At 48.2% G+C, this 270,216-nt stretch overlaps 12 protein-coding genes across 27 annotated transcripts; 9 read left to right on the forward strand and 3 right to left on the reverse strand.

Moving 5' to 3' along the window:
* Positions 1-5,487: 5,487 nt before the first annotated feature.
* Positions 5,488-21,788, forward strand: EFHD2 (EF-hand domain family member D2). Its single transcript, XM_032495244.1, has 4 exons — positions 5,488-5,877; positions 17,736-17,883; positions 19,033-19,167; positions 20,191-21,788. The coding sequence occupies exons 1-4, from the start codon at positions 5,573-5,575 to the stop codon at positions 20,320-20,322; spliced, it is 720 nt and encodes a 239-aa protein (XP_032351135.1). The 5' UTR covers positions 5,488-5,572; the 3' UTR covers positions 20,323-21,788.
* A 6,051-nt stretch (positions 21,789-27,839) lies between these two features.
* On the forward strand, positions 27,840-34,064 carry CTRC (chymotrypsin C). Its single transcript, XM_006188235.2, has 8 exons — positions 27,840-27,970; positions 29,180-29,271; positions 29,369-29,466; positions 30,347-30,472; positions 31,319-31,455; positions 32,264-32,409; positions 33,302-33,457; positions 33,988-34,064. Exons 1-8 carry the CDS (start codon positions 27,931-27,933, stop codon positions 34,000-34,002), a joined length of 810 nt encoding a protein of 269 aa, XP_006188297.1. The 5' UTR covers positions 27,840-27,930; the 3' UTR covers positions 34,003-34,064.
* Positions 34,065-42,773: 8,709 nt separating this feature from the next.
* On the forward strand, positions 42,774-59,454 carry LOC102519577 (chymotrypsin-like elastase family member 2A). The gene is made up of 8 exons (XM_006188236.2): positions 42,774-42,887; positions 43,154-43,242; positions 47,754-47,851; positions 49,121-49,249; positions 52,889-53,025; positions 54,736-54,881; positions 55,875-56,027; positions 59,355-59,454. Exons 1-8 carry the CDS (start codon positions 42,848-42,850, stop codon positions 59,370-59,372), a joined length of 810 nt encoding a protein of 269 aa, XP_006188298.1. The 5' UTR covers positions 42,774-42,847; the 3' UTR covers positions 59,373-59,454.
* On the reverse strand, positions 58,376-82,776 carry CASP9 (caspase 9). 2 transcript variants are annotated; one of them, XM_014562275.2, is made up of 9 exons: positions 82,519-82,776; positions 79,372-79,768; positions 72,232-72,266; positions 71,168-71,344; positions 70,655-70,744; positions 69,279-69,426; positions 62,575-62,754; positions 61,847-61,956; positions 58,376-60,646 (listed from the first exon to the last, which is right to left on the reverse strand). In XM_014562275.2, exons 1-9 carry the CDS (start codon positions 82,648-82,650, stop codon positions 60,557-60,559), a joined length of 1,359 nt encoding a protein of 452 aa, XP_014417761.2. In that variant the 5' UTR covers positions 82,651-82,776; the 3' UTR covers positions 58,376-60,556. The 2 variants fall into 2 exon arrangements, with proteins under 2 accessions (XP_014417761.2, XP_032351136.1); XM_032495245.1 differs by lacking the exon at positions 82,519-82,776 and adding an exon at positions 82,347-82,491.
* Positions 82,777-84,613: 1,837 nt separating this feature from the next.
* On the forward strand, positions 84,614-117,755 carry DNAJC16 (DnaJ heat shock protein family (Hsp40) member C16). 3 transcript variants are annotated; one of them, XM_006188238.2, is made up of 15 exons: positions 84,614-84,744; positions 86,580-86,764; positions 91,065-91,131; positions 92,241-92,577; positions 101,589-101,773; positions 103,580-103,684; positions 104,439-104,597; positions 109,628-109,758; positions 111,618-111,801; positions 112,543-112,725; positions 112,847-112,923; positions 113,904-113,984; positions 114,080-114,178; positions 114,753-114,923; positions 115,410-117,755. In XM_006188238.2, the coding sequence occupies exons 2-15, from the start codon at positions 86,598-86,600 to the stop codon at positions 115,807-115,809; spliced, it is 2,346 nt and encodes a 781-aa protein (XP_006188300.2). In that variant the 5' UTR covers positions 84,614-84,744; positions 86,580-86,597; the 3' UTR covers positions 115,810-117,755. The 3 variants fall into 3 exon arrangements, with proteins under 3 accessions (XP_006188300.2, XP_014417766.2, XP_032351137.1); XM_014562280.2 differs by lacking the exon at positions 84,614-84,744 and adding an exon at positions 84,798-85,188; XM_032495246.1 differs by lacking the exon at positions 84,614-84,744 and adding an exon at positions 85,271-85,366.
* A 1,088-nt stretch (positions 117,756-118,843) lies between these two features.
* AGMAT (agmatinase) lies at positions 118,844-127,148 on the reverse strand. Its single transcript, XM_006188310.3, has 7 exons — positions 126,706-127,148; positions 125,524-125,726; positions 124,000-124,048; positions 122,727-122,922; positions 121,851-122,030; positions 120,603-120,687; positions 118,844-119,869 (listed from the first exon to the last, which is right to left on the reverse strand). Exons 1-7 carry the CDS (start codon positions 127,131-127,133, stop codon positions 119,796-119,798), a joined length of 1,215 nt encoding a protein of 404 aa, XP_006188372.2. The 5' UTR covers positions 127,134-127,148; the 3' UTR covers positions 118,844-119,795.
* Positions 127,149-144,743: 17,595 nt separating this feature from the next.
* On the forward strand, positions 144,744-183,636 carry DDI2 (DNA damage inducible 1 homolog 2). 5 transcript variants are annotated; one of them, XM_032495248.1, is made up of 9 exons: positions 144,744-144,806; positions 152,258-152,387; positions 155,343-155,579; positions 157,343-157,469; positions 160,254-160,381; positions 163,566-163,694; positions 168,354-168,457; positions 170,163-170,352; positions 175,257-183,636. In XM_032495248.1, exons 3-9 carry the CDS (start codon positions 155,495-155,497, stop codon positions 177,134-177,136), a joined length of 2,643 nt encoding a protein of 880 aa, XP_032351139.1. In that variant the 5' UTR covers positions 144,744-144,806; positions 152,258-152,387; positions 155,343-155,494; the 3' UTR covers positions 177,137-183,636. The 5 variants fall into 5 exon arrangements, with proteins under 5 accessions (XP_032351139.1, XP_014417739.1, XP_014417742.1 ...); XM_014562253.2 differs by lacking the exon at positions 144,744-144,806 and adding an exon at positions 144,813-145,116; XM_014562256.2 differs by lacking the exons at positions 144,744-144,806; positions 175,257-183,636 and adding exons at positions 144,813-145,116; positions 172,729-172,791.
* Positions 183,637-190,888: 7,252 nt separating this feature from the next.
* On the forward strand, positions 190,889-225,623 carry PLEKHM2 (pleckstrin homology and RUN domain containing M2). Its single transcript, XM_032495249.1, is given in 21 exon segments — positions 190,889-191,163; positions 209,892-209,998; positions 210,391-210,500; positions 211,073-211,172; positions 211,701-211,788; positions 212,581-212,767; positions 214,187-214,246; positions 217,257-217,482; positions 218,591-219,442; positions 219,728-219,797; positions 219,952-220,042; positions 220,382-220,446; positions 220,813-220,901; positions 221,492-221,624; positions 221,851-222,041; positions 222,408-222,473; positions 223,151-223,310; positions 223,639-223,704; positions 223,706-223,819; positions 223,905-224,021; positions 224,655-225,623. Coding segments are annotated over 21 exon segments (3,090 nt in total). The 5' UTR covers positions 190,889-191,103; the 3' UTR covers positions 224,793-225,623.
* A 1,533-nt stretch (positions 225,624-227,156) lies between these two features.
* Positions 227,157-231,027, forward strand: SLC25A34 (solute carrier family 25 member 34). Of its 2 annotated transcripts, XM_032495251.1 has the most exons (5): positions 227,163-227,780; positions 228,332-228,397; positions 228,497-228,649; positions 229,071-229,205; positions 229,526-231,027. In XM_032495251.1, the coding sequence occupies exons 1-5, from the start codon at positions 227,403-227,405 to the stop codon at positions 229,706-229,708; spliced, it is 915 nt and encodes a 304-aa protein (XP_032351142.1). In that variant the 5' UTR covers positions 227,163-227,402; the 3' UTR covers positions 229,709-231,027. The 2 variants fall into 2 exon arrangements, with proteins under 2 accessions (XP_032351143.1, XP_032351142.1); XM_032495252.1 differs by lacking the exon at positions 228,497-228,649 and having other exon boundaries at positions 227,157-227,780.
* A 128-nt stretch (positions 231,028-231,155) lies between these two features.
* Positions 231,156-235,638, forward strand: TMEM82 (transmembrane protein 82). Of its 3 annotated transcripts, none has more exons than XM_006188242.3 (6): positions 231,156-231,730; positions 231,872-231,944; positions 232,153-232,327; positions 232,973-233,390; positions 234,666-234,853; positions 235,199-235,638. In XM_006188242.3, the coding sequence occupies exons 1-6, from the start codon at positions 231,643-231,645 to the stop codon at positions 235,286-235,288; spliced, it is 1,032 nt and encodes a 343-aa protein (XP_006188304.1). In that variant the 5' UTR covers positions 231,156-231,642; the 3' UTR covers positions 235,289-235,638. The 3 variants fall into 3 exon arrangements, with proteins under 3 accessions (XP_006188304.1, XP_032351141.1, XP_014417707.1); XM_032495250.1 differs by lacking the exon at positions 235,199-235,638 and adding an exon at positions 233,514-233,639 and having other exon boundaries at positions 234,666-234,795; XM_014562221.2 differs by lacking the exon at positions 235,199-235,638 and having other exon boundaries at positions 233,514-234,808.
* A 5,186-nt stretch (positions 235,639-240,824) lies between these two features.
* Positions 240,825-243,519, reverse strand: LOC116668191 (leucine-rich repeat-containing protein 37B-like). The gene is given in 3 exon segments (XM_032494799.1): positions 240,825-240,983; positions 243,033-243,092; positions 243,095-243,519. Coding segments are annotated over 3 exon segments (510 nt in total). The 5' UTR covers positions 243,386-243,519.
* A 3,438-nt stretch (positions 243,520-246,957) lies between these two features.
* FBLIM1 (filamin binding LIM protein 1) lies at positions 246,958-268,421 on the forward strand. Of its 6 annotated transcripts, none has more exons than XM_006188243.3 (9): positions 246,958-247,070; positions 252,719-252,775; positions 253,189-253,458; positions 258,714-258,898; positions 259,656-259,773; positions 260,981-261,150; positions 263,133-263,311; positions 264,020-264,137; positions 266,926-268,421. In XM_006188243.3, exons 3-9 carry the CDS (start codon positions 253,209-253,211, stop codon positions 267,037-267,039), a joined length of 1,134 nt encoding a protein of 377 aa, XP_006188305.1. In that variant the 5' UTR covers positions 246,958-247,070; positions 252,719-252,775; positions 253,189-253,208; the 3' UTR covers positions 267,040-268,421. The 6 variants fall into 6 exon arrangements, with proteins under 6 accessions (XP_006188305.1, XP_032351148.1, XP_032351144.1 ...); XM_032495257.1 differs by having other exon boundaries at positions 247,051-247,070; positions 252,679-252,775; XM_032495253.1 differs by lacking the exon at positions 246,958-247,070 and adding an exon at positions 248,905-249,003.
* Positions 268,422-270,216: the final 1,795 nt, after the last annotated feature.

Genomic DNA, 270,216 nt, shown 5'->3' on the forward strand with positions numbered 1-270,216 from the left:
AGCAGTTGAAGTTTAACAGCTAATAACAGGAAACTTTTTATAGCGTCCTTGCCAGCCATCAGACCCTGTGCTAAGCACGGTCCAGACATTATCCCACTCAGTCCCCACTGTGAGCATCACTTCTCTTTCACCTGTGAAAAAGGTGAGCAGTAAGTAATTCACCCAAGAGAAAGAGCCTCAGAGCCCACACTTTGTACTCAACTACTCCAATATATCGCTTTCCTCAGTGAAGTCCAGGAACCAGCTCATTATCCACTAGTTGATGAGGATGGGGTGAGCAAACTTTTTCTGTCAAGGGCCGGACTGGAGTGAAAGCCTTTTTTCCTATAAACGGCCATTTCACTTTGTGGACCACAGAGTCACTGTCATCACTACTCCACTCTGCCACTGCATAACAAAACCTAAACAAAATGAGTATGGCTGTGTTCCAATAAAACTTTATTTATAAAAATAGGCAGAGGGCCAAATACGCCAACCCTGTGTTAAACTCTCACTCAGACTAGATTGTTAATATCTGCATGGCTATTGTCTGCTGCCTGATTATCAGGAAGCCAGCCAATCATCACCTCCATCACTGAGAGCATCTTGAACTTTTACTATGTACCCTGCACTGTACTAAACGCTGTACATAAACTTTCTCATTTAATCCTCTCAAGAACTCCAGGAGGAGTTAGCTATCACCATTTATAGACAATGCAACTGAGGCCTCTAGAAAGGTAAACCAACCTGCCCAAGGCCACCCCAAAGGGATTTTCAAACCCAGCTCCTAACCATGACCCCACACTGCCTTTCACCATCACAGCCCTGCATCCAGACAACAGGAAGCTTTGACGGTGAATCTGGACACCTGCCCTCCACGGGACCACGCCTGAAAGAACAGAGTCTTCACCACATACCCCTTCTTCTAGGTGTCTTATTTACTAGCCCCTTCTCAAAGCCCCCTGCTTTCTTTAGTTACTACCTGAGTTCAGGTGTCCCTGGCCTAGGCACCGTGCTCTCTTTCCAGTGGCTTTGCCTGTCTCTGCATTGTGCTAGTTTTAGAGTCTCTCTTTCAGTTTCCCAGATCCTCGTGTACCCCTGCAGCAGCCACATGTGCTATTTATCCGTACCTCCCATTATTCCTTCCTCCCTGTCTGCTGAGCAGGGACCTCTAAATGACCTCTGGGCCACACTGATGCCCAGGAACCAGCAGGTCATCCAGCCCCAATCCCTATCTGATGCTGCTGACGCTGTCCTTGGAGGAGCAGGGGACAGACACTTGAGAGGCCTGTTGTTCAAGAGATCCTGTTAACTTCTGTGTTGAGTCATGTGGGTGCATAGAGGTGTCACTTTAGCAGCTTCTCTTTCTTGGCAGTGACCTTGAGACCTGAAAACAGGCCACTGGATACTCTGGAGGGGACACTGAGAAAACACCCCGTGTGGCCCAAGCCCTCAGGCAGAGCAGGCCACTGTGCATTCAGTCAACCTTGATTTCTCCAGCAGGGACCTTGGGTCAGGCACCATGCTGGGCCCAAGGGGCCAACATTGAACCAGACAGACAGGTCCTTTCCTCCAGGAAGTTGTGCTGGGTGGGTGGGGTAGGAGGTGTCAGATATTTTATTAACAGCTTCACTGTGGGTTGTCATAAGGGCTGAGTCCCAGCCAAGGGAGGGTTTAGCTGGAATAGATGTAGCCTCTGTCAGCTCCCCAGTGGGGGATCCAACAAATTTTACTCTTCAAACTGGCTAGTCCTGCTCCCCCACCCCCATCCCGCTCTTACCCACGACCAGAAGGATCCCAGGACCAAAGCCCGGTGCCCAACACACTTAATAAATAGGTCTTGATTGTCTGGATGTAGACACACACTGCTTTCACAGAGTAGTATAAAAATTGAACTCAGCTGCCCATACTCTTACCATTTTTGAAAAAGGGCCAGGGAGGCACTGCAGATGCAACACTCCTGGCTTTTAAGACACACACACGTACTTTTTAAGAGTTTAAAACTTGGTTAAGACTCAAGCCTATCGGGTGTTAAATAAACCTGGACACTGAACTGCCTGAGATTTAACAGAAGCAGAAATTTACTCTCAGTGTCTTTTTCCCAGCCTGCCCAGTAGGGCATATGCAACTAATCTGAAAGACCGTCTCGGTTTTCAAGTAGATTCAACTCATCCAAGATAACCATCAAAAGAGAGCTCGCTAGAGAGACAGATTGGCCTCCAATGGCCTGCAACCACCTGCAGCCCTTGTCTCCAGTGTGCCCTGTCCCTCCTGCCCTGCTTAGCCGTCCTGGGTTCCCCTGAGCACCTGCCTGACACAGCTCCTCCCCCGCTGCAGCTTCCAGACTTTGCAGGAGGTGAGAAAGCCTCTGAGACCAGCTGGGCTGTGACCCCATTCTCTGCTCTCACTCCTCCAATCGCTCCAGATGAGTATCTGGGCCGTCCCTGAACTTTGACCTTTGTGCACCTTTCTCAATCCATCACGGGTTTCCGGGTGACCACGGAGGATTTGTGATGATTAATTAGTAAACTGGTGTCTATTAAAGTGCCAAGTAAGGGCTGTAGTTTATGAGCTGACTTTATCTTTGGCGGCCTCCCTAATCCCTTCTTGTTTTACCAGCATCTCAGGCTGGAGGGACCACCCAGTGCTGTCAAGCTCTGGAATGCCCCTCAAAGTTCTCTCCATCTGCCCCCATTGCCCAAGAGCTCTTTCCAATCCCTCCCTGTTTCACCCTTCTCTTTTTCAAAGTACTGTTGTTTTTCTTAATATCACTTTACCCCTCCCTGAAAGACAGTTACACAAGTAGATGTGGGAGGAAGAAGAGAAACATAAGTCAATGATGACTAAGTCTGCTTAGCTCCCTTGTCGCTGGAATACTGTCAGAACTGGCTCTCACTCACCCCTGCCTCTGTAAAAATCCTTTGCCAAGGGTGGGATTTTTCCTGAATATCATTCTTTCCACATGACCAAATGCTGTAATGCATAACCAGTCCAGATCGTTTCTTTCTACCGAAATCCATGCTTGGGGTACAGTGCTCAGGGTCACTCAGAAGTGATTTCCCCCACTGAATGGGCAACTAATGGATGGTTCCTGGAAGTTTCACCAGCAATTGGGGATCATTAGTCATCCCTGCCTTTTCTTCCTCCACCACTTCTCTGGTTTCTGAATAAGTGCCTTTCCTGAAGTCCAATGACCTCAGAAGGAAAGAGTTCAAGTAAAATGCAGCATCCAGCATGCATCTCTGGCTTTAGAGCAGATCAATCAGGCCTCCAAAATGAGACAGTGTCCTGGACAGCATGAGGTCCCATCCCCCAGTCACAGAATCTCAGAGTTCTCAACCCCTGGGAACCTGTGAAATATCAACCTAAGAGATGTTAAAAGGGCTCACCCATCCGGGTGGCATTTCCTGATCTCTGCCTGAGTATAATAGCAGCAAGGCCTGGGCATTCTGCTCCCCTTTTGCAAGATGCAATAGGTAATGAATAGGAATTCTGCCAACTGTGCGTCATGGAACCTGCCCTGCCTCTGGGGGGTTGTGTCCACACAAGCCAAATGGGTAATTGACCAGGGCAGTTAATGCGTAATGCCCATGTGAATGATTCAGACCAAACCAAAACAAAACAAAACAAAAAACCAAAACAGAAACAACAACAGGAAAAAAAAAAAAAAAAAAAACCTAGGTTTTTCACATATATATAAATGGTTTTTCAGGAAGGCCAACCCTCACCTAATCTCTTCACTGTTAAGTTTGCTTCCCAGATGCAAAATATTTCATAATAAAGACAGCCCTATTCCATGCAGATCCATTATTAATCATAGGTTAGGGCAAGCTGAGGTTCACCAGATTTTTTTTTTTTTAAGTAATTAGCTGCTTTGTAAAGAAAGCTAAGAATTTGCATACTCAAGCATTTGTGGGCATAATTTTTTAAGTTTCATCCTGTCCCTAGTATTTTGCATTCAATTAAAAAAACAACTATTTTGCTTCTGTTGAGTCCTTGAAGGACACCTGTAGGAGATATAGAAACTTACCTTTTGTAAGTAGCTGAACCAAACTGCCCAAGACCAACAGAAACCTAATTCCAAACTTAAAAAAAAAACCAAAATCATGTCATTTAAGCTGAACATCTTTATTGGACTCAGAAACAATCTCAAAAATAAGTTAAAATTTCATATTTTCTGAACACCGAAGGGTTTTTTCCCTTTGTTTTATCTTTTTAAAATGCCTTTTAAATTAATTCAGAAATATTCTTAAACTATAGCAAATCGACAGATAACCAATTGAGGGTCTGTTCTGCGCAAATCAGTACGCAACAACTTGCTGGTTTTAAATTCTCAGGTGCTCTCTGCCTCCAGAGCACTGGTTCTTTAAGCTCTGCGTCCACCTTTTCTCTGCAGGTTGACCAGTGCAAGCTGTTCCCAAAGAGTGGTCTTCAGCATCACCCTAATATTTCAGGGAATAAGCACAAATCAGTGCACCCTTTCCATCAGTTAGTCTCAAACTTCACTGAGCCAAACTCCCCTGGGTGCTTGTTAAAATGCCGATTTCTGGGTCTCATTCCAGAGATCAGTTTCATCTGCCTGGATTGGAGCCTGGGAATCTGTATTATTAAACCAGCCCATCCCCTCCCCCCAAGTGGTTCTGTAGCTGGAGGTCCACACCTTTGCAGTTTTCAGGTGACAGATCAGACCACAGAGGGAAATCCTCTCTGGCTTCTTCCTGACACCCCATCCCCTGAGCCTTCGGAGAGTACATCTCTCCTCTGGGGTCCCCACTGAAGTGGCAAATCAAGATCTCCCTGCCAGTTCCCCTAAAATTAAGTCACAGGCGACCGCGTGGCCCAGCAGCTATTCTGCCAAGTCATTCATGTGATGTGCTGGCCCAGGGGGAGAGGACCAGCTCCTTTTCCCTTTCCTTCTCCCTGTGTCTTGGAGGACTTCTCAGGGCTGAGGTCCAGGGCAGTTTCCCTGGCAGCCCCTGGTCCAACCCTTTCCGAAAGATGTAGCGGCTCCAGCTGCGGTTACATCTAAACGGGGGTTCCTGCTCACCGAGTCCACCTTCTTCATTACCCTTGCAACCCTCATTGAGAACGCCAGTGTGTAACATCAAGTCGTCTCCATGGCAACCGACAGGGTCTCACACATACACAGGATGACGACTCCACGGCGTGGGGATTCCAGAGAAGGCGGCGCCCCCCTGCGCCCCTAAAACCCACACCCAACTGCAGGAGAAGGCCCCCCTCTTCTTTCCCGCCTTGGTCTCGGCCCCCAGCCCGACTTCTTCCATTCAGCTGGCACAGTGAGGACAGAGAGAGAGGATGGGTTTCTACGGGGCCCCCAACCTTACGAGGGGATGGTGGCGGAACCGGCGGCCCCAGCACACTTGAGCCGCAGCATTGGAGATCAAGCCCGCGCGGGCTGCGCAGGGCGGGGAGCCGGGGCGGGAGCGGGCGGGCCCCGCGAGGGGCGTAAGTCCCACCTTCGGGGGCGGCGCCTGGCGCCGGGGAGTGTCAGGAAGAGGAAGAGCGCGGCCAGAGGCGGTGCGGGCGCGCGACTAGCAGGGGCCGGGCCGAGACGAGCGCCGCGCGGGCCACCATGGCCACGGACGAGCTGGCCAGCAAGCTGAGCCGGCGGCTGCAGATGGAGGGCGAGGGCGGCGGCGAGGCCCCGGAGCAGCCCGGCCTGAACGGAGCGGCGGCGGCGGCGGGGGCGCCCGACGAGGCGGCCGAGGCGCTGGGCAGCGCGGACGAGGAGCTGAGCGCCAAGCTGCTGCGGCGCGCCGACCTCAACCAGGGCATCGGCGAGCCCCAGTCGCCCAGTCGCCGCGTCTTCAACCCCTACACCGAGTTCAAGGAGTTCTCCAGGAAGCAGATCAAGGACATGGAGAAGATGTTCAAGCAGTGAGTGCCCGCCCGACCCGGTCCCCCACCCACCCCGCGAACCGGCCTCGGCTCTCGAGCGCCCGAACCCCGGACCCCGCGCCGTCCCGGGACCGGTGTGGCCAGCCGAGCTCCCCGAACCCCGACACATCAGGAGTGGGGACTCCGGGCCCCTTCCAGATAATCACGAGGCTTCGGGACCGCCTCCCCACCACGCGTATGGGTCTGGGGACCCGCAGCCCCTGGCACGCGACCCCTCCTCACGGGGACGCTGCCCCCGGTACACCACACGCGCGCACACGTTGTGAGGGACCCCGCGGCTCCTTCTGGTTGAGCATGAGTCCCCGCGAGCCCCCACTGCCACCATACACATGGGTCTGGAGACTCTGGGGCTCCGGCCTAGGACCCCCGCCTTGTTAGTGATGCTTCTCCGCACCCGCGCACGCCTAGATGGAGGACCCCGAGACCTCCCTTTACCCCTCCCCAGCTACTTGGATCCCCCCCCACCCCCAAACACAGGTCAAAAACACCCACCCCACCCCCCAGCGCCTCAACAAAGGTGACCATTCCTTTCACTGGGGTCCTTTCATTTCCTCTGCTTATCTCAGATCCCCCTCAACGTGGATTCTGGGCCGAGACCCCTCCCCCTCCAGTTATTAAGCATCTGACAGCAAACTGGTCAAAGGCCCTTCAGCCCCTCCCACCTCTACTCCCATCCACTCTGTTAGCCAGGACCCCAATCCTTGACCCTCAGGTGATCTCCCTAGGGAGGGACCCCTTCCTCCTTGCCCCCTACTCTGCAGGTATGTACTAGCCCCCCGCAACAGTTCCTCCCTCCTCTTGCCCTCACGACCCGGCTACACCCAGCAGCTTTGCAGCCACTGCCCGACAGCTTTCTGTCAGAAGGCCCCACGACTCCTTGCCCCGCTTCCCTCCCCACACAGGGTCCCTGACACCCCACCCCCTCCTATCTGACTTGGCTGGTTGCTCTCAGCCCTGCCTTTATCATATAACTCCACACCCCATGCCCTCAGCAGGTTGGACAGGTACTTCCAGGCCTGTAGGTTTACCCCTCCCCCAACAAAAAAAAACTTTCTCTCTCTGTGAAGTGATTAGAGAGAAAGGGTTCCAGGTCCCCTTCTGGTCCATCCTTGAGTTCATCCAGTTGGGGTTGAGATGTTCAGCCACACTGCCCCCCAGGCACAAACGTGGGGGTGGGGGTGAAGGTGCTCAGCCCCCCTCCCTTGGTACTCTTCCCCATCTACTGCCTGTTGCCCATCCCCCCTGCCCCTGGCCCCTGGCCCTTGGAAGGGCAAACAGCCCAAGGGTGTACTCTGGAGTAGATCTGGAAGTGGATTCAAAAGATAGAGCTATCCTGAGGACAAGTCTTAGGTGAGTCAGGAGATTACCACCCAACCTCAACCCCCTACTCCGAGGACCAGCAGCTCAAGGGTGAGAGGGAGGGATGCTAGCCCTTGGCTGGAGCAGGAGGTCGGGCAGGCTGGAGATGTGTGCCCAGGCAGCAAGCAGGAAGCCCAGGGAGGGGGTGTTTTGCAATCCCCCCCAGCTTGAGAAAGGCTCTTTCCCACTTCTCACTGCCTGTTGCAGCTGCTGCTTCTGCATTTGGCCCCAATGCAGGGGAAGAGGTTTTGGTTCTCAGACTGGATGGCTTGTCTGAGGGTCAGCCCAGGGGGAAACAGTCCTTAACCCCACTCCGGGGCTCTGCATGGAGACTCCTGGGCCCTGAGGAGCCTACTTCTTTGACTCCAAGGTCTTGGCTAGGACTTCCTCTCAAGTTTCTTCTTGGTCAAAGACTGGAGATGTCGGGAGAACAGGATTTCAAGGATCCCAGCCCCAACAGAGGTCTGTTAGGAACTTCCTTGTAGAGCCTGCCCGCCCCCACCCCAGCCCTGAGTAGTGCAAGGGAGGTTATTCAAGTGCCAAGGGACTAAGGAGCTCCGCCATTCATTCCTCCCAGCAGCCCTGTGACATAGAACCATCATCATCACTGTGGTGCAGTTGGGCAGTCTGGGCACAGAGTAGTTAAGTAACTTGCCAAGACCACACAGCTAGAAAATAATGAAGCCAGGATCTGAACCCAGGTCTGTGACTCCAGAACCCATGTTCTTCCCTTCTGGGTTTCCCATCACAGATACCTGCTTCCACGTGGGAAGCGCACTCCTCTAACACCCGCTTCTGAGTTCATGACTGATCTTCTGCTATCAGGGTCCTCCTACTCTTGGGTTTCCACAGCATCCTGACTCCTGCCCCCAAAAAAGATAGAGCTGTTTGGAAAACCCAGACACGCCAAATGAGCAGGGCCTTGGGAGGCTTCTGCTCAGTTGGAAGGGCCGCACGACTAGGGGAATGGTCTTGAAGCTGCGTTTGCGGAGCGAGCTCACTTTTTGCAGAGGCTGTTTTTGGGGTTAGTTTGACGAGGAGTACTTTGATGAGGATTGAGAGGAGCTGAACTCCTACAAGCCCCCTCATGGCACCACTGCTGCTTGCTGGGGCGTTGGAAGGGGTGAGGGGGGCAGGAAGGGGCCAGGGAGCCGGACTTCTAGGGAAGGAAGTGCCGCCCGCCGGGGGCCCTGGCGAGGATGGAAGGCTGCAGGTTTTGTATTCAAGGAAACAAGGCTTCACTGTGCCAGCCCAGCCCAGCCCAGCCCCGGCTGTGAACAGCCAACAGACAGGCTCTCATCGAGGACAAAACCTCCGTTCTGCTTCTGCTGTCCAAGCCGGGCTGCAGCCTCCTGGGTCCAAGCAGGGCCCAAGGATCACAGCCAGGGCTCTGCTGAGAGACTTCCGCCCTGATCTCCTGCTCCCATGGCAGAGGGGAGGGGAGCCTGGCCCTCCTGGGAAGCCATCCACCAGCACAGCAGAGTGGAGGAGACGAGAGAGGTCAGAGGGAACTGGGAGGCCAGGAGCTAGGAAGCAGGGCTTTGTCGTGGCTCTGCCATTGCATTACCTAGTCTGCCTGCCCTCCCTGGGCCTCAGTATTCCCATCTGTAAAAGGAGCAGGCTGTATCTGATGATTCGCAAAGGTGACTCAGCAGTGACCTCCTCATTTCTGAGGGGTCCTGAGCCCTCCTGGATGGCAGGACTGCTTTCTCCGGGCTCTTCTGGTTCTTACCTCCAGTGTTCATCAGCAGATAGTTCCTGAGGACCAAGATGGAAGGAGAAGCGAGGGGACAGAGGGAAGGTTGGCTCTCTGCCATCGCTGACCTCACGCTGCGGCCGTGTAGTTTCCAGCTAGGAGAGACCGCAGGGGTGGACACCAGCCCTTCTCCCCGTTTTATGGAAGAGAAAACTGAGGCCCAGGACTTTACAAGAAGGAGGGTGGTCCCTGCTTCTCAGGGTGGGTCTCGGGGGCTGACACACATAAGGCTCTGGCCTGGTACCAGGCACCTGGACTCTCAGTCCTCCCTCTCCTTGTGGCTTCAGGCTGTACGCATCACCTCTAATCCCATCCTCTCCCCACCTCTGTCTGCCCATCCATCCAGGGCTGCCTCTGAACCCTCCAGGCAAGGGGCAACGGTAGGGCTACCTCTGGGCTGGCAACAGCCTGCGTGGGGCTCTGCGAGGGTTTGTAAGCCTATACCTGCCGGAGAGGTAGGTGGCCCTGTAATTCTGAACCTGCCGTGGAATCCGAGGAAGATGCCCTAGTCCCCTGCCCTGCCCAACCTCGTCCCCAGCCGCTTCATCTCATGACCCCTTGTGTCAGAGCGGCAGGCTTCCCTCTCTTCTTCCCACCCTGCCCTCCCCGCCTCCCCACCTCCCCACCTGCTCCGCCTTGCTGGTGTCTCCTCAGACTCTTGCTGCTCACAGCATCTCCCCCCCCCCCACCCCCGCCCTGGTCCTTCCTGAGAGACTAGTGGTTAAAGGCAGAGCCCTTGGAGTTTGCCACCCTGGGTTGGAATCCCAGCTTTGGGCCTGGGGGCCAGGCACCTGAACCCTTCTGAGCCTCTTTTCCTCCCGCTAGAACCAGGAGAATAATAGCACCCACCTCACAGGGTTGTGAAGTGCTTAACCCAGCTGCTCGGCACAAAATAAGAATTTACAAAGTTCCTGTCCCCATCGTGCCCAGCTCTGGTGGTAGTGGCTGGCACGGAGGTCACTCCACAAAAGCCACTGGCTGCCTCCACTTACACCCTCCCCGCACCCCCCTCGCCCCCCGCCACAGAGCTGCTCCGCCTGCATGCTGGCCACAGCCCTCTTGCTTTGGGCTGGAGTGATGGGGACCCAGCACGAGAACCCTCCTTTCCTCCTGCTGAATAGATGCTTTGACTGACAGCTACTTATAGCTTTGATAAATAACAAAAATAGGGAACCGAATTCATTATCACTTAATTACGCGGAAGGCAGGTGGCAGGAAAAATGGGAAGAGCAAAACAGCAGCCCCGGAGTGACACAAAACTAGGTCCCAGCGCCCGCCTGCCAGCGCCCAGCTGGGTGACTCTGGGCAGGGTGCTCCGCTTCTCCAAGCCTCAGTTTCCCCTGTGGCTAAAGAACCTGCCGGGGGAAGTTCCAAGGATTAAGTTTAAAAAGTCCTGAGGCTTTGTCAGGAGACCACTGTCATGTCAGTGGGCTCTTAAAAACATACATGATCTTTTTGAAAAACAAGAAGTCCACCCCTCTGATCCTTCACCAACGGATATTTTGTCAAGTTTCTGGGTGCAAGTTCCAGAGAATTAAGGGGAATATTAAGTTCCTGACCTCAAGAAACTTAAAGTCTCATGGAAAGGAGTGGCATTAGAGGGGCTCGTGGGGTGTAGAGAGGATGGGCCTACAGGGCTAGACGTGGAAGGTTCCATTTCTTTATTTCTCTGATGAGGACTGAAAGTTCTCCTGAGAGATGCCATGATGCTAGCTCTCCACAGCCAGCCCCCCGCCCCACGCCCTCTCCTTGTTAAATGGAGCCACCAGGCCCACTTGAGCCTGATGTGTTATTTTTAGGAACTGAATTTAATCCTCATTCCTGCACAGTGAGGTGGGTCCTGTCATTGTATCCATTTGCCAGATGAGGAAATCAAGGCTCAGGGTTATAATAAGTGGTAGGGGCAGGATTAGAACCAGGTCTGCCTACAGGGAGTTCTCGAGGCCAAGTCAGGGCTGTTTGTGGTTGGGGGACAGGGGGCTGTCAGGGTTTGGGGGGAACCCCCTTGGGGTTCAGAGGTTGGGTCCTTCCACCTACAGCAGCCAGAAGCCTGGCTTTCTGGAGAGAGACCCCACCCCTGGGGAGGGAGGATTTCCCGGCCTCAGGCCGCCTTCTCTGCTTTTTCTACTTCCCTCCTGATTCTGAGTCACCTCTTCTCTCCCTCCCCCTCCAGGGACTTTTGGTTCCCTTTGGGTTTGTACCTTCCTGCCCTCTGTCCTCTGGGCCTCTGAGTTCAAGGCCTGGCTTAAATGTAGGAGCCTGGCTCTGAGAGACCCTGCCCCTGCAGCCCTTTCCACAGGGCCAGCCCAGCAGGGGGAGGCGGAGTCGCTCTGCGGCCTCAGCAGGGATGGTGCCCACACCCGCTAGCAGCTGAGTTCCCTCTGACTGCCCCAGCAGCCTTTTCCTTGGCTGACTTCCGCTTTTCAAGGACTCCAGAGAGGTGAGTGTTTGGTGCCAGAAGGTGCAGCTAGACGGAACCAGGCCCAGGGACTCCTGTGCTGTGTGGAAACCCGACTGAAGGCTCTTTCCAGCTCCCGGAGCCTCATCTGAGAGAGGACTGCTGTAGCCTCTCCATTCCACCCACTCACCTCTTGTTTAATCCTCTCTCAACGTCCTGTAAGAGAACCATCACCCATTTCACAGACAAGAAGTCTGGGTCACAGAGACCAGAGACAGGATGTAAACTTGGATCCCTCTGACTCCAAGTCCCTTACTCCCCTGGGACCCAAATACAGCACCATCAGCATCACCTAGGGCCTTGTTAGAAACACTGGTGCTCAGGCCCCACCCCGAGCCCACTGGATCAGAATCTGCACTTTAACAAAGCTCGCCAGCTGTGTGCATGAAGGTTTAGGAAGCACTGGGCCAGCCCATAGCCGGCTCCCCACCGCTTGCCTGAGGCTGACCTCCCCACCACGTTACTTAGTCTGGGCTTTGAGGGGCTAACAAGATGAGTAGAGGGAAGATGAAGTTAAATAATAAACACTGGGTTGTATCAGACGTTTGGTAAATGTTCTTTGAAACCCCTACTGTAATAACTATTATGAAGAGCAGGCAGGGAAGGAGGCGGTGCGGGCTAGGGCTGGGGGGGGCCCGCTGCCAGTGCTACCAGCGAAGGGCGATGCCCCTCTCAGGGCTGGGGGGCTCAGCATGAGGTGCTTGAACCCGAGGTTGGGATGTCCCCGAGCCCTGACAGCCCCCAGCAGATCGCCGTCAGCCTGGCGGGTGCTCCACTTGCTCCTTGGACTTGCTGGAAAGCCGCGGGGCAAGACACGCTCACACAGTACCCCACACACAATCGCACACCCTCTCCTGGGCTGACACAGGGCAGCGGAGTGAGTGCCAAGCTCCGCAGATAGAGGAAGTGGTGAGCCACCGGGCTTTCGCTGCATGAGTCATGCAGCCGGTGGGGGGGGGGGGGGGGCCGCAGCATTGCAGTAACTAGGGGGCCCTGCTCAGCAGTCATCACCAGGCCTGTGGGCGGGCGTCCACCTGCACGTGGAGGCAGGCAGGGCCAAGCTGGCCGCAACAGCTAGCAAGGGCAGAATTTTTCTGTTGTCCAGAGTTTTCCTACCCCAAGGAACCTGCCTTCCCATTTTGCAGGACAAAGAGTAGAGGCCTAGGAGCCGGTTGGGCCTCCCTAGGCAGGTGGGGAAGACCAGGTCTGTGAATGTGGAGAGTAAAGCCAGGTGGGCCTGGGGGCTCCGTGCTCCATAAACACTGCCCTCTCCAGCTGTCTGTCCTCTTGAGGGGCCATCAGCAAAGCCCTGGGATGGGAATCAGAAGGGAGAGAACTGGGGTCCCCTATGCTCCCATATCAACTGTTCCCACCCTCCCCCTGTGCAACAGCTGTGATGGCTTCTCATTCTGCCCCCAGACTGTGCAGCACAGCTGGCGGGTGGGGAGGGTCATGCGTGAGGAGCAACTTTCTCACGGCCAGTTCCAAAGCCAAAATGGGCTGCTATAAGGAAGCAGTGACCTTCCCGTCCTGAGAGGTATTCAAGACACCAAGCAGGAAACCTGTATTAGGAATCTGATCCTCACGAACGGCTAAATGAGGGTGGCCTCTAATATCCCTCGCAACCTGAGTTCCTCTGGTGCAGGCTCTGTAGGCATCAGGACATGGCATAGTAGTTAAAAGTGCCTTTTTCATCTGGCCAGGGCTTCAGTCCAAGGTATGTCCTCGCCAACTGTGGGCTTGGCCACGTCACTTCATCCTTAAGCCTCAGTCTCCTCATCTGTAATGTGGGGGTGTTGATGCCAGTTTCGCAGAGTTCTTGTGAGGATGTGATGTAAAACACCTGGCACGGTGCTTGGCACATAGTGAGTGCTCAGCCAAGAGTAGCCACGAATGATCATATTGTTTTGATGGGGCGAGCCCTGCACACCAGGGGAGCCAGCCACTGCTCACCCCCGAGACTCCTGGTTATCAGACCTGGGGGAGGCGGAGCAGCCCGCTGGGTGGGACCTGCAACCCGATGGGGTGAAGTCTGCCAGGGTGGTGGCCACTCCTCCACTTTCAAGGGCAGCTGGGAGGGGATTTCGTCACCGGCATCCAGGGTGGCAGCTGCCGAGCCCTGCCTGTCGAGCACTATTCAGGGGGAGGTGGGTAGGAATGTGGGCATGGTGCCAGGTGCAGCATCCTCCCCCCAGTGTGGAGAAAAGTGCTGAGCTCCCAGCCCAGGAGCTTTGTTGTCAGTCATCCAGGATGGAGTTGGCCCTCCCAGGCAGGCCCCAAGCCAGGCTCTCAGCCCTGCAGGCTTGAGAATTTGGACCCTCCTTGGGAGAAGAAGAGGGAAGCTGGCTGGCAGGCAGGCAGGGAGGAAGGCTTATAACTTCTGGAATCTTGCAGTTCTCCAGCTGTGTGACCTTGGGCTGCTTGCTACCCCATCTGGGCCCCAATTTCCCTATGGAACACGAAGTGGATAGACCAGGCACCCAGACAGGTCTTGTGAGCGGACTCCCTCTTCCTGGGTCCTCTGAGCCACCTGCAACCTCAGTTCCAGCTCAGGGAGAGGGCTGAGGGTAAGAGGGTCTTCCCAGCCAGGGATATGCCTGTTTTCCCAGCATCTTAGAACATGATTCTCTCCTGGTTTGCCAGCCGGCGTCCTGCTGGTGGCACAGTGACAGTCTCCTCCTTTGTCACTTCCCTCCCTCTCAGAGGAGGAGCAGGAAGGAGAGTAACCCTGGGCTGAGGCTCCTCACTCCCTCTGCCCAGCAAGACAGCAGAAGTTTCTGTCCTGCGGTCTCTCACTTCCCCAAGTGGCAGGGTCCTTGAGTCGGGCCTAATAGGGGGAGGGAGGGGGACCCTCAGGAGGGGAAGTTGCTGGTCGTCTTGCCCACCCCCTGCCTCTGGGCCAGCCTACAAGCATTCCTCCCAGCCATGCACGTCAGGATTGATGCCCGAGGGAGAAACCGTATTTTTTTATCATTGTTATTATTATCATCACCATTTTTATATTATGTGTGCAAAGTGCTTAACTACTATCAGTAGCTGCTATTATAATGAAATTAGCAGGTTATAAGCCCATACTGTGTACTGAGCATTTTATATCCATCATCTCCTGTAATCTCTAATCCTAAAGGTAGATGTTAATAATAATAATTGAGCAGTAGTAGTGCCTTTGTTAGTGAGTTTTAATTAAGTACTTATTATGCACCAGCCTCTGCTAAGAATCTGCTTGGATCATCCATTAACCCTTGCCTCAATCCTGAGATGGGTCTGATCACCATGATGTAAAAGGAGGAACTGAGGTTCACGCGGTCATGTGACTGGCTCAGGGTCTCCTAGCCAGCAGGTGGCAGAACTGGGGTTTGGGCTCAGATCAGCCTCAGCAGAGGTGCTGTGAGCACGAGCCTCCAGGGTTGACCCTAGAACTTGGCTGATCCAGTGACCCAGAGCCCACCCGCATCAGAGCCAGGGCATGTGGTGGATATCTGCTCCCAGGGGGTCTCTTGGGAACAGTCCTCAACTGTGTCGCCACCTCTGGGGGCCCCTCCTCCCACGCCAGCACCTGGCCTCTCCCCGCCTCTGTCACCTCCCCATGGTGATTGATCCTCTGGCCCTGAGGCCAGCCCCTGCACTGCCCCCATGGGGCCTGGAGCCCGCCCACCTGGGATGGAACCTGGGCCCAGTAATTGATTTATGTTTGATCAGCATCAGCCGCGGTTCAGGCCGCGGTTTGAGCTGCAGCCCAGCCAGGCCTGGCAGCTGCCAGAGACCGAGAAATCTAGAGTCCAAGTTTCTGTCCAAGTTTGGACACTTTATCTGCACTTCCTCTGAAACGGAGCCACCCCTGGCTGTGGGAGAAACCCTTGAGCAGTAAATAAAGCTGAGGCTCAGGAGGAGCAGGTGGGCGCTGGATAGAGTAGAGTGTGGGACTTGCAGGGATAGGGGTCTGAATCCCTAGCCTGCTGGTTATCGGGCCAGGGCCCAAACCTCTGCAGCCCTTCTTCCCAAATCAGTCACGTGGGAACGTACCTCTGACCTCCCAGGATCGCTGAGCACACAGGTTGTCAAGAGAAAATACCTGGCACGTAGTAGGAGCTTAGTAGAGATAGCGACATCTCAGGATAGTGCTGGTAGCTGCCGTTGCTGGAGCCAGCTCCATGTGCTGGCCCTGTGCTAAGTGCTTGGCATGTATGAACCCCCTCGGTCCTCGCAGTCACCCTACAGAAGAGTCACCGTCATACCAGGGGTTCCCAGCATCGGCTGAAAGCTTGAGTGGCTCGGTCTCCTGGAACCCAGGCCATTGCTCCAGCCCCGACTCAGCATCAGTGACCGTCATTGGAGCCCAAGTTCAGAAAGAGGCGGGGGCTTTGTTTTCCTCGGGGGCATGAGGAGAGGGGCCCATGTGACTTGCCCCAGGAAATCCCTCACCGGGCTGCTCCAGTACCTGTCACTAAAGGTCATGCAGCAGCCACTAGCCCCTTACCAACTGGCAAACAGGCTCCAAAGATGGAATCCCGGGGAGGGGGGACAGCGCTCCACCGTACCCGCTCCCAGGGCCCCTCCAGCTCTAAGTGGAGCCTGGACCACGGGATTGTAGGCCTGCCTGACCCTCCCGAGTCCCACAGCCCTCTACCACATCCTCTTGCGTCTGCTTCCGCCCTGGCCCTGGCCTCTGCCCACGTGGCCCGTCTGCCCAGACTCCAGCCCCCTCCCCGCCACGGTGGGGGAAAAGGCCTCAGGACCCCGTGTTCCCTGCAGGGTTCCCAGAGACCTGTCTTCCCTGTGCTGCGTCACTTCCAACCACTGACTCACTTGCTCGCAAACTATTTATACCCCTTGAACAAATGCTCTGCTCAGTGCTCCAAGCAGACGTCTCTGTTCTGCTGGCAGCCAAAGACATGTGGAAGGGGGCTGGGCACCACAAATGTGCAGGCTGATAAGCCCAACTGACATGGAGTAGAAGCCCTTCCTTTACTGCTGTGTGACCTTGGGCAGGCCACTTAACCTCTCTGAGCCTCCATTATAAAAGAAGGTTATTTAAAGTAGATCAAGTAAAATAAAGTATATGAAGTTCCTGGCACAAAGACAGATTTCAAAAAGCGGTTGCTTTTGTCCACAGTCGTGTGAAGCTTATGTATAACTAGAGATGGGGGGACAGGAAGTGGGGAGCCATAAAGAAGGCATAGGAAGGAGATAGGTGTTTATGTAGGAACTCCAAGTCTCCAGGATATAAGTTTCTGGAACTCAGCCCCTCTATGTCATATTACTGTCACCAGCACTGTCACCCAGTCAGTTTAAGGCCTTGGGGACTACAAGAAGCTCTTTAGGCTCAGAGGGCCCATTGGCCAACCCTGAGACGACTCTCGCCCGCCCACCAGGAAACAGGGTGGGTGTTTGGTTAGCCTGATAAGAGGGGCTGGCTGGGCTGTGCCCCCAGCACCCACATCTGCTGTGCCATGTGCTCCAGGCAACAGGGGGTGGGCCTGGAGGCCAGCTCTGACCCAAGCTCTTACCACAAGGAGGCTGGTCGAGAGAGGCATTTAGACCCTGCCCCTCACCTTGTCCCTTTTGCTGCCAGGCTGTTGGTGGTAGGAAAAAGAGACCTGAAGTGTGCAGGCCAGAGACACTGCCATCACCGAATCACTGTTCAGGCCTTTCCAGCCACGCAGTCAGGTCCCACTGCTCGCTGCAGGCACCCTGTACAAGTTGCTCCCTCCTCCCAGAAAACTGGAAGTAGACCCTCCCTCCTGTGACCTCTGATCCTGCCCTGAGACATGGAACCTTCTGCCTCCCTCCTGGGTAGGGACAAGGAGTAGGGGAAAGATGGAGCCAGGACGTCCCTCAGGTGCCCGTGGAGGTGCCTGGAGATGGTCAGTGAGTTCTGACATCAGGGCCCACCCTCTCAATCCATACCCCCATGGAACTGTGAGTTCTTCCTCCCTGCCTGTTCATGTCACATTCAGTAGAGACGGGCTGTGGTTTCAGCTTCCTTGTGCGGTAGGTTTGTCCAAAAGTTGGCACTGTTCAACACGTAGAAGGCTACCGGGCCACGTGGTGAGTTCCCCATCACCAGAGGTAGCCAGGCGGTAGCTGGGCCACAAATTGGGACACTGCCTGGGCCAAGGTCCCCTCCAGCTGTGACAGGATGACATGTTGGTGGGAGGTGCCCTTTGAGCTCCCCAGCTCCTTGCACTCCCACTCATGACTCCTCTGACTGGTAGAAAGGAGGTGTCAGGGTGTCCTTAGGCCTCTGTCTCTATGCACCCACAGGTACGATGCCGGCAGGGACGGCTTCATCGACCTGATGGAGCTAAAGCTGATGATGGAGAAACTCGGAGCCCCCCAGACCCACCTGGGCCTGAAAAACATGATCAAGGAAGTGGATGAAGACTTTGACAGCAAGCTCAGCTTCCGGGAGGTAAGCCCTGCTCCTCGTGGGGGACGACACTGGGGAACGTAGTGGCCGGGAGAGACTAACCCCCCTTTGTCCCTGAGCAACCTTGTCCTTGAACAGCTGTGTAGAACGGCTGATAGCTGAATGAATGAGGCTTCAGCGGACCCTAGGGCAGCTACCAGGGGAGATTCTGAGATGCCTTAAGTGAGAAGGAGGCACGTCTGTCCCTCCATGGAGTGAGCACTTACTGAGTGACTTCTGTATACCTGACCTCGTGTGGACTCTGGGAGTACAAGGAAAGGTCCTGTGTTCCAGGGGTCCTGATGTGTAGAGGGGGAGATGTGTAAAGAGTGAAATAACAGGATGCAATTCAGGAAAAGGGACAGCTGGAGGGAGGGACAAGCACTTCAGGTCCTAGAGGAGCCAGGCACTGGGCTGGGTGACTTCACCCTCCAGATCTCCCTCGGGCCTCACTCTAAGACAGGAACCACCAGCAAGCCCATTTGATGGAGGAGGAAAGCCAGATAGCAGTGGCACATGTCCCCACTCAGCAAGAGTTAAACACCAGGGGGTGGCCCCTGAAGAGACAAGCCTCAGGCCGGGCCTTGGAGAGCTGGCAGGAAGCATAAGACGAGAGCAGGGTGGCCCGGGACACCTGGAGGAGGCCGAGTCCCAGGGAGGAAGGTGCGGACCTGGGTTCAAATCCTACCCTCTGTCACTTTCTGGTGCTAAGATTTGGGGCAGGCTTTTTCTTGTCTCTCAGCCTTCCTCATTCTGTGAAATGGGCACAGTCATGTACCTTTAAGATTCAGTAAATGGAACTTAGAGCAGATTGGCTGGGCACACAGTGAGGATAAAGAGGTAGGTTGAGGCTTTTGATGGGAGCTGAGCATGAACAGAGCAGCCTGCAGTAGCCCCTGTCCTGGGAGGACAGGAGACCGGCCCCAAAGCCTCCCACTGTACAGATGGGCAAACTGAGGCCCAGAGAGGGAGGGGCACAGGGGCCAGTGCAGGGACACAGAGCACACGGCGGGGAGAGCCCCAAACTCCGGCTCCCCGTCCTATGAGTGCCGCCTCTTTCCGGGTGAGGCCTGCAGCTGGGCCCTGGCGTGGGCAGGCACCTGGGCCCCTTTCCCTCACTCCCTGACATCACGTGCTGTTCTCCCGCCACAGTTCCTCCTGATTTTCCGCAAGGCCGCAGCTGGGGAGCTGCAGGAGGACAGCGGGCTGCATGTGCTGGCCCGCCTCTCCGAGATCGACGTCTCCACCGAGGGCGTCAAGGGGGCCAAGAGCTTCTTTGAGGCCAAGGTGAGAAATGGGAGGATGTGTGGAGCCCGGGTGGGGGTGCCCTGACCCTAGCTGGAGGACAGGGGTGGCCGGGGGATTCCAGGACCCTGAGTTAGCTTGCAGATCAGCACTTCCTCTTCCTGTCCCTGCTGAGGCCGCAGATAGGAGCTGGTGAGCTGGCGCCTGGCTGGGCTGGGAGGTCATGGAGCTCCTGGCTTCTGTCCCCACTGCCCCTCCCCCTGAGGCTGTGATCCTTTGTAGCTTCCCCTTTTTCTCCCTGCCCTGCAGGTAGGTAAGGAGCGGTGTGTACTCTTAAAGAGGGGACAGGGACCACTTGGAGCTGCCCCAGCCCTGGCACATGGAGCCACTACCCCAAAGGTCTAGGCCTTAAAGGGTGGGCCTGGGAGACAGCAGAAAAGGCCCAGAGACACAACACTGGCTCCCAGGGCCTCTCTGAGACACCAGCCCCGCCAGCCCCAGCTTGGAGGGAATTTGATGGGTGCCAGAGGCCACTACACGCACAGCACCCTCCTCCTTCAGCACACGCTTAGATGGAAGGGACAAGCATGGATGGCTCCTGGATCCTGCCCTGGACCCCGGGGCCTCCGCCTGTCCTCGTTTCTCCCCCTCCCCTTGTTGCTAAGAACATTCCTTCTAGCAGCCGCCTCCCACCTCCCTCTGGGCTTCTAGGGTTGAGGCGATGTTTCAGGGCTCATCAGTGGGACTGAGTGTGCAGCTGCGCTTCCCAGGACGGGGCGGGGCAAGAATAGCAGCATCAGAAGCTCCCACTTACAGGACCCACGCTGTGCAGCGGCCACTAAATGTATCTTCCCTCGTTTATCCTCCCAACAACCCCATGAGGTCAGTTACTGAGCATCAGGCTCTAAATGGAGAAACTGAAGCTCAGAAAGGTGGATGCGGCGCCTGGCACAGGGCCCAGCTAGCGAGAGGCAGCGCTGTGTGAGCAGGGCCAGCGGAACCAGAAGGGGCCCCAGGGAGAACCCCCTCCAGCGCTGACCCCCCCTCACCCCCACCCCGCTCCAGGTCCAGGCCATCAACGTGTCCAGCCGCTTCGAGGAGGAGATCAAGGCGGAGCAGGAGGAGAGGAAGAAGCAGGCGGAAGAGCTGAAACAGCGGAAAGCGGCCTTCAAGGAGCTGCAGTCCACGTTCAAGTAGCGAGGCTGCGCCCGACCGCCTGGCCCTGGCCCCCGGTGCCTGACCCGGCCGGCAGGGGTGGCAAGGGCGGGGAGACTGGAGGCCAGCCTGATCCTTGGCTCTGTCTGAAGGGACCAGGCTACAAAGCTACAGATTGTGAACGAGCCAGCTGAGGGGTCTCCCAGAGCAGCCCAGCCTCTCCCCACTCCCTTCCACTGTTCCTGAGGCCGTGACACCAGCTGTCTCCCCGCCTGGCCCAGCCCTCCCTGGCCCTTCCTGCGTCCCTGGCACCCTGGCTGCCCGCTGCCTGCTCCAGCTGCTCCTGCTCCCCGCCCAGCACTCAGCTCTAGGGTGCCCCCTGCTGGTGTGCCACCCTCCACACACACTCCTCTCCCCCTGAGCCTCTCCCTCTCCTCTCCCCTACGGAGGCCACTTGCCCTTAGCCCCTCCCTAGACTGGGGGAGCGACAGATGGCAAGAATTGTGGCCGGCCCTCTAGAGCTGATCAATGGCACTGGGGCTCCCCACCCCAGCACCTGTTCCTCCGGCCCTGCCTCCTCTCTCTGCTGGAATCAAGGCGGGGCTTCTATCTTGGCCAGGGGGCCCAGGCCCCTGGCACCCCATGCTGACATGGAGACCCCAGCTCTCTGGGGCAGCCAGGCAGGGTGAGGGGGCAGCTGTGCCAATCTACCTCACAGGCCCTGACTCTGCCGGCCATTCCGTGGGTCGTGGGCAGGGCAGGCTCTGGGGGCAGAAACACCACTCCCTAGTCACCACCTCAAACAGCCTGAGGGTCCCCAGGGCTCTGGAGGAAGCAGGGTGCAGGGGAGGGGTTGGCCCCTTCATCGGGAAGGAAACCAGCTCGTCTCCATTCTCCAGGAGGCGTCCAAGAAGTGCTTTAAGTGGTTTGCACGGCCCAGGTGGTGGGGAGCGGGGGACCTGGCTCAGCTCTTTCACGCCATTCCTTCCCCAAGTGACACTGACCGCTTTGTCACCAGCGACAGGACCCGTCCTATCACCCCCACCCCTGAGGAAGCATGGGGACCCCAGCCCTCCCCAGGCCCATCCCCAGACGGGCCGTGGCCAAGTCTGTGCCCCCGGCCCCGCCCTCCACAGCTCCCAGTGTGCTCGCTCACGTGTGTGCGTGTCTGTGTGTGTGTGTGTCTGTGTCGCCGTGTCGTGAAGCTGTGCCCGTCCCCCAGTCCAAACAAGTGAACGGCCACCGAGGCCACAGTTATGCAACTTCCCGTGCGTGTCGTGACAGCGTCACTGCTTTTTTTAACTCGGTAACTCTTTATTTTAGTAAAATGCCCCCACGAGTCCACAAAACTCCTGTTGGACTTGCAGAGGTTTTACTTTTTTGGCCTTAGAATCTGCAGGAATTAGGAGGTACTGACCCCAGTGCAGCAGCCTTGGCCCTGGATTGCGTTTGCCTTAGCGGATATGTTTATACAGATGAATATAAAAAGTTCTTATTCTTTTGGCTTATTGCTTTTTTTTTTCTTTCCTCCCTTCTCACCAAAAAAGAAGAAGAAACTACTTCATTCGGTGGTACGATTATTTTTTTTAACTAAAATAAGATAAAATTCTATATTCTTATGTGTGTGTGGTTCTTGTTGAGGTGGAAGAGGGGAGGTGTTGGAAAGGGAGGGGATGGGGACAAGGTCACCTGGGGACTGGGGCAGTATTTGCTCAGGTGGCTCCTGCATCTTGTCAGAAGCCAGGGAGAAGAGGGAGCTCTTCCTGAAGGGACAGGTTGATTTTAATACTCACCTGCCATCACCGAGGGCTAGCCTGAGCTCTTTACGTATATCAACTCTTCATCTGCACAGCCAGCCCAAGAGAGCAGTGCTGTTTTATTCCCAGATGAGAACAGGGAGACCCAGGCCACTCAGCCCACAGCCCACGTCTCTACCTGCCTGGCCACCCTGCCTGGCAAGTTCATTCAGAGCAGGGCAGGCACCAGGAGTGGCACCAAGGCCACAGATTCTGGATTGCACTCTAGAGCCCCCAAGACTCTTCCCCCACACACAGATACACCCTAAGCCCCTCCATCACACAGGCTGGGGTGGTGGGGTGCCAAGGAAAGTGTGCACCCTGTGTGACTTTGGACAGACCAGGCTCCCACTGGGTCCCTCTGATGGGCTAAGGTCTCAAGGTCTTCCCAGTCCTTTGGGTTCTAGGTAGAGTGCCTCCCTCTCCCAGATGCAACCTGAGTGGCAGTGGAGGGGGCGGGGTGCAATAATTTGGCGTTAGGTTGTGTACCACTGCCCCCAGGTGGACATGGATGGTACTACAGCAGCCAGGATGCCCTCCCCCACTGACTTCCTTTTAGGCCCTGCCTGGAGAGGGCTGCATCTTTGAAGTGTATTTCCTTCCACCCCGACTTGCCACCTGCTGCCTGAGATGCCACCGTCATTACCACCACATGGGTTAAGCGTTGCCTTTCAGTTGCCTTCCCAAAGGAAGAATATCAGAATCCCTGACAACTTAGCAAATAGGGAACCCTAAAATTCCAGCGCCAGAGCCCCCACCCAGCTGGCCCGGCAGTGGATGTGAGCCTCGGGCCCTTAGCATGTGAGAGACAGGAGCCAGTAGTCCCATGCCAGGCCTTCCACCAACAGATCCAGGTGGGAGGGGCCCCCAGCCTCGCCCTGCACAAGACCCCCCGGCTCCCAGCCCAGGCAGAGGACGCAGGTTGAGGAATGAAGAGGGACTAAGAGTGGGAAAGGGAGACTGATCCCTTATAAGCCTGCTCACGTCCCAGCCCCTCAGTAAGCCTTCCTCCCACTGAGTCCCAAACCCCCGACTCAGCCCCCAAACCCTCTCTGAATGCCTAGTCCTTTCATTTCGTTTTGAGGAGAAACCCTGCCAGCCCTCCTTCATGGGCTTCATCCAAGATGTAACAGCTGCCACCCGAGAGACCTGTCCCAGCAACCAAAAATTAGGGGCCGAATCAGTGGCACCTGCCCTGTTTCTCAGGCTCTCACCACCACCACCCCTGATTCCCAGCCTTGGCATTGCTTCTGACATTGCCCTCACCTGACCCCAGCCTCTGCCAAGTAAGTCATGCATGGTTATTTTTCCCGCGCAGTCTGGCCCTGAATGGCTGGGGGACATTAAGTGCCCAGATCCTGGGAGGCCCCACTCCAGGCCCTGGAATACACCAGATTCAACAGCATAGGGGTGGGGATTCCAGCATCCGCACACTCTCACGTCCTCAAGTTCACTTCGGGCATGGAATCTGCAGAGAAGGGACTCTCTCCCACCTGCACCCCATCAAGCTCCCACCCAGAACTAATCTCTTCTCGAGCAGGGGCTCCCAGCTCGTGGCCCAGAACACTGCAAGGAACACTTATCACCCTGCCCAGCGGGGAGCTCCAGTGGTGCTGAACAGAGTCTTATTATCTCTGTGGTTCTAGCCCCAGCACAGCACCCACACACACGAGCTGCTCAGCGATTGTGGGAGAAATGCATAAATGAATGAATGAATGAATGAATGAATGACTTCTGTGTACCTGGTAAGTCAGTGCCTCACAGTCTGCGCAGGCAAAAGAATCACTTTTTTTTTTAAAGAGTCACATTTCTAAGTACTCAAGTCCATCTAACCCCAAGCCCCCTGCCCTCCAACCACAGGAAATCCACTCGCCCAGGGCTCCCCCTCAGCTGCTACTTGCCAGCCCTCTTGGGCTGCTTCTTCAGTCTTGGTTACCATGACCAGAAAATCAGGTCAACTAACCAATGTCACCGCTGTAACTTTAGGCAGTTTGAGCCCCTGGAGTAGCAGCATCCTCTGACCAGCTGCTCCCTGCACCAGGGCCAGGTCAGAGCGGGTGGGCACTAGCTGTGCCCACGCGCAGAGGCAGCTCCCACCTCTGCCCAGCTGCTCACAGTGAGAACGGTTTTCCCCCTGGCTACCCCAGGGCACAGCTAAAGGCATCTCTAGGGCCCATAAAAGGTGTTCACGATGATCACAGAACACTCCCCAAAGTCTCTGTCAGCCCTTTAGTTGTACACAACCTGACATGAGGAGGGACCACAGCCAGGGCCCAGCTGTCTGTCCATACGGTGGGCACAGCGTGCCTGGAGCCCGCGATACCTTGAAGGCCCACAAAAATGTTCTGTTTTTTTTTTTTAATCACCAGGGAAAAAAACAAATAGAATCCAAACTGGATTATATTAGTCTCTATACCCATGAAGTCTTAAAACATAATTTTCAATATTTTTGAATGAAGGAAAGGCCCCCGAACTGTAAGAGGGCCCAGTGATGGTCCAGACTCAGTGACAGCTCACATGAGAACCAGGTGACAACAACAACAATCATAGTAACAACCAACACTTACAGGGAGCTTGCTGTATGCCAGGCACTCCTCACAATAGCCCTAGGAGGCAGGTGCCGTTTTTTTTAACCTCCATTTTATAGATGAGGGTGTAGAAGCCCAGAGAGGTTGAGTCACTAGCACAAGGTCACACAGCTAGGAAACAATGACAAAGCACTCAACATCCTGTCTTCAGCATCCGAAGCAGAAGAAGGCGACCTCAGTTTTCTCCAAGTACAATTATTGGTGCTGCCTTACGTAAAGGACCCCAGCTGGTAAATGTCTCAAAACAAGGAATTTCCCCTAAAAGCTGATGCCATCTGTACCTTCCAGAGCAGCCAGCAACCTCCTTCTCCAAAAAAGGTCAGTTTCTCTGGGAATATTCCAAAAATGAAAAACAATGACTCTTTATCTCCACCTGTGTGCCTGTGCATTTGTGGCTATTTCTATATTTGGGTGCATATTTGAGTGTGTGGATCATGGCTCTGCAGCTGACTGCGTACAACGGAATGCCTTCTGTGTGTGACACTGATGTGTGCACACCGGAGGATACAGAGGCCCGTGTGTGTGTATGTGTCCCTGTACACCTGTGTATCCAATTAATCACTTTCCCAAGTTGTTCAAGAGAAACTGAGGCCCAAAGAGGTTGCCCAAGTTCTGGGGTCCAGCAAGTCACTGACTGAGACAGAAATCAGTTGTCTTGTCTCTTGCCTCTCAAACCCTGCCAACCCCCAAGATCCCCCCTAGCTCAGCCCCAATCTCTTTATGATGTTAGTCCCCAGCCAGGGTGACCCTTTGCAGAGTCTGGTGACCAATAGCTCTGCATCTGAGGCGTGGTGGGCAGCAGCCACTGTCCAATCTCTAGAACGCAACAGAAAGTTCCCTGAGATCCCCCAGACGCCCCAGGTCTGGGGCCTGAGGTCATCACAGCAGGGCAGGACCCCCCCCACTCCCTCACACTCGCTGTCTCTCTGTTGCTGTTTGTTTAATCAAAACATTACTAATTTTTATGCGTGCAAAGTAACACATGCTTATTTTTAAAAAGGATGTGAACTGTAAAAACGTGTGATTTGGAGTCCTCCTCCGCCCCCCATCACCACCGTGACTGGCAGCGTGCAGAGCGTTCTGGATTTCTTTATTGGGAAATAATTCCTAAGGTGACCAGTAGGCTCAGCTCAGAGAACAACTTCTGAGGAGAGGAGAGGAGAGGAGAGGAGAGGAGAGGAGAGGAGAGGAGAGGAGAGGAGGAGGAGGAGGAGGAGGAGAAGTCAGGCCTCGGGCCAAACAGGATACATCAGACGCTCCCCAAAACTGCCGGGCACTCGGTGGAACCTCTGGGCACACACCACAAACCCAGATCCGCACTCGACCTTGACATCCACGTCATGGAATCTTAGGACTGAAAGGAGCCTGAGAGTCCAGCTGGCCCTACCCGCCCATTTTAAAGACAGGAGACTGAGGGTCCTGCAGGGAGACAACTGACCTGGCTCCACATAGGAATTTGGCCAACCAAGCACCTTCCAGGGTGTGCCTGGGCCTCAGCCTTTGTCCACAGCTTGGGGAGGAGGTGCTGAAGGGCAGAGGGTACCTCAAGATTAGAAAATATTAGTTGAATGAGGGGAAAAGACAAAGTCAGGAAGCCAATAAAGAGCTACAAAGGCAGAGAAGGAAGCAATTTGACTTCAAATCCTGGTTCTGTTGTGGCCCATCTGTCCTGACCCTTGGAGTCTCAGCTCCATCTTCCGCTGGAGTGTGTGTGTGTGTGTGTGTGTGGGTATGGGGGTGTGTGTGTGTGTGGTCTTTATCAGGTGAATATCTGTGCCCTCCGCACAAAGTCAGGGACTGTGCTGTCTTGTATCCCTGGACCCAGCACAGGCCTGGCATGTGTAGTTGTTCAAGAAGAATTTTGGATGGAACAAATATGCCAGTCACTGTGCTTAACACAAGGAACTGGCAGTGATAAACACGGCTGCTGCCCTCAAGGGACTTAGTCTATTTTAAGATGACATTTTGCTTTTAAGAGATCGTCACTTATTTACCAAACAGAAACAGGCTCACAGACATAGAGAACAAACTTATGGTTGCCGGGCAGGAAGGAGGTGGGAAGGGATAAATTGGGAGTTCGAGACTTGCAGATACTAACTACTATATACAAAGTAAATAAACAACAAGTTTCTTCTGTAGAGCATGGGAAACTATATGCAATACCTTGTAGTAACCTATGATGAGAAAGAATATGAAAAGGAATATATGTACATATATGTATGACTGCAGCGTTATGCTGCACACCGGAAATGACACAACATGGCAAACTGAGTATACTTCAGTTAAAAAGAAGGCAAATTAAAAAACATCTTTTTTTGTGGGGGAGGTAATTAGGTTTATATATTTACTTGTTTTCTTAATAGAGGTACCAGGGATGGAACCCAGGACCTCGTGCCTGCCAGCTAGGCATGCACTCCACCACTGAGCTATACCCTCCCCCAAGAAGGTAAATTTTAAAAAAGACATTATCATAGAATCAGTTGGGTTTATTATTGCCGTGTAAAAAGCTATCACTAAACTTAGTGATTTCAAGCAATCGCTTAGTATTCTCTCTCCTAGTTCTGGGGGTTGCCTGGGCTCAGCTGGGTGGCTCTTGCTTAGCAGTTCTCGTGCTGCTTCAGTGGGATGGCAGCTGGGGTGGCGTCATCTGAAGGTTCCCCAGGCCCCCTCACACGGCTGGCAGGAGATACGGCTGGGTGGCTGGGAGCTCAGCTTGGCGTGGACCAGACTGTGCTCCTGACCTCTCCACACGGCTTGGTTTTCTCACAGCAGAGACTGGGTTCCCGGGGACAGCGGCCCAAGAGCAAGATTTATTAGAGAGAGAAAGTGGAAGCTTCCAGTCCTGTGTGCCCTGGCGGAATCAGCTTTGTCATCTTTGATGAGGGGACAAGAGTGTCTACTTCATGCCATTGGGAGAAATTAAGTGAATGCAAGAAGATTTAAGCATAGCACCTGGCACATATTAGATGCTCAATAAACAACAACTAAAAAGAATGAGTCAGGCCAAGCAGAGTGGCAGGGACCCCCAAACCTGCAAACCTCAGGGTTTGCTCTATCTCAGGATAATTGGGAATTCCAGGCCTCCAAGCCAGCCCCATCTCCTGCCTAGATTAAACAGTAACCACCCAAGGTCAGGGAAAGGGCCTTGGCAGAACAGGTTTCTTCCAAGGGGTGTCTCAGCCTTGACAAGGTGGGCCCACCCCACTCCTGCCTATAAGTGCGCCCCTGGCCACCTTGACAGCCACTCAGTCCTGAGCACTCACAGCATGTTGGGCATCACATTCCTTGCCGCGCTCCTGGCCTATGGTAAGCTGTGGGTCAAGGTAAGCTGTGGGTCGGGGACTAGCTGCAGCCAGCAGCTGGCCTCCTGGGGACAAGGACAGGGCAGGGGACCCCTGCTCTCCAGGACTTTAGGAAAGGAGCTTTGGGATCCAGTGTGGGTTCAGATACTACTGACCAGCTGTGCGTCAGATGAGCTGCTTGCCTGATGGCAGCTCTGCTTCCTTATCTGCAAAAGGGGCCTGATGCTCTGACCTCCCCAGGGTAAGGATTAGCCATGAGGCGGGGAAAGCACAGAGCGAGCCCCAGGACATAGTAGGTGCCTCACCTTGGGTCACCCTGGGGCCTATCTTTCCCAGCATTGGCCTCTCTCTTTTGGGGATTCTTTGCTCCCCCATGTTGGTGGTCTTCTCCCAGACTGGGAATCAAGGAATTTGGCTTGAATGTCACTCACTCTCAGCAGATCTGGACAAGCCACTCATCTCTCTAAAGCTCACTGGCTGTTTTGGCAAATGAGAGCACTTGATTAAGAGTCCTCCAGGTAACAATAACAACAACAGTAATAGTAATGGCCGTTCTTGTTTGCTACATGCCAGGCACTGTGCTAAGCCTTTGACATTCAGGAGCTAATATGAGCCTCACAACAACCTTGAGAGGCAAGGTCTGCCAATGCCTCCGTTTTCCAGATGAGGACCCTGAGGCTCAGGGACGCTCAGTATCTTGCCCGAGACCATACAGCTGGCTAGTGGCAGAGCCAGAATCTGACTCTGGGCCTGTCTCACTGCCCAGCACATGCTCTTGACCGCTCCACCCAGCTCCCCAGCTATGACAGTCTGGAACCCTGTGGATTCAATTCTCATACCCCTCTATGTGCTATGGCCTAAAAGGGGTGAGGATGAAGGACACAGGTGTACCTGGGCCCTCACACACCAGCCAGCCACCTTTGACTTCCCTTCAGTGTGTTAAGCATTCCCTTTGCACCAGGCCTTTTGCTAAGCTGTATACATGCATCATCTAATTCAGCACTCAGGACAAACTTACCAGGTTAGTGCTATTCTTCCCATTTCACAGAAAAGGAAGTTAAGGCCAGAGAACTCAATGTCTTCCCCAAAGTCATACAGTGAAAGCTGAACCCATGTCTGTCCAGCTCCCAAACTTGCGCCCTTTCCACCTGTCTCTTCCCCAAAGCGATGCCAGCCCGGCTCACCTGTGCTTTCCCTCTCCTGTCTCCCCCAGCCTCCAGCTGCGGGGTCCCCCGCATCCCGCCCAACCTATCAGCCCGAGTGGTGGGAGGAGACAGTGCCATTCCCCACAGCTGGCCCTGGCAGGTAAGTGCGCTGCGGCAGGTGTGGGAGGCAGGGTGGAGAGAGGGGTGGGGAGAGGGTCCCGGGGGCTGACATGTGGCCCTTCCACCTCCTCCTCCAGATCTCCCTCCAGTACCTCAGTAGTGGCACGTGGAAGCACACCTGCGGTGGCACCTTGATCAGCCCCAGTCACGTCCTCACAGCTGCTCACTGCATCAGGTGAACGGGATGGGCGAACGCACAGACAGCCCACCATCACCTGAAGCGGGAACTCACGATGCTTTCACTGAGCACCTGGCATCCACTCCAGGCGCTGAGCTGAATAAGCTACTCATATCCAGTAACTCGGTTGCTCATTTATTCATCCAACAAGTACTTTTTGTGCACCTACTATGTTCCTGGGAACACAGCAGTGAGGACACAATCTGTGCTCCCAGGGAGCTTATATTCTAGTGGAAGGCAGAGCAACAGACCCTTAAATGAGTAAATATATAATGTATTAAGTGGCAATGAAGGAAAATAAGGCAAGAAGAGGATAAAAAGTGTGAGGGCTTCTATTTTAAATGACGTGGTCGGGGGAAGCTCTCTCTGGAAAGGGGATATTTGAGCAAAGACCTGAAGGAACTAAGATAAGAAATCTTTGGTCTGGGGGAAGGGTGTTCCCAGTGAAGGGAACAGCCAATGCAAAGCCCTGGAGGTGGGAGCCTGCTTGGTATGTTTGAGAAATCAGGTGGAAGCCGGTGTGGCAGGAACAGATTGTGAGAGGGGAGAGGAAGAGGCGGTTAGAGGGCAACGCAGGCAAGATCACACAGGCCAGAAGCAATGTGGACTGGTTCATTCCCATAGCAGCCCTGGGAGGGGACTTCCAAAATTATCTCCGCCTTACAGACGAGGGAAGTGAGGCCTGAGCCCAACCACCTAGGAGTCAAAGTGGACTTAACTCCAAGAGCAGGGTCCTTACCCCGTGCCCTGGGAAGGGTCAACAGAGTGAATGCTCCCTTTCCCCAAACCATTCCCGCCGTGGCGGCCACTTCCCTGTCCACCCCCCTGGCCAGTGGAGGCAGGAGGCCACCCTGACCGGTCCCCTTGCTCTGTTCAGCAACACCCTGACCTACCGCGTGGGCCTGGGGAAGAACAACCTGGAGGTGGAAGATGAGGAAGGCTCCGTGTACGTGGATGTGGATACCATCTATGTCCACGAGAACTGGAACTCGTTTCTGATTCGGTGAGTGCCCAGTGGACAGTCTCATGGCCCCTGGGGCAGCGCAGAAGAAGGGTGGGTCTCTGAGACGGAGCTGGAGACTGTCCCTGGACCCCATCCTCACCCCGAACAGCCAACAGATGACGTCTTTGCCCAAAACGGCTAAATGCTAAGTGGAGACAGATACCCCTCCCACCCCCGTCATTGGTCAAGGGTCCTTGGAAAGTACACAGGGAATAAAGACCCCCAGGCCCCTGCAGTATTTTGCCTGAAGTCTCTCAGCCAGAGGATGAGCCAGCACTCACCTTTATTGATGCCTACTGCATGCCTGCAATACACAATTTATATGCCATCTCCTAGTTAAGCCTCACAACAGCCCTAGACAAGGAACCGAGGATCAGAGAGGTTAAGGAATATGTCCCAAGTCACACAGCTCAGTACATACGTGGCAGAACTAGGAATCAAATCAAGTCTCTCTAGGGCTGTTCACTTTTATTCTGGCAACATGAGAACACTGAAAATTGCATCTGCAAGTATCTTTATCATTATCATTTCCAATTTGCTTTAGTTTAATTTCACGCACACCCCTTGGAATACTTTTGTGCTTGTCCCCTCTGTTAAGCCTTTCATGACGTGAAGACACAAGTCGGGGTAGAAGCTACATCTATGGGGCAGGTGATAGTGTTAGAAGGTGGATCATTTGTCCCTAAGCATCTCTGTCTGCCAGTAAGAAGCTGGCGGTCCAGGATGTTTACAGAGGACCCCTGGTCACACTTGGTCTGACTCCCAACTCACAGCCCAGGCTTCTTAGCATTGGCTTGGGGGACCAGAGCCCTCCTGGCCATTCACCACGTCCACTTTGGATTCCAGCAACGACATTGCCCTTATCAAGCTGGCGGAGTCTGTGGAACTGAGTGACACCATCCAGGTGGCATGCCTGCCGGAGGAGGGCTCCTTGCTGCCTCAGGACTACCCCTGCTACGTCACAGGCTGGGGCCGCCTCTGGAGTGAGTACCCGCCCCCGGCAAATCATGAGAGCCTTCCTGGAGGAAGTGGCTCCCACAATAAATACACTGCCCGCATTTGCCCACCAGTTTTCCCTTTGGCCTAAATGTCTTCACATCTTCTTAAACTTTACAGTATTTATTAAGCACATGCCCTGTGGCAGTCACTCTAGCAGGTGTATACAAGGGGTGTTATAAGGATTAAATGGATTAGAATTTGTCAAGGGCTTAGAGCAGGGCCAGACACACACTAAGTGTCATGTGAGTGACTATTAAATAAGTGAAGCTAACCATTGTTGGGTGGGGGATTAGGTCTCCTGGTGTGCCGCATCCCAGATAAATTCCAGCTGAATTAAAAGGTTAAATGCAAAGAAACAAAACTACAGAAAACTTAGAGGAAAATGCAGATCAATACTTGGAAAATGTAGGGGTGGGAAAGACCTTTAAGTGGATGACACCAAGGGCAGAGCGCTGCATGGAAATGCCTGACAGGTAAAAGCCCAGAAGCCAAATGAAAGACAGCTCGACTCAGTGGTTACTCCTTGAGGGTTCTCCACGGGTTGGTTCTGCCTCCAGCCTGCTCTCCCTTCCCCGCCCTTGGAGGGGTCCCTACCCCTAACAGTTTGGGACCATTGGCTCAGGGTCTCGCTTCTCCGTTAAGGGCCTGTATGTGGGTCCCACCAAGTCTAGCCAGAACTCGCCCGGGGCCTGCCCCGGCCCCACCCAGTCCTCTGTTCCCTGAAGGCCTGGGGCTGGACTGGAGCTGGGGCTGCCTGGGCTGACCCCCGGTCACCACCGGCTCTCTTGCCAGCCAATGGCCCCATTGCCGACGAGCTCCAGCAGGGCCTGCAGCCCATAGTGGACCACGACACGTGCAGCCAGAGAGATTGGTGGGGCAGCACGGTGAGGGACACCATGGTGTGCGCCGGGGGTGACGGCGTCATCTCAGCCTGCAACGTGAGTGCCGAGGCGCCGCGCCCCATCCCTCCTGTAGGTGACCGAGCGGACGGGGGCCGTGAGGAGGGCCGAGCAGTGGGAAGCGGGCAGACCCCATAGGAGTCCTCTCCCTGGGGGGGGGGGGGGGTACCTGAGCCCTGGTTGGGCCCAGAAGGCTTAGGAGAAACCTGTCACTGTCCCCCTTCCCCTCCCCCACCAGCACCATGGTGAGAGCTGAAGGTGAGTTGAACGTGAGTCTCTGAGTCCAAGTCCTGGTCCCACCACTTAGCAGCTGTGCAACCTTGGGCAGGCTGTTTGACCTCTCTGAACTTCAGTTTTCCTGTCTATAAAATGAAGCAAGGGTAAGCACAGGGCTGCTGTGAGGACTAAGTGAGTCTAACACACATAGAAGAGACTTCACTGAAGTCTGAGCACAGGTACCTTCAGACCATCAGCCCCACTGGTCCAGGGAGACAGAGGACTCAGGGTCTCTGACACAGAACTGAGAAACATCTAGGACAATCAGGGACTGTCATGTTTTCAAACACACGGCCCTCTCCCTACTCCCTCCTTCCTCACTTTCCTGGGTCTCCAGCTCAGCCCCCAGAACCCTCACCTCTCTGGGCAGCTCAGAATCCTGGGCATGGTGACCTGAACAGCTAGAGGAACCAAGGCACAGAGAGGGTTCTCATCATTCCAAGATCACACAGCAAACCAAGAGCTAGTCTGACACTGCAGGGCATCCCAGAATGAGGCCAAGTCACCCCAAACCACGTCTTCTCTGCCTCCCTCACTACAGACAGGCTGAGGCCAAAACAGGGGGTCCCCAGGCTGAGAAGCCAATCCACATACCCCACCCTGACTGGCCGCAGCTTCCCGAGCCTCCTTCTCACATCTACCTGGTCTGGTGCAGGGGGACTCGGGCGGCCCACTGAACTGCCAGGCCGAGAGCAGCAGCATCTGGGAGGTGCGGGGCATCGTCAGCTTCGGCTCCGGGCTGAGCTGCAACACCCTCAAGAAGCCCACGGTCTTCACCCGTGTGTCCGCCTACATCGACTGGATCAACGAGGTGGGTGTGCTTCCCAGCCCTCCTTCCCGCACCTGCCGACCCCTCACCCTCTCTCACTCTTCCCTCACTTGTTCATTCATCCATCCACTCACTCACTCGTTCAAGAAGTGTTGATTAAGTGCTGACTGTACACAGGTGCCCAGCTGATTGCAGTGAAGGTCATGGGCATTAACTTCCCCACCCCTTCATCCATTAGCTTCATACTTATGTCCCGACCCCAGGCTCCACACTAGTGCTCCCTAGAGTGAAACGTGGCCCCAGGAGAGCAAGGCCCAGCAAAGGAGAGGGGATGACGTGGATGGCCATATAGATCTTAAGGGTGAGGGGACAGAGGGTCACCTGGGCTGGGGGCTTTACCCCAGGAGCAGGATGTGTCCTGAACCCACATGCACAATGGTCTGAAATGATGAGGGGGCCAGACCAGCCTAGCTTGGCAAGGCCCGGGGCTGTCTGCTGTGCCCTCTGTTTCTACCCTCCTGGCAGAAACTTGTGCCTCCCAGAGTACCTCACTCTGTTCTCTGCTCCTCCAGAAAATACAGCTGTGATTCATCCTTGGGAGCCAAGACTGCAAATCCCAGCAACCGCAATAAAGCTCCTTCCCCCTTAAGCCGCCTGCATTCTTGCTTTGCACGCCTCCTGTGGGTTCCGGGCTCCCCAGGCTGCCCTGGTCCACACCAGGGATGCACAGAGCCTCAGCCAGGCTGGTTAGGCCTTGGAGGGAGCTGCTGAGGATGCTGGAGGGGGGCTCCCAGGAAGCCACCTGGTGCCTGAGGGGTTATGAGTTAAGGACATTCCAGACACTCGTCCCTCAACATCTCATAAGATGTTAACCACCAGGCCCTGATCAAATCGCCTTCTTCCTGATCCTGCCTGCACAGGGGATCTGGTGGGTCCTCAGGCTCCACCATCCCCAGCTCCAGGTTGAGAATGAAGTCTCCCCAAAGACAGTCTCCCCAGCCCCGAGAGTCCAGCTAGAGGAGCAAGGCCGCTGGCTGCCCGAGGAAGAGGCTCCCTAGCAGGGCCCACCCAACAGGCAGGGTCCGCCTGGGCTCTCTGAGATGAGAGGTGTTTAATGAGCCTGTCAAGCCAGCCTTGTGCTGTGCACGGTGGGTACAGCGGAAGAGGGGACCCCAGTCCAGCCCTCGGCGGCGGGGAGGGGTGGGTGCAGGTTTGAAGAAAGCATTGGTTTCTGCACATCGTGACAGCGGGTCAGAGGCGGGAAAGCTTGCACTGTGCTAAACAGGCAGGGAAACTGAGACCCTGGAACGGGAAGAGCTGTGCCAGGTCACACAAACAGATGGCCCGCGATGCATGAGCCCAGCACTCAGGGAAGGGCCCTCTACTCCTGAGGCCACCTGGAGGGTGAGTGAGGCCAAAAAAAGAGTCACCCAGTGTCCAGTGAGGTGCAGTCCCAGTGGGAACCCCAACCCCTGACCACAGGGACCCTGGTCCAGGCACCCCGGTCCAGGCACCCCTGAGAATGTGCTGCTCTACAGAGGGAGGGAGGTCACCCCGGCCTCTGAACGCCCCCTAGGAAAGCCACCAACCCCAGCTGCCTCTGGTTGGCCTGTGAGCTGTCCAGTTTCCCTGTCACACTTGGGTTCCTGGAGGTGGGACCATGGTGTACCTCCCACACCGCATGACGCCAAGCTCATTCTCAAAAAAGACTTCATTTACTCAACAAGCAATGGGGCCTGCAAGGTTCCAGCACCAGCTCAGCCCTGGGAATCCAGGGAGGGTCCAGACAAGACCCCTGCTCTGCACGAGACAGACCCATACACAGATCATTGAGTTCCCTAGCATAAGAGTGAAGGTAGGACTACGGTCCAGGAGCATAGGAATGGGACACCTAAACCAGTGTCAGCCAGTGGGAGGAGTCCAGGTTGGCTTCCTAGAGGTGGTGATACCCAAGCTGAGTCTTTAAATTTGAATAGAGGGCACCCAAGTAAAGAAGATTCTGCTGGTTGCTTGACCTTTCATCCCCAGCCACCTCCTTTTATAGCTGTCTCTATATTGGAGATGACAAGTGCCAAATACTTCCTGTCCCCAGGGTCCTTGTAGTTATAATAATGGAGGAATAGCTGACACTTTTTGAACACTTACTCTGTACCATGCGCAGTTCTACAGGTTTCATGAGTATTACCTCACTTAATCCCCAAAACAATCCTAAGAGGTAGGTTGTTATTAACATCAACCTCATCTCACAGATGAGAAAACTAAGGCTAGAGAGGGTTAGTGACTTCCCAAGGTTATTTAACTGGGAGGTGACGGAGCTGGGATCCAGACTCCGGTAATCTGGCTCCAGAGCCCATGCTCTTGACCACCATGCTCTACTGTTCTATGCTGAATATGGATATGGATGTGATGCCTGGAGTGAAGGCAGCCATCTCGTGGCCAAGAGAATTACAGCGATATTAGCTTGGACATCATCAAGTACTAGATCTGATGCCAGCAACTGTTCTCTGAACGTCTAGTGTTGTGGAAAAAATAAACCTGCATTTGTTTTAACTGCCATAGTCAGGTTTTCAGTTACTCACAGCTCAGCACACTCCTAACGGATACCCTGGGGGATAAACATAAGGGCTTGCATTCCCGGCCAAGGGAGGGGCATGAGCAGGCTCACAGTGACTGCTTGGAAGACTCTCCAAGCAGCTGGTGTTGCTAGAGCAGAAGACACGGGGCAGGGATAGGGTGACCAGTAGCCCTGGTACTGAGTAATTTTCCAAGAAGTGGTACTTCCTGTGCTAAAACCCAGACAGTCCCAGGCAAACTGGGATGGTGGGTCACCCTAACAGAGAGGGGCAAGAGATATGGCCAGAGAGTAAAAAAGAGTCTTCGTGGAAGGACTTGTAGCCATGGTAGGGAATTGTTGGAACTTTATTCTGAGGGCAATAGAGAGCTGTAGAAATGTCTTAGAGAAGTGATCTCGGTGGTCAGATGTTCACACTCAAGCATTCATCTGACATCTAGACGGAGCATGCTTTGGAGCAGGCCAGGGTAGAGGCAGGGAGGCCAGCTGTGTGGTTGCTGGAATATTCTAGGCCATAATGAATATGGCCCCAACCAACAAGCTATAGATGGAGAGGAGAGAAGGGTCCAGTAATAATTCAGCAATTATTGAAGTTGCACACGTGGAGTATTGAACACAGCCCTCCCAGTCCCAAATCTATATAGACTTTTGGGAATGTGATTGGATTATCAAAACTACTTTTTATTAGTTAATAAATGATGAAACATAAGCCACAGTTCTGTTTGTTCAACAAGAGTGTAAAATTCTCAGATTCAGTGACAAGATCTGCTGTTATGTCCAAGAGTCAATGCTGACCTGGTAGACAGAAGGATAGCCCTCCAAAGATGTTCACGCCCTAATCCCCAGAACCTGTGAATGCATCCCCTTACTGCGGCAAAAGGGATTTTGCAGATTTCAGGATCTTAGGATGGGGTGATAAGCCTGGATTATCCTGGTGGGCTCTGTGTAATCACAAGTGTCCTTATAAGAGGGAGACAGGGGGATTACTCGGAAGGAGAGGTGAGGATGGAAGCAGGGGGTCAGAGTCACAGGGAGGTTTGAAGATGTTATGCTGCTGGATTTGTCAATGGAGGAGGAAGGGGCCACAAGCCAAGGAATGTAGGTGGCCTCTAGAAGCTGCAAAGGGCAAGGGGAGGGTTCTCCCCTAGAGCCTCCAGGAAGAACCAGCCCTGCTTTAGCCCAGTGACACTGACTGTGGGCCTCTGACCCCCAGAGCTGTAAGAGAATAAATTTCTAAGTTTCAAGCACTGCATTTGTGATCATTTGTGATCATTTGTTAAAGCAGCAATAGGAAATAAGTACACCATCCCTCCTCCCTTCTGGCAAAATCTAAAGTACACTGTTGGGGGTGTCAGGGAGAAGCAAGGGAGGGGTCAGGAAGGAGCCCCTGGGATCTGGCTGAGGTGACAGCAAGGATTGATGGACTTTGTCCAGGAGGTCACAAACCAGTGGTTGGAAGCCAGGGAGAGTGGGCACTTAGGCACTGACCCTCCATCTCCACCTTCTACCTTGGCAGGGGTTCCCCTGGCCTAGGGGGCTGAGAGCCACGTACGCCAATGACTACTGGAGCGCCATTGTTTGTTTAATGCAGTTGCCATGGCTGGTGTGTACTGAGCACTTGGTAATCTGTGTGCCAGGCACCATCCAGGGGCCTCACATCCACAATCTCATTTAATAACCACAAACCTGATTATCCCCCTTTACAGATGAGGAAACCGAGGCTCAGAGGGGTTTAAAAACTTGCCCAAGTTGATACATATCTCTGAGTTCTTCTACAGGAACTAAGCCCCCACCCCACTCAGGTGGAGGATGGTAACTCCAGACTGAACACAAGCACATGGACCCAGTGGTTGGAACCAGAAGGCTGATGACTGAGATTCCTGAAACACCACCCTGTTGCCTCACCGCTCACTACCCTCCATTACACAACCAGCAGCCCTCCCTGCAAATTTTTTAAATTATTTATTTTAATGGAGGTACTGGGGATTGAACTCAGGACCTCGTGCTGCTAAACATGTGCTTGACCACTGAGCTATCCCCTTCAATCTCCCCATAAATTTTGCCTATAAAAAGTCTTCCTGAAAACCCTCCGAGAATTTGGGCTTTTTAAGAATGAGCCACCCATTCTCCTTGCTTGGCCCTGCAATAAGCCTTTCTCTGCTCAAAAAAAAAAAAAAAAAAAAAAAAAAAGCAAAACAAAACTCACGCAAGATCGCACAGCTAGCAACAGGGCACCAGGACTTAAACCCAGGTAGTCTGGCTCCAGAGACTGTGTGACTGCCTACTGAGTTATTCTGCCATTAATCCCCAAATCTCAAGGACCCCCTACACACTGATTCCTCTAGTGGTCCTGCCAGGGAGGGGAGGAAACTGTAGGTGTGCTGACAAGCCTGAGTGAAGCTGGCAACAAGCCCACGTGGACAGAAACCTGAGAGGAGAATTATTACACTCACAAAGCTTTCCCCCACTGTATCAGCTACTCTGGGGTAATTAATAACGCTGCTTTACAACCAGCCACAAGCCCTCAGTGGCATCCAGTGACAGGTATTTACTGCTCATACTCCTGGGTGTGAGTCACTCACATGTCTAGGGATCAGCTGAGGGTGGGCTGACCAAGACTGGGTCTGGCCGGGGCAGCTCAGCTCCACACAGCTCTCATCCTCCTCCCAGGAGGCCCTGGCAAAGGTACATGGCAAAAGCCATGGCTACAGGGAGAGGGGAAGAATCAGAACCATGCTGGCCATCAGCCACACCCACACATTATCTCGGACACAAATTAATAGCATAAATTATGGTAGGGCAGAAGGGAGGGCACTCACTGGGCTGGAGCTCTGAACTCTGCCACTCACAGGCGATGACAGTGGCTGTGTCACCTGACCTCTCAAAGCCTCAGTTTCCTCTTCTGTAAAATGGGCATCTTCCCCCTACTTTGGGAGCCAGTGAAATAGCAGAGGCTTGTGATAGGAGGCGTCATTACTACTACCGACCTCACACCCTGGATTCCTATTAGCAAATCTTCTCTCTCTTTTTCACTCCTTAAGAGAGGGAGCTTCATTCCCAGCAGGCCCTGGGGGCCAGTTCCCTGAAGCTCACTCTCATCAGGTGGGTGATGAGACCCTGCAAAGGTTCACGTGGTGATGGGCCAGGGGGCATGTAATGGCAGAGAATAAACACAGAGCATCTTCCCAAAGCATCAATTTTCTACGAAGATGATGTGGGAAGAAAAACAATGTACATTAAAATAAACTCAGCTATGCTATGATATAAGCTGAGAAATTCCGATCAAGCTTTCCAGATAAAGAATGAGACTTCTGAGACACTTTGCTGCTGTGGTGACTGCTGCACGGTGGACCTCAGATCATTGCTCTACCACAACCCAGAGCCTGCAAACCAAATCTGTTTGTAAATAAAGTTTTACTGGAACACAGCTATGCCCACACAGCTGTGTTTGCACGGCAACAGCAGAGTGGAGTAGTTGCGAGAGAGACCGTATGGCCCACAAGCCAAAATCATTTACTATCTGGTCCTTCTTAGAAATAGTTTGCCAACCCCTGATCTCCTACAATTCCTTGATGGAAAAGTCTGAAGAACTCTGTGCTATTCTGATGGCTGAGGCAGGCTGATGTAAGAATTTAAGAGTGAACATTTTATTGCACATTGACGATTCTCAGTGTTTTAAATGAATAAGCATTCATTTAATCCTAACAACAATCCTCAGACATAGACGGGATTGTTACTATTCTATTCGATAGGTGAAAAAATTGAGGAAAAGGGATGAGACTTGCCCTAGCCCAGTTCTTCTCAAATTTTAACAAACAGAAGAATCACCTGGGTATCTTGTTAAACTGCAGGTGCTGAATCAGTAATTCTGGGCGGGAGATTCTTCGTTTCTAACCAGATCCTAGGCTATGCTGGTCTAGACCACTCTGTGAGTAGCAAGGATCCAAACCACTGAGTTAAGACCCAAAGCACAGGGTGTAAACCCCAGCCTCTAACCACTGAGCATTCTTTCGAATTGAGTCATAAGCCCTGTGAGAAATTGGCGTCTGTATCTCCCTGTCCCCGCTGAGACCTCAAGGACCCAGCCCAGTTTAGAACTTTACAGATTACCTTGTCCCACAGCATATACGTGGGGAACTGAGCCCCAGAGGGGGAAGCGGGCTGTACCCGCTCTGCCAGACTCCATTGCCTCTTCACAAGCCTGGATTTGTATTTGGGCCCCATCCTCCCCCCACACCTCCACCTGGAGCCTCCTGCCCAGGTCTAGGATGAGATTTGTGCTCCAGGCCTGACCAGTCCACACTTGCATCCCCTCCCTGCCACAACAATTTGTCCAGGGATGGGCATGCGACCAGAGGCAGGTCCAATCAGGGAGAGTTGCAGGACTTCTATGGGAGCTACCCAGAGGCTCCCCCTCATTCCCTGCTGGGTTTGAGGGTGAGGGGTGTGAGGCCACAACAGCAAAATGGGGTGCAGGGGAAGGAGGGATAGTTTTGCTCCCCAGGTTACACTTGGCAATGTGTAGAGACATTTCTGGTTGTCACAATCTGGGGGAGAAGGGAAGAGACTACTAGCTTCTAGTCAGTGGGGACCAGGATTGCTGCTAAACAAACTACATACACAGAACAGCTCTCCAATGATACCACAGTTGAGGAACCCTGGGCCAGAGATTCTGTAGCTCTCTTGGCCCCATGGGACAACCTGGAGCTTCAACAGGCCACTTAATGAAGCCCCAGAGTGGAATCTCACAGTGGAAAGATGAGCCACAGGATGGAGAGAAGCTGAGTCCTGGGGACATTGCCAGAGCCCTGGATCCAGCTGTGCCTGAAGCTAACCCTGCTCCTTGACTTCTCCATCTCGTGTCCCAGTGAATGACCCTTTGCCTTAAGCCTGTTTGATGAAGTTTTCTGTCACCTTCAAACCCTCCCAGCAATGTGGTAAAACAGACTGAGCACCTATCCCTGTCTCTATTTTGTAGATGGGCAGCCCCAGACCAGAGAGCTTGTGTGACTTGCCCAAGGTCACACGGCAAGGTCACATGGTGTGGGGCCTGCACCAAACTGGTATTTGTTCAGCGTCCTCATACAGGAAAAACCTTATTTTTATAGTAAAACAAACACAGATACATGGGGCCGAATGGCATATTCACATTAAGTCAAGATAAAATAGGAGACTTCAGAAACAGTTTGTTGTTGTGGTGACCACTACAGACTATAAACAAGAGTCCAGACTGTTAGAGGAGTTAGGGAGACATTTGGAACTAGAAACCCCGGAGCTCTGACATCAAGCAGACGGGATTCTGCACCCCAGCCTCCTTCCCCTTCCTCAGGATCCCTGGGCAACTGCAGCATTTTTTCACACACATTTCCTCGCCGATATGACAATCCTGTGTGCAGGCCTGGATTCTTATCTAAGAAACTCAGGCCTAGACGATAAGGGACTTGCCCAGCTATAAAGCTTAGAGCTGATTCAGTGAGGACCTGAGCTCAGGTCCTAACAGTTGAAGCCCACTTTCTCCTCTGTTTTTCTGGCTGAGCAAAAGGTCTACTCTGGTCACAGAGCAGGGCTGTTTCACTGGGGCCTGGCCTGCCCGGCACTGTGCTCTGACCACAAGCAATGAGAGTGAAATTTTAAGGAAAAGTAAGAACTTCCATCAGGAACCCTTGCTTGTTTTCTCCACCCTTCCCCACATTCAAAAACACAAGGGGCTTACTGCAGTACTAGGTGGACATTCAGAATGCCATCTCCAACAGCATCAAGTAAAGGGGCTTAGAAATCAGACCCACCTATATTGGAATTCCCATTCTGCCACCAAGAAGCTGTGTGTTCTTGGGCAAGTCGCTTTACCTCTCTGAACCTCAGCTTCTTCATTTGAAATAAGAGACCCTCTTGCAAGATTGTATAAGGCTTAGATTAGGTAAGACATGTGAGTGCGTCTATCTGTGTTTGGTGAGTGTCAGCCTCCCTTTCTAAGAGGTTCCTGCTTTGACTTCGTTTGGAAAACATAGTTACTGGAGAAGTGCAAACTGCCATTGTCTGAGGAGGAGACAATAAATCCATCTTGATCCACCCCGACAAAGCCCTCCTCAGTCAACACTCTCTCCTCCTCATCGCTGGGGCTGCCGAACTCCAATCGTACAGGCCTGTTTTGTGCTTCTCCTGTGTAAGCATGTTTCGGGTTTTTCAAAGCCTGCACATCGTTACAAAACAAACTGGGCACATGTTTCTCTCACTGTTTCACAGATAGGCAAGCCCCGGGTCTAGAGACTTCCAGGGCTTGTCCAGGGTCATGCGGCAAGGCATGGCATGGTCTAGAACAAGCTTCTTCAACCTCGAGACCATTGACATTCAGGGTGGGCCGTGCTGTGCCTTGGAGGATGTTTAGCAGCATCTCTAGTCTGTACGCACTAGATGCCAGCAGTGCCCCATCCCCAGCCTTGACAACAAAAGACGTCTCTGGACAGTGCCCAGTGTCCCCTTGGTGGGCAACAGCAGCCCCATTGAGAACCGCTGGCCTAGAATGCTGTTTGCTCTGCATGCAAACCTAATCTTTCCTGTGAAAACACAATTCCAAGGACCAAAAAACAATATTTTTCTTCTTCCCCTAACACATAGTATAATCTCTTAAAAGCAGATGGAACTCATATTTCAATATCCACCTTTGGCATCTTTTTCAAAATATTTCCAGGGTGACAGGTGGGAGAAATGGAAAAAAAAATATTTGGACACAAGTCGTTTTTCCATTGGGCTTTGAGAAAATCTCCATCTTGCATATTCCTAGTATATCTCCAGCCGATAAGCCATTCATAAAACCAAGGCCTTAGGAAGGGCCACACATATAGAACTCCTCCCGACACACCATGATCGGGGCCCTGCTGTTGTCCACATTGGTGGCTGGAGGTAAGGTTTGTCACCCAGAGGCGCTTTTCAAGTCCTCTGGTGGGTCTGGGGATGGGACCCTCCTGCACCCACTGGACTCACTCCTGTGGTTATAAGAAAGCTGGAGTGAAGTTCCAAAGAAGTAGAAATGAGGGGCAGGACTCTGCAACCTCTTGGGATCCTTCCAGAGCAGGAATTCTCTATTTGGGGTTTGGGAATCCGGCAAGGGTATGTTCTATTGTTTGAGTCACTGCTTTCTAGGCTTACAACCTTTTCTCTTTCGATAGCTCTCAGCTGTGGGCTCCCCACATACGCGCCCCATCTGCCTAGGGTCGTTGGAGGTGAAGATGCGAGTCCCAACAGCTGGCCCTGGCAGGTGAGTCCCCCACACTCCACTTCTTGCCTCCCTGCCTTAACCTACTTCATATCACCCCTTTGCTCTCCACCAAAGGGTCTGTTGCTCTGGCAAAGACGAGGATTGGTGGGAACTCCGAGGGCAGGATGGGAAAATTCAACAATAAAAAATACATTTCTGTGCCCTTGGGCAATCTTGGGGTGGAGGGAGAAGTACCTTCTCCAGCCTCAGTGAGGAGCTGCCCCAACCCCAACCCATACACACAAATTCACAAATAATATTCTTACTTGGTTGATTGATTACAAATGTACTGTCATTCTATGAACCATTCATCACCACCTATGCAAATATCCCTTGCTTTAAGGAACCAATCAGTGCTGCTTATGCAAATTAATTCTTAACTACAGGCAAATCCATGTTACCAATGAAAGTAAATCTTTCCTTACTTACCTTGAAGTAATCCTAGTGCTATGGAGACTGAAAAAAAAAAAAAAAAATGCTGGGTGGAGCAGGTGCAAATTACCAGGCCCTGTCAGTGGTAGGACTCCCAAAGGAATTATATGGGGCTTACATTGACATAAATAAATATAGTAAAATCTTTCTTACCTGACATGATTGGGACTGAATAATTAAAAGGTTGATTCTAAGTAGGGGAGGGTATAGCTCAAGTGATAGAGTGCATGCTTAGCACGCACAAGGTCCTGGGTTCAATCCCCAGTACCTCCTCTAAAAATAAATAAGCCTAATTACCGCCCTCCTGCCAAAATAAAAATAATTAAATAATACAATAATATATAAGATATTTTTTTAAAGTTTGGTTCTAGAGAAATTATTAGCAATCACACATCTATTTAAACACTTTATTTTAATTTAAATAGTGTAAATATACATTTGTTCACCAATCTGTCTGGTATAAACCACCCCCCACAATATATCATCTGTAATTCCATTACTTTAAAGTAGAGCAACGACTAGGAGACACTCAAAAAGCAATCCGAATGAAATTTCCCCGATTTTTATTAACTTTTCTCCTCAATTTTTCAGTTTTCTCATTGCTGCCTAATTCCATAGTAATTCTTAAACAATCATAGTTATCTGGTCTCTTCCAAGCATTGAACTTCATTTCCGTATAAATCACAACTCTCTTTTTGAACACATATTTTATTGGTTACGTGTTCAGTCGATCTACATTATTATAATATGACCACAATTAGCTTAATAAACAAGTTTGGGAACAAAAAGGCTGAATGGGGTGAGTTTACAACCTAAGCGCTAGCCGTGAGTGTGCAGAGTATGCTAGCCGTCAGTATGTTTCACGGAGGGAGTGACAACGCTGGTTCATCTTCCCCTCAATTAAGAGAGCCTCAATCACAGAGGGTGACTGAGCATTCACAATGTATGTACTTTCGCCAGTTCTTTTACTTTTCTCGCACTTCCACAATATATTTTTTCTGGGAAGCTGGAAGAGAGGTCCTTTTACTACTCCCAAACAGAGGTCACCTTTGTACTAAGAACCAATCAGTGGTGACTACAAGAGTATTTCCTCAGCCTCTGGACCCGTTGACACTGCTTGGGAACCGACTGATGTTAGTCTTGGCAGGGTCTCTCTCCACTTCCTGCTTCTGCTTCCCTTGGGAGATTTTTTTTCATTGGGCTGGGTGGTCAAGTCAAACAGGGTGAGACCAGAGTGAGGCCAGTGAAACACTCACTTTGGCGGCAAAATTTAAGAAGGCACCACAAAACTCAGTAACTGAAATGAATATTTTAATGCAGTATTTTTAAAAATCAAACTTAATGCAAAAAATAATTTATGATGAACAAAATATCAAAATTTTCAACAAAGCTAGAATTAATAGGATTGACTCTACACTGCCTGAGAGGTCTCTTCTGTTCCACACTCCCCCCAAGTTTGTGGCCCTGGGTCACAATCCACCAGACATTTGAAAATAAAGTGCTAGGCGCTTTAAAACTAAAGAAGAAGGGGAGGGTATAGTTCAGTGGTAGAGTGTTTGCCTAGCATGCACAAGGTCCTGGGTTCAATCCCCAGCACCACCATTAAAATAAATAAATATGTAACCCTAGTTACCTCCCCTCTAATAAACACACAAACAAACAAACAGAAGCTAGAGGAGAATGTGTAAAGTTTCCAGATTCTGGATCGCAATGATCCCAGCGATCCCGGCTCCACCACATACTAGCTGTATGACCCGGAGCCACTCAACTTACCTTTCTCAGTGGGTGTTCTTATGGCATGGACTACACTGTACAAATTTCTGTTGGTTGCCTTAGTTTACTCATCTGTAAAATGGGAATAATAATAGTGCCTCATAGAATTGCTGTGATTGCGATGTGAGCTGATTCACAGTCTGAGCTCAGAACAGTGTCTGGTATAGGGTAAGTGTTCAAATTATTGGACACTTGAAGTATTAATATTAATCATCCCAAGAGCCCTGGACAGTGGGAATTATGATCCCCATTTTCTAGATAAGTTTACTGGGGCTCAGAAAAATTACATAATTTCCCATCGTTGCCCTGTTAGCTTGGAGGAAAGTGAGGATTCAAATTTGGTACAATCCCTGCTCTTTTGGTCACACTTTGTAGCCCACAAATTATATATTTATGTATTATTTCAAAATTTCACATCTGTAAGATGGTTAAAGCTTATTTTGAGATTTGGGGTGGGGACATCCTCTTAAGTGTCTTTTTAAATTTTGTCTAATTTTAAGCATTATTTTCAAAGCTAGTTCATCTAAGTCCACTTAATGTCAAGCAAACAAGAAGATGCCAAGTGGATAACCAGAAACGAGGGTGTTCTGAGAAAAGCAGGCATCATTCCTGCTTTTCCTCCACGGGAACTAAGGTCAGAGCAGCCAAAGCTCTGCTCTCACCTCCATCCTCTCTGCTTGGCCTTGGCAGGGACTTGAAAGGAAGGGGAAGAAGATGGGACAGTTTGGTCAGAGACCCAAGCAGTGTCAAATGCAACCTCCTTAAAGTTCCATCCCACACCTATTAAACTATCAAATCTAATAGAAACAAGTTTTTGTTTTAAACAAAATGTTCAGGAGCTGTAGGGACTAAGGCACACTTCGGCATTCTCATAGCCCTGTAAGTACATTCAGTCTTCGAGGAAAAACTGGAGTGACAGGAAACAAGATCTGCAGGAGAGACCAGCCCCTGGCCCTGGAGAGTCCACTTTCATTCATTCACTCATTCATTTATTCTTTCATTTGTTCATTCACTCACTTGTTCAATTTATTAAGGACTCACTTTGAAACAGACACTCTTCTAGGCACCTGGAATACAGTAGTGGGAAATGGGAAAAAAATTCACGGAGCTTATATTAAAGTGGGAGAGTGAGACAATAAACAGTTGAATGCGTAAATTCATAACCTGTCAGGTGACGACAGATACTATGATGAATAAAGCAGGACCAGAGGAAAGAGACATGTGTGTTCACATGTGTGCATGCGTGTGTATGGATGGATATGTGCACATGTGTGGACATGTACGTGCACACTCTGTTTTAGATAAGATGGCCATAGAAGGCCTTACAGAGAACAAACCTGTAGGAAGTGAAGGAGAAAGATATGCTAGTACTGGAGAGAAGAATATTCCAGGCAGAAGGAAGAGCAAATGCAAAGGTCCTTAGGCAGAAGTCGAGTTGGTGTATTTCCCAAAAGTGATGGAGGTCAGTGTGGCTGAAGCAGAGGGCAGTGAGAGCCTATAAGGTCAAGGTGACCATGTAGAGCCTTGTAGGGCATTATTCGATGTGGAGTTTTACACTGTGAGAGAGGAATCACTGGAGGGTCTGAGAAGGGAAGAGACATAATCATGCTTACATTTTAAAAGGATCATTCTGGCTGCTGTGTTGGGAAAATTCAGAGTGAGGGATGGTCCAGGGTGCAAGCTAGGGGAATACATAGGAATAATAATAATCCAGGTGAGATTTGAAGATTGTTGGGACTAGCAGTTGAGGCAGCAAGAGGGGAGTGTTCTCTCCACATATTCTGGAAATACAGCTGGTGGGGTTTGTGGGTGGATTAGAATAAGGCACACGAGAGAAAGAAGGCACCAGGGACACTGCCGAGAGTTTTGTCACGAGAGCAGGTGGAGTGGGATTGCCATTTACTGAGCCGAGAAAGTGCGAGGAAAGCGCAGGGGTGTTATTGCGGGGCGGGGGGAATCAAGATTTTGGCTTACAAATATCACATTGGAGGAATGTGTCCTAAAGAAACAACTCCCAGGAAGGGAAAAATCCCAGCAAATCGAGTTTCAGAAAGATGTTCAAAACAATGTTACTTTTTAATAGTGTCTTTATTTAAATTTTTGATATTTCATCCATCATGGATTTTTTGCTGCTAATTTTTTAAGATTGCATTAAGATGTTGTCTATCCTGATTACTGAGTTTCTTGGTGCCTGCTTGGGTTTTGCACCTGTGCCGAGTGCCCGGCCCCACTCTCCCCGGGCTGGGATTCTGCAGAGCAGAGGGCCCGGCCCTTTCAGAGACCAGAGCACCTGCGCTTCTTCCCAGGTCTCCCTGCAGTACAGCTCCAGTGGCGAGTGGCGCCACACCTGCGGAGGGTCTCTGGTGGACCCAAGCTGGGTCCTGACAGCTGCTCACTGCATCAGGTAACTGCCATTCCCCAGCCACCCAGCCCGTTCACCCCACTGGCCACCGCTCATCTCTGAGAGTTGGAGCCCAGATGGCCTGGACCATACTCTAAAGGAGCCTGGCACGTAACCACTTCCTCGGCCGAGAAACAAGCTTTCATTGATCTATAGCTCAGTCTGTTGGTCAATGATGGGTCCATACATGACATGGATCGAGTGTCCCGAGCAAGGCCTTGAGGGGGACTATGGGGAAGGAGGAGGCCCACTGCCTGCCCTCTTGGGGGAACTAGATGTGGCCTCCAGATCTGGATCTGGGTTTCCTTCTGCAACTTGAATGACTTCTCCAAGCCCCAATATCGTCACCTGCAAAAAAGCGGCTAACAGAATTTAGTGTGGATTAAGTGAGATGACGCATTAAAGGGACTGGCACTTAGTAAGTGCTCAGTAAAAGTGAGCTATCACCATAGGGGAGGGTATAGCTCAGTGGTAGAGCGTGTGCTTAGTATGCGTGAGGTCCTGGGTTCAATCCCCAGTACCTCCATTAAAATATATTAAACAAAGACTTAATTATCTACCCCAACCAAAAGAAAAAGTGAGCTGTCACCATTATAAAGGCCCACAAAGGAAAGAATAGGTCCTGTGACATTCACTGTTCCCCTGTCCTCTTCCCTTCCTACATCCTCTACCTGTCTCATAGCAGCTAGCACTCCCTGGAGTTTCCGCGAGGTCAGTGTGACACTCATTGCCAAGAGTGGTCCCTTTTCCCCACCGAATTTACCGGTGCCATGAGGTGGTGGGGAAAATCACAGAGGCCTGGGAGTCAGGAGTCCTGGCTTCTAATTCTGGATTCTCACCAATCAGCTGTTGCACTCTGGACCAGTTACTCCTCCCTGAGCCTCAGTTTCCCCAACTAAAAATGACAGGTGAGAGGTTAAACTGAAAAATGCCCTTGAGGGCAGGTGACTGCTGTATTCATCTCACTTCCCTCACTGTCATATAGAGTTTACATTATTATAACTTGTATTTTCTATTATAGTTCATAGTTGGTATAATGCAGTTATAATTACTATTTGGTTGTAGTTATTATGTTAAAACTAACCAACTGCCCCCAGGGAGAACCATTCCCAAGCGCCAACTAGTAGCTTTTGGAGCAGGTGCTGACTCGGGTCCAAAGCCAGGCCTTGGAGGAAGTGCATTGACTGGGGCGTCCCTGTGTGCCAGTAGGGGCCGAGTGGGAGGAGGGGACAGCTGGGAGCTGACCTTCCCCGCTTGGCCCCTTTCTCCCAGCTCCTCCCGGACCTACCGCGTGGTGCTGGGCCGGCAAAGCCTCTCCACCGATGAGCCCGGCTCGCTGGCCGTCGCGGTCTCCAAGTTCGTGATACACAGTGACTGGAACTCCAACCAGCTCTCCAACGGGTACCTTCTGTCTGGGTGCACGTGGGGGTGGGTTGGCAGGGGCACAGACTGGAGGTGGGGGGTCTCACCAAAGGCAGCAGGCACAACCCCACCCAGTCCTTTGCTGCTTCTGTAGGGAGCGGGGAGGAGCTCTGACCTCTCCGAAGTGGAGCACGTCCCAAAGATGCCTGGTCATAGGGGTGTGACTAGGGGAGGGAAAAGCCAAGACTGTCAGAGTGACCTGGGTCTCCTGCCAGTCAAGCCTGCAGGTCCCCTGTCTACCCAAGGCACACACTGACCGTGTATTTATTCCGTGCCAAGCCCTGGGGACTCAGGGATGGGTCTGTGAGTGGAGTGGGACATAGCCCCTCCCGTCTTCCTCCACCCTTGCCGCCTCCCAGCAAGGCCTTTGACACTGGCAAAGATTCCCTGATCCCCTGCAGGGACAGCCTGGGGTAATAAACACAGGAAGCCGGCCAGGGGCTCAGAGCTCTCCGGAGCCCTCCAGTGAGCACTCCCCACCCTGCAGGGAGGTGGCAGCTCCACCTCCACGTTTCCTCTTAGATGAGCACGTACCATCCAATGTTCACCCTAAGCCCCTGTGACCAGCCCCCATGTTCCCTATGCCATGTGGGGCACTGGCCTCTGGGTGCCGGACTCACAGAGGTGCACAGGTCACGGCGCCAGCTCCCAGGGACACTGGGCAGGACAGTGCTGGGGAGGCGGTGTGGGGTGCGGGGTAGGGTGGAGGGGTTGTGCCTCTGGAGCCTGATGGCTTAGATGTGAATAATGACTGTGGCCTGCACGAGTCTTTCAGTGCCTCAGTTTCCTCTTCGGTAAAACAAACACAGTAACAGTGCCTACCTCTAGGGTTGTTGTGAGGATTAAATGAGGTAATGTATATAAAGCACTTAGAAAAGGGCCTGGCCTGTAACAGAAGCCGTGTGTGTGCAAGCTATTAGCCGTGGTAGTACAATAATAGTGCAATAAGGAGGTGTAGCCGCTGGGATATACATCTGAACCATCAAGGTCATGGGGAGTGGTCCCAGGAAGTGGGAAAAAGGAGGGAGAGGAAGCAGAAGGCGGGCAGGTTCTCTGCCTGTCAGAATTCTGGCAGAATCGACGCCTCCCTCCTGCCCGTTCCCATGCTCAAGGAGCATTAGCGATTAGCTCATGCCTGATTCCCCTTCTAGGGGCACGTGTAGGGTCAGGGAGCATTTGCTGGAATGTCAGGCTTCTCTTATCATCCCTAATCCTGAGATCCAGGTGGCACTAAACAAAATTTAGAGTGCCTTCTCTCTCCCTCCTTCGTTCCACAAGTATCTATTGAGCACCTACTATGTGCTGAGCCCTGCTCTAGGCACCAGGAAACAGCAGTGAGTGAGACACACAAGGCCCCAGCCCCGTGGGGCTTAGGGGATCCCCTAAACCAGAGCACCTCATTGCAGCTCAGGGGTCGCCCCCTTTCTGATCGCATAAGCACAGGTGTTCCAGTGACCAGTGGTGTCTGTGCCCAACCAGCTGTCTTCCCCTAGGACAGGCAGCAGTGTTGGGCATTGCCAGCCCTCCAGAAACTCTGTGATCCAGGATGCCTTCCCAGTGAGCTCTCTTCCAACCCCAGCAGTTGTTTTTCACAATAACACCAACCAGTACCTGCTGCCTCCCTTGTTCCAGGCACTGAACTGTTTCCCCGAGAGTTGTATTTATTCCTCATGGCAGCCCCAGGCGGGAGGTACTGTTATTAACCCCTTTTCACCGATGAGGAAGCCATGACCTAGAAAAGTGAAGGAACTTGCCTGAAGTTACAGATCCAGAAAGCAGCACTAAATCAGGTGTGAGGTACCCAGCAGAGCCCTGATCTGAGCAGACCTTCCAAACACCTCCACCATCATTGTTATCTCCCCACTGGGGACAGAAAGTTATCTTCTCTTTTCCTCCCCATCACCTTCCCAGAACTGAGGAGACATCAACCTCTCCAATCCAAAAAAGCAGGTCTGCGGTTCCAGAAGGGCCTCTAGAAAGAAGAACCTCAGCCATCACTTCAAATTTGCATAATTTATCCACATGCAAGCCCTCTTCCACAGCCCAAGAGGCCACTCTTGAATGGCTGCCCAGAGAGCTCACGCTGCCAAATCTTCCAGAAGACTCTGCATCACGACCCCAGGAAGAGTAGGAGGACGCCGTGTGGTTGTAACACTCCGAGCTCCTTCATCCAGGCAGCCTGCTGTGGTCCAGTGCCAACAATGCCTCACAAAGGATGCGAGGGTCCGTGAGTCACGTGTCAGTCTCTGTCCCCAAAGAAACTTGTCCACAAGATAAAATACACACAGACAAGACACTGGAAAGCCTTTAAATGACGCAGGATGTGTCCAGGGAGGCCTCGAGAGATGGGGAAGAGATAGGTGGGCAGAGAGTGGAGAAGGGGATTTTCAAGTCAGGAGAGCAGCCTGGACCAGGGACTGGTCCCAAAAGGAGCAGGTGGTGCTGGGCAGTGACCAGCACTGTCCACGGGGGATGGAGGGTAAGCGAAGAGCAATCATGGGAGAGATGGCCCAGATGGCATGAGAGCAGAGACGGCTGTCATCCCTAGGAGGCTCTAGTCTCTGTCCAATCAGCGGTGTCACTCCTCTGGCAATTGCTGCATAACAAATCACTCAGAAATGTAAAGGCTTCGAACAGCAACAGTCATTTATCATAATTTGCTCTCACAGTCTGACTGGGCTCAGCCACAAAGTTCTCATCAGAGTCGCCCATGAGATTGCAGACAGATGGTGGTGGCTGGGCTGCGTCACCTGGAAGTCTTCCTCCCTCACCTTCAGGGGGGTGGGTCGACGCTGGCTGTCAGCTGGGACTGTTGTCCAGACCACTTCCACGTGGCCTGGGCTTCTTCATGGCACAGAGGCTAAGTTCCAGGAACAGGACTCCCGAAGGGCCGGACAGAAGCTGCAGCCCTAGTCTCAAAAGTCACATGGTGTCACTTCCTCCACATCACAGATCCCCCCATGAAGGGGGAAGAGGCGCAGACCCTCACCTCTCAACGGACAAAGTGTCAACATCACGTTGCAACAGGCGCCAATGGGATGGGAGCGCTCGTTGCAGCCATCGTGGAATATAGAAGCTGCCAGTCACTAAAGGTTTCCCAGACAAGAGTGTGAGACTGAGATGAACCTGGCGGCAGAGCTCAAGGTGGAAGAGAGAGCAGAGTAAAGTTTACAAAGCCTTTCAGCCTGAACATCTGCTGCTTTCTAAACCAAACACAGGAAGTATACGGCTAGGACCGACATCACCAAGCAATCATGGGTTTATTTCCTTGCTGACCCTGGACGGAGCCTCAGAATCCTCGTCAACACAGCCCACCAGGCAGCCACGACTAATCCATCAGAGTGGACATTGCAAGACAAACGTACTTGCCCCCCATGTTCTAAACAGTCCCCTGAAAGGCCTCAGGGGAAGTTAGGGCTCCAGGCTCCACCAGTGACAAAATGCAATCCTGGGGTTTAACCACAGCTGCTCCCCGGTCCCTCATAGCCCTGACAGAGGGTTCACAACAAGGCTGGCTGAGGAGAGGGTTCAGTAGTCCCGGCTGGGACTAGAATCAGAAATATAACTGGGGCAGGACCAGTCAACTGTCTCTTTATGCTCTGCCTCTTTACCGACCAGGAACGACATTGCCCTGCTCAAGCTGGCCAGCACTGTCACCCTGACCGACAAGATCCAGCTGGGCTGCCTGCCACCCGCCGGCAGCATCCTGCCTAACAACTACATCTGCTACGTCACGGGCTGGGGAAGGCTGCAGAGTAAGTGGGCGCTGGGACCCCCAAGGCGTGGGAGGGGAGGGGGAAATGTCACCCCTGTCCAGTCAGGGCTCTCTGCCCACTCATCATTCAGGGGGTCTGGCACAGAGGTCCCTCTGTAATGCCCAAGGCCAGAGTCCAAAATAGCATTCACTCTGTGACCTCAGGATTCTGGGCTCCACAAAGGCTCCCGGGGCCCTCGTCAGATTCTCTGCTCCCCATCTCAAAACTTACCTGTCCCATGTGTCACCTGAACTCGCTGGTCAGAATCTGGCTACATGTGGGTCTCCTTTTAACATCAACCCTAAGGGTCAGAAATCCAGTGACAATAGGCCACCAGGAAGGAACAGAGGACCAACCCTCCCCTTGTGAAATCACCAGAGGTTTGAAAACTTCCAGGGAGTCTCATGCAGATGAGTGGTTGTCTTTTTTCATAATGACATAAACTTACAAGTGACACTTTTTTACAGAGGTACACCAAGGCAGATGCACATGCACTCAAATAAGTTAATATCACCCTCTTGCCTGGCTTATCTGCAAACACAAGGACCCATGGAAATTCAGTAGAAGTAAGAAGTGGGGGATGATGTATCTCAGGCTTATTGAGATACAGGCCCAGCCATTGATTCATTTACCCAGAAAACACCCAGGTAGAAAGCATTTCATCGGAGGCAGCAAGAGCCAGGGAAGGGTCCAAATGCTTGGCTTTATTCCAGCTCTGTTGGTCACTAGCTGTGTAACCTTGGGCAAGCCATGTTGGAGCCTCAGTTTCCTCATCTGTAAAATGGAAATACAGTTGGCAAAGATTAAAAGAGATGGCAAAAGAGACGTGGAAATGCTCCATATACTTGCAAAATATAACACAGGTTAGATTAGAGTTAATTACAAGAATGGTCTCGGGAAAGCTGCTTAACTTCTCTTGGCTTCATTATCCCATCTGTCAAAATAGGAATAAATATTTACTGTGAAGATTAGCACAGTATTTGGAAAAGTCCAGTAAATCCAAGTGAAGTATTATAATACTATTAATCCTTGCCGTTAGTAGCAGTGGTGACAGTAATGAAAGTGATGGTGGCAGTGTCCTTGGGAGCCATTAGGAAATTTCTACTTTTACCACATTCAAATATTTTTTTCCCAACCTGGCCCAACCTGGGGCTCCGAATGCCAGCAGACTGGCTGTCATATTTAAGGCAAGTGATAAAACCCCTGGAGCCAGGTCAGCAAAAGAGGGAGTTTGAAATAAAGAATTAAGAGACTCAGCCAAGGGCAGAGACACAGCCAGGCTACAGGAACAGGAGGGAATCAGGGGCTAGAAGACTGTGGAAGAATGTTAGAAACTCAGGAAACCCTCTCTCAGAATTTCTTTTCTTGGAGGATCTACTTCATCCTTCTCTCCCTATAAGCAATTGGTAGCCACTACCAACAGCTCTCAGATTTAGACCCTCTCTGGCCAGGATTTCTTAGTCCTAATCCTAAATTCCCAGGAGAAGGAGCTCATTGGCTTGGCTGGAGTCAGGTGTTCACTCCTGAACCAATCAATCACCAGTGGCCAGAACACTACCCAATCAGCTGTGAGGACAAAGTACAGGAAAATGTGGCAGTTCCCATAGCAACAGCATGGATGGAGGGCAGAAAAGCCAGTGGGCATTCACTGCACCTTTTTTCTCAGGAGTCCCTTTGTCCCTGTAACGCCTTCTCTCCGGTCTGATGCAGCCAACGGGGCTCTTCCCGACATCCTGCAGCAAGGTGAGCTGCTGGTTGTGGATTACGCCACGTGCTCCCAACCCAGTTGGTGGGGCAGCACTGTGAAGACCAATATGATCTGTGCTGGGGGCGACGGTGTGATCTCCAGCTGCAACGTGAGTGCAGGAAGTCAGGTGCCCCCACCTCCACAACGAAATGGGGCTGAGGGTGGGGAGAGTCTCTGGGGGTCCTGGAATCCATCCTCCTGCCTGTTGGTAAACACACAGGGAAACAGCCCCATACATTTGAGACCCTGACTTTTGTCCTTGCAGTCTCCAGAAAAGATGTTTTGAGATTCTCCTAGCAGTAGTGTCCACCCACCTCACTGCTGGGAAGACTTTCCTTGGGTCTCACTGAGGGCTCTCATTACTGTCAACTAACTTATTCTTTCTTCTGTATAAGAAGGGAGCCAAGGGGACATGTTTGCTGGGCAAGGACCTTTCTAAGGTGACTTCAACTCTATCTGTTGAATTAATCCCATTCATGGCCCAATGTGTCCCTTCATGGTGGCTGTCACAGAGCCTTTCTGGAGACAGTGTCTTAACCAAAAGGACTTGCTATGCAGTGGACTTAGCAGCAGAGTGGGGACAGAGTGGGAAGGAGCTTCATTTGCCCTTCAGATCACACTGGCCCCTACAGTCTCTGCCCGGGCAGACCGGCCCCAGGAAACCCCCTCCACGGGAGCAAATGGCCGGTGGTGGTGGAGTGCATGACATTCTAACTCTGGGGCGCGTCTCAGCTCCTTTACTTACTGCCTGGACAACCTCAGGCAAGTCACAACCTCTGAGGGTTTCTGTTTTCCTCTTTGGTGATATGGGGATACTAGCAATACTCACCTCGCAGGTTTCTGTGAAGATTAAATGAGGTAAGGCCTAGAAAGTGCTTAGCTCCATTCCAGGCACACAGGAAGAATGACTGCTCGCTCTTGTTGGTGTTACGGGGACATCTTGAGCTGTGACCACAGGGGCTGGCCTCAGAGAACATGGGGGCCCATGGTGGAACAACACAAACGCACTGCAGACACGGGGCTCTGACAGGCAGCCCCTTCCCCTCCCGTCACCCCACCCAAGCTCCCGGGCCCATCCTGACAGAACTCTGGCCTTCCTCAGGGGGACTCCGGGGGACCACTGAACTGCCAGGCGGCTGACGGCCAGTGGGAAGTGCACGGCGTGGTCAGCTTCGGGTCCTCCCTCGGCTGCAACTACTACCGCAAGCCTTCCGTCTTCACACGGGTCTCCAACTACAACGACTGGATCAATTCGGTAAGAACCAACCAAGCCCTGGGCCCCGGGGCCCCGCCCTACACCTGGCCCCATGAGGGCCCATGCCGACCTAAGGTCTGAGAACCCCTCCCTCCTCCTGAGAGCTAGGCAGGAGCCCCCTGGAGGAGGTCGCAGACTTAAGCAACCCCTGTGGGTGCCCCCTGGGGGCCCCCCACAACTTCTGTGTGAGTTAACTGAAAAGACACATAGAGGGTGGCCTTGTCCAAAGAGCCTGAAAACAAAGGTCACCCCTCAGGCACTAAGAACAGGTTCCCTAGGATTCGTGGGGTTATTTTATTTTTGCTTATCCACGTGTAGGCCTAGTCCCCACCGTCCAATGCTGTGTTTATCTGAAAGCCCCAGACCTGGTCTTCTGAGACCCCCACAGCCTTGATTATTGGAAATTAGTCCTAAAGGGTCCTCCAGCTATTCTGTAGGGTCAGCGATCATCTCGGTTGGCCCTGGATTGGGAGGTTTCCTGGGATGCAGATCTTTGTTTTAGACCGAGATAGTCCAGGTAAATGGGACTGAGTTGGTCCCACTATGACTGTGAATGTGTCCCCAGAGAGTTGCGTCCTGTGAGCTCAAAACCAGTGCCTTGCAGGGTGGGTACAGCTCAGTGGTAGCGCATGTGCTCAGCATGCACGAGGTCCTGGGCTCAATCCCCAGTACCTCCATTAAAGAAAAAAATACATAATAAAATTATTTTTAAGAAAAAACAGTACTTCATAAACTTCCACACCAGCTCAATTCCTATTTTTTAAAACCATGAGTATACATTCATTTATAATAAAAATTTTTTAAAAGGGGTGAGGGTATAGCTCAGTGGTAGAGCGCCATGCTTAGCATGCACAAGGTCATGGGTTTGATCCCCAGTAACTCTGTTAAATTTAAAAATAATAATTAATAAATAAACCTAATTACCTCCCCTCCAAAAAACAAAGAAAGAAACAAACAAAAAAATAGTAAATTTTTAAAGGGTGCTAAAAAAAAACAACCAAAACACCAACACCAATCTTGGGAGCAGCCACGGATACGATCAGCAGTTGGTGGAAGCAGCCAGAACAGGGCGTCTTCACAAGAAGGCAGGCCTGGGCGAGGAGCCTGGGGGAGGGAGGAAGAGGCATCATGCCTGGTGATGGATGCTGGGGAGGGGGACACTCTGTGCCGATTGGGGACACTTTCTACCCACCTCCCAGCATTGCCACCACCTCAGTTTGCTCTTCTATCAAATGGGACTTGAACTAGATCAGGGCTCACCCACTTTTTTAAGAACCAGAGCAGGTGGGAGTTATGATGCTTGTGACAGAGCCCCAGAGAAGGGAAAGCTGGCATCTGATTTCATCATTTTAAGTTTAATTTGCAGAGAACTGTTTAATTAAATCAAACTGACACTCCACTATCAAATCAAATATGATACCACAGCCATGAGCATGTGGTCCCAGGAGGAAAATGACACTGTCAAATGGGCACTGTCAAAATAAGCAGGTGGCTGGCTCCAAGTTTTCCCATTCATATTTGCTGGCTCCTTGTTCATTTGTCTGTCTGCTGGCATTGCTTTGCCAACAAGTGGTCAAAGGCACCAGAGATTCCAGAAAAGTTTGTTGGAGAAAAATGTAAAATCAAGAAGAGAGTGGCCATTAATTTACGAGTTTTTTCTGGCCCATTGGGGAAAAGCTTTGATCCTGTTTTGGCAGAAGAAAGCCTGAGTCCAGCTTTGGAGGTGCCACCAGCAATTCAAAGGAGCCTGGTCCAAGATGGATTGGATGGAATGACGTTTAGGGCCTATTCCCAGCCAAATCCTAGGATCCTTTCCAGCCCCAGCTGCTGCGTGAGTCACCAGGCAGCTGGTCCTGGCAGCACCTTGGGGGCCCAAAGCAGGGACCGGGAGCAACTGTCCTGTCTTTTGGTCCAAGCATCAGCTGTTCCCAGCCACAGACACAAGCACAACAGAGCAGGCCTCAGCCAAAAGCCCGGCCAGATGTCAGAGGGGATCAATAGGGAAAGCAAGGCTTGCAAAGCAGCTGGGCGGAGGCCCCGTGTCCACGGGACAGCAGCCAGGGCAGGCACATGTGCCCGTAACAGTTTCCAGGAACGGCAGAGCCAAGCAGCCAGCTGTCCTCCGGTGGAGGCTGCTTGGGCAGCTGCAGAGGGGCCAGTGAAACCTTGCAGTGGTCCCAGCCCAGGGGCACACTGTGTGCAGCCTGGAGTCCCAAATCCAGACAGGTGACGAGCCAAGGTCAGGAAGCTGCCAACAGAAGGCAGGAGCAGGGAAGCGACCAGACAGGTGGCGAGGGGCATTTATCCTTTCAATAAATGTTTGCTGAATGACAGCAACACAGGAATCGTCAGCATTCACCAGCTTTATTTTCATCTTTATTTCAGAAAGTTAATACATACTCACAGTAAAAATATAGGAAGAATATAGGAGTGTACCAAGTAAAAAAGTAGATGCGTAGATGCCCCTCCTCGTTTTGCATCTCCAGTTCCACCCCCGAGAGAGAATCAGTCAACGGCTTGGTGTGTGGTCTTCTGGACTTTATTTGTGTGCATCTGTAAAATGTCTACCTATGTACATGTAAACCAAAAACAGAATTTTCCTCTTCATACTGTTCTGCAACTTAGCGTTTCCACTTAACACCGTATCACATCTTACAGTGTGGGCCCAGATATCTGTGTCGTTCTTTTGAACAGCGAAGTGATAGTCCATAGCATGAAGAGAATGAGTGAAGCTTTCATCTGTTTCCTATCTTCCACTCTCACGTGGCTGCAGTGAACACCCTTGGACACACACGCTTGCACACGGATCTGGGTATCCGTGCTAAGAGGTCCAGCAGGATCACTGGATCACGGAGTTGGCGTGTCCTGAATGTTCAGTAGATACCGCTAGACAGCCTCTGAAAACAGGTTACAGCCCCACCCACAGCGTGTAACGGTGCCTTGCAAACAGCTGTGGTTGTTAACCATTTCAGGGCCCTCAAACTTTTTGAGAAACACAAGAAATCTACAACCATACCCATCTATACTCTCGGCATATAATTTTTAAGAGCGCCCAGGCACCCCGCCCTGAAACCCAAACAGGACTCCAGGCTCAGACCCCTCTTTACAGGAAGCCCCAAAGGTCAGTGAAAAGCTGTGATGACATCTTTTTCTCCAGGGCATCATTAGGACCCCCCCCCCCCCACTCCCAGGGAAGAGCTGCTTCATGGAGGGCTGCCTGATTCACACGGGCAGTACAGAGCAGGGAAGGAGAAAGCCAGGAACTTGCAAAAGCACGGCTCTGCTCTGCTGGGTTAACCTGATTATTTTTTTGTCTGTGTCCTGCAGGTGATTGCAAATAACTAACCACCAGAAGGCCCCGGGACTGTTTTAGACTTGGAAAGGTCACAGGTGTAAAATAATAATAAAGTGACAACTATATGAATCATATCTTGGCAAGAGTCTTATTAGCAAACCATCCTCCCATCCAGGGCCCTGAAAGCAAGAAACAGGCCGGGGTCCGGACAGCTTAAAGGCCTCGGGGTGGGGCCTTCTCTGGGGAAGCCCATCTCACGGTCACACAGCAGTCACCCTGCGGTGCAGGGTCCTACAGCCAGGAAGACACCTGGGGGCACAGGCTGGACTCAGAAGACCCGAGTCTGGCCAGGTCTCTCCACTGGTTAGTTGGGTCCCCTGGACAAGTGACTTAACCTCCCTGAGCACACAGCTCCCACCCCAGTCACCTTCCTGGGATGGGGTGAACATCAAAAGAAATGAGATGGGTAAATGTTTCCAAAAAAGCAAGTCTCCTTTATAAGGAAGAATAAAGAGTTGGAGCAAAATGAGGGGCGAAATAGGTAAAAGAGAACCCATATTCACCTAAGACTTTTTTTAAGAATACTGCAATATAGAGAAAGTTGGTAATTTTTAAAACTTCATTTAGGATTCACAGATTCCAGCTGTTCAGACTCCAGTAGCCCCAAACTGCTGACCTAAGAGAGATGCTGGTTTGTCACCAACATTTCCTGTAGATCAGTGGTTCTCCAGTGGGATCCCACCGGGGAAAGCTGGCAGTGTCTGAAGACATTTTTGGCTGTCACTACTCGGGGAGACGTGCTATTGGCATCTGCTGGGCAGAGGCCAGGGGTGTTGTTAAGCATCTCACAGTGCACCAGACAGTCCCTGCAACAGAGGACTATGTGGCCCCAAAGGTCAGTTGTGCTGAGGTTGAAAAGCCCTACTCTAGAGAAAACAGGGGTCACGGGCCACAGCCAAGAGCCAGGAATGGGCCACTGGCAAAGAGCCCCGTGGTGTCCACAGCGTTCTGCTCTTCTTTCTCCATCGCTGGTCATTTGGCTCCAATTTGGAAGCTGCCAGGAGCCTGTCTGCCACCCGTGAGGAAAAAGCAGGTCCTCTACGGGCTACAGAATCCTTCAGCGCGTGTCAGCCATAGCTGTGCGAGAGTCCAGGCCTCAGCCTCAGCCGCTGCCGGGCCTGGAGCAGGAAGGTTCGGGGTGAAAGCTAAGGCAGGGCGAGGGGCCCTGGCCTCATTACGTTTTAAAGAAAAGTTTTTTCCGGAGGAAGTTAAAACAGCCAGGAATCTGTTTGTAAATCCCTTTCACCGAAACAGCATTAGCAACCTGTGAAAACAGGACCACGGGGAGGCCTGTAAGTTCTCTTGACTGAAGTAAGAATTCCAAGGAGGGGCTGGGGTGGGGGTCGGGCATCCACTGAGGCAGCACTTTATCTGTTTGGGATTTTGGGGTTTTTTTTTTTTTTGAGGGGGGAGGTAATTAGGTCCATTTATTTATTTACTTTAATGGAGGTCCTGGGGATTGAACCCAGGACCTCGTGCATGCTAAGCACGCGCTCTACCCACTGAGGTATCCCCTCCCTTCTGAGTCAGCATTTTAAAACCAGCTCTGCTACAGCCTCAGCCTCCTTGAGACAGGAGGAGAGAGAGATTGTGTGTGTGTGTTTGCATGCGGGTGTGTTGGAGGGGTGGTCAGGGGGATGAGTTACAGAATAAGCATCTCAACCACAAATCTGGAAAACTCAAAATTCAAAATTTCAAAATTCAAAAATTCACTAAGTTCAAATCAGATTGAAAGGTTTGCCTGAAGAAAAGCTGAGAGAAGAGCTGGGGCCCAGGAGCCGAGCGCACGGCTGAGCCCTGACAGCCCGGTTGCCTCTGAGGCTCACTTGCCGTGGTCACGGCTCGTGGTGCCCACCGCGTGCCCCAGAGTCATGCTGGGTGGTGGCCCTGCACCGGCTTTCTTCTCTCCTCTGCTCAGCTCAGCAAAGCACACAGCCGGAACCTGCCCAGGAGGAAGGAGCGGTCCTGGCCCTTACAGCCCCTTCTCCCGGCACAACACACCTGAGCAGAGCAGGAGGGGCCCACGTGTGCTCTGAGACCCTCGGAGGAAGCACCTGCTCTGAGCGGGGCCAGATCCGGCCATCCTTCCCTGTCCTCTCTCACTGGGGCCTCCCGAGAAGGGGATACGCTAAAGAGGGGTTCATGGTTCTTGAGGGTCAAGATTATGTGGTGAGGCAAAGAATACACGACCCATGACCTGCCTTCAGGGGCCATGCTGGGGCCACTGAGCCACCCCGCCCTGGCCCTGGGGACTGGCTCCATCAGCGGGGGAGCGTAAGCCTGGGGCCTCAGAGGCTGGGAAAGGCAGCCCTTTGTGTAACAGGCAAACATCACGCAGGCAGTAACTTCTGGCATTAAGAGAAGCAAAAGCTCCTGCTCTCAGGGGAAGCCCGGGTGCAGAAAGCCCTGTTCACCCCCACCACCCGCCTCGTGGAGGACACACGGCCCCTCCCAGCAGCCTCACCCTGAGCAGGAGAGTCTGCAGGTCCTCACAGTGGGCCCACTGCTCAAAAACACTGTCCAGGGTCTCGATGTACCAGGAGCCGCTCTTGGTGTCCCTCCAGGAGACAAAACCTGTGGAAGGACAAATGCTGAGCTGTTTGGGGAGCTGCCCGGCCCCCCGCATGCAGGCAGGCCCATCTCTGGACCCTGACTGAGGTACACAGCTGGCAGCAGCCCACAGCTCTGGGCTCCATCCCATCCTGACCTTGCTTCAGCCTCGCCACCACTCTGTGACACTTGGTTGTGGTTCCTGTTTTCCCAACAAGGCAACCAAGGCTCGGAGAAGTCAAATGACTCTCCCAAGGGATGAGAAAGGAAGGAAACGAACACTCGTCACACCCGCTGTGTGACAGGCACTGTGCTCAGTGGTGGGCCAGCCACCTTGTTCATCGCCATGATGAGCCCCGAGGTACACTTACTATTTCCATTTTAAAGACGAGAAGACTAAGGCAGGGCCAAGACAAGGGTGAGACGAGTGTTGCACACCAACGCCAGGGTACGTGTCTCCTTAAATTTTGCATTCTAGACACTTTGCCTGCCCGGCCCTAAGCTGAGGCTCAGAGAGGTGAAGTAACTCACTCAGGGTCACACAGGCACCAACACCCAGGTCTTCTCTTCACAACACAGCTGCTCCTAGGGCAGATGAGGGGAACCGCTGGCTGGGAGGACAAGCCCTCCTGATCCCCTCACCTGGGAAGGTGGAGTAGGACACCAGGATGTCGCTAGGTGTTGGCAAACTAGACACGGCGTCCGGCTGGTCCACGGTGCCCGGGCCTTCCTGGAACGGGGTAGCGTCTGGCTCAGGGTCACTGTCAGGAGTCTGGCCTTCAGGGAAAGTGGAGGCCACCTCAAACCCATGATCTTTCTGCTCTGTGGGAAGCAGAAACAGATGACCCTGGTCAGTGAAATACCCAGACCGGAGCTCTCACTTCTCAGCACCGTCCAGCCTGGGAACACCTGATTCTGTCTGGAGCCCGGGGCCCCAGGGTCAGGCAAACATGAGCCGGAAACTGAAACAGAAGCTTTGCTGTTACTACAACAAAAGTTTTACATATTCCTTAAGTTAAGTTAGGGGGGAGGGCTGAGAATGCAGACATTTTAAAAACAGCTATAAAAATAGAAACAAGTTACAAGGTCCACACCCAGAAGAACTGGAAACAAGTGTTCAAACAAGAACTCAGACAGCAACACTCATCACAGTATTCACAACAGGTGAAAGGTGGAAACCACCCAAGGGTCCACTGACACATGACTGGATAAACAAAATGTGGTAGGAACATCCAATGAGATATTATCTGGGCTTTAAAAGGAATGAAGTATTGATACATAATACAACGCAGACGGACCTTGAAAACACGCAGTGAAAGAAGCCAGATACAAAGGGCCACGGAATACGACCCCATTTGTATGAGCTCTTCTGGAGAGGCAACTGCATCAAAAAGAAAGCAGATTAGCTCCACTCCAGGGAAGGGAGTGACTGCTAATGGGTGTGGAGTTTCTTCCATGGAAGATAAACCGTCCTGGATTTACATGGTGGTGACAGTTGCACAACAGGATGTATTTATTGTCACTGAGTTGTACAGTTTAAAATGATTTTTAAAAATGTTTCTTCTGTAGAGCACAGGGAACTATATTCAATAATGAAAAAGAATATATGTATGTATACGCATGACTGGGACATTGTGCTGTACACCAGAAATCGACACATTGTAACTGACTGTACTTCAATTAAAAAAAAAAAAAGTTAAAATGCTAGATTTTATGTCACTAAAAAACAAGCCACCCCCAAAAAGTCACATTATTCAACCTTAAAAAGGAAGGAAATTCTGATACAGGTTACAACATGGATGAACCGTGAGGACATTACTCTGAGTGAAATAAGCCAGTCGCAGAAAGACAAATACGGCACGCTTCTACTTATATGAGGTGCCTAGATCAGTCCAATTCATAGAAACAGAAAACGGAATAATACTAACTACTATATAAAAAAACAGATAAAAAACAAGGTCCTACTATATAGCACAGGGAACTATAGTCAATACCTTGTAATAGTGTATAATTAAAAAAAAGGAATATATATATGTATAACTGAATCACTATGCTGTACACCAGAAATTAACACAACACTGTAAATCGACTATGCTTCAATTAAAAAAAAAAATCATGGTTTATGACACTGATGGCAGACACACACACAGTACTCCTGGGGTACAGAGCACCCAACCCAGGCCCTGAGGAAGACAAAAGAAGAAGATGGGTCCTTCTATCTGGGGGGCTAAACATCCAAACTGAAAAAAACCTATGCCCTCAATTTACATTGAGACTCAGGATTCAAAAAAATGATATAAAACCCATCTTTTTTTTGGGGGGGGGGTAGGAATATAGTTGAGGAAACTGTCCACTGTATCACACAGTCCCCTCTAAGACAACTGAGGAGAGAAGAATTGCCAATCTTGGCTTCTGTCTTACAAATACCGAATTAGCAGTTCTTAGGAAGGATTCTATCTTACCCTATCTTGCCTTGGCTGCTGGGAAGCACGAAGCCAAACTGGCAGGCCCCCTCCAGCAAGCGTGCAGGACCTCACAGGATGCATTTCTAGATGCCAAACTTACTCTTCTTCTCCCCTTGTATTTCTATTTCCTCTCTATTTTGTTCTACTATATCATTTGTACTCTCTTAAACTATCTCAAATCCTTTTATGAAAACCAGAGAAAGCCACAAGTCATAGGTAACTGGATCCACGGAGATGTTTACACCCCTGACCCAGTAATTTCCTAAGGAAATCATTCAAGGGAAGCCAAAAGCCCTCAATATAAAGACATTTGTGGTGATGTGAGCCAAAAATTGATATCACCTGAATGGCCAACATTAGCGAAATGGTTTAGTAAATGAGTGCATATCACTAAAATTCAAGATCATAAAGCCATGTGAACTAGTGACGATGGGGACAGTGGAGACATGGGGAAACACTTCAAGGATAATGTCTGATGAGAAAGGCAGGCCAAGATCCAAAGGTTAACAGGCAAAATGAGACGGCCGAGTCAGGCTTGCAGAATTCTGGATGGATTTTTTTTTTTAAGTTGTCATATTTCCTGTCTTTTCAGTTTTAAAACCCAAACTTCCCCAAAGCAGTGGCAGGCCTGAAAAATAGAGGGGGTGGAGCAGGACTGGGGCCACACAGAGCTTAACCACAGAGTCATCAGGGTGGTGACACTGCAGGACGTCTCCTGGGACGAGCTCACTGCAAGGTCCAACTCCAGAAAGAAGGGGCTGAAAAGAGCTTCAGTAAAGACAGGCAGAGGGCAGAGTGGCCCAGAGGGGTCCTGAGGAGAGGGTTTCTGAAGCAGCGGATTGTGACCCAGGCTCCAATGGGAGAAGGAGGAACAGTCTTGGTGGGAGAAACAGCGCCTGTCAGGCAGGCCGGGGTGGGGGTGGGGGGCTGCACCCATGGTGGGTAACAGCAAGGAGAGAGGGAGGTCATGGTTCATCCAGGAAGCTGGGGTCCTGTCTGCAGGGGACAGACAGGCCAGAGATGGCTCTGGAAACCCCATAATAACCCCAACATCTACTGACCTCTCACCCCAGACAACTGAAGCTCAGAAACACAGTAATTTGTGGTCTCACAGCCAATGTGCAGGGGACGGACTCTGCCATACATTTTTCTGCCTCTCAACTACCGTGTGGCTTCCCATGGAGGCCCCCAAGCCTGAAAAGGGGGCTGCTTAGAGCTGTGAAAGCCGGACTAACCTACAGTTTTCTCAGGTCACCACTTCCGGTTGTTTCTTTGTTGGTCAAGATTCTGGAATCTGCCCCAGGTGTCTGGGAATGATCTGAAGTGGGACGGGGTCGGGGGGGACGTAAGATGGGGCTTCCTGGGCAGCAGGGTGCAGCGGGGGATGCCGTAGGGTGGCCTAAGGGGTGGGCAGGGGGACAGCCTGTGAAAATGGGGCAGAGACAATGGTCCGAGAGGGGAAGATGGGGGGACAGAGGCTGCTAGCTGAGTCTTCGCCTGGGGGCTATGCATTCTAGGCACTGCTTTGTTCTTAAGGAGCCTCATTGACTCAAACCTCCCCAAAAGGAAGACTAACTACCCATAAGAGCAAATACACAATGGGAAGAGGAGCTGTTCCCTCGGCATATAAATTTCACACCCACTGCAGCAAAGTCTTCTTCCTTTCCACCTTCTCAGCGTGATCTCTAAAGTTCTGGCGGGGTCACCCCAAAATGAACAGCTCGACCTAACGGAGGCTGCCCAGCTTTGGCCGATTCATCAGGCTACTTACCCACAAAGTTACTTCCTCCTTGGTGCTCACGCTACCTCTTAATGAAGGGATAGAGAGCATGTTAGAGGATTTTCAAATTGTTTTGAATTGTAACAACAGTGAATCTTAAAAAAGAGCAACCCAAAAGTCACCAAAATCCTAGGGCTGATGTTCAGAGACATGGAAACAAGAGGACACCCCACGGGACACTGACAGAGATCCCCAACACGTGGGTATTTCTGTTCTCAGCAGATGGTGGCGCCCCCATGTGGCAGCGGCATTAAATACAGGAACACACAGCCTGCAGGGAGCTAAGCAGGGACCGAACACACTCCAAAGGTGGCATCTCAATCTCTGCTGTCCAGGTTGGAATCCTGCTGTTCCCAGTGATTGATCTTGCTTTTAATGGCGAGAGTGTACATTACTTCAAATTTTGCTCACAGGTAGTTTTATATGCTTCAATTTCAAATTCAAGCAATTAGAATCCATGTGAGATGCAAGCACACTGTGAGCTTAGTGCCAGGCCGGGGACCCAGCTGCAGGGCAGATGGGCCTGGCCCTGCCCTGGGAGAGCTGGCCAGGGGATTAGGTCATCTCTATATGAGGACAAAGTGCTATGACAAGGGAAGGGGCTGCAGGAGCACAAGGGCCAGCGAACCCTGACTTTGTACAGGAGAAGGGGTATTTAGGGAAGACTTCCTGGAGGCGATGACAATAAGTTGTAACCAGAAGGATGGATGATTAAGCGCTGCCCAGGAGACAAGGGAGAGGAATGGCACACACAAAGTCTGAGGAGCAAGTCAGAGCTTGTGGGGAGGCTGAGCAATGCTGGGGGGTTAAGCAGGATGGCATACCAGCCTGGGGAGCGAAGTGGCCAGGGCCAGATCAAGGGACTTGTGGCCCCACTAAGAAGTCCAAAGAGTGACATGCAAAGATCCTCCTTGCTGCTGAGAATGGGCAGTGGGGCAGGCACTGGCCTGGAAGACCAGCTAACTAAGTCCCCCAGAAAGCCAGGATCCCACCTCCCCTTTTGCTCATAATTCCCTTGCCCATTCTGTTTTCCATTTGATTCACAGGAGAAAGGAGGACCACATGCTTCAGAGTAAGAGCATCACTTGCCCATACATCCTGGATCATAAGAAGAAAGACAAATTGGAAAGGATTTCAACCCAAGAACTGCAGCCTTTCCACCTTCCCGTCACCATCACTCTGAGATAACTGCGCTGGTGACAGGGGTGGGGCTCTTATGTGACACTGAGTCCTCTGGGGTCGGCAGGAGGAGGGGAGGCCAGGTTTCCAGGTAGGGAAATGAACCAGGTGTTAAGTGCATTGAGAGACACAGTAATCAGCACATTAGATATCATCACAGTAACGCCAGACTTAGGCTCTGTTACTGTCCTTACTTGCCAAGACTTCTAGAGACTAACTGGCACGTGGTTGTGCACGAAGTAAGTGGCCAAATTATGGGTGTGGATCATGACAGTAATTTAATATAGTTCCAGTCAAATTATAAATTCCAGGGGACAGGGACCCATCTGTCCCGTATCCCCAGGACCTAAAACACAGCCTGGTTTATACAGCAGGTGATCAGTAAACTTATCGGATGAATCATATGACCAGAGCCTGCCCTCCTAGGCCACCCTCCCCACCACCCCCGGAAACCTGGAACAGTATGGGACAAATGAACGTGTGCAGGAGAATAAGCCACAGGCGCCCATGTTACAGGTCACTGCGTGCACGGCCGCCACTTGGACAAGCTGGACAGCTCTGCGGTGTAACAAGGCCCATCTCTCTGGCAGATCAGGCCAAAGGACAAGGACCTAATAACGCCTTTCAGACATCCCCACCCCTGGAGAGCCCAGGGACACTGGGACAGAATTCCCAGTGTTCCCACCCCATCACGTCCCATTATCCAGGACACATAATGTTCTCTCTTCCTTCTTTTTTTATTTTTGGGGGGGGAGGTAATTAGTTTTATGTATTTATTTATCTATGGAGGTACTGGGGATTGAATCCAGGACCTCATGCATGCTGAGCACACGCTCTACCAGGGAGCTATTATCCTGCCCCCTCTTCTTTTTTTATTTTATAAGAAAACCAGGTAATGGTGAAGTAGGGCTTAGGTTTAAAATCAGGGTATATGCAAATCAAAACTACAATGAGGCATCACTTCACACCAGTCAGAATGGCCATCATTCAAAAGTCCACAAACAATAAACGCTGGAGAGGGTGTGAAGAAAAGGGAAGCCTCCTACACTGTTGGTGGGAATGCAGTTTGGTGCAACCATTATGGAAAACAGTATGGAGATTCCTCAAAAGACTGAAAATAGACTTACCATATGATCCAGCAATCCCACTCCTGGGCATATATGCAGATGGAAACTTAATTCAAAAAGATACATGCACCCCAATGTTCATAGCAGCACTACTGACAATAGCCAAAACATGGAAACAACCTAAATGTCCATCAACAGGTGACTGGATAAAGAAGTTGTGGTATATTTATACAATGGAATACTACTCAGCCATAAAAAGGAATAAAATAATGCCATTTGCAGCAACATAGATGGACCAAGAGAATGTCATTCTAAGTGAAGTAAGACAGAAAGAGAAATAAAAATACCATATGATATCACTCATATGTGGAGTCTAAAATCAGGGTATATGGCCAAACTACTAATAATCTAAGTAATCCTTAAAAATTACTGAACCCAAGTATCTAGGCCCTTGGGAATTCCATTAATTAATTCAGCGATGGCCTCCCTTTCTCTGGGAGAGTGGGAAGGGAGTCCAGCTGATGGAGGTCAGGGGAATGACGATAAAGAAAATGAGAGTTTTGCTCTCTCCTCTGCTTTGTTTGTTTTGCCCAAGTCTCTGGGGTTGAAGTGGCCAAAGCTGAATGGTCCCCTCATGCTACTGTAGGAAGCAAGACACGAACCTCTAAAGGCTGGACAGAGCTGAGGCTACTTCAGCTACAGGGAGGGGCCACATTTGGCCAGCAGGGACAGTGCTCGGGACCCTGTGACTTCCTGGAGACCCCCGGGACATCATGAGGGTCTGGTGGAGAAGGAAGTAGGCAGCGGCTCCCTCCCCATGAGAAGTACCTGCAGAGGGGCTGACGACCAGCTTACCTCCACCACAGGCCTGGATGAAGAAGAGCTTGGGCTTCCCTCTCAGGCTGGGACAGCCAGTCCCATTGAAGATGTTCACAATCCTCTCGACGGACACAGGACATCCATCTGTGCCATAAACAGCCCCTGGGAACTGGAGGTGGCTGGCCTAGAAGACCAAAAATCCTGGTTACAAAACCAAGAAGTTAGGGTAGGAATCCAACAGCCTATTCAGAGGTTTCGTGGGGGATCAAGCACTTAGAAGATCCCAGCCAGGGTCACAAGGCTGTTTTGACAGAGCAGGTTGGTTCTGGGCAGCCCCTGGGCAGCCTCTATTCCAGGGGTCTCAAACTCACATGCCTATAAGCACCAGACAGCCCAAGTCAAGAGTGCTGGCCAGCTTCGTCTAGACTGGTGGTTCTCAAAGTGTGGAAATGGAAATGCTCCCCGGACCAGCAACATCAGCATCACCTGGGGTAAGACACGCAAATTCCTGGGCCCCACCCAGACCTCCTGAATCAGAAACCCTGGTATGGGGACCAGCAATCTGGTCTTTCAGGCGCCTCTGTTGCAGCTAAACGTTAAGAACCACTACTCAAGACCAATTCTGCTCAAACGTGTTTATGTGCATGGAGATCTCGTTAAGGTGCAGGCTCTGAATGAGAGTCTGCATTCTCACGAGCTCCCAGGTGATGCTCATGCTGGCGGTCTAGAGGCCACGCTGTGAGTGAAAGGACCAAAGGGGTAGCCTCTACCCACCCATCAGCCAGAGTCTCACTCTGTGAGGATGCTGGCCTGATAAGTGGGCTTTTGTGGTTTTTCAAGAGAAGCTGGAAATCCTGATTTTTGCACAAAAATTGCCAGTTTTGAAAACACTGTGCAACCCATAGGGGGACTACCGGACCCCTCTGTAACCTCTGTCCTGTCCAACGCTTCAGCTTGAAAGATGACGAAAGTGAGGCTCAGGAAGGGGAAGGGATTTGGCCACAATGATGCAGCACGTTAGTGGCCAAGCCCAGAGTGGGTCCCAGTGTTCTGACTCCCAGCCAGTGCCAAAGAGCCCAGGACAACACCAAGCAGGACTGAGGCAGGAGCTGGGAGTTCTTGTGAGCTGTGCCGGGCTCTGAACAAAATGCAGGGTAGGAGCTTTGTGAGCAGAGCTTGTCTCTCCCTGCCTCTTCCAGGTGGCTTCTCCCAGAAACACTGGCCCACCCAGGAAAAGCATCCAACTGCTGGGAGGGCCAAATGACTCCCGAGAAAAGAACGGGAGGTGGACAGGGCCCCACGGCTCTTCCCACTAAGCCCAGGGTGTCTTGGAGACAGGAAGGGACGGGCTCCCTCACGGCCTCTCAGTGCAGCCCTCCTGGGCACCTGCCCGAGGACGTGCGGCCTCCTACCTGACAGCCATGGGAAAGGATGACCACCACGCAGCAGTCCAGAGCGCTGTGGTCCCGCCGTGCCAGCTCCACCAAAGCCTGGACCATTTGCTACCAGAGAGAGTTGAAGGTGAGTCAGAAAGCTGACGGCTCAGGTCTCCTCCTGGGCCTGCGCCATGCTCCCAGGGCCAGTACTGAAGTAATGACTGTCACAGCACTCCCAAGAGCCACCCTTCTTGGTGAAGAGGTGCTGTGCTGGCCACTCTTCACGCACTCCTACGACCCTGGGAGATGAGAATGATTCTTGCTATCTAGACAAAGAGGCTAAGGCCCAGGAGTCACACGGGCGGGGGAAGAGCCGGTCCTCAGCCCAGGTCTCTGAGGTTGACGCTTGCGCTGGTGACCACTGAGCCCTACTGCCTCTCGAGGTCCCACAGACCGGAGGGCTCGTCTTGGGGAGTCGCTTGCTTTCGAGGACCCTTGCAGGACACCGTCCCGCCCGCCCCCATCTCTCTCCGCAGGCAGGGACCGTACCTTGGCCGTGAGGTCACACTCCACCTCCACCACGAAGTGCAGCAAGTGGAACCGCCGCTGCAGCCTCTCACAGTCCACACTGGAGCCGGTGCGGGTCCTGAGCCCCGACTCGCGGCGGAAGTGCACGTTGTTGACAATGAGGCAGCGGCCACAGGGGTCCGCGCTCAGGACATAGGCCTGCCAAGCACAGGGACCAGGGTAAGCTGGGTCTCCCTGCACTCCTCAGGAGAGAAGGCGACCCCCTGCTTTCACTGATGGGGAGGACAATCTGGAGAGACGGCACAGGGAACGGAGTCTGCCTCCCCGCGGAGGAGGGGCGGGGTCTCTACTCAGCATGCCAGACTGCGGAGCGAGCTGGGGTGAGCACTGGCCGTGTGATGGACGAACAGCTAAACTTGGGGTGGAAGATTAGCTCCCTTCACAGTTGTCAGAGGTGGAGCTGCTAGCTTAGAAATCCAACTTCCCTCGACATTCACCCCCAAAAGGCCCAGCAGCTCGCCCAGTCGAGGGGAGCACCTGAGAATCCTGGGCTCTGTCGGCACCCTCTTGCCCAGGCCACCCTCGGAAAGCCTGAGGCCGCTTCCTCCAGAAGCTCCACGTTTCCCTAGTAACTCTCTCCTTTACAGAACTTAACAGTACTTATATTTATATTTCTTTGTGTCCCTAGCCTCTGCTAGGCTGACGGCTCCAGAGGGCTAGAAACTCAAATGGTCTGTTCCCAGGTGTTCCAGTACAGAGCCAGGGGCTGACACACTATGAGCCACACAACAAATGCTGCGACTAAGCAGAGACTGACTTGGTCTGGGGCGGGTGCCACAGCTGATTCTGATGCCACCCCTCGTTAGATCTAACCCCTGACTTCACAGATGAGGAAAGAGCGGGGCTGGACGGTCAGCTCCAGTCAGAGCTGTGCTGGGTGCTATGGTAGGGCTGGGACTGCGACCCTCTCTCCAGCTGGGCTGGGTTCCCCGGGCTCCTGACACGGCTGCAGGAAGGACCTGGGAAGTGGAGAGCAGAGGAGCCCAAAGCCAACACAACTGGCCCCAAATCACATGAAGACTCACCAAATTGGCATTTCCCTTGGCTCTGTCCTGAGCACCTGGAGAAAGAGAGAGAAAGAGGGAGAATATGAATGTTGGGGTCCAACAGGGGAGGGGCAAGGGACACTGTGAGAACAGCCCCCACAGAAACGCAGAGGGGCAGGAACTCGGGAACCCTCAGGCACTACTGGTGGGAATCAAGCTGCACAGCCACCTTGAAGAACTGTTTAGAAGTTTCCAAAAAAGTTAAACACACACCTTCCCTCTGACCAGCAATTCCACTCCCAGGTATATACCCAAGAGAAATGAGCACAACGGTCACAAAAAGACCTGGTTATGAATGATCACTGAAGCCTTATTCATCACCCCAAAACTGGAAACAACCCAAATGCCCATTAACAAGCTGATGGGCAAGCAAATCGTGATACAGCCATACAGAGGAATACCACACAGCCTAAAAAGGAATGAGCTACTGATACATGCAACAACATGGATAACCATCAAAACACCAGGCCAAGTATAAAAAGCTGGAAGGTTTTATACAGTGTGATTCCATTATGTGAAATTCTAGAATACATGCACCCCAATGTTCACAGCGGCACTATGTACAATAGCCAAGACATGGAAACAACCTAAATGTCCATAGACAGATGACTGGATAAAGAAGGTGTGGTATATTTATACAATGGAATACTACTCAGCCATAAAGAAGAATAAAATAATGCCATTTGCTGCAACATGGATGGACCTGGAGATTGTCACTAAGTGAAGTAAGCCAGAAAGAGAAAGAAAAATACCATATGATATCACTCATATGTGGAATCTAAAAAAAAAGACAAACTTATTTACAAACCAGAAACAGACTCACAGACATAGAAAACAAACTTATCATTACCAGAGGAAAGGATAAATTGGGAGTTTGAGATTTTCAGATACTAATATATATAAAACAGATAAACAACAAGTTCATACTGTATAGCACAGGGAGCTATATTTAATATCTTGTAGTAACTTCTGGTGAAAAAGAATATGAAAATGAATATATGTATGTTTATGTATGACTGAAGCATTATGCTGTACACCAGAAATTGACACCTTATAAACTGAGTATACTTCAATAAACTTGTGTGTGTATATATATATATATACACATACACACACACACATACACACGAAAGAAAGAAAGGAAAGAGGAGAGGAGAGAAGAGAAGAGAAAAGAAAAGAAAGAAATTCTAGAACAGAAAGGCATCAGGAAGCTCTAGGTCTGCTCCCTCTCCATTGAAACCATGGAGCCCAACACACAGTAGGTCCTCGGGAAATAGCTGAAGAATGAATAAATGAGTAAAGACGATCATCATGTTTCCTTCAGTATCAAAAGAGCTTTCTTTCATTTCAATGAGCAGAAGTCAACTGGCCACCACCCTCTAAGGTTATGAGACATCTCTTTTTTACACAAAGAGAACACACCGACTCCTGCCCAGTCACAATGGAGACTGTACTCATGGTCCAACGATGGTGTCGTTCACTGCTCAGAGCAGGCCTGGGCCTTGTTGAGAAATATTCTCTTGCCAGTTTAAGAACCATGCCAGAAATGCATTCACAGCCAATTTTTTAAATTAGAAATGGTTTCACCTAGCCTGAAGGCTCCTATTAGACAGCAGACTTAATTCTGAAACAATTGCTCATTTCCAAAATTCCATTGCACCCCAAAAATATACCATCATCTACTACTGAGGGATATATTCACTTCCTGAATTAGCAGTAATGATCCACAAAGTGAGGCAGTAACATCATCGAAACAGCAGAATAAAAGTTTTCTACCGCCTTCCCCTTCCCAAAGAACGTTGAGTTTGACAATCACCCACAGACGAGTGCCTTTGTGGAAGTCCAGGTGTCCAGCCGAGAGGTTCAGGTGCAGAAAATCCAGACAGATGGGACACACTGAAGAGGCCAGTCCATAAAGACTGGAGGAGGTGACTGTGTCTTCAAATGCAAAGACAGCAACACAAGACTTCAAGGGACATGAAAAATCAGGGAAACATGACACTATCAAAGGAACACAATAATTTTCCACAGTAAGTAACCCCAAAGAAATGGAAATCTGTGATTTTCCCAGTAAAGAATTCAAAACTTTCATCTTAAGGAAGCTCAGTGAGCTACAAGAAAACACAGAAAGACAATTCAACAAAATCAGGAAAACAGTATACAAACAAAAGGAGACGTTTAACAGAGAAATAGAAATCTTTTGAACAAAACACAAATTGTAGAGCAGAAAAATACAATGAATGAAATGAATACACAACAGGAATCATCATCAGACTTAACCAAGCAGAAGAAAGAATCTGTAGAAGAAAGTCATTTGAAGTGATCCATTCAGAAGAGAACAAAGAAAATAAAATGAGGAAGAGTGAAGAAAGGCTGTGTATGTAAAGCCTGTAAGATCTCATTCAAAGAAACAATTTATGCATTATTGGAGTCTCAGAAGAAGAGAAAGACAACAGGACAGAAAGCTTATTCAAAAAAATAACGGCTGAGAACTTCCCAAATCTGGGGAAAGATCTGGATATCCAAGTTCATGAAGCTCATAGGTCCCCAAACAACCTCAACCCAAAAAGATCTTCTCCAAGACATATTATAATAAAACTGTCTAAAATCAAAGACAAGGAATTATAAAAAGCAGCAAGAGAAATCTATAATGAAAAAGAATATGAAAAAGAATCTATGTATGTAACTGAATCACTATGCTGTACACTAGAAGCTAACACAACATTGTAAATCAACTATACTTTGATTTATAAATAAATAAGTGTAGCAAGAGAAAAAAGTTCCTCACATACAAGGAAACCGACTTACAGCTATCAGTGGACTTCTCAGCAGAAAGCTTGCAGACCAGAAAAGAGTGGGATGATACATTAAAAGTGCTCAAAGGGAAAAACTGCCAGCCAAGAATACTTTACCCAGCAAAGCTGTCCTTCAGAATTGAAGGAGAGATAAAAGACTTTCCCAGGCAAATAAAAACTGAGGGAGTTCATCACAGCCTTACAAGAAATGCTGAAAAAAGCTCTTCAAGCTGTAATGAAAGGATGCTATTTAGTAACACGGAAACACATGAAAATATAAAACACACCAGTTAAAGTTAAGTATGTGATCAAATTCAGAATACTCTAATACTGTGATATGGTAGAATGTTAACCACTTAACTTTAATATAAAAGTTAAGGGACAAAAGTATCATATATAATTATTGCTACAATACTTTGTTAATGGATATGCAATATAAAAAGACGTAAATTGTCAAATATTCTGCCAGCCTGGACCTTTGAGGAAATCATAGCACAGTTCCAGTGCAACAGCCATGAAAAGGTTCATTGAGTAGTAATGACATTTTATTTTACTACCATTTTAGCTTTTCTCATTTTTTTCTTAGATGTGTTTACAGTATGTATGTCTTTTACAATTTTATTCAGTTTTCATGCTTATTAGAATTTATGTGCTCCAGACCAATAATCATATCTGCTTAATTTTCTCTGTATTAAGTTCAAGTAGGCACTAAATAAATGTTAATTTAAGATTACTTTCAAGTTTTAAAAAATATGTAAATTGTGACATCAAAAATATAAAATTGAGGGAGGAGGGTATAGCTCAGTGGTAGAGTGTATGCTTAGCATGCATGAGGTCCTGGGTTCAATCCCCAGTACCTCATTTAAAAAAAAACTGATTACCTCCCCCCAAAAAACAAAACAAAAAAATTTTTTTGAAGGTTAAAAAAATATATCTACATAATTGATGCAATCCCTATCAAAAAATCCCAAGAACATTTTTCACAGACATAGAAAAAATCCTAAAATTTATAAGGCACCACAAAAGACCTCGAAGAGAAAAAGCAATCTTGAGAAAAAAGAACAAAGCTGAGGTATCACACTCCTTGGCTTCAGGTTATACTACAAAGATACAGTAATCAAAACAGCATGGTATTAGCAGAAAAATAGACACATAGATCAATGGAACAGAATTGAGAGCCCAGGAATAAACCCACACATACACGGGCAATTAATTTTTGACAAAGGAGTAAAGAACATATGAGAAAGGATAGTCTCTTTAGTAAGTAGTGTTGGGAAAACTGGATATTCACATGAAAAAGAATGAAATTGGACCCCTATCTTACACCACTCACAAAAATTAACTCAAAATGGATTAAAGATTTAAATGTTGAGACTTGAAACCATAAAACTCCTAGAAGAAAGCATTAGGAAGGAGCTCCTTGATCCTGGTCTTGGCAATGATTTTTTGGATATGACACCAAAAACCCAAGCAACAAATGCAAAAATCAACAAGTGGGACTACATCAAACTAAAAAGCTTCTGCACAGCAAAAGAAACAATCAACAAAATGAAAAGGCAACCTACAGAAGGGGAGAAAATATTTGTAAACCATATCTGATAAGGATTGATAGCCAAAATATAAAAAACTCATACAACTCAATAGCAAAAAAAATAACAAATAATCTAGGTTAAAAATGGACAGAGGGACTAAATAGACATTTTTGCAAAGAAGATACACAAATGGCCAACAGCTACATGAAAAGATGCTCAACAACACTAATCAGGGGAACGCAAATCAAAACCACAATGAGATATCACTTCACACCTGTTAGAATGGCTATTATTAAAAAGACAGGGGATGATAAATGTTGGCAAAGATGTAGAGAAAAGGAAACCCTTGCGCACTGTTGATGGGAATCTAAATTGGTACAGCCACTAGGAAAAACAATATGGAGATTCCTCAAAAAATTAAAAATAGAACTACCATACAATCTAGCAACTCCACTTTTGCATCTATAGCCAATAAATGGAATCAGGATCTTGAAGAGATATATGCACCCCCATGCTCAGTGGAACATTATTCACAATAGGCAAGACAAGGAAACAACCTAAGTGTCCATCAAAGGATGAATGGATAAAGAAAATGTGGTATATACACAATGGAATATCATTCAGCCATAAAAAAGGAAATTCTGCCTCTTGTGATGATATGGACAGACCCTGAGAGCACTGTGCTAAATGGAATAAGTCAAACAGAGAAAGACAAATATTATTATCTCACTTCTATGTGGAACCTAAAAAAGCTAAACTCATAGAAACAGTCAAATGTGGGTTGCCAGGGGCTGGGAAAATGGGGACATGTTGATCAAAGGGTACCAACTTCCAGTTATAAGATGCATACGTTCTGGGGATCTAATGTATAGCATAGTGACTATATTTAACGGTACTGTATTATATACCTAAAGGTTACTAAGTGAGTAAATCTTAAATCTTCTCACCATACATACCAGAAAAGTGTTAATTATGTTAGTTGGTGGACGTGTTAACTAACTTTATTGTGGTAATCATTTCACAATTTATCCATGTATCAAATCATCACCTTAAATTCACACAATGTTATATGTCAATTATATCTCAATAAAGCTGGGGGGAAATTTTAATTTTTACTTAAGAAACAAAAAGTCCGCAAAGCAAAATGACTGTTCTTGAGAGGCCAGTGGGCTACGGGGATATGTGGAGGGAGTAAATCAACAGATGCACAAAAGAAAGAGGAAGGGACGGCTCTAGGCAGAGGGCACAGCAGGAACAAAGGCAGGGAGGGGTGTGGGAGCACAGCACGCTCGGGGACCCTCACGGAGGATGACGTGGTCACGCACGTCATGCATAAGAGCAGCTTTCTCCCAAACTGACAGCTCCCAAGAAGCACACAGAGGTAAGCGTGTGTGCAAAAGAATCAGTCCCTGGCTTGAGCATCACCAGGGAGACACCTGTGTCTCCAGCACAAAGAGAAGGGAGAAGCACATCCTCTCTGCTGCCCTCATTATGTTTACTTGTTTCTCTGTGTTAATGAGTCATCCAAAATCACAGTTACTCAGCACAGAAAACACATGCCACTTTCTGCCCATCAAATAGGAAAAAAGGTTCATACTCATTGTTGGCAAGAGCGGAGGAAAACGGTCTCCTTCACCTACGACTGGTGTGATTTTAAAACGGCGCTTTTTTGAAGTCCCAGTTGGCAGCATCTACCAGATAGAAACACGGACCCTTTAACCCAGTAATTTCATTTCTAAAAATGTATCCCCAGTCAGGAAATAGATGAACACGCAAGGCCACAGCAGAAACAACACAAATGTCCGTGAACAGGGGTTGGATAAATGAAATACAGAGCAAAGCACTTGTGAGGCCAGACAGCGGGGATGCCTGGACTGCAATCCTGTTCCCACATCTCACCAGCTATGCGATTTGGGGTGAGTCATTTCTCAATCCGTTACTCACTTCACTCAACAGTAGAATGGGAAAACTGTACCTTCCAAGAGAGTTGGTAAGATTAAATTGAGTCATTTATGTGCACACTCCTTGCAAAAAGTAAGGTTAATCATTATTATTATTATTATTACTACTATTATTATTATTACTATTAGCATCCATACCACACGATGGTCCACTAGGCAACCATGATATAGGAAGTGCTGGAGCTCTGTGTGCTGCCATGGAAACAAAGCCCTAACTAAAAACAAGCCACATGCCCATCAACAAGAGAATGGTCAAACAGATTGTGGATGACACAGAACAAGAACTACCTCACAATGAAAAAGAACTAACTACTGATACACACAATATGAATGAATTTCACAACTATAATGATGGCAAGAGAAGCCAGACTCAGAGAGCACATAGGATTTCATTTATATTGAAGTTCAAGGACAAGCAAAAGGGATCTATGGCAACAGTGATCAGAATAGTGATTCCCTCGGATGGAGGAGGAGTGGGAATAAACTGGGAAGAGTTACAAGAGAGTCTTCTAGGACACCAGAACATTCTATGTCTTGATGATCTGAGGTTTCATTATCTGTGTATCCACATAGGTAAAAATTATCCAACTGCACTCTCTGGATCTCTGCATTTTCTTGGATGTAGCTTTGTGATCTTGGGCGATTACTTAATCTCCCTGGGCCTCAGTTTCCTCTACAAGAATGGGTCTAATGATGCCCTGCCTTGCAGGATGCTGTGAGGGAAGGAGGGAAGGGTATGTGCAGTGCCAGACCTCAGCCCACCCAGCTGTACCACTGGTCACTCCTCAGTGACCACCCAGTATGCCCACCCGCCAACCACCTGGTACTCACAGACATCACTGAGTCCTCCAGAACCAATGTCCACTGGCCTGGGCACCTCTGGTCTGAGAACCTCAGGTCTGAGCTTGGCCGGCCAGAGCTCCTTCGGCCCCAGCACCACTGGAACGAGTTTTCCTGGGGTTGGCATCAATGGATCCTGCTTACCCACTCCCAGCGACTCTGGTTTGAGGCCCTCTGGCCTCAGCACCACAGGCTTAAGATCCAGGGGTCTGATGGCCTCCGGATGCTGCCTTGCCGCTTGACTACTGGTTCTCAGTAATGAAGCCAACATGTTCTGACCTGTGTCCTCCAAGCAGGAGATGAACAAAGAAAGGGCCTGACTCCCTCGAGTCTCTAGATCTGTGATCAGCTGCCTGGCCTGATCACGCCGAGACCCAGAGCCTGCCCGCTGTTTGGAAAGAAAGACATGGCACAATTATCACACGCTTTTCTGTGATTCTCACCCTCTCCCCTCATTTCGCATTAACCTAAGTCTAAACAATCAGGCACGTGGGCAAAAATTGGCACACTGAACATGTGCCACCAACCAGTCTTTGTTTACCTATTCATTCAGTATTTTGGAGGTGTCTACTGTGTGCCCAGCACCATGCCAAGTGTTAAAAATGCAGCAGCGAACAGTCTCAGTCCTCACGGAGCAAACATCCAGTGGGAGATGCAAACAGACAAATCCACAAAGACACAGCAAGGCGAGAAGTGCCTGAAAGGAAAGCACGTGGGGCTGGAAGGGTTCAGGGGCACTCAACTCAGCCTTGAGCGGTCAGGGAAACCTCCAGGAGGGGATACCTTAGCTGAGACCCCAGGGAACATTAGGAAGTGAATTCAGAGAAAGGAGATATAAGAGGGGGGTTGGGAACAGAGCGAGAGAGGAGACCTTTGCGCAGTCACGCCCAGAAAGCTGAGAGCCACTAAAGAGTCTTAGTAAGGGAGTGACAGGGTCAGATCTGCATTTTAGAAAAATCATCCTAGGAGCAGAGTGGACTATGGAAGGGCATGGTCCACAGCTGAGTCAGGTGGTGGCAAAGACATTGCAGCTGGAGCAGAGACAAGTGAGGGGACCGACCAGAGAAATCAGGAGGGAAAACTGAGAAGACTTGGGCTTTGACTGGGCAGATGGTGAGGATGCAGGAATGGTCAAGGTTGACAGGTGTCAGGATGGTGGGGCCGGTCACTAAGATAGGGGGCAGGAGGAAGATGCTGGTCATCTGCTGGTTGTCCTCTGAGGCTCAGCTCTGGGCAAGTTCCACAGGGCTGAGACACCACCCGATCCTCAAACATCCTCCAGCAGCATGGTCCAAGAGAACTTTCCGTGGTAACAGAAATGTTCTTTATCTGCGCTATCCAATATGGTAGCCATTGGTAATATGTGGCCACTGAGCACATGTGACTAAGGAACTGCATCTTTTATTCTGTTTAATGTTAATGTTAATGACTTCATATTTACGCTTAAATAGCCACACGTGGCTAATGGCTACTAAACTGAATAGTACAGACCTACGCTATCACTGAGAAGATAATTCTCACCCGCAAAAGTTAGCTACATGCCTACTCCCCTGCAAAGAAATCATGGTGTTTTGAGCTCTCTCAACATTTACTGAACACTCCCAGTCACTGTTAAATGCATCATTTCATTTCAGTCTTCCTTAACAACCTTAAGGGGTTAAATTATAATTATTCCCACTTTGTGGATGAGGAAAACTGAGTGGAAGAAAGGTGTTGCAACTTGCTAGTGTGTAATATGTAACAAAGTAGGATGACAGCCCAGACCCATAAGGCAAAATGGTGGCCCCTTGTTCACAAGACATTCTTTAAAAATTCTGAATCCGGGAACTTGACATGGAAATCAAGATTTCCAGCTTCTTGTTGTGAAAGACCTGGCGACACTGGGCCACATTTGGGACGACCACACTCAGCTGGAGCTGGGGGTCAGGACAGAGGCTGCCTGCTGCAGTTCCCACCCACTGGGCCTCTGGGGGCATTTGAGTTTATGACCCCTGTGAATGTACCTGAAGGCAAGCGGATGGCCTCAAACCATTTCCACCCCTTAGTACACAGCAGGTGCTTATAAGAATTCTTTAAACATTATTATTCATTGATAATTTTCCATATGATATTTGTCCTATTAGAGACTTCCTCAAAAAAAAAAAAAAAAAAAAGACTTCCTCACTTGGCCAGGCCAAGCTCCTGGTAATGCAGAAACTGGACACTTGGGCAGTAAGCAGCCCATAGGGCACCATCCAAAGGTCCCCAGGAAGCCACTCCCACCCTCTGTCATGATAAGAAATACCTCCTGTCCCCTCCTTACCTCACAGGCCTGCAGTGAGGGTCAAATAACACAGACATGAAAGTGCTTTTAAAGAGCACCTCAGGGGAGATGGGGTAGCTCAGTGGTAGAGTTCATGCCTAGCATGCACGAGGTCTTGGGTTCAATCCCTAGTACCTCCATTAATAATAAATAAATAAACCTAATTACCTCTCCCTCAAACAAAATTTTAAAAAATTAAAGAGAAATTCAAATGTTTGACTTTACTATTCTCTTCTTTACCTGCAGGGGCCCCTCATCTCCAAAACCCCTTACAAAACATAAACTTAACACAGGAGGGGCTGGCCAAGGCAGACCGGGCACAGCCAGCTACCATAGGATGTGCCCCCACTCTTGTGCCTGACACTTTACTGTTTTACATCCTTCACTTTTAGCCCTCGTGGAAATACTACTGCTGTCCTCATTTAACAGTCCAGGAAACTGAGGCTCGGGGAGGATACAGTGCAAGGCAGTCAGATCTCCCAAGTTGGTGCCCCGAATCTCCACCCAACAGGAGGGAAAAACAGGCAAAAGAAGCACAGCGCTGCAGCAGCTAACAGCGTACTCCCATAGTGCAGGGTGTGGGATCGCTTCAGCAAACCCTGGAAGAGGTGTTTGGGGTTGTTTGGTTCCTCTGGGCGATTTAGGATTTCCTCACAATGGTTACCGAAAGGGCGTGGGTGCCGTGTGGCATAGACGGGGCAGGGGAGGGTGGAAGTTCGGCCATTTAAGTCATGGTGTGGCTTCAACAACCCTCTCCGCGCGGCCTCGCTGTCCCCTAGAAGTCTGTTTGCCGCGCGGGAAGCTGGGGGCGCCGGCTGGAGGGGGGCGGGGCGCACCTGGATTTCCTCTATCATGTCGGGGGTGAAGAGCTCGCGGTTCAGCAAAGCGTCCCAGAGCGAGGCCACCTGCAACTCGCTCACCAGCCGCAACCGGTACCGTCGCAGGACCTGCCGGTCAGCCTCGTTCATGTCTGGTAGACGGCGGGGACCCCAGCCGCCTCAGTCAGCTTCCGAGCTTCGGCCGCCGAGCCGCGCCCCGCCCGTTCCCCAGGACCCGCCCCGGGCCCCGCCACCGCGTTGTGCCCCGCCCCCATATCCCCCTCACCCCTGGGGCTCCGCCCCCACATGACCGCACCGCCCTCAAGACCCACCTCCCCGCGTCACCGCCCCCAGGACCCATCCTCGCGTCATCGCGCCGCCCCCAGGACCTGTCATTGCACCACCTCCAGCCCATTCGGCTCCGCCCCTGGGCCCCTCCACTTCCCCAGGACCCGTCCCGCCCCCAGGACACACTCCCACGTCACTGTCAAGGGCCTTTAGCCAGAATTCACTGCCGCTCTGCTTTCTCAGAGACTCTGAGCGGGCCACACCGCTAAGTAAGAGACAGTGTCATCCCTGAAGCCATGGACTGTCCCGTCCCATTCAACCCACACCCGAGCATGGCTCCCTTCCTAGCCACACTCCCCTGCGCCCAATAAAACCATAAATCTCCCATCCCCGTGCCCAGATCTCCTCATTTACTGCTCCAAACTTGGATGGCTCATCCAACCAAGCCCACCTTAGTCTTCCATTCCCCTCCTCCCTCCCTCCCACCCTAGCACCTCCCACAAAGAAAAAAAAACTGGCAGAAATCTAGTCCTCTGGACAACCAGTTTGTACAGCTCATTTCCTCATATCAAAAATTGCTCCTAAGTCAACTATATTTCAATTTAGAAAAAAAGAACTTCTCACACAAAAAATATAAATACAAAAAAATTAATGGCTCCTGTTTGTTGACTATTTGCTATATCTCTCTCATTGTGCTAGCCACTTTACATTGCATTATCCCATTTATCCCTGACTACAATCCTACCAGGGAGGTATTCTTTTCCCCCTTTTTCCAGATGTGGACGCTGGGGCTCAAGGAAGTGTTCAATACCACAGAAGTAGTAAGTGGTAGAGGCAGGCAGGGTTTAAATCCAAAACCCAAAGTCCACACGCAACCAGAAATCTACTTTAGAATGTATTCTCCCGAGCAACTAAACCTCAGCCTCATTCACTCATTTATTCCACAAATATTATTGAGACCCTATCTGTGCCAAAGTCTGTAAGGCACCAAGAATATATAAGTGAACAAAATAGGGGAAAAAATCCCTGCTTTTAGGTACTTATATTCCACTGGGAGGAGACAGATGATAAACGATACAAATAAATAAAAGATACTGTGTGTTAGGTAGTGATAAATGCAAAGGAGATAAAGAGTAAATAAAAGTAGGGCAAGGAGATATGAAATCTCTTTCTTTATATCCCCAAGGAACCTACGTCATTGGCTCAATGAAAGTTTATTTCATTCACTTGTGCCTCTCCCCCACTGCCCCCACATCACCACATACATATCCTTTTCCCTGCTTAGGACAGGATCTAGCACATTCTCAAGTGGATCTCGCTTTTTGATAAATGGGATTAGGAGCTCTGGATTCTAAACCTTGGGCAAGTCCCTGCCCCTCTATAGGCCTCAGTCTCCTCCATCAGCGTACGGAAGAGTTGGACTAGAAAGATCCCTAAGGTCCCTTCCGACTCTGACGCCCTAGGATTCTATGAATAGGGCTGAAGAGAACGGGGACCAGCGATTGCTTCCCCACCTTAGCAACTGTTGCTACATGAGGGCCATCTCCTGGTAGAAGTGGAAACGCCTCCCTTTATCGGGGAGGTCTCTTTGATATCCCATCATGCATCCGCGACTTTGCCTCGCTAGGAGGCACGTTTTGGCCTCTTTGGTCACGACCATCCCTTTGGACCCAGCCGAAGAGCGCGCCTCGTTCCTATGGCAACCGCGCCGGGTCCACGCGCAGACGGCGGGTGGCAAGGGTCAAAACAGATTCGCAAAGTAGACGCCCTCGACCCGTTCAGTACGCGCCTTCGATGCGCGGGGCCTTTAAATGTCACGTGACTCCCTTCCGTCTAGTCCCCTCCTCTTTCCCCTCCCCAGGCCCCAGCGAGCGCTGGTGAGGACCGGAGGCTCCCGGCCCGGCGGACTAACTGGAGCGTGGACGCTGCAGCCGGTTAGGCCGGTGCCCTTTCCCGGTAACTCTTTCCCGGCGTGACGCGCGGAGCCGCGGAGGCGGCGGGACCGGGCAAGCTCAGGGATCTTCCGTCAGTTCCTCCTCGTTCCGGGTCCCTGCTGGGCCTGGGGAGAACCTAGAGCCGATAGGGCTCGGCCCAGGGCTCTCGTGGGGGCGGCGGGGCAGGCGGCAGTCTCCTGGAGGGTTGCGACCTCCAGCGGGAGCTCGAGGCGGGGCATGTCTGGGAGTGGCTGCCTGGTCCAGGAGGTGACTGCCTGGTCCAGGAGGTACTGCCTGAAGCCGGTAGCCTACCTGTTGTGCTGGTTGTTTCCTGCCCTGGGGCCGGCACGGTCGAGCTGTCAGCAAAAGAACGCAGCCTCCCGCCACTTGGGCCCTCTAACTGGAGGCAATTGACACAGTTGAATAAGGCACTGGTCCCACTGCATGGTAGAAAAAAATAATAGTAGTAAGTACCGCTTGTTGGCTGCTGACCCTATGCGTAGTAAATCCTTCGTATACATTTAACTCTCATTTTGATCCTTTCAGGATGATATTCACCCCCATTTCATGAAGGAGGACACTGAGACTAAGCAAGTTTAAGTAACTTGTCCAAGGTCACAAAGAAGTGGAGGACAGATCCCAATGTTAGTCTGATCCAGAGTCCATGTGCTTAACCAGTAGCTAAATCACCTCAGTTTTAGCGTACTGTTTGTGTTGTAGGACAGAATAGGTAGGTTACCTTAACAAGAAAGAAACCGGCTTGTTTTATTAGAATTTTATTCAACATACTTGCAGTCCTGAACATTGGCCATCAGATTAGACAATTTCAAGCGGACTCCTAGGCAGCATTTAGACTCCCACTTGTCAAAATCCACAGTTAGCAGTTTTGCCTTCCTTAAGTAAAGTATCACATTAGACACTTGATCCTTAAAACTTCAGTGATTTGTGAGAAGTCAAGATAAATATGGCCCTTGAAAAATCATTGTATGATATCACAAAGATCATAGTCCTAGAGTGTTAATGTCTGTGTAATACAACACTATCCTGTTTATTAACCAGCCAGAATTGTTTGCAGAATCCACAATGAATTGTCACTACACTCACCAGATCTGGACTTTTAACATTTGAAGACCATGCCTGGTCTACAGTCTTTGCCATTAATCCCCTTTATGTGGCAAACTAAATTTCTTCTCACCACTTTTTCTCATCTGAGAAATGATAGTATTGCTAATGATTAAAGAACAAGTTCGTATTTTTTTGTTTGAATGGGTGTGGTGAGAAAGAATAGAATTGGGGCATACCAAGTTGTAACTGCACAGTTTTTTTAGTGTTTCACCTTCATACTTGTACTTATTTAACTCCTAAGAACATCACAACTATCTCATTTTGTAGTTTTGCACATGGTAAATCTTACGATTTCATAAATTTATTTAACATGTGCTTAGTGAGGTATTCTCAAACCACGTATTTTAAGTTTAAACTATTATTGTTAGAATAAGTGAACTAGTATATTAGAGATGTAGTTGCCTTGACTTCCCTATGTATGTTTTCCCACATTTGCTTATTATTTCCTCATCTTACTTCATTTTCAGTCATTTCTAAAGCTCTTCTTATCCAAGGATTTTGGAGAGTTGCTATTAATTCTTATTGCTCATCTTTTCATCTGTAATAGTTCTTATTTGTGATAATCAAAAACAGTAGCAAGATTGTTCATTGAAAAAGATATGGTCAAACAGCTTGGCACTTTTCCTGCAAAATGTCTTTTGTTTTTCATCTTTATGTCTTACACCTTTACCTAAGAAGCAAGACTGTCCAGATTTCTACAACTAAAACATATTGCCTCTTCAATTATTTCAGCTCTGGAAAGGAAGAGAAATGGAAGTGAAAAAGTTGAGCATTTCCTGGCAATTCTTGATAGTTCTGGTTCTGATCCTGCAAATTCTGTCTGCGTTGGATTTTGACCCATACAGAGTCCTAGAGGTCAGCCGAACAGCCAGTCAGGCTGATATTAAAAAGGCTTATAAGAAGCTCGCCCGGGAATGGTAGGTGAAACAAAGAAATAGCAGTTTACAATAAGTTAAGCAGTTTTAGCAGGAGAATGAAGGCTCAATTATAGTTAGCTTTTATTTGTCTCTGTTTCTATGTTTGTTAAATATATAATATATATCTGTCTAATGTATTTTATGTGGGAGAACTCATATTCATGTTATTCTATCATTTTTAGTGATGAGATCCAAAGCCTGTGTTACTATGAAACTCCCTTTTAGGAATTCTTAAGCTTAAAGAATTGCCTTGATACTGTTCACTTGTTTAATGTTAAAGTAAGTAGGCAGAAACTTTAATTAATAAATAAGTAAATATATATATGTATGATATCTATATATAAAATCAACAATGGGTGGGGAAGGTATAACTCAGCGGTAGAGCTCATGCTTAGCATGCACGAGGTCCTGGGTTCAATCCCCAGTACCTCCACTAGAAAAAAAAAAAACTAATTAACAATGGATAAGCTTCCCTTCCCATGATATGTTATTCATAAAGTAACTCATTGTGAGTGTCATTGCTAAAGGGAACACTATCCATTCCTATTCTCTAGATTATTAGTTTTTAAGCTTTCAAAAAATTTTTAAAGTAAGAGCTTTTGTCTCTCAATTTAAACAGAATATTCAAGAGCTAAGTACATTACTTTGAAAATTATCTTATGGAAAAATCTTAATTTTACCCGTAGATATCATATTTGCTAGAGAATATACACAGTGTTTGTGAATTAGCAGGATATCAGTAAATTTAAAACTTATTTTGGACAGACATTACTTCCTTCCACCAGCACCTTGGACGTGACAGAGAAGTAGAAGTGCTGGATTATATAGCCGGGGAGCTGGGGGAATGAAAGGATGGAAAGCACACAGGAGACTGCAAGCGGGGTGAACCAACCATAAGTAATGAAAGAAAGTTTGGGATGGAAACCGTCAATGAGCACCTACTGCATGCTAGGCTCCAGGTTCCGCTATTTATCTTGTTTAAACTTTGTAATCACCCTGTGCAGGCTGATATTGCTGTCCCAGTTTTTCGGGTGAGGAACTAGGCTCAGTGTTGTCAAGTCCCTCTTACCTCTGGGTTCCATAGGTTGACCTTCTGCACCAACAGGTAGTTTATGGCTGTTTTGCTTTTTAATCACTTAGCCATCTGGGCAGAAGTGAGGGTGAGGAGGTTAATGTTAGGACGGGCAGGAGGTTCCACAGGAGCAAAGCTGCCATGTGCAGATGACACTGCAGGCTGTGCGTGGCTCTGCCAGACACCATCATTCTCCAGTGAGAGATGCGTCTTAGTGTTCAGTTGGTTTCAATCAAGGTAAAAGATAGTTTAAAATACACTTTTGAATGTTTTGAATACATAACTGTTTTAGACCATGTTCACTTCGTGAGGAGCCCCGAACTGGATACTAAAAACAATCTGTGATTACACATGGCCTCTTTCCAGAAATTCTACAGCCACGTTGCTTTCTACATCATTTTGAACTCTTGCCTCTTTGTATTTAAAGCAGATGCATAAACCTGCCATCAATTCATAAGATAGCAACATTCTTTTGGACAGGGTATTGCCTTTTACAACATTTTAAAAGCAGAAGTGGGGGGTTAGTTAGCATGCATAAGGTCCTAGGTTCAATCCTCAGTACCTCCACTAGAAAATAAATTAAAAAATCTAACTGCTCCCCCCCAAAAAAATTAAATTAAAAATAAAAAAAAATAAAAGCAGAAATGATAGCTTGGGTACGTGGACCTATTCAAATGTATAGCTTTGACTTTTCTGTCTTTCAGAGCTGAAAGGGGTGTTATAATATTAATTAAGTGAATCATATGCTTCTCTTCCTTAATTAGATTTTCTCTAGGAGTAGTTCATCACCCTAGAAATATATAGAGTATCATCCAGTGAAAGTCTAAAATTTTAACTTAACTGTACTTTCACTGTACTGTTCTTTTCTGCTATTTCGGGGCTATGGCAGTATTTTATCAGCAAAACAATTTGTTTCGTTTTGTAATGGCTTCATATACCATTGGCCCTTGAACAACTTGATTTGAACTGTGCAGGTCCACTTACACACAGATTTTTTTCAGTAAATAGTACTACACTGTCTGTAGTCAGCTGAATCCTTAGCTGTGGAACCACATATACGGATGGCCGACAGTAAGGTTTATGCAGGTTTTTGACCTGATTCAAGGATCAACTGTACACTGAAAATAACAGTTACTCAGTTTGACTTTGCAGAATGAGCTGTCGGAGGGGGAAATGGTTAATTGTTGAGTTGGATTTGTAGTCTTCCTCTGCTGTGTTTCACTTTTTTTGATAGGATTTCTTACACTTCTCAAGAGTTTTCCCTTTGCTTATTGAAACATTTTAAATTACTTTTTATCTCAGAAAAACTATGTTTTTCTCCCAATAATTAAGTTTTATCTTAGATACTTTTCTTTTGTCATCTACATTGACAAAATAAGCAACTCCTATCCCAAGAAAAGGGCATCATAAAATTTAATTTTAAGCAAATGGGTATAATGTGGTCAGACACCTGAACAGTAAACGATTTGTCTGATACTTTACTGTATTACTTTTTCTACCTATTTTTCCCTTAAAGGTATCACTAGACAGGCAGTGGATACCAAGTAGAGTATTTTCTTCACTTTGAAATTTAAAAGATGTGTATTATATTGCAACCTGTGAAATGTTTCATATATACACTGAAAATAGCATTGGATGGTACTTTCCTAGAGCTGAATTTATCCTTTTCTAAATGTTTTCAACTTTGTGGTATCTTCCCACTATTAGGAAAATAGTCCTTTTAAACTAAGACTGTCTTGAGGTTTCCTCCCTATTCTTGGATCTTGGTATCCTGTTTCAGGATCTGTGGTTTTTAACCCAGCTGCCCTCAATACTCTCTTTGGTTCAATCTCCTTAAAAGCCCATTCCTACCCTTCCTTTCTCCCCCTACAGAGTTCTGTATGTTTAAATCTTCATTTGTGCCATTGCATAATTTTCATCTTTTCAGCCTTTGGCCTAAGTTTGAATATTAAAAACATTTTTTTTTCTGGTCATCCAGAAACATACTTTGGAACCACCATCTTGTTTCCTTAAGTCATTTTATTTTCATTACACCTAGCTGAGATTTTTTTCTCCCACTGATATTCATAATAGTATTAAATAGTTAAGGGAGGAATGATGTCTAAATTCAACAACCAACAATTTGAAGTTTGTTTATTTTTAGAGAAGTCAGAATACTGATAGAATTCATTCAAACATGTTCCTGCTGGAATAAGTTGGTCAAGTTACGTTTTTTATTCTGATGTACTTGGTGCTATTTTTAGTCATTTGCTCCCCAGTGGATTGTTTCTCTTTCCAGAACCTTTGCTAAAGGAAATTTACTAGAAGTTAGCAGAAATGATTACCAAAATGATAATAAGTTTTGTAATAGAGTGTCACAATAAAATGAACATTGAAAAATCTATTGGTATAAAACACTGACTTAGATCTTAGGGGGTTCTAAGGAAGTGAAACCCAGCCCCTACTTTCCAAGACTTTAAAATCCCCAAAGCTGAAACTGATATAAATATAACAAGATTACAGAATAACATACGGCAGCAAGAGGATTACAGGTAATTGCCAGCTGTGTATAATAGCAAATATTAGTTCCAATATTAGTTGAAATCACTTTGCAGAAACTGTAGATTTTTCTCACATTTTAAAACGTGTGGCCTTGGAATCATTATCCATTTGTAAGTAAAAGGCAATCAGGCAGAATGGGATAATCAGGGGTAACAGTGAAAACTAAAATGTTCTCATTTGAACATCAGCAGCAAGATACCAGTTGGAACACAGCTGTTACTAAACAAATTCATGGAGTATCTTAAAAGCTGTTTCCTATGTCTGCCTGAGTTGTCAGAAGAAATACCTACATTGATATCATTCTAACATTGGGATGAAAGTGCTGCCATCTTGGGAAAAGAAGTTGGTTCTTAAAGTGACTTTAGCCCTGAGCCAGCTCCAGCAGTGTTTGGGAGCAGTGTCGAGACAGGTACATATCCTGCCCTTCCTCAGGGAAAGGCTGAGGTGCTTTCTGGTGCTTTGAAAATGTGCCCAGCTGAAGCACTTTGGGAACAAATTGCCTATTTCATAGTTTCACTTATTACAGTCATGTGAAGCAACTAATTACGCCTCCCATTTATTTTTAAGCAAATGTCCTAACAGAATGCCCTTCCGTTTGCCTCTGATGTAGTGAATTGTGTGAGGATGTTAACAGAACGTGTGTAAAACATTAAATCCATTCTCACTGCCTGCCCATTTGTGTTTCAGGCATCCTGACAAAAACAAAGATCCTGGAGCAGAAGACAAGTTCATTCAAATCAGCAAGGCTTACGAGGTATCGTGTCAGACTTTGTGCTGCATCCATTAGCCCTTATGAGGTATATCTTAGGTGATCAGTTTTGTAACGTTCTCTCAGAAAGTTTCTAGATGATGATAGAGACAGCATATTTGACTACATTCATTATGTTGAAACTAATGCCTAAACCCTCAGCTCTTGGAAAAACTGGGCTGAAGACTTTAATTGGAATTGTAAAGTCACCCTGAACGTATGTCTCTGTTTCCGTATATTACATGCTCACTTCAGCAGCACATATACTAGAAATTTAAACAGTCACAGACTGTTTTGCCTGCATTTATTAAAGTGACATAAGGTTACAGACACTTTTTCAGAGTTTTTTTTTTTTAAGATTTTTGTTTATTTTTTCATTTTTTTATGGAGGTACTAGGGATTGAACCCAGAACCTTGCGCACTGCTAAGCACATGCTGTACCACGGAGCTATACTGCCCCTCCCACAAATACATTTCAACACAAGATTTTCACCAGTTTTCCAACGTATCAGCTTAAGTGAGTTGGTCTGGAGTATGCGTGAAAGATAAGTCCGTGGCTTCCTGATTTGTGTAGCGTAATATTCGTCAACAAATAGTGTGTAGCTTATACAATGATATGTCATCCTAAAACAAGTTCTTGAATTTTAGACTTCAAAGTTATTTCTAAGTAAAACAAAGTCAGCTAATATACAATCACTGAATTCAATTCTGTGGCTACTTTTCGCTGTTCAGAGCTTTTCATGCCCTCGTTTGAATTAATCAGACTTACATGGTGTGACTGAGTCATTTATTTTCTTGTGATTGATCCCTAGTGATCAGTGTTAAGTTTTATTTGTTTTATTGATATGTTTAGTATTACAATAGCTCAAAATCTTTAAAGCCAAGGTAAGCATATGTACCTAAATGACTAAAGTATTTTGATCTTGAAATACTTATGTGTCTATTGAGAGAAGAGTTTCTTGGTGTGTTGAGGAACTGCTTTTAAAACATCTATTTAAAATTGTAACTTCACATTTTATTTTCGTCCTGTCTTCCAAGCTGCTTACAGGAAAAGTTCTTTGGGTGATCCTTTTTTTTGTTTTCTGGAGTTCTAATTTTTTTCCCTTTCTTTATAGATTCTTTCCAATGAGGAAAAGAGATCACAATACGACCACTACGGAGACGCCGGGGAGAACCAGGGCTACCAGAAGCAGCAGCAGCGAGAGTATCGCTTCCGCCATTTCCACGAGAATTTTTATTTTGACGAATCTTTTTTTCACTTCCCTTTTAATTCTGAGCGGCGGGACTCGATTGATGAAAAATATTTATTGCACTTTTCACATTATGTGAATGAAGTGGTTCCAGATAGCTTTAAGAAACCCTACCTCATTAAGATCACCTCCGATTGGTGCTTTAGCTGCATCCATATTGAGCCTGTTTGGAAAGAAGTAGTCCAAGAACTGGAAGGATTGGGTAAGATCATTTTGTTCCTTGGGGGATGTTTGTATAGGAGAAGGTGACTTTTACATCAACTGAACATGGGATCTGGGGGAAAAGAAACAGTTAATGTGATTTCTCTTCTCAGTTTCGTGATGACTGGTATTTTACAGGGACACATTTTTGGAGAGGGGAGATGTGTAAGCCACTTTCATTCCGCATTACTAATATGAAGCTTTGTCTAATCTCCTAATGTCTAATTGCGGGCCTGATATATAGGAGAAGCTTAGAAATTATTGGTTGAACAAAGCAGCCCTCAAGCACCAGTTTTAACGCTGGTAGGACTTGCAGGTTATCCTTACGGTAGCTGTCGTTTCACTCTGTGTGCTGATTTGCTAGGGCTGCCGTAACAAAACAGCACAGACTGGGTTGCTTAAGCCACAGAAAGTTATTTTCTCATAGTTTTTGAGGTTAAGAGTCCAAGATCAAGGTGTTGGCAGGTTTGGTTTCTTCCGAAACCTCTTTCCTTGGCCTTGTAGACGGCCACCTTCTCCCTGTGTCTTCACAGGGTCATCTCTCTGTGTCTGCTTGGGTCCTGTGTCTCATTCTCTCTTTCTGTGACCTGATCTCGTCATAGAGGACACCAGTTATACTTAATTAGGGCCCACCCTAACAACCCTATTTGAACTTAATTACCTCTTCAAAGGCCTTATCTCCAACCTTCACCCTCGGAAGTACTGGGAGGGACGGGGTTAGAGCTTCAACACGTGACAATTGAGGGCACACAATTCAGCCCATAACCCATAATGTTCTGATGGCCGTGGTTACCGCGCTTGATCACAGGTTAGGCTTTCTTTTGTTCACACTTACCACTCAGGGCCAGGAAAATTTTAGTGACCCAGGGAGGGTATTTATTTTAATAACTTCTAAAAGTTGGAATTACTGAATGAAATGTGTGTGTGCTTGTTTTGGAGGCATTAGCAGACCTGTCTGTGAGTAACTAACAAGGAGCAAGCTCAGCCTTAGGGGCTGTGGGGCCCGGGCTTCTCTGGAGAGTTCACCACTGAAAGCCATCAGCTCACTTTTCCTAAAACAGAAATTTTCAACCTGTTGTTGAGAGGCACTCAGGTACTCAGATTTGCCAAAATGCTTTCCTGAGATGGAATAAAGAAGTTCTTGAAGACAAGGAAATAAGTTTAGCATGTCATCTCACATGTGGTGGGCGGTCAGATGCTTGCTGTTGGTGCCTAATGAATGAACGAGAGGCTGAGATCAGGCGGGAGCCGCTGGATTGAACAGTTTCTTCATCACAAAGGCACAGTTGCATTTTCTGTCATGCGAGGTGGTGTGCTGAAAACTGTAGTCTAGGAGCTGACATTTAGACCCAATAGCAGAACATAAACATTGCGCCATTGCATAATTTAAGATGGTAATGCGTTTACACCAAAGTCCGATCAGAGCCAAAAGGCAGACATACACTGCATAAAGTGACATATAGCACAGTGGTCACCGTTACGACCACATGCTCTGGAGTCAGCAGTTTTCAGATCTCAGCTGTGTCATTTATTACTTTGTGTCCTTGGACAAATTACTTAATCCAAGTTTCTTCATCTCTAAAATGGGTTATAATGTCAAACCAGCAGGGTTGTTATGTGTTTGTTTTGGTTTCCAGTTTTTTTTCCCCATATTTCAGTTTTATTAGGTAGAATTGTTACAGTTAACTGCACATATACAATATTGTTTTTTAGGGGGGGAGAGGTAATTAGGTTTCTTGATGTATTTTTTAATTAATTTTTTACTTTATTTTATTTTTTAATGGAGGTACTGGGATTGAACCGAGGACCTTGTGCATGCTAAGCGTGCATCTACTGCTGAGCTGTACCCTCCCCCTAAGCAGGATTGTTATGAATATTAAATGAGAAAAATGTATAAGTGCCTGATATATATTAAGTACTTAATAAGTGAATCATTAATAAATGAACCTTAAATAATTTCTGATTAACTAGGTTTTCTGGCTTCCCAAAGTAAAGTTTTTGAAAGCATCCGTTTTATAAATTCCTTTTTACAATCTTTCTTAAATGTATTAGCCTATTTTCTTCAACTCACTGACTATCGAGCACTGACTTTTGCCTTATTTTTAGTCTTGAGAAGTTGGCTGGACAGGAAATAGGGGAGCAGCGTTACAGGCAAGAGGGAACAGTGCAGGCAGGAACACAGAGCATCCCCAGAAGAGCCGGCAGCAGGGTGTGCCTTGAGTGCAGGTGAGAGGGGAGGAAGCAGAAAGAGCATGCTGGGAGCTAGTAGTAAGCAGCCTCAAAGTCCAGGCTAAAGAAGCTGGACTTTATTTTATAGTATGTAATAAAGCCAAGGAAAGTTTTTATGTAGAGAAGTGATCTGATCAGGTCTGTGCTTTAGAAAGCTAATGTTAAAGCTGCATGAAGGACCAACTTAAAAAGGTGAGACTAGAGGCAGTGAGGTTACCAGTCCTGGCAAGACAGCAACCATTGGCCTGAGCTGGGGCAGTGGGGACAGAGAGAGGACAAGTGTCGGCTATTTTGGGGTGGAATTGTGGGGGGACCTGGCACCTGGGGAGCATTTGAATGTGAGAAATGAGGAAAAGAGGAGAGGGGGTGCTCAAGATTGACCCTGCATTCTGACGTGAACTACTAGATGGGCAGAGGATACAGTGAAGAGCTGGAATTTGGGGAGAAGTGGTTCTAAATAATGACTATAGTTTGGACATACCACATGTGATGACAACAATAATAATACAAGCATAATAATAATAGCTTGCATTTATTGAAAGTTTACCAGATGCCAAGCACTAATGTATCAACTCATACTAAACAGCAGCTCTTTGAGGCAGGCACTGTTGCCATCCCTCTTTTACAGATAGTTAGCTCATTTTGGTACCCTGTCCAACGTCCCACAGTTGGTGTTTGGCAGAGCTGGGATTCAAACCCAGGTAGTCTGGCTCTGTAATCCACACGCTGCACACGATGCTCTGCTGCCTTTCAGTGCCCTTACATCTGTGATGGTTGAAGGTCTTGCCATCCTTTGGGGTTGCTATGCTGTATAATCCAATAAGTAGGGACTCAAAATAACAAGGATGGAAGAATGATCCATAGGAGTAATATTTACTTCTGAGTATTTAGTCTTTTCCTCCACTTCATCTCCTCTCCAAGTCCCTTTAAGGCAGGTTTTGACTAAATGTGTTAGATTAGTTTGGTTTTCCCTCTTTGGAATAGTCGGATTCATTGAAGATTCCTGACAGCCAGATTCCACTTGGTTACATTGAGATGAGATCCTTACAGTATCCATGGTTGTTCCCTATCCAAGTAATGTAGCAGTAGACAGTTACTGCAGAAAATGTTTCTATTTTGAGTTGACTGGAAAGAGCAGACAATCCTAGAGATTAGCTCGGTGATCTGGGGAAGCTTGGACATTGTCTCAGAATAACAGAAGATGCCTGAATTGCAGTAAGTGAAGGAAATGGGGCACTTCCACCCAGAGGAGAAATGTTGCAGCTTTTTAGGTGGAATCTGCAGTCGTGCAACTTGGTAATAACTAGTGTGCAGAAGCATCCAACGTTTACAGACAGTCATGCTGTGGCGGAGGGCCCAGAAATAGTCAGCACTGCCCCTGACCTTGAGGAGCTCACTGTTAATTGAAGAGAAAAATAGGTCCCCAGAAAAGTCACACCAACCTCATATCTGCAAGTCCAGAATAATGTAGTGCTACAGGAGTCACAGAAGATGATGAGGAATTCATTCCACGTTCTCATTTAAAACTTTTTTCCTAATGGACCAAGTACTATATTAAACACTGAAGTAAATATTATAATGGGTTTTTTTGAGCATTTTAGTTGTTTTGCATTGTGCTAAATGCTTTGTATGGATTGTCTTCATCCCCAAAATAACCCAATGAGGGAGAGACTTGTTATTATCCCTACTTTACAGATGAGGAAACTGAGGCCCAGGGAGGTTGGAACGAATGAGGTCACACTGTTCGGCGGCAGCCGTGCTAGGATGTGGACCCACAAGTCTCACTCCTGAGTCCACTCTTAACCACCGTGCTGCTTGGCTCAGAAATAAGTAAAATCTGGCCCTTGAACCCAGGAAACTCAAATAAGGGACGTGCCTGAATCATCCCAGCACACTGAGTGCTTGTTGGGAGGTGCGGACAGAGTTACCAGGGTGTCAAGGAGGTTGTTTGTCTTGAAATCAGGTATCATTTTAGGGAAACCCAATTTGGATCATCATGCAGTGATTATTCACCATGACTTCTTATTTTAAAAGAATAATTCCTCTCAGGGAATTATTCCTAAAAAATAGCCAAGTATACAACAATTTCATACTGTCTAGGAAAAAGGTCTTCCTAGATATTGGTTAAAGTATTTTTTTTCTACATAAGCTCCATGTTCTTGGTTTTGTGTTATTTCACATCATTTTGCATCTTAGTAGTTTGTTTATTAACAGGTTTGTATTCAGCCAGGTTTGACAGAGCCACGGTCTTCCGTTTGGCTCTGTACCATCCCTTAAGGCATATGGACAAATTGAAAGAAAGATGAATGTGTATGCGACAGAGGGGAAAATGAAAGAATTCCCCTAAAAGATGTGAGACATGTTTAGGGTTGCATAATGAAAGCAAATATAATCGGCACCTCACAATAGAGATCTTTATACTCTACAGAAAGAACGACCTCTTACAAACTCAAAAAGGGGAGAAAATATTCGTGTTTTTAATTCCCCAGGATCTGCAAATTATCCAGAAACGCTGAACCATATAAAAGTCAAGGGTTTCTGAAAGAGGTCACATATGCTCTACCGTTCTCTTAAATTTGCTACTCAGGTTCATTTGGATTCTGGTCTGTCCTTGTCATCCAGCCAGGTTATGCTGAATCAAGAACGAGAGCGGCTGTGCTTGCTGTTGGCCCAGCTGAGCTTGCTTTCTGAGCTGCGCACTTTGGAGGGTAGTGCGAAGGCAGAGGAGGAGACGATAGAAACGGCCTTGTTCACTGTGACTCAGGGACCCTAAGTCACCACCAGTCATCATGGTCGTTTCCCACCCTGAGTCTCAGGGAGAAAACAGTGCTGCCAACTTTTCTGCCTCTTCCTTCCCAGCTTGGGTGAGGAGCAGGGAAGAGATTAGACCTGAACTTGAAAGAATTTTGGAATTTTTGTTATACCCTTAAATATCTTTTCAGGAGGGAAGAACCCACAGATTTAAACACCAAGTGTGTATCGGTCTTTATCTCTTTTAATCCGTATGATAGTTCATCTAAAGAAAAGAAGTAGAATTTCTCTAGAATTTAGAAATGGGATTATAATATTAAGCATCTAAGTCCTTTGTAGAAAGTATTCAAGAAAATAGCCTTTATAGACTGGGAAATGCTTACGTTTAATGAAGGTGATTTGTGTCATTCCAAGGACCCAGTGGTAATTTTAAGTAGAAGAAATGAAACCTAATTCCTTGTATTGTTCTACTGGGGGAAAAACTCTGTTGACAGAAGCATAGGAAAGGTGAGGGAGGGACAGTGCAGAGTGAGAGTCTGACGGTGTCCATGCCACTCCGCGCGAGGAAGAGAGTCTCGTGGAGTTAGAGTCCCACTCACATGAGAGACCGTCTCCAGATCAGACGTCACATGGTCTGAATGAAATAATCCCTAACAGTAATAGTTGTAATTCATCAGGCGCCTCCTATATTCCAGGCTCTGGACTAGGCTCTTTTTTACATTATGTCATTTCCTCCTCACAACAGTTTATTTCCATTTTACAAATAAGTAAACTGAGGCTCAGAGAGGTTAAAAGACTTGCCTGAGGTTGCACAGCTAATGGGTGGCAGAGCTGGGATTTGAATTTGGATCTGACTTTGAATACTTAATTCATTTACTTGTTAAAAAAAAAATGGAGTGCCTGCAAAGTGCCAGGAACTACTCTAGATAATAGGGATACAGCAGTAAAGAAAACAGCCCAAATCCCTGCTTATATACTCATGAAGGGAGACAGATAAATTATACAGCCTGATGACCGTGATAGCCAAGTGCTGGGGAATGCCGGGGGGAGGGCCTTCAGCTTTAAGTCGGGCAGCAAGGAAGGTCTCCCGGGGAAGGCGGCCCGCAGGGGGCGAGAGAATGAGCTTCAGGAACATCTGGGAAGGAGGAGGGTGAGCAGCAAGTGTAAACGATCTCTTCAGTATCCTCTGCTCTCCCAAGACTGCCTGCATCCCTTGTCCTGAATCCAGGCCTGCCAGCCACCATTCTGATCACTGATTCCAGCCCCAAAGTCTGATGGAGGGCACCCCAAATGATGCAGTCGCTGGAAAGGTGTATTCCCCAGGGTCAGTTAAATAAAGTGGCTTCTGGGCTACGTAGCAGTCCCTGTAAGGTGATGTATGGTGAGTCTGTCTCTCAGAACTTCATCCCTCCGGTGTTCAGAGCCTCAGGCAGGAGATGATACTGGAGACAGGAAAGAGCCAGGCTTTGTAGTTAGCTGGGCCTGGGTTCACAGCGTGGTCCTGCTGCACACTCACTGGGATGCCAGGTAAGTTTCCTCAGCCTCTCCAAACACCAGCTTCCTCATCTATGAAGATAACAGTATTTACCACTGGGGGTTTGTGAGTGTGAAGAGTGACAATGCGTATAAAGCTCTGGGCGTGCTGCCTAACTTAGAAGGGGCTCAGGGTGTGCTAGCCCCACCCTTGGGCCTTTGCTGTGTGGCCACCTGACCTCCCTGGGTGACGGCTCTTCTCACTTTACGTGAGACCAGATCTCCCGGATACGTGCCTGCTGTGTTCTTGTTCTTTCTCCTGCTCACACAATTCTCACATGCTCTTTCATTTACTGACACTGTTCCATAGTTGTTTTTAATGCCTGGGGTGTGATGTAATCGTGTACCAGACTCGGCTCTGGAACGTCCAGTTGCAGTTCTTGTTCTGCAGTTTTATCAGTTCTGCAAACTGGGTTAAGTCACTTAACCTCTCTGAATCTCTTTGTCTATAAAATGTGGGGGGAGGACTATGTGATGTCTAAGGTGCCTCCTTTCCTGCCCTTGAGAGACTCCTGGGGTCACAGTCAGGTGTCCAGCAGATAAATATGTTTAGTGTACTCAGCAATGTGAAAGTATTAAGTTTTCAATCCCTGCCATTTACTCAGCAATTTCATTTTGGGGATTTATCAATTAGGAAGTAATCACACAGGAGCACAAAGATGTGTATACAGAGATGTATAAGGATGCCTGTCAGAGCATTCCTTACAATAGTGAAAGCCAGAAGCCACTTCAATGTGCAGCAGTAAAGGATTGGTTACACAGGTTGATGGCCCCCAGTCCCAGTGAGTGCCTCCTGTGTGCCACACTCTGCTCTAGTGCTTCGGGTACATCAGAGAACTAAACAAAGATCCCTTCCTTCAAGAGGCTTACATCTAACAGGGGAAGACAGATGATAAACAATAGACAGAATAAGGAAAGGATGTGATGTGTTAGAAGACGGTAAGTGCTACAGAAAAGGGAAAGTCAGCAGGTTGAAGGGGATCCTGAGTGTGAGGAGGATGGTTTTGAATATGGTAGCCGGGTCAGCCTCATTGAGAAGGACCTGCAGTTGGCGAAGGAGCCAGCTCCGCAGATGTCAGGAGACACACCCTCCAAGCAGAGGGAGCAGCCAGTGCCAAGGCCCTGAGGCAGGAACGTGCCAGTGAGTTTAAAGAAGAACAAGGACTCTGGGGGCTGGAGCAAAGTGAGCATGAGGAGAAGAGAAGGGGGTCAGAGGGCCAGGGGCCAGATCACAAAGGCTCCCCAAAAGGGCTCCTTTTGTCAGCCCTTGTGGAGATTGTGGCTTTTATTGTGAGTGGAATAGGGGGTCTTTGTGGGATTTGGGCAGAGGAGCAGCGTGATCCGGGGTTTATGTTTTAGAAGGAACAGTCTGGCTGCTGTGTTGAGAACAGACCGTAGGGGGACAAGGAGAAATGAGAGACGGTTTAGGAGGATATTACAGCAACGCGGGGGAGAAAGATGAAGATAGCTAAGAGGGGGTACAGTGAAAGTGGCGAAGAACAGTTGAACTCCAGGTATATTTTGACAGAACCAGCAGGACTTGCCGACAGATCAGATATGGGCTGTGAGAGAGGGGAGAAGTCAAAGATGACTCTTAAGACTTTCGTCCTGACTAATGGGAGGAGGGAGCCACCATCAACAGAAGTGGCCGAAAGCCTGGGTGGAGCCTGTGTGAGGGGCAAGGTCAGGAGTTGGCTTTTGGAAATGTCAAGCTTGGAAGTCTGTTAGAATCCAAGAGGAAAAGTATGTTTACTGGCTATTAGCGTTTAATGTATCTCCAGTGTTTAGCAAAGGATCTAGCTCTCCAAATATATTGGCTGAATGAAAGACAAGAAAAGATACTTAAATACTAAGTGAAGTAAGTATCAGATGATCCCATTTTATTATACACGTGTGTATAGAGACACACACATGTACACAGATTTGTGTAAGAAAGGGCTCAAACAGATAGATACCAAAGTATTAAAGTAATTACATGGGATGTTGCCACGTGATTTTGACTTAATCTCTTTCTCTTTTTGAGAATGTGTATGACATCTCTATAGAATAATTTATATAAATGGGAGACCTGAGCTGAACCATGAGAAGACTGTGATTCTAGCCTACCAACAAACCCTATTTTTTTCCCAACCGTTGCGGAGTTGATGAAGCCTTGAGTTGTTTACAGGTGGTGCTCTTTATGACTAGGAACACTGTGAACAGATTGTTCTTTTCTTTTGAAGTATGTCCTCAAGATCTACTCCCCAAATCAGAAACAACAGACTAAAAGATAAAAAGATCTGTAGCTCTTCTTAAACATTGCCAGATTGCTTTGCAGAAAAAAAACCAAACCAATTTAGAATTCCAGCAGTGAAAGAATGCTAGACAGTCTATCAGGAAACACGTCCCCTCCTACTAAGGCCGGATTTCGATTTCACACCACAAAATTATTTAGCGGCATCTGTTCACCCACTGTGGGGGCATAAAAAAGTCTTCATGGAGGTTTTCCCTATTTTTCAGGCGTAGGAATCGGCGTGGTCCATGCTGGGTATGAGAGACGCCTGGCCCATCACCTGGGAGCACACAGCACACCCTCTATCCTAGGAATCATAAATGGGAAAATCTCCTTCTTCCATAACGCAGTCGTCCGTGAGAACCTGCGACAGTTTGTGGAGAGTCTTCTTCCAGGGAACTTGGTGGAGAAAGTGAGTACCTGGCTGAGAGGTGGTTGAAGCGGCTCCTGGGACCGCTGGCTGCCCTGAATGAACTCTATGTGTGGCCATCGTCAGACCTGAGTTTCATTTTGAGCAGGGCAAGACACATGATTTAATTAATTATGCAAACAAAATCATTTAAATGATTCAATGTGCCAGAGACTGAAAACTGAAGCAGTTGAATTAGAGAGACTGAAAAAATAGTCCCTGTTATAACCACTGGGAAGATTTACCCCGTCATAGGAATCTGAGCCTAAAATGAGAGCGACTCTTATTTTCTCAACAAAAAATTAGATCACAACAGAGGACTTCTTTCTAACTGGTGCATTTGTTCATTTGAAAATATTTTTCTTATGAGAGTATTCAAGTTAAGTTATACTTGGTTATATATTTAATAATCATATCTATAGAAAACAACAGGTTCCATGAAATATTAATTTTGGCACTTTTAAATGTATAGTGATGCAACAATATGAATAAGTTTCACAAACAAAAGTTTGAGCTAAAGAAGCCAGGCACAAAGAGTTCATGCTGGTTTACAATTTTCATGTTTCAGAAGCATTTTTCCCCCCAGCATCTTAGATTAGGGATCAGAGGAACTAGAACAGGATTCCTATTTTGCTTTAAATGGTTCATTCCTTTAGCAGTACCAGGCAGAATAAACATGCGAACATATCCGTCATATTTCTACACGTACTGCTCACAGACTGTCCCACCAGGGTCATTGTCCACAGAAGAAGTATTTGTTGGAGTTAGCATGAAAGGTAATTGTCAGAGAGCGTTGTAGCATCTTAGAATGATGAGAGGTTGTCCTGATAAGTCCTCAAACCTCTATCAAGTATCTGTTGTGTGCCAGGCACTATGATAAGTGCTGGGGACACTTTTCAAAGAGCTCCCAGTCCAGTGGGCGATGACTTCCATCCACGTGTAGAATGCGCATCTTCGAGAGTTGAGAAAGGCTTCCTGGCAGAAATGACCCCTGTACTGAGTTTGCAAGATAAAGAGAGAGAAGTAGGGGATGAGTTCCAGACAAGCAGAGGTCTGGGACACGAGATAGCCTGCTTTGTATGAAACAGTCACTAGTGAGCGGGAGAGGACGAGATTAAAGGACTCTTGCTGTGAGAGTCTCCTGTAAAGAACTTGAACTTGGCCTGCAGGTGATGCTCCATCTGAGAGGAGTTGAGCAGTGGGGGCGAAATGATCAAATTGAGGTTTTATACAAATCATTCTAGAAGCAGAGTGGAGAGAGAGATTTTTTTGAACTACTATGAAAAACTTCTAAATAGAAATTTAACTTACTCATGTTTTTAATTTGTTGCCTCAGGATTATTTTAAGGCATCAACAGGGAGACACAAAAGTAGCAATCCGGGTGGCAACAAATGAAATTCTGTAATGTGTAGATGAGGTGGGACCACTTATTTTTATTTAAGCCATTTTAAAAGAGCAGTTGTTGCATTATCTCCTACAGGTTAACAGATTAAAAGTGCAGTCTATAATTAAGCAAGAACTGACTTCAAAATCTCAAATTTTTTTATAATATGGTCAGTAACTGTTTCAGAAAAGACTACGGTTTTAGTCTATAACAGTTGGAACACTTGAAAATATGAAATCAGTATCTCCGTTCTTTTCATTAATTTTAGTCAAATGAAGACCAAAAAATTGTCTATCTGCATTTCTTATTTTTTACAAAACAATCTTTTACACATCTTTAATTTTGTTTAATTATCTCCTGAATGGATTATAATGCAGTGGTTAAGAATTAAACATTGAAACTAACATGCTCTTTTCAATTTAAGGTTACAAATAAAAATTACATCCGATTCCTCTCTGGCTGGCAGCAAGAGAACAAACCACATGTCCTTCTGTTTGACCAGGTGCCCGTGGTACCACTGCTCTACAAGGTACTTTAGGTGCTGGGGTAATGTTTTCTCTTATTTTTGTGGAAAAAAAAAAAAACCTTGTAGCCTGATTGTCCTTTTTGTGAGTAATAGCTCATCCCATGAGAAATGTTTGAAAGGCCAGAAATCCACCTTAACTGCTGTGCATTGAGGACCCACTGATGCTGTCAGTGTGCTGGTGCCTTCCACACACATAACACATTTAATCTTCAGAAGAACCCAGTGATGCAGATTATCATCCCTATTTTATGGACCAAAATACTGAAGCTTAGAATGGTTGTATGACCTACCCAAGGCCTCCCTAGAGGATGGTCAATATTGATTCCTTTGAAGCCTGTCTGATTCCAGACCTGCCCTCTGAATGATGCTCTGTACTGCACTTCTGCCTAGCACATCTCTGGTTATCACTGACAAGAGGTGGGAGAAGAAGGTGCTTAACTGTTGGCGTGGTCACTGCCATCTTACATAATTGGGTACAGGTGATTCCTCACACCTCCCACCCAGTACAGATCTCAGTAAGATGAATATTTTGCTCTGTCTGAAAAAAAGGACGAGTTGTTGTTTAGCTTTGTTGGTACGATTTTTGTGCATGGAGCACCATAGCATTCTGACAGGTGTACAGAGTGTAGCTGCCTGAGTGGGGCTGTGTAAGCTAGCATTCGCCTCCACCCACTGATGACAACAGGTCACACCTGATTTGTAATTTAGATGCTGTGCTGTTAACTTCACTTCTTCCCCCTCTGTTATGTCCCAACAGTTGACTGCTTTTGCTTACAAAGATTACTTGTCATTTGGATATGTGTACGTCGGTCTGCGAGGGGCGGAAGAGATGACGAGGCAGTTCAACATCAATGTCTATGTCCCCAGCATCTTGGTCTTTAAAGAACACATACATAAGCCTGCCGACGTTATCCAGGTACGTGTGCGTCGCCTTGTTTCCAAACAGCCTTCCCGTTGTATCGCACATCAGCAGGCAAACAAGCAGCAAAATTGAATGAAGCAGGTGAGAAGAAACTCGTTTTTAATCTCTTCCTCCAGAGGCACAGAATTTAAAAATGAGTTTAGAGGGGTGGGTGTAGATCAAGTGGTAGAGCACATGCTTGGCACGCACGAGGTCCTGGATTCCATCCCCAGTACCTCCTCCAAATATAAATAAATAAATAAACCTAATTACCTCACCCTCATAAAACAAACAAACAAACAAAAAAGGGGAACAAATGAGTTTGTCTTAAGTCTGATTTGGCTACTATTTTGCTTAAAAAATAATCTTTTGACAGTAGTTGCCAGGGCATGGGAGAGGAAAAAATAAGGGGTTAATATTTAATGGGTACAGTTTCAGTTTGAGAAAACGAGAAGGTTCTGGAGATGGATGGCAATGATGGTTGCAGAACAGTGTAAATCGTTAATGACACAGAATCATACACATGAAAATGGTTAAAATGGTAAATTTTGTTATCTGTATTTTACCACAAAAAAAAATAATGAAAATCATCTTTGCCCTCTAAGGAGCTCTTATTAAAGAAATCAATAATTTTATTCTAAAGTAGATTACAAAAATAAATGTAAGCATGAATATAAAACAGTAATAAAAAGGAATAAGAAAAACCCCAGCAGGGAGAGTATAGCTCAGTGATAGAGCGCATGCTTAGTGTGCACGAGGTCCTGGGTTCAATCCCCAGTACTTCCATTAAAAATAAATATATAAATAAATAAATCTAATTACCTCCCCCCCCAAAAAAAACAACAATAACAAAGAAAAAAACCCGTACTCTTTCATTTCATCCCATTAATCCCTTGGAGGTTTTTAGTTTCATAATTTAATATTCAAAAGTGTAGGAGTATTGAATCATGGTAAAAGCTTTTAATTGGCCTTCCATGGTATTAAAATCCTGCAGGTGAATAAAAGTTGTTTGATCTTGCTCTTAAAATAAAAATAAACATTACATTAAAATCACTAAAAAAGAAAAAGAACCCATAAACTGAGAGAACATGTAGTGAATATTTATCTGATCTTAAGATAGGGAAGGGCTAAAAGCATTGGGCTAAATCTTGCTGGAAAATCTTAATAACTTGATTATAAGTCTTAAATTTTTATATGAATAAATTTTTTAATTAAACAGTAAGGGAAATATTTACAACCAATGTAAAAGAGGTTGTTATCTTTTATTTCTAATGAGCTGCTTCTAATCAAGGAGATCAACCCAAAACGTCCAAGAGTAATGACTTAATAGGTACAGAGTTTTTGTTTGGGGTGATGAAAATGTTTTGGAGCTAGAGAGAGGTGAGGGTTACACAACACTGTGAATGTACTAAATGCCACTGAATTATACACTAAAATGGTTAATTTCATATTATGTGGATTTCACCTCAATGAAAACAAAATTTTTTACCCCCCCCCCCAAAATGGGCTAAGAATATGAACAAAATCCTGAGGAGATTCAAGTGACTAATAAACACTTTTAAAAAAATAAATCTCAATAATCAGAGAAACCAAATTTAACATTTTCTTCTCTCATCAAATTGTTAAAGATTTTCTAAGTAAAAATACTCAGTAGAGTTGAGGGTACAGAGAAACAGGCTCTTCTGGTTTTTGCCTTTGCTGGAAGAGGCTTCAGAAATTTTCAGAAAAGCGATTGGGTGATAAAATACCAGCTGCCTAGCAGGAGAGTACTCCTGAGTACCTGTTATGTGCCAGACACTGCTCTGTGTGCTGAGGGTACAGCCCTGAACAAAATCAGCAGAGTTCCCTATCCTGTGTCCTAGTGGGTCAACAGACAATCAGTGTAACACACTCTGTCGTGGTATATTACATAGCAGGAGGTGCAAAGGAGAAAAATAAGACAGGAGAGAGAAATGAAGAGGATTGGGGAAAAGGCTCGCATTTTCACGGTAGAGCAGCCAAGAAGGGGCCTCATTAAGGTGACGAGGAACGACCTGAGGAAGATGAGATTACCTTACAAGACTCTGTTGTAAGGGAACAGGAGCTCAGACAAAGAATTACATACAGAGATGTTAAACACCATTCATAATACCAGAAATGAGGGGGGAGTACAAATACCCAACGGTAGGATAATTATTGGCCCATCCCAAACAGGCACTATTACATAGCCATTTAAAATGGTAATTTGACAATACTTACTGATGGGGATAACTTTCATAACACAATGTTAAAGAGCAAGCAGGATGTAAAATTGTGTATGCAGTTTATACACTGATCTCAGTTTTGTAACAGGAATGTACACGTGGGGGTGTGTGCGTGTGTACGCATGGAAAAAACTAGAAATAAATACAACAAAACAGTAGTGGTTATCTGTTGATGGCACAATTATGTATTATTTCAATATTTAAATTTTCAAAAATCCCTATAAAGCGAACATGTATTTTATATTTTTAATGTTATCTTAAAAAAATCAATTAGGACCCTCCGATACTTCTCTTAGAGGAGGCTAGAATGAGAAGAAAGAGAAATTCTATAAAATTTCATTCTTCAATAAATTCATTGCCTGCCTGCTGTGTACTAAATAAAAAACAGCTCTGACATCCAGAGTATTCTTTGTCCTCAAGTCTTTGTCCTCCTCAGACTCACAGTCAGGGGAGGAGAAAGACCTAAAGGCAATTTCCATCCACTGTAATAGGCGTCTCACTTACGTGTCCGTTAAACTCTGAGGGCCGTGTGACCATAGAAGGATTCCTGAGACGTGAGACTGAGGTAAGGACATTGTGTGTGGCAGAACCAGAGGGGGAGAGTGGAGAGTAAGGAAAGAAAAGCAGGCTTAAGAAGAAGGTAATGAGTTCGTTGCGGACATATGAATTAGGACTGCCTTTAGGAAATCTGCAGGGAGGTGTCCATCAGGCAGGGGTCCAGATCTTAGAAAAGGCAGATGAGCTAGGATAGATATTTGTGGCTCATCAGTGAATGGTTAGAAGTTGAAATCTCGAGTCTGGGAGCTCTCTCGGGCATCATTATGTAAAGTAAGGAGAGGAGGGAGCCAAGGACAAAACGCAGGACAACCATCAGTAACTAAAAAGACGGGGTGCCTAGTTGCAGCTCCAAAGGAGCTAAGAGAGAGAGAAAGCGAACATGCCAGTTGTGGAAGAGAGAAAGGAAGATCATCTCAATCCAGGATTAATCTTATGAATATTTCCTAAATTGCTTTTCAGTAATAGCTTGTACTCTTGAGATTTGTTATTTAGTTATCCCCTGGGGAAAACTGTAACGCAAATATATTAACAAAATTACTGGTACAGTGGATGCTTTAAAGGATTTGCTCTTTTGGTGTTGGGGGGTGGCAATTAGGTTTATTTATTTATATTTAGAGGCAGTACTAGGGATTGAACCCAGGACCCCATGAACACCAAGCTTGCACTCTACCACTTGAGCTATATCCTCCCCTCCGATTTGCTCTTATGAACATAAAAATGTATTCTCAACATAAACCGAGTCCTCCCAACAGCAAGGGGCTTAGTGTAACACTAGCAGCGCCAGTGGTTTCTCACAGCTCTAGTCAATTTGTTTTCCTTTGCTGTACAGTGTTTGTGGCCACAGGGTAATGTCTTTATTCATTCTTGTGTTGATGGACATTTCGGGGCTTCAGGACCCGTGATGCCATGGACATCACCTGTATCCCAATGTACCTGATCACAGGTTTCTATAGGACAGAAGTTTTCAGGATGTGGTTTACAGACCCCTGGGAGCAGAGGGGGAAGTCCCAAAGGCCCTTTACGGGAGCCTGTGAGATCAAAACTGTCTTCACAGTAACACTGAGACATAATTTGTCCTTTCTCTGTGTTGATACTTGCACCAATGGTGCAAAAGCAGTGGTGGATAAAACTGCCAGTGCATAACCACATGGACACACCAAGGCCTGGGCACCAGACTGCCAGGGTCTGTGTTCTTCACTCCTAAGCACCACATAAAAGCACACAGAAAGACACTCATTTCACTGAATAGCTTCGATGTTGCAGTAAGAAGTATTAATTTTATTAATAAGTCAACTAACACTTGAGTACGAGTCTTTTTGGTACCTTTATTCTGTTTGACAAAATGGGAAGTGTCTGTAAAGCCCTTCTGCTGCAGGCCAAAGTGCACGGGTTGTCTTGAGGACAAGCATTTATGTAATTGCTTAACTCGAGAGTTCTGAACTAGCGAGTTTTGGGGGATTTTTTTTGATGAAACATTGTTTTCACTTAAAAGAATAATCAACGGACAACTGTGGTTGCTCAGAGCTGGGTATGTGGCAGACATTTTCTTTAAAATGAATGAAGTGAGCCTGGCACTTTAAGGGAAACAACTCGCAGTATTTGTTGCCAATGATAAAATTCAGGCTTCCAAGAAAATTAAAATTTCAAAAAATCTGTATCAGCCAATGTGACTTTGACAGCTTCTCAAACTTTCTGATGAGATTGGTTCATCAATATGATGCTTTTTTTTAATATAAGTAATAAAATTTGTCAGCATCTGGAAGACCAGTTAACCAATATTTTCCAAATAACCATTGGTCAGAGAACCTGCTATATATAACTCCAGTCCTTTGAAACATATGAAAGTTAGTCATGACAAAGAGGTCATCACACTGTTTTGTGGTCTTTTATACTTAGTAACATTGTTACTTTGAAGCTTATTTTTAATTGTTCAGTTTGCTGTAAATCTTGAATGGAATTAAATTTGCCTAAAACTTCAAAATTATTTGAGTTTTTAAATCTGCTAGCATAAAACAGTGTACAAAAGTTCTCCAGTGAAAACACTGACCTGAAATAGCCACATCGTTGCTCTCAGCCCTGCGTTGGTGAAACAGATCGCCACATGTTTATTTGCTCAAACGCCTCTGACTGACTTGGTTATATTACTTTAGCCAGGGTCAGCCACATTTTTACTAAGCTAGAAGTCAAGCCTATTTTCAGTGAGAAAACTGAGTAAGAATCAACTGTCTCTTGGTTTTTCTCCAGGCCCGAGGTATGAAGAAGCAGGTCATCGATGACTTCGTCACCCAAAACAAGTACCTGCTGGCGGCCAGGCTCACCAGCCAGAAGTTGTTCCATGAACTCTGCCCCGTAAAGCGGTCTCACCGACAGAGGAAGTAAGGACTGAAGGCTTTGTCCCTCCTCATCAGGGCAACAGAGGGGCATGTCGTGTTTTACTACAAGGCAGTTAAATGTCCACCTGTGATGGAAATTACTCTTCCTGTCACAAATACTGATGAACAACTGTGACAGGAGGGGGGGGTATCAGTCCAGGGCACCTCGGAACCAGATTATTGGATGGGCCAGAGAAGATCCCCTAAGATGTAATAACCTTTTAGCTGAGCCCTGAAGGATGCGTAGATTTTGCCAGGTGCCAGGGAGAGAACAGGTCACTTTAAAGCAGCGTGGACTACGAGAGAGTTCCTGTTCCTACCAGAGGATTCCACACAGGGTGAGCCTCTGGAGGTCTTGGAGAGGAGCCAGGTTAGTGGCTACACAGTACGGAAGTGATGGTACTGAGGAAATAGTAAGGTAATTGGCTGGGGGTGGCAAGGCTGAGCCATACTGATTCATACGAAGTGTCTACAAAGTCTGGAAATACAGGGAAAATACTTATTATACCTCTTTCAGATGAATGAAGCAGTGCCTTTAAATTTAGGGCCATTTCATCCGTGAAAGGAGTCAGGATATGAAAGGAAAACATTGATCACATTATTTGAAAATACAACTAATATATTGTTTAAAATAGGAAAATTTCCCCATGTTTCCAGATTTTTCAGATTCCTTTATAGACTAAGAGAAGACTTTAATTAAATAGAAAGAAGATAATCCTGGACTTTAAGGATTGTTATTTACACAGCCTTCACAAAATATCCCCAGTCCACGCACTTCTCACCTTTGTTACCACTGCCACCCCAGAACAGGCCACCGTCACCTCTCGTCACCAACATGTTAGCCTCCTAACCTTCTCTCTTGTACCCCACTCTCGGACCTTCCAGTCAGTTCTCCACATCAGCCAGCGATCTTTCCAAAACTGAGACGGATCAAGTCAGTCTCTTTCTCTGGGTCTCTGCACTGCAGTGCCCTCTGCCTGGAATGCCCTGACCCCACTTCCTCTTACAGCACCTCATTCAGGTCTCTGCTCAAATGTCACCCTCTCAGGTGACGTCTCCCTATCCAGCCTGTGTGATGGAGAGGGACTCCCAGCCCACCCTGGACTCTCTCTCCCCACTTCACTTTTTGTTTGTTTTCATAACACTTGTCACAATATATTCTGTCTGTTGTCTGCCTTCCCCCACTGGGGAGAAGAGCACTGTCTGTCTTACCTGTAGTAAGTGCACAGTGATATTTGGGAGAATGAATGCACGAATGAATGATTAGATGAACTTTGCATTGGAACCACTGCAGAGTAAGCCCTTCAGAATGAGGCCCCTTGGCCCTGGCCTGAGATGGGTTCCGCCAGCCCTGCCTGTGAGGGGAGAGCTAGAACAGATGCCTTCTTTTTTATTTATTTTTAATTGAAATATAGTCAGTTTACAATGTTGTGTCAATTTCTGGTGGACAGCACAGTGCTTCAGTAATAGAGGAACATACATATATTCATTTTCATATTGTTTTTCACCATAAGTTACTACAAGGTATTGAATATAGTTACCTTTGCTCTGCAGTATGAACTTCTTGTTTATCTATAGAACAGATGCCTTCTGAAACTGCCCTTCTGCATCAAGGATTCAGTGACCACTGCCTTCAGGGACATTTCTAAATGTCATGAGGTTTGGTCTGGGGTAGGCATCACCAGCCTAGGAAGAAGCAGGACCTTAATGCCTTGGAAATCTCTCATTAGAGACTTCCAGGCGAAGCTTTCACTACCAATAAGACGAGCATCACCTCTTCCTCACCTCTGCTTGCCGTTACAGGTTGTAGCCATGGCCTCAGGGATTCATTACAAAGTCTTCTCTTGTTTGTTGACATGCAGGTACTGTGTGGTTTTACTGACCACTGAGGCTGCCAAGTTGAGTAAACCCTTCGAGGCCTTTCTGTCCTTTGCTCTGGCAAACACACGAGACACAGTGAGATTCGTGCACGTCTACAGCAATCGGCAGCAGGAGTTTGCCAACACCTTACGACCAGACAGTGACGCGTTTCGAGGAAAATCTGCGGTGAGTCATGGATTCTGTCCTGGTCCTAAGCTCTTCACAAGCACCTGGCACCTAAATCCGTTTCCTCCTTCCTCCAGATTTTTGAATAAAGATTCCAGGAAATCCAGAAATCTCTAAAGCCTGTTTTGAAAGCACTCTTAAACTAGTCTTATACCCTGGGGATTTCACCTAGATTTTCAGCTTTGGGCCTTCACAGAAGGCATCTTCCCTATGGGTAAAGATTAAAGAGCATCTGTTCTTTCCACCAGTCTTTCCCTTTGGCAGGTCCGAGTTTGTAAAATCTTCCTTAGGCTACCAGTAACATGCTTCCGAAATTTCCCCTTCCTGTACTTCTGCCTCTTTAACTTCTCCCTAACTGATCTCACCTTCCTTTCCCCTCCTTTGTCATCACTCTCTGCAGAAGCATGAAATTCTTCTCTTTTTCATCATTTTGGTAATCATGGGAAATCTCTCTAAAAAACAAAGGTTTCCTTCATTATAACATTAAGTCAGAGGTTACGGAGCCAAATCTATTGAGAAGAAAGAGCTTGAACTTTTAAAAGAAGCTTTGGAAAGTCTCCATAAAGCTAATTTCTCTTGTCAGAAAAATTTTAATCTCTTGTAAATATTGTATAGTCATCCGTGTCTGTGTTTGAGCTTATTGCTGACTTCACTAGACTCTTTTTTCCATCTTCCCGGAAGAACAACCAAACAACAGGATTCTTTTGAGAACTCAGATGGTCTTCTCTCTTTCTCTCCCAGGTATCTATCTTAGAAAGGCGCAACACGGCGGGTAGGGTGGTGTACAAAACGCTGGAGGATCCCTGGACCGGGAGCGAGAGCGATAAATTCATCCTTTTGGGTTATCTTGACCAGCTGCGGAAAGACCCAGCTCTTCTGTCCTCGGAGGCTGTGCTCCCGGACTTGACCGACGAGCTTGCCCCTGTAATAAGCACGTGGCCCAGGAGAGTGGTCACCTGGCAGGGCTGTGTCGGGGGAGGGGGGGGCATCTCCCTCTGGGGCTCAGGGGCCCAGTCCTGACCGTCGTGCATTTCCTCCTCCACAGATCTTTCTCCTCCGGTGGTTCTACTCTGCTGCTGGCTACGTCTCAGACTGCTGGGACAGCTTGTTTCACAGCAACTGGTAGGAATATCTCCAGCCTGAGTTCCTTTTTCTTCGTTACTACCAGGACCACTGCTTTTCTTTTGAAAAGATTCCACAAAGGATTTCAGCGTAGACTCCTTATAGACAAGTGGAAGAGTGTTTACATTTTTTCAGCAATTTGTTTCCCTTTTTTTATATTTGCTGATTGACCCTTTCCCGCTGGTTGGGAAAGAAAGGATCACCCTGGCTGCCCTCTCGGACAGTATAGCCTAGGACCATCCTTTTCATCAGCGCACCTTGGTGCCCAGCACAGGGCCTGTCACATGGAGTCCAGGGGAAAGATGTACAAGCGAATCAGTGAATTAATCAGAGAAGGGAGGGACATACCACCCCCACCCCCAGTAAGACCGAGAGCTCCCGAAGGACAGACCACGTCTCACTCACGTTTGTGATTCCTGGCACCCAGGACAGCTCCCAAAAGACAGCAGGCCTTTCGTGGGTGTTCGTGGGTGAATAAAATTCCAGAACACCAGTCCTAGAGGAGATCTTGAGAAGTCAGCTTTTTCTCCCTACCCCACCCCTCTGGGCCACATCTGAATTATTCCAGCCAGGGGGAAAAAAGGTCAGAATCAAAGAAATAATTCCACAGACTTTTTAGTCAGCTGATACTACCTTTGACATCAGAATGTTCCATATGTTCACAGCTTAAGTCCTTTGTTTCCCTTCTGCATAATTAATTCAGCACAGCCTATTTAATGCTAAGACACAAGTCAAATTTTTTGAGTAAGTGATCTGTGAATTAAAGCAGTGAGAAAAAAAAATCTGTGCTTTCACCATCACCACCACCATCCAAAAAACCTCTATTTGTATGAAATTAGAAAGTGTTTATTAACAGGAAAGCTTTTTGGTTTGGGGTTGTTTAGGGTTGTTTTGAGCCAGAAAGAAGAAACCTAAAACCATACATTGACACGTGCCAGCAGCCCAGTAGAGCTGACCAGAGTTTGTTAACTTCATTTTAGGCGGGAAATGATGCCCCTTCTGTCCCTGGTCTTCTCTGCCCTCTTCATCCTCTTCGGCACTGTCATCATTCAGGCTTTCAGGTAAGAGCCTCCCTGGCTCCTCTGTGTGGTGTCTGAAGGGTGAACCCCAAACCTTCTTAGTGGTTTTTTGGTAAAACTCCTTTTTCTTCCTTTAGTGACTCAAACGATGAGCGGGAGTCTAGCCCTCCAGATAAAGAGGAAGCCCACGAGAAGACCGGGAAGACAGAGCCAAGCTTCACCAAGGAGCATAGCAGGTTGCTCTAACGAGATGCCAAACCCACCCCATCCCTACCCCCGCAGCAGACCCACAGCCTGTGGAGTCTGGTAAAGCGGCGTCCGAGTGTATAGTACATCTCAGGACTCTGGTTCCCCTCCTTGTGTGAGATGTGTGTTTAGGGAAAAGTCACTACTAACAGGTGTTGACTGGGCCCATCTAGGCATTTAGACACAGGACTAGTTATCTTCTACTCAGTACCCTCAGTTTCTCAATCTTAGATTTAACGATGAAGGCAAGAAGCCCAGAAATATGCCAGGGAGATGCTAGGTGAGCCAGAAGCAGAGAACGGTGCATCACCATAACCGCGTGGATGGCCTTCACCCTGTCCTAAAGCCACTTCTACACCCACTGAACGGCAGCGTCTGAAGGGCTCTTTGTAAGCCCAGCATGACCAAATCAGGATCAGTCTTGTCCTGCCAGTGTGTCAGGCTTGAGAATATTAAATTACAGATCTAATCTGGTTAGAGCATAGTTTCTTCCACTCATTCCTTTTAAAAGTAATGGCATTCCCCTATCTTACAAAATTTTCATTCCTCGATATTTTTCCACAGCAAGATTCCTAAAAAAGGCTTTGTGGAGGTAACCGAACTCACAGATGTAACGTACACCAGTAACTTGGTACGCCTGAGGCCAGGCCACATGAACGTGGTCCTTATCCTGTCAAATTCCACCAAGACCAGCCTGCTGCAGAAATTCGCTTTGGAGGTCTACACGTTCACTGGGTAAGCTTGTGTGTGCAGATGAGAGATGGCAGGGGGAAGGGGTGGGAGGGAAATTTCCTCCTGGACCGTGACGGGCTTTCTCCATGCAGCTAGATGTGGGCTGTGACCTTTCCAACCCAGAAATCTAAGCCGTCATGCAGGACCCTTTTTTCCCCTTGACTGTTGTTTCTGTACAGAAGAGCTTGAACTCAGTCTCCTTCCCTGAGCCCTTTCAGGACGCTCTCTTCTCTAGCTCTTGTGCATTTTCCTGATGCCAGACACTGAGAGGGGCATGAGTGACGGCCAGCAAGGGACAGGGAAGGGATGTTGCAGCTGTTGTAGAGGCCCTCCTGCTCCTGCAAAAATCCTTCATTTTTTCTGTATTCAGACCCCCATCCAACACAAAGCCTGTTTCTATTATTTGAAATCTGACTGAGGTATTTTTGTTCCCTGCAATTGAATGTGTCATGAAATGTGTCCTAAATCCTCACTGTGTTTGCCCTACAGGAGCAGCTGCCTCCATTTTTCCTTCCTGAGTCTAGATAAACACAGAGAATGGCTAGAATACTTACTAGAATTTGCTCAAGATGCAGCCCCAATCCCAAACCAGTATGACAAGCATTTCATGGAACGGGACTACACTGGCTACGTCCTGGCTCTGAATGGCCACAAAAAATACTTCTGCCTCTTCAAACCCCAAAAAACAGTCGAGGAGGAGGAAGCCATGGGGTCGTGCAGTGATCTTGACTCTTCCCTCCATCTGGGTGAATCTCGAGGGAAACCTTCCTATGGCCTTGGATCCAAGCCCATCAAAGGAAAATTGAGCAAGTTGTCCTTATGGATGGAACGGCTGCTGGAAGGCTCCCTACAGAGGTTTTATATCCCGTCATGGCCTGAGCTAGACTGAGAGGATTTCAGAAAGAGACTTAAACTCTTCAGACTTTTTTACAGGCCCCCGTGAACAGGTATTTTCAGGACTCAAACAATTGCAAAGGACAGAGTATAGATTTTAGCTCATTCTTCTAGAACAATGGCTAGAAGAATCTTTCCTTTGTCCTCTTCTAACCTAGGAGTGAAAAACACCGCCCGTTGAATTCCCTAGAGCAAAAGATTTTCCTTTGGGTGTCTTTTTTTCCCTCATTTGAATGCCGCACTATTTAAAACAGACTGCTCATTCTCTCTCTCTGTCATCCCCACCACATGCTTGCCCTCCCCTGTCCTGCCTCTGTGCTGTGGGAGAAGCACGGGGCTCAACCCTGCAGCGGAACCTGGAGGGACCCTTGCGAGCCTGGTGTGCTGGTCAGGTCATTTCCCGCCTCCACCCTGCCATGCCTCCCCAGCCCGCCCTCACCCCACCCACTCCCCACCCCACCCCTGCCTGGCCTGTGCTGGGCTTCTGCCTCAGTGGATGCTGTAGCAATGGGACAACCCACGGCAGCTTCTGGGCCCTGCATCTCAGAAGAGGCCTAGTTCCAAGTCTTACATTAATAGTTTCCCTGGTAGCAAATGGCTAAAAGTACATTTTGGGGGTATCCCCCTACAACAGTTTGTCAGCCACGGTTTTAAAAGCATAGGGTTGAGTTGGGGGTTCTGCATGTAAGTTTGGGTTTCTTCCCAAGACGAGAGAGAAGGGTCAGCTGGTCAGAGACTGAAGCAATGCCTCAGTGAGCATCCTGGCAGCCTCCTCCCCAGCACTAAAGGTAGCCGGGGAGGGATCTGCACAGCAAGCAGTACTGTAATGACCTTGAGCCATTTGCAAGTATGTTTCCAGATGCCTTTCTGCCTCGTCAGTTTTAGGGTATGGGTATTAGGAGCCATAACTTGTAATCTTCTCTGAACGTTGAGATAAGCTGCTATAAGCCAGTAGATGTTCAACTGAAGACATTATTCCTGCCATGAGTCAGGTTCAGAGAACCTCTTCCCTCCAGTGGTGTCTCTTTAGTAAAATACCAGACATGTCTTTGTATCAAGGAACTTAAAATTTCTCAACAATTGTATTTTGAACACTGTTACCCTTAAAGTGCTGTATCTTCCCATCCTCTTTCATGAGCCAATACTTGTTCTAGACTCCTGTTTTGCTTACGTTGAGCTTCTGGCCTATATTTTGATGTCTCATCTTAATTGTTTTCACTCTTAACCTGCAACTGCTTCACCGGTAACAGGGTGAGACCTGTCATCAGCACCCTAGCCCGCTCAGTTCCAGTGAACAGTGGGCTCCGGGCAGGATCGTACCAGCCAGTTAGAGAGCTTACCTTTTCTTTTTAGAGCAAATCACCAGTGGAGTTTGGACAACCTCAAAGAGTTCAAATGTCAAAGCACATTGTCCTTTTGTAAAGTGAAGAGTCAAAAATCACTGATGGGACAAAATAGGTTAGTAATTTCTTTAATCATAACTGCTTTAAACTAAGCCATTTGGACCCTGAATAATTTAAATATTGAGCTTACAGTGGCACATAATAAATTACTTGAGCCCAGAAATTCCTGCAGTTTTCATGGAATCTATAGCTTTATTTTAAAAACTAAAGAAATCACTGCCAGGCTTTATTTTTCCACATGCTCCTCTAAAAATGGATGTATATCCTGATTGTCATATCTCATGGCACCTGGCCCAGGTAAAAGTGATCAAAGAATTCGTTTTTGGCTCCTTGATGCACCAAGTACTCAAAACATTTTTTTCTGTCTTTTATGGCCAAGTTGCTTATATGAGTAGTGTTTTGGTTCAGTGGTACTTTTTTTTTTTTTTAATTTCTGGTACTAATGGGATTCCTGACCTTAATTTCTGAAAACCAAAAAATCCCCAGATTTTTTCATTAAAAAAATTTTTATCATTGAAATAAAAAGCACCTTCAGACAGCTGCATCTTTTATTTGTACCAAGAAAAGAAGGTGATAATGGTGAAAACATTTCTAACAAATACTTCAATCTGAAAAACAATCTTCTACAGATATATTTGGGGATGGTAGATATGTCCCACCAGAGGACACTAGGAAGCTTTTATTTTAAACTGACCCTTACCCTTGACCACCCAAGCCTTTCCTCCTGAATGTTGTTCCATGAATTTGTTTACCTTTGTGTCAAATGTCTGAGCCACTGTCTTGCTCAGCCAGTGCCACCATGTTTCTTTGTCACATGTGTAATCTCACAGACCCAAATTTGGCTTTAACTTCGTAGTCTTTTGAGTATCTTGAAACGGACAACATTGATGTTTTTAGAGGTAGGTTTTTCTCGTTGATACAGATTATGCATCAGGTTTAGCAGATGGGGACAAAAACTGGCCTAAAACAAATCTTTATAGATAAATCACCCATTTAAAAAATGTTGTTTTATTAGCCCAGGGGTTGGTGGCACAGTTTGCCTAACACAGAGTTTTGTTAGCTCCAACTAAACATTTCAGTGAGGGAGCCTGCCCTGACTTCCGTTAGGCACCACGGTCTTGCTGCCATCACTTGTTGATCATGAAAATTTGGTTGTGGTTTTCAAATAATAGGTTGATTTCCCCCTCATTCAGTATATAAACGTTATATAAAAACGTTCCTGATATAAAAGAAATGGGACCTGAATGTGTTTTAAGTGATTTGCATTGTTTGGGGAAAGGGATTAGGAGCAAACACTGGAACATTTTTTCCTAAGTAAAATTATCAAAAAAGCTGATGCAAAACATCTTTACAGATAATGTTGCTCACGTCCAAATACCTGACACTGTCTCTTGAAAACAGTTGCAGCATGGCAGCTGCTGAATCTGTCCATTCAGTTTGTCAAGGAGGATGATTATACTTTCGAGACAGACCTGAAAGAAGGTGAATATTTTGCACTTTTGATACTCTTAGGAACAAATAACTTATTTGGCAAATGGTGTCTTTTTTTTATGTTGTTTTTTGTTTTCTATTGTGAACAGGCACTGAAACTGATGTTACTTTGTTTTAATAATATTACAGACTGGAAACAGAAATAAACTATTTTAATGTGTGATGATTATGGGTAGTTCTTATGTCACAAGATGATAATTTGATCGTGGACACATTAGCAAAACTGCATTTGCGTGTAATTCAGCACACACTTAAGATCAGCATGCCTTGACTGCAGATTTCAGAAACTGCTGTCATAGAGGGTGGATCAGCCTGAAGAGAAGATAATACAAAACTGAGGCATAGAGGCAGTGGGTTAAGGAAGTGTCATTAATAGCTCTTAACCCTGGGCTCAACCCCCAGTACCTCCATTAAAATGAATAAATAAAACATTACCTCCTCCCCAAAAAGAAAAAAAAATGTTTTAATTAATTTTTTTTCAAATAGCTCTTTGGAGGTCAGCTGATGTCATCTGGTTTAGAAAACGTTCGTGCATCCTCCTGGGGTTTTGTGTGGGAAGGTTCTTTGTTAGGATCTCCATGTTACTTTCTTTCAAACTTTTTTATATTCACAACCCTAAAACCAAGGTGCAGTCCTCAGCTCCTCAGAGGGAGAGCTATGTTTTAAAGGAGGATATTAGAGAAATACGGAATGTTTCTGTAGTATTATTTCACAGGGTTTTTTTCATTTCATTCCTCCAAATTTTAGATAATCAATTTTCTATCCCTTTCCCCTTTCTTCTCCATCACACTTGATCTTAGCCAAAAGGCCGAGAAGTGATCTCCTCCATCACCATTCAAGGGAAAAAAAAAAAATCAAAGCAGCACAAGTGCTTTTTTTTTTTTTTAAGTTAATTCATACTCCTTAAGAATATCAGCTATTTGGATCAGAGTTCTACTGAATGCCCTGATTTTACAGCCAACCAATGACACTTCTGATGGAAAGTTTTATTGGCATAAACTCTAGTACTCAGACAGCTTGTGCATAAATTCGTCCGGAGAATTTGTCATCCGTGCAGTTTGTTGTTTTAGCTGGAAAAGTACAAGGTTCAGACGACTGTCACTTTGGGGAGAGCACACAGCATCTCAAACAGCAGGTTAGCCGCTAGGAGGGCTGTGTTTCCTACAAAGAAGTGAAACCCGAACGTGAACAGCGCATGGACCACCTCCTGGGACCCAGCCTCTCGGGACCCCCCAGCCTTCATCCCTTTGTGCTTCGTCTCCCAGAGCCCCACCATCCATCCACATTCCTCTCTGCACCGCCCGACGCCCTGTGGACATGCTTTCCCTGGCATTCTGCTCCATGAGGATCGCTCAGAAATAGTATTTTAAAATTCAGAGGGTTCTCTGTTTACTCCGAGAACAGATTTTTTCCCCCAAAGGAAAACCTATAATAATGGTATGTATTGTATTTGTTATCTACCCTCTGAGGCTAATAGGCCTAACTCTGGAAGCTTTTCTAAATTAAAATTATTGGGATGGCACCTGCTTTGAATCTCTCTCCTAAACCAGCTAACTCCCCCACCTTATTAATGTTAATAAATATTATCTATGCCTTGAGAATTCACTTTCCAATGAAATATCAAAGGCAGGTGGAACTGTGCCGCCCTGTCACTGAACTGCGGGCTAGTTTTTCACTCTTCTGCTGACAGGTGGACAAGCTAATCATCCTTGGCCGCCCCCCAGGGGTTTTGTTAGGGTTCATTGGCTCCTGTCTGTAAAGTATTTTCCTCACTGTTGGACATCCCCAGCAGGTCCCTAAGTTACACAAGAGGACCCACCCATCTTCTACTTATTAACTAGATTAATTTTAAACTGGCAGCTGCCTGTGGATCACAGTGGTCTCCCTTACTCACCAGAAGGATCGTACGGCGGTGAAACTTCCACAAGATCACAACCCACCACGTTCAGGCCTTGACAACCCCGGATGATCTCCAGAGCCTGTTCCAAGATCAAGCCTGAGCTGTCCACAGTGGTCATCATTTACAACAGAAAGCCACCAGTAGAGATTTCTGCCAGCCCAGACCCGCCCTTTGACTTGGAACTGTCACTTTTCTTCGGTCAACATTCACTGATCACCAGGCACACTGGGGGGCATCACAGAGACCAGCAAAGCAGCCATTTGAAGGCCATGCATTAAGGGCTTCAAGAAAAGCAAGCACAGAATAGTATGAAGACATGTGACAGCCTGAAGAGGTGGGGGGAGGCTTCCCTAAGATGGAAGCACTTAGCTCAAGTGCTGACGAAGCAGATGAGTTGGGGAAGGGTGGCCCAGGCAGAGAGAAAGACACAGGCAAAGACGCCAAGATGGAAGAAGTACTGAGACGTGAGTAGTGAGAAGTAGTGAGATGTGCCCAGAAGACAGAAGCGAGGGGGATGGTAGGGAGAGGATCACTTTGCTTCCCTTCTGCAGGTGAAAAGCCAGAAGGTTATGAGAAGCTGAGAAAATGGACGTGAACTGAGAACGGCTTTGAGAGAGACAGTTAAGATGGTCCTCCCTTCTGAAAGCACAGAAAGTAACTGATTAGGTTCAAACAGTCTTCAATCATTTATTCCAATATCTTTGAGTGCCTCCTACTGATACATCAGACACTATTCTAGGCCCCAAGAATAGGGTAGTGAAGAGAACAGAGGTACACCCCCTGAGCTTTCCTTCTAGTTAAAACCACACTCCAATTCTGCCTCCCTGTGTTTATGCTCAGCACACCTATAGGAACTTTATTTGGGTGTTTCTAAAACTTCCGAACTCCCTTGGGAGGTGGTTAATCCCATTGTGTGTACTTTTAAAATTGAACCCCAAAAAGATAACTTTGGTGTTTTGCAAAGGGGGTGCTACAATGTTGTCCCCAGGAACAGGTGGGCCAGAGGCAGCAAGATCAAATAAAGGATTATTACATCCCCAAGAAATGAGGGTCCTTGCCAAAATCAGTCACTCATCAATCAGAGAGAATCCAAACCTGTGACTGGCCCTGAGAACAGTAAGGGCCCAGGTGCTCTGCCTTTAAAATCCCACCCTGATTCCTGAAGACTCAATTGAAGTCCCAGGAAAGTGGGGAGTTAAGTATCCTCACTCCCAGGAATTGTCACCGGTGGAGCCTCCTTACCTGACTAGGCATGAGACCAGCAATTTCAGGCGTCCCTGTCCCCGGGGCGTAGGCGGGATCCAAGCCGTCAATATCAAAGCTGATGTAAATGGGTTTGCCTCCCATCTGCTGCCTCACTTCCCCCATCAGAGGAACCAGTGACTTCAGCCAGCAGTCTTCAGCCAGCACCACCCGGAAGCCCTGAGAAGGTAAAAATCAAAGAGCAGAGGGTCGACCCTCCTGCACGGCAGCACCTCCTGGGCATTTGCCATGGGTCTACCCCATGCTAAGCTCCCGTGCACCTCACATTTGACCCTCAGTCTCCGCGAGGAGGAAACTATCATCCCTGTTTCACAGGTGAGAAAGGGCGGGACGATGACCAGTAAAGAAGCAGGGAGCAAGTCAAAGCTGACCTATGGAGATGGAATCAGAGAAGGTCTTGGCTAAAGCAAGAGTGAGAAACCATGGACAGCTCATGCCAGCACCTCCTGAACAGCTGTCCAGAAGACTGGCCTTTGCAAACTCTAAAAGCAAAGAATGTGGGTCTTTTCCCTTGGGGTCTCATCCTATGTGTTTACCAATGGGTTTGAGGTTGAGAACTAAGAAGTCAGCCACTCGCCTTGGGTCTGGACCTGCTCAGCATTTCCAAGCCAGCATCATCCAAGGGCTTGGTTTGTTTCTGCTTGTCTTCCCTCCCCAGCGATGAGCCCTCCTCTGCCTCGTGGACTAACATCCTCGCTCCTCTCTACTACACGTGACACAAACTCAGCTTCCGTTCCTACTTTCTAAACTTGATTAGCAAAGCTGCCATTGAATCTATAGCTGCCATTGAATGGGCAATGGAGAAGAGGGCACTTTGAGGGCTGGGGACTAAGGGAGGGGTTTTCGCTCTGTCACCTGACTCCGGCTGTATCTGTAAGTATCCAAGGTTGTGGAAGAGCCCCGGATGCCAATCTGCACCACACGCTTACAGTCCAGGAGTCCCTCGTCCACGCAACGGCGGAAGGGCGTCCCGTGATAGAGCTTCTCCCCCAGGGCCTTGTCGGCTGTGTCCATGTGAGCGTCCACATGCACCAGCCCCACGGGACCGTGCCTGATGACAACAGGGCAGCTCAGAGGGCAGGCCTCCCAGGGGGGCCAAACACAGCCACCCTCCAGGCCACCAAAACTTGATGACAATTCACAGGCATGGAGGGGGGACCTGGTATCAATTACCAGTCTTCTAACTGGTTTATGTCTTCAAGCCACTTAGCATCTCAGAAGAGCAATAAGCTCCAAGAAGTCAGGCAAAAAATAGTCATTTGCTTTAGCTGACGCTCCCCACCGATCACCCAGAATTTTCTTCACTTAGAGATGGAGAGGGCTGGGAGGATGAGGATAAAAGGTGGTGGTTCAGATGAGCTCAGTTGAAGGCTTCAACTAAACAGCTCCAGCCTTTCTCCAACTGTGGTGCCAAGAAGCAGCTCCCACCCACCTCTCTCTCCATAATCTCCATCAACCCTGCCAGCCACCCAAAATAAACAGACAATCCAAGTCAATGCCAGGCAAACATAGCTTCAAGAAAAGACTTGTACCCACTCACCCACCCCAACCAGAATGCTACCCACGTATCTTTCCTATATATGAATTCTGGAGCTGCACTGCCTTGGCAGGTCTGTTTCTTTCTCAAACTAATTAACCAAAGTTAGTCAATCCCTGGGAGACTTTCATTACTGGAAAAGTCCATATTCTCATCCTCTGGGAAAGGGGCCCTTTCAGGAGAAAACAGGGCCTCTCCTCTGCAAGCAACACCATCGTGCTTGTCAGTGTTTGTATTCGGCCTTTGAAGCAAAACAGAAAGTGAACTTAATGGGGGTTGTATATTTCACTTGGGGCTCAACTTCCAAAAACAGAAGCAAATGCTGAGTGTGCATACCGGAGCAGATCTAGGGCATGGGAGGGTGGCCAGAGTGTTAAGAATAAATTGTCTTGGCTTCCAGCTGGTGACTGACAGACACACCTGCAGCTCAACCTTAATTCTGATCCACAGAAGCAACTCAGTCGGGAATTTTCTATCACCCCCAATAACCTGGGCCATCAGAGGTCACCTGATGCCATCTGGCAGCAAACAACTCATTCCCCAGCTCCTGAATTTTGAAACCTCGCTTGGGCCCAGCCTTCTGGGACTTACTTTTCTGCCATTGCTTGCAATATAGGATATGTGATGGTGTGATCGCCACCTTCAAAGAGAAAAAAGAAGAAAATATCTGGCATGTAGGTAAGTGGATAAGATTTGAGGACCCGGCATCACCTAGAACAATCTTCAATTTGCCCCATTCTGCCACCCTTTCAATTACAGTGAAGAACTATAACCCCAGCTAAAATAAGATGTTGTTCAGTGGCAGGAAAATAGCCACTAAATGTTTGACATTACATTGTCATTTAAAAGAGGAAATTAAATTAAGGCTTACAGGTAAAATGCTCGCAACAGCTCTAATTGAACTTTCCACAGTGATGCACGTGTTCTGTATCTGCAATGGCCAACGTGGTGGTCACGAGCCATTGGCTATTGAAATGTGGCTCGTGCAAATGAGGAGCTGAATTTATTTTATTTTATTGTAATTAATTTAAATAGCCACATGCAGCTAGGAGCTACCATATTGGACAGCACAGGCCTAGAAAAGTATTACTATTGATAATTAAGAATAACAATAATAGCTAACATTTACTGAAGCTTAAAACATGCCAGACACAAAGCTGGGCACTTTATATGAACTTGCATTATATGCCCCTGGCACAATATAAGGAGATAGATGGTCGGTATTATTACTCCCATTTTACAGGTAAGGAAATGAAGTAAGAAGAGCTAGTGAGAGGTGGAGTTTAGATTTCAAACCACGCCAGCCAGCAACCCCACTCCTTACACTATGCTCTGTAAGCTAGGTCCTCTAATTCGACAAAAATAAATTTGGATATTTAGAAAAAGGTACATGACTTTTTGACTGCCAGTGAACCGAAAAAGAAACGCTACAGTGAGAGTGGGGTGGGGGTCGGGGGAGGGGGTAAAAGGAAAGCTGCCCTATAGATTGACATAGACCCTGATGAGAAGAAAGGATCCCCCTTGCAGTTCTCCTATCAAATAAAGTCATTAAAATAATGTCCTTGAAATAGTTTAAAAGTCACAACTGAGCCCCTGCTGGCAGCCTTCCACAGGCCTAGAATTAAGGGCTGGGACAAGGTGAGGTGGGTAAGGCACTTGCCCGGATGCAAAATTTAAGGGACACCAAAAAAAGCTCAGTCATCAAGGTAAATGCTACTTTAATGTAATATTTTTAAAAATCAAAATCAATGCAACAAAGTCCATGATAAATGTTAAAGAAACGTAGGATCAGGAACTGGGCTGTTCTGAGCCATATAGGAGCCTGAGGCAAAAAAGGAAAACCAGGTAGCACAAATTGTTGACTTTTTGGCACCCCTTAAATTTTGCACCAAGGTGAATGCCTCACTTGCTTCACCCGAATCCATCCCTGTCAGTCATACTATTCCAAAAATTTAGATATCTTCTCCCCAGGGTTAAAATCAATGAACTAAAAATGTTCCCTTTCCTACTGTCTCCATTTCACAGTGCCTTGTCCTGGAGAAATAAGTGTTCTCCAGCTCAGGAAAATAAACTCTGAGCTCAGAGAACTCCACTGGCCCTTGCAGATGCCGTTACCCAAGGTCAGAGGAATACAGCTGGCTGCTACAATTTTCTGATAAGCCTCTCGAATTAGGCGGCAGCTGTCCTGAAGGTTGTAAAGATTGACATTCACATCGCCCAGGTCTGCAACCATGAGGGACTGGAAGGGGAGGGCTCCAGTGCTAGGGTTGGCTGTCCGAAGCAGCACTGATTCCTCGCGGATCCGACGGGGTCCAAATCTGGAGGAGGAAGAGTCATCCTGTGAGCCATCCCTAAAGGTTTAAGGTCCCTGCCTAGACTGGGGCTTCCCAGCCTCTGGGCTGGGGCTGGGTGAACCTTTGTTGGGAGGTGGGTGGGGTCATCCTGTTCATTGCAGGATGTTTAGCAGTGTCCCCGGTCTTTACCCACTCGGTGCCAGTAGCACCTCCTCCCCCACATTATGTTAACCAAAAATGCCTCCAAACTCTGCCAAATGTCCCCAGGGACAAAATCAACCCCTGCTGAGAACCACTGATCTAGGGTACATAGTGTAGAGATAAAGGCACAGACGTAGAGGCCCACCCACCACCAATTTACTAAATAGCATTAGATAATTTTTTAATCTACCTGAGCCTCAATTTCCTAATCTGTTAAAATAATAATGATATTTACCTTACCCTGTTGTTGTAAGGATTAAATGAAGTCATCTATGCAAAGCATCTTGCACTTAGTAGACATTTAATAAAAGGTGGCATTTATAACTTAGACCCATAGTTAAATGGAATGCTGCTGAGCCGAATCAGAAATAGCTGATGTTCAATAATTATGAAAATCAATTTTACTTGCTCTAACTTGACCTTAGGAAAATTGCCTTAATCTGAGCAATTCTTGAGTCAGATGATATTTAGAAGTTTGGGTAAGGGGCAACCAGCTTCTGTTCTCAAATTTAATGTCCCCTGCCTCTGTAAACTGGGGTACCCACAGCCACCATCCCAGCAAGGCCTGGGAATGGGGCGTGGAGAAGACTGGGTCCCCAACCTTCTTTTCCTTACCAGTGGATGACATGTGCTGAGCCCTGGCGGTTGCTGGATGAGATACGGAGGAAATCAATTGTCTCTCAAAGGATTAGGGGCATTTTGAAGCCAGGCACCGCCTTCCGACCTGACCCTGGGTTGTGGGGCAGTGGTGGCCTGGCTGTCCCGACACGTGTCCCTGAGTCCTTCCTCCTTCGGGCCTTACCTTGCCCCAGGCCGGTTGGAGGTCCCAATGTCCAAGGGCACCCCGACGAAGGCGGCGTCCAGCCCCTCGGGGGAGGCCTGCACGGGCAGCCGCATCATGGAGCAGATGCCCACCGACCGGGCCACTAGCTCGGGGCTGGGGGGCTGGTTCCGGGGGGCGTCGGAGGCCTGGCGGCTCAGGCTGCAGCCGAGGCCACGGAGCCCCAAGGCAGGACGCGTGCCCTGCGGGGGAAGCAGTCCCCGCGCGCCCCCACCGGCCCCCAGGCTCCGGGCGCAGCTGGACGCCAGCAGCCGCAGCATCCTGCCCGCCTGCCTGCGGCTGGTCCCCGCGTGCCAGCGCCTGAGCCGCCCGGGCTCAAAGGGCAGGGGCGCCCTGGGGATCACGGGCGGGGGAGGGGCCCCAGGGACCCGGCCGCTCTCTCCCTGCATCCCTTTCTGGACTTCGGCCTCTGGCTCCTTCAGTAAATAGAGCCAGGCCGGGGCTCCTCGCTCACGTCCACCCGCACTGCCCCAGGTGTGTCTGCGCCCCACTAAAACCAGGCCCTTGGTAGCTGCTTCTCCCATTCAAAGTAATAGTTTTAAAACCTGAAAGATTTGAAAGGGAAAGTCCGTTCTCTAAGCGAGGGAAATTGGAGCATTTTTTTAAAATAACGTACCAAGAAATGTCTGGGTGGGAGTCTCAGAAAGTACAGTCTTTTTAAATAACCTTTTTAAAAGGACTTAGAGGCAAGCTCACTAATCTGAAGTCCTCTTTATCTCTAAGGGGGAAAAAGAGGAAGTGACTTGTAATGAAATTAAGTGAGCCGTTTAGTAGTATTTTTTTTAATCCCTAAAAGTTGCAATTGAATGGGAAAGGCCCAGGTTTGCATTAAATCGGAACCTTACCTAAAGCCGCACATTGAATACCACAGCACTCCAGCCTCCACCCTGCAGGGTGGGGCAGTTTCCTAATGGTCAATGACAGGGATTCAGTGTCGCAAGAAGCTGCCATGCAGGTCCCTGCTGTTTTCTGGAACAAATGCAACAATTTCTTGGCTATTCTTTTTTTTTTTTTTTTTTTTCAGATTTATTTATTTATTTTTGGTGGGGGCAGGTAATTAGGTTCACTGATTTATTTTTAAAGGAGGTGCTAGGAATTGAACCCAGGACCTCCCACTTGCTAAGCACTGGCTCTACCGCTTGAGCTATAGCCTACCCTCTGTTGGTTATTCTCTTAACATTCTGCCCAGATTCTACCACTACTTTTTTCAAATCACTTGTCTTGAATGTATCATTTTCTTACTCCTGTTTCTTACTTTCATTCTTCTCACACATATTTGAGTGCCTCCTATGTGCCAGGTACTAGGTGACAATGACTCCAGCCTCTCTCCATCATTCGCTACTGCTGAACACTTCCTTCCTTCAAACTTCCTCAGGTGGCCTCTTTGACCAGGAGCGCCCCTCCTCTCCTGCTCTCTGATGACAACTTCTCTGATGACAGTCGTTTTCAATATCAATTTTCACCTAGAGGCAGATACTTCACCACCCAAATCCCAGCCCTTGGCTCCTGTTAACCATTTGCTAACTCCCCACCTGGATGGGTTTGTTTGTTTGTTTGTTTTTATAGTATTAGAGTTGATTTACAATGTTGTGTTAGCTTCTGGTGTACAGCATAGTGATTCAGTTATATATATATATTCTTTGGGGGGGGTAATTTGGTTTATTTATTTCTAATTATTGTTTTTTTTTTAATGGAGGTACTGGGGATTGAACCCAGGACCCTGCACATGCTAAGCACATGCTCTACCACTGAGCTATACCTTCCTCCCTTATATGTTCTTTTACATATTGTTTTTCATTATGACAGGCTATTTAATATTCCCTGTGCTATCTACCTGGATGGTTTGTTTGTTTTCACCTGGATGGTTTTGTTTGTTTGTTTGTTTGTTTGTTTGTTTAAGATCAAAGATGGGACCAGGGGACTCAAGACCTCATGGATCAAGAGCCCTGAATGTCTGGTCTGCATCATATTTATTATGATTCTCTGGCAGGTAATAGCCACCTGGATGTTTAAATGACACTTCAGGTGGGGTGCACGTTCAGCCAGAGACTTCCCACCTCCCTCTCCTTGATCATGCCCCACCCTCACCCCATCCTTCCGTAAGTCCTGATGGTTTCCTGTTTGCAAGCCGTCCCCTGCTACTCTGGTTCAGGCCTTCCCACTTCTAGCTTTCCAACTGGTCTCATCACTGCTAGTATCCCACAGGCTTTCCTGCCAGATAGCACTTCCTGAAGCCAGTGCACCTTTCTCATCCTATTTCCTGTTAGACATCTTCATGTTCTTGCCTCTCCGGCCATTGTTCACCTTACACAGCACCACTCTCTTGCCTCCTTTCCTTTGCTGGAACACTCTCTCCCTAGTTCCCATCTTCACATGCCCAACGTTCAACTGAAGCCCACACTCACACTACTCTCTCTAGAAGTCTCCTAAAATCTTAACAGTTTTCTAAGTGGGATAAGCATGGGATGTGGAATCAGAAAAAAAGTTTAAGTCTTGGGTCCACTATCAGTGTATCTCAATCACTGATGGCAGAAGAGAAAACACACCCCTACTCCCCATGGGTCTGGGGGCCTCGCTCAAAGTAGCCCCCCGTAAAGCACAACATTTCTTTGAAATTTCATGTTTGATCTTGCAAATGTGTGCAAAGTTTTCGTTCTATTTCATGATGCTTATTTCAGCATAAAAATTTCACATTATTTACCAGTTAAATTTTCCCTAAGACTTTCCAGTCCAGCTGTCACTCCAATAACACATTGTTTAACCCAGCCCACCCACTGTACCTCCTTGAGGCACCCCAGTCAGGGAAGGATGGACTGAGCTCATCAACCTGAGCAACTCGCCCTTCTGAACCTATCACCTACTCTGTAAAATGGGATGATAATCCTTACTGGCTGTTCTTATGAGGGTTAAATGAGGTCTGCCGTGGAAGAGCCTGGTAAACCATGCGCTGATAAACAGTAGGTAGTGTTACCATTGTACGTTTGATTTCCTCTCTTGCAGTTTCCTAACCGTGGTCATAGCACACCGGTGTATCACACTTGGGTTACAGGGGGGACACAATATAAAGGTCCCATGGCCCTTGGGGCTGGAAGCTACACTGACCACCTTTAGGTGCATGCAGGCCACGGGGAGATCCTCAGGGGATGATCCCAGCGAGCAGAGTCTGACATCCTGCCTTGCAATCCTCGCAAGTAGGCAGAAGGGTCAACGGCATTTGCGCCTTGCCATGTGTGTCCACCCGGACATCAACTTCAGGAACCAGCTGCCGAGTAAGCTGCTGCATTTTATGGACAAGGGTTCAGGGCCTTACTAGAGGAGCTGAGTTCTGGAGGCCCAAGGAGGAGGAGCAGCAACCCAAGATGCAGCTGGTCAAGGGTGGAGGGGCAGGGGAGCCGGTTGGAAGGCTCTGCCAGAGCAGCCCCAGACGGCTGACCCAAATCTGTCTTCACATTGTAACAGATATTTCTGTTCATTTTTGGCTGATGTCCACACAGTGTCCAAGCTAACCTCAGGGTGACCGCTTTAATAGTGCTTATGGGCAGGGTGACATTAAAAATATTTAGCATCTGAGATGGCACAAATATTGACCAATCAGAACAGATGCCAGCTGGCCATTAACAGTGAATACCAGTACATACCAGGTGGCTATCATCCCTGAAAGAACGTGCTTTAAATCAGAACTGTCTGTTACTACATATAAAACAGATGAACAACAGGACCTACTGTATATAGCACAGGGAGCAATATTCAATTTCTTACAATAACATATAATGGAAAAGAATCTGAAAAGAAAATATATGTGTATATATGTATATGTATAAATGAATTACTTTGCTGTACACCTGAAAGTAACATGGTAAATAAACTATACTTCAATAAAAAAATTTTTTAATCAGAACTGTGTCATTATTTTAAAATGCTTGACATAAGAGAGTTTGATTGGATTCAGAATCTATTAATGTTATCACAAGAAATTTCAATTGTACAGCTGTTAATGAAAGAGTAACACATTTCTTTAAGTATTTTAACTTTTGTAAATTTTTTAATGTTCAAATTTCTTTTTAAATTTTTATTACCTATTTGAGTTTCTAATTGCTCATAGCTATCAAGAACTTGAAGAGATCCCTCTTGAAAAGTTCTGGCCATTATTGCATGTAACCCTTTTAAGTACAAAACCTGATTTAGAAAGTTACATTCACAGAAGAAAGCAAAAATCTTGAAAATATTTTATTGAAAAATTTTATTATGATCAATATACAGAAGTCTCTAGTACTACCATTTTTCAAAGCATAATTCGATAATATGTAGAAAATATACATTTTTTCTTTTACCAAACCCCATATTAATGCCCCTAAACCCCCTCACCCTTTCCCCACCATTTACCTCAGTAGGACATAAAATTATATAATTTTCTGTGTGTGCCACGACAGGAGAAAAGTTCCGAAGCATTGTTCTAGTTAAACTATAAGTTCTCGTATCTGCACCACTCTTTTGAGTGCCTCCAAGGACAGTGCTTTGTAAACAAGTAATATAATAAATATTTGGTGAGTGAGTGAATGACTGGACAGATCTTCTGGAAGCTGTGGAGATCAGCTCTGGGGTGATTACTGCTTCAGCCAAAAAACTGTGGCAGCCAAAGAGTGTGACAAAAACACCGTGTACATTTCAGCTGTCCACGTGGATTCCCTTTGGCCCCATGCATGATGCAAGGGTTCCGCACAAGGAGTCAACACTGAACTTGTCTGTGCTTGTGGAGGCTCAGAGACGATCCTGAAGCTACTCCAGCCCCCCAGAGCCACCTGGCTGGGGGCTTCTGGGACACTCCACTCACCTGTTACATCATCAGTTCTCATCTTTACCTTCCTTGTTGCCCGCCTCTAAAGAAAAATAGGTATTTTTGAGCATGTTCAGAATACTTTTTATCAAAATGTGTCTAAATCTCCACTCTTCTATAAAGTTATACACTCAACAATGCCTGGGGGATACTGTACACAGTCACATAGAGTTACCACCAATAAAAGTATCATTTCTGAATACAGAAAATAATATGTACTATTTGAACACGAGATTGGTTATTCAGTCTCTCTATTCAGCTTGTCAAACGGACATCTGAAGCCTGATTATTCGAACCACTTTTATCCAGATGCCAAGTAATTGGCCTCTGTCTCTCTCTAGTCCAAAATAAGCCTCCTGGGCAAGAGAAAGGGAGAACATGAATTTATTTAAGGGAAGATCCACCCAGGGAAGTTTAAAGACTATCCCTGTTATGCAGTTTCAAAGTCAAGCCAGGAGAGGGCACAGAAAACTTCCGCTTGATCATCTAACAAAGAAAGGAGAATTCAGGAAACAGACAGAACTTCCCTTCCATCACTCAATCGGTTTAGGTCTTTTAGTCAATCTGATTTCATCCTGACACCTCAATAATTTGATTATACCATAGGCTATCTTCATGGAATCTTTGCACCATTTGCTTTTTTCTTGAAGAAAATGTTTAGATTTTTCAAAGCCCCAGCCAGTTTCCTATGCATTTCTCTGAGATGGCATCCCTCTTTGCCTCTCTAAGGAAGTCAGCTGCTTCTGAAGAGCTCCTCTTCATCGGCAAAGTCGGGACTGTAAGAGGTAACTAAACTTTTCTGACTTCGGGTGATGATGTGCAGCTGAAAGGACATCATCAACCTTGTCCTTAGAGAGAAAAACATTAGACAAATCCAACTGCTGATTATTCATTATATACCATACACTCTGGGTAAACAGGTCCGACTCAAGTTACTAGTAAGACTAAATACTCAAATAATTGATGACTTAAGGGAGTAGCTTAAAACTGAGGTTCTAAAGTGACACAAAGCTCTAGGACACATGGGAAAATGCTGTTTAGACAAATCTATGAACCAACTCAGGCTAGGTAATTCAAACCAGGAGAAAGGACATCCTGCCACATCTTTGGAAGATAGACATATTCAAGATCAATGCTTGAAGTACAGATAGAGATCTCATATAAATAAAGCATGTTTAATACAATAAATATTTCCTGTAGTATAATAAAATCAGTGGTATGATAAAGCATTTGTTCTGTTTTATTATATGCTTTCACAGCCCAATTTCCTTCTGAATTCAACACTTGCTGTATTTTATCTCATTGGTCCTTCTAATTATCCTATAAAATAAATGACATATTATTTATATTTGATAAGGAAATTGAAGTGCTAAGGCAGTGATGTCACTGTGCACTGCAAAGCAACTTCCTCCCTAGGATCCAGAATTACAGATGATCTTATCTGTCAAAGGTTTCGGTCAGATTCAGAGCTGTTGGGAAGGAGTGAGTCTCATCATTTATTAGATGCTAAGAGGATAAAAGAATTCCCCTGAATCGATATCATCCCCATAGCTGCTTTCCACATTGTTTCAGAGCACCTCTTCTGACACTGAAGACCCAGGCTCCAAATAATACACTTCATTACTTAAACCTGGTTTCTGGAACAACAGCCAGCAGCTAAATAATTCGGTCTGTCCACTGCCTTGTGGATGGGTCGAATACACGTTTTTCTCTTGCCCTTTACTAGATTTTCTCTCAGTGAAAAAAAAATTAATCTTCCCTTTAATATTCTTTTTTGTATTACAAAACATAATAATAAACATGTATTATACAAAGTGAAAGTCCATCATAGTCCACCCCTACCCAATCAAGGTTATATTTCAGTACATATGAGGCTTTTATCAAGATTGGGTTTAGGGGGGAGGGTATAGCTCAGTGGTAGACCACATGCTTAGCATGCATGAGGCCATGGGTTCAATCCCCAGTACCTCTGTTAAATAAAAAATAATAATAGTAAATAAAACTAATTACCTCCCCCCAAAAAACAAAACAAAACAAAAAAGTTTAACTGGATTTAATCTATATGAAGTGGTAAGCAACTTCCTTTTTTTCACCTTAAAATGCCTTGGAAATCTCCAAGATAAGCTTTTTCCAAAAAAAAAATGCTTTATTTAGGTGTCCCTTTTAAAGCACAAAATACACCTATTTTTAAGTGTACTATTCAATGATTTCTTTTGTAAACTTATGCAACCATCACCACAACCCAGTTTTAGAATATTTCCATCACCCCAAAAAGTCACCTCATGCCTGTTAATAAGCTTTTTTAAAGGGTGCATTTGGGGGGATAATTACAATCATGAATAACAAGTCCCAGAAATGTCCATTTTATCTAGCTTTCATTTGCTGCTGGCAGGCAAGAAAATTGCAAAAGCCCATCAACAAATGTTGGAAGAAAACACCGTAAGTTGATCAACAGCTGTTTGCTCAAAATAGTTTATTCACCCACTCCGGCTTTTACTGAGTGTCAGCCAAGTGCCAGGCTATTGGTGAAGTCTGTAAGAATATAAAAACAAGATAATAGTTGCCTTCTCCTGGAATAAATTGGATGGGAGATCAACAGTATGCAACCTAACTTAAGAGTGTCTCTATCCAGTGGTTTTGAGTGGTAAAAGTGGTAAAATTGGTGTGATATTTGGACTTCCAGTTCCAGAAGCCAGGGCAGAGAGACAGGGACCAGACTTACCTTCCCACCTAAAACAACCAAAAGAGGAGCAAAACACACACACACAAACACACACACACACGAAGCAATGGTTTTTATTACACTGGACATCCAACCACAAAGGTCAGGAATCCCTGAGAACAGAACAAATTTGATGAGCCCTAGTTCTGGCCCAGAACTGCCTGAAATTTCCAGGCTACAGTACAGGGAAGGAAACCCGAGCCAGAGCTCAGTGGAGTCCCTGAATCAAGGAGACCGAGCTGAATCCAGCGAGACCAAGGCAGCTAGAGTTCACAGGACAGAGTGACAGCAAAGGGGAGAGCAGTTCAGAGAAAGAGAAAACCCCAGGGATTTCTTCTAGTATTCATCAAAGTCCTACTTAGCACACATGTGTAAGAAAACTACCCAAGGCTGGGGAAGAACCACTTGAAAAGATCATAGGGAAAGATGCTTGATGCTTACGCTGAGTGGGGAACAGTGCCTATTCCCATCAGCCAGATTAGAAAAATTCACCATTTATGGGGCATTGAAAAAGCATTCATGGCGGTCTTGCCCCAGCGGGAACAATCAGCCCTAGAGGTGGCATTGCTCTGGTCCAACAAACCTTAAAAGCAAGACCCAGAAGAATCAAACTATTTTTAAGTAACTTAACTGCACCCCAGACCAAAGCTCAAGGTTTATAGGAATACAAAACTATGCAGCACTGAACAAAGTAAAACTTACAATATCTGGCATCCAATAAAAAATTATCAGGCATGCAAAGAGACAGGAAAATCTGACCCCTAATGAGCAGCCAAATCAATCAATAAAAAGTGACCCGGAAATGACACAGATGTTAGAGTTAGCAGCAAAGACATTAAAACTGTTATTGTAACTGTATTCCATCTGTTTGAAATGTAGAATAGAGTCATGGGATATATAAAGAAAAGATTATAATTGAACATTCAGAGATGAAAAATTTGTGGGGGAGGGGTTATATCCTTTATTTTGGATAAGGCCACTTTATACATGCAATATAAAATGCACAAGTGTTTTATCTCTCCCTTTCCTAACAAATATGTCAGGCTAGTAATCTACATTGAGTGTGCAAGCAATTAAAATCACTGCCTTCGTTTTTCACCCATGAACTCAAGTCTCCCTTATCTGGTGCATCTAACTGCTTGAACTTAACTCTAGAGCCTAGATTTCACCTTTTTCATTTTGACCTGTCTCGGTCGCTTTGCATCTTGTTCCCGTCAGCTAACCTATTAGTGCTATCTCCTGACTCTATGTCAACTAAACACCTACTAGGCTTGCTCTCTTTGACTTTATCCAAGTTGCCAGTAAAGACACTGAACAAGGCAGAGCACTTTGGCACAACCTGGAGAGATCTCCACTGGGTAAACGTGGCGCCTTAGTATCATGCTCTGGGAGAACTACAATTCTGAGAGTTAAATCCAATGTGATTAAATACTGCCCTCTCCCCCCAAAAAAGATTAGTTAACTTGAAGACAAAGCAATAGAAGTTACCTAAAACTGATAAAAGAATTTTTTAAGAAAGGACAGAGCATCCTTAATCTGTGGAACAACTTCAGGTGGCCTAATACATGTATGTGCACTACGAGACCACAAAAGAGAGAGGCAGTCTGAAAAGCATTTGAAGGAAGACTGGTCAAATTTTTTCCAGATTTAACAAAAAACCATAGCTCCAAGCAGATCAATAAACCCCAAGCACGAGAAACATTAAGAAAAATCACAGTATCATTCTTGAGTCAAAGAGTCTACTGGGGACAGTCAAATCTTTCATGAATGACAATATAATGATTTTCGTTAATTTTTACATATATGAAACCCCATCAGTTTTATAAATCATTGTGCTAGGTTCCTGGTATCTAATTTTTCTTATATCATTTAAAATTTCCTCTCTTTTAACTGGCGCATAGATTGGCTAGTCTTCACTGCTTAGTCTCTGTGTTCAGAACTGCAGGTGTGTTCTAATATGATAAAGCTTTTAAAAAAACCAAAGGACTAGGAATGCTGGGTGATTCGGTGAGAGTCAATTCTGGACCTGGGGGGTAAGTGTGTCCTTCAATGCCAGGAGAAATTTCACCTTTCTATTTAAAAGCCTTTTTAACAACAAAAAGGTTGACAGTTTTAAGCCTGTTATTTCGAATACTGTAAATCTTCAAACTAACAAAATCAAACTAACACACTAACTAATCAAACTAACAAAATAACCAAAATAGAAATTCTATGTAGACTATCAGCTGTTTGTCATTTCCACCCTGCGACTTTTCCTTCGTTATGTAACTGTAAGTTCACAGATGTTAAGAAATTGTTGTTTTGGCCTAAAAACAGATACAGAAAGGAGGCAGTTGTGCTATTAACTAGGAATAGCAATTACCTAGGACTACTGTTATTCCAAGTATGCATCAGGCCAACAGCCTCATCTACACCTGGGAGCTTGTTGAACATGCAGAAACTCAGGCCCTGCTCCAGACCTGAAGATTCGCAATATGCATTTTAACGAGTTCCCCCAAGTGGTTGCTATACATACTCAAGCCTGAGAAGCACTGATGTCTGGCAAATAGTTTCTCTGATTACGTATCCTTATGCATGAAAAAAAAAAAAAAGGTTAGCGAAACCTGCCCACTTTATTTCACAAGTTAATGATTATAATGAAAGAAGAAAAACCCAATCCAAATATGTTAGGTACAGATGAAACAGCAAACTTTCTAATAAGCAGTGAGCTACATACAAGTCCGTTTTTCTGGATTAAAAATGCTGAACAGCACCTAGACCTAACCCTGAAGCTAGCTCTAATCCTGCAGCTAGCCCTAACCCTGCAACTAGCCCTTACCCTCCACATAGCCCTAACCTTGCACGAAGCCCTTACCCTCCACATAGCCCTAACCTTGCACGAAGCCCTAAACCTGAATCTAGTCCTAACCCTGAACCTAGACATAACCATGCAACTAGCCCTAACACTTCACCCCTAAACCTGAACCTAGCTCTAACCCTGAACCCAGTCTTAACCCTGAACCTACCTGTAAACCTATAACTAGACCTAACCCTGATCCTTGTCCTAACCCTGAAACAAACAAACAAAAAAAGCTGAACAGCAAGAAGAATATTAGAAATCCCAAAGATGAGGCCTTTCTTTTTTTAGTGTTAAATACATAAACTTTTTAAAAAAGTATTTTACTCTTTTCACTTCTGTGAATATCTTTTTTTAAAAAATAGAAATCTGTGTCTCCAGTCTACAACTACTCAAAACACAATCGTTTCAGGAAAGAAGCGTAGTACACAGAGACCCTATTTCCCTTTTCTGGCCAAAGCAACAAGCCTAAGCATTCACAAAAGCCGCAAAGAAGGAAGCTGCAAGATGCCACGCCTTGGACCAGGAACTAGTCTCTCGCCAGCCACTGCCTCAGCCACAGCCCTGCCCGAACTAGAGAGTGAGCGGGTTCTCTCCAGCTAAGCTTGCCAAAGCAGCGTCGACCGGCCTACCCAGGGCGGCCCTCCTGCACCCCAGCCGCCGACCTAGTCCCGGAGGAAAAGGAACCCGCCTGACCGCGGACGCCCGGACGCCCTGTTTCTAGGCTTGAAGACCCAAGGGGGTCGGGGTCGCCGTTGGGCTCCTGCCAGAAAGAAGGCAGCAGCCGCAAAAAAACCCTGGGCGAAACCAGCGCGTCCAACAGGATGGGCCAAGTCTGAAACTTCCACTGCTACCTCGCGGGATAAAGCCACGCAGTGCAAACCCAGCCTGTCCTGGGGTCGCGTAGCAACCAGTAGACCCCCCCACCCCCACCCCGCGCGGACGCCAAACATTGGCCGCGCGGGTCACATGACTGCCACGGCCCACAGCCACGTGATGCGGCGCAGGCGCGTTTCTGCAAGGCTCTGGGACTGCGGGCGTGGTGATGGGGGTGGCGAGGCACTGCCTGGGGTTTCCGCTCTGGCATCGTACGAAGTCCTGGCCGTGGCCGATGTGACCAAAGAGAAGCGCAGCTTGCAGTTGAGGCTTTTGTGCGCCGGCTATAGCGAAGCGACAAAACGGTGCTAAATTGCGCTCATGAGGCTAGTTTGGTCGTGCAGGATCATTTCCTGAAAATAAGACTCCTCATGTTGAAATCTGCCTCCTGTAAACAAAGTTCTGACCACCCGATTCAGCACCAGCAAATGTTAAAATGGCAGGAAGTTTCGTGACAGATAAAGGATGAACATTAGGGCTATTAAAGATATTGAATTGGGCGTATATTCAGCTCTGGATAGAAGATACCGCATCTGAGGCTAGAGGAGTTTTTGTTGTTGCTGGGGAGCGGGGGTGGGGAGGGCTTTGGAGGGCTGATACTGAAGTAGTTATTGGAAAGGTAGAACTTGTGAATATAGAGAACTAATTCAGTTTCTCATGAGCGAGGGGCAGAGCGTAGTTATCCACAGGTCAGTTCATGAACTCTAGATCTCAGGATGTGTGGGCATCCTGCCACAGGCCTGTGAGGTCGGGGGCGGGGCGGGGGGGAAAGGGATTTGAAAAGATAATTGGGGTGGGATCTTATTTTCAAAACTGCCCAGGAGTTTGTTGGCGATCCTTTCATTCTAATAAATTTCCCTCTAGCAAGCAGAGGAGCTTAAAGGACTATATACACTCTGGAATACAAGCACATGCCTTGTAGCCATCCTTGAGTCCTCTTTCACACCCCATATTCAGTGCATCAGCAAGTCCTATCGGCTCTACCTTCAAAATGAATACAGAGTCCATCTTCACTTTTCAGTACCTCCACACCTCCACCTGGTGAGGTCCCCAGTGATCTCTCGCCTGAGTTATTGCAATTGCTTTCTAATTAGTCCACTCTTGCCTTCCTCTGCAAGTTAGCCAAAGTGATTTTTAACATGAATGTCACATCATACCACTTCTCTGCACAACACGCTCCTGTGGCTTCCTGTTTGAGTCAGGAAAAGCCAGGGTCCTTTCAGTTACTTACCACATAATCTGGACCCATGGGCTCCTTCTCCTGATTCACTGATCTCCAAAAGTGCTATTCTTCATGCTGTTCCCCCAACATGGCAAGTATACTTCTGTATTTAGGTCTCAGCACTTGCAGTTAACTAGGTGTCCACATGATTTATGCCTTCATTCATCTGCTCGGATGTCACCTTATAAGACAGGCTTGGTGTGACCACTGTGTGTAAAGTAGCAGCCACGGTGTACCCCAGTTCCCCAACACTCCCAATCTGCTGCTTGCTTTTTAAATTTTCTTTATAGGACCTACCACCACCTGACACATTTTCTGCGTTCTTTTGGGGGTTTTGTTTGTTTTAGGGGGGAGGTAATTAGGTTTATTTATTTTTAATTTTTTTAAGTGGAGGTACTTGGGATCAAACCCAGGACCTGCTGCATGTTAAGCATGTACTCTACCACGCAGCTATACCATCCTCCCCATTTTATATGTTCTTTGTCTACCACCCCCTACTAGAACTTTAAGCATCATGTAGATAGGCACTTTGTCTTGTTGCCTGCTGTACCACTAGGACCTAGAACAATGTCTAACATGCAGTAGGTGTCAATAATTGTTGAAGAAATGAATAAATAAATCGCCACCACCCCCCCAAAAGAATAAATAGTCTATGTCCAATATGGTTCTGCTGCTGATTATGGTGAGAGGCCCAAGGTTGTTCCAGGTGGCTAAAAGACTTTGAACATATCCACAATACTGCAATGATTCTGACATTGGCAGTGCCCACCCTCAGAATGCTTTTTATCCACTTTATATCTTAAAAGCTGGCTCTATACTCTTAGCTATGACACCTGAGGTTCCTCTACAACTGTGATGTGGTGTCCCAAGAAGAAAGACACTCAAGTTTCTCTTGTAAAACCAGGAGTTTCTTGAAGAGGAAGAAGAATAGGAAAGAAGTTTAACTATCACAGTGGGTATTGAGCTAGGTATATCAAGGGTCAAATGTCAGCAGAGTAGGTGAAGTAGATCTGTGTCAATCCAGAAGGTTCTTGGGAAAATTTACCTTTCCCACCAAGTCCCCTAAGCTGAGAAATCTGCAGCTGATGATTTATCCCCTATTAAAATGCAAATCCCCTAAGAGAGATCCATATTGAGCTTATCCTGTCATTAGTACCTTAGTGTGAATTAGTCCAGATCCTGCCTTGAGAGCAGGTTTTGAAAAGCAAGTGAAGAAATAGGAGCACATGAGAACTAAGAGGAGCAGGTGGAGAGAAGGTTCAGGAGCCAAGGAAGGTGCAGAAAGCTGAGCTTGCCAAGGACAAACTTTGGCTTCTTTTGTAGTTTTGCCCAGGGCTGACTTTGGTAATCAAAGAACATATTGACCTCCAGCCCCAAACTTCTGAGTAGGCAAATTATGGCTTTTGAAATTACAGCCATAACCTGAAATGAATGTCTTGCTAGCCCAAAGAGTACAAGGTGCATCAGAAACGGAGAGGAAGAGTTGACCTAGAACAAAGTGGAACTGAAACGCGATCAGATTTTAGGAAAGATAAGCAAGAAAGGAAGGAGGCATTGCATTATACATATGCACATGATCCTAACCTAAGAAATAGGAAACTGAAAGAGAAGAGTTTTTGTGTTAAGGTAAAATGAATAAAATGGAGCACCAGCTGCTATCAGTTGACATCCCAGAAACAATAAGGTGACACAGGCTTCTTTGAGCAACTAGAAGCTGATGGGGAGAGACGGTTTTAAAGAGCAATACTTATCTGCTAAAAACAAGCAAAATTGACCTCACCAGATGCCAAATCTATCAGTACCTTGATCTTGGACTTCCCAACCTCTAGAGCTATGAGAATTAAATGTTTGTTGTTTAAGGATAAAAAAAAAGCAGGTCACAGATATCAAACAAGTACTTACAGTGTCTGAGAGTTTGGGAGATTTAATTCTACTGCATAAAGTTTTAAAAACCAACTAGGGTGGATGCCTCTTTACTGATTTGAACCCAGCAGTAGACAGCAGCTTTGCTGGTGGGGGCCAAATGGTGTGGAAAGTCAGGGTTTTGTCGCCACACTTAATGTGCAGGCAGAGCATTTGTGTTCTGGTTAAATCGATGTTTTCACTCTTAGGGATTCTTCCAGTTTGGAGAATCTGCCATTCACTAGCTGAGTGAACTTGGGTGAGTTAATTAAAATCCCCACACCTGTTTCCTTACCCATGAAATAGGAATGAATACTAATAGTTCCCACCTCTGAGGGCTTTTAGAAGGAGAAAAATGAGGTCTTACATGCAGCAGTGTAAAGTCGAGTGAGACTGCCTGGTTTGAATTCTGGAGCTGCCATTTACTATTTGTGTATTCTTGGGCAAGTGACTGACCCCTTTCTGTGCCTCAGTTTCTTCATCTGTAAAGTGGAGATACTACCTCATAGGATTTTTGTGAGGATTAAATGACTCAACACACATAACATGCTTAGAGGAGTGTCTGGCACAAAGTGAGCCAAACAAATGTTAATGTTAATTCAGTAAATGTTAGCAATCATTTGCAAGGTTCTTGACACACCGTAATGATCAAGACATGGGTTTCGTTCTTCTTGGCAGCCCTGCTTGTCTAGGTCTTTTCCACCCCACTGCAGACTTAGAATTAAAGACTAGAGATGTCACAGGCCGTTTGTGGTCACAAGTAATAGAGGTGCAAAGGCCATCTCATAGAGTGATGAGAGAGAAGTGGGAGTCCACTCTGGAGCCAGATCCCAAGAGGCAACTGAGCAGAGTCCAAAAGGGGTGACGCCCAAGAGGAAAGGAGCTGATTGGTATAAAGCTATGGGCTTATGTTAGTTAGGATTCTTACTGGTTGAGAATTTTGAAAACCATGAGTCACAATGGTTCAAGGAAAAACTTATCTTCTCAAATGCCCATCAGCTACAGAATGGATGAACTGTGGTATGTTCCCCACACAAAATATTATACAGCAATGAGAAGGTACAAGCTATAATTACATGCAATGATATGAAAATAAAACCCACTTAATGTCGAGTGAAAGAAGGCAGACATAGGACTATAAATTGTGTGAGTGTGGTTATGTGTGGTAGAAAAACAAGCAAAACTAATCTATGCTGTTAAAAGTCAGGATGGTGGTTACACTTGGAGGGGGGTGGGGAGGGAGAGTTAGTGATTGGAAGGGAGGATAAGGGGTGTTCAGTTTGTGAAAAAATCACACTACACACTTAAGATACATGCACTTTTCTTTTTATATATTATACTACAATTAAAAGTTCTCTCTTTTTTTTTTTTTTTCAGTTTACTGGCTGTGCCTGTATTCAGTGTACCAATTCTTGTTCTTCATAATAAACCACCCCAAACTTTGTCATGTAAAATAACTATTTTATTATGCTCCCAGAGTCTGTGGGTCAGGAATTGAAAAAGAACATAGCAGAGGTGGCTGCATGATGCCTGGGGCCTCAGCTGGGAAGATTCAAAGGGTGATGATGACTCAACAGCTGGAACTGAAATCAACTGAATGTGTTTGCATTCATGTGCGTGGTGGGTTTTCTCGGTAATTGGCTTTGATCTCAGCTGGATTGTTGCCTGGAACATCTACACATGTTCTCTCCATGTGGTCTCACTGCCTGGGACAATTTGGGCTTCCTCACAGCATGGCTGCTGGGTTCCAAGAGCAAGTGTTCCAAGAGAATCAGGCAGAAGCTATATTGCCTTTTATGACCTAGCCTCAGAAGTCACACAATGATATTTATGCCAGAGTCCATCTGCCATAATTCAAATGGAGGGACATATACCCCATCTCTTAATGGGAGGAATGTCATGATCACATTGTAGGAAGAATATACCAAATGGAAGATACTGTCCTAGTCATCTTTAGAAAATAAAATCTATCACATCTGTGCACCTGAGCACCAGTAGAAAAAATATAGAACAAAAACTAGTCAATTCATGACTCCAACTTCAACTGAATCCTCGACACCACCTGGCAATCCTACATCATTTCTCTGCTCAACTTGCTTCAATGTACAATGGTTATTTCAAACTTTCTCTGCTGTGGTAGGCACGATGTATGTCTCACCTAAAACCCATTCCAATCCCTTTCTGCCCTGTTCATATCCTTTAAAGAGGTGAGAAGAGCTAAACACTTACTTTCCTGGCGTTTCTTGCATCTGTGACACAGTTCTGGCCAGTGAGATGTAAGCAGAAACCTGCTGGGGGACTTCTGGGCAAGCTCTTGCCTTGAATAAGAGAACAATGCATGGAGTGGAGGCAGCCAGCTGTACCATGAACTTCAGGGAAACGTCAAAAGACTTGCAGAAATACGGGCCCTTGCATCACTGGGTCACTGAACCAGTGCAGCCATCTACCTCCAGTCTTCCTATTCTGTAAGAAAAATAAACCTTCATTTGTTTCAACCATTGATAGTCAGGCTTTCTGTAGCTGATAACAACCACCCTTCTCCACCCCTCTCCTTCCTCCACCTTCTCTCTTCATTCTCCACGGATGACCTTCCCTCCTCCTTTACCCGGAAAATGTTTCAGCTGGTCATTTGCTTATTTTCTTGCCACCAAACCTACCTACACTTACCTGCATGTGTAGCCATGCTGTTCCCTTATAAAAGAGGGGGTCCCTACTCCATGGATGGGGGAGTAGGGAGTCAATAAAGAGATACCAATCTTGCATCCATTTTATCTTCCTCTTCCCGTTTTGGTTTTCTGACTCATTCTCATGTTTTGGGCTTCTATCTCTCTCATCTTAAACAGGCCATTAAAGTAGCAAATATTTTATCGAGTGGATTCTAAGCTGTGCCCAATAAGGGCACTGCACTAGGTCCTGGGGTTCGCTAGGGATAGGAAAGAAACCGTCCAAGTAGAGGGAAAACTATTTACGAGGCAGGGGAATGGAGCATAGGGGGAACTGAAAGTCAGTGTGGCTGGGACGGCAACGTGCAGAAAGGGCTCAGGCGGCAAGGCTGAAGAATAAGGCAGGGATCAGTGAGCCAGGGTTCTACAGAGGAGGCAGGGGATTTAACGATTTTGCCTTTAACTCTGTCTCATCGGGATAAGAAAAAAAATTGATATCTCTGAGCCTCAATCTCTGTTTCGGAAAATATGTCTTAGAACTATCTGCTTAGTTCTCAGTCTCCTGTACTAGCTTGAGAGTGCATTAAGGTCAAAGACCTGTATTTTTACGCATTTTTGTACCCACGTGGATATCTGTCAGCAGGCACTCAATAAAAGCCCGCTGGATGAATAAATGAGATTTTGGAGTCCTCCACAGATGTCACTTATTAAGTCAAGCAATTAATACTTTTTTTCCTCCTAATTCCGTCCGGCTTCCTCGCCCGCCTTCCCGCCGACTCCCCTCCCACGCCCACTCCATTCCTCTCCTAGCTTCCCGCCTCGCCTTCTCAGCCCGCCCCTCCGCCGCACCGAGGAGGGAAACGGGGAGGGCCAGGCGGGCTTTACGGCAGCCGCGTTGCGGCGGGGCGGGGCGCCGGGCGGCTGGCGCGCTTGGCGGCAGCGGTGGGAGGCAGGCCGGCAAGCAGGCAGACGGAGTCGCAGGCGGGTGGTGGCGGCCGTGCTTGCTGGTGAGGGCGGGAGGGAGTGAGTCACTGAGTGTGTGTGAGGGAGGGAAGGAGCGAGCGGGTGAGCGAGCAGCCCGCGTCGTCCGCCCGCAGCACCAGCCAGGCCCTGCCGCCGCCGCCGCCCCGCCGCCCTGCGCTGAGGCCGGGCCGAGCCGAGCTGGGTCGGGCCCGGGCCATGCTGCTCACCGTGTACTGTGTGCGGAGGGACCTCTCCGAGGTGACCTTTTCCCTCCAGGTCGACGCCGACTTCGAGCTGCACAACTTCCGCGCACTGTGCGAGCTCGAGTCCGGCATCCCCGCAGCCGAGAGCCAGGTACGCCCGGCGGCGAGCGGGGCCTCCCTCCGGAGCTAGCCCTCCCGCCTCGGGGCCTCACGCCTTCCCTTTGCTACTGGTGAGGAATTGGGAGGGGTGGAGGGGAAGCAGGATGGCCATTCCCAGCCCACCCCCGCATCCGGGAGGGAGCTGGAATCGGTGTGCTTCCCGCACACACCCCGAGCGTGGGGTGGGGTGCTGGGGGAGGGAACGGAGAACCTGACCCCAGACGCACCCGCTGCAGCCTGGGGGCGCGCGGACTATTGGGCTGCGCGCCCCATCTTCTGGCTCTTTGGTCCCTTCTCTAATATCCCGAGTTGAGAGTGTCGTCGTGGACCTGAGAAGAAGCCCTAGGTTTGCAAGACTTCATACAGCCTGCTTCCCCAACCAGAAATACCAGTTTGGATCCCTGTGGTAGATGTTCATCTGCTTTTTTGGAGAGGGTTCCTGCCTAAGTAAATGTAATTTATCTTTAAATGTCGAGATTTGCACCCTAAGTGAAGGAGAAAGTTTGAGACTTGCACCACTTTGTTTTGAAGGCTTTGGAAATGCTCTTGTTTTTAAAAGTAATTATTAGTTCAGCTGAAACTCTTTCTCTGGTTTCTTCCCTGGTAGTAGGCCAAAATCCCTCTCTTTCAGGTCACAGTTGAGAGTTTGAGTCAGTTCAAAGCTCAGTGTTTATGAGGATATTTGCTTAAAAATGGCCTAGTATCTTCTCAGTGTGATTTGGTCGTTTCGTTTCCCTTTCCCTACCGGAAAGAAGTTCAGCTTCTTTTGCATTTTAAATAAGCAACGTTTTATTATCAAAATGCTTTGAGGCTGCCACCAAACGGAATTGGTGACGGTAACTTTGTGGCCTTCACACTAAAGCATCTAAATCCTGCCCTGGTAAGTGGACCTTGGAGGATGTAGTCTAACCATTAAGAAAATTATTATAAAAGTCCTCCAACGCCCCAGAATGTAAATCTTGATTTCCGACTGCAGTTATGAAATAGTTCCAAAAACTATTGCCTAACTACAGTTTGTTCTGCCCTGTGTTATGATAAGCAAATGTGTCAATATTTTGTTCAGAAGTGAGTATGATTCCTTTACACTTTGGACTTTAGAACCTTGGCGTAAACTCAATATCAAGAAAGACTATTTCAGGGCACAAGGTATCACTCAAATAACACAGTCTGGCAAAAGGTGTTTGGCAAAAGATGTTGGTAAAAGGGATTTTTTACAACTCCTATTAAAAAAAAAAACTAATCCACAAAAACTCAAACCAATTCCTGTCAATGAATCCTTCAGGTAGAGGACTAAAAAAGCACAGTTTAAGTAGAGAGGGAAAGTCAACCCATATTTTTGAAAGTGGCTTTTTCAATTGTTCTCTTCTCTCTGGCTGTTCTGTTATCCTGGTTATAATCATCAGCTGGTAGAGGAAATAAAAAATTTAAATTCGTTTTGTTGTTATTAGGGCTTGGAAGAAAACTAAGATTGTGATTGTCTGTATTCCTACACTTTTTGAGATGACTGTAAACAAAAATTTAAATTAGAGAAGGTGTCAGATTGAAAGACAATTGTATGGTCAAGGCAGGCATTGCCCTGCTAGCTCTCGAGGTTAGCAATACCTTACTGACTGAACAATTAAGCTGACTCTAAATTCTTTCTTATTCATTTGGTCAGTGTTTTGGCATTTATTTCCTTCCCAAGCTAGATTAGCATATGGAAACCTGGGCTCCAACTAGTGTCAGGCCTGTATTACCTAGCCATAAACAGCTCCTGTTTTTGAAGTTTGTTCTGTTGGCTCCATTGTAACCTAACACAGTTTATTTTAGGATGTCTGGTGGTCGGTTATCTTTCAGTTGCTTACCCATCAGGCAGGAACAGGATCCACCCTAGACACTTGAGTCATTTCCTTTCACCCAATCATAATAGTAAACATCATTATAATTTCTATGTACGAATACATCATCTTCACTTACTTGAGGCCTCCCTCCCTCTGCCACCTTTACCTCCCAGAGTTCTCCCATGTTACAGATCTCCCTTCTTCCCTTCCAAAATTCCCCTGGTCTCTTTACCTCGTTCCTCTTCTTTATCTTCTCTGTTCTCAGTCCTTCACCTCCATTTCTAAAGGGAATTTCTTTTGTATGTTCCTGGCTATTTCCTGTCATTGTGTGTCCAGACCACTGGTCTCCAAACTTGTCACATATCCCTCTGAGTAAAATGTTTTGGAACATGCATCTTTGTGATGTATGTAATAAATAATACACATGAACTGATGTTATATGCAAATATATGCATGTGTATTACATGTACACATGTAATGTTAACATCAGTTACATTATGTACATACCTTAGGTACATTACAAACAGGCACAGGATAGAATTTAAGGAAGGATGAACTAAAATAAATGGAAATGAAAATTCAGATTATTTTCTGTTTTTTTCCTACATCCTTACAGTACTGTCTTGCATATCTACCCCACATTAAGGTATTGATTTTACATAAGCATGCACTTGGAAAAAGTGTTAATTTTTAACAGCTCTAGTCTGATTATAGTAGTTATAATGCAATGATAACAAATTTAGAATAGACACAGTCTCTACCTGTACATGTGATTAAAGCTAGGCATGTTCCATCTCTTAATACAAGTGTGGGCTTGGAAGCCAGGCATGGCCCTGTTTGATGCTTTGATGCAGACTTGGCTGGAGGAACTTCAAACAATTATAAGAACTTAGCTTCACTTGAAATTAATATCTTTGCATTTTTGAAACACTGTTATAATTTGCCCCTGTAGGTGGCACATGGTAAAAAAGTGTGCAGAATGTGTAAGAACTCTCAAATGAAAGGCATATTTAAATACCAAATAATAGCAGTAACTGTATGATCCTGGAAGTGCAGCTCTGCACACAGCATGATCTATGGTTTGTAAAGCACTATTTTAAACCAGTAGAAACTGAAAATTTCTATTGTAGCTGATTTTGGCATGTTTATTTTCACAAGTAATTTTCATGTATTTCTTTTCTGATAAATACTACATATTCATTATAGAAAACTTGTAACATTGAAAAGGATTAAAAAAAAGAACACAGTTACTTATTGCCTTATAACTCAGAGATAACTGTGGTTACATTTTAGTGTTTTTTTTTCTTTTTTTCTTCTTACATAGTTAAAATGTATCTATTAAGCATGTAGCCTGAACTGTATAAACAATTTCATGTCTTACTTTATTCAGTCAACGTTATGTTGTCAGCATTTTCCCATAACAATCCAAATTCTTGCAATTTATAATTTTAATGACCATATACCATACCATCATATAGATGGACTACAATTTATTTAATAATTTCCTTATTGCTGGGCATTTGGATTGGGGAAAATTGGAAGTAGTTATGAGTAACGTTTCCATATTTATCTGTGTACATAAGGCTTTGTCCCCGTTCCTGATTATTTTCTCAGGATAAATTCTTAGATATGGAATTGCCAGGTCTTTTGAAAGGCTTTTAGTAACTATTGCCAAATTATCTTGCAGGAGGGTTGTAAAAGTCAAGCTGACTATTAAATGGGATAGTATGTGCAAATCACTTGGCATATTCTGGGCTTTCAGTTAATGGCAGATACTATTATGAAGCCATTCAAATGTGATTCCAAGGGTTTTGTGACCAGTTTATGGTCCCTAATGCTAGAAATGTGTTGTTGTGATCCCTGTTGATTGATGGTGCTCATTTAGAGAGCAGAAGACATTTGACATCATGCTTAAAGGTCCTGGAGTTGTATTAATTAATCCATTGTTAACGTTGGTTAAGATTAGAACGGAGTCTCTAGGGTGCCTCCTCTGGAGTAGGTACTGGCAGTTGGGCCGGTTTGGCAGATTAAGACTTGAGCTTATAAATTTACCTGCTGTGTGTTCTTACAACTGTCAGATCTTGAATTTTGAGCCTTATAACCCTTGAACTGGGTATTATGAATGGTGGAAAGCGTCACCAATGCCATTACCAAAACTCATTTTGTTTTGACTGGTAGAAATTTGAAACCATTAGTCTACTAGATACTCATATTAAGTTAGAAAATCATTCGGTTTTATTCTGGGACTTCAGCTGCAGAATAATTGTCTTTCTTAGACTCTTAAGCCTATTTTAACAACAACCGAGAAAGCAGTTCTTTCGGGCAGTTATAATTTCAGCTAAGCTATTGTTTATGTCATCTGTGTCCTTGGACTGGAAGGTATACACCTGCTGCTTCGTCAGCGTGGAGAATGCTTGCTCTTTACCCACATTCTCCAGTCTAGTATTTTTAGGAGATTGGGACAGATTCATGTACATGTACATGTACATGTTAGATGATAGTGATTACCTGAATCTTACATTTTTGTTAAATCTGGCTGCCTTCTTTTTAAAAAATTATATTGCCTGCTGAGGAAAAACTGTTTAGCTGCACAGTGATGGAATGATGTATGGCATCTGTAAAATGGGAGTCCAAAGAGTGAGGAGTTGGTAGTGCTCCTTTCTTCAAGTTCAGGGCGGGGGGTACCTTGAGCAGTGGACAGTGTTTTGATCCCCCTGGTGAAGAGAGGCCCTTGGTGGTGATGGATGGCTTAATAGCTCTTGTAAAGGTCACCCAGCTAATTTACTAGACCACTTTGAACTTACGTTTGGGAAAGTTGTGTGTGGTACTAGGCAAGAGTGTGGGCTTTAAAAGTCAGGCAGACGAAGTTCCAATCCCAGTTCTCTTCTTAATGTACATAAAATGGGACAGTTAATGTCTACTTCATAAGATGATTATGAGACTGAAATGAGAGGGTATGAGGAGTAAGTGACTGTGAGAACCTAGTAAGAGGCTAGTTCTTAGTAGGAGCTCACTCAGTGGTAGCCATCTGCTATTTTGATACGGCTTTCCATGTAGCATTTGCAGCCTGAAGATAATTCAGTCATCTTGTGGATGGGAGCATTCCAGTTCTCCTGAGTTTGGCTTCTTTTTGTTGTTGTTGTAGATAAATAAGTGTTCTCTTGTAAGTATAGTTAGAATATGTAGACTGTGTGTGTCTCTAAATATACTGATAGTTGAATTTCTGACCCTGGAAAATTAAGGAGTTGGCCTTAAATCACTGGTACCTTCATTAAAGTGGCTTCACAAAGTTGACGTCGCCTTGTAGAAGCTGCCTGCATGGCATTTCTCTTGGCATGCTTCTTTCTTGCTGCACACCTCAACCTGTGACACTTGTCACTTCAGGTTTGTGGTGGTTTTTCAAGAAATCCCACAAGTTATACAACTCTCAGGTTGTGTTGCAAGCCGTCTATGTTGATTCTGGTGTGCTTTTACTATGAGGTACATGCTTACATAAGGGAGTGTGAATGAGTTGAAAGGGTAACAGTTACAACCTATCGTAACATGTTTTAACTTTCCAGGTGAGAGAAAAGAACTAACAATACTTTTTCTAGACCTGTGTAGAACTTATATAATTCGACCTACAAACTCTGCAAATCAATTTTCTGCTCATCCCCGGAAGTATTTGATTTTGGAAGGAACTAAATTCAGTTTCTGGTTCCATTTCTCGTGTCAGTGCAAATTCTGAGAGCAGATATGACAGGTCGGTTTTTTTTTTTTTCCAGTTTAAATCCTGTATTTTCAGCTTCTATGTCAGGCAGTCTTACTATGAGAGCTATGAGGACACGTGAGGAAACATTGTAAATGGTAGTGTAGCAGAAAGACCTGGAAGGGACAACTGTAATGGTTATCTAGCCCCAGCTGCTTGCTTGACGAATGGGAAATGTGAAGCCTGGACCAGCTGAGTGGCGGCGGGCCCTGTCAGCCAGGACAGAACTCAAGTTCCTCAGTTTGCCAGTAGCCTGGTGAAAAAGTGAATCGTTAGGAAGAAAACCTTTCAAAGCCTGAGCTTATTCTGAATGGCCCTCTACGGAGTAGGTCATAACGCAGGGTAGGTTTTATGTTCTTTTGTGGTAAAGTCATAGTATGCCCTTTGTGTGTCCCTTTTCTTTCTGCAGCAGTGTTTCATCTATTTTTATGCTCTCAGGCTTTCTTCAGTGTTTGATTGTACATCGTAAAAATCTTTTTATTAGTAGTACATCTCCAGTCCTTTTTTCCCATCTGTGTTTAATTGTTCTTTTTTTAAATTTCTTCCACTTTTATCTTCCACTCATAAAAGTGATAAACATTTGAGGGTGGTAAAAGGAAGAACACAGGAAGAGTGGTATTTGGGATTCTTTTAGACTTGCCAGTGTGCAAGATTATTTAAAAGTGGACATATAGGGATGTCAGGTACTGCAGGGTGACTAAAGTTAACACTGTCATGTATTTGAAAGTTACTAAGAGTAGCTCTTAAAAGTTCTTATCACAGGAGTAAAATTTTTAACTATGTGAGGTGATGGATGTTAATGAAACATTGTGGTAATTATTTAACAATATATACATATTTCAAATCATCATGTTGTACAACTAAAACTAATACAGTGTTACATGTCAATTGTATCCCACTAAAAACTCATGGGAGGGGGAGTGAACATATTATTCAATAGTATTGTAATTAGCATTCCCAGAGTAAATCACTCCCATTTCCCTCCCTGTATTAAATCTAAAATTATCTACTTCTATGGATTCATTTGTCCTTTAATTCAGCAAATACTTGGGCATTCCTTATCTACCAGGCCCTGTTCTAGGCATTCGGGATATGGTGAAAAAAGTCTTTGCTCTTGGAGTAGCTTACATTTTAGTGGGCAGAGAGACCCCACTGAAGAAATAAATAATATGGGAGGTGAGGGTACATTTTAAATAGGGTCATTAGAGAAGGGCTCTGAAAAGGTAGTGTTTGATCAGAGACCTTAAAAAAATAACCTGGGAAAGAACATTCATCAGGAAGAGAGAACTACAAGTGAAACAGCCTTGAGGGGGAAGTTGCTGCTGTCATTTGAGAAACAGCAATCACGGTGTGAGATGAGGTCATAGGGGAACCAGGAGCTAAATTGTTTGGGCCTAGTAGTTGATGGGGAGGATTTTGGCTTTTGTTCTAAATGTGATGGGAAACCATTGGAGGGTTTTGAACAGGGAGTGGCATTCTCTAATGAAGAGGAAAACTGCAGTCTTTCTGTTCTGTGTCATGTTACTTCTCAGTGCTTTATAGTGTTAAATCTTTTCTGATTGTAGATTGTCTATGCTGAAAGACCTCTCACAGATAACCACAGATCACTGGCTTCTTACGGCTTAAAGGATGGCGATGTTGTGATTTTACGACAGAAGGAGAATGCAGACCCTCGACCTTCGGTGCAGTTCCCAAGTAAGACGTCTCATGATGGTTTGCAGTCCTGACAAGCATTATTAGTAGATAGCATAGTTCAGAGTTTTGGATTCGCCTTGGATTCAGACTGCCAGGGTACAGATCCTGACTCTGCCGCTTGCTTTCTATGTAACCTTGGACAAGTTAACTTCTCTAAGTCCATTTCCTCATCTGTAAGATGGGTCTATAATTAACCCCAACCCCTGGAGTTGATGGGAGAATAATGAATATAAAGCCTTCAGCACATAGCGAGCCCTCAATAAATCTTAGCCTTTGTTCTTGTTATCAGTGATGATTTTATCCTTGGGAAGGACTTGAGAGGCTACGTATGCCAGTGATTCCTGGCTGACTTTCGCTACTTTGTGTCTGGTATTCAGTCATAGGCCTTTGCCAAGCATTTTACAGTCAGCCAGGCACTTGCACCCCATTTCAAGTCACCTTATAACTCTGTTGTAGGGGAAGAGATACCTCTTGACAATGTCTTTTTGTTGTTGTTTTTTGGGGGGGTAAATTAGGTTTGGGTTTTTTTGTTTATTTATAGAGGAGATACTGGGGATTGAACCCAGGACCTTGTGCATGCTAAGCATGCACTCTACCACTTGCCCCCCTACCTCTTGACAATTTCTTATTATTAACAGATGAAGCTCTGATTTTAAATAATTTCTTCAAAGTTGAAAGCAGGAGAATTATAACTTGGTGCTTGTTTCATTACTGAGCCTTATGAACGTTGAATAGCTGGACTACCAGATTCTGATTTTCCCCCACCAGCTCTGTTAATCATGTAGAAAGAAACTGTTATTTATCTTAGATGTTCCATCCAGGATAGGCTTTTATAATCTAGAATCTGCATTGGGAGTTAGGAGGTTTCTGTGTCCCTGAAATAGTGTGCAGAACTGTTTGGGTGTGGGCATGTGTGCGTTTGATGGGGAGAGGGTCCATAGCTTGCTTCAGATCCTCAGAGGAGTTTATGATCTACAAAAGTTTATAAGCTAAAAGTTTATAATGTGAAACTACTTGATGAAATGTGTTAGTTTTTTTCCCATTCCCTACCATGTTCTGATTGATTTCTTTAAACAATGTTTAGCCTCTAGGTCACTTGGTTTTAAAGTTTATGTAACAGCTGGTAGGTGTCTGGGTGATGACAGACTCTAGTTTAGAACACAGTGCTTCCATTCAGCATGAAATTGGAACTATAAGGGAACATCAGGCACTGTTCCTTTCAGATGTGGATTTCAGTTTTTCCTTGGGGCTACTGTTAAACTCTAGAAAGAGGAGTGGTTCAAGTACATCAATTAATAGAAACCAAATCTTCCTTTGGTTAATTTGGTGAAATTGTTAGTTCTGGAAATTCACTTTTCTTTCCTCCTGTGCTGTGTCAGAGGGACAAGAGAGCCAGTAGGTTGGGGAAGGGAGAGGATCTGGTCTATAAGGTAAACAAGTTTTTCAAAATTATTCTGAAGCGAATGGACTCTCAAGATAAGTGTAACAGGGTTGAAGATAAAATTTCTCAACCCACAAGGAAGGCCCACCCATGTGTGTATTGCTAGTTGACCTAGATTAACTACCTCATAAAGATCATCTTAAGCACTTCACATTTCATTGGTTTGGAAGTTCATGCGCTTGTACACATGTTCGCACACACATACACATGCTTGACAGCTGAGGTCTGTTTGAAGAAAGCGCCTAGTTCAACCCATGCTAAAAGACAGAAACTTGACACCTGAGTTTAAACATTCCATTTTTTCTACTTAGGGTCCAAAAGTCTTCAGGATAGCACCAGACTTGGGACAAGTGCAACCATCAGATATATTTTGGGGTTGAAGAAATGTGGATTCATTCATTCACTCCTAGCCCATCATTCTACCTATACTTAGGATTTTATGGGGTTTTTTTTTTTCCCCTTTTTTAGAATACAACCCTTTTTTCAATAACAGCTTTTACTGAGATATCATTCGTACTATATAGTTCACTCATTTAAAGGGTACAGTTCAATAATTTTTAGTATATTCAGAGTTGTGCAGTGTATGATCAACTTTAGCACATTTTTTTCATCATCTTTTAACAAAAAGTCTCTACCCATTAACAGTCATTCCCCATTTGCCCCAACACTGCCTAGCCCTGGGCAGCCATCAGTCTACTTTCTATCTCTGTATTTTCCTATTCTGGACATTTCATATGAATGGAATCATACAATATGTGGGTCCCTTGAGTAAAGCTCCCTTTTATTTTCCTTTCATTTTAGTAAGGTCGGCTCACCCTGGAGTATGGAACCTGGGAGTGTGGCCTCTGAACCTGTTAAATCTTTTGGTGTTCTCAGCACTGAGAACCTATACAGGTTCCTTTTCTTTTTTTCTCTCCTGTGAAGTAATTGCACCCACTGGCTCCCCAGGATGTGAGAGGAGTTAGCAGTGATGCACAGATGAAAGTGTAAATTCAAAGAACTAATATGTGTGGCACAGACTTGTAGAAGTTAACATCTAACATTTATGCTTTCAGTTGATACGTATCGTATTTTTTACCCAAGGTGTCAGGACTCTTTGAAGCATATATCGGAGCAGACTAGGATTTTTCTTAGGAACCACATCCATATTTGTGTGGTTATATTTGAGACTGGCTTTAACTTTTTAAAGACATAATAAATAAGTAAAAACTTACTATCCTGGGATATTTCTTATAAGCCAGAAATTTGGGATTATTACCATTGTCTGCCTACCCCTACTTCCACCCTCCACCCCCTGTGCCCCTATTTTTCTATTCTTTCCTACCTATTCACTCTCAGACTGCAGACTTTATATTCAAACTCAGCATGAGAAAGAAGGGAGAGGGCATTCAGAATGTCTACAATTACCATCTACTACTATTACGTACCACGTATGCGTAAACCTGCCATTTCTTTCAGATACTTGTTTTCATGGAGTCACTTAAAGTAAACTTTAAATCGATTTTCCCCAACAGACTTACCCCGAATAGACTTCCGTAGTATAGCCGTGCCTGGCACTTCAAGCTCCCGGCAGCGCCAGCCACCAGGAGCACAGCAGTCCCGCTCATCTCCTGGAGAAATAGCTTCGTCTCCTCAGGGCTTGGACAATCCAGCCTTGCTCCGAGACATGTTGCTGGCCAACCCCCACGAGCTGTCCTTGCTGAAGGAACGCAATCCACCCCTGGCAGATGCTCTGCTCAGTGGAGATCTCGGTAAGCTTAGAAAATTGGAAGGCTGTCAAGCTGACCTGAGGTGGATAGTTGTGCTACAGCAGATGTGGAGAAAATCAAGCAACTGGTGTGTTCAGCCCACTGTATCACGTGCTTTATTACCATATTAGTTCGTCTGAGAGGTAAAGTAGTGCTGATGTCAAAGGCTGAGTTAATTGGCAATAGTGGCAGAATTTTAGGACCACGTAGGGTGTTGAAATCCATCTCAGCCAGACCCCTTTGCTTCTCTTTTTTTCTAATTTTAGCAGCACATTACCCAGGTATTGATTTTTTTTTAATTGAAGTATAATTGGTTTACAGTATTGCATTAGTTTCAGGTGTACAGCATAGTGATTCAGGTTTTTTGTTTGTGTTTTGTGGGCTTTTTTTTTTCCCCCAGATAATACTTGTGATAACCAGGTACTGCTATTTTAACCTGTTTAGTTAGACTCTCAATTAAAGAGAGTACCAATTAACCAGCTGATGCCAACTGAAATGAGTTTAGTTCAGGAAAACAAGTAAAATGCCATGCCTGTATGGCAAAATGCAACCCCTCTATTCTCACTCACCTCAAGTTTAATGCTGGTGGGGTTGGATCTGTATTTGAGCTATTCTTGCACTTAACAGAACATTTATTTTTAGTCTTCTTTATGAATAAAGTTTTCTCTGTAGATTTCTCTGATTTTACTCCTAAGTTTATGAAACCTTACTGAATAAATTTTATATCATAACAGATACTTAATAACTCATTCCTCAATAACCATTATTAAAATTTAGGTAATATTTACCTACAGAGATATACTTGGATTTTTTTTCCTTTTTTTTTTTTTTTTTTTTCCTGAAGAGCTAAAATATTTTAAGTATATAGTTTGTTGGATTGTTGGGTTTTGACAAACTCATGTAACCACCACCCCAATCAAAATATAGAACATTTCTCTCACTCCAGAAAGTTCTATTATGTTCTCTTCTAGTCAGTTTCCTCTCCTAGAGGCTACCACTATTCTGATACTTATTACAGGTTATTTTTGCCTGTTTTTGACCTTCATGTAAATGGAATCGTATAGTATGTCTTCTCTTGGGTGAGGCTTCTTCCACTCAGTTTTTTTAGGTTCATCTGTTATGTGTAGCAGTAGTTGATGGGACAGTTATCTTGGTTTCTTTAGTTTCTTACGCAGTGTATCTAATTGCCAAAGACCATGATGATGGCACTTCTATGTTTATGCATTAGAATGTACTCATATTTAAGAAATAGCAAAATAAAGGTAGTTCTTGCAACATGCATCTTGTAGCAAGCAATGTTTTCTCCTTACTAATTTTCCTGCTTGGTATCTATCAGGTAATATATAGATAGGCTAACAGTAGTTTGCTTATAATTTATCCACTTTAAGGCAGAGTGTTGAAAGGAAGTGAAATTAGAAGAGGAAAAGGGGGATAGTAGTGCTCTGTTTTATGTCTAGGTAATAGGATAATACGGGCAATGGGGAGGAGTCATTTACCCACCGCACAGATAGTCATCCCCCACTGATTTACACTGAAAAGTCATTATTTCTGAGAAGATATTTGCAAATACTTTATTTCCTTACACTAAATTTAGGTGAAGAAGTAGTCTTGCCTCAGAAACTAAATCTAACTGCTCATTTAAAATGATTTTTAGGCATCCTTTTGCATCTCTCACAGTTATTTTGAGAAATTGTTTGCTGTGGAAGAGTACTAATAAAGAATGAGAATATAGTGGTTCTTAAGATTTTCCCCCCTTGTTCTTGTAGAGAAATTTTCTAGGGTCCTAGTGGAGCAGCAGCAGGACCGAGCCCGGAGAGAGCAGGAAAGGATTCGTCTCTTTTCTGCTGACCCTTTTGATCTTGAAGCTCAGGCAAAGATAGAAGAAGATATAAGGTAATGACCCCTTGGCCCGAAGAGCAAGATATAGGGAGTCCAGATCTCCCAGACTTCAGGTGACCTTGTGTCAGTTGGGCATCTGCTTTGCGGCAGATTCCTTATTTTGAATCTGAGGTAGTAGCTTCAGTCTTCTGGTTTCTTATCTCCTCTTCCATTTTTCCTTGCATTTTGATTTAACATTGCAAAGTGATTAACATTCACTTAATGACTTTCTCTTCTAAAATTTTCATATAGACTCCCTGACTAGCCCCAAACACTTTTTCCCCCCCAAGCACATTATTAAGGCAACTGCAGGTAGATGACCCCAGGACTGAGCAGAAACCCCCAACTTGGGGACACTACTAGGCTGGCTACACAGGCTGATTGGGATCTCTCTCCTTAGACATAATGGGTGAGCTCTGATTAAATCCAGGGCTTAGACATGATTGGATTAGAGATAACTGTACAAACAGGAACCTTATAGTCTGTTTTCCTTCCACAGTTCTTGTGCTGGCCTCAGCAGATAAACTAACTGCAGGACTTGTTTCTAGCTCCAGATTCTCTAATGCTGTGGTTCTCACCTGAGGCAGCATTAAAGTCATATGAGAAGCCTTTAAAAATGCAGGTGCTTAGGCTTTACTCCCAAATCTGATGAATCATAATCTTAAGAGGTGGGGCCTAAGCAGGTACAAGGTTACTAATGCCATCCTTGGTCCCATTACTAGCAGTCAGTCCCTTTGAAGAAAAGAATGGCTGCTTTCCCCCATCCCAGATTCAGTTTTTGTTGCCAATTGTGAAGGCCTTAGTGTAACTGAGAAGAAAAGAACTGACGATAACTGCTTGTCACTGTCTCTGGTTACTTAAATGAGGCCTAACGTGGTCGTTATATTACACTGTCAACTTGGATGTCAGATAAAGGTTTTCCTGTTTCTCTGGCTATACTTGAAATCAAGAAGTGTAAATATGCCAGAATCAATTGACAGCCGTAAGCCATCCACTTGTGTTCTTGTTGAATAAATGTTTCCACTGATTGTATCTGATACTAACAACTATCTTTGAGAAACATCTCAGTAGTTAAAGCTGTGCAGAGAAATAGGAAGATATTTGTGTTTTCTCGACTAGACCACATTGCAGCTGTAAAGGAACCTGACATAACTCACGAATAGTTGCATTCAAGCCAGGAAGCAGGAGGGGTGGGAGGGAGAGTGGGGAGGCATCATAGCCAAACTGTGACTCCGAGCTATTAGAAGAGAAGTGAAATGAGGCATATCCATAGGGCTCGTGTTTCTTCCCAGGGTTGAGGTAAAGGAACTGGGGCAATGCACGTATTCTTTTATGGGACAAAGCCTTGTGCCTGTAACATGACACAGAGTCCGGGATAGCCAGAGTAACTGGTATTATCTCAGAAGATTTTCTGCTGAAACTTACCTTGGTTGGAGTCAGTGCAAGGTCAGGAGTGCACAACTAATTTTAGGTTATTTTTAAATTTGGTAGTGTGGCCTAGGAGAAAGGCTGTGTAATTATATAAAACACCTTGGAAGTTTTATTTGGTACGCTACACCAGTGATCACATAGGGTACATGTACACTGAGGTGTATAATAGCTTGCATATTTGCCTGACTAAACGAGTATGCCTTTGACTTTCTGAGAAGTTTAACATTTTATTACAGAATGGCTGATAAAACCATCAATACAGTTGAGCCAGAGTATTATTACAAAAGGGACAGTAACTACAGTTTAGAATAGAGGTCAGGAAACTTCCTCCATAAAGAGCCAGATAGTAAATGTTTTAGGCTTTGCAGACCGTGCGGCCCGTGTCGCTCGCACTCAGTTCTGCCAGCGCAGTACAAAAGCAGCCGTAGATAGTGCGACAGCATGTAGATGAGTGGTGTGGCCGTGTTCCTGTAAACAGACAGTGAGCCGTAATTTGCCAACCCCTGGTTTACAGTTGTAACTGACCCCGCCTTGGGTCCTGTTCTGTTATTGTCTCGGTCTTCAGGAGAGTTGCCCTAGTTTCCATCAATGTTTGTAGTGTTTGATGATGTTTTTAAAAGGAGGTTGGGAATGACGGTATCAGATGTTGGAGTGAGCTGGAACTCTTGTGTGCTCTTCTCATGTAAGAATTAGAATACATTCAGTTTTTGAAGATATGTTTTGATGGACCAGGTGAACCATGATAACATGAATGTGTGTGTAGTTTTCTAAGTGATAGCCAGGTGAGTATTCTTCGAGCTTCTGCTCTTATCTTAGCATTTTGTACTGGATGCTTTATACCTCTCGGTAATCCTGTGATAAAAATTACTGTCCTCATTTTACAGATTAGGAACCCAAACTTGGAAAATAAGCAGCAGATGCAACACAAGCAGTTGAAACATCTGTTTTATTTTGTTTTCGAACTATTTTTAATGCACTGGACATAGGAAGTGTACCCGGATACCCAGTATAAATTATACACAGTTTAAATTGGAACATTGACGAAATTCTAACGTTATGTAGGATAAAAAGGATTGTGACCCTCACTCTCCAGAAGTTTATTTACCTATTTCTGAGCTTGTAAAGGGAACATAATCGTTTTTACATGAAGGTAATTTGTATGCCTTAGATGTTCTGCCAATGTATATCTCACTTCCTCCTGCTAAATCACATATTTCAGGATAGAGCACCAATTTCCATTTCCATGACTCAGCTGCTGTAGTTGGAACAAAAGATATGTGCAGATCTGTTTTTAATGTTGTGACTTTGAAACAGATTTCTCTTCATGGAAATAATGCTTTTAGTGTACCTGGTTTTGGTTTGTTACAGGCAACAGAACATTGAGGAAAACATGACAATAGCTATGGAAGAGGCTCCAGAAAGTTTTGGCCAAGTAGTGATGCTTTATATTAACTGCAAAGTGAATGGACATCCTGTGAAAGCCTTTGTTGACTCAGGTGACGTCTCCATCTTTTGTGTCTTTGTCTCTGCGTCCAATGTGACCTGATCCAGGGAGAAGGGGAGACTCTGGTGCCTGTTAAAGATGGCAGTAGCCCTTTGAACGGCGAACTAACAAGCCAGAGGTTATTGTTTTCACTTGTCAATCTTATGTTTATAATTGACTTTTTTCCTTTAATTATTTCTTAACCAGTTTTCTATTTTGCAGTGTCTTCTTTCTCTTCCTACCTCCCCTTACTTGGTTGGCATCCTGAATTTCTAGGATACCTCTGTATGAAATTAGAGAGTAAATGGGTTTAGAATAAGGAGCTGTAAGAAGGGAGTGTGCAGAGGCCAAACAAATATTTCAGCCTGGTGTGTGTGCCAGTACTTTACCAGAAGCCGTGAGTGTATAAGAATGTTCTTGCCCTTAACGAATTTAACAGCCACGTCAGGAGACAGGGAGTTTCCCCCTTGAGGATTCAGATAATGTCTGTACTAACTGGCACCTTTTCTCTCAGTAACAGCTCTTTGACTTTTTAGTGAGGCAACACAGAGCAGCACCTTGTGAGTGTAACTGCGTGGCCTCGTGGGTCTCTCCCTTGAGGCTGTAAGATAGAATGTGTTCCTAGCCCCTGCTCAAGTCACTTTTCCTCCATTTGTTCAGCCACAAATACTGAAGCACATGCTCAGTTTCAACTGTTAAGAGTTGTATCTTGATACGTATACATTCCTGGGAGAAGTAAATCTTCTGATTATTCAGTTTTTTGAGTGTCTGTTGAGTGCTGTGTGTAGAGCCTTGCACTGAGTGCCTGGGGGGTAATACTGGAGCTTCGTAGGGCTCCAATGAGTGAGCGAGGCAAATACATGCGACCCTGATATAACACTCAGCATTTAATGAGCCCTTACTGTGTGCCAAGCACCGTGCTAGGTGCTTAATATGTATCATCTTAGTCAGTTTTATTTAATCCTCAGAATATCCCCGTGAGCTCTTTTGTATTATCCCTGTTTTACAGATGAGGAAACTTAGAGGGGCGAAGTCACTCTTCCAGGTGTACAAAGTTCATGACTTTGGATGCAGCCCCAGATCTGCTTGATGCCAGAACTCTTAACCACTATGTAAAAATCAGATGCATGTTGGATGAACATTAAGACCACATTCTCACTGTGACTGGGGTGTTCAAGTGTGGCTTCCTAAAAAAAGAGGGCATTTGAACTGCGCTTGGGTAGAGGACTGGGGCCGTGAGCTGAGGCTTGAGAAAAGGCAGGAAAGCTGTGAAAGGGACCCTTCTCACCGTGGGGTTGCTTACTTTCCATAAGTAACTAGCTTTTGTGGAGCAGGGTGGGGATGGAGGAGGAAAAGAGAGAAGTGCCTTCCCAAATTCCCTTGTCCTTCATTATTTCTGGGCCTTCTTGACTCTAACCTTCCTCAGATGTCAGGAGCTGTCAGTGCCCATAAAGTGTAAATTATTTGTGAGCAATATGAATAGGAAGTGTTGAAATTGAATGAGAGGAGAGATCACTGGGAAAGAACAGTCGTTGGGGAGGAGGTGGGTCTTGGGCTGGGCCTTAAAGCGTAAGTGGAATTCAAAGAAAGTGAGTCAAGCAGAGGAGTGGCCACTCTACAGGAGGGTCAATGTGAGTAAAACGCAAAGGGAACACATTCCTCCTGGTAAAGTGGAAGGTGTAGAGCAGTCAGAATATGAGGCTGGTATCTGAGTCTGGGCTGCTACGAAAACCATAGACTGGGTAGCTTATAAACAGCACATTTGTTTCTCAGTTCCAGGGGTTAAGAAGCCCAAGATCAAGATGCTGGTAGATTCAGTCTAATTCCTAGTTCATAGACCACCTTCTCTTCCCTGTGTCCTCACATGGTGGCAGGGGCAAGGGAGCTCCCCTGGGTCTCTTTCATAAAGGCACCAAATCCCATTCATGAGGGTTTCACACTTATGACCTAGTCACATCCCAGAGGCTCCACCTCCTGATATCATCACATTGGGGACTGGGTTTCAACATAAATTTTGGAGAGATGCAAACATTCAGTCTGTAGCAGCTGGAAATAATTGGACCGGGGTAAGGTGGGATCTGAGGCTGTGGCGATGTGGTTGGAAGCTGATCTTACAAAGAGTGGGAACCTTTGAAGATTTTTGAGCAGATGAATAAGTGATCTGAAGAAGGTGATAGTTTAAGAAGATTGAAGACAATGATGGTTCTGGAGAATTCTGTGCCCCTGAGGATCAGAACTATTTCCCTGCTTTAAATTACACATCCACAGAGTGGTTTGGAAACCAGAAAAATTGTCCACTAGCTCGAGGGATAGAGTGTAAGCTAGGCTGATTGCTATGGTTAGAAGAAAGATCAGAAATTACCCAGAATTTAACAGGTTTGGAACAGTTCGAGAGTGAGGAGAAGGCTAAAAGAATAGGATTCGAAAGTGAACAATGCCTATGTTTTATCATTGCAAGAAAATAATTCCATTGGCAAGGAGAGAAATCCAGGAGAGTATTAACTGGAAAGAAAGAGCTTTATACCTATTGGCTTTGAGATAGACACATCCAACTCAGGAATGTAGAACTAGAGTCTGTGGGAGCGATTAGGATCCTAGACAAAGATTAGCATCTGTCTTCTGGATAGACAGACTCCAGCTGTGTGGGTAAGTACGTGTAACTGAGAGAGAAGAGACTCCAGTGCCTCCTTCCTGAAAGGAGTGAGAACAGAGAATGGAGACTTCAGTTCTGATTTTTTGAGAGGCTGCAGGATGTACTTTTTAGCTGGTAAATTAGTGTCCCAAAGTTTGAAATAAAAATAACTTGGTATGATGTTTAGAGATACTCAGTGAAAACTGATCTGAGTGTTCAGTAATCCTTAATTGAGCATTTCCATCTGTAGACATAGTTTGGCTTTTTGAAAGTCCTTTCCATGTAGTTTTGCTTTCTATTTTTAAAGTTTAAAATATTATTTAATTATTATATTTAAACAAAATATTCTTTCCCTCAGTGTCAAGTTTCTACACTGTTTCAGATTCCAATGTGAAACTAAAAGTTGAACTAAGTGTGGCAGAAAGCTTGCTGTGTAGGAATAATTTTACACAGACAAAAGCCTGGGAGTATACTTCATTTCTGCCCTGTTCTTAGTGCTGCATTTTTAATCTTATCACAAATGTGGTTTTTGTCTTTATTATCTGATGTTTCCCTCCACGTCCAGGTGCCCAGATGACTATTATGAGCCAGGCTTGTGCAGAAAGGTGTAACATAATGAGGCTGGTGGACCGTCGGTGGGCAGGAATTGCCAAAGGAGTGGGCACCCAGAAGATTATTGGAAGGGTACATCTAGGTGAGTGAAAGGCACTGGGAGCCTTTGTAGGGCAGTGGACTTTAAAAAAATTTCTCTTGGATAGGGGCATCTGATCCGGCACGCCTAATCTCTAGAAATTTTAAATCCTGTATTAGAGTTATACATGCAACTTGGTTCAACTGGTTATAAAAAAAACACCAATCTACTGTGTGCTTTTATTTCCTGCTCTTCAGAGATAATTTCCTCCTCCTTCTATTTGAGCTGATTTCTTTTGATACTTACCTCCATATTTCTAAATAATATGCTTTTAATGCTATTTACTTACATGACTACGTAAATACTGTTGAGAGCTGAGCCATCCAATTGAAAAAGATTGCTTTTCCTTTCATGTCTAGTATTTTTTTTTTCAGAATTAGTGATTTTTTTTTGTTTGTTGTTTTTGTTTTTTGTTTTTTTGGTTATTCGGTTTTTTACATTACTCATTTCTAGACACTTACCTCGTTGTGTAAATGTGCTTTATACATGTTTTCCTATTGAAGATGCTTCTTGCAGGGCCTGGGCTGGTGGTTCGAGGTTGCTTTGTAGCAGCTATTTCAAAGTCTCCCTTGACGGGGCCCTGAGGGGTACCTTTCCCTTGTGTCTTGTGTCGGGTTGTGAAACCCACGCTTTTTCCCTTTTCTCTTCAGTTTATTAGTGTCCATCTTCCAGTGACTTCCTGAGTTTGTGCACAAGAGTAAATCGAGTCCTTCAGTATCAGAGCATGTATTTGTTCCTCTGTCCTACCAGACTAGCTAGGTCGGAAGTCACTTTCCTTCCTGGTCTTTGTCGGTGTTGCTGTGGAGCGGCTGGCTGCTGTTCTGACTCTTGATGCTCTGTGTGTAAGATGTCTCTTCCTTTTCTGAAGCAGGTAGCATCTTCTCCTTGATCTCAGTGTTTTGAGATTTCACAATGATGTACCTGGGTGTAGATCTCTTTTTGTCTACTGTGCTGGGTGCCTTTCAATCTGGAAAAATGATGCTGATGATGACTTGCTCCCCTCGGGGAGTCTGTAATTCAGGTAGGAGAAACTAATGTCATGGACTTGTCCTCTGGTTTTCTTTTTTCCTTTCATCGTGTTTTGGGAGATTTTTAGTGAAATTTCCTGAGACTTTGCCTTCCAGCCTTTCTGTTCTGTTTGGTATAGCTTTTCTTTCATGTTAGATGGTCTTTGCAGATGTCTGGTGATCCTTGGCATCTGCTCATATTGAAGAACGGGACACCAGAAGGCTGTTTGCGAGGTTGGTTGGGTGGGCAGCTGTGGTGATTGTGGGTGATCTGGGAGCTGGGTTGGAGAAGAAGGCTAGAGTCCACTTAGCCGCCTGGCCTTCAGTTCGGTGATGGTTGTTGTGTCCCAGTCTTCCTCCATGCCCATCTCTATTATGACAGCCTCAGTTTCACCCTCTTGAGAAAATAAGCCTCCAGTCTGCTGTTGGGGTGGAAGCAGGTAGTCAGCTGGCTGAGCAGAGTGCAGGAGAGGAGCCCAAGGTGTAACTGTGCCTGCACAGACCTTCAGCCAGTACACCATCCTCTTGGGAGTTCCATGATCTTTTCCTTGCTGTCATCTGCTTTCTGGTCCCAAAATTGTGTTTCAGTTATCTCGTCCATATTTTTGGCCTTAGTGATTTGTACCTTTGAAAAAAAAATTAAAATTTTCATTATGGTGTTTTTAGGAGTGAATGGAAATAAATACATGTGTTCAGTCCTTTCTGTTTAATCAAAATTCTTTTCTTTCTGCTTTTTTCTTTTATTATCCATTTAATAGATGCTCACTGTAGAGAATTTCAGAAGTACAGAAATGTGAGAAGCGAAAATACCTTAAATTCTTTTAGGTGAGAATCAATCCGTAGTAGCATTTGGACAGATCTCTTTCTGGCATTTTTTTCCTTGTAAAAAGGGATCATATATGGAATTTTATACTTTGCTTTAAGAAAAAGTGACACATTTTCCAAATGTCAGTTTAAATTTCATAAGCATTATTAAATAAATGTATAACATTCTATTGTATGGGTTTAATGGTCAGCTTTTGGGATATGTTTTTTCTCCCAATATTTTGTCATTATAAGACGGCAGTGGATTTTTGTGTAGTTTTGTGCACACTTTGATTTTTTTTCCTTAGTTAAGATTCCTATAAGTGAAACTACTAAATCAAAGATTACAAATATTATTTAAGGGTCTAGATAGAGTTACCTGCTGCCAGTCTGGTTTCTCCAGCGCTGATTGAATATTCATCCTAGTGTCCTTACGAATCAAGTATTATTAGTTTTATCCCTTTAATTTGCAGATAAAGAAGTTAGTTTCTTATTATAAGTTATTTTTCTTTCTTTGCAAGTTGTACCTTTTCTACCCATTTTCCTCTTCATATTTCTTTCTTTCATTCTTTTTTTATACGTTTATCAATTTATTAGAATCTCCGTGTTTCCTATTATTTATTTGTATAGAATAAGGATGGTTTAAATACCTTACTCTTAAATACGTTCCTACACACAGTAAGAGTGAAATTGGGTAGGAATATCACAAACAGGTTGCTTCAGAGTCTGAGTTCTTAGATTTTTCATGGTTTTAAGTGAGAAGGTAATAGGAAGAGACAATAAGTACCATTCCCTCGTGTCCTTCTTGTGGTTGGACAAGTGGTACCATTTGCAACTTCAGCTATGATCAGTATCAAGAAAAGCTTATAACAATAAGGGAAATCTAAGTAGAGGAGAGCTACACCATGGACAGGAAGTCTCAGTATATTGAAGGTGGTGACTCTCCCACATCCATCAGGAGTATCATTGTAATATATTCAAAATCCCAATAGGTTTTGTTTTGTGAAACTTGATGTGTTAATTTTAAATTTTATATGAACCCTTTATTGCAGGAGTAATCAAGATACTCTGGAATAACTTTCCTTTTTAGATATCAAGGCCAGAAGATTAGAACAGAAACAGACCCATGCTTACATGAACCTTGATAAATACGAGAGGAAATCTTACAGAGCAGTGGGACAGTTTCAGGAAATGTGCTAGACAGTTGAGTATCCATGTGGAAAAAATGAATTGGAAATTGGACCCTATCTCACATCACATATAAAAATACGTGATCAATTCAAGTTTGATTAAAGACCAGATGTCCAAGGCAAAGTCAAAGCTTTTAGAAGAAAATATAGGAGAATATCTTACAGAGGAAGGGGATTCTCTAAAAGATAAGAAGGAAATTATTTTATAAATTGAATCACATTAAGAACAAGAACTTTTCATCAAATACATCTTAAAGAAAGTGAATACAAACTAAGTAACATATAACTAATAAAGGATTTATATTCAGAAAATACACATATTCTGTGGGTTTGTGTATCCTCCAATTCAGTAAGAAAGACTGATACGTAAAAAATAGCAGAAACATTTGAACAAGTACTTTAAGGAGAAACCCAAATGGTTAATAAGTATGAAAAATTGCTTTATCTCATTAAGCAGGAAAATAGAGGATTACTTGCCAGATGTTAATAATATTGAATGTTGAGAGAATGTAAAGCAATGGAAACTTTCAAAAACCACTGGAAACATTTTGGAAAATAATTCAACATCAAGCAAAGTTGAGCCTAATATACCCTAGAACCCTCTGTGTCTTTCAAGTATACCTTAGAGAAACTCATGGCACACCGGGAGACAAGTGCAAGAATATTCAGGGTAGCATTGCCTGTGACAGCAGAAACTGGAAGCAACCCAAGCAGTCCAATAGCAGCAGAATGGATAAACCAGTGGTGGCACATTAGACATTACAGTACTTCAAGGGCTGGTACAAGTGAAAGAAATCCAGTCACATGCAGCCACAGGAATAAAATATCTCAATATCCTTTGAGTAAAAGAAGCAAGTCATAGTTCAAAAACAGCTAACCAATATGTTGCTTAGAAATCATACAAAAGTTGTAAGAACTGTAGGAAAAGCTGGGAATGATTAACACAAAAAAACTGGGATAGTCGGGAGGGTTGGAAGAGGCAAAGAATAAACTCTGTCAGTAGGATATATTGGAGACTCCTTAGTTTTCTGTTTCTTAACCTGGGAAATAGAGGCTTGGGTATTTGTGTTATGCTTTATACTATATGTGTATTTCATACACATTCTGCATGTAAGATACAGTTAATAACAGTGACTTTTTTAGCAGATAAAATTAAGAAGATAGGAGGAGTAATTGAGGAAAGAGGCAAGGCAAACACCGGCTTTGGTGTTATCTCTGGTTTGATAAATAGAAACTTGATTATACTGGCTATAATAAACAGTTTACTTCTTGGAAAAGGTTTAGGGTGTACAGATTTTATTTTCCTTCTAGAAAACCTTTTGTAAGTGCATAGGACGCAGGTGGTTAATACTGAAGGAATTGGTCTTTTTCTTTTCTTTCTTTCTTAATGCTGAATGCCAGCTTTCCTCACCAGCTGAGCGTGTATCCTAATGGTGTCACATATCAACAGGTCTTCTAGGTAGTAGTTCTGCCCAGTCCACTTTACGAGCTTCATTGGTTTTTAACCTGATAATGACTTTGTCTTTTAAGGTCTCACTAAGTTTTCATGCTTAACTCACTTGTGTACATGCTTTGCCTTGGCTTTGACTGGTTGCAGGAAGAAAGGCACAGATTGATAGATCCAATCTTCCCTCTTCCTTTCTTCATGTGCTTTATTTTAGCTCAGGTTCAAATTGAAGGAGATTTCCTGGCGTGTTCCTTCTCTATACTTGAGGAACAGCCCATGGACATGCTTCTGGGGCTGGACATGCTGAAACGGCATCAGGTAATTAAGAGCTTCACTTTCTCTTTGCATTGGCTTTTTGTATGGTATATGGTTATTACTGCATCATTTCTCTTGGTTGTATATCCTGAAAAACTAAGAGGCATGACTTCAGACCTGGAAAAGTCCATAAATGATGATGATGTCATACAAGGTTTGAAATTATGTATCAGTAGAAATAGGATCTGTTTTTGTGAAATCTTTCTGAATCTGTTGAATCTTGCCATCTGTTTTGAGTCTACAATGGACAGTTTAGCTCCTTTGTGTAATTTTTAGTTTCGGTTAGAACTCAAGTAATTTTTTGGTGGGTTTGTAGGAAAGTGTACATAATACACAATGATGATTTTACTGCAAGTATAAGTTTAGTAAATCCTTAGTAACTGGTCAAACAATGCTTGGGAAGAAGAGCTTGAGGATTAAGGAAAAAGGTATACAGAAGATGTTTGGAATGAAAATGTTTATTTAGTACAGAGAGAATGATTTGTAAATTTGTTCATTTGCAGTGGTTTTTATATTCTACTCTGAAGCCTAATAATTTGTTTAAAGATAAACTTCTCTTATTGAAGAAGCAATTAGTGTGCTCTTGGGTAGTAAAAATTTTCACAAGAAGGTTTCATATCTGGTCAATATTTTTAGTTTGTTTGTTTGTTTGTTTGTTTGTTTATTTATGGGAGGTAATTATGGTTTTATTTATTTTTAATGATGGTGCTGGGAATTGAACCCAGGACCTTGTGCATGCTAGGCATGCACTCTACCACTGAGCTATATCCTCCCCCCTTCTAGTCAATATTTTTATGTCACTAATACTCCTTTTTAAATGTTTAATATTAAATTCCCATTAAAAGTATATTGCATTGAAAAATATATGTTGCCTTGATATTGTAATCAAGGTATAGAATTTTAAGTAGAAGGAATGAGTGAATGCATATATAAATAAAACCCTATAAAACCTAACTTATTGTTGCTATCTTTCCGTTTTTTTTTGTTTTGTTTTGTTTTGAGTGGAGGTAATTAGGTTTGTTTGTTTTTAAAGGAAGTACTGGGGGTTGAGCCCAGGCCCTTGTGCATGCTAAGCATGTGCTGTAGCACTTAAGCTATACCATCCCCTATATTTCCCTATTTTTAAATCATGATATAGACCAGCAGTCTCCAACTTTATAGGTATAAAACATACAGTGTAACTGTCCTATATTATTAAGTAATTATAAAAATATACTGAAAAGCAGAGTAATGTAAGTATGAAATATAGAATACCTTTGTAGAGCTTGCCTTGTTTGTATATCACTTTTCAGCCCATTGGTCTAGAGTTTAAATATAAGCTGCACTTTATACACTAAGCAAAAAAAGCAAAAATGTGGAACGGCATAAATGGTATGTCTCAGTTTTATTTTTTTTTAAGTCACTTATATGTTTCTAAAAGGTGTGGCTGCTGATTATGCCTGGCGGTTTTCCAAATTTAAGTTCAGAAATGAACGGTTAAACTATGTCCCATAAAGATTATTCTGCTATAAAATTTAAATATTAAAAAGATTCTAAATTAACAGACAGTGTTACCTAGGTTAAAGTTTAAATACTTTTAAGTAAAATCAGTTTTTTTAGCCATCTGTGTCAATGTTGCTCTTTGTAAATGGAGTTTTAAATTCAAGATCATAATTTTTGTTTCCTGTTTTATCTACTATCATCAGTCTTTGTTTTTTTTCCTTCTAAGTGTTCCATTGACCTCAAGAAAAATGTCCTCGTGATTGGCACCACAGGCTCACAGACCACCTTCCTTCCCGAGGGAGAGTTACCAGAGTGTGCCCGATTGGCTTATGGGGCCGGGCGAGAGGAAGTACGGCCAGAGGAGATTGCAGACCAAGAATTAGCAGAAGCCCTTCAAAAATCTGTAGAGGATGCAGGTATTTGGAATGGCCAAGCTCTTGTTATCGGTGGGTGTGCCAGGGGAGTTTGAGCTACAGCGGGGACAGGACCTTTCCAGTTCACAGTCAGTCTCATTGTCCTGTTGTGGGTGTGTTCCTTGTCTTCTTACCACCTCCTCCCGTCTCTAAATACAGTAAAGAAAAACTCCATGTTTCATTAGATCAAGAAACAGCAGTCTGTTGCTGTGTGCAAGGTAGATTGGGGAGTTATTTGCTTACGCACATTTTGGTGGGCTTCCTAAAAAAATCTTGTCCTTTTTTTTCCTGAAGAAATTTGTAACAGTTAAGCAGGCACTTCCTTTTGAGTTCAACATTTCCTGGAAATTTTCTTGTCCTTTGCTTAGGCCCATTTATTTTGAAGGTTAGCATTGTCACTGTGACTAAGCAGCTCACCTTTTCACTGTCTACTGAAAGTGCTGCCACGAAAGACAGAAGAACCAACAGTAAGAGGCATAACTGAACATTAATCAAACTGAAGTGTTTGTGCTGTTAATGAAATCGCAGTCGTGTGTCATTGGGCCCAATCAGAACAGTATATAAACTAGGGAAATGAAGCCACCTAATACTTTTTTTTCTGAAGTCTCAGTTATTGTAGCCTCTTTAGTTCTAAAGATCAAGCCGAGTTTTCTGGGTAAAATGGAAGGACACAGTTAGGCCTAAATCCCGCTTCCATGGATAATTTTTCCCCATCGTTACAGAACAGTGACTCGGATGCATTTTCTAGAAGCTGAAGAGAATTAACTTTTGAGTTTTGGTTATTTTTAAATCTTGTGCTGTAGTTACTCATTAGTGACTAATATCACACATTGCATTTGCTGATGTAGTAAAATGTATTAGAGCTACAAGTTCAGGGAATAGCTTTCTCCTAAGGACAAAACAGATAAGAGCTTTAAAAATAAGCAGCCAGATTTTGCCAGCGTTTATCACCAGGGAACACCCAGTGGTCTAAGCATTGAGACTTTAGAATAGGCATGGGTAGCAGATGGAGTTTCCAGGCTGGCCTTGCTCAGAATCTATTCCACCACCACATTTTGGCTCAGTTTTACATACAAAGTACAGTTCAGGTTGTGACTTCAGTATTTTGTAGGGAGGGAAGATTGTTAAACAACCAGACAGAGAGACTGAATTAATAGTTTTAACCTTGCCTGCAAAACAAATATGAATGACTTTGACATACCTGCGTAGAAGGTTTTACTTTTTTTTTTAAGTAACTGTCAGCTTAGTCATATTATGTATTAATAAAACAAGGATGTGTTACCATTTTGTGAAACCTATCCCCCCTACAGTTTTGGTGCTTTTATTTGAGAAACACTAGCTGATGATAGCAGTGCTTTATAACCTACTAACAGTTACTCTCTTTGAGTAATTACTTTCTTTTAATAAAAAGTTTAGGAGATTAAAATGGAAACTACAGATGTTTTCAGCCGTAGGAGGGGTGGTCTACCAGTTTTAAAGGCTTAGAATAAAATGGCTCTTTACCCATGTGACCTTTGGTTACTGACAGTGTGTGGCTTGTGCTAATTTTTGTAATGTTTAAATAGTGAAGTAATTCATCAGCATCAGGTTCCATTTGCTTGAAACATCGACTTCTGAGTATTATCAAAATCAAAACTCTAGACATAGGTGAAAGTATTTTTACTAAAAGCTGTTCCTTGGAGGGTGATTATAGCTCAGTAGTAGAGAACGTGCTGAACACGCATGAGGTCCTGGGTTCAGTCCTCAGTACTTCCATTTAAAAAATAAACCTCATTACCACCCCCAACCCCAAAAAATGTTTAAAAAGAAAAAACTGTTTCCTTGGTGGGTACTTTATACCAGAATATCTTTATCTTTTCTATCGATTACAAAAATAATTCAGAGTAGGGAGCTGTATCTAATGTTTTCTAAACACTAATTAAAAAAAATAAGTTAAGCCAGGTTAGATAATCGGGTTTGGTTTGTTTTTCTTCGAAAAATAAATCTCAGCTAAGAAAGAAATTTGGAAAGTGGCTGTTACATGTGTTCGCTCACCTTTACTCCATAAGATTTCCGTGTCACGTAATTCCATCTATGGAGCTACTTGTTTTCACCTGTCTCACATGTTTGCCCATGAATTCTCTGTGTAGGTAGTGAAATTAATTTCTTTCCAAGTTCTGTTGAAAATCTGTTGAAGTTGACACATTGCTTTATGTACTGTGAAAGAATTAAAGCAACCAACAAATCTTCTGGATGTCCAAACTGCAGAAACATTCCCTTACTTTGACTCTACTGGTTCCTGATTTTAAAGATGGCAATGGAATGGAGACTATAACCCTGCATGCTGTGTGGTTTGCATTGTTAACCCAAGTTTGCTTGTCTGTTTCCTAATTCAAACAGAGCGTCAGAAGCCATGATGCATGTAGTGTGTGTGTACTGCAGCTGGAGTGGGCCCCAGACCAGGTATTTATAGACACCACATTAAGCCTTCCACCCAGTTGTCATCTGTAGTCTGAAAGTCTCTGTATCTGCAGCAATTCTGGAATTTAGCTTCTGTCATTCACCGTTTCATCTTGTTTAATCTGGTTACAACTAGCCTGTATATACATTTGTATGTTTAATCTGGTTACAACTAGCCTGTATATACATTTGTATGTTGGCATACATACATATCTAAGCATGATTTCCTATTTAAAATTTCATCAGTCATTAGAAAGATTCCAGTGAAGACAAGTGTCCACTGACCATTGTGAATATCAGATCAAGAATAATCAGCATCATGGCACTTTGTTGTCGGAGGAGACTGCGTTGTTAGGGATTTTTATGTGTCTCTTTCTTCTGAATAACTGGAAGTGTATTTTTCACATTACTGCACACAGCTACCAGCTTTATAGAGGGACTGAACTTATCATTTTGTTGAAGAAGAAATGGAAACTTAGGCCAGGTGACTTGCCCAGGGTCACGGAGTCAGTAACACAGGCAGGGTGAAGTTTAATCTGTCAGTGAGAGTTGAGACCCTGCTTTTCCCTCTCTCCACAGGAGGCACTCTGCTTCCCTTTCCCTGAAGTGTATAATAAATGTCAGCCTGAGTGTACTGGCTGATTTATGAAAATGGGGAGAGGCAGTCTTTTTTTAAACTATCAACCTAGGGTTTTATAGGAGTTTGCAGGCTGGTTGTAATTAGATACGTAATATTTAAGTTCTTTCATTTTCCTTGTAAGGATGGGTTAAAAACAGGCATACTTAATTATTAATGTCCGTTGTCCTCATCCTCTTCTCCTATCCTGTAGTACTGACCCAGTCCTCCCCTACATGTAGGACTTAGGCCAGTGAAATTGACCATCTCAGCTACAGGAGGACTATATGCTGCTTTCATAGTGAGTACGGAATACATTGAGGTCGTGTTCACCTTCACCTCACCCAGTTGTTAACTGGCGTACTCTTGCCAGAAGGCCATTATCATCCCCTACCTCTATGCTGCTAACGTGGATTTTTCACTACAGTGCATCGTTCTGTTCTCATTAACTCAAAATTGAACCTCTTTCAGAGTCAGCCTTAGAGACTGATAAATAAAACTAGTAACTGTGTTTCTAGACTCTAATGGATATAGTTTGCACTGAGATACATGCTATTTTCTTGTTTACTCCTAAACTATAAATAAGATTGTTTTCACACGAAGTCAGTCACTTCCTGACATAGTACTTTATCTTTTCATATTGTTAACCTGTGTTGGATTAGAGTGGTTTAGAGCCTTTTGAATCGTAACTGCATTCATTGCTTTATGGCTTCTTAAGGTACAATCAGCATGAAGCATTTGAGTCTCAACTGCCCTAATAGATTGTATTGCGATGTCATTTTGTTACCAGCCTTTGATTGTTAATTAAAGATCTTGTAATAATTGCATAAAGGTCAGTTTTTAAACTGGATCAGTGCAAAAGGAGAGTTGGATCTGATGTTCAATGACATCATGATGTTTACATCAAGGTGTTGTGTTTAAGCTTTCCATCTTTTGTGAGTGGTCAGTAAGTTGCAGTGGCTTTTCTAAATTGTCACTGCCTTTGAAAAACTTATGAACTATCTCCCTCCACTGCCCACCCCTCCCCACCATAAAGTACTTAAATGTTCTGGCTTTGTTGTACTATGTTAATGTGATAAAGTAACTTATATCCTTTTTAAAGTTGCATTATTTGGTAAGATAATAATTGAGATTTAATCTGTTTAATCTTTAGCTTTATTTTTGTTCTGAGTCAAGCTCACATGGTTTTTGGGATGTTCGGATAGAAATAAATAGAATGTTTTCTTCTGTGTCTTCCAGAGGTCCCTGAGTATCACATTCTTAGTTCTCTTTATAATTCCCACTCTGTCCTGGCTTTAGATTTCTCAGTGTTTACATCTGACACACTAAAAGTGAATTGGCATGAGATTGTTCCAGTGCAGAAATCCTCAAGAGCTGTATTGTGCTTTTAAGAATCACCTGAGGAACTTACTGAAAATGCAGATTCCTAGGTTTACTCCCAAGGACCATGCCCCAGAATCTGCATGCTTAGCAAACATCCCAGGTGATTTTAGAGGAAGGGTAGAGATAACACACTTTGAGAAACCATTCTGGAGTTCTGAACTCACTGAGAATAAAGACACGTAAATGTCCTTCAGTCTTAAGCCACTAACACAGCCATTTTATGTAGTACTTAAATAAAAATATTGAATTACAATACACACATTTTATTAAGAACCTACCTACCTTATATTCTGATGCTATAATGTTAAATTGTTCACCACAATGAGAGTGGCTCTTGTATAAAGTCTATGAATATAAGGGTTAAAGATCTGATTTATTTTATCCTATTTAGATTTGTAGTCTTTGATAATTTAGTGGCCTTTGTAACCTGCTGATTAATCTTTTTTCCTTTCTCCATTGTTCTATATAGAGAAAAGCGGTAAAGAAACTACCTCACTGGGGATGTCATCATTACCAACTTCAGATGGATTTAACCATCAAGCCCATCCTTCAGGACAGAGTCCTGAGATTGGTAATCCTACAGGTCTTGCTCACTCTGTCTCTACTTCAGTCTGCCCTATCAAGCCCAGTGACCCAGACGGCATCGAACCTAAAGCTATGAAGGCTTTGAAGGCTTCAGCTGAATTCCAGATAACCTCTGAAAAAAAAGAACACCTTCCTCTGCAGGATCTTTCTGAGTGTGCTTCTTCAGCAGACAGTGCTCTAGCAAACCAGAGTCCAGCTATGCCTTTGCAGAGTTCACTTGAAGAAGCCATTGTTGCAGATAATCTGGAGAAATCTCCTGCTGAAAGAAGCACCCAAGGCCTCAAATCTCATCTCCACACAAGACAGGAAGCTAGTTTAACCAGGATGCGAGAATCACAGAGGCTTATAGGTAGAAAGGATCCAGGATATCAGGACTTGAGTCGAGAGAGTGGCCTTCAGCAGCACGAAGAACCAAGAAATGAACAGCATGAGGTTATACAACAGAATGTTCCACAGGACCGAGAACATCTTTGTAACACAGAGAACCTTGAACGTCTTGGAGAAAGGCAACAGAATCAACAAAAAAGTGTTGGTTTGGAATCTACAATGAAAGGAGACAAGATGCAGCAGAATGTGGACCTTCCGGGTACAGAGAAAAATATTCTACCTTCAGGATGCTTTGGCTGCTCAAATTCAGAAACACTTATGGAAGTAGATATAGTTGAACAGTCCCTAGTTGCTGTGCTTAATTCAGCAGGCAGTCAGAATCCCGATGTGAAGAACATTGGTGCTTCTGATTTCACCTTAGATAATCCCTTGATGGAAGTAGAAACATCAAAGTGTAACCCTTCCTCTGAAATTTTGAGTAATTCCATTTCCACTCAGGTTTTACAGCTCCCAGAAAGTAATGTTGAAATGTCTGGAAAAATGAAAGACTATGAGAATTGCCCCTCCTCTTTAAGTCTCTGTGGCAGTTGTCAGCCCTCTGTAGAGTCAACAGAGGAATCTTGCTCATCTATAACGGCAGCCTTGAAGGAACTTCATGAACTTTTGGTCATTAGTAGTAAACCAGCTTCAGAAAACACATCTGAAGAAGTTACCTGTCAATCAGAGACAGTAACTGAGAGCCAAATGGGTATTAAGGACCTTTCTGAAAGATGGACCCAAAATGAGCATCTTACAGCTACCCAGGATGAACAGTGTTCACAAATCTCCTTTCATCAGGCCATATCGGTATCAGTGAAGACAGAAGAATTAACAGACACTTCAACTGATGCTGGAATAGAAGATGTGGCAAATATTAACCTCAGGGGTCGCAGTGATGGCCTGTTAATTGATAAAGAAGGTGTCCCCAAGTCTAGGGAATCAATAAGTGAGAACAGTTCTGTCACTCTAGCCTCAGCTAAAACGTCTAATCAACTACCCTGCACCTTAGGCGTAGAAATTTCACCCAGACCTTTAGCAGGTGAGGAGGATGCACTCAGTAAGACTTCTGAGCAGACTGAGTCCTTGTCATCCAGTTTCATATTGGTTAAAGATTTGGGTCAGGGCACACAGAATCCAGTGACAGACAGGCCTGAGATAAGAGAAAATGTCTGTCCTGAAGCTGCAGGGCCACTTCTAGAATTTGAACCACCTACCAGCCATCCATCATCAAGTCCCTCCTTTCTTGCACCATTAATTTTTCCTGCTGCAGACATTGACCGGATTCTCCGTGCCGGCTTTACTTTGCAGGAAGCTCTTGGGGCTTTGCATCGAGTTGGTGGAAATGCAGACCTTGCACTTCTTGTTTTGCTAGCAAAGAACATTGTAGTTCCTACATAACCATGGAAAATGGTCTAGACCATACTCCATTCCCTTTAAAAAAAAAAAAAAGCTATATATATATATATACACACATGCACACATGCACACTCACCACATATACAGTATATGTAGAAACCTGCAAGCAGAATGTTGAGCCAGATTTTTTTTAAGGATTTTTTTCAAAGATTTTTTTCGGCCAAAGTAATTTATGATCTCTTGTCTGATGAATTTGTCTATTCTATTTGTTAAAATTTGGGCCTTTTTTAAATGTATTGGCAGTATGTGCATACAGAAGCTTTTTATTATCATTAAGATGATGTATTCTGGAATAAAATGGATGGCTTTGTGTATAGCATACCATTTTAGAATGAGAGTAAATGCTTTAAGAAGCAGAAGCCATGAGAAATGGCTGACCACCCATGCAGCTAAGAGCAGATCAACTTCATATTTTGGCTGTGTCTCTGCTATAGGCAAGATACAGTTTGTTGACTTAATTTTCGGTTTACAAATTTGATCACATGGTTTGGTGTCTGGAATTATACTTAGTGCTCTGTGTATTATGATTCCTCAGCTGTAACAGAAAATTGAAGAATATCTCCTAGAGTGGTATGTTTTTATTCGTGTGGTTAGGATTTGACATTTTAATGGAATGAGTTGGGAAGTTTTAAAACTTGGGCTGCTTTGTGCATCACAGGCTGCTGCATGAATTGCCAAGTATCTTGGGTGGGATATTGTGAGGGAATTAACATTAGAGCGAAACATGGTGCTACCCAGATTAAAAAAAAAAGAAGGAAAGAAAAAACTGTAATTTCATTTGCAAATGTCCTGGTGATGCTTCAAGAACTGTGAGTGAAAAATAATGGCCTCAACACTGGAATTTACTAAAGATTGGGTTTGGTAGATCACATCTCACTGATCACATCTCAACCCTCAATGACGAGTGATGAACTTATGTTCAGCTAATGGGTTGATTGCCAGCAGTTTATTTCCTTTCTAAAGTCATTGTCTAGGAAGTTCTTCTAAAGCTCAGTTTGAGATGTGATCTGAGTGAAAGATTCAAGTGTGATAACCTTGTCACTGGTTCATCTTGGTGCTTGGAATGATCAGTGTATTTGGTGAGTGTCTTTCGTGGCAGTGGAAATAGTCATTGGAGTCTCTGATTCAAGTGGCCTTGGTAGAGTTTTCCATCCCTTTCTTTCCTCAGGAGTTTCTTTTTTTAAGCAAAATTTGTCATATTTGTGTTTACCATGTTAAGTTAGAGTGGGGCATAGTACATAGATGTATTTATTGTGGCCTTTTTTTATATGAGGACTAGCCCTTGGAAATCATTGTCCTGTGGGCCCCACTGTGCAATAATTCTACTGGATAGATTTTAGATACTTTCTTTCCTGGAAAATAAACTCTTTTATGTACCGAGCGGGAATCTGAAATCTTGGTTTTATTGAAAAGAATTTTGAGAATGATAATTCCCGATTTCAGGTTGGAGTTTGCAATGTGTTTGAAACAGAAGATTCAGAAGGGTGATTTGTGAACTTTTAACGTTAAGTGATTTTGTCTAAAGTCTTAATTCTCTTTGAAAGCTTATTCTTTCCGTCAAAATTCACGTCATTGAGCACAATCAAAATGGAGGCTCGTATCTCAGGAGTTTTTGAAATTTTAGTTTAGGGGCACTTATACATTTCTCTTCTACCCTATCTCATCTTTCTTGTTTGCTGTGATGTTTGAATGTGTGTTGGGAGACTTGAGTGATATGATGGAAGGTCGCGTAGGTTCGTCATGATCCTCTGAAGTTAAGCGATGGTTGACGGAGAGTTGTAGTTTACTGTTTTCAGGAGGGCACTCAGAACAACAGGTTAGCCAGGTTGTCTTTAAAGTGTTCTTTTAGACAATCGTGTGCTGTAGATCCTTTTGCTTGCCCTACACCAAAGATGTAAGATGCACTAGGAAACTGCTTATAGGATTTCTGTCAACTGACTTAGAGCTGTGACTGTCATTAAATAGTGGTGCTATGATTGAAGCAAAATTTAGTAGCAATGCAATGGGCCCCTGTATTTGCTTTATGGGTATGATTGGGAATTTATTCTAAGCTTATAAATCTTTAGGGTCACAAAGTGGGGTGGGTGTGAGGTGGGGGAGCTTATCAGTGACAATAGACTCTTCCAGAAAGGCCTTCTTTATGAAGGTGGGCCTCATAGTTTTCTGTATGAGCAGTTTCTCTGAACACTGCTCAGAGGTGTGGCCACTAAATTTTCATAGTGTGGAGATTTGGGAGTCAATCCCAAGTGGGATATATCAGTCTGGAAAAGATTTCATTACAGTAGCTTTTATTGTATGTATATGTATATTTATTTCTAGGGGAAAATGGGATAGGCCTATAGTTGTACACGTATTCTTATTAGGAATACTTTGAGCTTAACCCACTTGCCAAATATCCTTGTCCTTTTTCATCATTTGTCTTTCAGCTTATAATTGCTTTTGATTTTTAAAATCTTACTTCCTGTCCATCATTTGTATGAAAGTAAACTTGTTTTTGAATCATTTTTAAGTTTAGCAGTTCTAAAACACAAAAGGAATTAAGGAATATGACATTGGTGAACCTTCATTGTCGATTTTTATTCAAAGTGCAGAAATTAGAGGTTAACTTTTCCAAGAATGAGATAAAATCATTGTGAACTCCTCTGGTTACCAGCAGTGACCAGCATTGGACTGCTTTACTGGATAGCTCCTTTGCCATAACCAGTAATGGACAGCCTGTGGTCAGCCCTTACCTCCAAGGGTGGTGTCTGTTTATTCACCAAAGAGAGGAGAAGATTTTCCTGTATGACTTCTGCAATTTCCCTCAAGTTGGTTCCTATATGTAGGAATGTGCTTGGTAACCAGACAGCTATATCTAGGCTGTAGATTTTGCCCTTGCAGCTGGTAAGAATTATTTCCACTTGTACCTCTTTAGGCCTCCAGACATCAGCCAATAGCTTTCAGCCCACAGTTTGGGCTTTAGCCATTAACATGTAAAGATTACCAGTTGCTTGGCAAAGGGAACTAGAGAGATGGTGAGTGTGTGTGAAAACTATTCTGCCTTGCAGCCTACAAAATTTTTCCAGAACTCCTTGTTTCCACATATACTGAAGGGAGGCACAGACCATATGTTTTTTCCCAAAGCGTTTCTCCAGTAAGAGAGTTACATAAAAATGGAAAGATATCTGAGACTTTGTGGCACTGATTTTATGATAACCTGTTAGGGTAGAATCTGCCTGTCCTTCCCTTAGCACAGCTTTCTCTCGTAAAAGCCATAAAAAATCAGTCAGTTTAACCATCAGCTCATGTATATATATACATGTGTGACTGATAGATAGCCTACAGTTAATTTTATAAAGATTAAAAAATTTTTTATATCTACAGATATATTCTTCAGTTATGGTGGCTTTTATCCCACCATGTATATAAAAAACAGCCTTGCAAGTAACTGGCCAGAAGAGTTGGCAGTATATTCTGATTTCCTTTTCCTACCTGTTTGCCACGTGCGATGAGGATAAGCAGGGTAATTGAACTGCTACGTATTTCAAACTTGTTATCACTGGTAACGTAAGAGAAGCTAACTGGATTATGCATTCTCTAGCACAAATACCAAAAAGCCAAATTTCTACTTTGAATTTGGTGACTTAGTGTAGTCAGTGGCTGAACTAGAAAGGAAATAGCATTCTCAAAAGTTCCCTTTCCAAGAAGATGAATGTTACCTTTCATATTAGGAGTTCTGTAAAATAAAAATAGCTTGTTTTCTGGAGGGGGAAAGTATAGCTCAGTGGTAGAGTGCGTGCTTAGCATGCATAAGGTCCTGGGTTCAATCCCCAGTATTATTAAAAAAATAATAAATGAATAAACCTAATTACCCCCTCCACAAAAAGAAACAAAAATTTTAAATAGCTTTCTTTCTGAAAGATTTTTAAAATGCCAATTCCCTCTTAACAACAAAGTAAATTCAAAGCATGTCTTTGAGAACCAGAAATGTAAAATCATGGCTCAAGTTCCCTACCTTAGTGGTCCCTCAGTAGACTATATTAGGGGTTCATTAAATAAAGAGTTTAGAGAGGAACCTTTGATGTTACTTGATTTTTCTCTTGTGCCTTAGATTTTCCAAGTAGAGGCTTCAAATTTGGGTGGGGAATAAAAGTGGAAGTATCATGGGGAGAAGATTGAAAATGCCCCTCCTGGAAATGGGCGTGTGTGGAGTGGTCCTAAGGCTCACTTTCATTGTTGATTCAGACTTGCACCTGCACCGGATCACTAGGTTTCCCCAGACAGAAGGACTATGACATGGCTTTTTTGCATCAGGCATACCTCCCAAAAAATGGTTTCTAGATGTTTATCATATTCTTTGTTGTACTGTCGGTATTGTGGTGGTCAAGGCAGAGAAAAAGTTTAATAAAATCTTTCATACTTGAACAGGAAACTGGTACTCTCTTGAAGGCTATGCAGTATGAGTCTGAATAAGAATTCACTATTCATTCGTCAGACATTAAGTGCCTGTGTGCCAGGTACTGGTGAGCACTGGGGGTACAGGAGTGACTAAAACAAATTAGAAGCTGCCCTTGTGAAGCTTTCAGTCTAGTAAGGAGACATGAAACAAATTTTAGCTTCAAGAACAAGATCTATTTTTGCCTATCAGCATCGTTTATTTTAAAAGTCATACTACGATGATTTGATTCAAATTCAGAGAAGACTTGGAAAATCAGACTCAAAATGGAATTAGAGTCTGTTAACTTAAAACTGCTCTAAAAAAAATGTTTTTTTAAAAAATGAATTGGAGGAACCAACCAAAAATGTTCTTATATTTGGTAGCAATCCTTGAAGAGATCAAGTAATAAGAAATCAGTTTATACTGTTGGTGGAAGAAGAGGGAGGTATGGGGAGGATAGAGGTGCAAGTAAATGGAAGATGACCTAAATGTGCACTGGTGACAGTCAACTTTTCCTTCCATCAAGACCTCCTTCCGTGCAGGGTAGAGGTACGGAGTGTGCCGTGGCATCCTTCCCACTCCCCCTTTCAGCATGGCTGCTCTGGAATACTAACCATCTGGCCAACGGGACTTAGCAGAGGATTCTGCAGGATTTGCTGTTTTAAAGCAGCTGAGTACAAGATGTGAAAATAGGAATCTAGAGCAGAAAATGTAGCAAGTGATGGTTCTGGGACTGGATGGTGGGCAGAATTTATGTACAAGAAGATTCCAGACTCTACCAAATCTTTCTACAGGACAGCTCTATCAAATTGACATTCTTTAATCCATTGTTTAAAATGTTACCATATATGGATACAGGTAAAATTTCTGGACTTTAACAACTAGTGACTTCTGAGGTATACAGTTAGAAAACTCTCATAGGTTTATGCGTAATATATTGGTGGTTGGTAATCTAGACCTTCTGGGGGCTGTGAAACTTGAGAGGCTATAGCAGATGAGTCTTAGAGCACATGAATGAAATCTACAGAGAAAATGGTTCAAGGGTGTAGGAGTTAGAGGACATTTTTTTTTAACCTAAAAAAGTTAAGCAAACTGTGGAAGACCTGGGGTGGAGATGTGGAATACAAAATTAGGAGAATTATTTCTTTTAATCCATATGGGAAGGTTTTCACTACCTGACTGGGTGAAGGGGCATGCTGGGGTAGTTTTTCCTGGGAAGGTACATGAGTAATAAATGATTTTGTTTATCAGAGGCAGTCACGTCAGTTTGTTTCCAGATTCTTTTGGTCTGAAATTACCTGATGCTGACCAGACCTCTTTCTCCTTTCCTCAAGGCTGGACAGCTTTGAATTTATGCCTCTCATCTGAGACCTTTCCCTCTGAATGATAAAAATATTCCCATTCTCTATTCTCCTGATCATCCTTTTGAAGTAGTTCTGGTGATGTACTCAGATCAACATACTGACTGCACTTGCTGTTTTGTTTGTTTTTTTAACTATGCACCTACAATGAATATTGATTTGCTCGTTTTTATTTAAAATTTCATCTTCGTGGCAAGTTGGGCTAATGGCCTTTGCACTCAAGTATGGTTTGTTTACCAGTTTTGTAGCCATATTTGGCAAATCTTAGCAAATAGAAACCCTTCTTCCCCCCCATTTTGTTCTTTTATTGCTTTCCTGATTTTTCTTTAAGCTTTGAGACTACTGCATTCTTAAAAGAAGAACTAGGCTGATTGGCAAAATAGACTTGCCAGTAGCTCATTCACTCCCATAATGCTTTGGCTTTGAGAGTTGGGAGAACTCTGAGAACTTAAGGAAACCAAACTCAGGAATCCCACAGTTGGTTGCATTGTACCATTGGTTTAGGGGCTGGACATAGGACCTGTCTGCAGCTGAGTGAACTAGATGCATTTGGGTTTGAATTATTGTCACATACTGAAATGTAAGTCAGCCCTAAGTAATCAAAACACTTTATTTTATTTTTCTTTTTTTAATAGGAACTTTCTGAAGAAAAAGTGATGTGTAAAACATTTGATATTTAAGACAATAAAGTTTTTATCATAAGACTCTTGTTTGATCAATTTCTTCTAAATTGTGATGGTTACTTCTGTCCTTGTCTCTATCTCCCTGCCCTTTAAATAACATACCCAGGCTGTGACTTGTGGCCATAAGCTTAAACCTCAGAAGAAAAGGGCATCTCCAAGCCATTAGTAGCCTCCAGATAGCCACTGCAGGAGGACGGCCATCTGCTGATGTGAAATGTTGGTGCTCGGTGACTCTGCATGAGCAGTTAATAAACAGTAATAGAAACCACTGGTGGTAGGGTATTGTGGTTCAGACTAGTTTCTAGAGCCAGGCTGCTTGGGTTTGAATTTCAGCTTTGCCACTTGCTAGCTGTGTGACTTTGGGTAACTTGCTTAACCTTTCTGTGCCTCAGTTTCCTTGTCTATAAAATAGGGGCTATCAGGGTGGTTGTAGGGATTCATGAGTAACTTGGAAACACCCTGGGGTATTAACCAATGTGGAGTTAGTGCTCTGTGTATCTTTGTGCTGTGGGTCCTTTGAGAGGATTTCGGTGTACATGGACCAGCTGGTACCGGGAGTAGTTAGACAAATTCCCCCCGGTTCTGTCACTTTTCCTTGCTGCTGAGAGCAAAGGCTTGTTCTAGTTGGAGGTGAGAAGTACTCATTATTTTGCCATTGTTCAGATCTCAGTCTTTTGATAATTCACTTGAAATGAGACTTCCAGAACTTGATAGAATGGTAGTAAATTGAGACATCAGTTTTTAGTAGAAAGAATTATGGGTCCTTGGCACAGAAACGGAGCACTGCGTCTTTATTTTTTTGTTTTAAGTGTTAAAAGTATCAGGAAAATAAATGCATTGAAATGTTTATGGCAGGGATCTGTACAGCTTGGAGGAGGAAAATACAAGGGTAGGATATACATTTAAAAGTAGAAATTTCAAAGAAATAGAAAAAATAAGTTTAAAAAAAAGTACATAGTTGTAAATTTTAAAATGCAAAGTAAGCAGAACATATTGCCATCTTACGTAAGAGGGCGAAATTATCCTCAGATACTGCTTCCCTGTTCAGAGCTATTTTCTAATGGGATTAATCCTTGACTATGGATTTTGTCCTTAAAACAAAAAAAGATCAGATGGCTTGGTTCCTCCTAGAAAGTTACTAAAAGCCAACATTTTCCATATTTGACTCCAGGTATCTCAAGTTGAAGTTCCCTGAGCCAGAAATACTCCACCCCCTCAACCTGCTCCTCTGTCTCCTGGGAAGTAAATGGCAACTTCACCCTTAAGTTGTTCACTCTAACACCCTGACCCCTTTCTCTCACAACCTACATCCAACACATCCTAATCCCATTGGCTCCACTTGAGAATATTTGCAATCTGATCATTTCCAGAACACTGGTCCAGGCATCATCACCTCTCACCTGGGTTATTGCAGTAACTCTCTGCTCCTGCCCCTGTCTGTCTACATGATGTTCTTAGCACAGTAGCCAGCAGGACTCTGTTCAATCAGATCATACCTCCTTAAAACCCCTCCATGAACCCCATCTCACTTGGTAAAAGCCAGAATCCTTACAATGCCTGCAGGGGCCCTGTGTGCCTCCGCCTTCACCTCCCCACCCACCCCCCACCCCTCAGCCCCGAACCACTCCAACCTCCTGTGTTCCTCGAGTTCACCGTGCTGTCGCCCATTCCCTGGACGTCTTCATGGCTTCTCCTCGCACTGCCTTTAGGTCTTGACTCAAACACCCCCTCAGGAAGGCCTTCTCTGACTCCTTTAAAACTGAAGCCAAACCCCTCCTTGGTCACTTCCCTTCATTCTTCTTCCTTAGCACAGACACTACCCAACGAACTCCACATTTCACTTCTGTATCTTCCAAACTTCCCTCCCGTTGAAACGGAAGTTCCATGAGAGTAGGGATTTATGTCTCCTTCTCACAGTATCTCCCAGTGCCTAGAACTTTGCTGGTATATAGCAGGCCCTCAGATACATTTTTAATTAATAAATCCATGAACACCATTATGCTGCCTCAGTTTCTCATCTCACAGGACCTAAGGAGCTGTACCATAAGTGAAGTGACAAACTACCTAAAACCCAGCCAGGTTCCTGAGGTCAGTTTGCAGGCTTAGGGATTCTAGCCCAGGATGACTGCTGACTTTGAGTTTAATGTGGATTTTAAAACATGACATTCTGAGGTTAGTAAGTCTGCAGGCTTCCATGTGAAGTAGTACTTTTTATTATACCAGCACCTAAGACTAATTTGGGACATCAGCAAATAGCTCCTCCTCTACCAATGGTCATACAGACTTTGGCCATAATTCCTCATCCACTATCTTTTTAGAATAGAAAAGGCCCAAATCAGATGTAAAGAGAAGCAGCCTTACATTTGGCTCTAGTTCTCTTTCTGTGCTTTTACTTCTATGGCCAGCTAAAACATTTTCTGCACCCCTATTGAATTAAAATTAAACAAGGGGAAGGTAGAGCATGTGCTTAGCATGCAGGAGGTTCTGGGGTTCAATCCCCAGTACCTCCATTAAATGAAATAAATCTAATTACCTCCTCGCAGAAAAAGAAAGCTTGGCAGCTGAGAGTGAAATAAAGAGAGATTAAAAAAAAAACTAACCAGAACATGGATGGGAGGAAAGATTATCATACTAAATGAAGTAAGTCAGACAGAGAAAAACAAATATCATATATCACTTACATGTGGAATCTAAAAATAATAATACAAATGAATTTATGAAACAAATAGACTCACATACATAGAAAACCAACTTATCGTTATCAAAGGGGAAATAGAGCAGAGAGATAAGTGAGGAATTTGGAATATTAACAGATACACACTACTATATACAAAATAAACAACAAAGAGCTACTGTAGAGCACAGGAAACTATATTCAGTACCTTGCAATAACCTAAAATGGAAAAGAATCTGAAAAAGGATATCTATATATATAACTGAATCACTTTGCTGTACACCTGAAACATTGTAAATCAACTGTACTTCAATTAAAAAAAACTAGAAGATAGACATCAGAGCTCTAAAGTCGCACTGTTCACTTTCAAGGTGGCTGTCCCCCTCCCACATATGTACAAACAATAGTAGGGTATGGAACGTCATCAGAGGCAAACATTTCACAAATTTGTATTTTGTTTCTGTCTTCAACATTTTTGACCCTGTGCTAATATATTCAGTACATGAAAACACACTACTGTGTTGAAAGTTTTTTTAGGAAATTTTGACAGTATTTTTTTGTACAAAACTTTTTAAAAACAAAATTGTTAATTTCAATAAACACTGAAGATATTCAGTAAACACTGGGTATCACGTGCCAGACACTGAACTGGTGCTGTGAATACAGCTTTGCATGAACTGAGCAAAGGTGCAGATTCTCACAGAGCTTCCATGCTAGCAGTCTCTCTGAAGAGTGACAACAGACAAGAAAATGCAGGTAGGAATGCATTCTACAATGAAAATTTAGTAGGTTCGCGTGGCACAGGGATTAGAGGCTATGGGATGTGGAGCAATCAAGGAGGAAGGTTTCCTGAGAAGCTACTGTTTAAACAGAGACCCAGCTGACAAGAAGGGTCCTGCCAGGCGAGGCTTCCGGATGTGTTATGTCGGGCTAGGCTGAGGGAACAAAGAAGCCAAAAATTTCAATAATTTATTACAAAGTCTTCATCTTGCCTATGTTTTTGGCCCAAGACAAGTGTTCCTGGTTGGTAGGCAGCTCTCCTCCAGGCAGTATTCAGGAAACCAGGCTCTTCACATCTTGTAAGTCTGACATCCCCTTTGCTTCATCCTGTCTGGGGGGAGAAGAACCAGCATGCAGGCTCAGCTACTGCAGCCCAGAAGTGGACGGCTGTATTTCTGTTCACATTCCATTGGAGAGCACCTGATAACACAGCCATGCCCACTGCAAAGGAGGCTGGGGAATACAGTCTGGCACTGCCTGGCTACAGTGCTGTCTGTCCCTGTGGAGAGAACAGATTCTGGTGAACAGCTAGAGGCCTCTGTCACACTGGGGAAGAGCTTTCCCAGCAAAGGCCCTCAGAGGCACACACACTAGCTTGTTTGAGAAACAGAAGGTTTTAGGGGTGCTGGCACACACCAGTGGACAGATTAGGTGATGAGTCAGGGAGAGAGGCTGAATCAGATGTGCTGTGGCCTTGGAGGCCAGAGAAGAGGATGGACGTCACTCCAAATGCTATGACAGGAAGCTGAGGCTTTTACGTGGGGAGATTGAAAGGTATCCCAGTTTCACCAACCCATCTTGCTGACTGGCCAGGAACGAGGAAAGAACTAGACGTTCAACATTTTAAAATAAGATCACCTGATTAGCGCTGCCTTGTTTTGGTTTACCCAGGCCTAGGGCTGCACTGAGTCTGCACTTGCAGGTGCCAGGGTGAAGGTGTGGGAACCTGGACCACTGCTGTTACATACCATCAGCCCCTCCTGTCTCCCCTTCTCAGATGGAGATCAGCTTCACAAGCCTGATGGCCGAGGAAATAATTACTCCCTCCTCTGGAAATGTACTATATTTGCCTCAAGTTGGGGGGAAGGAAGGAACTGACCTCCACTTTTTTTTTCTTCTTTTTTTTTTTTTTTTTAACAGTCTTGTCCAATTACCTCTTAAGGATGTGGCAGGAAGAAGCTGTCAGAGTTTTTTTTTTTCCCCAATTTTTTTCCTCTTGAGGCAGTACACATTTTTAGAAAGAAAAGTAAAGGAGACACTGGGTGGGCCAGGTCCGTGGTATCTCCATGATCTTGCTTGCCTTCCCAACTTCTTCCCTTATCGGAGGGAGGTCAGCACTAAGAGACTTAGGTGAGGACAGTATTAAAAAAAAAATTTCCTGAGTCACTGATTTGGAAATGAAGACAGATTTGCCTAAGGCCCTACAGTGACTCAGTCGAGGCTTTTGACTCTTGATGCCTCAGAGTCTCATGCATTTTCCACGTGATCAGCAAAGTCTTGTGCAATAAATGAATACGTTTCAGTTTTGAGCTTAAAAGACTCCCAATAACAGGATTAATAGGCACCTTGTTTTTTGTTTTTTTTTTTCTTTTTTCTTTGCCATGTTTTTAAAAGGCAAGGATGGATTCTATATTTGAGCTCTGATCAAGGGGCAATTATCGGCACATGAACACGTACACTGGGCCCCCTCCCATTCCCTGCAAGACGTCTTTCAAGACTAAAATGTCCCTCACTTCTCCCACCCACTCACATACCTATGCAAACTTTGGGAATTTGGTCGGCACTGAGACTGTAAATTCCTCCTGAATGTTTAAAAAGTTGGACCTGACCATTGCCCAATGCGTAAAGATAGAAACAATATGGCAGAAATGCCACCACCTTCTTGAATCACAGGTATACAGCCAAGTGATAATAACACCTGTTGAAGCTATCATGTGCCCAAATCACAAGTAGCCATTTATTGGAAGGTGGTGCCCAACAGAAGATGCTGCCCAGATAATGGCTTGCTATTAACAGCAGGGAGGAATCGTGAAGCTAGTTCATTCCACCTTGGGCTGAATGGATTCTCAACAGCTGGAGTTGCATCAGACAAGATGGGGCATGTAGGCACCCTGCTCTGGGTGGAGTGGGAAGGGAGTGCTCCAAAGCTATTAGACTGGTCATTCAAGCCGGCTTTCCTCCTGCTTGTCACAAACACCTTTGGACATTAGGCTATTTCTTTCCTCTTTCAAAGTAGTGTGTCCTCTGTGATCAACCTTTTCTCTACCTGTCCAATGACTGCAGCCTCAATGCCCACCTGTCATTCTGCCCTCTTTCTGGCTCCACAGAGGCAGTTATCCCCTGTTATCCTGAACTCAGTACTATTAAGAAAATACCCTGGTTTTAGAGATTTTGCTTCTTTCCCTGAAGAGTTAGACCACGCCCCTATAGAGTCACCTCCTAGAATATTATGAAGAAAGGTAAAGGCATCCTTGGCCCAGAAAAGGGTACACATGGTTTCTGGGCTCCACTATTTGCTATATGATTTTAGGCAAATTACCCTTATCCCTCATTTTTTTTTTCATCTGTACAAGAACTGTTGTTTGAGGATGCACGAGACGAATGTATGTAAGTTAGTTCAACTCACAGTTGGTATTCAGCGCTTACCATTATTGGTCATCGGCTTCGGTCCTGGGGTGGGAAGAGAATGCAGCCATGTTTCTGTAGTAGTTGTTCTCCTTTTCCTGACACATAATTTTGCCCCTTATCCAGTCACATAAAAACAAAAAATAGCTACTACCGTCTTTGGTCTCTCCTGGGGAAACTGAGGGATGGGGAGGTAACTTCTTGATGTGTACAGGGTGGGATCCATCTAGGATAATCTGCTCGATCACTGTTTCAGATCCATGCTGGGGTGACTAGGTCTGGGAGGCTAAGGGAGGGGTAGCCTGAGCAGAGAAGAAAGAAAACAGGGGAGCTGCAGCTGCGAATTGGGGTATCTTGAGAATAAAAAGGGTGACAATCATTTCACAATATACACGTATGTCGAATCACTATGTCGAAACTAATATAATGTTATACGTCAACTATATCTCAACTTTAAAAAAGAAGGAAAAAAATACAATGACAATATATTGACATTAAAAAAAGAATTAAAAGGAGGAACTAATGTATGTATCAGGAATATAATTATTTGGGGACCTAATGAGTAAGTGAGCCAGGTAGGCTTCAAAACATGGTGAATTGGGGAGGGCAGTGTTGGGGGATAAGGGGAATTGTTCTGTGGGTTTCTGGGCGGAGGCAATGGGGCCCTCGAGGTATGTGGACCAGCTGAAGAAGTGGGATGAGGGTGAGTTGGCGGCGGCTTCGGAACCGAAGGGGAAGCGAAGAGGGCGTGTTTTGGAGATGGGGAGGGGCACCAAGGAGCTGAAGTGGCCTGAAAGTTTAGGACTGGGCGGCGAGGGTGGGGTCTCTAGGCTGGGTCTCTGGGCTGAGAGCCGGGGTCTGAGCATTGAGGGGTCTCGGGGCTAAGGAAGAGGGGGCTACAGGTGGAGTCTGGGCCAAGGGGGTCTGCAGCTGGCAGGGGCGGGGTCTCCAGATTCCCGGGGTCTGAGGGGGCCTCCGGGATCCCCGGGCGCAGGCGGGCTCCAGGGTCTCCGAGAAGGGCCGAGGGACCCGGGTCTGTGGGCTGAGGGGGTCTGGGCCCCAGAGGGGCCTCGGGGCCCCGGCTCCGCGGGCGCGGCGCCGCGCGGCGTCCCAGCCCGACCGCCGGCCTTGGCGCCGCCCCGCCTGACATCAGTTCCTGCCGCCGCCGCCGCCGCCGCCGCCGCCGCCGCGCAGAGCCCCGCGGCCTCCTTCCCCGCCGGCCGCGCTCCGGAGCCGCCGGGCCGCGGCGGAGCGAGGGGCCGGGCGAGGCGAGGGCCGGGCGGCGGGCGCCGGGCCCCGCGGCCGGCACGACGGAGCCCCCGCACGGCCGGCGGCAGCGGTTGGCGGCGGCCCCGGGGCCCCGGCGCGGGAAGCGGCGGCGGCGGGGCGGCGGCGGCGGCGGCGGCGCCATGGAGCCACGGGAGGTGAAGGACCGGATCCTGGAGAACATCTCGCTGTCGGTGAAGAAGGTGAGCCCGTCCTGCCCACCCCCCGGCCCGGGCCTCGAGCCCAACCGGCCGGCCCAGCCCGACCCCCTGACCTCATCCAGCACCCACTCCCTCCCCAGGGTTGCTCTCCCGGGCCGGGGGGGTCCCTCCTGTCGCCGGGTCTTGGGACACCGCCCTTGCCCTTCGCGACCCCGGGGACCAGGAGCCGCCGGGAACCCCGGGCCGATGGAGGGGAAGCGGGGCGGCTCACGTGAGTGCCGCTGCCTCCAAGCTATTTTTAAAGAACAAAGTTGAGGTCAGCATCCTGGGAGCTTCCACAAGCCAGGCCCCGGGGCCCTGCGTCACTTAGAGGGGCCGCCACCTGCCAGGATAAACCATTGCCCCCCAAACCCCCGCCACTCTGAGGGGAGCAGCAGAAAAGCTCCCCTGCAGAGCATGCAGCGCATCCCTGGGCGGCATCACTGCATCCTGGATCTCCCCTGTGCTTGCATCTCCGGGAGTTGACAGTCAGGATGAGGGCCTGTGATAAGCAGCTTCCAGCCTTCTCAGTTCTGACTGACATTGCTTTTGGCCCTGGGAAGTTCCTTGAATAATCTTGTCCAAGGATGGCGGTTTTGAAGAGACTTATTTCAGAACTTTGATTGAGACTCTAAAGTACCTGGGGATTGCATTTTGGACAGTGACCTGCGACTTGGTGACACCACAATGTGTGGGGCTCCCAGCAGTAGAAATCAGTGCCCCAATTCCAGGTAGAGAAAAAATATAACCTGTAAGGGATATGTAACTGTATGTATGAGGAAATCAGCTTCTCTGAGAAAGGGTCCCGTGCCAGAAGGTATTCACATTCACTTAAAACCAAACCAGAAGTGACAGTCATGTGAGGAATACTGTTGGATTGTTTTCCCAATTTGAATTCCTGGTTCACCTGATAGTCTCAGAAACTGGGGTTGGTGGGAGGTTCATCAGATTAATTTAACTCAGCAAACCAAAATGAAGAGAATTGATTAAATCAACCATTGTATGTCAATAATCGTGTCTCCCCCCCCCCCCACTTAAATTCCTCAAAAGCAAGATAGGTAAGCAATTTTACCTTTCATAAAGATTAGTGTGGCTTAAGAAAGAAAAGTAGATTCAAAATGCTTTTACTAAAACGTTTCTCTAAAAGCACAACTAAAAATGACATTGTGGACATGCAGCAAAAGTTCTGTTTATTTAGTTTTCCTGAGCTTTGCTAATGCAATGGTGTATTGTTTTTGCTTACTCAAGGAGTGTAGGATGAGCAAATACTTCATTTAAAAGCAATACATCTTTGGTAATGGAAGAGAAAGGAAGACTGCTGACATTTCTAATCTGATCTGGGCTGATTATGGCTTCAGGTGGGCAATGCATTTTGTCTTTGGATTCCAATGTATAAGTAAATGGGGAAAGTCTGAGTAGAAAGGGAGTAGATATGGGTACTCTGTCATGTGTGTAAGCACGGGTCTTTTGAGGGCAGCGATCCACTCTGTAAATCAGGCTGCAATTGATGAAGGAGTTGGATGTGCTTGACGAGACTCTTATCATTGTATGCATTTGGACAGCATGTTTTATTGAGCTGTAATGTATGCCAGAAGATATAAGTCACGTACTAGAAACTAGAAACCCATCCCTGGGTGCATCACAACCAAAGGCATGACTAGCATTGTGGTTAAGAACATGGATCCTGGAGTTTGGCTGCCTGGGTTGCATCCCTGCCCTGCCAATGAATAACCCTGTAACCTTGAATAGATTCCTTACTCTCCATGCCTCAGTTTTCTTTTCTGTAAAGCAGGGATGAAATTAGGGTTGTTGTGAAGATTTAATGAGAGTATGTATGTAGAGTGTTCAGCATGATGCTTGACCAAATCTTAATAAGTTGTCTTAGTCTGTTTGGGCTGCTGTAACAAACCATCATAGGCTGGGTGGCTTGTAAACAATATAAATTCGTCACAGTTCTGAAGGCTGGAATGCTGAAAACATTGACTCCCAGCATGGTTGGGTTCTGGTGAGGCCCTTCTTCCAGGCTGCAGACTGCTGACTTCTCCCTGTGTCCTCACATGGGAGAAGGGGGTGAGGGAGCTCTCCTGGGTCTCTTTTATAAGGGCACTAATCCCATTCACAAGGACAGCACCCTCATGATCTAATTACCTCCCAAAGGCCCAACCTCCTAATGTCATCACATTGGTGGGGGTAGGGGGGTTAGGATTTCAACATACGAATCTGGGGAGGACACAAACATTGGGTCTGTTGAGTAAGTGATCACTTTTTCTGTTTGTTTGTGGTAGAGCCGATTCTTCACTTTTACAAGGTCTGAAGATGGCTTAAGGCCTCACCACCTAAATGTTGTTATATACCATTTGGACTCATCAGCCACCTCCTTTGTATATTGTGTTTCAGAGAACTGTTTGTTTTATGATTTTCACATCATGAAGGGCATTTCGTTTTCCAAATCAGAGTATCTGCTTCCAATAGGAGTCAGTTAGCTGGGCTACAGTAGTAGGCTTTGAGGGCCAGCAGTCTTGGGGTCAGGTTTATCCTTGAATACCAGTCTCACTGAAATTTGTGAGAGTTCCTTCACCTTCTTCCATCCTACTACTAATAAATGGTCAAACTGATCCTTTTATAAGGATGTTGCATGAAGAAAATGAGATGTGGATTTCTGCATAAAAAGATCCATGTTATCAGCAATGTTTGCAAAGAATATTTTAGAAATTTTTTTCTTCTTGAAGTATAGTTGATTTACAGTGTTAGATTAGAATTCTTTATTGAAATAGAATATACCTACAGAAAATAGAATGTACCGACCTTCCCAAGTATACAGTTGAATGAACTCTCACAAAGTGAGCACAGCCGCACATCCAGTACCCAGAGTGAGAAATGAACACAGCCATGATCCCAGAAGCACCCCCTTGTTCCCCTCCCGGAAACTGTACCCCTGAGTGCAACCACTCTCCCTCAGCACCGTCACAGAGTTCAGCTATTTTCAGACCTAGACTTTGTGATGCTGAACGTGCTGTAACACCAGAGAGGTGCAGCAGCTGATCCAGGGAACCTGGTTGTGCTATGAAGGCAGGATTCCTGGGGGTTAGAGAGAATCGGAGGGGTAATAGTTAGCACAGTTAAATGGAAATGATAATAATGAAAAGCCAGTTCCATCTGTTCTGGAAAAGGAGTGAGTGTCGGAAGCATCCCAGGTGCAGATAATAAAGCTTGTGGTTGCTGATTTGTTAATAGGTGACGAGAGACATCCAAGCCAAAGAGAGTGTTGGCATTTTAAATTGGCATGTGTTTCTACTAAATAACATCTCCCCTACTGGCGGGAAGGCAGTGGTTTTCATGAGTTTTGATTTTGAGGAGCGTGTCTGTTGTGTACGCTTGCAGTATGAGCAAAGCCTCTGTGCTGTAGTAGGCAACCTCTCCCCTCCAACAATTCATATATTGGTTGGAGGAAGAATTAAATCACCAGGGCAAGGAAGAGCCCTTAGAGAAGGTGGGCTTAACTGAGTCTTAACAAATCGGTAGAATTCAGAGAAAGAGAAGAAGGAGGCATTTAAGATGGAACGAACAGCCTTAAACACCCCCAGGGCAGTGGAGACTTCCGAGGACAGCGAGGAGACAGACCAGCCTCAAGAGTGCTGGGGGTTCTGCTAGGTGTGGCTGATAGTGCCCCCCATGGAAGCTTTACAGCTTGGGAGACACAAGTGCAGGCTTCAGAGGTGCACAGACCCGGCTCTGGCCTGGAATTTGGGGTTTGTCACTGACCGTGTTGACCCTGGCAAATCACTGGACCTCAATTGACCTCAGCAGTTAGACCCTACTCACAGTTGTAACCAGAATTAAATTACAGGAGATAATAGACTCAAAGCACTGAGCACAATATCTCATGCATAACAAAGCCTGAAGAAGATTTTAGCTACCTTGGTCCTTGCGGGAGTCTGTGTGAAGCCCGTGGTTTTCTCTTGGGTGGTTTTCAAAGTCTTAACTCTACACTTCTCTGTTTCTTCAAGCTCAGGGTTTGTCAGACTTTTTCTTCAAAGGTCAGATGGTAGATGTTTTCCGCCCATGTGGTCTTTGTCGAAACTCTCCAGTTCTGCTCTTACAGCTCAGAAGCAACCACGGACAATCCACGCACATACGAGCGTGTCTCTATACCAGTAAACCTTTGCTTATGTAAACAGGCAGCAGGCTGGATCTGGCCTGGAGCTACTTTGTATTTGCACACACAAAAGTCCTCCCCACCAGAGGCTAGGGATGCTTTCAGAGAAACTGGTGTGGTGGCTGGTCCCATAGTTAACAAAATCTCTATTGTAACTGGGTTTTTGCACTATGTCAAGCTTGTGGAATAAATACGGACACTCGTAAATACCCCATATGCCCACGCATCTTGTTTTTCAAAAACATTTACTAATCACCTACCTTATGTCCCCACTGCCCTAGACCCTGAAAGGGTTGTAGTGGGCAAGGCAGATAAGATCTCTGGAGTGGATATTCCACTAGGAGGAGAGAGCCAGCAGTTAGCAGACAAACCAATACAAAGACACGGAGGTTGTGATGAGTCCTGAGGGCTTCAGGTAGGATCCTGTGGGCTGGCTGGGAGTTTGCTGCCGGCGAGGTGGTCAGGGAAGACCCATCTAAAGAGGTGGATGGCCTTGCTTCCAGCAAGGGACACTGACTCGGATAAGAGAGTGAGACGTTGGTCTAAGAAAATGAGTAGTTGTTTTAAAGAATACGCAAGTAGCTCAGAAGTATTTAAAATAAATAGTAGGTGGGCCTGTCCTCCATCTCCTCAGCCCCAATTTGGATCCCCTTAAACGGGACAAATAAATGGATTTGAGTAAAGTCACCATCCTTCAGGGAATGTTCCCAGGTCAGGTTGTGACAGCCTTCTCTCACAGAGGACAACCCAGGTCCCCACCACACGCCCTGCGTTGGGCGGGGGTCCCCAGGCGGGGGTCCCCAGTCGGGGTCTGCTGGTTTGGGAGCTGCAGCTGTCCAGCCTCGCCTGTCAGTGCAGCTGGAGAGGCTGGCTCGGCGGGTGGACTTTTCTGCCACTATTCCGCTCCTCCAGAGAGGTTAGATCTGCCAGAACATTAAAAATGAGCTAGGGCAGCTCATTCCCAGAGAGGGCCCGGTAGTTAAAGATATGCGGGGATCACATCGACCATTTGGTTTCAATCAATAGTTTTGTTCTCTTGGCTTCATGGAGAAACTCTTAAGAGTTTTAAAATCTTAAGCGTTCTGAAAATCCCTAATGACCCCAGTCACCCGGGCAAAGATCTCAAGAAAATAATAAATACACACACTTTATAAACCGAAGTGCTGAGGGCTGGGGGGCTCTCCTTGTCCCACTCCCAGGCCCCGTGTCTTGATGTCGGCAGGAGCTATTTCTGTGCCCCTTTCTCCTTTCACAGAGCAGAGGCTACCTGGTCCGGGATGTGGGGCGCCAAGAGGCCCGGGGGGGAACCATATAAGAGCACCTGACCCCATGAGTGCCCCACCCAGGCCCAGCATGAGATGCTGGTGAAGTGGGAACTACTTTTTCTGAGCCCCGCCTATTCAGTCTTTTTGTTGTTTTTTTTTTTTTTTTGCGGGGCTGGGGTAGGGAAGGAGGTAGTTTGGTTTATTTATTTTTAGAGGAGGTACTGGAGATTGAACCCAGGATCTCCTGCATGCTAAGCACGCCCTCTATCATTTGAGCTATACCTTCCCCCATTCAGTTTTAATATAGTTCTCCTTTTACAAGATGTTTCTCCAACATTAGGGCTCTGTTTGCAGCCTCGTGATATTGTGATCCTTTCTGCCCCATCACAGAGCACCCTGGGCCCTCACTTTCTCTGGGCCTTGGCTCTGGCATTAGGCTCATCCAGATCGAAAGGCCCTGTTTGATGACTGGAGGCCAGGCAGAAACAGGTCTCCATCCAGCAGCGGCAGGCCCCTGTTCAGTTGGAGGGGCTCCGGCCATCTTTCTATAGTCACAGCTGACACTCCAGAGTGTCAGATGGAGCAGTGGCGATTCCTGGGGCTCCCCCTCAAAACTTATCCAGCTGGAGCCCATTGTGAAAAGAAATTCCCCTCAAAATTGAAAGCCTACTGCTAACAGACAAAAATGACAGGTCTGAAAGCAAATGTTGAGTGAGGGCTGGAGTGGGCAAGACGTGTTCCAGTGTGGAAAGAAAGGAGCCGGTATTCGGGACACGAGCAACGTGAGAGGAGGAGGATGCGATGGCAGGGGCCGGGGTTCCTGGGTGGGTCATTCTCCCCCCTCGAGTGTTCAGCGCTCATCTTGGCTGTCAGAAATCACCACCGCGGGGAGAAGAGTCAGGTGCCGCTGAGGCTGGGGTGCCCTCACCTCCAAGGACAGCAGTGGGCCTTTCCCCCCTTAACATAAAAAGCTCTCCCGGGTGACCTCACTGCTGATGGAGCAGACTTTTCAGCCTGGGACCTGGGACCCCGCAGTGCAGGGAGGTGGAGTGAGCCACTCTGGGCCCAGAGCTGTTCTCCTCGGGGTCTACACCAGGCAGCAGGGCTGGCTGGTTTGGGTGAATGTTCCTTTCCAGCCCTCTCCTCCCCCTCATTGCTGCTTGCTTACTGTGTGGACGTCCTCAAACTTCTGTTTGAGGCAGGAGAATAAGGACAATTTCTGGGAGAGCCCATTCGGCTGGAGCTGAAAGTTAGGTCATTGACTTGTTGGTTATTGTAACCACCCAGGGTGCTGAGAGCTTCTCTGTCTTCCTAGCAGAGCAGCTGGCCCCGCCACACAGACATTCTCCTGTCTTATGTATTTGTAATTCATCTTTTTTTCCTTTTGCTTCTGAGTATTTACAAACATTATAGAAATACATAAGGAGGAAATACTCGTTTCCTATAGTCTCCCCTCCTCCCTGAATAACTTTACTTAATAGTTGGAACCAAAAGATTCTAAGAATCCCAGTAACATGTAAGAACAAGGAAAGGACTAACAGATTTGAAATCCACAGAAGTCGCCAAACTCAATTTTTGTGAGTAATCAGCCTCTGTTCACGGTTTCACCCTCAGTTCTTTATTTTTGGTGTTGCAGACTACTGAGGCATGAAGCGTCTAGACACACTGATGGGAAGCGGAGTGATCATGATACCAGAGCCATCCTTCTGTTAGTGCATTCAGCACCTGCTGTTTACACACGTTTCCTCAGTCAGGCTCACAACAGACCTGCAGGATAGATCATGACCCCTATTTAATATATGAGGGACGTGAGGTTTAGAGAAGTAACTTGCCCAAGAGTATAATGTTCAAAAGGGGCAGAGCTGGACTTGAACCATACTTCTGGCTCTTGCTCTTTTTATTTCTCTGAGCCTTTTCCATCTCCATCATGCCTGTCTTGAAATTATAAAAGATAATCCATCCCTGCAAGGTCAATCCCCACAAGGTCCCCTACAAGGTCAATCTTGTGGGCCAGTCCTCTATAAATCCACCTGTTCATTTAACAAATATTTGTTGAGTGACTCCGTTGTGCTAAGCAGTCTTCTGGTCACTGGGAATCAGCAGTGGACAGGGCCCACCAAGCCCCGGCCCCTTCGGGGCTTACACTCTAAAAGGGGAGACAGACACTGAACAGATCACAGTAGCTCAGGTGTGTGCCCTCCCTAATGTCCTTTGATAACCGTTATGAATTTATAATCCATGGAGTTCCTGGCATGCTTCCTAACCCTGTATTTACATCTCCAAAGTCTCTGACCGTATTACACAGGGCTTAGAAAGAGGCAAGGGTGCCCTCCGAACCTAAGGTCATGATTTAGACAGTGACTCAATGACCATTTTCCTTAGCAACGATATGATTGTCTGGGTAGGGGAAGTATTCATGAGGTCATGTTGCAGGTACAGCAGAGGAAAAGGGAAGCGAAAGATGAACACAGAACCAGCAAAGGCTCCTGGGCTTTGAAAGACTGATTGAAAAGAGGCTTTGAAAAACTCCCTTCCTCCCCCAGCCGATGCCACACACAGCACTGGATGTGAGCTCAGAAAGCAGCAGGGTTTCTGCCAGCTCCGGCTTCCATTGCGGCTTGAGTGCGGACTAGAATCATGTGCGTCATGTTCTTTTAGGCCGTTGGTTGGTTCCAAGGCCTCTAATGTTTGTCTAGGAACCTCCTGGGAGAGCCTCTGACCATTTTCCCCTCCACTCAGAAAGGAGTCCTTGGTCCTGCATCAGAGGTCAACCCTGTGCTGAGTTCAGAGACAGAACAACCGTAGTTCCTTGGGGTTGGGGCACTCCCTGCCAGGAGGGAGGAGCCTTTAACTGCTTTTGGAAACCATATTCTGTCAAATTACCCAAGAGATCTGTGTCCAGTTAGGCCAGTCCCTTCCTGCTATCATTGTTCCAACGCCCCCAAGGAAAGCACAAAGAAATGAAATCCATGGGTAATTCAAGTGCCTGCTTTTTTCCGCTTCCCCTCCACCCCCACATATCTTTCAACAGAGCAGCCAATAAAGCCGAGAGCCTGCCAACTCCAGCAAAGGGGCTAATGAGCAGTGATTGGAAAGTGAGAAAGAAAGCTGTATAATTGGATGTGTTTAATGGCAAATGAATGGTTAAGAAGCATTGATTTCATTCAACTTGCTTAAGGAACAGGGCAGACCCACGATACACAAACAGTATACCCTTTATGGCGACCTCTGTGCGGGGCTGCCAGTCAGTTCCGGGATGCCACCCAGACTGGGCTCAAGCCCCTCCCAAGCAGGGACGTTGGCTGAAGGACAGTGTTTTTCGTGCCCACTGAGAAGTCAGGCTCGTCATTTCCGAAGCACAGGATCTCTGGTTCCTGTGCGGGGGTGATGTCTGAGGTCTGTCGCCCTGTAACCTGCTGTAACTATTCTCCAGGCTAAGGTGGGGTGGGATCTCAGGTTAGGGATTTTTAAATTAGGAGAATGAGTCAGAAGCATTGCAGTTGCTGGGGCTGGTGGAGCAGTGGATACCAGTGGGTGGAAGCCTCTGTTGACACTCTCATGTTGTCTAGAACAAAGTGTCTGGGACACTCCTGAAACTGTCCTCCCAGCTTCCAATCAACAGGACCCTGGGAATGGCCCAAGAGCCCCACTGCTCTACCCGCCTCAGCAAGACGCTGGGATGAGCACTTCCCAGATGGTCACAGCAGGTGCCCCTCGTGCCCAGGGCAGGTGGAAGCAGAAGGGGCTCCAGGAATCGCTACCTCTGTGGTGTCTGAACACACCTGGATGCAGAAGGACCGCTGGACAAAGCCAGGAGGTGCGGGAAGCATCTTCACCTCCCTGGCCCCAGTCTCCCTGCCTGCAGGATGAGGGTTCTGGCTGAGTGATTCTTTTTCTGATTTTCAGCGCATTTAGTAGTTAAAGGTCCATTCACCAATAGCCTCTCTCTTGCTCACTCTGATTCTCCCCACCCCCACCCTCCTGAATGAGAGGCTCCAGGAAACTCTGTTTTGTAATCAGGGGATTTCTCAGGGTTCTTCTGCCCTTAGATTCTGAAATTCTTCATCCTGGCCAGCACCCAGCCTTATTTTCAATTCCAATGGAGAGTCTCTCCAGAAATGCTGTTGGCAGTGGCTTTCTGTTCCTTGGATGGTGTAAAACAGGCATTATTGTTTTTAAGAAGCTTTTCTGAGACTGAGAAGACCTCAGCCTGCCTGCCTTATTTGTGTATTTCTTTATTTGTTTACATTTATCTTTGAGGGGTTGGATGATGAGCACTGGCCTTCTCTTCAAATTCTTGAGAGGCTGTGCCTGAGGCCAGCACACACTGCTGGTGCAGGATCAGGGCGGGGAAGTTGTTTTGGTGGCCATACCACCCCTTCTCCAGCCATCTCTGCCCTGGATGAGCCCTGCTAGGGTCCCTCTTCCTGGGGGCATCCAGGCTTCCAGGTCTGGGGACATCTTGGCCCCGAAGGCAATAAATGGTGTCACACAGCTGGACCTCTGCCTGTCCTCGGAGAGTCTACCTCGGAGAGAAGGGTGGGTGTCTGTGAGGACCACTGGCAGGGCCAACAGAGCTCTCTCACTTCCGGCTGACTCCTCCCTCGCCCTTGGTGCATCTGCAGGTGCAGCAATGAGAGGCAGCCAGAGACGAGTTGTCCGGCGGGTCCTGCAGCTCAGGGTGGCTCTGAGTTTGAGTTGAGCTCATATGACTGGGGCCATCATTGATTTAATTTGTAAAAGAGGCACTTGGAGGTCAGGAGTCAGTCCACCTTCCCTTCAGTGGAGGTCTCTTCTGCTTCTGGATTTCTCCTTCCTAGACCTGGACTGAGGAGGCTGTTCTAAACATTCTGTCCTCTAAACACATCTGGTCTCCCTGGAGCCAACAGGGTGGCTGCTGTTGCCTGGCGACCTCCTCCCCGGGCAGCGGGAGAGTCTCCTGTGTTAGAAGTCTGTGCCCTCTGTGTGCCGAGCAGGAAGGAGCAGGCCCAGCAGCGAGCCCCGCGGTGATCGGGCAGTTCACACAACGCATCTGACAGGTCTGGGTCTGCCAGCCTTGCAGACTCTCCTGCCATTGTTGGGGCAGGGATTTTTATCCTGCTCTGTAAACATAGGAGTGGGGACCCCCCCCATGGCCCTCCCCCAAGTGCAGCCTGTGAGTAACTTAGCAGAGTGAGATTCCAGATCCCGCATCTGTTTGCTGGGCAGCATCACGGCCTCTTTGGCCTTGACTGACCAGGGAGAAGGAAAGGGGGGCACCTGCAACTGTCTTATTTTCAATCAGCCATTTATCATCTTTCACAGCTGCCTTTCAGTTACCTATTAGGGACCAATCTGGAAGGATTTCTTGGTACTGACTGTAGAACTAGAAATTGTTTTGTGGCTATGTGTCTGTGAGAGACGAGACAGCGAGGGCCGGGCCGTGGCAGCTCAGAGCAGAGAGTGGGACTGACCCTAATTAAAATGCTCTGAGTCAGGCATTTCTTGGCTTGCTGGAGTGTGCCACCCACATGTCCCCACAGCCACAGGGTCTGGCACAGTCCCGTGACGGCCAGTCTTCCCAGAATGCCCAGTCGGGAGCACCAGCCTCCTGGCCACAAGAGTCTGGGGTGGACTGAGCCCAGCCCTTCCTGGCCCGGGTGCCTGAGCGAGCCTGGAGATTCAGGGGCAGGGACAGAGAGCAGCTTAGCCATCCAGGGTGTGGTCTGGGAACACGACTTTGAGACCAGGCCTGAGCTAAAGGACTCTAGAGAAACCATGGCTTAAAAAAAAAGAAATTACTTTAAACTTTATTCTCTCTTTTCATTCTCAGCTGACCTTGCTTATTTTCAAATCTTCCAGTGAGAATTTTTTCATCTTCTACCATCAAGCACACAGCCCACCTGGGCTCCCGCCTGTGGCCACCTCTCCCCTGGGGAGCGGATCCCACCCCATCTTTCCTGTTCAAGGACTTGGCTCCTTTACTTCACTCCCATTTTCTTGCCACCCTTTGGGCAAAACTGGTCGAAGGATTTTTCTGAGTTGTTTGCTCCTCTTTTTTCCCTCCTTCCTTGCTTCCTTCTTCTTCCTCTTCTTTTCTCTCTCCTAACCAAAAATGGGCAGTCAGGTGTGCTGACGCCCCACACACGGCTCTTACCATCTCGTGGACTGTTTGTCAGCTCTACCACTAGCCTTCCATTATTTCAATGCAGATCCCAGACATTCATAAATTTTTCAGTAAGTGTGGCTCAGCGACGAGGATTCTCTTTGCACATAACCCAATGCCACCCTTCCACCTTAAATGTAACAGCAATTTTTCCTGTATCATCAAACATCTACTGAGTTTTCAAGTTCTAATTGCCTCATCAATGTCAGTTTAAAAATGCCTCATTTGCTTGAAACAGGACCCAGACAAGCGCTGAGTCTCCGTGGCAGACCGCTGCCAGGCTTTCATCCCTACCTCCTCCCCCAGATTGCTTTCGTCAAGGTTCCCAGCCCCGCCCTCTATGTGGGAACATGACCCTGATGGACTGATCATTCCCTCCCTTTGCAGACTGTCTTCACTTGGCTCCTGGAACACACACTCCCGATTTTCCACCTGCCTCACTGGCTGTGCCTTCTCAGCCTCCAGCAGTGGTCCTCAGCCATGGCTGGGCATTGGAATTGTCTGGGGAGTATTAAAAAGAAACTCTGGCTCCTGGGCCCCGCCTCCAGAGTCTCTGCTCAGGTTGACCTGGGCCTGTTGTGCAGATTCGGAGAGGACCCCGGTCTGACATTGGAGTGCCCTGGCTCAGTGTTCAGATACTCCTCTTTCTGCACTCCCAGGGTGATCTGATCCAATTCCACAGCTTTAAATACTGTCCACAGGCTGGTGGCCCTGACCTCTCTCTGAACTCCAGACGCATTTATACAGCTGTCTCCTTGACATCTCCACTTAGATATCTGATAGGTATTTTGAACTTACCATGGTCAGTGCAGAGCTCTACCTGATCTGGCACTGCCATTCAGTTGCTCAGACCAAAAACCTTAGAATCATCCTGGGCACCTTCCTTTCTCTCCTGCCCAACATCTAATCCATCAGTAAATCCCTGGGGCACCACCTGCAGAATAGATCTTAAACCCGACCTTTTCTAGCTTCCACCACTGCAGGCAGCTCCAAGCCCCCATTATCCATCCACACTGGTGATCGCCTCCCAGCCAGTCTCTCTGCCTCCACCTTGGCTTTCCGCAGTCTGTGCATACACCACACAGAAGCTATAGCAGCCTTGTAACATATGTATTGGATTATACTCTTTGCCACCAGAATGTAAGTTTTACAAGGGCAAGGACTTCTGTATAAGAATAGCATTAATGTATACATGTAATGTGCTTAGTAAATATTTGTTTTGTTTTGGGGTTTTTTGGAGGGAGTGGTAATTAGGTTTATTTGTTTGTTTACTTATTTTTAATGGAGATACAAGGGATTGAACCCAGGACCTCATGCATGCTAGGCATGCTCTCTACCACTGAGCTATACCCTCCCCACAAATATTTGTTGAAATATATTAATCCTTAAGGCTCAAGCCTCCTCTTCTCGCCGCTGCTGAGCTGAGCGTTGGGTAGGAGACATCCCAGCCTGTGACAGGTGTGCATTCTTTGCCACCTCTGCTCAAGGCTCTAGACCAGAGGCCAGCAAACTTCTTCTGTAAAGAGCCAGACAGTAAACATTTTCAGCTCTGCAGGCCGTTCAGTCTCCGCACAGCTGCTCAGCCCCGCCATCGCAGTGCAGAGCAGCCTTAGATAACACAAACCGACCGGGTGTGGCTGTGTCCTGAAAAAACTCTATTTACAAAAATATGAGGCGGACCCACTGACCATCGTTTGCTGATCCCTGCTCTAGACTCCTGCTAATTCTGAATTTTTTCACCTTTTCCTCAAATATTCACAAGCAGAAAGGAAACACTCAAAACCACTTGGTAACCTGATCAGCAGGATGGATTTCTTCCCATAAGTGGGGAAGCTCCTCCTCCTGGAGCTCCTGTGGCTTGTGTTAACCAAACAGTCCACTTCCTCACTGCCGGGAAGATGTCAGCCTGGGGCACAGGGATGGAGAGAGCAGGCAGCCATTTCTTAGAGAAGCCACACCGGCCCTTCTCCTCCACCCATCTTCCAAGATGCAGAGCTGCAGGAGGCACTGGGCTCATATCCACCATGGGCTTTTTAGTTCTTGTGACTTAAAGAAGAGGGGACCGCACTTCACCTTCTTGGGTTCTCCTACAATGCATTAGAACAGAATATAACATTTTATACGCAGCATTCATTCAGGGATCTTGAACCAATGTTAGATGAAAAGACCTGGATTTTAAATCTGCCTCTGCCACTCACTAGCCCTGTGACCTACTTGATGGGGTTGCTGTGATGGTTAAGTAGTGTGTGTGGAGTGCATCATCACCATCATCGTCATGGTCACTAACATTTATTAAGTGTTTTCATGGTATTATGCACTTTGATAAATACAGTGCAAGTATTATCCGGACCCTCACCACAACCTCTAGGGCTGCAGATGAGGAAGCTGAGTTTAGAGAGGTTAAAGAACTTGCCCACATTCAAATCCAAGCTGTCTGCCCCCAGAATCCACGCTCTGAATTACTCTGCCGCCTTGCTAGTGCACATGACAAGCGCTCAGTGAAATGATGGCTCTAATGATAGCTGGTATTAGCAACTCCAGCAGGTCTAGTGTGTAACCGAAGAGTGATTTGGAGTAAACTTTGGTAATGGTGCTTCCAGGCAGAGTTATGTTTGTTCATTGTCCTCATTGCATTAATTCGGTTGCTCAGAGGCCCTCAGATGAGGCCCGGTTTTTGCTCTCCTCCCACTTCCAGAGCCTGCGATGCGGGGAGTGGCTCCAGCGGCTGCCTCTCTGCTGTGGAGGGAGACTCCGGCTGTCCACCTGTGTAGCTGTCTTTCTGACCAGCCCCCTCAGTGTGAGCTCAGGCTGTTGCCAGAGCTCCTGAAGTTCTTCATCACTGACTCAGAGACATTCCCTTTCTTCTTCCTGCTCCTCCGAGAAAGTATGCTGGGTTGTCGATTGATTCCAGATCTTATTCTCCTAGATAATGGAAAAATTTTATCAACCTGATGTAATAAAAGAGTGGTTAAAGAATAGGCTTTGGAACCACCTGCTAGTGAGCTCGTGAACGCAGTATGAGTTCTTGAGAGCGGAGAGTATCACTGAGTGTTCTTTGCACTTCAGCTTACTTTTAGCTAAGGGCTGTGTCATTGGTTTGACTAAGACTGTTATTCTTTTTGTTTATTTATTTATTTGGCATATAATTAACTTATTATATTATTTCAGGTGATTCAGCATTTCTCTTCATTACAAAAAAGGTCACCACAGTAGGTTTAGTTACCACCGTCACCATACAAAGTCATTGCAATATTATCACCTATATTCCCTATGCTATACATTAAATCCCCATGAATTTATTTTGTAAATGGAAGTTTGTACCTTTTAATCCCCTTCACCTGTTTTGCCCATCCCTCCACCCCCCTCCCCTCTGCAGCCACCAGCTGTTCTCTGTATCTTTGAGTCTTTTTCTGTTTTCTTAAGTTTGTTTGCTTTGCCTTATGGCTGAGTACTATTCCATTGTATATATATACCACTTCTTTATTCATTCATCTATCAATAGACACTGAGGTTGCTTCCATTTCTTGACCACTGTAAATAATGCTGCAATGAACTTTTTCCCTGTGGGTTCATTATTCTTAATAATCTTGGCTAATGTTTGTTGAGCACTTGCTGCTGACCAGGATCTATGCTCAGCCTTTTGCCTGCTTTATATCATCTGATCCCCTAAACCATACTGTCCAATAGACATTTCTGCAGTGATGGCAGTGTTCTGTATCTGCACTGTCCAGTACAGTAGCCACTAGCCACATGTGGTCATTGAGCACTTGACGTGGGGCTAGTGCAGCTCAAGAACTGAATTTTTACTTTTGTTTAATTTTAATTAAACTCAATTAGTTAATTAAATTCAAATAGTCACATGTAGCAACTGTATTGGACAGCTCAGCTCTAACAATCTTTGTAACCCATTTTACAGATGAGAAAAAATAAAGGTTAGAGGGTTAAGTAATTTGCCAAAGGTACTCAACTCTGTTGTAGCAGAGCCAGTCTTTGGACCCATGTGTCCTGCTCAGACCCCTCGTGCTTAACCACCAAGTTATACTCTCTTTTTTTGCAGAAATTGTTTTCTGGTTGCAGACTGTTCCCTAATTCTTAATACCATGTGTATGTATGTAGCCTCCCTTGAAATGTGCAAGACTTATCTAAAGAAAGCTGAAAAACTTACCAAATATATAAAATCCCTGCATAAATGGGAAAAAGAATTCCATGTTCCTAGGTGAGAAGACTCAGTATTGCGAAAATACCATTTCCCCCCCAGATAACCTCTGGACTCAGTATAGTTCTACTCCAAGTCCAGAAAGGAATTGTAATGATACGTTATTGTAAAAGAATGTGCCAGGATAGTCAAAACAGTTTTGAAGAAGAATAGTTGGGAGATGGGGTGACCATATTCTGCCCATATCAAAATGTTGAATAAAGTGAAAATACTTAAACGTATGGGACTGCCACAGGAATAGACAGTGGGCCAGTTAAGCAGAATAGTCTAGAAAGGTGGCATATTAAGTTGCAGGTTAGTAAGGGACTACTAATAAATGTGGGAAATGGGTTATCCATTCCAGAAAATAGTAAAGCTTCATCCTTACTTCATGTCATACATAAAGATCTAAACTAAAAAGAAACCAAAGAAGTCTTAAAGCTATAGAAGAATAAGGTGCCTTTATAATATTAGATGACCAGAAAAAATGGGAAACTACAAAGGAAAAGATTGACAGATTAGGCTATATTAAAAATTTTTTTCTCAATAGGGAAAAAAGCACTGTAAACAAAGTTTAAAGGACAAGTGACACTGGACAAAAACAAAACAAAGCAAAAACACCCCACATGGCAGCAAACAGGATTAAATCCTTAATAGAGAGCTTCAACAGAGCAATAAAAAAAGACAAGCAACCAGGAAAAGACCGGGCAGAGTTGTGAATAGGCAGCGCACATCAGAGTACACACCAATGACTATTAAGGATGTTCATCGCATGAGTGATCAGACAAGTACAGTGTAAAACAATTAGGTACTATTGTTCACCAACTGGACTGGCCAAAAGTTAGACTAATTAGATCCAGTATTGGCCAGCAGGATGGGAGTGTCAATGGATCCAGCGTTTTAAAAGGGCAAACGGCAAGGCCCAGCCACGCTGAAAATATGCACGTTCTTCAGCTCCGTGGTTCCACTCCATACAGTGTTCTGTGGGTACAGAAATACCCACACGGGGATCCACGGACGTTGGTTGCAATATGACGTGTAATAGCAAAGAAGTGGAGACAGTAGCTGTATCCAACAGTGGTTAAAGCATGGCACAGAGTATGTTAGAATATACTTGGCTGTAAAACAAAGAAAAATGGAGTGGATCTGTGTGTAATGATATGGAAATACGTATGTGACATATTGTTAGGAAAAAGCAAGTTTCAGAACAAATACAGCATGATCCCATTTCACTTTTTCTTTTCTTTTTAGTCTATATATGCAGGAAACGAGTTGGGAGGATACACACACACAAGCTGTAGACGGCGGGGAGCAGAGGAGAGGAGGGCTTTGGGTTTATACACACTTCCATGTTGCTTACACATTAATGGTGAGCAAATACTGCTGTCAGAATGTATATATTTTAAGGCATCTTGACCTGGAAAAGGAGTCTGAATTCCACCATGGCACCCTCACTTAGCTGAAAATCACAGTAAGGACCTTTGCTGGCCTGACTAACCTTCTTTGTTTTAAAATAAATAAATGAAAATTTAAACTTTTCCATGTTTTTCAAGCATTATGGTGGGTGTAGCTGCTTTTATAATCTAGAAAGTAAATAAGCCTTTGCTTTTTTAATAAGGGAGTTGCACTAGATCTCTAAAGAGCCTTCCAGTTCTAACATCTAAGACTCTGATCTCAGATTTACTTGGAATTTGACATTAAAAGTGGGGGGAGTGGCAGGACACCAATGTTGTGGTTCTCAGAGCTAACACATGCAGGCACACCTTCGGCCACTGCTGAGAGGGAGTTTCGCAGTTGTCGCAGACTTACTGCTCTCAGTTCTGGAAACCTCTCCTCCTGGGGCTCTGTTTTGCCTTCCTCTTGCGGGGGTGGGGGGCAGACCCTGCAGGGCCGAGGCCTGTCTCCGGCCAGCAGGGCTGCTGGGCTTTCTCTGGGCCACAGAGAAGAGAGGCTATTTTTGTTTGCGGGGGCTGAATGGTTGGCGTCCCGCCAGGAGCGCGTGCTTGTTGGTGTGGTTGATGTGTCTTGCTGCTGCCACCGTCTCTGCCACTGCTCTGACACTTGAGAACATGTTTGTCCAACACCAGGAGCTTAAACCTAAGCCGAGTGTCTGGGATGAGCGTTCTTTTTTGCGTGTCCTTCCCCCCTTCTGGCCGTGAGAAGGGCAGCAGCAGAGCAGAGTGTGGCTGAAACGCAGTTGGAAAGCCTTTTCTCATGGGGCTTTACCTGCCTCTGCGTAGCAGGGAACTCAGTCCAGGTGCCCGGGCTGTCTTAGCTTTAGCTGAGCTGAGAGAGCCGGCCTCGCCTTCACCTGCCTGCTGGGGTTTGCTCAGCGTGGCCGTTCACCTCGCCTGCTGGCCAAAGCTCCTGCTATCAGTCCAACCTGGGAACAGTGTCCTTGGTGGGCTTGACATGAGCCTGGATCCATATCTAGCCTTGTCAAGTTCCTCAGGTAAACCCAGTGTCCCATGTCACACTCTGGCAAGAAGGCGGTTGGAGCAGGTGCCCACGTCCAGCAGCCCTTGGTCTGTACAGGGGAGCAGCTCTAAGCGGGGCCACCGTGCGGCACAGCTCCAGGGACAGGGGACTCACACTGGGCACTGAGGGTTCATTTGTGCACATGACACTACAGGTAGTGCCCTCAGAGTTGTATAGAGCTTGGTGGCCCTGGCTCGAAGCAGGCTGATGACATACCTGAGACGTACCTGTGGCCGCGACTCCCTCGCCAGCATCAAGCTGTCGTCATGCTGAGCACTTCCCGAGTGCCTCTTGGGGACCAGGCTCTAAGGAGGCTGCCTGTGCCCTCCGGAGCCTGCAGTGCAGGATAAGCAGCTGGTGCAGGCAGTTTGGGGCAGATTGTCTATCGGTCAACGTGGATGTATCCTCTGACCGGTTTTCTCAGCTGCCTTCCTGATTCCAGAATTCCTCTTTACCCGTCTCTGATCTGGAGAGGACTTTTTTTCCTTCCAGTTGCAGAGCTACTTTGCAGCATGTGAGGATGAGACCCCTGCCATCCGGAACCACGACAAGGTCCTGCAGCGTCTGTGTGAGCACTTGGACCACGCCCTGCTCTATGGGTAAGGTGGAGGTGATTTCTGGAGAAGACTGTGCTGCACGACAGGGCACTGCTGAGGCCATGAGTAACCTCCAGGGAGAAGCCCCTAGCCTTGTCTGCCTTTTATTTCTTCCTTCCCTTGGCGGAAGGAGATTTGTCTCACTTAAGTGGCCCGCAGGCTGCCTGAGGTTATCCCAGTAAATCGTCTCTGAGCAGGCATGAATGATTGGGGAAAGGATTAGCAACAGATGAAATGGTGGTGTGAAGTCCTGGTGGTTGCCTGTGGGTCCCGCTGGGAATCCATTGCTTTCAGCTTTGAGCTCACTACTGACACAGAGGCTGGTGGACCAACTGACTGCAGCGTCCCCAGCTGGCCCCGTCGAGGCCATAGCAGCTCCTGTCCTGTTTCCTCAGACTGCAAGACCTCTCATCTGGCTACTGGGTGCTCGTGGTGCATTTCACCCGGAGAGAGGCCGTCAGACAGATCGAGGTGCTGCAGCATGTGGCCACCAACCTGGGGCGCAGTGAGTAGTACCAGGTTGACGCGGGGACGGGACCAGCCCCACCCTCCCTGTGGGTAGCTCAGGGCTCAGGTATGGCCTCGGGGTCAGTCTGGGAGGCCAATTGCCTCACGGTGTCCAGTGGTGGAGGGTTGTCAAAATGCCAGCACCCTCTGCGAGGCCTCTCTTCTCCCCGCATGTGACAGTTGGCTGGAGCAACATGGATGTGATGAAGGAGAGTGAGATGCTGAGAGCAGGGCTCCTGTCGAATCCCAGCCCGAGCACATGAGGACAGGTCGCGCTTCCCTCCCTCAGTGGGATCAGTGTCAGTCTGCAGGATCAGTGCAGAATCCTTGCATTTTTCAACCTGTTTGAAGTTTGCAATCTGCCCTGTTCGCCCGAGTTTCCTGGCCAGCTGCAGGCTGGAGTCTGACAGGGAAAAATCAAGATTTCAGGGGTACCCCAAGGAGAGAGAAGACTGTTGGGTTGCTTGCTTCCCTCCAGCCACTCTTCCTTTCCTTTCTGCCCTAGCTGGGCCGAGGAAAGCCAGCACCCGCCAGGCCTTCCTCCCAGTTCCTCCCTCCCTCTGTTTGCAGGCCGGGCCTGGCTGTACCTGGCCCTCAACGAGAACTCCCTAGAGAGCTACCTGCGGCTGTTCCAGGAGAACCTGGGTCTGCTGCACAAGTACTACGTCAAGTGAGTGTCCCGACGGCCCATCTCACGCAGCTCCCGAGCTCCCCCGAGCCGTGTCCCCTGCAGACGCCACGCGGTGCCACCTCAGAGGCCTAGCCTGGCAGCACATGCTGAGCACACGTTGGTGACGGCCAGAGAGCCAGTGGAGCCTTGCCTGTGACAGCTGGGTTCCAGCCAGGCTCCTGTGAGCATCTGGTGCTTGACTGGCCTCTGCCTGCTCCTCCACCCGGGCCGCAGGTCTGACCAGAGCGCCCAGCCTTTGCTGGGGTTGCTGCAGGAACAGACCATTTATAGCGGCTGCCGAGAGCTGCTGCAGGCCCCATATCTGAAGAAGTGCCGTGTGGCTCCAAACCCAGCCGGAGAGTGCTGGAAGGGGGTGGGTGAAGGCTGCAACAAGCTGGGTGCCCTCCAGCGAGCAGGGATGTCACATGTCACATGTCAGCACAGCTGGTTTGTTGGAGTTAGGGTTAGGGTGAGGCGCCACTGGTAACCAGGGCCAGAACCACCAGCGTCCCTTCTCGTGTCTTGCAGGAATGCCCTGGTCTGCAGCCATGACCACCTGACCCTCTTCCTGACCTTGGTGTCCGGGCTGGAGTTCATTCGTTTTGACCTGGACCTGGTGAGACACCACGGCCCTCGCTGCTTGTGGGGGCAGAGGAGTGGGCAGGGTGGGCCCTGCTCGGCCAGCCTGTTGGGTGTGACTGAGCCTGAGCGGTGTCCTGTTTGTCCAGGTGAGGGAACAGCTCAGGGTCTGCCCAGTGGGATTGAGTGGAATTGAGGTGATTCTCTCGTGGCCAGAATTCCTGGTTCGGGGGACTGCTTCCTGCCTCTCTGTCCCGCTTGGGAGAAAAGCCGCATGGCCTGGAGGATCTTAGCACTGGCGTGTTCTCCTTCACGTTCAGGACATGAGTCTTTGAGAGACAAGGCAAATTCGTCCCTGTGCCTCCCGCGATCCTGGAACCTCTCAGCTCGCTGCCTCGCTCCGGCCCGGGGAGAGCTGCCGAGGCTCCCGGGTGCCCTCTGGACTCGGGCTTGTCCAGCTCTGTGCGGCTGTCCCGCCCTCACTGGGTCCCAGGTCCCGACCCCAGCAGCACAGGCTGAGAAAGGAACTTGGTGAATGAAAAGTAGTGGAAGCTGGAGAAAACGAGGGACTCTGATAGTACACGAGGTCGTGGGAGTCAGACGGCCCAGCTGGGTTCTGTCATCGCGGCTGACCCCGAGTCCACAGCCTTGCGAGCCACAGGCATTACTCTTTTTAGCAGCTTATTTCTGGATTGAGTACCTTAAGGACATTGATTTCCACACTAAAACCAGCCTGGGAGGGTGTGAAGGCAGACCCAAGGAAGGCCCTGTTTTGGGGCCCACCTAGGCATCCCACCACCCAAACCTGCCTCTTCCACTCTCTCCGCAGGACGCCCCCTACTTAGACTTGGCCCCCTACATGCCCGACTACTACAAACCCCAGTACCTGCTGGACTTTGAAGACCGCCTCCCCAGCTCAGTCCATGGCTCAGATAGCCTCTCCCTCAACTCCTTCAACTCTGTCACCTCCACCACCCTGGAGTGGGACGACAGTGCCATCGCCCCATCTAGTGAGGGTGAGTGCCCAGGCAGAAGGGAGCCCAGCCTCTGCCACGAAGCTGACTCTGGACCACGGAGGCCTGACTCGGGGGACACCTTTCTTAGCTTGTTCTGGTCCGTGGTGGAAATTTGAAATTAAATGGGGCTGGTCCTTTTCCAGACCTTCATTTCCTCAGAGTCCCTGTGGTGGCCCAAAAACTGATTTGCCAAAATGAGATCTTATGAATGTTAGACCCTTTTCTGGAAGGTTGTCGCCACATGCCCAGGGCAGTTCTCTGAGGTCGGGAGTGATCAGCAGGGCAACCTGGAAATTCTCCTTGACGTTGCCAGAGTGAATGCTGTCTGCTTTGAGGGGCTGTCCTACCCTTGACTCTAGGCAGAAAGTGGCTAAGCAACCCCTGGAAGGAGAATGGGTCCAAAGTTTAGAAGAAGACTTGCCCCCTTTTCCCACGGGTCCGTCGATTTCTGAGTCCCTCCTGCACTTGCCAGCATGTTAAGGGTGATCTCATCCATTGCATCAAAGACCGAAGAAGAACATCATCGCATCTGTCAGTCATTTTGTTGTCTTGGTCCAACAACTGGTTGGAACAGCCTGGTTTCTTCCAAACCTTGGGCCTCCGTGTTCATTTATAAAACTAGCTGTTTCCTTGGGGAACGCTCAGTAGTAGCATGCGTGCTCGGCGTGCACAAGATCCTGGGCTCAATCCCCAGTGCCTCTGTTGGGGGAAAAACAAACAAAACAAAATTGGCTGTATCCCCACCTTCATCCTATGTGGGAAGCCAGAGCTGTTCGTCTCCTGCACCCCACCTCACCTCCAGGGAAGGGGGTCCGAGCACAAGTTCAGCCCCAGGGGCTCCCTAGAATGCCATCAGCATTGAGACCTTGACCTTCTTCCTTCTTTATTTCTGCCTGTGCTGTGGCCACATGACCCAGAGAGGAGGCAGTCACATTCAGACTTGCTGTTGGCAAGACTTGCACTGCTCCTTGTGCGAGTGGGAGTCGGTGGCTCAGTCTCCTCGGGTTGGGCTCAAGGGCTGCCTCAGAGGAGTTAGAGAGATGGGCCTTGAGGAGCAGCCAGACTGCCCATGGATGGAGGTGTCCCCTTGAGCCCACCTCATCTCAGCTGCTGGGTGCGCGGAGGGAAGGAAAGCAAGGGACGGGAACCGAGCTTAGGTCTCGGGGAGCCATGTTCTTCTGGGGTTGGAACGGATTGCCCTCAAGTCTTTGTAGCGGGTGAGAGGCTACTGGGCCAGTGCCCGAGCTCAGAAGCACTTGGGGTCCTAATAAGTTCCCCTGAGGTTGTTGGATAAAATGTAGAAAGTCTGATTTTTCCTCTCTTGTTTTTTTCCCAATGTCTCCCACCCTGTTGCCCCCACCTCCCTGTCCTTCCACTGCCTGTGTTTCTAATCTTCAGTTTTGTCCCTCGTTTTTATAGATTATGATTTTGGAGATGTGTTTCCAGCAGTGCCGTCTGTACCCAGCACAGACTGGGAAGGTGGGACAGAGTCCGCTGTTACCCTCTTTTCCTGTTTTGCAACATTTCCATACCAAGCTTGCTGCATGATTCAGAATCGGCTCATTATTTATAATAATGTCAATGATCATAACAAAGCCAAGTTTGGTGTTCTGGTATTCTGATAGATGGAATTCTGCAGTAGGAGAACTTGACCTTTAGTCCCAGGCTAATCCCTTCTCCCAGTGCAGGACTCCTGCCTTTATGCAGTGGCCTTGTGGAGTCATAAGTGACTGTGTTTCGGGGACACATGGATCACTCTTCCTGATTCCAGTGCCAGGTGATGCACCAGATGTGCCTAGGGGGCCGCCAGCTTTCAGGGCACTGGCGGCCTGACCCAGCAAGTAGAGGCTTGTTCTGGAAAACGCTGCCCTTGAACACGCAGGTGGTAAGCTCCTTTAGGTCAGATGCACTCCTGTGTCTGAAGCATCAGGAAACAAAGGCAGAGGACTTGATTCCTCCAGTCCATTCTTATTGGCTTCCTCTCGGGTATCTTTGAAAGAGGTAGAGGTCCAAACGAGGGAAATTGTCCCGGCAGAGCTGAAACTTCCTATGGGGAGATTCTCTTTGAAGTTTTAAGGCAGATTAAAATAAAATCTGTCAACCTTCCCACCCTGTCCACTAGGCGGCAGCAGTGCTCGGGCATTTTTCTGCTGATGACGCCCGTTCTGGGCTTGAGAAAATTCATAAGGCTATTCCCATGATTACTCCAAGCATGGGACGTGTTTCTGAGACGGTGAATACTCCCTCCTTAAATCTGAGGCCATAACCAGACCTCGCCCCCTTTATTAAAGAGCCCCTTGCCCTGAGGGCACTTCTGCCCAGGGTGGGGGCGCGGCCCCGCCTCTGAAGGAGGAGGTGCTCACCCTGAGCTGAGCGGCTGGCAGTTCTCACCGCTGCTCGGAGCTGGCCGCCTCGTCTTTAGAGCCGTCATCCATGAGTAATGGATGACAGGTGATCTTTTCCCAAGTTACATGAGTATGAAGTAGCCTAAATTTGAGGGAAACAAATGGGGCAGTGGGAAAAATAAACTCATCTGGCCAAGAGAGTAGGATTGGAAAGTCTCCCGTTTTCAGTTAACATTAGCTTGAAATCCAGAATTCCATCCTGACCTCATTTGTCCTCTCAGCCTCTCTTCTGGCAGCGCACATGCTGGGCGTCGATTTTCCCCTCTAATTCTAACAACTAACCCCTCCTGCCCTGGCTCCTTCCTGCCTGTTGCAGTCACCTGACCAGCGGGGCCTGACCCTCCCCCGCAGCCCTTCAGAGCTCCCTGGGGCCTGAGAACTAACGGCCCAGTGGCACTGCTTGCTCGGGCGGGGCTGGGCTTCTGTCGGGATGAGATTTGTCCCCGCAGCGAGCTGCTGCTTTCCTGAATTCCTCAAGCACAGAAGGGCCCCTGAGCCCACCCTGGCAGCTCACCTGGGGAGGCTCTGTCCCCTCCTTAGACCCAGAAGAAAGCAGGACTTGGGAGCAGCTCCAAGCTCTGGACCCTGAGGTGGGGACTGGGGTGGCCTTTCCACAGACCTTGGCTCATTCACAGAACTGGTGGGTGTCCCGGCCCCACCGTGGATGGTCTGCTCCCTTACCTCTTGGGACTCCTCCCCTGAGCAACTGCACGTCTCAGGGGCTGGAACAGGAACACGTGGGCTTTGCAGGGGCCTTCTCTCAGACTGAAGGGCAGGGTTTTCTACATCTGAGAACCAGGGCTCTGGGGTCCCTGGACATGAGAAGAAAATCTCGTGTATCTAGTGTTTTTCCAGCAGAACTGGCAGTTGCTTTTAGCCTCCTCCTTAGTCCTTATATGAAAAGACAACGTACTTTTGATGATGTGCTATGTCAGCAGACAGCTGCCCAGAGGTTTCCAAGCCCCACTAAGAAGCTGGCAGCAGGTTGGGCCCTTCTAGGTGAGGCTGAGGGTGGGAAGCATGTTTTCCACGTCTTCTCTGGGCAAGTAACGGCCAGCAAGATGTGTGTGGGCTGGCAAATGGAGCGTGAGCATCCTGTGTCCTTCGCCATTAACTGTCACCCAGGCTATTCCGCCAGCTTGGGCGGCCTCCTGTCTGCCACTGGATAAATGCCCCATGTGCTTTTCCTGCTGACGCTCCCTCCTCTCTGTGTCCCGTTCCAGTGACTTGGGATGGACAGTTGGGGGTGGGGGGGAGCCGGTAAACTGGCTCCTCTGTGGAGGGGCTGCATCATCCCCGCAGTGGAGCCACGGGTGAGAGCGTACCCAGGGAGGACCGGGAGACAAGCTGAGGTCTGGATGAAATGCAGTTCTCAGTACCCACCTTGAAAGGGTGCCTGGGGGTCGTCGGGGAAGAAGGACCCACGAAGTGTCTGGTGGGGAGCAGCCACTCTGCACACCTTCCTCCTTCCCTCTGCATCTCAGTCTCTCCACTGTGCTCTGAGTCCTTCTTTCCACCCCTGCCCCTGCTCCTCACCCTTGGACTCCCTGTCCTGTCCTCAGCCTCGGCACCCTTCATTTTCTCCTGGTTCTCTTCTCCCTTCCTTCCTTCCTTTGTATCTGCCACTGTGGGGGACCCTTCAGAGGACTTTGGGTATCTCAGCCCTGCCAGGGGCGTGGGCTGCCAAAACGGCTGCCGGGTCCGCTCTGGCAGTCCCTGACGGAGGCTCTAAGGTGAGCCTGAGAGGTATGCAGCCCATCTTTTGAGGCACTGAGGTCACCATCCTTGAGGGGCTTAAGCCTGTAGGTTGCTTAACACTGGGGCTCTTAACTCAAACTCGGCCAAATTGTTATGAGCTCTCGAGGGCTCCCAGGGGTGGTGGTGCTGGCATCCCCCCACGTTGCTCTCACAGCACAGATTCCATGTCCTTTGGCCTGGGGCTTCTACTCCTCAAACAGAGCCACCCAGGCCAGATTTCCCTGGGAAGAACTCACCTGCCTCCCTCCTGAGATAAGGCATGCTTTGGGGGCCTGGGGTTCCCAGGTGGTGTCCGACGGGCTGTCTCCTGTTCCCTGTTCTCCCAGATGGAGACCTCACAGACACGGTCAGTGGCCCCCGCTCCACTGCCTCGGACCCAACCAGCAGCAAGGCTTCCACCAAGAGTCCCACCCAGCGCCACAACCCCTTCAATGAGGACCAGGCAGAGACCGTGTCCTCCTCCGACACCACCCCTGTGCACGCCACGTCTCAGGAGAAGGGGGAGTCCCACATCCTAGACCTGCCAGACTGCACAGAGCTCGAGGTCATCAGGTCAGCGGGGGAGGGGTCCCAAGAGAAATTGAGTGGGCATCCTGGTGTCCGTCCTGTCCATTCCTAGCATCACTTTTAGTCCCTGTAAACTAGGGCCTCCCCCTAATCCCGAGGGCATCTGGGCATCTTCCTGGGGACTAAGTACCTCTCCTCTCCTTGGTGGTTCTTTGATCAAGAGGAATTGAGGCCAGAGCCTGGAGGTGACTGGCTTCCAGGGCCATGCCCAGGCTGCTGGGGCATCTGTCCTGTCATCCAGAAAGCACCTCAGATAGGACTTCTTTCCAAGGGAGTTCTTGGACATTAGTGCATAATTTCTGAGCTTTGTACTAACTGGAGTTCAGCATGGCTCATGGAAAGAGAAGCCTCTTTGTCATATTGACAGCGATGTGGAAGGGAAGGAGGAGGTGGACGACAAGTTAGGGTACTCTTGGCCCAGAGCCGCCGCGGCTCCCTGACCTCCCCTGGCTCCAGCTCTCGAGTCTGTGTGCACTGAATAAGATGTGTGTGTCAAACCTCCCAGAGGCTTGCCAGCCCAAGGCCCAGGGGAATTGCTCCCCAGTGACTGGAACCAGCAGTCCTGCTCCCACAGGCTTATTTGAGTCCAGAGCAGCTTGAGTGGTTCAGACCCAGGATAGCTTAGCCAGGCCCCCTCCAGCCAGCTTGGGACCAAGGAGCCAGGAGTTTGAGCTCAAACGACTTTGAGTCTTTTGATTATCCACAGTGATACCTGGGATGTGAGATGTCAGCTCAGGGTCCACTGCCCACATCCTAAGGGGAAGCTGAGTAGGGGGGCCACTGGTCTGACCAACTATGGCCAGGAGCACAGCTCGCCCAGGTGTGCCGTCAGCTGGCGCTCACAGGACCTGCGCGGGGATTCCTCTGTCTGCTGCCGTCTGTGCCTCCCTCGGCGGGTCCCCACCTCTGCTGGCACTGGGAGGTAGCTCGGAGCCTGAGCGCTGTCAGCCTCTGGCCCAGGGCCTCGCACCCAGTGCTGCCCGGGCCCCCTGAAGGTCCCTTGCCCAGGATCACCTCTTTTGAGCCAGCCAGTCTCGTTTCCCTCGGTACTGTGGTGCTCAGACTTAAGCCTCTCCCCATCTCTGCTGTCCAGGGTCACCAAGAAGAAGAAGCTTGGCAAGAAGAAGAAACCCAGATCGGATGAGGAAGCAAGTCCCCTTCACCCGGCCTCTGCCCAACACACGTGTGCCAGGCGGGGGAATGGTGACAGCCTTGTCAGCAGCCCAGGCCCTGGGCGCGGCTCACCGGACACTGCCCTTGCGTTGCCCCTGGAGGAGGGAGAGGGGCCCAGCAGCGCCGCCGAGGGCAGCGAGCGCTCAGAGCCCGGCCAGGTGGGCTTGCTTATCCCCGAAATGAAGGACACCTCCATGGAGTGCTTGGGGCAGCCCCTGAGTAAGGTCATCAACCAGCTCAACGGGCAGCTGGACCCCAGCACCTGGTGCTCCCACGTCGAGCCCCCCAACCAGTCCTTTCGGACCGGCTCTTCCGGGGACACCCCGGAGAGGCCGCCATTTTGCGACTTTAGTGAGGGGCTTCCAGCCCCGATGGACTTCTACCGCTTTACCGTCGAGAGTCCAAGTACTATTGCATCAGGTGGCGGCAACCATGACCCTGCAGGGCCTGGCCAACCGCTGCATGTTCCTGGTGGCCCTGCGGCTGCTGGCCAAGAAGAAGAGGGAGGAGGAGGAGGAGCGGGACAGGCGCCTCGGCCCCTAGAGGACACCCCAGGGGAGGCTCGGGAGCCAGAGACCCAGGGCCCAGAGACCCAGTTGCCCCTGGTTGGTGAGGGGCCGGAGCCGGAGCCAGAGCCAGAGCCTGGGACCCAGGAGGCTCTTTGCCGGCTCAAGCGAGACCAGCCTAGCCCCTGTCTGAGCAGCGCCGAGGACTCTGGGGTGGATGAGGGACAGGGGAGCCCTTCTGAGATGACCCACTCGGCAGAGTTCAGGTGAGCACGTCTGTCTATGCCACCTGCGTGAGACACCCCTGTCCTTGATCAGGGGACTGTTGGGCCTCGCCCTCCAAATAAACTAAGCGTGGGCTGGGAGGTCGGAAGGGCTGTGGTCCTCCCCTCCCTCACTGAGACTCCTGGCAGGGGCCAGGGCACTGCCACTGCGCTGCCTCTGGGTGCCTGCATCACCTCTGCGCGTGTATCGTCTCCGTGTGCCTGTATGGCCTCTCCCGCCCGCCCTGGCCTCACACCTCGCCCTCCCCATGCTTGTCCCTCTCACAGAGTAGACAACAACCACCTACTCCTGCTGATGATCCATGTGTTTCGGGAAAACGAGGAGCAGCTCTTCAAAGTAAGTCCCAGGGTCTCAAGGACGAGCAGCAGCCCACACGGCAGGGGGAGGCAGGACTGGCCCGCTCGGCTGGCGTTCAGAAGGGGAAGCGTGCGTGCGCTCAGGGCTGGGGCGGGGCCGCAGTGCCTGACCTCGGTGTGCTTCGGCCCCTCAGATGATCCGGATGAGCACGGGGCACATGGAGGGCAACCTGCAGCTGCTGTACGTGCTGCTCACAGACTGCTACGTCTACCTGCTCCGGAAAGGTGCCTGCCGCCCGGGCTAGGCCAGGGCACGTGGAGGATGGGACTGACTTTCCACCCCCTGCTCCCCGTGCCCCCTCACCCCGGGTGTCTCTCAGCTGCCTGGCACGTGGTGATGAAAATGCTCCCCACGGAAGGGGCTGCCAGCATTTCCAGCATCCCCAGGACGTAGGCCTGGGGGCCCCTCTGTGAGCACCCCGTGTCATTCTCCGACCCCGTCATTTCAGATCACAGGGCCAGGACGGGTCCTGACTGAGAGAGGGGGCCAGGTTCTAGAGAGTGGGGCAGGGGGAGGGCACAGAGGCCAGCGGGGGTAATGGGCATTGGGGTTTCCTCCCTCAGGGGCCACAGAGAAGCCATACCTGGTGGAAGAGGCTGTTTCTTACAATGAACTTGACTATGTGTCGGTAAGTTCAGGCTCTGCGGTTGGTGTGTCCTGTAGGGCAGGGCCCCTCGGGCCGCCCACCCAGAGCTGCAGGGCCGGGCATGTCTCCTGCCTCAGCCCCGAGGTTGGAGCCAGCTCTTATCCCACAGCAGCTGCGGTACATGGTGCCAGGGATGGGAACCAAGCTCAAGGCTGCCTCTTCCCCCTGCTGTTTGTCTGAGCATCCCTTCCTAACTTGTGCCAGGGCCCAGGCCCCTGAGAGCTTTACCTCATGGTGACCCCAGAGTCACCCCCTCCCTCCCCAGCCGGCTCTCAGTCTGGCCACGGCTGCCCCATCTGGCAGCCGCGGCCAAGCCCCATGTGCATGTCGGGGTGTGGTTTCTGGCAGGTGGGCCTCGACCAGCAGACGGTGAAGCTGGTGTGCACCAACCGCAGGAAGCAGTTTCTGCTGGACACAGCGGACGTGGCACTGGCCGAGTGAGTGACAAGCCCTGCTGTCCACAGGCCTAGAGAATCAGTGTCTCCCACGGGCCTGGCAGTGCCCGGCCTCCCCGACCCCGGGGGTGAAGGGTGGGAAGTGGGACACAAAGAAGAAAACAGAGGTAAGTTCCCCCTGGAGCCTGCAGTCCAAGCAGAGGAGCAGGGAGGTGACCAACTGCGTGGCCCACAGAGAGAAAGGGGGCTGGCAGGAGTCTCCCCAAAGGAAGGAGAGCGTAGGCCCTGCTTTGGGGCCACACGGGCCCCACATCTTCTGTACGAAAACTGTGTCCTGAGAGCATGTCTTTGTACAAGTCCTGATGCATCATTTTGTCCAGTCCTCCCTTGTGTTCAAAACCCAAGGCCCTTTGGCCACTGGGAAGGGTCAGGCCTTTCCCAGGTCACCATTTGATGACCGTGTGCTGCTACCATATCACTGCCCCACCCGCCACCCTGGGCTTTGGTTGCAGCCAGGTCCCTCCCCCAGGATTCTGTGACCCCTCCAGGCCAGAAGCCTTTGGGACTAAGCTGGGTCCATTTGAGGGGTGGGGGCCCCAGACCTCTGACAGCAAACCCCACTCCCTGTGCAGGTTCTTCTTGGCTTCTTTGAAGTCAGCAATGATCAAGGGCTGTCGGGAACCACCCTACCCCAGCATCCTGACTGATGCCACTATGGAGAAGCTGGCACTGGCCAAATTTGTGGCCCAGGAATCTAAGTGTGAGGTAGGAACCCGGGGATGTGGGGGCGGTTGTCCCGGAGATGCCAGCCCTGGTATTAGGGTCAGGAGGTGCAAACAGCTATCTTTAGTGTTTCTCCATCACCCACCTGGGAGGGGCTCTCTTGCCCCGGCCTGTCCCCCTCCCCACTTGGGGCGTATCCTTGGCCCCCCAGCGGCCACTCCTGCTGCTGGCCCAGACCTCACTGCTCTGTCTGCTGCCTCCTCCCCAGGCAACTGCTGTTACTGTGCGCTTCTACGGGCTTGTGCACTGGGAGGACCCCCTGGATGAATCCCTGGGCCCCGTCCCCTGCCATTGCTCACCCCCTGAGGGCACCATCACCAAAGAAGGCATGCTGCATTACAAGGCGGGCACCTCCTACTTGGGCAAGGAGCACTGGAAGACGTGCTTCGTGGTGCTCAGGTGGGAGGCCCTGCAGCTCCGGCCTGGAAGTTGGGGGTGGGGGACAGCACCCTCCCCCACAAGGGCTTTGGAGGAGACTTCCCCCGGGATCCTAGAGCTTCTCTGTAAAGCCAGCCATCTGGGGCCCAAGGAAGCCCAGAATGCCTCAGGTGGAGACCTGGGCTGTCCCCAGTTCTGAGCGAGTGCGTTCCCTGCTGTCTGTGCAGTTTTCCACCCACTCCCTGCCGTAGAAGACAGGCCTCAGCCTCCTGGCCTCTGGGCCTGTGGGATTCAGGACCCAGCTTGGGGGGGTCCCTGGAGTCTGGGTTCCGCCTGGCCCCCAGTTCCTGGGATGGGCCTCACCCCTGCCACATTGTGCCCCTGCAGCAACGGGATCCTCTACCAGTACCCTGACCGGACTGACGTCACCCCCCTGCTCTCAGTGAACATGGGGTGAGTGTCGTGAGCGATGGGGGGGCCCATGTCGCTGCCTGAAGGCCAAGGCTCCGGCGGGGCCTGGGGCTCAGGGCTCCTGTTTTCCTTGGCTTTATTGTCTCTCCCTCTTGTCAGCTCCCGCCTTCAGCTCCACCCCCATCCGTAGCCCTGACTGGTGCCCCGGAGTCTGCTGAGTCCTAGGGGAGTGAGGGGATGGGAGAAGAAAGAGGATCTCCTTGCCTGGAAAGGATCCAGTCAGATAGGGCAGGCAGCCCCCTAGGCTAATAGGGGAGGCAGTCCTTTCCTGGGAAGCACCTGACCGGATGGGGAAGATGGATACACATGCTGGGAAGAAACATCAGGTGCAAAAGAGGGAACATGAATGAATGTGCCCTGATTCTGAGAGGGCGGGAGCCCAGAGCTGATTGTCAACCCCTGACCTGACCCTGTTTAGGTATCTAGAAGGATCCTGGCAATGTTTGAGATAAAAAGGTGTTACATAGAAAGAGGCGCAGCTGCCCGGCAGCTTTAAGCCTCTCCTGAGAGCCAGGGGTGTCTGGACCATCTTCCAGTGTCCTCCAGCCCTCGGGACTCTGGGGCAGGTGCCGTGTCAGCACGCCTCGAGCCAATCCCCAGGGCTCACCCCTGCCACCCCTGCCTCCTCGCTCCCATTTCACCCTCCTCCTCTGGCCCAGGGGGGAGCAGTGCGGTGGCTGTCGGAGATCCAACACCACGGATCGGCCCCACGCCTTCCAGGTCATCCTTGCAGACCGGCCCTGCCTGGAGCTGAGTGCGGATAGCGAGGCTGAGATGGCCGACTGGATGCAGCACCTCTGCCAGGCCGTGTCCAAAGGGGTGAGTGCTTCCTGCCTCCGCTGCTCAGCTGCCTCCTGACCCCACTCAGGACCCCCAGGATCTGTTCCCCAACCCACTCTAGTCGTGGAGCACCCTCTGAGGACCAAGACGGGACCTCCAGCCCAGGAGTAACCCCTGGAGCTTAGTGGCCTGACACCCCCACCATCACCCCTGTCTGCCCCTGCTCTCCTGAGGTGGGCGGAGCCTGCCTGACATCTGAGGGAGGAGCCTGAGGGGCTGGTTGGCCCCTGGAGTGGGAATCCTGATGCAGATCAGCCATAGAGAGCTCTAGCTTGCCTCTCCCCTCCCCTCTGCCAATGCCCTTCAGGTCATCCCCCAGGGGGTAACTCCGAGCCCCTGTATCCCCTGCTGCCTGGTGATCACTGACGACCTGCCTCTTCACATGCCACGAGGATTGCCAGACCAGCTTCTTCCGCTCCCTGGGCACCACCAAGTTGGCCGACATCAGTGCCGTCTCCACTGACCTGGGCAAGGAGTACTGTGTCTTGGTGAGCTATGGGGTGGCAGGCAATGGAGGCAGGCCCTGCGGAAGGAGCACTGTATCTGCTCATCTAGGGTCTCCGCTCCCCACAGGAGTTTTCCCAGGATAGCCAACAGCCCCTCCCTCCCTGGGTCATCTACTTGAGCTGCACATCTGAACTGGACCGATTCCTGTCTGCACTGAACTCCGGGTGGAAAACCATCTACCAGGTACCCGGCTGCCCTGCAGAGTGGAGCCATTCCCTGGGGAAGGGAGCCCTGCATGGCACAGATGGAGGCAGGAGTCGGGGGCCGGGGACAGACATGGACATGGAGGACCAAAGGGGCAAGACCCTGGCTCCCTGTGAGTCTGAGGCTAAAGCTGGGAGTAGAGCCCAGGAAACACCACTCCTGACCTTCTCAGCTCCCATCAAAAAGCAAGAATTAAGTGCTTATGCTGGGGCTAGAGCTGCACCCAGATGGTAGGGGCACAGGATTGGCAGGGCGCTCCTCCTCACCCAGAGCTTCCAGGCTGAGAAGGCACTCCTCAAATGCCTGGAAAGGTTGTGGTTTGAGCATGTGCTGTGCTGCCCCGCGGAAGCTCTGGACCAGCCCTGGGCACAGTTCCAGACATACTTTCAGGGGCAGAGCCTGCCTCCCCTGGCCTCCAAGAGCCAGGGCCTTCCCTGGAAGGAGGAGGTACAGGGAACACCACCCCATCGGCTTGCGCCCCTCCTGACCAGCAGGAGAACTCGGCAGCATGGATGTTGTTCTGGGGCAAGGTTGCACCTGGCATGGAGGGACCCCGGGCTCCCTGGGAGCTCTTTGCACAACGCTTACAGATCCCCTCCGTGGTCCCCGCAGGTGGACCTCCCCCACAAGGCCATCCAGGAAGCCTCCAACAAGAAGAAGTTCGAGGACGCCCTGAGCCTCATCCACAGCGCCTGGCAGCGGAGCGACAGCCTGTGCCGCGGCAGGGCCTCCCGTGACCCCTGGTGCTGAGGCGGAGCTGCCTGGCATCCCGGCGGGGCAGGAAAGTGGGGCACGCCTGAGCAGCACGCACTGTCATCGCCGTGTCACCGAGCTGCTCGGGGCCAGGCTCCCACCCCCGTCCCATGACGCACTCCGGCCCTGGGCGGCAGAACCGAGTGGGGCTCGAGACAGGGTCTCCCTCCCTGGGATCCAGAATGACTGCTCAACATCCTGAGCCTCCTGGCCGGCAGGTGGCAACTGGGAAGTGCTGGGGGCAGAGAGTCCGAGCCCTATGGGCTCTGCAGAGGCACGGCCTCCTCCCTGGAGCCTCTGCCTTCAGTCCACAAAGGGAGCCGAAGGACTGGGAGGCCGGACCGCCTTCTTCCTCCCCTGGGTCAGGGGCCCGGGCAGAGGCTTAGGCCGCCCTGGGGGCCCTGAGTGCCCGGCCATCCTTGTTCACGTTTGAACATTCACCCGGCTGGGAGGGAAGCTGGAACACCGAGATCTCAGTGCATGTCTTCTCACCAACTCCATCCCCAAGCACACGGCTGCCTGCCTTCCAGGGTCCTGTAGGGGTGCAGGGGGCCGGGCTGGCCCTCCCTGGCCACCAGGAGGCCCTGCATGTCCACCTGGCAGTGTCCACAGGACCCAGGAATCAGGTCATCTCCTTTTGCTGGGAGCAAAGCAGAGAGAGGAAGGCTTGAGAGGAATAGAGCCTACCAGCCTGGTGTCCACATTGGTCCGTCTGACTGTCCCCTGCTTGGCTCGAACCGGGTCCTTCCCAAGACAGCCCTCTGGGGGAAGGGGTCAGGTGGTCTGGGTTTTGTTTTTTAAAATAAAATAGACATGTTATATTGCCAAGACTTGTCACTATCCCTTTTTGACCAGGGTGGAGGCAGTGGGTTTCCAACCCTTCCTCTCAGGCCCCACGCCCATCATTTGTTCATTCCACAAATTGCTTTCCTGTCAGAGGCTCCATGCCCACACTGGGTACCAGATCACCCTCAGCTGCTCCCTCGCAACTGGCTCTCACTGTCTGGAGAAGCTTGGACCCTGGGAGCTTCTTGGCCTGAACTTTGCCCTCCCTCCTGTTCCCTGCGGTGGCCAGGGGAGGGCAGCCACCAGCTCCAGTTCCACTGCCAGGGCAGGGCACTCGTTCTGTTCCCCAGGTTCCCCAGCTCTGGCGGGGTGAGTGCCAGCCACTCGGGATAAACCCAGGAGAATCCAGGCTGAGCTGCTACCCTGGTGCTGACCAGAAGATGCCCAGCCTGCCAGGCCAGGGGGGAGCTCTGAGGCCCTCGAGCCCTTCAGCACCGCAGCCACCAGGCCCTCACACCTGGGAGGAAAAGGGGTAGACCCAGGAAGAGGCAGGGGTGGAGGCTGCAGAGGTGGGGTTCCAGTCATGGCCTGCGGTTTTGACTGGGACTTGGGTGATGCAGGGTGGCCCTGGCAGGAGAGATGTGCCATGGGACAGAGGCCAATGTGGATAAAGTGGTGCTGGCCCCCTGCCTGAGCAGCCTGGCACCTGACGGTAGTGCCCAGGGGCAGGAGGTCCCTTCTCGCCAGGCACAAAGGGCCATTTTCAGGCATGGACCTCTGTTCCAGAGAACCACAGCCCAGGAGGGGCTCCCACCAGGAGAAGGGGCAGGAATAGGGGGCAAGACTAGGGGGCAAGTCCTTACCAGGCGAGTGACCAAAGCCACAAGGTCACTCCTTAAGACACAGTGGCCCTCATTTTTCCATCTCCTGCCCACCCAGGGGCCCCCAGGCAGGGAGGCTGTGGGCCACCTTTTATTGGGTGAAGCTCTGTGCTAGGCATGTTTTTCACACATCTGTAATCCTCCACAAAGAACTCCTGCAGTGGGTGTCCATAACCCCATCTTCTAAACAGACCGGGAGACAAACTCAGAGGAAGTGACTTGCCCAGTTCACACAAAATAGCAGGGCCTGGGATTCCAGGTCAGTTCCACAGGCCTCCCAAGCCCTTCTCCACCTCTGCTCTCACTGACAATGGGACCATAGACCATGGGAGCCAGACTGGAAGACAGGCCAGGAAAGGAGACATCACCCAGTAGCAGGGGCGGGAGGGGGCGGTTGCTGAGTTGCCGGGAGGAGGCTCCCACGCAGTTGCCTCCCGCCCAGGGCTCAGAGCTACAGTGATTGGCTAAGCCAGAGGCTGGGCAGGAGCCCCAGCACTTTGCCCCAGGGCCTGAGGAGAGGCTGGGGGACTTGTGGGACGGGAAGAGGCTGATTGGTACTTTCTGCCTGCCCCCAGTCTCCCTGGGGCCCAGGTGACCTTTCCCCCAGATCCCAGGGTCCAGGCCCTCCCTCTGCAGGGAAGTGTTGGGGACGGAGGCAGCTGGGATTGGTCCAGAGCCGGCAGGGGCGGGTCTCAGGCTCCGAGGAAGGCCCCAGTGCCAGCAGAGCAGGTGGACTCCCGAGATAGACCAGGCGCCGCCTGGCAGCTGATTGTCCTGTCTGACCCGGACTTCTGCCTTCCAGACATGGCCCCGGGTCCCCTCGATCCCCAGCCCTGTGGCCCTGCGGCCCTGCGAGGGTGAAGACAGCCTAAGCACCGCTACTCCAGGGCCAGTGCCCATGCCCCTGACCCGGGCATAGCCTGTCCCTGGTCCGGAAGTCATGGAGACAGTGGCCCCAGCTATGGACCTGGTGCTGGGTGCCTCAGCCTGTTGCCTGGCCTGTGTCTTCACCAACCCCCTGGAGGTGGTGAAGACGCGGCTGCAGCTGCAGGGGGAGCTGCAGGCCCGGGGCACCTACCCTCGGCACTACCGGGGCCTTATGGCTTCTATAGTCGCGGTGGCCCGTGCAGATGGGCTGTGTGGCCTGCAGAAGGGGCTGGCTGCTGGCCTCCTCTACCAGGGCCTCATGAACGGCGTCCGCTTCTACTGCTACAGCCTGGCATGCCAGGCTGGCCTCTCCCAGCAGCCGGGTGGCACGGTGGTCGCAGGTGCTGTGGCGGGTGCACTAGGAGCCATCGTGGGGAGCCCAGCTTACCTGGTGAGTGCCTGGGCGCTCCATCCTTCCCGACCCGGTGACCCAGCGCCCACGGGGGCTCTGCAGCTCCTGGGCTGGCCTCTGTGGGCCAGCTGGGTGGGGCCGGCTGGGTGGGGCCGGCTGGGTGGGGTTGCTCCCTGCAACGTCCTGGCCCAGGCCTGGAATCTGCCCCTTGGTCCCGAGCCGGGGGAGGGGGCAGAGGGTGGCAGGAGCTGTGCTGGCTCAAGCCCAATGTGGTCACTTGTCTTCCTGTGTGGCCTGTGCAAGTTAAGAGTGAGGGCCCCGTGTCCTAGCCTGGATGCGGAGCAGTCTCTCACAGGGTGAGCCGACAGACAGGCCGCTCAGTAACTTGTCCCAGGTCACTCCCAGGTGCAGACCCGGGCCAACTCCAGAGCCTCACCCCAGCCCTCCTCCACACTCCCCCTAAGCTGTGCAGTGGGTTCATGGAGGCACGGGTGTCAGGGCCCAGGGAGGGGTGCCCTTCCACACACGCAGCTCGTCCACTCTCTCCTAAGCTTCCATCCTCAGGTCCTGTGTCACCTCTGCTCTCATAGGTCAAGACGCAGCTGCAGGCCCAGACAGTGGCCGCCATGGCCGTGGGGCACCAGCACCATCACCAGGTGGGGACCGTCACTACCCAGAGCTCCCTGGGCTGGGTGGGCTGAATGGGGTCCTGGGCTGGCAGTGGCTGCCTAGTGACCCCGTGCCTCTCCCCACAGAGCGTCCTGGGTGCCTTGGAGACCATCTGGCGGCAGCAGGGCCTGGCAGGGCTGTGGCGGGGTGTGGGTGGGGCCGTGCCCCGAGTCATGGTCGGCTCGGCCGCCCAGCTGGCCACCTTTGCCTCCGCCAAGGCCTGGGTGCAGGAGAAACAGGTGAGGGGCCCGGGATACCTGTGCCCACCCACATAGACACACTGGCGTAAGGAGGGCCTCCTGCCTCCTTCCTCCCTGTCTGTCTGGGCCCTCATCACCCTCCCACATCTCCAGCTGGACCCCATACAGGGAAGTCTAAGGGGTGGTGACAGACAGGGCCTCTTAAGAAAGCTGAGGGCCCCGGTTCTGCCCTCAAGGTCATGACCCTGGCCCTTGGGTCCAGCAAGATTAGGGGTCAGCTGTGAACTCAGAGGCTGTGAAGGAGCTCAGAGGGCTCAGGGGATGGGGAGTGTTGGAGGGGCCTTGTCTGCCCTCTTCCCCTAGCTCTTCTAGCCCCCAGGTACTGAGAAGACAGGGCAGGCACCACGGGGGGTTGGTTGAGGGCAGCTACAGGAGTCAGCAGCCTGTACTGTCCCCACAGTGGCTCCCGGAGGACAGCTGGCTGGTGGCCCTGGCTGGAGGCATGATCAGCAGCATAGCTGTGGTCGCAGTCATGACCCCCTTCGATGTGGTCAGCACACGCCTGTACAATCAGCCCGTGGATGGAGCGGGCAGGGTGAGCAGGGGACAGGGTTGGGGAGGGCATGGGAGCTGGAGAGCCCCACCCAACACACACACACACACACAGAGCCAGAGACATGCAGACATGTGAAATGCACCTGCGAGCCACTAGCCAAGCTGAGGCCCTGGCATGTGGCCTGGAGGAAGAGGTCCCCTTTTAACTTTCGCAGCCTAAAGGGCCACCTTTATGTAGTTTTCCCAGCTTGAGAGGAGTGCCTTTTCTGATGTGCCACAGAAGCCCTCACACAGACAGTCCCCATTGTGCCAGCCAGGGCCCCCGACCCCTGTAATGACATCTGCCTTGTGTCTCTCCAGGGCCAGCTGTATGGTGGCCTCGCCAACTGCCTGGTGAAGATCTGGCGGCAGGAGGGCCCTCTGGCGCTCTACAAGGGTCTGGGCCCCGCCTACCTGCGCCTGGGCCCCCACACCATCCTCAGCATGCTCTTCTGGGATGAGCTCCGGAAACTGGCCAGGCGGGGCCAGCACCAGGGCACCTAGGTGGCATCCTTCACTCCTGACACAGCTGGGCACTTGGCAGGAAGCGACAGCCCGCTCCAGCTGGGAATGGCCACCCCAGAGTGGGCCCAGGCCCAGGCCCTGCCACAGCTCAGGGAGAGTGTAGACAGCTGTGGTTAACCCAGCCCCACAGTCCACCCAGGGGCCAGCACATCCTCCCCAAATCATCACCCACTCCGTTCTCCAGAAAGTTCTCTTCCCTCTCCATCCTGGGTTACCTTATCCCGCAACCTTACTCACTGTTCTAATAACTGCTCCAGGGCGTGAACGTCACCATGAGCTGCACCCCTTACACGCCTCAGCTCGCTTAGTCCACACGGTATGAGACGGCAAAATTCTCTTACTGAGGAGGACGCCGAGGCTCAGAAGGGCGAAGTGCCATGACCAAAGCCACACAGCTTTGAAGGGGCAGAGCCGGGACTGGGGACTAAGCTCTGCCCAGCTGGACCTGTGCCCTTGGCAGGGGCCAGGACCATGGGGGCTGGAGTGCCCCCGGGGGATCCCCGTGCACTTGGGGAGGCCCTGGGGTGCACCGTGAAGCCGTAGTGTCTTAGTCTGCTAGGGCTGCCGTTAGAAAGGACCTCAGACTAGGCGGCGTAAACAGTTATTTTCGCACAATTCTGGAGGCTAGATGGCTGAGAGCAAGGTGTCAGCAGGGTTGGTTTCCTCTGAGGCCTCTCTCCTTGGCTTACAAGTGGCCATCTTCTCCCTGTGTCCCTCTGTGCATGTCTGTGTCCTAAACTCTTCTTCTCAGGACACCGTCACATTGGATGAGGGCCCACCCGAATAACCTCATGTTAACCTAATTACTTCCTTAGAGCCTGTCTCCAAACACTGTCACATTCTGAGGCACTGGAGATGAGAATTTCAACACAGAGTTTGGGGTGGTGGAGGGGACACAATTCAGCCCATCAGCTGAGGGCTTTTCCTGAGGGTCCCCGGGACGCTCAGCACTGTCGGCATTTGCACAAATCCTCACAACAACTCTGAAAGCTCCTGAGGTGCCTGTTGCTCAGATGGGCAGCCCGAGGCCCAGGGAAGGGACGTGACTTGCCCAAGTTGTAGAGCTGGGTGTCCTCATCCCAGGCCCTCTCCCCAAGCTGCAGCCATACTCCCTCCATGGGCGTGTCCCGAGGCTGGCACTGACCTTTGTTCAGAAGTGGACACCAAGTCCCTGAAAGGGCAGGACTGGCTGAGATAAAGCAGCCTGACTAACTTGCCTGCCACACCCCATGTTTGTAAAGAGCTGCTCCCCAGGGGCCCCCATTGCACACTCCAAATAAAGTTTTCTATTTTGTCTACTTCAACGACTCCCCTCTGCTGGCAGCCTCAGTCTCCCAACCCTGAACCCCCACCCTGGTCTCTCTCTCAGTCTGGGAAAGGAGAATCCAGAAGAATTGGGGCAGGCCAGCCCCGCCGCTCAGGCCCATGTGAGGCCTGCCACCTAGTGGACACGGGGAGGATGGTCAAGACCGGCTGCATAGCGGCAGAGGAGGGGGGCGCCCAGAGCTGGATCCCAACCCCAGGCTGGTGGGGGATAGAAACCCCCCTCCCCCACTTCAGGCTGAGAGGTAGAACTCAGACCAGAGGCTAGAGGAGAACAGATGAGGCCTGGGACCTCAGGAAGGTGCCATGTGGCAAGTGTGAGAAAAGTTGGCACCAGACTTAAGCAGGACAGAGACCAGCCCACCCAGAGATGCCCTCACCCCATGCTGCCAATTGGGGAGCATCTAGGAGGCAGTCAGCCCTGTGACCTGGGAGGCTCTTAGCCCCTAGGTCTCCTCCCCTCCCCTGCCTTTCCCTAGGCTTTGACCCTTCCTAGCCCCTCCCCTCCCCTCCTGGACACCTTTGCCCGGGGCGGTGACTGTGACGGTGCAGACCTGGCCAGGGGCTGGGGCTGGATCCCAGCGGCCGCCATGTTCTCCCTGCTCTCCCTCCCCTCCTGGCTCCCCAGTCTCCCCTCCCTCGAGTGGGTCTCTGGCCTCCCCGATGTCCTCCTGCAAGGTGAGCACCTCCCTGATCTCACTCCCTCCAGGGCACCTGCTCAGGGCAGGGCGGACCCCTCCCACGTGGATCCCCCACACTGAGGCTGCCCCCTCCTCTAACCCTACCAAGCACGCCTACCCTCCCTACTGCCCCTGTCAGGCCTCGTCGGGGCCTGTGGAGTCTCGGTCCTGAACAACCTCCTGAAGGTCTACTTCTTCGTGGTCTGTGCCAAGTGAGTGCCCACCTCCCCGGCCCACTCCCAGACCCCCAGTCCGCCCTCCCACCGGCCCACATTGCAACTCTAGCCTCCAAGGGGAGACTGGGGGGAAGAGACCACCCCTTCCCTCTCTGCCAGGGTGTGGCTGGGGGCACCAGGACCCCCTACCATGGCTGAGGCTAGTGGTTCTGCCCCTCTGCCCGCTCCCCCTCTGCCCCCACAGCAACCCGGAGCGGCAGCTCGAAAAGGAGCGACTGCGGGCCAGGTGGGCCTCGCTGGAGACCGTGCACCTGGCAGGGCTGGCTCTGATCCTGACCGTCGTGGGGGTCCGGGTGGCTGCTTTTGTGGTGCTCGAGTTCTCCCTCCGGTCTGTCTCCACACTGCTTTCCCTGGACAAGGTGAGACCATGGGGCAGTGGTGGCTGAGGACTGCCTGGCCCTAGGGCCTAGTTTTCACCCAAGAACATGGGAAACTGGGCCCAATTGTGATGGCCGAAGCCAAGTCTCCACTCAGAGTGGACACATCCCTAGTCCACAAAGGTAATAGCAGCAGCTCCTGGGTGTCCAGAGCTTCCCACGAGCCAGGCACTGCGCTAGGTGCTCTGAGTGCATCATCTCGTCCTCACAACCGCAGGCGTGAAGGTTTGCTGTGATGCCCATTTCACAGATAGGAAACTGAGGCTCAGAGAGGGTAAGTGGCTTGTCTGTGGTCAACAACCAGCAAGCAGTAGAGCCGGGCTTTGAACCCAGGTCATCATGGCTCTGAGCCACTACCCTTCAGCAAGCAAGCACATAGGCCTCAAGTCATAATCATGATTGAAATTAAGCTGAAAGAAACGTTCCCATTAGGGCCTGACCTGAAGTCAGCGTTTCCTCTTTGGAAATGATCCCTGAGGTCCCTTCAGGCTCCAGCCGAATGGAGCCTGAAGTGGAGCGTGGAGTGCTGAGTGGAGCATCTGTACCTTGACACCCTCTTGGTCCTCCCACGGCGAGGAGTGGCCTGAGCCCCCGCCATCGTGGCCCTTCTTCTGCCACCTCCCCCAGGGCTCCCGGGGCTCCGAGAAGCTGCAGCTGTACCTCGTGTGCCAGTACTCACTGGGCTGTGGGCTGACCTGTGGCCTGAGCTTCCTGCAGGAGGGCGCCCCTCACCGCACGCTGAACCTGCTGCTGGGCGTCGGGCTGGCCGCGCTGCTCAGCACTGGCGCCCGGCGCCTCCGCCAGCACGTCTGCCAGCTCTACGAGCTGCACAGCGGCCAGCGGTACTGCGGGGTCTGCCTGGGCCTGCTGGCCGGCGCTCACAGCCTCCCCCGGCTGCTGGGCCGCGCCCTGGCCATGACCTTTGCCGTGGGCAATCTGGCGGCTGTGGCCCTCATCAACCGGGACTTCCTGACCACCTCAGAGGCCGTGCGCTTCTGGATGCCGCTCACCATCTGCTACACACTGCTGGTCATCTACATGCAGGGTAAGGGCCGCGGCCAGGGGTTCATCCACCCGGCACTCACGTCCCACTGCCTGACCCGGGCCCAGAGCTGTGTCAGGCCGTGGGGAGGCCGATGACAGTCAAATCCCGCCCCTGCCATCCTAGAGCACCCAGCCCAGTGGCAGGGCCCATGCGGTGGGGCTGCTCAGAGAAGAGTACAGTGCAAAGGGGCGCCCTGGAGGACAGTGCTTGAATTGGGCCTTGAAGGATAAACAGGAGCCCCTGAGAGAGGTGAGAAGGGAAAGGAGATCCTGGCAGAGGGAACCGTTTATGCCAAATCCCAGAGGTAAGACAAGTCAGGGCAGCATCAAACAGCTGAAACAGTGGGAGTGTCGTTGTCACCCGAGGCCCCGGGAGGAGATGAGGCTGGCAGGGCTCACAGGGGCCTGATGGAGAGCTGTCATCAGCCAAGTGAGGCAGTCTGATGAGAAAGCGTTGCAGGGTTTTAAGCAGGGAAGAGTGACCTGGGCAGATCTGAGCTGTAGGAGGAGCCACCTGGCTGCAGGGTAAGGATGGGATGGAAGAGTCAGGACAAGGAAGGGCAATCAGGCTGAGAGCGAGAGCAGCAGGTACAAAGGCCCTGAGGCGGGAATAAGCCTAGCATGCTTGATGAACAACAAGAAAACCAGGATGGCTGAGGGTAATGAGCAAGGGGGACCAAGTTCAAGATGAGATGAGGCTGAAGTCAGATGGAGCAGGACCTCCAAAGGTAAGGAGTTTGGAGTCAAGTCCCACTCTAAATGCAGTGGGAAGTCCTGGGAGGATTATAAGCAGAGGAATGATTTCATCTCATTAGTGTGTTTAGAAGGCCACAGCTGCTGAGTACACACTGAGTTGTAGAGTCAGGACCAGGAGCCGGGAGCCCAGCGAGGAGGCTGCTGCAAGAGAAGCAAGTGGCTGGACCCACATCTGTTGGCAGAAAGAGGCCGCAGGGCTTACTGTTGGATCAGACCTGGGGGTGCAGGGAAGAGAGGCGTCAGGGTGACTCCTGCAACGGGAGGCTGGCTGCTCTGTTCTGACGGCAGGAGGAGGCGGGTGGGCAGTGAGGCCTGGGAGGAGGAAATGCCTGGTGCCCTGGGGTTGCTTAGAGCTGGAGTAGAGCTAGAAGGAAGAGGGGGCACTGCCTGGGGAGGGGAAGGTTCCCACTGAGGAAAGTGGGTCAGGGAGCTGGGAGGTCCAGGCCCCGACACAGTTGGACCTCAGGGTGGGGCCCCAGGTCCCGGGCAGGCAGACGGTGACGGGCACCTGTCTCCCCAGAGGAGCAGCGGCAGCACCCCGGCCTGCAGAGCCAGGTCCACACGGTGCTGGTGCGCATGGGCGGCCTCTTCGTGCTGCTGCTGACGGTGGGCCGCTGGCTGGACCTCCTGGGCATCCTTGTCTCCCTGCTGGGCGAGCTCTGGTGCCTGGTGGGCATCCGCACCCTGTTAGATCTCTGCCAGATGCAGGTGGGCACCCCCACCCGGTGCAGCCCCCAGACACAAAAGCCCTGCTCCAGACAGCCCTGGGAGCCTCAACAAGTTTAAGAAGAGCTGGGGTGACCTCTCTTGGAGTTGGGGGGTGGAGGGAGCTGGTATCCCCTCTCCCACTTGGTGTTAAGTTTTGACCCCTTGGTAACCAGGATCACTAGGAATGGGGCAACTGAGGGACACCCCCACCCCATCCATATCCCACTCTATCCTGTGCCCCAGAGGCCCCAAAGGGGAGAAAGGTCCTAGCTAATTTGAGGCCTGAGACCCTCCCTACGGGTGGGGAATTGAGTCCTCCATCCTTTTCTCCCTGCCTTCTTTCAGGATTTTCCACCCCAGAGGCCTTTGGTTTCAGCTCCAAGCCCACCCCGGCCCTCTGCACCTGCCCAGCCCCCAGGGATGACCCCCTCCTGACTGGCCTCAGCAAAGACTTGGAATTTCTCAGGCCTAAGGACCTGGAGACCTTGACCCCAGGATGCTGCCTGCAGGCAGAATGGCAGGGCTGGCCCCCACCTGGAGCACTGGGGGCCCCCAGGAGGGGAGGATGTGGGGCTGGGACCCTCAGAGGGTGGGGGCACCTGAAGGCCACTGGGTTAACTCTCTTTTTCTCAGGGCAGGCAATGGATACAGCAGGCCTGCCTTCCCAGAGGACTTGGGGGACAGAAGAAAACTGTATCCTCAGAAGTTTTCCCCTTTACCGGCCTCCCTTGCCCTCTGCACGAATAATAAAGATGATTTTCTCAGATTTCTTTTAGAATCATGAACACATAGAGAGATAAAGAGGCTTTTCTTAGGCTACAAATCTCTTCTGGCTGGGGCTGGCCGTGGGGTATGTGCTGGGCTGGGTCCCTGGGGGTCAGGAATTTAATACTGAAGTAGCTGAGGTTATGGGAATGCGGGGGTGTGGATGGACACACGGTCTGGCACCCACTTGCCGCCTTGGGTGGATGATGCCCGTATCCTGTCCCATCCTAGGCTGAGAAACAACTGAAGGGACCACGATACTAAAAAGGCCTCAATCAGTGCCTTTGGGTCCCCAGCCTCCGACCCTGACATGAGGATCCTTCTCATCTCAGCCCTATTCGGTCTCCTATCTCTGCAGGGCCCAGCTCATGAAGGCCACAGAGTGTATGGGAAAAGGTTGGGTACCAGCTCCTCTGCTTACCCGCTGTGTGACCTTGGGTGGGCTGCTGCCCCTCTCTGAGCCTGTTAGAAGAAAAACTGTCATGTGTTGGGTGCTTATCTCATTTCATTTTGACATCAGCCACAAGAGGCAGGTACTGTTATCTCTTTTTTCAGATTCAGAAACTGAGGCTCACAAAGGTTAAGTAACTTGCTCAAGAGCACACAATGAGTCAGTGGCAAAGCTGGGATTTGAATTCAGGTAGTCTGACTTTCCAGAGTTCAAGTGCTTCTTCTCGTTGAAGAATTGGGGCCAGGGAAACTAACAGAGGTGGGCATGAAAAATGTGGCAGGTCCATTCTTGGCAGGTTCTGGAATGTGGTTCCAGCCCCCTTTTACCCAGGTAATCCTGGGGCTCCATCACAGCCATATTCTGTGGCTCAGGCAGCCAGCCACAGGGCAGTTTGGCTTCATGAGAATTGAGGGCCCCAGCTTAGGGGTCCTCTCCCAGGAGGGATCCCACAGGGCAAAGCCTCCCAGCCAGGAAGCTTCCAAAGGGATCGTGCAGGTCAGGCTGTCTGGAAGAGGCAAGGGAGGCACCAGGGAGGAGGTGGGACCTGGTGAAGGTTCTTGGAGGATTCCAGGTTCTGATGGGTCCCACTTCTCAGCAAAGGCCACCATGGTCACACAAAGGCTCCTGCTTTGGGGCAGACTCTGCCCCAGGATTCCACTCCCCACCCTGGGGCGTGCCTGAGATACAGGGACAGGCAGGCCCAAGACTGGACGTGGTGGTTTCAGCCCATTTCTCCAGGAACAGCCACCCGACCGATAGCTCGAGCCCCACTTCTGATCCTTCGCTCTCTGTCCTACCCCCAGGAGGGGTCTCTCAGCCCCAGAGTAGCTGAGGTGGGGGAAATGCCTGTGGGTGCCCCCTCCCCCAACCCAGGACCCAGCCCCCTCTGCCTGGGAATGTGCTTGGTTCCCTCTGGGCAGGAAACTTGCCCCAGTCTAGGAGGAAATGGCTCAGTTAGGTGGGCACAGGGCCAGCCTCTTGCCAGACCCAGACTGAGCACTGGGTTCCAGCTCCGGCCTGATGTTTTTGCTGGAAGGTTCCCTGGCCTCCCCACACCCAGCATAGCCTGGGACCCAGTGGGGACAGGGCTGGGAGGAGACTGGACTGGGCAGAACTTTCCTTTTTATGGGCACAAGGACCATTTTCCAAACAAAAATTGGGCCATATGGTCTAGAATAGGATTCTTATCTATTAAATCATTTTTGTGAAAAGTCTGACAAGGGTATAAAAATTAGATCATTCTAAGTAAGGCATTTTAGGCCTGAAGTCCAGACAGCAGAGGAAATCAAAAAGGTAAAGTCTGGAACAGGGACATGAAGCTCACCTTGTTCTCTCGGATCCCAAACCAGCATCCTTCTGAAGAGGTGGGAGACCAGAGCCCCCAGTACTCGCTAAGAGGTGATGGTAAACTCTGGAGCAGCTGGGACCGGGGTGAGCCTGCCTCCTCCCTCCTGAGCCCCCTACTTGTGGCTTTTCTGAGCTATGTATGGCATTGTCCCTTTGAGTGTCCTGCGTTTCGTCCCCTATTACTGAACATCTGCATGAGGCCAGGCTCTGGGGCAGGCACTGGGGATGAGCAGGAGGCACTGGTGCTAGGAGAAAAAAAACAAAGCTGGGTAAAGGGGATGGGGTGACGGGGGCTAGGGAGGGTGTATTTGTTATCTACAGCTGCATAACAAATGACCCCAAAGCTTGGCAGCTGAAAACAACAGACATTTATTGCCTCACTTTTTCTGTGGGTTGGGAAGCTGGCTGCAGCTTGGCTGGGTCCTCTGGCTCAAGGTCTCTCATTGGCCACAGTCAAGGTGTCAGCTGAGGCTTTGGTGTCATCTTAAGGCTCAACCAGGGCCATATTCACTTTTAAGCTCTCTCACATGGTTGTTGAGAGGATTCAGTTTCTCAGGAGCTATTGGATCAATGGAAGCAGTTCCTCCCTGGCTGTTGGCTAGGGGTCTCCCTCAGTTCCTTGCCACGTGGGTCTCTCCATGGGGCAGCCCACAGGACGGCAACTGGCTTCATCAGAGCCAGCAAGTGACGGAGAGAGAGAAGACAGATGTCACAGTCTTTGTCACCGAGTGTTTAAAGCCACATGACAATGTTTTTGCTGTATTCTGTTGGTTAGAAGCAAGTCGCTGGGTCTAGCCCACCCCTGAGAGGAAGGGATTACACAAGGGCATGGCAGAGGGTGAGGGTCCTCCGGGGCCTTTTTGGAAGTTGCTGGGGGAGGAATGCCTCAGACTGAGAGAACAGCACGAGCAAAGGCCCCCAGGTGGGAACAAGCTGGGAGAATTTTCAGAACAGCAGGAAATGTAGCATGGCTGGAATGCCTGACAGAGGATGGAGTGGCAGTAATGAGGTCACAGAGGTGGGCGGGGACCAGAATCACTCAGGGCCATGGGCAGCGTTAGGACTTCAGAGTCCTGTGGTGGGCCGCCAGCGGAGGATTTGCACACGGAGCTGACGTAATCTGACTTACATTTTTATAGGATTCCTCTCCTTGCTTTTTTTTTAGAATAGATCATATAGAAATAGTAAGCCTGTGTGGAAGTATTTGAAATAACCCTGGAGAGATGATGGGGGCTTGGACTAAGGTGGTAGCCATGGAGGTAGCCAGAGGGGTTGGATTCTGAACATATTTTAAAAAGTTGATAGGATTTCCCAATCAATTAGATGTGGGCTTAAGAGGAAGAGAGGAATCTGGGGGAGCTCTTAGATTTTTGTCCTAAACAACCGGGTGAATGAGATGGGGACCTCCGAGTGCAGAGCAGGGTTACCTGACACAGGTATGGTCAGCACTGATGGAGGGTCCAGGTGCTGTGAGGTGTGTGATGTGGTCTGGGGTCCAGAGAGTCCTTGCTGAGGAACAGTTGTGGGCACCAAATTCTGAAGGTTGAGGGGGAGTTTCCAGGCTATGGGGGAAGAGGGGTGAAGTCCAGGCAGGTCTTTCTTTGTTTTTTCCCTTCTTTTTTAAAATACAGTCCCACACACTTTAATGTATTTATTTATCCCCTTAACAGAGGCACTGGGGATCGAACCCCAGACCTCATGCACACCAAGCACATGCTCTACCCCTGGGCTATAGCCCCCATCCCCAAGGTCTTAAGACTCCTGAGTGGCCTGAGGGGCAGAGGGAGGGTCAGGGTGGCTGGAGCAGAGGGCTTGAGGGGCACAGTGGCGGGAAATGCTGCCGCAGAGGTGGGCTAGGGCTGGATCACCCAGGACACCAGAGAGGTTTGGCATTTTCCCCAGGAGCAGCAGGAGCCACAGAAGCAGCATGGGGGCTGGCGATGACCACATGCTGCTTTAGCGGGATGGTCAGGCCGGCTTGGAGAATGGACTATACGGAGTAAGGGCCAGGTGAATCCAATTTTAAGGGCCCCCATTAGGAACAAGAAATTCGTATGAAAATGAATACTGATTAAGAATGAGAAAGAAAAGCACGACAAATTGCCAGAACCCTGGAGATTTAGGTCTGTTCTTCTGACATCTCTCTGGACAAAATGCCAGAAACACTTAAAGGAAAATGTTTCCTGAGTGTAAACTGGCTGCTCTTCCCTCCTAGAACACTCCATAGCTCCCAGTGACCCCTAGTCCTCACAGGGGCCATGCGAGTGAGAGGCTTGAGCCTAAATTTCACTAACTTCACAGTAAGCCCACCTCCAGTGAAGAGAGAAGTGGGGAGGCCAGCTGGGGACCATGGCAGGGCCTAGACCACTTCACACTTCTGTAAGGAGAGGTCTCGGAGATAGCGGCGCTCACTGCCAGAGAGCAGTGGGTGTTGGACAGATGTTGCCGGGGTGGAGGCTTGCAGTGGGGATCGGGGCTCAGGATGGGCCTGGGATCAATGAGGGAACAGGGCCCTGGCCCTGGCAAGCAGCAGGCAGGCTCAGGGACCCTCCAAATTAAGTGACACCAGGATTTCCACCCTCTGCCCAGAGAAGGGGCTCTGACCTTCAAGGCCTGGGTCAAGGAGGGGCCTTTCTAACTTGCTGAGACCCATGGCCCCTCCAAGGCCCACCCCATGCTTCCAGCCTCTCACTTTGAAGCCTATGATGATTTGCTAAGTGAGTGGCCTGCCGGTGGGAACCAGCGGGTCCAGCCAGAGCCGGCTCAGGCCCCTGGACCTGGAGGGGATTAAAAGCCAGACGATGTTATCACAGCCAGGTCTGGAGACTGGGCCCTGCCTGGCCCAAGGGCACACAGGCCTGAGAGTGGGAAACTCCGTAAGGCTGGAACTGTGGTTCAGTTAGTTCTTTCCATTGATTTTTCTTTTCTTTTTTTTTTTAACATTGTTCTGGCTATCTACTTTTTTTTTTTTTAAGTATAGTTGATTTACAAGCTTGCGTTAGTTTCTGGTGGACAGCATAGTGATTCAGCTATACATATATATATTCTTTTTCATTATAGGTTATTACAAGATATTGAATATAGGACCTTGTTGTTTTGTTTTTTTTCCCAAAATCAACAAAGTTTATTGTTTCACCCGCAAACCGGAAGAAAGGTTTAGTTCAGCATCGACAACTTGCCGAAGTTGTTATTGGAACTACAGGCCATGTTGGGAAAAAAAACCTCAGGATCTACACAAACAGTTGCAAGACGATTATCTAGAATCCAGTATGGATGTCTTTTATCCGGAGGAGAGCCTACCTTTGTGTTTTGTGGGAAGCCCAGATCAACTTCCAGAGCACTGAAGTTGCTTCATCCCTGCGGGAGGCCCAAACTCATCGTCCGGAGCCCACTGAGGAGGCTGACTCTTCACCCCAGCAAGTGGCCCTTGCTCAAAATCCACAGACCCCTGAGAAGGTTGAACCTTTTCCGCCCCAGGCAGAGGCCCAGGCGCAGCGTCCAGAGACCACTGAAGAGATAGAACCACCTCCGCTTCAGCAGGGGCTCGGTCTCAGCCTTCAGGGACCCCTGAGGGAGTGGGCACTTCAGTCCCTCAGGGGGAGGGAGGGCTTCAGGAGGCTTTAGTTCAATAATTAACACATCATGAGATGAACGTTCCAAATCAGAATGAAGCTCAGCAGTCAGACCTGCACAGGGTCACTGTTAACCCTCTGGATCTGGCACTTACTCTAACTCCAGAGGTCACAAATGCGGTTGAAACTTCTCCGGTTCAGCAGGAGGCCCCTTCTCAGCCTTCAGAGCGCCCTGAGTATGAATCTTCTCTACTCCAGCAAGAGGCCCCAGTGCAAGTTCTGGGGTTCCCTACTGAGAATGTACCTCAATTTCCAGCAAGTGATGAGGTAGCAGCTCGACCTGGAATTAAGTATCAAGCTCATTCCAACTTGTCCAATGTTACACTTAAACCGGTGGATTTGGAACTTAGGATCGATCACTCCAGAGCCTACTAAGGAAGGTGAATTTACTATACAGCCCAGCAGGAGGCGCTGCCTCAGCCTCTGAGTATTCTGTGGAGGCAGAACCTTCTCCAGCCCAGCAGGATGCCATGGGTCAGCCTCCAGAGCCTCTTGAGGAAGCTGAGACTTCTGCAAGCAAACAGGGACAACCAGCGCAGCCTTATGAGCCTAATGGGGAAGTTGTACCCTTTTCAACCCAGCAGGAGACCCAAGCTCAGTCTACAGAGCATCCTGAGGAGGTGAAACCAGTCACCCAGCAGGAAACCCCAGCAGGAAACCCCAGCAGGAGACCCCAGCTCAGCTGTTAGAGTCTTTTGGAGAAGCTGAAACTTCTCCAACCCAGGAGAAGCTCAATCTCCAGGGCTCCCTAATGCGGCAGCATCTTTTCCAACCCAGCAGGAGACCCCAGCTCCGTCTCCAGCAGAGGTAGAATCTTCTGCAACTTTGCAGGAGCAATGAGCTCAGCCTCCAGAGCCTTCTTCTGGGGAGGTGGAACCTTCTCCAACTCAACAGGAAAAGCCAGCTCAACCTCCAGAGCATCAGTGAAGTGACAGCTTCAACTCCAAGTCACCACCAGCTCAGCATTCAAACTTATCCAGTGTCACTGGCAAACCTGAGTGCCGTTAACAGCAGAATCCACTACAGAGGTGGGACCTTCTCCAAATCAGCACAAGGCTTCAGTTCAGCCCTCAGCGCCCCTTACTAATAATGTGGGATTTTCTACAACCCAGCATGAGGCCTCCAACCGGCCTCCACCAGACCTCCACAGCCACCTGAGGAAGTTAAGTTGAACATTTGCCAGTTCAACAGGAGGCTTCAGCTCAATTTCCAGAACCTGTTGCACGTGAGAAAACTTCAACACAACAGGAGGCCCCAACTCAGTATCCATAGCATCCAGACGAAGAAGTTAAACTGCCTGCAACCTGGCGGGAAAGCACAGCTCAGCATCCAGAGTCTCCTGCTGAGGCTGAACCCTCTCCAGCTCATTCTCAAGAGGATGATGTGACAACAGTTTCTCCTCCAGGCCAGGATCAAGCTCAGTCTCTGCAGAGGTCCAGTGTCACTGTTAAACCTGTGGATCTCGCATTTACCGTAACTCCAGGGTCCACAAATGAAGTTGAAACCTTCTCCACCCCAATAAGAGGCCTCAGTCTACCATGTCCCCTGAGCAGTTGGAACCTTTATTAGGAGGCTCCGGATCAGCATCCAGCCCCCTCTGAAAATGCTGAACCTTCTCCAGTCCAGCATGAGCACCCAACTCAGCCTCCAGAGTCTTCTACAGATGTTGCAGCTCAACCTCCAGTACATAATGAGGTGACATTCTCACCTGTAGGTCCAAATGGAGCTCAGCATCCAGTGATGCCTAAGATCACAGTTAAACCCCTGGATCTAGCAGTTATCATAACTCCAGAGCCTATAAGGAGGCTGAAAATTCTCCAGAGCAGCAGGAGGACTCTGCTCCTTTTCCATTTTCCCCCAAGCACGTTGAATTTTCTCCAGTCCAGCCCAAGCATCCTTCTCAGTCTCCAGAGTCCCGCCCTTTCATGGCATGTCCTACACCGAGTAAAAGTCCAGGTCCCCGTGTTTCAGGTGTTGTCCTCACCTCACTTGACTTCTGCCCTTTCTGTTCCCTCTGGGCTTCTGTGCTCTCACGGATATAGCTTCGGCTTTCCGTAGGTCATTATCCCACGCCGCCTTGGACACCTTTACTTCTTGCTGCTCACTGAGAAGCTTCATCAGGAGGCCTGTTCTGGAGACGAGCTTGGCACAGGCCAGCTTCACGAAGGTCTCAGAGCAGTCCATTTTCAAAGTCTGCACCACATGAGAAATGAGCCTTCTCACGTCATCATTGGGGATGAGGGACCGTAGCTGCTGGTTTAGCTGAATTTCGTCACCCAAGGATGAAAGCCCTGGGAAAGTGAAGCCAGTGGGCTTAGAGGGTACTTCAGTGCCCATGTTGTGGTTTTATTCCCATTGTGTTTCGTGGGTGTTTATCTATTTCACATACAGTAATTTGTATCTGCTAATCCCAAACTCCTAATTTATCCCTCCCCCCTTCCCCTTTGGTAACCATAAGTCTGTTTTCTATGTCTGTGAGTCTGTTCTGTTTATTAAATAAGTTCATTTGTATCATATTTTAGATTCCACATATAAGTGATATCATATGATATTTGTCTTTCTCAGTATGATTTATTTCACTTAGTATGATCATCTCTAGGTCCATCCATGTTGCTGCAAATGGCATTATTTCATTCTTTTTTATGGCTGAGTAGTATTCCATTGTATACATATATACCACAACTTCTTTATCCAGTCATCTGCCATTGGATGTTTAGGTTGCTTCCACGTCTTGGCTATTGTAAATAGTGCTGCTGTGAACATTGGGGTGCAGGTATCTTTGCAAATTAGAGTTTTCTCCAGATGCATGCCCAGGAGGGGGATTGCTGGAGGATATGGTAACTTTAGTTTTTTAAGGAACCTCTGTACTGTTTTTCTATAGTGGCTGCACCAATTTACATTCTCACCAGCAGTGTAGGAGGGTTCCCTTTTCTCCACACCAGACTACCTAAGTTTGTATGAAGCTTACTATCTGAGATGACCTTAAGCAAGTTGCTGCCTGTGCCTCAGTTTCCCCATTTGTTGAGAAGACCAAACAGGATGATGGAGGTAGGGCACTTAGATCAGAGCCTGACTGTGGCCTCTAGTGCCCCCCACCCTCTGAAGGGACTGCAACTCAGTCTCAGCCAAGCCCTTCTGATGTGAAGGGCCCTGAACACATTTGGGTAAGGGTACTGGGAAGGAAGCACTGGCTCAGGCAGGAGAAGCAGGAACAGATCTCAGGGGAGGAAGAGACTGAAGAGGCCCCCCACCTCCCCCATCCTGTCCACCAGACTGCTCCCCACATAGAGAAAGATGATGCACATTTATATTTTATTTGCAAAGAGCTGCATGAGGAATTATAACCCTGTGCTATGCATTTTTCTTACATCATTTTCCCCCAGCCTTCAGGACAACTTTATAAGGAGTTGATTGTTCTTTTCTCTATCTTCCCAGGAGAAAACTCAAAGTTCAGGGAAATTGACTTGCTCAAGGTCACAGAGCTAATAAGTGGGGGAGCCAAGATCCAGGTTCAAGGGGATCTGACTCCAAATCCCAAGTTCTTTACTTTACTACTTCTCATGTAATTTGCCTCAAGACCCTCTACTCCTACTTGTGCATTTTGTCAGAATTACTGAGACCCTTCTATGTGCCAAGCACTGTGCTGGGCACTGGAGACACAGCAAGTAGTAAGATACAGCCCTGCTGCCAGTCTGGTGGGTAAAACATACTGTTTCAACCCAGCAGCCTTGAGATGAATTGATAGGATTCACATGTCTCCTGACATGTGGAATCAGGGCAGGCTTCTTAAAAGTGGTGACAGTGGTACAGAATTTGCCAGGAGGAAGAGGTTATCCAGACCAATGGAGTCTCACCAGTACTCATCATGATTCTGCTTAAACAACAGAAATAGTTTTAACTAGTTGAAGAAAAAAGCAAGAAAAAAAAATGCATTGGCTCCAGAGATCCAGAGGAAGGACTTCAGGCATGGCTGGATCCAGCAGCTTAAGTGATGGAAATCAGTTATCTATCCTTCTCTATCATCTTTGCTCTGCTGTCCTCTGTTCTGGTCCAAGTATTAGCAACAGTAGTGCTAAGCTTGCATCCTGCCAATCTGGAAAAATACGGCTTCTTTCTACTTAGTTCCAGCAAGCACTGAGAGGGGTGTGGCTCCCCAAACAAAAACCGGGAAAGTGATGCTAGCTGACAGGAACCATGTCTCTCAGATTCTCCAGTGGAACCAAGTCTTCCTTACCTTCAGCACTTTGTCCATCTCACTATAACAACCCCAAACCTCTGTCCTCTGAATGATGGGAGGAGGAAAAGAGCTCACCTGAACACCTGCTAAGCACCAGGCACATTGTTCCACACTCATCCCAACAAATCCTCACAATGAGTCCATGCGGAGGCACTGCTACCCTGGGTTACAAGAGGAAACTGAGGTTCAGAGAGAAGTGATTTGCCCAAGGTAACAGGCTGGCAAATGACACAGCTGGAATCACTCACAGATACTGATGTTACTCATATCTGTACTTGCCCCCTACACCTTCCCCTGCTACAGTGTGCTGGGGCTCCCACGGCTCTGTACTGCTGCACCCCTGCCCAGCCACTAGCACAGGGCCCTACACACAGTAGGTGCTCAGGAAATAAGTGTGGAACTGACCTGACTCCAGGCAGGCAGAGTGGAGGATGCAGGAAAGGGCAAGGGCAGAACCAGGACTGGGAGGCCCAGCAGGTTGAGGCTGAGGTTGAGGCTGTTTGCCAAGGGGTAGACCCCCCCATCCCCAACCAGATGTCTAATTTCATGCAGGTGCACATCTGGGCACCCCGAGACTGGGGCTGACAGCTCTGCTCTGACCTGGCCGAAGTGGAGCTAGTCAAAGGGAAGGGCGACCGGATGAATGGATGCCTTCCTCTCATGGGGTTTCCGGCTCCCTGGTGGCTGCAGCTCATGGAGCCTCAGAGGAAAATCACACAGGGGGAGACACCTCCATGCCACTCTCCCCAGGCCTAATCCAGGATCCAGCTGCAGAGCAAAGAGACTGTGTGAGCAGAGCGCTCTGGAAACCAGGCAAGAGGGATGTGGGAACAGCCAGCGCCACCACGGGTGGGGCACCAACTATGGGCCAGGCCCTGGCGTGCCTGATCCCTGCCTCTGCCCCCAGCGGTTCTGCAAAGGGAAGCATTCATGCCGTCATCTGAGGGCATCCAGTCCCGCTGCCCTGTGTTACAGGTGAGGAAACAGCACACTGGAGGGGGAAGGAACTTGTCCCAGGTCACAGCCAACACCAGGGAGCTGAGAGTTAAGCCTAAGTCTGACCTCAAAGCCCATGTTTTCCCTACTGCCCCCCTTTCCCTGGAATGGAATGTTCTGCCCTGTTCTGCTCCTGGCTAGCTCCTCCTCATCTCAGCTTAAATGTCACCTCCCCACCAGAGAGGCCTGACCTACCCCCACCTACACCCCTTTTTCTCTCTCAGCCCCTTGCTCATTCCTTCATAGCACACATCACCGTAATTGGTAATTTTATTTTTATTGTGGGTCGCTCTCCCCCACCTCTCTGTAAGTTCCGTGAGGACAAAGATGGTCTGACTCCACTCCCCTGAGCTCCTTGACTTGAGCCAAGCATGTAGTAGGTTCCTGACTCCTCTGTGCACAGTAGGTGCCCTGCTCCCCAGCAGAATGGACAGCAGCAAATGTCCCCACCGCCCTGGATCTTACTCCCTAAATTTCTCTCCCACCCTTTCCCAGGAGCTCAGCTGCTATGACCCTAATAGAAGATGGAGCCCCCTTGCTCAGTTGCTTCAGAGAAAGCTGCTGGAGACTGGTAGGACAGGAGGAGGGGAGGAGGGCCTCTGAGCTGGCAGACAAAGGGCGTGTGTTCTCATCCAGTGCACTTCCTGGGTTTCCATTGCAGGAAGCTGGGCACCTGCCGAGGTGACACCGACACCAGGACTGGTGCGGGAGTCCCTTGACCAGAAGGCTCCTCTCCACCTGGGAACAGTGGTAGAGGTGGGACAAGAGACTAGGGGTGTTGGACAGCTGGTAAGTGCTGGCAGCTGGATCCCACATCCCTGGGACCTTCCCCCTTCCCAAGCCGGTTTTAGCCCAGAGCAGGTGGGAGGCCTGGGTCCTAGTTGGAGTTGGTGTGACCTTGGACAAGGCCCCAGATCAACCCTTTGGTGCCTCACTGTCCCACCTGGAGGTGTAGTAGGAGGCTCAGGGGATATCATGGAGGTGGGGAGGGGGGAGCTCCATTTTTATTTGTTTTAAATAGACTCCTGGATTACAAAGCACTTGAAAAGGGGATTCTATGGCCAAAAGTGTCTGAAAACCCCTATTTTGTACCTTCCTCCTTAAGGTCCTCCCCATCTCTGGTGTTCAGTGGTTCCCTCCTTCTTCCTGGCGGGGTATAGGGAAGTCCTGCTCCAAGCAGTGCAGCAAAGGGCGGCATCCTTGCCAAGCGGGGGAATGAGCCCGAGCAGGGGCTCAGGCAGCCTGGAGTGGGAGTTTCCCTCTGCCACATAGGGAGGCAGTCACCTCCCTTCGCATCGTGAAGCGTGGCAGTCATGCCGGCCCCCTGGGACCAGCAGGGCAGTGTGTGTGCCCAGGGGCACCCACTGGTCTGGGTTTGAATCCAGCCCTGCCACTTGCCTCTTGTGTGGCTTTGAGCCACTCTGGGCCTCAGTGTCCTTGTCTGTGAAACAGGAAAAATCAGCCCTTTCCCACAGGGCTCTCCTGGGGTTTAAATGGAAAGGTCTGTAGGCCAAGCGCCCGCAGATGGGAGGCCCCTAAAAAGCACAGCTACTGTTACTGCTGCTGCTGTCATTGTAGAGTGGCTGTGAGGATCAAATGGAGAAAGTGATGAGAAGAGGGACGGAGAGGCGACAAAATGCGGATGAGGGATTTAGAGAGGGAGGAGGTGGAGGAGCACGGGACCTGGTGCCCAGGCGCACCCCCACCCCCACGAGCCCCACAAGAGCAGCCCCAGGGCTAACCTGGCCAGGGTGACTGTAGCTTCAGGCCCACAGAGGAGAGCCAGACCCTGCCTGGCCTCCCCCGAGATGGCGCTGGGTCCAGTGCTCCTCTAGAGGGCTTCAGACACTGTGGCTTTAATCAAAAGAACAATCTGTTTGCCTCTGAATCAGACCCAGATTCCTTTTCCCAGCAATGTTCCCTAGGCCTCTTGGGACCCAGGCGGCCCATCCAGGCTCCATCTCCTGCCCCAGAGCCCAGGCACAGCTTCCCCCTCCCCACTTCATGTCTGGGGGGTCGGGGTGGAGGTGGGAGGGGGTCAGAGCCAGGGTCCAGGGTGACAAACCAGGTGACCTGATCGCCAGCTGGGCCCTGCCTACCAGGCCTCCTGGAGAAGCCTGTCCCCTCAGGACCCTAGGACCCACTTGCAGAGGGCTTAAGGGTCCAGACAGGCCATTATCCTCATTTTAGTGGGGAAGAAACTGAGGCTCAGGAAGATGGAGTGACTGCCTAGGGTCACAGGATTAGTGGATGGCCATGGAATCCAGATCCACCTGACTCTTAAGACCCTGGGAGGTTCCAGGCCAAACCAGTGGAGCCACTGCCCCAGGTGACCTAGGGGAGGGGGGGAGGGGGAGGACCACTCTGCGTGCACAAAAGACTGGAGGGGTGGGCGGCAGAGGAGGCCTCCCACCCTCCAGGCAGGGGCCAAGGGGAAGGGAGGAGTGGTTGAGGGAACAAAGGGAGCGGGGAGGGGGCGGGGAGGGGCGCGGCCGGGCAGGTTGGGGGGCAGGTAGGGGCCGCTTCCGCCCGGCGGGAATCCCGAGTCCCCTCCCCCAGGCTTCACCTTTTATGGTAAGGCGGCCGGGGCGGCGGGGCGGAGGGAGCCGAGGGGGCGGGGAGGGCGGAGGGGGAGGGCGGAGGGGGCGGGAGGCTCGGCGCCGCTCCTGGCTCTGCTGGATCGGGTGACCAGCCGGAGCCGCCGGGGGCGCGGGTGGCCCAGGTAAGCGGGGCGGGGGTGGTGTGGGGGTCCCGTCCTTCCGTCCCTGCCCCGGCTCCACGCAGGTGACAGTGCAGGCAACCCTCGGCCGGCGCCCACCCTGTCCCCCAGCCGGGACCCCCGCCCCGGTGTTCCCGGAGGGGGCCCGCGGAACGAGGGGGCGGGGGTGCTGTCCTTCTGTCTCAGCCCCTTGGTCTCTGTCCCTCGAGTGGAGAGAGGGCAGGTCTGGGGGAAGGCTGGTGTCCCTATCAGGAGCGGGGCTCGGAGAGAAGGGATGGGCAGGGCGGAAGCTCCCGCACAAAGAAGACAGCGCCCCGCACATGGATCGAATTAAAGTCCCCGGCGGCGCCCCACAGTGACCCGGCCAGCCGCCCTGCTTGGCTGCTTGCGGGAGGGCGCCGGGTTTCCGGAGCTCCTCGGAGCTCCGGGCCGCTTTACCCAGTCAGGGTCAGGCGAGGGGAAGGAAGGGCCACAGGGCTGCCCCTCTCTGGGCCTCAAATCCCCTTGGGGGCTGGGAAGAGGGTGGGACTGGGCGATCCCCAAGGTGTGTGCCTGGGGCATCCTGGCCTGGGTCCCCCTTCAGCCCAGATCTGAGGACCTCGGGAAGAGGCTGGACAGTGCCCAGATTCCTGCCCTTCATAATGATGGAAGCAAAGTCCTGGTCCTCACAGCCCCCGCCCCCCAAGGGGGGCCTCCTCCTCATCAGGGGCTGGATAACCAGCTGGCTTTCTCTTGGCACCCACCAAGTACCTAGGTCTTGAGTACCCCATCTCCTTTTAGCCTCTCAGCCACCCTTTGGGACAGACCTCATTATTCTCACTTTATGACAAAACTGAGGCCCAGAGAGGTTCAGTGACCTGCTCAGGGTTGCCCAGCAGGAAGGGGGTGGGACCCCTAGTGAACCCAGCTCCGTGTGCCTCTTCTACTTCCCTGGGGTGGGAGAAAGGGAGAGGGACCCCAGGTCCAAGGCTGTAAGGTCCCCTGCAGGGGTGGGTGGGGCACGGTCTGACTCCCACCTCCTACAAAGTTTAGACTTTGCAACCAAGCATAGACTGCTTTCTTGCAGTATTAAAGAACACAGCTTAGAGGTGGTTCCAGACGTTTCTGGAGAGGGTTAGAGGAGTAGGACAGGGACAGTGTGTGTGGGGGGGGTCTACCCCAGCCCCTGCAGGCCCTCGGCTCAGCCAGCCCAGCCCCTACCCTGGGCTACAGCCTAAAGCCAGGCTGGGTGGGTGGCTGGATCTCAGCCTCCTTCCTTCCTCTTGACAGGAAATGACTTTCCTTCCCTTTGTTTCCACTTTCTCCGCTTACCCAACTGGATCTCAGATTCGCCTCTGGGGGAGGAAGGGTGGGGGCCCAGGGTCCCCTGGGCTGGGCTGGCTGGGAAGCTGCCCCACAGGGAGCTTTCTCACCCACACACCCCCCTGCTCCAGGGTGACCCCTGGGGCAGTGGGACCAGAGGGAAGCTGTGGCTCCCTTTCCTGCCCTGGGCCTGACTGACAGGACTTTGAAAATCCCCAGCTCCGGCCCCTTCCCCTGGGGCCTGAAGTCCCTGCAGAAACCACAGGGGAGGTATGGGGGAGGGTGCTGCCCAGCTGTGAACATCTGGCCTCAGTGCTGGGACGTTTGCCTTGGATGTCTTCTGAGAAACCAGCAGATCCGACTTCACGGAGGGGTGGGCTGGGGTGGAGTGGCGTTCAGAGCAGGGTGGGAGGGAGGTAGAGAGGGCAGTCCCTGGGGATGAGCCCAGAATATGCTGACCACAAGATAACTGGCCTGGATTGGACCATCCTGGCGTAAGAACAGGCCTGGGAATTTTGCTCTCCCACCCGCCACCCCAGGTCATCTAGGGAGGAAAAAGTGTGTCATCTCAGGCCCAAGGCTATCCTCTCAACTTCCAGGTTGGATGGTGCTCTGTTAGAATTCCAAGTGGGCTACAGGTGGCCTCGAAAAGTCACTTAGCCTCTTGCTTGGGGGTCTCACATGACCTATCTCTAAAGTTGGGGGCATAACAGACTGTGCTGAGAATTAGGTGACTTTTGAGGCTGGAAAGAACTTGCTGCAGAGCCTGGCACACAGCCAGCACTTTATCAGCACGTGCCCTGGCTGTCTCTTGCCTTTATATATTAGGTATTCTGAAAATTGTTTACAAGAATAGATTCTTAAAGTTGTAACAAAGTATGAAACCAAAGACCATGACAGGCAGTGGAAGCATATGTACTTCCAAACATCACTTCCAAAACAAGAAACAAAAGAGAAGTACTTTAAAAGAACTTTTAAAGCCTTATTCATGTATTGGTTTCTCACTCAGAACAGATATTTTATTATCAGAACAAGCTATATGTTTTAGCCAAACATAAACCGATTTAAGAGGAATTTGGGAGTACATGTTGTTGTTTTTGTTATTATTATGCTCTGTCAGTCTCCAGGAGAGCCCACAGTGGCCAGTGGAGGGAGCCCTTTGAGCTCCAAGACCACATTAGGGTCCCTTGGGCCCTCACCCCCCACAACCCAGGCCCACTTCTCCAGGTTCGCTCTTTGGGTCCCTGTTGACTGTGCTCCCATGAACCCGTGGACTGGGCTATGGGGCCATGTCAGGGGGGCCCAGCTGGAGAGTGAGATAGAAAGAGGGCACATTTCCCCACTGGGCACAGGCCCTGGGTCCCCAGAAAGGACTCCTGAGCTGAGTGTGGTCGACTTGCCCCACCCCATGGCCCTGACTTCATCCTTGACCTCAGAGCCTACTCTCTGCAGGGACCACCTGAGAGATGGAAAATGGGCTCTCCCTGGTCGAGATGCCGCCCTGCTCCCAGATCCATGCTTTGATGCTTGCTATGAGCTGGACTCGGGTCACACAAAGATCACAGATACAGCTAAGGGCATATGAGGTCACTTGCAAGGGGGAGAGACAGACATGGTGACACTGAGCCAGCATGTTCTGTGATGGGCTGTCATCACTGTGTGGAATACACAACTGCCCCAGAGTCAGGAATCAGGGGAGGCTTCATGGAGGAGGTGATGTTTGAGCCAGCCTGCTCCTAAGGAAAAGCTGAAGTTCACCCTGGAGTGGGCAGGAGAGGACAAACAGGTGGTGGAAACATGCCAGGGTAAGTCATGACAGATAGAAAGACAGCCTGGGAAGGGTGAGTGGTTCAGGGTGGTCAAAAATAGGTTGAGGCCAGAGGAATTTGGACTTTATCTTGAAGGCAGTAGGGAGTCGTGGAAGGCTTTCAAGTAGAGGAGAAACAGTCAGATTTATGCTCTGGAAAGGTCACTCCAGGACAGGGTAGGAGGCATCACCCCCTTGCCTGAAACAGAGCTGTGATTTCGGAGACAGAGTGAGATTCTGGCAAGAGAATTAAGACTTGATTGGACGTGGAGGCCGATGGTGGAGAAAAGGATGCTGACTTGTGGGCTGGGCTGGGAGAGGGCAGCAGACCGAGTGGCCAAGAACATGGGCTCTGGGTTCAGATCCCAGGTCTGCTGCTGCCTGATCCTGAGCAGATGACTTCCTGCCTCTTTGTCTTAGTTTCCTCGTCTGTAAGATGGGAGTAGTAATAGTGCCTCTCCCCCTGCCACGTCGGGTACAAAGTGCTTAGCGCAGCGCCGGCACAGGATAGATCTTCGTAAACGGTAGCTCTGATTGTTCTTCTGTCCCCTCTTCCTCCTGGAGTCCAGCCCAGATGTACTGATGGTTCACACTGTTTCCCTCCCACAGTGGAGCTGGGTCTGAACCTCGGGGACTTCAGCACTCCTAGGAAAATCTGGATCCCAGGTGAGGGAGTTAACTCAGGGGCATGGCCCTGGGCTGGGACCCGCAGTCAGCTGCCCTGGGGGTGGGGAGCTGAAGGAGCAGGCCCTCCCTTTAGCTTCTTAGAGGAGGGAAATTAATCATTTGTCAGGTGAGCAGGGCAGGGCTGCCCTTTACTCCCCCAGGTGTGCAGGTTGGGGGGAGGGGCACCCAGGACTTTTGGGTCCCCCCCCCGTAGCCCAGTCACCTGGTGGGCACCTGCCCTCCCCCGCAGGACATCCGCAGCCCCTTCTGCGCTGGCTCTCTGGCACCAGGGGATGGCTGCTCCTGCCTTGTAGGGACTGGGGGGGTTCCCTGCCCTGGAGGCGTCTATGTGTCCGGGTGGAGTGCCACCCACCCTCCCCTCCACCCAAGCCTGATTCCCACTCTGTCTCCAGCCCCACCAGGAGCCGAGGCAATGACCTCAAAGCCTGAGAAGAGGGTCGCCTCCTCTGTCTTTATCACCCTGGCACCCCCACGTCGAGATGAGGCTGTGGTTGAGGAGGTGAGACAGGCAGCTTGTGAGGCCCGGCCTGGCCGCCCCCAGGAGTCTCCTGCCGCCACGAAGGCACCCGGGACTGGCTTGGCGGGGAGGCTCCATTCCTGGACTCCCCCAGGCAGGGCTGCAGCCCCACTGCCTGCTGTACCACTGCAGCTCTCCAATGGAGGTAAGAGGGTGAGGGTACTGGGTGGGAGACTGGGTCAGAGGCAGCACCAAGGCAGGGAGGAAAGGGCAGGCTCTGAGATCATTCATTCATTCATTCAGTACCTACTGCGCACCTGGCAGACTCTGGAACCCACCTGCCTGGGTTTGAATCTAGGCTCCTCCACTACTTGGCTGTGCGACATTGTTAGGCCACAACTTCTCTGTTCCTGTTTCCTAATCTGTAAAATAGAGATAATGATAGTACCCACCTCAAAGGGCCATTGTGAGGATTAGATGAATTAATACACTTGTAGAGTTTTGGGCCCAGTGCCTGCCTGCCACTGCCACGTGGAAAGCACTAAATACCTACTGTTATTGGCCAAACACTGGGGACTTGAAAAGAAAGATAAGGTTTTCAGCCTGCATGAAATTTACATCCTAGTAGGGGAAACAGAGATTAAAAATAACACAAAATAAAATGTCAGGAATACTATATAGAAGTAAAACAGTGAAGAGCTGAGGAGGGGCAACTTTTTACGGGGTGGTCAGGATGGCTTCTCCAAGGAGGTAACATCACAGCTAAGACCCAAATGACAGAATGGAGCTTGAAGGGTAATGCAAACAGCAAGTGCAAAGGCCCTGAGGCAGAAATGAATTTGGCAAGTAAAAGGGCCTAAAAGGTGGTTTTGTTCTCTGTTGGGCTCTGCCATCCATTTGCTGTGTGATCTTAGGCAGACTTTCCTCTTTCTGGGCCTTGGTTTCCTCCCCTGGAAAATGGGGATTTGGTCACGTATGTGATGCCTCCATCACAGAATGGGTACTTCATAAATGACCATTCCTTTGCCTTGTGCTTGGTCTGAGCTGGCCCTGTTGCCATGGTGACAGAGAGCCTTCCAGTCCTCTCTCCTTGCCACTCCCATAAAAAAGTCTCAGCTGTTGGGTTGGGTAGAAGCCAGGAAGGATGATGACCCAGGGGCCTGAGACAGCCGGATTTCTCATCGTCTAACAGGGCAGCAGCTGGAACAAGGAAGCAATGAGACGCTCAGGTTAAGAGGCCAGCCAGGATGGCAGGTTAGCCCCCTGGAGTCCTCAGGTGCCTAGTCAGGAGTCCTGCTGTGCCAGAGTGAGGCTGGGGCAGCCCTGTGTATCCATCACCATGGAAACCACCTAGAAACCAATACAGGAAGCCAGAAAGGGGCAGGAGAAGGGACCACAAATGGACACGCGTGAGAGTATGTGAATATTGTATAACGTGCTTCTTCCTTATGATGCAGCCTCCTAAATTGACTTTTCCTTCCTAACCGCATGCGCCAAGAACAGCATCTTCCAGCTGCTTCTCCGTATAGGAGAACCAGGACTGTGATGACCAAAATTCGCTCACTGGGACACGTGATCCAATCGAAAAAAAAATTATATCCCTTGGGAGCCTAGGAAATATAGTTTAGATGCCAGAATGCCAAAATTTCCAAGACATTTTCATGGGCTATAGGAATTACAGACACAAGATCCTGGGAGTTTGGTAGCAAAACCAGACCAGGCCGTCCTTGAGAGCGGGTGGCTCGTCAGCCATTTGCCGGTCAGTTTGGCAAATGCACAGAGCATGGGGAATCTTGGGGTTCAGCCTCGCTGGAATGGGACGAGTTTATGGTGAGCAGCAGGTATGAGCCTGGTCTGACCACAGAACACAAAGGCCAGCCCCGGGGCCCTGCCCTCTGCTTGAGGGCACACTGCAGCTGGCTGTCACCTGATACCTCATCTAGTACTCGTCCCCTCAGGAATCCACGAGCATTTCCTCAGCCCTTTCATCCCGGCTGCTGAAGTCATCCCGGCCACCTTTCCCTCACTCCTCCCCTCTCCTCACTAGGCACTCCCAGCCCCACCACCTTTCTCTTGTTCAGAAGTCAGCTTCTCTTGAAAAGGCTGCTTGCTCCCCTCCTGCTGCTCTTGGCCACTTGAGGTGCATCGTCCCCGTTCAGTGTGGGCCCCCTTTCTGGGCACCTGCCTGCAGCCTCCAGTCCTCGTCTCTCTTGCATTCCTGCCCTGGCTGGGACCTGCCCACCGAATGTCTGGAGCCTCCAGTGGTCCTGGGAGAGGCCTCAGCACACCTCCTGTGTCTCTGTGACCTGTTCCTGACTCAGTCCGCTCCTTTGCAGCAGATTCTCACACTTCAGCGGCATCAGCATCCCCCGGGGCCTTGTTCCAACACAGCCCCGCCAGCTGGGCCCCACCCTGGGCATTCCTGACTCAGCAGCACGTCTGCGGAGGGGCCCAGGAATTTGTATTCCCAGGTATTATTGATGATGCTCTGGTCTGGGGACCGCACTTTGAGAACGATTGTTCCAGTCCAAAGGTATTAAGCAGGTGAGACTTGTGGAGTAGAGAAGAGTAGTTCTCAAAAGGTGGCCTTTGAACCCATACCTGGCAAACATAAATTCCATACCCAGGAAATGTAAATTCTAATGTAAATTCAAAATGAAACTCCAAAAATGTAAATTCTCAGAGCTTACCCCAAACCTGCTGAATCAGAAGCTCTGGGGTGGGGCGCGGCCATCTGCATTTGGACAAGCCTCCAGATGATTCTGGGGCCGACTCACAGGTCTAGAACAAGCTTCCCATCTGTCCAGTCCCTTCAGCCCATGAGAGAGCGGAGAGGGGTTCGTTATCTTTGTCGAATGGGTGGGAAACTGAACCCAGGGAGGTGCCCCAGCAGATATGCTGGGACTGGGACCGAAGCCCAGGCTGCAGGGCCTCAAGCACTCTCCATCTGCTATCTCTGGGTGTCTAGGGCAGTCTGACCTCTCTGGAGCCTGGCCTGCCTCGTGCCCAGGTGACAGGAGGCGGGCAGACTGCCTCCGTGCCCCGTCTCACCCTGTGTGTGGCAGTGAACACAGGCCCACACTGTGGCTTCTCTTCTGACCGCCTGGCTGTGTCCTCCTCGGGAGATAGGCAGCGCCTTGCTGAGGCAGTCTGGAGGGGTTTGGATTACACTATAGTGAGTGTTCCTGGAAGGAGGAGAGCCTCGGGCTCAGGCAGGAGCCGGGTGACCTCCTAGCCCACCTCCTCCCTCCCTGCCGAGAGCACCTGAAAGTCTGTGCACTTTGAGGGCCACGCCCTGGACACCACTCCTGTCCCGTGTGTGTGTTTGCTGTTGTGTTGTTGTTAAGTGAAACTTTTTTTTATTGAAGTATAGTCAGTTACAATGTGTCAATTTCTGTTGTGAATGAAGCTTAAATATACACAGAAGTAGGGAGAACAGAAGGAACCCTGTTTACCCCACATCCAGTTCAACAGTTACTAAGATTTGGCCACATTTGTTTCATCTATTCCTTTCTTTCTTTTCTTTTGTGAAGTATTTTAAAAGAAATGCCAGTAATCAGGTCATTTCAGACCCATATTCTTCAGGATGCATCTCTGAATGTGGCCATTTTCTTACAGAACCCCAGTGCTGAACAATGCATAACAAAATCAGCAGGAATGCCTTATGATTATCTAATATTCTATCCATAATTAGTTTTCCCTGACTTGTCATAAAAATGCCTTTTAACTGTTGGATGGTAGTGGAATGGATGGCTCACATCATGTCTTGTCTTTCTTTTGTGCTGTATCATTCAGTGGAATATTTAGCTTTTCCTCATCCACAAAATGAGGAGAATTAAAGGAGATGATTAATTCTTTGAATCAGAATCCAAATAAGTATATAAAATAGATAAACAAGTTTATATGGTACAGCATAGGGAACTATATTTGATATCTTGTAGCTTATGGTAAAAAAGAATATGAAAATGAATATATGTATTATGACTGAAGCATTGTGCTGTACACCAGAAATTGACAGAACATTGTAAACTGGCTATACGTCAATTAAAAAAATACCAAAAAAAAAAAAAAAAAAAGAATCCAAATAAGGTCTGTACCAGTGCTGTGTCCAACAGAAATATCACACGGGGGCGGAGTTGTGGATTAAAAACAAATGCCACAAGAGTCACAAATGCAAGCCTCATGTAATTTTTAAATTTTCCAGTATCCACATTGAAAAAATTAAAAATAAATGATATTACTTTTAATAATATATATTATGTAACCCACTATATAAATTTTATAATGTAATCACATGTAATCATTATCAAAATTATTAATGAGATATTTTACCTTTTTTTGTACTAAGTCTTCCAACATATCTCAGTCTGGACTTTTCAAGTGCTCCATAGCCATACGTGGCTGGTGGCTACTGTACTGGACAGCACAGATGTATACATTATGTATGGTCCCTCTTTCGTCTCTTAATTCCAGGCAAGTCCCCTCTCTTGGTCTCTCCATACCTTTAATTTGTTGCAGAAACAGGGTCCATTTCTATAGAATGTCCCATATGCTGATTGGTCCCTTTACTTCCCTGCGGTCTCATCCAACTTGCACCTCTGTTTTCCAGATTTCTTATAAACAGATTTAACTCTAGAGGCCTGATGAGTTTGAGTTGGTTTTTCATTTATGTTTTGGGGTTTTTTTTTTTAAAGACCGTGTCATACATAGTGGTGCCCATCCCTTCCTATACCTGAGTCAGAAGCCCCCTGACGTCTGCTGAGGTTAATCAGTGGGCACAGGTGGTGATAGCTTGACGAAGCCTTTGGGAAGTTCCCCATCAACCTTCCGCCTAATGCTTTCAACACCTGATAGCCATTACCTGAATCTATTACTTCACTGGGTGGTGGTTCCCACCCCGGAGTGGCATCAGCATCACGTGGAGGGCTTCTTGAGCACCACGTGACGAGGCACCGCCCCAGAGTTTCTGATTCTGCAGCTCGAGGAAGGCCGAGAAGGTGTGTTTCAAACAAGGTCCCAGGTGACTCTGCTGTTGCTGGTCCAAGGACCACATGCTAGAACCACAGCCTGAGTTTTGCTTGCATTTGAACAAGGCCCTTCTAGTGGGATTTCGGGTCTCTAGCACGCAGCGAGGGGAGGGCTGTTATGGAGGGCTTCTGAGCCTGTGTCACGTGCATGCGCTGGGCCAAGCCCTCACCTGCATCATTTCACTGAATCCTCATTAACAACCCTAAGCAACCAATGCCCATATTCTAGCTGAGCAAACTTAATCAGAGAGATTAAGTCTCTTGCCTAAGGACACAAAGCAAGTCAGTGGTAGAGCCAGAGATGGAACTCAGGTCTGGGTGACCCTGGACTTGAGCCCATAGCCCCCATGCTCTACAGCCTTCTGGGTAAGTGTCAGCTCCTCTGTCCACCTGCAAAGACTCTGGCCAACCCTCTCCCCACTTCTGGTTGCAGGATGTTCGCTTCCTCCTCCTCCCCTGGATGGCGAGGACGCACTCCCTGACCTGGACCTCCTCCCACCTCCGCCGCCACCCCCTCCGGTGTACCTGCCGTCTCCTGAGGAGGAGCCGCCTGCCCCAGTGGGGGCGTCACTCATTTCAGACTTGGAGCAGCTGCACCTGCCCCCGCCCCCACCACAGGTACTGCCAGCCCCTTGGTCGTCGGAGCTCCATGGGTTGGGGCAGGAAGAGTCTGGACATACCGGGCCTTTTGGGATTTTAAGCCTGGAGATTGTTTGGTTCATTCTCCTACTTGAGGACGGTCTGTCTTTGAAGCTCTTTTAGGCTGATAAAATGTGGACATGTCTTGGATGGGGAGGAAATAGCTCAAGCAATAGAGCACATGCTTAGCATGCACAAGGTCCTGGGTTCAATCCCAGGTACCTCCACTAAAATAAGTTACCGCCCCACCAATAGATAATTTGCTTTAAATTGGACGTGTTTTTCAAGGTCCCTGGAGAAGGAATGCCATACCCTTGCCCCCTAAGTACCTCCTCCAGCTCAGAGGGAGATGTCCCTGTGTCTGATCTAAATCCCTTATGCTGCAGAGGAAACTCATTTTTAATCCTCTGCCCTTAACCGAGGCCTTGTAGAAATGAGAGGGGTTCCAGGCTAAGGGAAACTGAGTCCAGGAGGTTTCTTAGAAGTAGAAGAAAGTAGCTCTAACTGCTTGAAGGGAACCAGGGCAAGGAGCCGGGGGACCTGGGCTCCAGCTGCCACCATAACTTTTCTGCTGAGGGTCTTGAAACAGGTCCCTTGCTTCTCTGGGCCTTAGTTTCAGCCTCTGTACCAAGGGGCTAATTGTGCCCGGTGCCATCGGGTGAGGAGCAGAGCTGAGAGGGTGGTGTGGGGGCCCCACTGGGTGACTCCTCTCCCGCCCCACCTTCTGTCCCCACAGTCCCTGGCGGAGGGGCCTCCGCTGCAGCCTCGGCCTGGTCACCTCAGGCCCGCGGAGGAGGAGCTACCGCCTCCCCCAGAAGAGCCTGCTGGCTGCCCGGACAGGGAGTCATCCACAGGTACAGACACAGGCCTCGCGGGGCCGGCACAGGCATCCGGGGGGAAACTAGGAGAGTGGGGACCACCGTCCTGTCCCAGCTCATGGTATGGCGATAGGCCTCATAGTTGTACATCAATCAGCTTTATTTTTATCTTCTTAACCATTCTTCCTTTCTAACAAAAATCCATTTAAATATTGATCAGCAAAACTTGCTATGATAGCAAAAATGGCTTGAATTTTTTCACCATTTAATTATTTGAATACCTAACACCTTCACAGAGTACAAAATAAAAAGCACAAAAGGGTTCCCCTGCTCCATCCCTGTATCACCCAGTTTCCTTCCAGATACACAACCTCTGTTGGTAATCTTGCATATCTTTTCAGAGATATTTTATGCAGACGCAAGCAAATACAAATATGTACCCTGCCCTGATTTTCCTACCAATAGTAGCAAGCCCTGTGCTGTGCTGCACTTTGCTTTCATTCCTTCGTAGGTCTTAGAGCTCGCTCCACATCAGAACATAAGAGCCTCCATGTTCTTTTTCACAGCTGTGTAGTATTCCTTAGCAGGGCCCAAACATGCATTTAACCAGTCACCTGTGGGTGGGTGTTTAGGTGGTAATGCTAAGATGAATTGCCTTGCATGTAGTCATTTTGCCTGTGTGCAAGTTTGTGAGATAAATTCCCAGAAGAATAAGCTTGACAATTTTTGCCAAGTTGTCATTTTCAGTCGTCCCAATATACACTTCCACCAGCGCTGTCCAAGTGCCCATTTGCCCACAGCCTCTCCAGCACCATGTGTTACTCTTTAAATAAACAGCTATTAAGTGCCTACCCTGTGCCAAGGCCTTCTCAAGTCCAAGGTTATAAAATAATTCTCGTTCGGTTTCTTCTAGTGTTCTTATGGTTTCATTTTTCACCTTTGGATCTTTGATAATGTTTCGAATCATCTGGGTGTCAGGTGTCACAGTGGAGCTCCCTCTTGATTTTTTTGCAAATGGCAACCCAGCTGTCCTGACACTCTGTGTCTTGATTTTAGCTTTTTTAAAAGGCCATTTGCCTTCCTTGTTAATGCTCCTCATGACCCTTTCCGTGAGCAGAAGCTGCACTCACAATCCCCGGAGGGTTTCAGGTGGAGATCAGGCATTCGGGGTATGTCCTGGGTGATGACCAGGTACAGTTCTCCCAGACTGGGCGGGTCACGACCCTTGTCTCCTCTACCCCAGACGTGTGTGCCTTCTGCCACAAGACCGTGTCCCCCCGAGAGCTGGCCGTGGAGGCCATGAAGAGGCAGTACCACGCCCAGTGCTTCACATGCCGCATCTGCCGCCGCCAGCTGGCTGGGCAGAGCTTCTACCAGAAGGATGGGCGACCCCTCTGTGAGCCCTGCTACCAGGTAACCTGCGGGGCAGCTCTCCAGCTGCCAGGCACTGAGCTGGGCACCCAGAAGACATTGTATTATCTCATTCCCCACGACAATCCTGGGAGCTAGGCACTACTGACCCATTTGACAGACGGGGAAGCTGAGGCTCAGGGAGGGGAAGGAGTTCAGCCAAGTTGTGATCGTTTCCAGGTGGCTGCTGTCACAAATGACCTCAAACTTGGTGGCTTCAAACAACACACATTTATTCTCTGACGGTTGTGGAGGTCAGAAGTCCAAGATCAGTTTCACTGAGTCAAAATCAAAGTGTTTTGCTCCCTCCGGAGGCTCTAGGGCAGAATCCACTTCTTGACTTTTCCAGCTTCTAAAGCTGCATTTCTTGGTTCCTTTGTCCATCTTGAAGGTCAGCAGTACGGCATCTTGCATCAGTATCTTAGTTCCTTCTGCCTCCCTCTTGTAGGATAGCTGTGATGACATTTGGTGCCCACCTGGGTAATCCCAGCTGCTCTCCTCATCCCGGGATCCTTAACTCCATCACATCCACAGAGTCTCTTTTGCCATACAAGGTTGTCACTGCTCCAGGGGTGAGGACCTGGATATCTTTGGGGGGCATCATTCAGCCTCTCACACAGGTCACGCTCCAGACGGCAGTGGAGCTGGTGTTCTGCCCCAGGCCTGTCTGGTTCTGGACCCTGCCCGGGTCTTACCTAGAACCATGAGGTTCCAGTGCATGCTGTAATGAGGGCATCGCTGGGTACCAAATGCAGTCTGGGAAAGCTAGTTTGGATGCCAGGGTGTTGGAGCTGTTAACTCCCTAGTGGTGTGTGGTGACATTTTTTGCACACCTCCCACAGACACATCACCTGTGTGTCCTGTAGGCCTTCACCTTGGCCTCATGGATTGGCTGCACCTGGCAATCTGCATGTTTAACAAGTCTCTCAGGTGGTTCTGATCCACTCTGAAGTTTCAAAAGTACTGATTCAAGGGGTTAGAATATTTGGAGTTGGGACTATCTAGGAAACTCAGAATGATCTGACCACAGGCAGCCAGGCACTGTGGGAGGAGAAAGGAGCCAGGCCACCCCCATCCCTGCCCCTTTGACCCCATCAACAGGATAGTGGGGGGATGTCCTTACACTCTTCCCTCAGCTTGGAGCCAGGCAGCAGTGAGGCACTGAGAAGACAGGGTGAGGGTGGGCTTACAGCTAGAAGCAGCCAGGAAGGACTTCAGCAGTGCGCTGGGGAGACGAGGGCTGCCCCCAGGACAGGGAGGATGGGGGAAGTGCTGCCCCCACCAAATACATCTGTCCAGAGGAAGTCAGGTTAATATGAAGAGGAACACAGGCCAGGAAGGGGAAGAAACATGTCCAGGAAAAAAGGTGGATGGGCTAAAAGGAGCCCTTTGTTGTTAAGAGAGTGGACCTCATGTTAGGTATTCTTATACCACAATAAAATAAAAACTTTTTTTAAAGGATGAATATAATACTATGAGATATAAAACAAATAAAGAAATCAAAAGAGAGGAAAATCAAAGTAGAAAGTGAGATGAGATCAAAGGAAAGGTAGTTCCCCAAAATATATGAATGAAAGACCCCTATACTTATTCCAAAAAGTGGAGCATGAGATCTGACTGTGAGCTTCCAAGTGGCCAAATGGAAAAGGGAGAGTTTCAAGGTTTATTGTCCATAAAATTAAACAAAACAAAACAAAACAAACAAAACCCCACCAATTCCTCTGGGAACTCCTTTTGCTGACTCTGAAGTTTTAGAGAAATTTCTCTTCTGGGCCCTCATGGAGCCTGGCCTCAAGCATTTCCTCATAAGAAAGAAATGCAGTGATAGCTTCACAGCAAGATTGTAAACCAGGGATGCAGTGCCAAACTCGATCCCTTTTAAGCAACGTGGAGGTTTGTAGGTAGTAGCTACAGGCCGATTGCATGAATGTGAATGCCTCTCCGTACCCGTGGTATGGCTCTGAAGCACCAACCCTCTGTCCCAGGACACCCTGGAGAAGTGTGGCAAGTGTGGCGAAGTGGTCCGGGAGCACATCATCAGGGCCCTGGGCCAGGCCTTCCACCCCACCTGCTTCACTTGTGTGAGCTGCGCCCGGTGCATCGGGGATGAGAGCTTCGCCCTGGACAGCCAGAATGCGGTGTACTGCCTGGATGACTTCTACAGGTCTGAGAGGGGTCTGTGCACTGGGCGGGGCAGGGAGGACAGGGTGGGACCCCGACAGGATGGAGGAGCTGAGCCTGAGTGCTGGGGGCCGAGTCAGAGCTCTCTTGCAGTCTCTGGGCCCACAGAAACCAGGTCTGCCTGTTCCATTCCAAAATCTCCCGGCTGGTCAGCATTGAAGCTGCAAATCAACCCCCCATCGACCTGACTTCAGGGCCTTGCTCTCAAGCCCCAGACCACAGTGCCTCCCCTTGGAGCTGGAGCCGTATGGAGTGGTGGTGACACAGATAATCCGTGGGGCCCTGTCTCTGCCTTCAAGTTGCTCACTGCCCAAGGCAAGAGACAGATGTGCCTAGTAAAAAAGACAGGAAAGAAGAAAAAAGCAGTGACCTATAATACTAGACAAAGGAAATGAGTCCCACTAAACGCATGAGATTTCTCTGCTTTCTCAAATTTTAACATTCTCCAGTCACTTCCTTGCCTTGAGCTAATTATAACCCTGGGAAGCCGGGTCTCATGACACAGGTCTCTCCATCCGCTCCTGCCAGGAAGTAATAGGCATGTATGGTTGTAGCTCCAGGTGTAGTCGCATAGCAACGAGTCTGAAATAGTCACTCTGGGAGGTGAACCAGAGCAGGCCTGGGTACTGGCTGCTAATTTCTGAGGTTGTCGGCGTGAACGCCTCCTGAGCATGGGTTTCCTTCCCTCTAGGAAATTCGCCCCTGTGTGCAGCATCTGTGAGAATCCCATCATCCCCCGAGACGGGAAGGATGCCTTCAAGATCGAGTGCATGGGAAGAAACTTCCATGAAAATTGCTACAGATGTGAGGTGAGTGGAGCAGTGATGATTTAATAAGATGCTGCTGGTCCTGTTTAATGGCCGCACGAGCCCTCTGGAGAGCCCGCTGTGGGCCAGGCCCTGGGCCGGGACAAGTCCAGGTTGAGGCTCTGCTCTCACATTGCTTGCCGTCCAATAGCAGAGACAAACAAGAAAGGAAATAATTGCAAATACGGCCTATTAATCAGAACTCTTGGAGTTAATGACAGCAACCAAACTCAACCCCTTTCCTGTAAGAAGGGGATCTTATGGGTAGGCTTTTAGTGGTGATGTCACTGTGACCTCAGAATATCATAGGGCTCTCTCTCCATCTCTCAGTTCTGCCTTTTTTATGCGTTTACTCCATTTTTTCCTTCCTGTGGGCTAGCATCCTCTGTGAGGCAGGGGATACAGTGCATGGCCATGGTTGCCCAGGTTTACATCCTTCCTACTTAGAAACCCCATCCTGGGGTCCCATACAGTCCCAAAGAGGCCTCTGATTCACCCAGCTTGGGTCACATGCCCATTCTGGACCAGTCACTGGCCAGTCTATGATTGTCAACCCCTGGGGCCAGGGAGGCAGAACTATATGAAACAGGGGTTGATACAACCACAGGAAGGAAGAAAGGGATGCTGGGCAGACCCATACCACAGATTTTTTTTTCAGGTGCTAAGAAAAAACATGTATAAGTCAGCTTTGGGACAAAGAAGGCAGTGATCAAGTCAAGTGATCAAAGTGCAAAGGCACTCTTTCAGAGGAGGTGATGCTTAATCCTGGGTTTTGCAGGATAAGTAGGAGTTTGCCACATATTCAGAGAGGAGAAAAGAAATCCAGAAAGAGGTAAGGGCCTGTAAAATGCTACTGTGGCACAAACAAGCCTGAAAAATTGGAGGAAGTGCAAGTTTCTAGGTGTGTCTGGAGTGTAGAGTGCCAGACGGTGTGATAACAATGAGGCCAGAGAGAAGGAAAGGGCCCCGTGTGCCAAGCTAAGGAGTCTGGACCTCGGGCTGCAAGAGTGATGAGACTGAGATGGGGAAACTGGTTAGAAGCTGGTGTAGTAGTTCCCAGCAAGAAATGCCTGGGGAGTTCCACAGGGACCCACGCTCAGCAGGGCCCTGTGCTTGCTCTGATGCTCTGCTGTCATACTTGAAAATTCTTTTGAATAAGGAATCCTGCATTTCATTTTGCCCTGGACCCTGCAAATTATATAGTCAGTCCTGCTGGGGAGGCTCTAAGAGTCCTCCTCTGCCTTCTACTGTCACCCCCACATCACCGATGTTTCTTCTCTGGTGATGGTGACAATCACTGAAGTGGGAACTCCCAGAAACCAAATCTCTTAATCAGCCAATGAGGGATTCCAAACATTTAGTCACGCACATTTAAACAAATATGCAGAGCCAAGAGGGCATTTTCACTGAGGCTGACAAGGGAGTTTAGTCGAGAAGTTGACACATTGCTTCATAATTATGTGGGGGGTCGAGGGTGGTATAGCTCAGTGGTGGAGTGCATGCTTAGCATGCATGAGGTTCTGGGTTCAATCCCCAGTATCTCCATTAAAAAAAAATGTTGATTTGTTGATTATAGTCCGGCTGATAATGCACCTTGAAAGAACAGCCCTGAAATTCAAGTGCTGTTATCACCAGAATAGCCCACATTAAGTCCAGTGGTGATTAGCATTTCCCTGGGCCTGGCTACTGAGCAAATAAACCCTCCCTGCTTGTCCTTGGCCAGCTTGGCCCAGGCTACCGGGAACATTACCCAGGCTGCGGCAGTGAGTCAGAGTTTGGACTCTAGCAGCCTCATTTCAGGCTGTCAGGCTCCAACCGCAGTGGCCTGGAGCAGATTTGGGATGCTGCTTCTCTCGGAAGGAAGATGAGTTTCACGGTGCCACTCCCCTCGCCATTGCTGCTCACTCTGTGGTCCGTTGCTGGAAGGGTAACAATACTTTCATACTCGGGCCATGTTTTTTAATATGTAAAATGCTTTCGTATGCATCGCCTTATTTAATCCTTGTGACGAGCTTGCAATATGGGAGTTCATATCTTCATTTAAGACGAGAAAACTGAGGATGAGGAAATGGTTCTGTCACTTGTTCTTCTGGGCTGGGTCTGGCCAGCTTCTATGCCACCTTTCAGCTCCTTTGCCGACTGTGCGACTTGGTCGTAGCTGAGGTGTTTCCTCTCTTGATTCTAACTTAGAAGCAGTCACATGTGCTCCTTTGGGGCCCTCGATTTGGCACTTGATGCTTTCAGAATGCCGAACAAGTGGCCGTTAAGAATGGTGCAGATCCCGGCATTAAACAGCCGGAGTCCCCTTACGAGACCTGAGGTGCAGTTCCAGAGAACAGACACACGAGGGCGCCCTTCCCAGCTGGCTGTGCTGACTCAGGCTGGCACCCCTGACACCACAGTTAATCCCTGCGGGGACCAGCCCCCCTGGTCTGATCAGTGCAGCTTCCAGAGGACGCCAGCCATGCCCTGAGCCGTGTAAAGTCTGTGCCAGTGTTGAAGCTGTGCAGTCAGTGGAATGACAAAAGACCCCAGGACTCTGAGCTCTGGAACCCGCTGTGTCACCTGAGGGAGGCCTCACCCCTCCCTGGACCTCAGGGGCTGCTGGGTGGTTGTTGGGGCCCTTCTAGCCCTTTCTGTGACCCCTTAGGGGGCTTCTCCCCCTGTCCTCGGTTCTCCCTTCAGCTAATTCAGTCATTTCATCAGTGGATGCTGGCGAGTCCAGCACACACAGGCTCCGCACTGCAGGGCTCCGGGCTGGCGTCCATCCACATGTGCCTTGTTCCCACAGGACTGCAGGATCCTCCTGTCTGTGGAGCCCACGGACCAAGGCTGCTACCCTCTGAACAACCGTCTCTTCTGCAAGCCGTGCCACGTGAAGCGGAGCGCGGCAGGGTGCTGCTGAGGCCTCAGTGGGTGGGGGTGCCACGGTCGCACGCTAGCCCAGGTCGGGCCCTTCCCTAACTCCTCTCCCTACCAGACCCTGCTCTTGCACGCTCTCCTCCCGAACCACAACAGGGACCAGCCAGCAGCCCTGCCCAGCATGTCCGGGACACAGGGGCTGAGTGCCCCCCAAGCCTGGGCCTCCTCCCAGCTGGGAGCTGAGTGGTTGGCAGATAGCACCCTTCAGACTGTCAGCTGTTCCTTCTCCCCTCTGGGCACCGGGAGGCTTTTGTACCATGAGCATCATGCCCAGGGGCCCCAACACTGGCCTTGACCCCCATTTTCTGGGGTGAGGCAGAGCAAGCCTCCAGGTGGCAGCCTGTGTCCCTAGCAATGACACCTTAGCTGTCAGTATGGGGTGCTGAGACCAGCTCTAGTTTGTAGGAACTTTTTCACTAAAACTCCAAAGTCCCTTAAAAGGCACTATTTTTTAAAATTTGAAGTTCATATGATGAGAAACATTCTTTGGATTTTTAGGGGGGCAGAAATCTTCATAGAAAATGTCTTCCATTGTTCATAAATCTACAAGATTATGACCTAGTGGTGGCACAGCCACGAACTTCCCACCTGCGGGACATGTCACACTGACGTGGGGCCCAGGCCCAGGCATAAATTGAACAGAGCAAAGGGTGACACACTGACACCCAAAGATGTCAGCAACCCCTCCCCCCACCTTCCGGGGCCGCCACCTGTGACCCTGGCTGAGTGCCTGTTGTGTGCTGGGGAGCAGAGCACAGGAGCTCTGAGTGTTCCTCCTGCAGCCCTGACTGGGGCCGTGCACACACACTCAAACACACGTACACACACTTCTCCAGGACAGTAATGGGGTGTCCCCCCCAACCCCTGATCGGGTCCTCCAGCCCCAGCTATCCTGTGACCATTGCCTCCTCAAGGCCATACCTAGAAGATGCTTTTTCCCTTTGAAGGAAAATCACTTTTGTTGCTTTGTAACTTATAAGACATTTTGTAGGGTATGAACAAATTAAACAAGACATGCTCTCCTCCCTGGGGTCGCCTCATACCACATGCTCCCATGAGGATGCCCTGGGCTCCAGGTACCTGGAGAGTTTCTCTTTAGGGCCCCTTAAGGGCTTCAGAGCAGAGCACAGCTTCTTGGCTGAAGCTTAGAGCAGCGAGTCCCAAACGCCAGGCATTCACAGACCTCCACAATTTTTATCATACAAGGACCTCCTAATCTCTTACTTCCTTAATATTCTCTTTAACTCAACATACTTTTTTTAAAACTCACTTACCAATTTATTCTTGTGCTAAGCAATATATCCATGCAGTTATGTGTTGTTGTGCTAGTTATATGTGACAATAAATGCATACCTATTAGAAGTTCGTCTGTGTTCCAACTAAGATCTCACCGAGGTGAATGCTGGCTTTTGATAGTAGCACCAGAGAAATGTCTGGGCATCTGCTCAGTGTGGCACCAGTGTCCAGCGAGTGCCTGTACTTCCTCCCCCCACACTGGGGCGCCTCATCCCCAGCCATGAAGACTTACACTGGCCAGTACACAAGCGCACTGTTCCTGGACATAGTGATGTGGCTGCTGGGTGACCAGGTGGAGCCTTCACTGTGGGAGGCCCTCTAAGGCCACCGAATCCTTGAGCAGAGTTAACACCACACTCGGGGCTCAGGCTGTGCTCTCTGCCGGTGACCAGGATGACTCCTCTTGTGAGCCCACCTGCCTTGTGCACCTGCAGCCAGGCTTGGTGAGCGCAGCTCCAGCGGGGAAGGTGCAGGGCCGAGAGAGCGCTGGACCCGGGGGCAGGCCACTCGGGTCTCTGGCCCCGTCTGCTGCTCAACAGTATGGATGGGTTTTTACCCTCTGAGCCTTGCTTTCTCATCTCTAAAGTGGAAACAACACTAATAGCCATCACAGAGTGTTGCTGGGGTGGGAAGATGTGCTGGTTGGTGGGGTTTCTGATGGGCTCACAAGTCCCCTGTGCCACCTGGAGCTGGCTGGCACTTCTTGGGATCACTCCTTCCATTTGAATTCCTCAACGGTCTTGTTGAAGGTCATCAATCAGAGACCACCGGGGACGTGGCTGCAGTTCACAGAGTGGGCTTATCACACTGGCCACAGCAGGGGGTCCATACGGACACTGGGAACAGCAGGGCGTCTCAGTAGGCGAATGTTTGGGGCCGGGGAGGGGGATCACAGAACCTGGACAGGTACTGAAGGATTTGAGGAAGATTTAAGGAAGTGGGGGTTTGCTCCCAATGTGTGCTGTCAGGAAGCAGGGGTAGGTCTACAATTGAGAAGCTTAATTCATTTATACCTAGGATGTGGTGCTGCAGCTGATTGGTAGGGAAGCAGCCATGGCTCATAGGATTGGGGTTCTGGCCATGTTTGCTGCTGGTCCAGACGCGCTGTCCTCAAGGACATGACTACAGGGAGCTGTGAGGTTGGAGCTCACCAGGGTCCAGCTGTGAGGGCCGGGCCAGCTCCCGGCTGTCGGGGCCACTTTTCTCTCCCAGTTGCCAAGTTCGATATGGTTTGGTTTTTCCTGCCATTAAATTGTAATCTTATGCTGTGATTCCTCACGTCCCAGCCTATTTCTGGTTGGTTGTGTTTGGAGGGATGGTGTCTGGATGAAGTTCTGGGGGATGCCTTGGTCTCCTGAGCTGCACATTTATATAAATCCCTCCGTAAGAGGACATTCCTTATTTCTACAATGTGAAATAAGCCAGTCATGAAAAAAAGACAAATTCTCTATGGTTCCACTTATATGAGGTACTTAAAGTCATCAAATTCATAGAGACAGAAAATAGAAGGGTGGTTGGTTAAGGGCTGGGGGGAGGGGGAATGAGGAGTTGTTCAGTGAGTACAGTTTGACTGAGGATGAATGGGGGGAGGTGGCTGCACACCAGTGTGAGTGTACTTAATGCCACTGAATTGTACATGTAACAACTGTTATGATGGTACATTTATGTTATGTACACTTTATGTTATGTACATATTTATTCATATATGTTGATAAATATCATATTTGTTCACAATTATATATATATAATTTAATACTCAGAAACAGGGAGAGGAGCTTATAGAGTGATGTAGGCGTCCCAAGAGGGGAGACGTGTCCGCCCAGATTGGGGTCCTAGGAAGACTGGCCATTGCTGTTTGCAAACC

The sequence above is a fragment of the Camelus ferus genome, chromosome 13 (genome assembly GCF_009834535.1).
Source record: "Camelus ferus isolate YT-003-E chromosome 13, BCGSAC_Cfer_1.0, whole genome shotgun sequence".
NCBI lineage: Eukaryota > Metazoa > Chordata > Mammalia > Artiodactyla > Camelidae > Camelus > Camelus ferus.

Bases quoted from the DNA above. Each gene is read 5' to 3' on its own strand.
- AGMAT (XM_006188310.3), bottom strand. From the start codon at position 127,133: ATGCAGGGAGAGAGCGGCCGGGTCCCTGGGGCCCCTCCCCCGCCCGTG. The intron at 122,031-122,726 runs GTGACAGAGCGA...TTACCTTCTCAG, and splicing joins ACAGATACAGCCGGAGTCAG to GGCTTCCGGGTGGTGCTGGC. The intron at 120,688-121,850 runs GTAAGGAGGCTC...ATCTTGGAACAG, and splicing joins CTGGTCTCATGCCTAGTCAG to GCTCTGGAGATCATCCGGGG.
- TMEM82 (XM_006188242.3), top strand. From the start codon at position 231,643: ATGTTCTCCCTGCTCTCCCTCCCCTCCTGGCTCCCCAGTCTCCCCTCC. The intron at 231,731-231,871 runs GTGAGCACCTCC...TGCCCCTGTCAG, and splicing joins CCCCGATGTCCTCCTGCAAG to GCCTCGTCGGGGCCTGTGGA. The intron at 234,854-235,198 runs GTGGGCACCCCC...GCCTTCTTTCAG, and splicing joins TAGATCTCTGCCAGATGCAG to GATTTTCCACCCCAGAGGCC.
- EFHD2 (XM_032495244.1), top strand. From the start codon at position 5,573: ATGGCCACGGACGAGCTGGCCAGCAAGCTGAGCCGGCGGCTGCAGATG. The intron at 5,878-17,735 runs GTGAGTGCCCGC...ATGCACCCACAG, and splicing joins ATGGAGAAGATGTTCAAGCA to GTACGATGCCGGCAGGGACG. The intron at 17,884-19,032 runs GTAAGCCCTGCT...CTCCCGCCACAG, and splicing joins GCAAGCTCAGCTTCCGGGAG to TTCCTCCTGATTTTCCGCAA.
- LOC102519577 (XM_006188236.2), top strand. From the start codon at position 42,848: ATGATCGGGGCCCTGCTGTTGTCCACATTGGTGGCTGGAG. The intron at 42,888-43,153 runs GTAAGGTTTGTC...CTCTTTCGATAG, and splicing joins GTCCACATTGGTGGCTGGAG to CTCTCAGCTGTGGGCTCCCC. The intron at 49,250-52,888 runs GTACCTTCTGTC...TTTACCGACCAG, and splicing joins TCCAACCAGCTCTCCAACGG to GAACGACATTGCCCTGCTCA.
- FBLIM1 (XM_006188243.3), top strand. From the start codon at position 253,209: ATGACCTCAAAGCCTGAGAAGAGGGTCGCCTCCTCTGTCTTTATCACC. The intron at 258,899-259,655 runs GTACTGCCAGCC...CTGTCCCCACAG, and splicing joins TGCCCCCGCCCCCACCACAG to TCCCTGGCGGAGGGGCCTCC. The intron at 263,312-264,019 runs GTCTGAGAGGGG...CCTTCCCTCTAG, and splicing joins TGCCTGGATGACTTCTACAG to GAAATTCGCCCCTGTGTGCA.
- DDI2 (XM_014562253.2), top strand. From the start codon at position 144,979: ATGCTGCTCACCGTGTACTGTGTGCGGAGGGACCTCTCCGAGGTGACC. The intron at 160,382-163,565 runs GTGACGTCTCCA...CTCCACGTCCAG, and splicing joins GAAAGCCTTTGTTGACTCAG to GTGCCCAGATGACTATTATG. The intron at 168,458-170,162 runs GTAATTAAGAGC...TTTCCTTCTAAG, and splicing joins ACATGCTGAAACGGCATCAG to TGTTCCATTGACCTCAAGAA.
- CTRC (XM_006188235.2), top strand. From the start codon at position 27,931: ATGTTGGGCATCACATTCCTTGCCGCGCTCCTGGCCTATG. The intron at 31,456-32,263 runs GTGAGTACCCGC...CTCTCTTGCCAG, and splicing joins AGGCTGGGGCCGCCTCTGGA to CCAATGGCCCCATTGCCGAC. The intron at 32,410-33,301 runs GTGAGTGCCGAG...GGTCTGGTGCAG, and splicing joins GCGTCATCTCAGCCTGCAAC to GGGGACTCGGGCGGCCCACT.
- CASP9 (XM_014562275.2), bottom strand. From the start codon at position 82,650: ATGAACGAGGCTGACCGGCAGGTCCTGCGACGGTACCGGTTGCGGCTG. The intron at 72,267-79,371 runs GTGAGTACCAGG...CTCTTTCTCCAG, and splicing joins TGGAGGACTCAGTGATGTCT to GTGCTCAGGACAGAGCCAAG. The intron at 71,345-72,231 runs GTGAGTCTTCAT...TGTGCTTGGCAG, and splicing joins CCAAGGGAAATGCCAATTTG to GCCTATGTCCTGAGCGCGGA.
- DNAJC16 (XM_006188238.2), top strand. From the start codon at position 86,598: ATGGAAGTGAAAAAGTTGAGCATTTCCTGGCAATTCTTGATAGTTCTG. The intron at 113,985-114,079 runs GTAAGAGCCTCC...TTCTTCCTTTAG, and splicing joins GTCATCATTCAGGCTTTCAG to TGACTCAAACGATGAGCGGG. The intron at 114,179-114,752 runs GTTGCTCTAACG...ATTTTTCCACAG, and splicing joins TTCACCAAGGAGCATAGCAG to CAAGATTCCTAAAAAAGGCT.
- SLC25A34 (XM_032495251.1), top strand. From the start codon at position 227,403: ATGGAGACAGTGGCCCCAGCTATGGACCTGGTGCTGGGTGCCTCAGCC. The intron at 228,398-228,496 runs GTGGGGACCGTC...CTCTCCCCACAG, and splicing joins GGCACCAGCACCATCACCAG to AGCGTCCTGGGTGCCTTGGA. The intron at 228,650-229,070 runs GTGAGGGGCCCG...CTGTCCCCACAG, and splicing joins CCTGGGTGCAGGAGAAACAG to TGGCTCCCGGAGGACAGCTG.